At 38.1% G+C, this 208,351-nt stretch overlaps 1 protein-coding gene across 3 annotated transcripts; it reads right to left on the bottom strand.

Annotated features, from left to right (window-relative positions):
* Positions 1 to 30,893: 30,893 nt before the first annotated feature.
* Positions 30,894 to 138,961, bottom strand: TRIQK (triple QxxK/R motif containing). Of its 3 annotated transcripts, none has more exons than XM_040261093.1 (5): positions 138,853 to 138,961; positions 117,206 to 117,360; positions 76,016 to 76,097; positions 43,768 to 43,853; positions 30,894 to 38,464 (listed from the first exon to the last, which is right to left on the bottom strand). In XM_040261093.1, the coding sequence occupies exons 3-5, from the start codon at positions 76,074 to 76,076 to the stop codon at positions 38,351 to 38,353; spliced, it is 261 nt and encodes an 86-aa protein (XP_040117027.1). In that variant the 5' UTR covers positions 76,077 to 76,097; positions 117,206 to 117,360; positions 138,853 to 138,961; the 3' UTR covers positions 30,894 to 38,350. The 3 variants fall into 3 exon arrangements, with proteins under 3 accessions (XP_040117027.1, XP_040117028.1, XP_040117029.1); XM_040261094.1 differs by having other exon boundaries at positions 76,016 to 76,094; positions 138,853 to 138,937; XM_040261095.1 differs by lacking the exon at positions 117,206 to 117,360 and having other exon boundaries at positions 138,853 to 138,937.
* Between the last annotated feature and the right edge of the window lie 69,390 nt (positions 138,962 to 208,351).

The raw sequence follows: 208,351 nt of genomic DNA, 5'->3' as shown, positions 1-208,351 counted from the left end.
GTGGTTCCTTATTAACTTCCCTCATTATTAGTGAAGTTTATCACCTTACAACATTAAACATTTGGGTTTCTAGTTTGAATTGTTTCGTTAATGTACTTTGATGATTTTTATGTTGAACTTTTCTTTTTTCTCTCTTCTTCATTCTCTACCTGTTCGTCCCTTCTTTCCTTTCTTTTTTCTCTTTTCCTCCTTCCTTCCTCCCTTTCTCCCTCTGACTCTCCCTGCCTCCTTCCCTTCCTTCCTTAATCATTTGTAGAAGTAATTTATAAATTGTAAATTTTAATCTTTTGCATATTATATGAATCATGAACATCTTCTCCCAATCTATGTGTTGAATTTTCATTTTGTTTATAGTGTCTTGCTTGATCAGAAGCTTAATTTTTTTTAATGTAGTATAATGTGTGTGCTAGTCGCTCAGTCATGTCCAACTCTGCAGTCCTGTGAACCACAGTCTGCCAGGCTTCTCTGTTCATGGAATTTTCTCAGCAAGAATCCTGGAGTGGGTCGCCATGCTCTCCCCCAGGGGGTCTTCCTGATCTCGGGATCAAACCCACGTCTCCTGCATCTCCTACATTGCAGGTGGATTCTCTACAGCTGAGCTACCAGGGAAGCCCATAAAAGTATGATATCCAGTTCAGTCTCTCAGTCGTGACCGACTCTTTGTGACCCCATGAATTACAGCACGCAAGGCCTCCCTGCCCATCACCAACACCTGGAGTTCACCCAAACTCATGTGCATTGACTCAGTGATGCCATCCAGCCATCTCATCCTCTGCTGTCCCCTTCTCCTCCTGCCCCCAATCCCTCCCAGCATCAGGGTCTTTTCCAATGAGTCAACTCTTCGCATGAGGTGGCCAAAATATTGGAACTTCAGCTTCAGCATCGGTCCTTCCAATGAACACCCAGGAGTGATCTCCTTTAGAATGGACTGGTTGGATCTCCTTGCAGTCCAAGGGACTCTCAAGAGTCTTCTCCAACTCCATAGTTCAAAAGCATCAATTCTGCACTCAGCTTTCTTCCCAGTCCAACTCTCATATCCATACATGACCACTGGAAAAACCATAGCCTTGACTAGACAGACCTTTGTTGGCAAAGTAATGTCTCTGCTTTTCAATATGCTATCTAGGTTGGTCATAACTTTCCTTCCAAGGAGTAAGGATCTTTTAATTTCATGGCTGCAGTCACCATCTAGAGTGATTCTGGAGCCCACCCCAAAAATAAAGTCAGCCACTGTTTCCACTGTTTCCCCATCTATTTCCCATGAAGTGATGGGACTGGATACCATGATCTTCGTTTTCTGAATGTTGACCTTTAAGCCAACTTTTTCACTCTCCTCTTTCACTTTCATCAAGAGGCTTTTTAGTTCCTCTTCACTTTCTGCCATAAGGGTGGTGTCATCTGCATATCTGAGGTTATTGATATTTCTCCTGGCAGTCTTGATTCCAGCTTGTGCTTCTTCTAGCCCAGCCTTTCTCATGATGTACTCTGCGTAGGAGTTAAACAAGCAAGGTGACAATATACAGCCTTGACGTACTCCTTTTCCTGTTGGGAACAAGTCTGTTGTTCCATGTCCAGTTCTAACCATTGCTTCCTGACTTGCATATAGGTTTTCTCAAGAGGCAGGTCAGGTGGTCTGGTATGCCCATCTCTTTCAGAATTTTCCACAGTTTATTGTGATCCACACAGTCTAAGGCTTTGGCATAGTCAATAAAGCAGAAATAGATGTTTTTCTGGAACTCTCTTGCTTTTTCAATCAGCCAGCAGATGTTGGCAATTTGATCTCTGGTTCCTCTGCCTTTAATAATTCCAGCTTGAACATCTGGAAGTTCATGGTTCACGTATTGCTGAAGCCTGGCTTGGAGAATTTTGAGCATTACTTTACTAGCATGTGAGATGCATGCAATTGTGTGGTAGTTTGAGCACTGTTTGGCATTGCCTTTCTTGATGATTGGAATGAAAACTGACTTTTCCACTCCTATGGCAACTAATGAGTTTTCCAAATTTGCTGGCATATTGAGTGCAGCACTTTCACAGCATCATCCTTCAGGATTTGAAATAGCTCAACTAAGCCCCACTTGACCTCACTTTCCAGGATGTCTGGCTCTATGTGAGTGATCACACTATCATGATTTTCTGGGCCGTGAAGATCTTTTTTGTACAGTTCTTCCATGTATTCTTGCCACCTCTTCTTAATATCTTCTGTCTCTGTTAGGTCCATACCATTTCTGTCCTTTATTGAGCCCATCTTTTCATGAAATGTTCCCTTGATATCTCTAATTGTCTGGAAGAGATCTCTAGTCTTTCCCATTCTGTTGTTTTCCTCTATTTCCTTGCCTTGATTGCTGAGAAGACTCTTATCTCTCCTTGCTATTCTTTGGAACTCTGCATTCAGATGCTGATATCTTTCCTTTTCTCCTTTGCTTTTTGCTTCTCTTCTTTTCACACATCCAAGGTAAGAGAAACCCAAGTAAGACTGTAGGTTTTGCGAGAGGGCGTCAAAGGGCAGACACACTGAAACTATCATCACAGAAAACTAGCCCACCTGATCACATGGAACACAGCCTTGTCTAACTCAATGAAACTAAGCCATGCCTTGTGGGGCCACCTAAGATGGAAGGGTCATGGTGGAGCGGTCTGACAGAATGTGGTCCACTGGAGAAGGGAATGGCACACCACTTCAGTATTCTTGCCTTGAGAACCCCATGAACGGTATGAAAAGGCAAAATGGGAGGATACTGAAAGAGGAACTCCCCAGGTTGGTAAGGGCCCAATATGCTACTGGAAATCAGTGGAGAAATGATTCCAGAAAGAAAGGGATGGAGCCAAAGCAAAAACAATACCCAGTTGTAGATGTGGTAGATGTGACTGGTGATAGAAGCAAGGTCAGATGCTATAAAGAGCAATATTGCATAGGAACCTGGAATGTTAGATCCATGAATCAAGGCAAATTGGAAGTGGTCAAACAGGAGATGGCAAGAGTGAACATTGACATTCTAGGAATAAGCAAACTAAAATGGACTGGAATGGATGAATTTAACTCAGATGACCATTATATCTACTACTGTGGGCAGGAATCCCTTAGAAGAAATGGAGTAGCCATCATGGTCAACAAGGGAGTCTGAAATGCAGTGCTTGGATGCAGTCTCAAAAACGACAGAATGATTTCTGTCCATTTCCAAGGCAAACCATTCAGTATCACAGTAATCCAAGCCTATGCCCCAACCAGTAATGCTGAACAAACTTAAGTTGAATGGTTCTATGAAGACCTAGAAGACCTTTTAGAACTAATACCCCAAAAAGATGTCCTTTTCATTATAGGGGACTGGAATGCAAAAGTGGGAAGTCAAGGAAGATCTAGAGTTACAGGCAAATTTGGCCTTGAGGTGCCGAATGAAGCAGGGCAAAGGCTGATAGAGTATTGCCAGGAGAACACACTGGTCATAGCAAACACCCTCTTCCAACAACACAAGAGAAGACTACACATGGTCATCAACAAAATCAGACTGATTATATTCTTTGCAGCCAAAGATGGAGAAGTTCTATACAGTCAGCAAAAACAAGACCGGGAGCTGACTGTGGCTCAGATCATGAACTCCTTATTGCCAAATTGAGACTTAGATGAAGAAAGTAGGGAAAACCACTAGACCATTCAGGTATGACCTAAATCAAATCCCTTATGATTATACAGTGGAAGTGAGAAATAGATTTAAGGGCCTAGATCTGATAGACAGAGTGCCTGGTGAACTGTGGATGGCAGTTCGTGACATTGTACAGGAGACAGGGATCAAAACTGTCCCCATGGAAAAGAAATGCAAAAAATCAAAATGGCTGTCTGAGGAGGCCTTACAAATAGCTGTGAAAAGAAGAGAACTGAAAAGCAAGAGTATGATATGCCTAGCACTTATTTTACTGCTTGTGCAGTTTTGCTTTATTGAAGAAATTTGTCTGTTAAATGAAATTTTTCTCATTATTTAAGTTATTTTTTGTGTGTTTTTAAAGTTTAAAAAGTCATCTTTTATAGCCTCTGTTAGTTTGCCCTATTATTACAAATTTGGAGGAAATACTTATTTTATCTTTTGTACATTTTTATTCCATCTTTTCATGTATACTGTGTTTAAGAGCATTTAATTATCTCTGACATTTTATCTTTGAATATCTCTTAAAATTTCTATTTACAAAGATGTTTATTGATATTACATGGATTTATGCTAAGTTGCTTCAGTGGTGTCCAACACTTTGTGACACCATGGACTAACCCCTGCCAGGCTCCTCTGTCTATGAGATTCTCCAAGCAAGAATAATGGAGTGGGTAGCCAGTCCATTCTCCAGGGGATCTTCCCGACCCAAGGATCAAACCCAGGTCTCCCGCATTACAGGCAGACGATTTACTGTCTGAGCCACCAGGGAAGCCAATGACACTAGCTAGTAGTAAATTGGTAGCTGGACAGAACTGCTAGTTAGTTACATTACTGCATGCATGCTCAGGCATGTCTGACTCTTTGTGACCCCATGGACTATAGCCCACCAGGTTCTTCTGTCCATGGGATTGTCCAGGCAAGGATGCTGGGCTGGGTTGCCACTTTCTCCTCCAAGGGATCTTCTCAACCCAGGGATTGAACCCATGTCTCCTGTTTGGCAGGCAGATTCTTTACCACTGAGCCACCTGTGGAGCCCAATTATTTACTCACCTCCATTTAGTTGAATGGGCTCCACCACTTCCTCTGAGAACCCCACAGCTGACAGGTGTCTGGATCATGACTTCTTACACGTGTTTGGACATAAAGTCTTGAGTTCAACTGTGAACTTCTATTGTTCTATTCATCCCAATCAGGCACCTTCCCTTGGTGTAATCATGCCTCAGGCTCCATGACCCCTTAGTTATATTCACGGAAGTTGCATAATGTCTTTTTTGCCTTTTACTAATATGCTCCTCTGCTTTCATTTTTGGCAAGGTTTTTGAAGCAAGATAATATAATATTTACTTTTATGCTTTGGAAAGATAACTCCATAATTATGTGAAGAATAAGTGATGGACCAGGGCTGTACTTGAGGACAAGGAGTCAAGAAGCTGATGAGAGAGGAAGAGGGTCTGATGACAGGAAGAAGCAACGAGGATGAAAGTTTGTGAAATATGCACTAGAGACACTGAAGAGACAGAATCACTCAACTTACTGACTTATCAGATGTGAAACTCTAGATTTATTCACTTATGTAATTATTCAAAAGAACTGGACATGGAACAACAGGCTGGTTCCAAATAGGAAAAGGAGTATATCAAGGCTGCATGTTGTCATCCTGCTTATTATATGCAGAGTACCTCATGCAAAATGCCAGGCTGGATGAGGCACAAGCTGGAATCAAGATTTCCAGGAGAAATATCAATAACCTCAGATATGCAGATTGACACCACCCTTATGGCAGAAAGTGAAGAACTAAAGAGCCTCTTGATGAAAGTGAAAGACGAGAGTGGAAAAAGTTGGCTTAAAACTCAGCATTCAGAAAATGAAGATCATGGCATCCAGTCTCATCACTTCATGGCAAATAGATGGGGAAACAGTGGAAAAAATGAGAGACTATTTTTTGGGCTCCAAAATCACTGCAGATGGTGATTTCAGCCACTAAATTAAAAGACATTTATTCCTTGGAAGAAAAGCTATGATCAAGTTAGACAGCATATTAAAACACAGAGATATTACTTTGCCAACAAAGGACCATCTAGTCAAGGCTATGGTTATTCCTGTGGTCATGTATGAATGTGAGAGTTGGACTGTGAAGAAAGCTGAGCATCAAAGAATTGATGCTTTTGAACTGTGGTGTTGCAGAAGACTCTTGAGAGTCCCTTGGACTTCAAGGAGATCCAACCAGTCCATTCTGAAGGAGATCAGCCCTGGGTGTTCTTTGGAAGGACTGATACTGAAGCTGAAACTCCAATACTTTGGCCACCTCATGCGAAGAGTTGACTCATTGGAAAATACCCTGATGCTGGGAGGGATTGGGGGCAGGAGGAGAAGGGGACGACAGAGGATGAGATCCTGGATGGCATCACCGACTCAATGCACATGAGTTTGGGTAGACTCCGGGAGTTGGTGGACTCCGGGAGGCCTGGCCTGCTGCAGTTCATGGGGTCTCAATGAGTCAGATACCACTGAGCGACTGAACTGAACTGAAATTTCAGGTGTACACAAAGTGAATCAGACATATTGTTAATCAGCTATACTCCAGAAAAATTAAAGCAACAACAACAAAACAGCGACAAAAATCCACATGGGGAGAATTAAATATAGGGCCAACAGAGGAGACTTCCCTCTGAAAAATCTCTGGTCCTCCCAACCAAGAGCAGCAGTGATGCTGTTGAGGAGCCCAGCCCAGAAAAAACAACTGAGAAACTTGGACAAATGTGAAGTCCTAATCTCCATCTCCATATTCTTTTGTCTTTGGACTTTCCCCTTATACTTATTTATTATTCTTTAAGCATTTATATGTAATCTTCTACCTAGGACCAGTTGTATGCATGTTGCCTTAAGGATCTGGTATTTAGGACCCACACCTCCTCCTTATAGCAGATCATCTGAGAGATTTAGAAAAAGAGAATGAATCTGAAGAAGAAAGTGTTTTAGTTAACTGTCTCAGAGATCTCAAGTGATGGATATGTTGGACAGGAGCAAAGAGGAGTATTCTTTTATAGTAATGCCTTTGACCAGAATGCAGAGTGAAGAAAGAGAAGTAGACATTTCCTGTTGCACAGCTGAAAATAATAGCAGCTTCTTAAGGCAAACTACCTCACATTCTTTTCGTCCTACTTTCATTTCTCCATATTAGACAAATTTTTGAAAATATTGTTAGTTTGTGCTAGTTTTTAACATTTGCTTGTCTTTGAATTTCTATAGCTAGAAACAGAAGAATGAAGAGATGGAGTTTTATTTCTTACTATACAGCCCAGAGTTTACTTTGATGTGAGTTTGTGCAGGCGATAGAAACATACAGGGACATGATGGTAACCCATGTATTGTCCTCTGATCCATCGCCTTTGTCCTTTTCTGGAGTGAAGAACAGGGACAGCTGCTTTTAGCACAAACTTGGCAATTCCCCCAGAAGAGGCTCAATTAGCAAAGGTGATTTTCTCTGCTGGACTACTGTTCCCCAAAGAGCAGTGGCAGCATTTCCGCTGATTTAGGTTATGACGGATGAGGATTGTCAGGTTCTGTCAGTTCCTCGGATCAATAATATTAAGCTCTCCTTTGGGGTGTCCAAAACAGTGGGTGTGGTATAGACCTTCCATCCTGTTCTATGAGGAAGAAATATCACATGCGACGTTCTAGGTCTCCCTTGCTTCATTTCTTCATGGTCCTCAGAAATCCGGGAATTCAAACATCCAGTGCAGTGCAGAAAGCCGACACAATGAATAGAAGCTGATTCCTTTCTTAAAATGATGGTATATCTTTTTAACAAGATAGTGAAAATAAAAATCTTACTAACAGAAAAATACACCTATGTGTAGGCTATAATCTAGATAAAAGTCAAAGCTTATGTTATCTATGCATTTTTAAATAGGAAAAGTGAATGATCAGGAGGGCTGTATACTTCTGAAACACCCTGAATAAGTCAAACTATAATTCTTTCGGGAGACACACTGCTTGTTTGTTTGTTTACTGGAGCTTCATCTGCTTTGCTTCCATAATGTAGCCTACTCAGTCAGTTTCCCTGAGCCCAGTGACCTTCTAGTGGAAACACTTGCAGCTCCTTGCCCAACAGTTTCCCGGACCACAGGAGCATTCTCATACCATGGATAGGGCAGATTGGAAACGCTGAGTAATGATGATGGACAGCAGTGGGAAGATGAAAGGCCTCACTTTCTCAGTCCCCTGGTGGGATAGCCCTGAGTAATACTCTGTGCAGTCTTCCAGCTGTCTCCAGGAGGACTGAGTCCCAGTTGCACATGTGGTTATCTATCCATGCATACCCTGTGTGGGCATCAGTATCTCTCCTGCCTCCTTTCTACACTCCCTGCTAGTGTTTCTTGTGGTCACTTCTTAAATAAACTACTTGTGTTCAAATCCTTGTTTTAAAGTGTACTGGTGGGAAAGCCAACCAGTGAAAAATAAGAATATTTTTATTTTGCTACTGTTTTCTTTTTTTTACTGATTATAAAAATCACACTTGCCTACTGAGAGTAACTTAAAAAATATAAGCTACAAAAAAAAAAAAAGACAAAAACTGTCAGAACATAAATACAGTAGATACTATTACATTTTTTAAAATTTTGATGTATTTCAGTCCATATAAAAAATGTAAAGTATTGGAGTTGTATTAACCATTCAGGTCTGTATACTGACACTACCATCACCAAGATGCACAATTTAGTAATAGACATTTCACCTTTAGCCATCTTAATTTTATTATTGGTAAACAATGTTTGCACACACAACCAGATTGTTATAAAGGTTAAATGCAATAAAATGTCAAAGTGTCTGGTGCAGAGCCAGTAGCTAATATTCACCATTATATTTGTTCTCCTTTTCAGGGATTTTCAGTGAAATAGATGGTCTACCTTTGCTTCTCCCAGCATATTTGGTGATCTCTCTTCATATCCAAACTTTCCAATAATTAAAAATATATAGATCAGTGTTACCCAAAGTGTAGCTGAAAAAGTCACTGAGCATCAGAATTACCCGAAGAGTTTAATAAAAAGGGAAATTCCTATAGTCTACCAAGTCAATCTCTGAAACAAGGCCCAACATTTCAGCAAAGCACCTCATGTTATTCTTGTTCCTGTTAAAGCATAAGAAGAAAATATTTAGGTTAAATTAATGTAAAGGACTTGGGAAACATAAGACAGTGCTGGGGGCTTTCCCTTTTTTAGGAGTCAAACACACTGGTGGACAGACCTGGACTGAGACTTTGCCTACTCTGAAAGATCATTGCTGTTTCAAGTCTGGGCTTTGAAGCCAGGAAGACTTGAACTCAAGTCCTGGCTTTGCCCCTTACTTACTGTTGGATCTGGAGCTGGTTACTTGGTTACTGTGAGCCTCAGTGTCTTCCTATGTAAAGGTAATAATGTTAACTATTTCAGAGGGCTTGTGTGCTGTGCATGTTCAGTCGCTTCAGTCGTGTCCAACTCTGCAACTCTGGACTGTAGTTCCTCTGTCCATGGGGTTCTCCAGGTGAGAATACTGGAATGGGTTGCCATGCCCTCCTCCAGGGAATCTTCCCAACCCAGGGATCAAACCTGAGTCTCTTATGTCTCCTGAACTGGCAGGCGGGTTCTTTACCACTAGCGCCACCCAGGAAGCCCAGAGGCACTTGGGGATGATTAAAGGCAATAATGATGTAGGTAAAGCATAACACCTCGCCTAGCGAAAGTGACCAGTGAGTAGTTTTCCATCTTCACAACTATTGTCTGCTCCTGGGAAAGCACAGGCAGTATACACTGAAAAAGCATTTCCTAAAACACTTCCAGCAGCTAAGCTGTGGAAGCATCAGTTCCTCACTGGGACAATATAACTACAAGATAAATCTTCGACTTCAAATTGGGGTGTCACAGAATTTGCTATCAAGTTGTCAATTTTTTTTTCCAGGACAAATTCTAAAACCAATTGAATGCCTAGATATCAGCTGAAAACTGGGATCTGCCCAGGTAAATCAGGAGACTACATGGTCGCCCTGCTTATAATTTAACATTAATACTGCAAAAAGGCAGTCTTTGGAATGGAAAATCCCAATATTGTACAGTCTGTCATTTTCTGCTAGTATCTAAAAAAAAAAAAAATCTCAATTTCCCCCAATTGTTCAATAAATCAGTGCTAACCCTGTGCTTTCTAATTCTGGATTAAATAAATTATTTCTTTGTTTAGCAGATTGTATTTGCCAAGAGGTGCTACTTTTTAGGTTATACTTCAATGCATGACAAATAATGTAACAGATACAATTGAAAAAGTCATTTGTCAGCAGTTCATAATTTAATTTCTGTGACTGGAGAATGAGGTATGATGCAGTGGAGAACCCTTATAAAAATTTAGGAGAGCTAGATTATTTGGGTTGTCATCCTGACGCCATCACCGGCTGGCTGTGTGATCACAGGGAAATCACTAAACTCTGCTGTGGTGCACAGTTCCATCAGCTGGAAAATGAGAAAAATGCCACTTGCCCTAAGTCCTTCCAAGATTGGTAATAAGATCAAATGAGATGTCAGAGTAAGTGCTTTGAAAAAGTATGACAAAAGAACACTTATTTTTAGTAAAGGATGGAGCCTCACTTCTTCAAGAGAAAACACCCATATCTCCTTTTAAGCCACCAAATAGAATTGAAAGAGGCGATGTATAATTATAATAGAGCTCAAAAGATCTGGTCTCGTGGGCCTCATCCTCTCTGCTCTGCTATTGTTGCGGCAGATGATTAATCATCAGATTCGTGACTTCCCTCTTTGCTGACCGGCCACCCTAGGGTTGTAGCTACGTTTCAAATCCATCTTTGGGCTTTGCAGCGATGCAGGGCAAATAGCCTTCCCTAGTGTTAGGGCATGCCAAAGCTGAGCCTGGAACCCCCATTAGCCTAATTGACAGCATGACTTTCCCCTGGGGAGAAGAGTGATCATCTAGCTATTTATCTTGTCTGTAGGTTTATCACCACTGCGCTCAGGCAGAGATGCTTAAATATAAAAACGAGGTAAGGCACATTTTTGCCAGACTATGTGCCATTAAAGCCAGGTTGGGGGTCAGAAGCATGAAAGGGGAGCATCTGGGATCGTGGTCCTCTCTGTTGCCGCTTAATGTCTCAAGTGGCCTTGGTGTAAGGGGCTGCTCATGAGGGCACTAAGGGACATCTCTTTGTAATTGGGAGCAAGCTGGAGCTGCGTGGCCACTGCGACCCACGGAGCTGCTGCCTGCAAGCGGCTAGACTGCTGGTTTTCTGCGAGGCAGGAGAGGCCCATTAGAAGCATGGAGGGGCGGTTTAATTCTGCAACAAGATGTGTACAAATGTATGCCTCCTATTGAAACCCATGCAACAGCTTCCAAAGTTAATTAAAAGCTAATTTTCTAATGAGGTGGCAACACTGGCAACAACATGCTATCAGTATGAGAGCTGCAGCCAGCAGCCGGTGAGGGAACAGGCAGCCTCCCTCTTACAGGATGGAGCATCCTACCTGTACCCATTAATTAGCCTCCAGCTGTATTGCTTTAATACTAGACACCAGTATAGATGGTCATAAAAATCATAAATTGCTTTGGCATTGCCAAGACATCATTGATACTTATTTTACAGTAGGACTCTTTCCAGCAATAACGTCGCAAGCAGTGAAATCCATTCCTGGAAGTATTAAAGCCAGGGGCAGTGTGACAGCAACTCTGTTATATGATGTGGGCATTTTAGTCCCTTGGGCAATCATTGTATGTGAAACAGACTTGAAATTAGCTTTAATAAATAGAGAGAAAGTACCTTAAATTAACTGCACTTATGTTGATTTTGCCTCTTGTTTTGATTTCCAACACATACCCAGGCAGGATGACTCGTGGTCATTATCCTAATGATATGGGTCTCCTGGACATAGTCAGAATGTGCCAGACACCTGTGGCCATTCCTTGGCATTCTTCACAGGGAATGTATAATGATGTCATGCAAATAGATGCTGAGAACAACCAAAGAAAATGCTACAGAAGCTCTAGGATACTAGCTTGTTGGTTAAATTCTATCAATAAATAATTGAAGATATACCTAGGGACTCCAAGATAGTCTAAGAAATTGAATAAACCTGTATTATATATCCAGTCAATGCTAAGCAGCAGGTATAAAAATTTGCTTCGAATGTACTGCTTCTGCAGGAAGCTTCTTGCTGCCAAAGGAGAGTAATTTTTTAAAATTCATCTGCTTGTAAAATAGTATAGAGATTGGTCTTTTCAGTTAACTAGCCTTTATGTACACACTGGCTTCCCTGTGGCTCAGTCAGTAAAGAGTCTGCCTGCAATGCAGGAGACCTGGGTTTGATCCTTGGGTTGGGAAGATCTCCTGGAGAAGGGAATGGCAACCTACTCCAGTATTCTTGCCTGGACAATTCCTGGACAGAGGAGCCTGGTGGGCTACAGTCCATGGGGTCACAGAGTCGGGCACAACTGAGTGACTAACTTTATATACACATTCCTTTCTCTTATTTCTGGATGCCTTTTTATTCTCTCTCATAGTCTCTTTTGTAGCTTCTGTCTCTCTCATTAATTTCTTATTTTTGTTTCTCTTTTCTTTCACTTTTGTTTTCTCATATTCTTAGCAGATGGTATGTCCTTAGTACTTATTTTTAAATTTCAGAATGACATCATTACAACGTAAGTCCAATATCGCATACTTTATTGAGTCTTTAAGTAAATATTCATTAAGCAGGTATTATGTGCCAGGTAGTGTTCTGAACCAGTGCTGAGGAACCACAATTAACAAAATCAGTGACACTTTTTCTGTTGAGGAGCTGACATTCTCATCTATTTCTCACCCAACAAAAAGCAAACAATCAATGAAGGAGATGCTAATTGCGTTTAGCACATGGAAATACTGTAGCTTAGAGATATGAAATACCTTGATTAATGTTATATATCAAAGCCTTGTATTTTTCTACCACATACATTGCCTTAGTTAAATAAATAAAAAAATAGCTCTGGGAGAAAATTAAGGTGGTAAACAAATCTTATGAGAACAGTCTTCAAAATATTCAGAGTAAAGACATCTATAAACTGGTGGTGTCAGACCCTAAAATAAATATTTTTAAAATTAAATTATTTAAAACAGAAAACTTACAACTGACACCACAGAAAGACAAAGACTAATACAAACAATTATATACTAAAAAAATGAACAACCTAGAAAAACTCACCAGATCATAGAAATATACGATTCCCTATGACTTAATCAGGAAGAGATAGAAAACATGAACAGATCAGTAATGAAACTGAATCAGTATCTCTAAAAACTTCCAACAAGCAAGTCCAGGAAAGGCAGTCTCACAGGTGAATTCTACCAAATATTTAGAGTAGAGATAATACCTATCCTTCTCAAACTATACTAAACCATTGCAGAGGAAGCAAGATTTCCTAATTCATTCTACAAGGCCAGCATCACTCGGATATCCAATCCAGACAAAAATACTTGAAAAAAAATTATAGTCCAATACCACTGATGAACATAGATTCAAGAATTCCTTAGAAAACCAACTTCAACAATACATTAAAAGGATCATCCACCATAATCAAGTGGTATTTATCCCAGGGATGAAAGAATGTTTCAATATCTGCAAATCAATCAATGTGATACATCACATTACAAATTGAAGAATAAAAATTATATGATTGTCTTAATAGATTTGGAAAAAGCTTTTGACAAAATTCATCTATTTGTGAATTTTTTTTAAAGTGTCAGCTAAATGGATATAGAGGGAATATATCTCAACATAATAACAATCATATGTGACAGACCCACAGTTAACATTGTATTCAATGGTGAAAACAGAAACAAGTCAAGGATACCCACTCTTGCCACTTTTATTTAGTATGTTATCTAATAACACATTGATGTTGTCCTAGCAACAACAATCAGACAAAAAATAGAAAAAGAAATAAAAATATCAACTACAAATTGGCACTTGCCATTTACCTCTACAAGGATCAAGTCATAAGCTTCTGTGACTGCTGACCTGAATAAACATAGGCTGAGAGGAGGAGAGGGTAGAGATCACTGTGCCTTGGAAAAAGCTTACAGAAGAGAATTCAGATAGATGTTTTCAGGAGATTTCATGAGCCCAATTCTTTCATCTCCTCATATCTAGAAAAGTACTAAAATCTTTCATGGTGATGTCTATTTCTTGAGATTAGCAGTAACTGTCATAAGACAAGCAGCAGACTTCTGCAAAAATATATGTGCTTAATTTCATGTATTTCCCCTTTACCAAAATCACATGTGCACTGACCTACCCCCTTACCTTTTTGTAGCAGTTTCTAAGAGCTATCTGAAATGCTATCTCTTAGGCTATAGTCCCAATTTTGTCCCAAATAAAACTTGACTCACAACTAACACATTGTGTGTTTTTTTAGTTGACAAAAGAATTCCAAATTGAAAAAGAAGAAAAACTGTCACTGTTTGCAGATGACATGGTACATTATGTAGAAAACCTTAATGAGACAACAAGACTATTAGAACTCATCAATGAATACAGAAAACGTTGTAGAATACAAAATTTATATCTGTAAATCTGTTGCATCAAAAAGAACAAAATACAGAGGAATAAATCTGAGGAGGAAGAAACTTGTACTTGGAAAACTATGAGACACTGATGTAAGGAACTGAAGATGACATAAATAATATGAAGATACGTCCTGCTTGTGATTGGGGAAGAATTAGTATTATTATGATCACACTCTCCAAGGCAATCTGCAGATTCAAGAAATCTCTATCAAAATACAAATGGCATTTTTCACAGAACTTGAACAAGGAACTGTAAAATTTGTATGGAAGCACAAAAGCCCCTCAACTGCCAAAACGATCTTGAGTAAGAAGGGTAAAGCTGGATGTATCATGCATGCTGACTTCAAATTATACTACCAAGCTACAATAATCTAAACAATATGGCAGTAGGACAAAAGCAGACACAATAGTCAATGGAACAGAATAGAGGGCCCAGAGCTGAATCCAAAATTATGTAGCCAATTAACCTACAAGAAAGGAGGCAAATAAACACAATGAGGGAAAGATAGTCTCCCCAACAAATGGTTTGGGGAAAACTGGACAGCTACATGTTGTCAAAATCTAACTGGACTACTTTCTCACACTACATACAAAAATAAACTAAAATGGATTAAAGACTCAAACATAAAACATGAAATCTTAAAACTCCTAGGAAAAAAACACAAGCAGCATGCTGTTTGACATTGGCCTTAGCAATATTTGCTTTTTTGCTCTGTCTCCTCAGGCAAGGGAAACAAAAACAAAAATAAATAGGACTACATCAAACAAAAAATCTTTTGAACAGCAAAGGAAAATAACAGCAAAATCTAAAGGCCATCTGTGCTTAGTTGGTCAGTCATGTCGGACTCTTTGTGATCCCATGGGCTGCAGAGCACCACGCTCCTCTGTACATGGGGATTCTCCAGGCAAGAATACTTGAGTGGGTTGCCAAGCCCTCTTCCAGGGGATCTCCCCAACCCAGGGATCAAACCCAGGTCTCTCACATTGCAGGTGCATTCTTTACCAGCCGAGTCATCAGGGAAGCCCAAAGGTCATCTACTGAATGGGAAAAGATATATGAAAATGATATATCTGATACAGGGTTAAAATCCAATTGTACAAAGAATGTGTACAAGTCAGTATCAAACAGACAAACTGATTAAAAATTGGGTAGAGGAACTGAATAGACATTTTTTTTTCCTCAGAGAAGACATACAGATGGCCAACGGGTACATGAAAAGATCCTCAATATCACAATCATCAGTTCAGTTCAGTCGCTCAGTCGTGTCCGACTCTTTGCAACCCCATGAATTGCAGCACGCCAGGCTTCCCTGTCCATCACCAACTCCCAGAGTTCACTCAAACTCACGTCCATCAAGTCGGTGATGCCATCCAGCCATCTCATCCTCGGTCGTCCCTTTCTCCTCCTGCCCCCAATCCCTCCCAGCATCAGAGTCTTTTCCAATGAGTCAACTCTTCACATGAGGTGGCCAAAGTACTGGAGTTTCAGCTTTAGCATCATTCCTTCCAAAGAAATCCCAGGGTTGATCTCCTTTAGAATGGACTGGTTGGATCTCCTTGCAGTCCAAGGGACTCTCAGGAGTCTTCTCCAACACCACAGTTCAAAAGCATCAATTCTTCGGTGCTCAGCTTTCTTCACAGTCCAACTCTCACATCCATACATGACCACTGGAAAAACCATAGCCTTGACTAGACGGACCTTAGTCCGCAAAGTAATGTCTCTGTTTTTCAATATGCTATCTAAGTTGGTCATAACTTTTCTTCCAAGGAGGAAGCGTCTTTTAATTTCATGGCCGCAGTCACCATCTACAGTGGTTTTGCACCATCACAATCATCAGGGAAATGCAAATCAGAGCCACCATGAGACATCAACTCACACCTATCAAAATGGCCATCATCAAAAAGCAAGTGTTAGTGAGGATGTAAAGCAAAAGTGACCCTAGTGCACTGGTGATGGGTATACAAATTTGGTGCAGCCACTATGGAAAACAATACAGAGGCTCTTTAAAAAAATTAAAAATAGAACTACCATATAATGTGGCAATTCTACTCCTATGCATTTATCTGAAGAAAACAAAGACACTAATTCAAAAAGATATATGCACACATATATTCATGGCAGCACTCTTTACAACAGCCAAGACATGGAGACAACCAAGTGTTAGTCACGTAGTCGTGTCTGACCCTTTGTGGTCCCATGGACTGTAGCCCACCAGGCTCCTCTGTCAATGGAATTCTCTAGGCAAGAAGACTGGAGTGGGTTGCCATATCCTTCTCCAAAGTACCCATCAATAGATAAATGGATAAAGAAGATATGATATATATATAGATACAATGTAGTATTGCTCAGACATAAAAAATAATGAAATTTTGCCATTTATGAAAACATGCATGGATCTAGAGTGTATTATGCTAAATAATGTAAGTCAGATAGAGAAAAATGGATACTGAATGATTTCACTGATATATGGTATCTGAAAAATAAATGAGTAAACATAACAAAACAGAAACACTCATCAATACAGAGAACAAAACAGGTGGTTGCCAGAGGGGAAGGGACTGAAAGAGATGAAATAGGTTAGGAAGATTAAGACAGACAAACTTCTAGTAATGAAATAAATAAGTCAGGAGTATGAAATACATGATATGGGGAACATAACCAAAATAATGTAACATTTTGCATGGTAACTAGACTTAGCATTGTTATCATTTATAATGCATAGAATAGGAATATTGAATGAGTATTTATATAAAAGGAATTAACATAGTGTTGAAGGTCAAAAAGTACAAACATCCAGTTATAAGATAAATACATACTAAGAGGTGTAATATACAATGTGGTTGATATAATTAACACTGCTATATGTTTTAAATATAAAAGTAGTTTAGAGAGACAATCCTGAGTTTTCATCACTAGAAAAAACTTTTTCCTTAATTTCATATCTGTATAAGATGATGGGTATTTAAACTTATTGTGATAATTATTTCATGATGTATGTAAGTTATTATGTTGTACACAAACTTCCACAGTGCTATATGTTAATTAAAAGGAAAAAAGTGAAAAAGTTAAATTATTTATATTAAATTTTCATTGCCTCAATACAGTTATGATAATCCTAAAGATAAAAATGAGAAAGTCTTTACATATTTGAATCTGTAGGTGCATTACTCAAGGAGGGTAGGTGCCTTGAGCTTTCATCATGTCCCCACAGCTTCTTCATTCAACTGGTCTAGAACCATCACTTTGGAGGTTACATATAACTCTAGTGGATGCTTTCTGGTGGACTTCAATGTAAAAAGGTGTATTAAAGAAGAACAAATTGAGAATAATATTTGTTCTTTAATACATCTTGAAAGCCTTCTTTAGAGGCATATGTAACTTCTAAAGTGATGGTTCTAGATCAATTGAATGAAGAAGTTTCAGTGTTACTCTCTCTGTCCTTCCCACCCTCTCCTATACCAAAGCATCCACAAGTCTTTCTCTAGGTCTGCATCTCCATTGCTGTCCTGCAACTAGGACCATCCTTGTATGAAAAGGAAAAATGATAGGATACCAAAAGAGGAACTCCCCAGGCCAGTAGGTGCCCAATATGCTACTGGAGATCAGTGGAGAAGTAACTCCAGAAAGAATGAAGGCATGGAGCCAAAGCAAAAACAATACCCAGTTGTGGATGTGACTGGTGATAGAAGCAAGATCCGATGCTGTAAAGAACAATATTGCATAGGAACCTGGAATGTCAGGTCCATGAATCAAGGCAAATTGGAAGTGGTCAAACAAGAGATGGCAAGAGTGAATGTCTACATTCTAGGAATCAGTGAACTAAAATGGACTGGAAGGGGTGAATTTAACTCAGATGACCATTATATCTACTACTGTGGGCAGGAATCCCTCAGAAGAAATGGAGTAGCCATCATGGTCAACAAAAGAGTCCGAAATGCAGTACTTGGGTGCAGTCTCAAAAGTGACAGAATGATCTCTGTTCGTCTCCAAGGCAAACCATTCAATATCACAGTTATCCAAGTCTATGCCCCAACCAGTAACGCTGAAGAAGCTGAAGATGAATGGTTTTATGAAGACCTACAAGACCTTTTAGAACTAACACCCAAAAAAGATGTCCTTTTCATTATAGGGGACTGGAATGCAAAAGTAGGAAGTCAGGAAACACCTGGAATAACAGGCAAATTTGGCCTTGGAATGAGGAATGAAGCAGGGCAAAGTCTAATACAGTTTGCCAAGAAAATGCACTGGTCATAGCAAACACCCTCTTCCAACAACACAAGAGAAGACTCTACACATGGACATCACCAGATGGTCAACACCGATATCAGATTGATTATATTCTATGCAGCCAAAGATGGAGAAGCTCTATACAGTCAACAAAAACAAGAATAGGAGCTGACTGTGGCTCAGATCATGAACTCCTTATTGCCAAATTCAGACTTAAATTCAAGAAAGTAGGGAAAACTGCTAGACCATTCAGGTATGCCCTAAATCAAATCCCTTATGATTATACAGTGGAAGTGAGAAATAGATTGAAGGGCCTAGATCTGATAGATAGAGTACCTGATGAACTATGGAATGAGGTTCGTAACATTGTACAGGAGACAGGGATCAAGACCATCCCCATGGAAAAGAAATGCAAAAAAGCAAAATGGCTGTCTGGGGAGGCCTTACAAATAGCTGTGAAAAGAAAAGAGGCAAAAAGCAAAGGAGAAAAGGAAAGATATATGCATCTGAATGCAGAGTTCCAAAGAATAGCAAGAAGAGATAAGAAAGCCTTCCTCAGCGATCAATGCAAAGAAATAGAGGAAAACAACAGAATGGGAAAGACTAGAGATCTTTTCAAAATTTAGAGATACCAAGGGAACATTTCATGCAAAGATGGGCTTGATGAAGGACAGGAATGGTATGGACCTAACAGAAGCAGAAGATATTAAGAAGAGGTGGCAAGAATACACAGAAGAACTGTACAAAAAAGATCTTCATGACCCAGATAATCATGATGATGTGATCACTAATCTAGAGCCAGACATCTTGGAAAGTGAAGTCAGGTGGGCCTTAGAAAGCATCACTATGAACAAAGCTAGTGGAGGTGATGGAATTGCAGTTGAGCTGTTGCAAATCCTCAAAGATGATGCTGTGAAAGTGCTGCACTCAATAGGCCAGCAAATTTGGAAAACTCAGCAGTGGCCACACGACTAGAAAAGGTCAGTTTTCATTCCAATCATCAAGAAAGGCAATGCCAAAGAATGCTCAAACTACCGCACAATTGCACTCATCTCACATGCTAGTAAAGTAATGCTCAAAATTCTCCAAGCCAGGCTTCAGCAATACATGAACCGTGAACTCCCTGATGTTCAAGCTGGTTTTAGAAAAGGCAGAGGAACCAGAGTTCAAATTGCCAACATCTGATGGATCATCGAAAAAGCAAGAGAGTTCCAGAAAAACATCTATTTCTGCTTTATTGACTATGCCAACGCCTTTGACTGTGTGGATCCCAAGAAACTGTGGAAAATTCTGAAAGAGATGGGAATACCAGACCATCTAACCTGCCTCTTGAGAAATCTGTATGCAGGTCAGGAAGCAACAGTTAGAACTGGACATGGAACAACAGACTGGTTCCAAATAGGAAAAGGAGTACGTCAAGGCTGTATATTGTCACCCTGCTTATTTAACTTCTATGCAGAGTACATCATGAGAAACACTGGACTGGAAGAAATACAAGCTGGAATCAAGATTGCCAGGAGAAATATCAATAACGTCAGATATGCAGATGACACCACCCTTATGGCACAAAGTGAAGAGGAGCTAAAAAGCCTCTTGATGAAAATGAAAGAGGAGAATGAAAAAGTTGGCTTAAAGCTCAACATTCAGAAAACGAAGATCATGGCATCCAGTCTCATCACTTCATGGGAAATAGATGGGGAAACAGTGGAAACAGTGTCAGACTTTATTTTTTGGGGCTCCAAAATCACTGCAGATGATGACTGCAGCCATGAAATTAAAAGACGCTTACTCCTTGGAAGAAAAGTTATGACCAACCTACATAGCATATTCAAAAGCAGAGACATTAGTTGGCCGACTAAGGTCCGTCTAGTCAAGGCTATGGGTTTTCCTGTGGTCATGTATGGATGTGAGAGTTGGACTGTGAAGAAGGCTGAGCGCCAAAGAATTGATGCTTTTGAACTGTGGTGTTGGAGAAGACTCTTGAGAGTCCCTTGGATTGCAAGGAGATCCAACCAGTCCATTCTGAAGGAGATCAGCCCTGAGATTTCTTTGGAAGGAACGATGCTAAAGCTGAAACTCCAGTACTTTGGCCACCTCATGCGAAGAGTTGACTCATTTGAAAAGACTGATGCTGGGAGGGATTGGGGGCAGGAGGAGAAAGGGACGACCGTGGATGAGATGGCTGGATGGCATCATGGACTCGATGGACATGAGTCTTAGTGAACTCCGGGAGATGGTGATGAACAGGGAGGCCTGGCGTGCTGCGATTCATGGGGTCACAAAGAGTCGGACATGACTGAGCGACTGAACTGAACTACTCCTTGATGCGCCAGAAGGCTGTCTAAAGTGAATATTGTCAGTATGAAATATTATCACCAGAGAAACTAAAGATATTTTATATCATTCACTGGTTGGATTTGTTAAGCCATAGGTTTTTTCTTTTGATATTTACTAAACGGTTTAACCATCTTCACTTGAAAAAATGCTGCCATCATCTTTCTTCTTAAAACATTGTAAATATAAACAGGTTTTGACGATAAAAGCAAAGCAAACAAAAATACAACAAAAAAATTAAAGAAAAAATTTGCTACCACAAATAAAGAACAGATACCAGAAAAGTAGCAGAGACTTTGAAGAATGCCATCAAGAAGTTTAAGTTTCTAAGTTCCTAAATGAATTGAAGTCAGAGCAAATTGATAAATACAAATACAAAAAAAGTTTCACTTATATTCCAAATAAGAGCAAGGAAGTTCCACATTGCCTGCTGCTCAGGTCCTATTGCATCAATACTGACAGATGACAAGCAGAGAACAGACCTGATAAAGGCTGACCATTTCCTTCTGCCCTGGTTGTCGAAGGAAGGTGATCCTCAGATAGGAAAGCTGGGACAAATGCTTGCAAGAGGAAATCAAAGCCTTCGATCCATATGAAGAATTTTTGTCTCTACATGCCTGCTTTCATGTACCACTTATTTAGAACTTTAAGGAAATGTAGTGTGAATTCGTCAGTCTAGTTTGGATATCCTTACAGAATCATGGGGCTTCTCTGGTGGCTCAGATGGTAAATAATCCGCCTGCAGTGTAGGAGACCTGGGTTCAATCCCTGGGTCTGGAAAAATTCCCCAGAGAAGGGAATAGCTACCCACTCTAGTATTCTTGCCTGGAGAATTCCATGGACAGAGGAGCCTGGTGGGCCGTAGTCCATGGGGTCATAAAGAGCTGGACATTACTGAGTGGCTAACACACACACACACACACACAATGGACTCATGAAGACTTCCCAGGTGGCACAGTGGTAAAGAATCCACTTGCCTATGCAGGAGACACAAGAGACTCAGGTTCCATCCCTGGGTAGGGGAGATCCTTTGAAGTAGGAAATGGCAATCTTCTCCAGTATTCTTGCTTGGACAATTCCATTAATAAAGGAGACTGGCAGGCTACAGTTCATGGGGGTCACAAAGAGCTGGACATGACTGAGCAACTGAGCGTGCGCACACACACACACACACACACACACACACACACACATGGAATCATGAAGATGTGAGATTTTGAGAGACTTGAGGTGGACAAACTTAGCTCCGCTCTTTCAAAGCAGGTCAGAGAACTTGACTCCAGTCAAGAGTCTAGGATGTGCTGATTAAAAATGTATTTTGTGAGCACTTAAAGTGAAGGCAACATTGTACGATAACGTATATCTGGTTTATTTTCATTTATAAAATATTATGTAAATGCAGTAATCATATCTCATACCATAATGTGTTTAATAAGTTCCTTATCTGGGAACACTTGTTTTTTTCCGAGAGCAAAGTACAGCATGACCTTACAGATCTTAAATACGAAACTGGCAGACTCAATAGGAGTGGCGTTGTTTATACGAATATGTCTTACTGACAGCAAAGATATTTAGAAGCTGAAAAGCATGGTTTAAAGACTGGCTCTAAAGTCAGACATTTTTATTTTGAAAACTTAGATTCATTGCTTCCAGATCACGACCTTGAAAAATCACTTCACTTTTCTAAGCCTCAGTTTCAATGCAAGATGGGGATAACAATATGGTTTACTTCCTGGGGTTCTGTAAGGATCAAAGAAAATGATACATACAAACTGCCTACCAGTAGACTTCACTGGCACAGTGCTCAGTAAATGGTAGCTTTTATTGTTACTATTATAACTAGCTAATAAAATGTTGTAGTTTTGGTAGTTGTAAGACAAAGCAATGCTTAAGGAAAAGGGGCCGATACAATAACATGACAAATTTTAAAATCGTCAAAGAAATTATCATATGAGGAATATTAGTAATAAGTCCTAATCTTCTCATGTTAATATAATGCCTCATTAAATTATTAGTCATCATTAATGTTAATTTTATTTCAGAGTGAGCTCTTCCAAGGTACTCAGAGAACTGTGAAGTCACACATAATAGATGTGTAAAACATTATAAAAACATGTGAAATAACAGTATTGATGTACATATAAATAGTTCATTGAAAGTAATTGAAGAAAAAATAACTGCTATAATTTGCATATTTGTAAATTTTTTTTATATATTATAGATATATATATATATATGTTCCTATATTTTCACATCTGGTTATTCAGAATATGAAAAAGATACCTGCTTCTCAGTGATGCTGTGCCGTACCCATCACTCACTGAGTGGTTTCATCAAGCACAATGTTTCAAACAGGACAGGAATTAGTGTGCTCACTTCTTAATTTCAGAGTCTGCTAGGTATTCAGGAAGTTGCTAAGTGGCATTTTCCTAGTGATTATTATTGTGCCATTATAATAGCCAATTTACTGAATCTCAGCTATCTAAGGCCAGTGCAGGAAAAGATGAATCAGACATGTGGCCAGCCTACAGGGGGATAATAGAGCATATGATGAATGCTAATGCTTGCTGGGTTATGGTCGGCCCCTTACTGAAGCTGAGATGCTCTGGGGAGGAAGGGACAGGCTATTCCAGTTGAGTCTGAAAGGACCAGTACTACAGATCTGATAGTGGGTTGATGGTGAAAGCAGAAAAAGAATCCAGAAAGTAAGGACAGTGTGGCCAAAGAGAAGAAAAACAGGTGAGCATGGCGGAATGAATGAATTTCATTCAATTTAATTAGATTGGAACCAGGGACTCAGATGAAAGACAGAGGTGTGCTGAGAGGGTCACAAATGGACCTCTGAGGAACACTGGCAAGTTAAGGGCAGACAGAGGAAAGGGAGGCTGCAAAGAATCAGGAGAAGTGAAAAAGTAGGCTAGGGAGTGACCAAATACAGTGACAGCTTAGAAGCGCTGGGGAGAGGATATGGCATCAGATTGCAATTTTAAGTAGACTAGTCAGGGTTTGCCTCATTCAGAAGGTGTCATCTGAGCAAAGATTAGAGATGAAGAAAGAAGTCAAACAGACGTAAGTCAGTGCAAAGGCCCTCTGGTAGAAGTGTGTTTGGCCAAATCAGGAAGAGCCTGAATCATGGTTCTGGTAGAGCAAGCTGAGTGAAGAGACACTCCTTTCCAAGCCCCTGACCTTCTTTTCCTCCACAGCACTTCTTATCACCTGGCATACTATGTTTATGTATTTGTACATATTTTTAAATTTGTTCATTGTCTATTTCTGCTCACTTACTCCTCCAGAATATGAGCTCTGTGTGGATCTAGATTGTATTACTTTTGGCTGCTATATTTCCAGTTGCTAAAAAATGCCTTACTTCTAGTAGAAATGTAGTAAATATTTGTTGAAAGAATGAATAAATAAAAATAAAGCAATGTGATAGGCCTGTATATGTCTACATTTGTGTATTTTTCATTAAAGACAGCAAAAATTTGGATATTACTGTAGTCACAGGCTATTGAGATCTGTGAACAAATATATTGCATATTTTATAATATGAAAGAATAAAGTCTAGAAGGCTAAAAGCAAACTAATTAATGTATAGATATTATTAGGGTATATTTATGGACAATATGATTTTGGTTATTTTTAAATTTATTTTTGTATTTTTCCTATAATTATTATATATATATATATTCTAAGCCTGTGATATTTGCTGAATTAACTTGAACTTTTGAAATAGAGAGAGGAGGTCTGTATATATTAAAGCCTCGCTTTGGGATCTTATTATAATTTTTGGTTCGGTGGATTATAATTGTAGTATACCTCCACAAGCCACAATTTAATGAACCTAGAGCTTCATTTCTAGCACCAAAGAGAACTGGAAAACCTGGAGCTCGATAATGCTGTTTTGTTTCATTAAATGTTCTCACTGCCTGTGTGGAAATAAACGTGTGTCGTTCCTGACAGATGATAAAAGGCAGCAGACATCATTAGTGTCCATCACATGACTCCTGACACCTACTGGAGAGAAGGCTTCTGTTTGCTCATGATCAGAGGTAAAATCTTTCTACAGATTGATTTGAAATTACTTCTTAACTTCAGTGGTTCAGATCTGGCCATGAAGCCAAGAGTGGCTTCCTATTCCAACCTTAAAAACCTTCTTCTGAGGTTTTAAATCATTTCAGCTCTGTATTGCAGGATGTTTCAAGGGGGCAACCATGCTCACAAAGGAAAAGGGCTCCATGGAATGCTTTATTAGAATTTCAAAAAAGTGCCATCTCTTGAACTGCTCATTACTAGGAACAACCTGATGCCAAGCAATTTATGATTATTAAAACATATAATTTGCATTTAAATTAAATGAATTAATAAATAGCAGAGATTACAAAAATGTGTTATATTTTCTTATTGCTTGCTGCTTTAATTTTTACACATGTTAAAATGAACAAAATTTATAGGTTTCCACTTATTTTTTACAGAGAATTTATTGAAAAAAATGAATTGGAGAAACTACTTAGTCTGTATTATTTCCATCTTTTTCATGAGAATATGTTCACATATTTGTGTTTCTTTTAAAACATGGCTTCTTTTAGAAAAATTCTCAAGATATTTTAAGAAATAGCTTTTAGAAGATATTTCTCAGGTTTATCTAAGACATCTTTTTGAAAAGATGTATAGGGAACCCAAATATTTTGCTAAGAATTTCTTATATAAAAAAGTTTTCTTATATTGATAAATGAGAGTTGCAATAACTAAACAGTTAATAGAGAAACTATTGTGTGTATGAAAAGTATACCAGGTACTAGGATGAATATCAAAATTACAAGATTTCCCCCCTCAAATTATAGAGTCCATTTAGGGGCATACAATTAAAAGACACAAAAATATTTTAAAAATCAAAATATAGAAACCAAATCAAAGGTGGCTTTGTACATTTAACCTAGACAATGAGCAATTTCAAGATTTACTTAAAAACCATGGGAACTGAGATAATGATATCCCCCTGAAGTGAAATCTCTCAAGTTTTCCACCCAATGATATCAAAATATGAGTGCAAATACAATCACAAATGGCTCAAGTATTGAGCCTTACTAGGAAGGAGAAAATACCAAAATCAAAGTTACCTGTAAACAGAAACATAACTACCACATTCCAACAGGCATCTTATGACTACTGTAAGAGATTGCCCTAGTGATACAGTGGTTAAGAATCTGCCTTGCAATACAGGGGATGAAGGTTGATCCCTGGTCAGGGAACTAAGATTTCACATATTGTGGAGTAACTAAACCTCAACTACTAAATTACTGAGCCTGCACATTACAACTAGAGTCTGTGCACCACAATGAAAGATCTCACATGCGACAACTAAGACCCAATGCAGTCAAATAAATAAATATTTTTAAAAAGACTAATATAAACCTGTGGGTTCCAAAATTAGGAAGCTTCAGTTCAGTCACTCAGTCATGTCTGACTCTGCAACCCCATGGACTGCAGCACTTCAGGCGTCGCTGTCCATCACCAACTCCTGGAGCTTGCTCAAACTCATGTCCATGGAGTCAGTGATGCCATCCAACTATCTCATCCTCTGTCGTTTCCTTCTCCTGTTTTCAATCTTTCCCAGTATCAAGATCTTTTCCAGTGAGTCAGTCCTTCCCATCCGGTGGCCAAAGTATTGGAGTTTCAGCTTCAGCATCAGTCCTTCCAATGAATATTCAGGACGGATTTCCTTCAGGATTGCTTAAGACACACCATTAAAAAGTGGAGCACATCAACAAGTCATGGACCCCAGAGAAGGGAAATAATACTAAGTGCCAACATTTGAGGTCTGGTATTTGGCACTTCACAGTACCAGCTATAGGAGAAAGGTTTGAAAATGAGTAATACTGAAGAAGTTAGCAGCGTCAAAAGAGCATAGCTTCCTATAAAGAAGCATAAAAGTAGAGAAAAGATTACGCTCCTGAGAAAGTAGCAGAAATGAGAAAGAAGGTAAAAGAAAACCTGAGGATCTTTCAGAAATGAAAAAGAAATAAGGTATGCCAATCCTGCCTGTCTCCCCTACCACTGAGAGCATTCATTAAAGAAACTGTCTTCAGCAGGTTGTTGTAAAGAGATAATCCTGGACTACAGACTCAGTTCCTAAAATGACTAGAAATATAGAAAAAAATCAAGCCAACTACATACAAAGCTAATGGAAGAATAAAACAGAAAATTCAAATCAAAACGCTTCAGCTGAAGAATTGTTCCATACCAAAAAACAACAACAACAAAACACACAAATTTTTAACTGAACTAAAAATCCTCAAATAAACATTTGGAAATTAGATGTAGATATGTAGATAGAGAGGCAGATGTAAATGCAGTTACAGATATAAACTAGAAATAGAAAATTTAAAGCTTAAGATCACAGTGACAAAATATGGAATAATGCATAGGAGCTGATTGATCTCAGCAAAGAAACTGGAAAAAAAAGCCCAACTCACAAACAGAGAATACACTGAAAGGTACCCAATGTATATAATAGATTGTAGCAAAATTTACTGAGACTTAAGAAAAACAGGAAAACCAAGAAGATAAAAGTGAAATAAAGTAGTAAGTAAAAGGGTCAAGGAAAATCTGTTGAAATGGAAGACGTGAAAAGAGAATTCAAAATATATATAGTTGAAGTCTCTGAAGAAGGAAAACAAAACATTCTATAACTGACATGAAAGTATAATTGAAGAAAACTTTTCAGAACAAAGAAAATATATTATTTTTACATATTTAAAGGGCCCACTGTGTGCCTAGGAAACTAAAAAAAAAGAGGGGGACATATCCTAGAAAAACAATTAGAATTCAGGGTGCTGCTAAGTCACTTCAGTCGTGTCCGACTCTGTGTGACCCCATAGATGGCAGCACACCAGGCTCCCCCGTCCCTGGGATTCTCCAGGCAAGAACACTGGAGGGGGTTGCCATTTCCTTCTCCAGTGCATGAAAGTGAAAACTGAAAGGGAAGTCGCTCAATCGTGTCCCACCCTCAGCGACCCCATGGACTGCAGCCTTCCAGGCTCCTCCGCCCATGGGATTTTCCAGGCAAGAGTACTGGAGTGGGGTGCCATTGCCTTCTCCGTATACAGGCAATAAGATAAGTTACTTGCCTATAGAGGGGGAATTGGGAAAGACTGGCATTAAGCTTTTCAAGGGCAGCAACAACAAAAACAAAGCAATGTTGGGGCAACATTTTGAAGAAATTGAAGGAAAAAAATTGCAAGTATTTTATAATAACCATATTGCCTCAAGTGTAAAGACAATAGGAAAAAAAAATACGTAAAATGTTCATGGATCCAGGGAATACTTTATATAGATGAGCCCTTCCTTAGCTGGCTGAGCTTCATTCAACTAGGAAATAGCCTGGAAAATTTTGGCAAAAGAACTGATGATAAGCATTTCATATATTTTTAATTCTAGAGTTAAATTAAAGAGTAAAATACCAAAAAGGGTAGAAGAATACTCTCTAGAAAAGTAGAGAGAAAACAACTAGAGATGGAGGAAGGGAAAGACAAAGGAGAAAGCAGTCTAAGATTATTGACTGCTTTATAGGTAACAGACGAAGGTCAAGGGTATCATGTAAGCTTGACAGTCCACTGAGTAACAGGTTATTTGTGAAAATGTATATTAAGTGTATTAAAAACATATGAATATAAGTGAAATCTCTAAATAAAAATATCAATGTTCAAAAATACCAAAATTTTTAGAAGCAAAGACACATCAAATACAGAAACATATATATGTCAATACATTTGATGACTGTAAAATAAAATTATAAAATTATTTGCAGAACTGATAATAATATTGAAAAATGTGGATGGGTTTCACTTAGCTATTTCCAAAAAAATTTCAAATCAGCTCATAAAACAAATCTGAACTCTGTGATTGTTATTTCTACGTAAAGGGCACACCTAACATACAGTGATTCAGAAGGTTGAAATTATAGCTATAGAAAGAATATATCAAAAAAACTAAGTCTGCAAGAATTGTGACTTTTTATTTAAAAAATGCACAGAACTCAGATATAAAAGCATCAAAGACATTCTACAATGCTAAAAGCCAAAACTCATAATCAAGATTTAATAACTTTGAATATCAATACACCAAATAACAAGACACCAGATAACAGAGCAACCATGCTCAAAAAGCAAAAACAACAGAAAATACAAAGTTGCCCTAGTCTAATTGATGGATCAATGAGTGGTTACACCTTCTTGATGACCTCCTCCAATAAAACAATGGCAGGAGGAGGTCCTACCGGCATAGACTTACATATAGTGTAGAGAATATGGCTAAGCATCCTCCAATGCACAGGACAGGGCCCCACAACAGAATTATCTGGCCCAAAATGTCAACAGTGCCAACACTGAGAAACCCTGTTTTAGAGAATGGGGTGTAGTATTTATTTATTCAAAAATATTTACTGTGGCAAAAACCATGGGTCTAGAGGCATTCTTGGCATTTGAGTTACAGCAATAGAACTCAGAATCCTCACTGAACAACCTCAGAGTCCAGTTGGAGAATTATATAAATGAATAATTGTCATGGAATAAATTCTCTGAAAGACAAAGAATCATCACCTCACCTAGCCTTGAGTTAGAAGGGATGGGGACTGGAAGGAGAAAGGCCAGGAAAATTGGGGAACTGAGAGGTCTTCAAGGATAGATAGGTAGGCATTTTCCAAGATTAAATATAAGGAAATAGTTTTAGGCAGAGGAAAGAAAGAAGGTGACAGTGAGTACAAAGGGACATTAACAAATGAACTTCTCACTCCATCTACCTCATGCCCTCTGTGTTCCAGCCACTCTTGGCTGCAACAGGCCAAGCGCTAGTATGTCTTTATCCTCTTTCATTGGTTTTCTCTCGCTTTAGAATACACTTCACACTTTCTGTTTGATGAAACCATCGCCATCTCCATCTCTCAAGATCACGTCACGAAAGCAAGAGTATTGCTTTTGTTTGTTCCTTTTTGCTCTTTAATGTTTATGGATATGTTGAAAGCACAAAAACAATTCTGGCATGTAGCAAACGTTGATTTTTTTCAAATGAACAAGTGAATAAACCCCAAATCGTTACCAAGTCTAAGTTCATACCACTTGCCACGTGACAGGCCAATAATGGATATTCAAGTTGTTGGGGCAAGGAATAACAACTTTATCTGGAAAGCCAGCGAATCAAGATGGTGGGCTCATGCCTCAAAGAACCACATTGCCTAAGTTAGAATTTAGGCTTCTTTTATACTAAAAGGGGAAGGAGTAAAATGCAGTATTTCCTGATTTTTTCATCAGCCTCCAGAAGAGATGTGTTAATTTCTTCTTCTGTCTAGTCATTCACAGGTTGGCTCTGGTCAGGATGTTTCTTGTTGAGCTAAAATCTTTCCACTCAGTCCTGTCTGACTCTTTGTGACCCCATGGACTGTAGCCCACCAGGCTCTTCTGTCCATGGAGTTCTCCAGGCAAGAATACTGGAATGGATTGCCATTTCCTTCTCCAGGGGATATTCCCAACCCAGGGATTGAACCTGCCTCTCTTGTATCTCCCGCATTGCAGGCAGACTCTTTTCCATCTCAGCCACCAAGGAAGCCATGAGCTAAACAAAGGTTAATTTAGCTTAACACTCATTACCTGGGAGGCAGGATTCCCAGAGATGAGTCATTATGTATAACTTAACCTTATAGGCAATATCTCTAGTTATTAACTGGTAATAGGATACAAAAGGTTCTTCCCTATTACAATACCAGTTCTTTTCTGAAATACTCTTTAATTCTTGCTAAATATTTACAACACAAACACATTTACAACACAGAGACATGTTCCATGCTCAGTTGCTTTGGTCGTGTCAGACTCTTTGCAACCCCAGTCCCCCAGCCTCTTGAACCACAGTCCCCCAGGCTCTGCCAGGGGATTTTCCAACCCAGGGATCCAACCCGCATCTCCTGTGTCTCCCACATTGCAGGCAGATTCTTTACTACTGATCCACCAGGGAAGCCCAAGACATATATACATTAAAAAAAAAGAGAACTGTATCACAATCACTTGTAATCCTTTATAACTTTTTTGACCTCCCTCCATGTCAATTAAATATAAATACATGCTATTTTAGTGAATCCATCACATTTTATTTTATAGAAGTAAAAAGACATTTAAAAAGACTCCTGTATTGGACATTTACATAGCTTTAATTGTTTGTTTGTTTTTTAACATTATGAAGAATGCTTAAAGTATACATCAAATTTAAGAAGTTTTAAAGTACACTGCAAAAGTCCCTTCCAGAAACTGTGTGAGATTACTATTCCCCGAAGCAGTGTATGAAAGAGACTGTTTCTTCACATCTTTAATTAACACTGGGTACCGGCTTGTGTGTTAGATTTTAATTTAATGTGTTATAAACCAGCAGTATTTCCTTTATGGCTTCTGACTCATGAGTCAATGCCCAGAAATAATTTCCCTACTAAGAGCTTCTAAAAATATCTATAATTTCTTCTAATACTTTTTATCATTTCATTTTCATACAGAAATCAAATTAAATCAGAAATTAATTTTAAGTCATGGTTTAAGCATCTTTTAATTTCCAGATGGATATTCAGTTAGTGTATTTAATAAATAACTTATCTATCCTCCTGACTTATAGAAAACATTAAATGAATATTCATATTTTGATCTATTTCTGGACATTGCACTTTTTCTATTGGTTTGTCTACTTTTCCTTGACAATGATATTATTTTATGTATTATAACTTTATAATACACTTTCATATCTGATGGGTTAAGGTTCTCTTTTTTATTTCCAGAGCAGAAGACTATTTTTATTAATTCTTTTTTTAAACTTTCATTATGTCACCCTGTTACATTGTTTTATCCAATGAATTCTCTTCATACTTTTGCTGATTTCCTTCTAGATAATTCTATAGTTTTGATTGCAATTGTAAAAGATATTTTCATGCTATTATATTTAGCTAATTATTGTATAGATAGATAAAGCTATTGATTTCACAAATATTTTTCTAAAAGAACATGCTACATAAATCTTAATATTTTCTTAGTTTTCTAGTCAATCATATAATATGCAAATATAATACTTTTTCCCACATTTACTACTTTTTCCTGCTGTTTTAAAAATCTGACTAACTGGCTGTCACTTTCAGAATAACTTAAAATAGTGTAAAAATATAAAGCTTTCATGATTTTAATAATACGAAGCATGATAACATAATTATCATTTCAGTACTGAAAAGAACAAAGACTGCAATGGATTGAATCATATCACATATGTAAAATCTATGCCTTTATAATGATAATAAAAAACAACAGGAACAACAATGGTACGTCTTCATTGGCCACAGTTAAGAGTACTAAGTCATCACTCTTACATTTGGATTTCTTTAAGCTGTTTAAGCTAACCAAATAATTGGTAGAAATTGTAATTTCACTTAACATATGCTAAAGGAATGATGGAAAATCACCAGTTTGAAATGCCTAATGAGATTAATAACCTAGGAAACAATTATGAATGGATTAAAAAGCTTTAGGTAAAACCTTGATGTGAAACCTTATTTTGGAGGGAATCAGGTTACTAGCACATGAATCCAGTGACAAATTTTGGCACTGCCGTGAGACAAGCAGATATCATGTGTCTCATTAGGAATTATGAAGTACCCTTGCTTTAAAAACAAATGATAACAACAAAATTGTCTGGATCTAATCTAACTTAAAACTTAACTTCTATTTTACAGAAAATAGGAAAAATAAAGGGAAAAAATGAATAATAAAATGAAAAAGGCCAAATCTAGAAAGTTGAACATTCAAAAAGACAAATAACTTGTTTTTTTCAACAACCAATGGCATGAAAGAAAGAGAGGTTTGTTGCTGAATACAGTTGACTCCTGAACAACGTGGGTTTGAACTGCAGGCACCCACTTACATGCGGATATTTTTCAATAGTAAATACTACTACATGATCTATGGTTGGCTGAATCCTCAGATGTGGATGGAGGAACCAGGAATATGGAGGGCTGAGTATAAGTTAGGCAGATTAGTCCCCATATTGTTCAAGGGTCAGCTTTAAAAGAATTTAAGAGACATACAAACAAAGGTAGTACAGATCTTGATTCAAAACCTATCTTAAATAGATATCTTAGAGACAATTAAGGACATTTGACTCTTGCCTTGTTATTAAGTCATATGAGGAACTAATTATTTAATTTGATTAGCTTCTTAGTAACTAAAGGAAAAAAAAAAAACCTAACAGAAAACAAAAACAAAATAGCAAAGTACTTTCAGGAATGCACACTGAGATATTTGCAGGTAAAAATGTCAGCATATTTGAAATTTGCTTTAAAATACCTCAGGTTACAGAAGAAAATGGGTGGAGTACATAAAAAGAGTGGCAAAACACTGGTAGTTGTTGAAACTAGGTGATGGGTGGCTTGAGGTTCACTGTACTCGTCTCTAGCTTTGTGTAATACTTGTATTTAGTGACAGATAAAGAAAGCAGGTAAGAAGAAAGACAATTGAAAAAAAAAGTGAAGGATCAGTGATATTTCTAAGTAAAATGGTAGATATGTAGAGGCAGTTAATATAGTATGCACCAAGTTAAGTATGACAAAGTACATGTGAGGTTCATACAAACAGAGAAGGAATGTTCAAGACTGCTGAGAATTTAGAACTGAGGCAGATAGGGGAGACGGTAAAGAGTAAGTGAACAAGAGAACTCAAGATGCCGAGAAGGGCACTGTCTTGATCACAGATGTGTAGGAGCTAGTGCAATAAGTAAGTTTTTAATGTCTGGGTTATTTCTTTGGTCCACCAACTTCTCTCACCTGTTGTTTTATGTACAGCATACTAATATGGGCTAACACTATGACCTCCATCATAGGTCATTATACCAAGAGTTATATTTGGTCATGTTTTATTTATAAAACTTTCCTTTAAAAAACTGCTACAATTTAAGAGAGTTTTAAAAATGCCTTTACCTTCACTTTGTAAATATGAAAATAGGGGGGAAAAAAAGACCTCTGAATTTTGTGTTATCCTGGGATGTACAGAGAAGACAAGCCAATGAAGACCTGCCTTGTCACATTCACTAGAGCGACTGCAGAAGCAATTTGTTACAAGCAGATGGATAGCTGAACACTGAAAAGGATGATAAACTAGAACAAAATTAGATATTGAAATCAATTTCTTTTAGGCTTACCATGAAACTTCACATTTACACAAACAATTGTATTTGAAGAAGTCAGAAAAAAAATGCCATACTAAGATGGGTGCCCATGAAAACAGAACTTTACACATGCTATAGCCTTTATAGCCACCATTTACTTGGTGGGTCCAAATATTTATAGTTCATTGTTATGACTGCCAAAACTGGCAACCACAAGGATTGTTGTCTCAATTAGGACAGTAAACAGATTGTCTCTTTTTTTAATGAAAAAATCTAAAATGTAATACTTCACAGTTTAACATGTTTATTCATCTAAACGAGCTAAAAAATAATGGTGCGACATCTGTTCGAGAGGCATTGGTACCTCAAATTTTGGCTGCCTCCCCACCAATTTGGTTGTTGTTTTAAAAAATGAAGAATAGGAGGGGGTACTGTCATCAAAAAATCTTTTGGCAAGTGAAGTATCTTATTTTTCTTGAAATACGGATCTCATGTCTGTTGCTAGGGATAAAAAAAATTTTGTTTAACAAGGAGGCACAGTGCTGAATATGACAGCAGTTCAATTGTTTTAAATACATTTACTGACCCACTAGAGATATTTCCACACTGGTATAGTTCTTTAAGCAACTCTCCCAGTTCCCTCTATATTTACCTGTATAGCTAAAACCTATACAAAATAGCAAAGTGTCTCTGTAGGCACTGGATTCATCTGCTACGATATTTTCTGTAGGTTGTACTGATTTTAGATATGGTGTCAGTGGAACAAAATCTAGCAAACATCCTAACCAGACTGCACTGAAGCAATTCTAATAAAAGAAGGCAGTGCTGCTAAGGGAGAAGTGGTGTGAATCTCCCCAGAGAAGCGTCAGGTAAGTGTAAAGAAGCCTAATTGTTGGTAACGAGAAAATAAAAGCTTATCTTAGATTAGCCTCTGGCTCAACAACCTTATTTATGGATGAAATACATTAACATTTAAAATGTTTAATTTCCAGAAGTTTATTTCTGAAGCTTATCTAAAGTATAACTTGTTCTACTCAATTATCATGACTATATAATTTCAGAATCTGGAAAAATAAAGCATCTTCATTTCACATAAATATAAGCATTATAATGAAAATTTAGTTTTATTTTCAGTAAGAGTGAAGATTTAGACTAAGTTAAATTTAAAACAATGAGTATGATTTTGAATGATAATTAAGATCAGAATAATGTATTTGACTTCCTGGAAAAGAGCAATATTTCTGTTTTATAATAGATCTAATGCTAGTTGTCTTGATCGTCAAGAAAACCAGGATTAAATGTATATGTGCCCCAATACAAGCAAAGATCATAAATGCTAAGTGCTGAGTTGAAAAATATTGTGATTTTAAGTTTTATTTATTAAATGCAAATAATTTTTGACCATATATCACATGCAAAAACTGTGCCAGGCTCTGAGAAGACTAAAAGAGATTAATTTTAACATGCATTTATTAAATATATGCAGATCACTATACTACCGAAATTACAGAAAAATAATATATTCTCAGGACTTTGTAATCATCAGTTGAAATGGAAATATTTTGATTTTATGAAAAATTAAAAAAGATTAGAAAATCTTCAAGTATTTTGTCACCTTAAAACAACAAACCTCATCAGTTCAGTTCAGTTCAGTTCAGTTGCTCAGTCGTGTCCGACTCTGTACTAAAATAGGCTTTTAGTACATTTGTTTCAAAAGAAATTCTAGATGAGGTAATATTTTTACATCTCCTCTCAGATGAATTTACATTTTCTTTATTTTGCATGCAAGGTAAGATGCAGTAACCATTTTCACTTCATTCACAACATTTCCTAGGTTGTACATTAAGTCCAGCTGCATTAGTTGAAATTATTTTTTCCCGCAGAAACAGCATGTTAAGAGATTCTAACATTCTGAAAAGTAATTAAATTTTTCTGTTTTTGTCTCCTGAATTACTCTGAGCGATGAGTTATTGCAGGGGAAAAACCCACTCCTAAAATTTGTCTGGTGCCAGTCTCAGACTTACACCAAAACCCCTCACTATTCAAAAGTGTAGTGCCCTGAAACCGCAGGCTGGATAACACCTCTCTGACCTCAAAGATTCAAACTAGACTTCAACTTGGGATTTCTTTATAAAAAAAACTGCTGCTTTATAACTAAAGTGAGTTTGAAAAATGTAGACTTCATAAAAATAGTGTATTGTAAACATACACTGTCTCACTTTACCTGCTATTTATTAAAATCAGAATTTAGCTCTTAGAACTTACCATAAGTCAGTCAGTCATACAAACAGACCAGCCATAGATTCAGAGTATTGGTAAAACTATGTAATGAAACTTGCCTATAATCATACTGTGTTTAGCCTAATATTCATTATTATCAAAAACAACATTTTCTCCAAAGAATACCTCAAAGGCAGAACAGGATAATAAATTATTTTTTCAGAGTAATGAATTTTCAAACATTTCTAAGAGTATAATCATGTATTTTAAATACTATAGATTCTGTTATATCTCACTTGGATAGGTATCTTAATAAACAAGTATTACATATCCTCACATTTAAATTACCACTGAAATTAGAAATAATCTTTATTTAATATGACTGCATTTAGCACCAGATGGGAGGGAAAATAACTAAATGAAAATTGTTCACGTAAATGTGATAGGAGTAAGGGAAAACAGTATTTCTTGACATGTGGCATGTCACTCAGGAAAGTAAAAGACCCATCATATCCAAAATGCCAGCTTGGATATTCCCTTGCCACCCACTTCACAAACAGACATACCACATGGCATTAAATGCTGCAACCTTTCCTAAAAATGCCACTTGGATTGGTCCACTATGGTGAGTGTATGGGAACTCTTGGTCTGTCTTTTAAGTTTGTGATTTCAAGGGGAAGAATCCAGTAAATAGCATTGGCTAAATTCTGCCCTCAGCTGTTTGACAAAAAGTATCTATGAGGATACTGGATCTTTTGGCTGTTTGCATGCTAATGAAGTAAATTAAACTACTTGAAAAAATTCTATAGAACAAAATGCTATACAGCCATATTCAACTATCTGTAAAAGTCTCAAAGATATTTATCAAAACTTTGTTCTCTTGGTGAGTATGTGAGTATGGAAACAATCTTAACATTTTATTCAGTCTTTATAAATACACTATAAAACGCCCTAAGAACATGTTGCAAACTATTCATTTTCTACACATATTTATATAAGGTAGTAACTAACGACTCTGCTGTGGACACATATTTTTCCATTTTCTAAGCTTAATATATTTGTGTGCTGTAAAAATATTTTAAAAATCCACTACCAGTAAAAAATATTGAATACATTAGTCATTATAACCCAACAAATGTAAAATACCTTGAAAAATCATATAAACAAAAAACTCCATATGCAGGTAATATAAGACACATATTTTCTTCTATGACTTGCTTTTCACAAGAGAGTCTTAATTGATTTAATTCCCAAGAGGCAAAGTACAATTTTGTAAAACAAGTCTGTATTGTTCAGATATGAGACAACCCAAGAAACTGCCTCTGAGTAGGTAGGACTTGTGCTATTACTGTTGTATGGAAAAGACTGCACAGTTAGATGACAGATTGCTCTCCCTAACAAGAGGGGCAAACTGATACAGCAAGCAGCCAGAACAACATAATTAAAAAAGGATTCCAATTTTATATTAGTAGGGTAATAAGTTAATTAAAATCAAGATCAACTGAACTTTCTATTTACACCAGTTCAGACAGCCCAAGAGGAAAAGAACTCTATTTTAGAGACATATGTGACTCTTTGAGCTTCTGTCATCCAGGTGCCATTTCTGATGGAACACATGTGCACTGAACAGTTGGCAAAGAAGGAAAAAGATTACTGTAGATGTATGTGCAGATAGTCTAATGATATAAAATATGTCTGGAAAGAAAGCAGGGCTTCTTTGTAAAATGAAAAATTTCCCATGACTTTTCATTCCTTCTTAGCTGCTCAATGTGACTAGAGAATGCTTCTGGAAATGAGGATATATACTTCCACTCATGATGTATACGAACAAAACAGATTTGGTAATCTGCAAGTGATGGAGTTATACACATAAATTGCCTAAGACATCCGAAGAATTTAGGATCTGTTTCCCATTTTATCAAAATGCACCATGAATAGGCTGCCTGTCAAAGTAGAAAGATTTATAAGAGTATCTGGTAGCACACATATTAGACTACATTGCTAGGTAAGGTTCTTTTCTTGATATCCTACGCAACTACTTAAAAAGATATTTCTGCAAACTGAAAACACCAGAAGAAAAAAATTCAAGATCTTGCTGTCTCAGTACTTCAGAAAGTATTGGTCCCTAGAGGTGCTTTTATAAAATTATTTCCTTTTCATGCATTGATTGCTGCTCAACTAATCTTCATCTGGTTCCAGATCAGGGTCAACATCTGTGGATAGTCTGAGATAAAAGAAAGCATAGAAAGCCAGCAGGAGGGCCAGTATAGCTGCAAGCACAAGGCCAACTTCCTGAGGAAGGAAAAAAAAAAAAAGTAGATTTGAAATTCATGAAATGCGATTGGTTAATATTAACAGTTTCATGACATTAAAAAAAAAGTCTAGAATGATCACATTCTTTCTGTTTAACACTTTCTGTCATTAAGCAAAGAAACTTATTTTTTGGTTGAGGACACCTATTATAATGGCAAGTACAACAGTGCGTGGGCTTCCCTGGTGGCCTGGAAAATCCCACGGACAGAGGAGCCTGGTGGGCTACAGGCTACAGGCCATGGGGTCGCAAAACAGTCAGATATGACTTAGTGACTAAACAACAACATCAGTGGGTATAATAACAGAAGTATATTTATACCTGTCATTACTTTTATTTAGCTTGTATCTTTCTAATAGCAGTATTAACATTTATAATTTTAATATATTTTCATAGCTTAGATATCAAACTGTTGGATGCAAGTAGTGTAGTTTCTGCCTACACAGTTTATCTTTCTCTGTATTTCTTGCTTCAACACATTAATTATTAGTTATAGCAATTGGACACAGATTCTAAAATGATCACTCCTTTTCTAAAGGGAAGAAACGACTATAACAAGTTTCTAGATTATGTCTCTGCACTAGTGCCACCTGGGAAGCCCATAAACATCCCTATTAAATATTACTTTGTTAAAACTCTTATTTTTAACTTCTAAATTCTATAGTTTACAATGTGGCAGAACCAAACTCAATACTCTTGGATCGTGAAGCATGATATGATATGATAGAATTGTCACAACTATGAAGGATGGTCCTGGGTACTTCACTTAGTGATCTGATGCAGATTATATTGATTATGTTGAAATAATAGCCAGGAAGTTTACCACATACACAACAGCAAAATCATTATTTTTTAGAAAATCTATAAACTTTTTGTACTGATATAGAGACATCCCATGAAGGAATTTTCTCAATGTTAGCATATCACTTGGCTAAACAGAAAAAAGAACAAATAGTGCCAGTACAGTATCTTAAAGGGCTTAAATATTCCCTTCTACTTTTCACTTTCATGTCACACCCCTTCCTGATACTATTTTATGGAGAAACCATTTATTTGCACTTAATACAAATGTAGCTTTTCATATGCCACTTAATAAACTTTAAAAGACAATAAAATAATTTGGTTTATAATAAACATGTCATTTTTACCTGAATTTTGAAATTACAAGTGGATATTTTATATAGATTTTTTTAGCTTTATAATTACATTTTTTGGATCTGAAAACTATAAAAATAAATATTAATGAAAATCATGGGGTTGAAAGATTTAGTGTCAACTATTTTTGTAAGATTTTATTTCTAAATCTACTTTAATGAAAGCAAAACAAAACAAAAATTACTCTATCAATATAATGTCAAATTAAAGTGAATTTTTCTCTGTTGCAGTTGGAATACTTTGGCATCTCAAAAGGGCACGGCAGCATCAGACAGGTTTCATTTATTTTCTTGTATCCACAGCTGTGCTCCCAGACCCATCTGGTTACACAGCTACTAATTTTAAGAGGATGTAATAAACAAGTGACACACAACTGCAAACTCCATCTGTTCTGTATAGTGGACAACAAAACTGTTCAACAGCAGTCACCATTCACATTAGCTTAACACAAGAATAAAGTTTTTACTCTTGATTGGAGGCCATGATTCTCATTCTCACTAATAATCACCTCTAATTGCTGCTTTTCAACTCCTTCTTATCCTTTCAAGCAACATTGTTTCACCTTCATTGTACATTTTTAGAATATTCAGAGGCATAAAAAAGAGGTTTAAGGGTAGAAAGTAGAGAACATTCATAGAGTACAACTTCAGAGGATCTATTAATTCAATTAAGTCTATTCACTATACTACGTTGTGCAGGTGAGGCTCAAGAAGTATTCGATGAGGAGGTACAGCAAATCATTTTTGTCAAAATGTCCCTTTTCTGTTAAAGAGATTATTACTGTGGGGACTGCATGTTTGGAAGGTTAAAACTGTGGTGAAATTGGAAAACACTGCCTTCAGAATGCTGGTTATGCAAATCATAACTTATATACCTAAGACATTTATGACACTCCTTGCCCTTGGCCATTTTTAGCTTTAGATCAGAAATAACAAAAAAGAACAAAAATAATAATTCCAGGTGGCTCATGTTAGCAAGATCTGGTTGACATTTGAATATGTCATTTATATAACAGATAAATCAAATTTTGATCCTTATTATTTTCTTATTTTCTTAAATAAATTTAATAAACTACTTAAATAAAGATTACTTTTTCCCTTGTAAATACTAGGAAACAGGTATTTACATTCTAAAATTATTTTTTTACTAATTTGCAATTCTTGAAAAAAGCTTTCAAATTGAACAGCAACCAAACAGCAAATATTAGTCATGCAAATATTTTGTAGGTGGTACACTTTACTGGGTCATAAATTATTTTGTTTATATTGGTAAGAGACAGGAACCAAAAATAGCTTCACAATAGAAATTAATTCACATTTTGAAGCAGCCATATTCATGTCTTATTCTTAATCATTACTGTTCCTTGAATTTTTCTGTTGCTAAACATTCATTTATTAAAACGCACTGGAAGCCCCTGAGGGTAAGGTACCCTACTATGCAATTTTTATATCTCATATCCATGATTCCTCAATCAATTGATTTTAGATGCTACTGAAATCTGGAAGTGGTTTCTTATAAAAATTTCTCCAAAATAATTATGTCTTTTCTTTCCTTTCACAGGTTCTACAATATGGTAATACAATTTCTAATGAAGGATTGAGTCAGATTTATATAATTCATAAGTAAGGTATATATATATATATAATTATAGACTGCTTTGAAAACTTTACCGCAATAACATCCACAATACTATCTTCACAACAAAACTAAGAACGTTTTGTAATACGTAGTACAGTCACACAAGGCAGACTTAGTTGAAGTAGGGGATCTTTAGGCCAATGACAAGCATCCAAGGAAAGTCTTATTTATGCAAACCAGTAATAGCTAGTTCAAGCACATATTTATGTTAAGTGTTTTAATTGTATCATTGTATTATTTAACTCTCCCAACTATTCTGTGAGGTAAATGGCATAAAATCCATTTTACAAATGTGCTATCTTAGACTCTGCATCATTACAACAGTAAAGGAAAGAGGCAAGTGATTCTAGGCCTCTTTATTTTGTGTTCAATTTTATCATTGCTGTTATTTTTCTATTCCATGCAGTTGTTCATATTTTCTATACATTTACATTATTTGAAGAGCGTAACTATGATTCCCTCTAAAAATTAAGTAGTCAAGTGATAAAAGATAACATTACAGTCATCCTGTATTAACTAGGTAAGAGTCAGATATGTCTGATGTTCGTTAGTTCTTAGTTGCTTCTCTGACATTATCGGTATGGATAAAATCACTCACCAGGGAAATTAAATAGCATTAAATGGCAATCCTGAAAGAAACTTCGTTATTTAAAACACTATGCTAAAAATGACAAGGCAATCAAAGTTTGACAGGGCAAGCTAATTAGTTCGCTAGATTTGAAATGTAAAACACCTCCATGGTTCTGATTCTAAAAAGTTTCCTATCATTTTAATGGGCATTTCACATAAATTTTCAAGCAAAGTAAATGATGTTTAAGGCTAAGATTTTTGTTTTTCACAGGTTTACAAATCAAAATGGTATGCTAGTTTATTAAAAAGGAGCTACGTTTTTGAGGTCAAAAATTTTTCTGTACGTGCTTTAAATCATAAATGAAATGTAAGAACAATTTTTTTTCTCATAAGAGATAAATTTTACATTGTTTTGAAAAAATACATTAAATGACTGCACTGTAAAGTAGACTTATACTAGAAACATGGTTATCTCCTCCGAGTAAAACCATAGCAAAACTTATACAAGCAAATGAAAAAGGAAGTGTATAGGAAAGTGGTATACATCAATAAATGCACGGCGGCACTGGTTTTCAAATTCTAACTTATAGTTTCTTATTATATTGTGCCGCAAGTAGAGTGTGCTACCCCGATATTTTTCTGACAAAACAAAAGCAAAGTACTGTATTGTGAAAGGTAAAAGTAAATGACACATTGCTTTCCTGGAAAATGACAAGACAATGCTCTCCCTACAAAAGACAATCATCAGGTAACTAACTGCAAAATAAGGAAATAAGCACTGGTTTTAGAAAGTTCGCATCACAGAAATAATTTTAAAGATGAATGAAATTTCATGTGAAATTAGAAGAAAACTTCAAAAGATTAATCGTCTCTCTTTTAAACAAAAAGGTAATTCACTATTTTTTTTTTTCTTCATTAAAAACCGACACACAGAACTAACTGAGGAGGCTATTGTGAAAACATACCACAGCAAACGGCAATGCTTGATCAAAATCAGCAATCAGGAGTAAAAAGAAGGCAGTGTTTTGTGATCATAATAGCAAATTCTGGAAGACAACCAAATATATCATCTGGCAGTTCAACAGCTGTTGCAGCTTGGTAGTAATACCTTGGCATTTGCTATAAGCCATAACTTAGAAAAATTGATTTTTCATCTGCCAGATAAAAACCAAAATCTCCTTTTAACATTTTCATACTTAAATAAAATATATGTACTAGCCACTTTAATTTTACACATTTGACACTGGAGCCACCAAAATAATTTTTCTATTTATAGTTTAATTTTACTCTAAATATTTGGCAGAGTTGACATGAGTAATAAGGTAAATGTAATTTTGTTGAACTTCATTGTGATAGCACATTGGATTATCTGTTAACCTCATTCTCAATAGCTTTTATCCTTCTTAAGCAGTAAAAACACTGGTTTTTTAAAAGAACATCGTCTGGGAACATCATTAGAATTTCATCATCGAGAGTACTGACAACTAAACTAATACATGAAGTGATCTAAGTATATACAATTATAATTAAAATATAAACAACCATAAAGTGAAATTTTTTGCAAATGAGAAAAGTTTTTGATCCAGGCCACATATATCACTGAACTGAAACAGAAGCTACAGAACTTAAAAGTTGCAACTTTAAGGGTAACTGGTTCTCTTAAGTGATATATAAAGTTGCAACTTTAAGTGTAACTGGTTCTCTTAAGTGATATTGGGTCTTAATCTAAGACCTGATAAAATCTTAGAATGGGAAGGATGTTTCTCATTAAGTAAATTCTTTTCAAAAGCCTCTAATTCTGGCATTTGACTTAGATTTTGAAACGTCAAAAAACATTTAGAATTCAACATTTATGCAATCCATTTTAGAAAATGAAGTGGCAGGCAATATATCAAATTTTAAAGTTATCAAATATAGGTACCTTTATGCCAATTGCTGTTTTCTTTGCTTCTGCTTTTAATTTAGTTGCTCGTAAAATAGGTTTGGTTTTTTTATAATCCTGTTTACCTAAAAAGAAATAATTTCAGACAATGAGCTATAATTCAAGTGTAATAGCCATCTGAAATGTCAAAGAACTTTTAAATAGAGTAAATCTGGAACACAAAGTTGCAAAGTAACTCCCAGTTACAGACACCATAAACTGGTCACCCTAAAAGGTTAACTTTTCTTTCTCCTACTTTTTCAGGAAGAAGACTTGACAGACATATTCAGTTTCCTGTGAAGTGAACATTAACAAAGATTTAAAAGAAAAAAATTCCTTTAGAGAATAAGATGTTTAAAGCAAAGAGCATCTGCAACATTTGGAGACAAATTTGGAAATAAATGAATATACATAAGATCCCATTAAACAGGTAAGGTTAACTGTCTTCATCCTGGAGAGGGGCATGGCAACCTACTCCAGAATTGTTGCCTGGAGAATGCCCAAGGACAGAGGAGCCTGGAGGCTGCAGTCCATGGAGTCACAAAGAGTTGGAGACAACTGAAGTGACAGCCTGCAGGGAAACAATTTTGTCTTGGTAACTGAAGAGTAACAGTTTATTAGAAATTTTATTATGGATATATCAAATATTCAATAATCAATTTGAGAAATATTCTCAAGCTTTCTCTAGGTAAGATATTGAAGACTGATCTGTAAATAATTAATTTTCAATTCATTAGAAAAAAATATTTACTTCTGTTTGTTATCAATGGAGGACAGAATAATATGGCTTGATAAATGATGCAGGGTAGCTATACTGAACGGAGAAGGCAATGGCACCCCACTCCAGTGCTCTTGCCTGGAAAATCCCATGGACGGAGGAGCCTGGTAGACTGCAGTCCATGGGGTCGCTAAGAGTCTGGCATGACTGAGCGACTTCACTTTCACTTTTCACTTTCTTGCATTGGAGAAGGAAATGGCAACCCACTCCAGTGTTCTTGCCTGGAGAATCCCAGGGACAGGGGAGCCTGGTGGGCTGCCGTCTATGGGGTCGCACAGAGTCGGACACGACTGAAGCAACTTAGCAGCAGCAGCAGCAGCAGCAGCTATATTGAAATATTAGTTTCAATCTTCTTTTCCAAATTTAACAACCAGAAATGAACGAAATTGAGTTAGAGTCACAAAATTTGCTTTTCTCTGCGTACCATCTGGTGACCCCACTAATGAGTAACAAAAGAGCTATTACACAGCCTGTGAGGAAAATAGATTTAACAACAATAACAACAACAAAAACACTGACTAGAATAATATACATTTTTTTGTTAACCAAACTCTTAGCTAAGAATTGATTCAAATGAGTGTCAAATATAAGCATACGTCATTCTGAGTGGGAATTAACATGTGACCAAATAATCTCTTTGCGTATTTTATATTCTCTTATTTGGCCACACTGAAGTAAACCTGAAAGCAGTTTATCTAAAGTATATCATCAAAGTGTAATGTGCAATATATTTCTTAACGTGTTTGCTAATGATTCAAGAGTATCTTTAAAATTCTATTGGATTTTTAGAATTAGAAATGGCAGGGAGAAGTGAAACAAATAGATTGGAATAATGAAGAAATGCCATATTTGTGTTTGTTAGACACATAAAAATGTTTGTTTGGCTGAAGAATTATGTTTTTATTAAAGAAGAATGTATGCAATTTCCTTAACTGCACTCATTCTGGATCTATGAGCATGCAGAAGTCTAATAAATATTATTTGATGGTAGAGCTTAATAATCCAGAAATGAGCCAATTGTAAGAATGTATATCAAATGATCTAAATTTAAATTACACAATGAATAAAATACAGAAAAATATTACTCTGACCCATTTTAAATTAGCAACATTTAATTTTGCTGAAAAAAAACCTTGACAAGTGTTCACTCTGATTTCACATTCTCAATGGTCAAACTATTCATGTCATTATTCCTGCTGAGATATCAACAGTTCAGAACAATGAAACTGGTAACACATCAAATGTCTCCACTCACGGTTACAAAGCAAATTTCTAATGAGAATCTAAAGAGAAATTTCATTATTATGTATATGAATCCAAGGAGTCATTTCTTATATTATCTTATATATGCCCTATAATAAACTCTGGGTGCAAGAGGGACAAAATAAATAAACAAAAAAGAATTATCTTAACCCATTTGCTTTTCATAGACATACAGTATTTTGGATGATGTGTCTGTCATAAAATAGATACAAAAATGCCTAAAAGAGTCAATGTTAAAGTGGGATTTTATCATTCTATTTCACTTGCCGTTGGCTAAATAATGCATTCTATTTCAATTCAACTCCTATAATCTCTTAAAGAATAATATTTATAGATTTATATTAATGTTGATACAAACATTTCAAGCTATATTAATAAAAAAGTTTTAAAAATTATTGCACACCTCATACTTCAAAAAGTGCACCTGTCATTAATGTAGCATTCTCTTTGCCGACGATGATATCCAAAAGTATATACTGCAAAATGTGGTTTCATTCTACTAAGGGAAAACATTTACAGGGACATCTGCTAAGTTCTTTGTAACTAAAACCAGATCTTTCCTTTATACCCAATGAGAATTTTAACATTTTAATTTTTTATGGTTTCAAAAAATACCTATGCCCACATGATCATAAAAATATAAAAAAGAAGCTCTTGACTTTACTTACTTACACCTAGGAAAAAACACTTATATAATCTAGATTTTATATGTAGGCAATTCTGAAATCCAATTGGATCTGATTCTATCAGTAACACAATAATCACAGTAGCAATTTAGCAACTGCTCATTATATTTTATATGAGAGAAATTCGAGCCTATGAAGCTAATACAGGGACTCAATCATCTCATTTTTTTCCCCTCATTTTCACTATTCATTACATTTCCGTATTTGAATTTCCCATGATATAGTTTAAGTAGCAAATTTTTCTCCCCCAACAAAAGCATCTCCTTAATTTCTGATGGACTGATTTATGCCTTTCTCCAATATAAGCCTATTATTTCATTTTATCTTTAAATTATCATAAAGTCAACATTTTTTTCTTTTGGTGTACAGTTATATCAATTTTAATGCTTATATACAGATTCATGTAATTACTACTACAGTCTGGATATAGAAAGTTTATTTTGGGTTGGCCAAAACCTTCATCTGTATTTTTCTATGACATCTTACAGAATCTCTGGCACTATCCTTCTACACTCAACCTCCCTCCGACCCGTAATTCCTGGCAACCACTGATCTATTGTCTATTTCTCTAGCTTTGTCTTTTCAATAATGTGGCAATAATGTGACAAGGGGTTTTTTTTATTCAGCATAAGTTCAGTTCAGTTTCTCAGTCATGTCCGATTCTCTGCGACCCCATGGACTGCAGCATGCCAGGCTCCCCTGTCCATCACTTACTCCTGGAGCTTACTCAAACTCATGTCCACCTAGTTGGTGATGCCATCCAACCATCTCATCCTCTGTCATCCTCTTCTCCTCCTGCCTTCACCCTTCCCAGCATTAGAGTCTTCCTAATGAGTCATTCTTCTCATCAGGTGGCCCAAGTATTGGAGTTTCAGGTTCGGCATTAGTCCTTCCAATGAATATTCAGGACTGATTTCCTTTAAAATTGACTGGTTTTATTTCCTTGCAGTCCAAGGTACTCTCAAGAGTCTTCTGAAAACCAGAGTTCAAAAGCATCAATTCTTAAGTGCTCAGCATTCTTTATGGTCCAACTTGCACATTCATGCAAGACTAGTGGAAAAGCTATGGCTTTGACTAGACTGATCTTTGTTGGCAAAGTCAAGCCTCTGCTTTTAAATATGCTGTCTAGGTTGGTCATAGCTTTTCTTCCAAGGAGCAAGCATCTTTTAATTTCATGGCTGCAGTGATTCTGGACCCAAAGAAAATAAAGTTTTTCACTGTTTCCATTGTTTCCCCATCTATTTTCCATGAAGTGATGGGACCAGATGCCATGATCTTAGATTTCTGAATGTTGACTTTTAAGCCAGCTTTTTTACTCTCCTCTTTCACTTTCATCAAAAGGCTCTTTAGTTCTTCTTCACTTTCTGCCTTAAGGGTGGTGTCATCTGCATATCTGAGGTTATTGTTATTTCTCCCAGCAACCTTGATTCCAGCTTGTGCTTCATCCAGCCCAGTGTTTCTCATGATATACTCTGCATAGAAGTTAAATAAGCAGGGTGACAATATACAGTCTTAACATACTCCTTTCCTGATTTGGAACCAGTCTGTTCCATGTCCAGTTCTAACTGTTGCTTCCTGACCTGCATACAGATTTCTCAAGAGGCAGGTCAGGTGGTCTGGTATTCCCATCTCTTTCAGAGTTTTCCACAGTTTATTGTGATACACACAGTCAAAGGCTTTGGCATAGTCAATAAAGAAGAAATAGATGTTTTTCTGGAACTCTCTTGCTTTTTCCATGATCCAACGGCTGTTGCCAATCTGATCTCTGGTTCCTCTGCCTTTTCTAAAACCAGATTGAACTCTGGAACTTCACAATTCTTGTACTGCTGAAGCCTGGCTTGGAGAATTTTGAGTATTATTTTGCTAGCATGTGAGATGAGTGCAATTGTGCGGTAGTTTGAGCATTCTTTTGCATTGCCTTTCTTTGGGATTGGAATGAAAACTGACCTTTTCCAGTCCTGAGTTTTCCAAATTTGCTGGCATATTGAGCACAGCACTTTCAAAGCATCATCTTTTAGGATTTGAAATAGCTCAACTGGAATTCCATCACCTCCACTAGTTTTGTTCATAGTGATGCTTCCTAAGGTCCACCTGACTTCATATTCCAGGATGTCTGGCTCTAGGTAAGTGATCATATTTACCTTTTTAAAAAATTGCCAAATCATCTGGTGTTGTTGCATTTGCACCAGCAACAAATTAGAGTTCTGATAGTTTTTCATCACCACTAGCACTTGGTATTATTTTATCTAGGTTATCTAATTTTTCAGTGTATAATTGTCCACGCTGCTGCTGCTGCTAAGTTGCATGAGTTGTGTCTGACTCTATGAGACCCCACAGACGGCAGCCCACCAGGCTCCCCTGTCCCTGGGATTTTCCAGGCAAGAACACTGGAGTGGGTTGCCATTTCCTTCTCCAATGCAAGAAAGTGAAAAGTGAAAGTGAAGTCGCTCAGTTGTGTCCGACTCATAGGGGCCGCATGGACTGCAGCCTACCAGGCTCCTCCATCCATGAGATTTTCCAGGCAAGAGTACCGGAGTGTGTGGCTATTGCCTTCTCCATAACGGTCCATAGTATTCCCTTATTAAAGTGAAAGTCACTCACTTGTGTCTGACTCTTTGTGACCCCACGGACTATATAGACCATGGTATTTCCAGGCTAGAATACTGGAATGGGTAGCCTTTCCCTTCTCTTCAAGCTTGTTGGGGAGCTTCCCAACCCAGGAATTGAACTGGGGTCTCCTGCATTTGCAGGTGGATTCTTTACCAACTGAACTATCAGGGAAGCCCATATTTGCTTATAATCCATGGTATATTTGTAAGATTGATATTATACTGGTTTATTACTGGTATTAGTACTATTTTTCTTTTTTCCTCCCTTATATAGTCTAACTAAAGAGTTTTCAATTTCATCTGTCTTTCTAAATAACAAGATTTAGGTTTTATTGATTTCTTTCTACTGATTTTCTTTTTGGTATTATATTTCCACTCTAATCTTTCTTATTTCCTTCCTTCACATTGCTTTGAGTTCAGTTTGCTCTTCTTTTTCTATTTTTGTAGATAGAGATAAAGGTTATTATTTTAAATCTTTTCTATTAATAAAGTCATTAACAGGTATAAATTTACATCTAAATACTGCTTTATCAGCATCTCATAAGTCAGAAAGGAGAAGAAAATATTATATACAAAAACACTTGTAGATATATTTACCTATGCAGTCACTTTTATTGATGTTAGCTTATTTTTTCTTTGTGGATTCTAATTACTGTCTTATGTATTTTGACTTCAGCCTACAGAACCTCCTTGAGTGTTTCTCGTAGGGCAAGTGTGCTACTGATGGGTTTTCTGGGTTTGTTTATCCAAGAACACATTAATTTCTCCCTTTTTTAAAGGATAGCTTTGCTTGGTACTGAATTCTTGATTCGCACTCCTTTGCTTTCATCACATCAATTCACTCTTTATGTCTGACTCTGAACAACTTTATTATCATGTGGTCAGGTGTGGATCTCTTTCAGTTTATCTTACTCAAAATTTTGTGAGGTTCTTGAATATACAAATTAAAGTTTTTCATATCAGAGAAGGTTTTGGACATTATTTTTTCAAATATTATTTTTGACCCTCTCTCTTCTTCCTCTTATTCTAGAACTATTATTATGCATAGACTTGTAGGCTAGATAGAGTCCTGCAGGTATCTATGGCTCTGTTCCTATTTACATCTTTTTCATTATTTTTATGTAATGTTTTTCAGACTGGATAATCTCAATAACTTCTCTTCATGTTCCCTGTTTCTCCTATAAGGTTAAACTTACTGTGAAGCTCTTTAAATGAAATATTATTATATTTTTTCAACTTTAGAATTTCTATTTCCTTCTATACACAATTTACATTTCTATAATATTACTTTGCCAACAAAGGTCCGTCTAGTCAAGGCTGTGGTTTTTCCAGTGGTCATGTATGGATGTGAGAATTGGACTGTCAAGAAAGCTGAGCGCTGAAGAATTGATGCTTTTGAACTGTGGTGTTGGAGAAGACTCTTGAGAGTCCCTTGGACTTCAAGGAGATCTAACCAGTCCATTCTAAAGGAGATCAGCCCTGGGTGTTCTTTGGAAGGAATGATGCTAAAGCTGAAACTCCAGTACTTTGGCCACCTCATGCAAAGAGTTGACTCTTTGGAAAAGACTCTGATGCTGGGGGGGATTAGGGGCAGGAGGAGAAAGGGACCACAGAGGATGAGATGGCTGGATGGCATCACTGACTCGATGGACGTGAGTTTGAGTGAACTCTGGGAGTTGGTGATGGACAGGGAGGCCTGGCCTGCTGCGATTCAAGGGGTCGCAAAGAGTCAGACATGACTGAGCGACTGAACTGAACTGAACTGAATATTATTCTCTATTTGTTGAGACATCATTCTCATATATCTTTAGACACGGTTTTCTTTAGTTTTTTGAACATATTTAAAATGACTGATTTAAAGTCTTTGTCTAGTAAGTCCAAAGTTTGAGCTTCTTTAGGGACAGTTTCTATCCTTTTTCTGTGCATGGATCATAATTTGCTAATTTTTTTGTTCATACTTTTTGTGGAAAACAGTTTTCTACAAAATAATGTTATGTGGCAACAGTTAAATAATGTAAAATGGCAACTCTGCAAAACAGATCTCCCCTGGAATTCATTGTTACTGGTCTCTGTTCTTCTTTTGTTGGTGTTAGTGTTTGCCTGTTTGTTTGTTTAGTGACTTTAATGGGCTAATTCTATAGAGTCTGTATTCTTTGTCATATGGAGTCACTTACCTTAATGTTCATCTAGAAACTGGATAGATATTATCTTAAATGTCTTGAACCAGTTTGTTGAAGAGATGTTTCATGCTTTAACAGGAGTTTATACTTCTGCCTTAGCCTTAACTTCCTGCTAGCTTCCTCAAGATCAGCAAGAAGTGAGAGTTTATAGCTTTCCCAGGTCTTTACCGGACATGGCATAGCCCTCCACAGGTTCATGACTTTCTAGATCCCAAAGAATCTATATCAGGGATTTTCAAAGACACTATGAACATCTCATTGCCCAGTCTAAAAAAAAAAAAATTATTTTTAGGTCAGCCTCATGCTAGTAATGCTGCCTCAGGCAGTTGTGATATTAAATGCTTCCCATGGATTGTATTTGCCAAATGCCATCAGGAAAGGACCCTTCACACAGAATGAGCTATAAGGCAGGTCAAATAAAGACAAGTTCTGAGAACGGGGATATTCAGTGAGTTGCTGGATGGGTCAAATAGTGACAGTTCTGAGAGGATGGGATTTGGGGTAGCCTGTGGTTACCTCTGAAGGCTAACCACCTTCTCCAGTGACTGCAGGCTGCTGTCATTCATGACTGTTTACAATTCCACCAACTGTGGATGAATTGTTGGAAAAGGAGAAAAGGAGGGTTCCCTTTTCTCCACATCCTCTCCAGGATTTATTGTCTGTAGATTTTTTGATTATGGCCACTCTAACCGGTCTGAGGTGATACCTCATTATAGTTTTGATATGCATTTCACTAATAATTAGTGATATTCAGCATCTTTTCATGTGTTTATTAGCCATCCGTTTGTCTAGAAAAACACACTTTTGAGGTCCTTATTTGCCATCCAAGAAGTGCTTCTCTTCCATCCTTTTACCTTTAATATCATTATGTTTGAAGTGAGTTTCTTATCTCCAGCCTATATTTAGGTCAGTTTATAAAATTTCAATCTGAAAATCCTCTGTCCTTTCATTGGTATGTTTAGACTATACATAGTTAATGAAGAGCTTCCCCAATGGCTCAGCAGTAAAGAATCTGCCTGCAATGCAGGAGACACAGGAGATACATATTCCATCCCTGGGCAGGAAGATCTCCTGGAGGAGGGAATGACAACTCACTCCAGTATTCTTGCCTGAAAAATCCCAAGGAGAGAGTAGCCCAGAGGGCAGGCCATGGGATTGCGAAGAGTCGGGCATGACTGAAGCGACTGAGCACGAGGGTGAGCATTTAATGAAACTATTGATGCATTTTTATTTAGGCCTACCATTTTATTTTTGTTTTCTTTTTTTTCCTTTGATTTCCTTCTGTTGGACTGCTCAAACCTTTTTTTAAATTATTTGAATATTTTTCAATATTACAATCAAATCATATGTTTTGTATTTTGAAATCTCTCTTAGAATAACGTTACAATACCCTCTTAGAGATTATAAATTATACCCTTAACTTTTAAGAGTCTAATTCAAATCAATATTTTATACAATTTCATATTTTAAACATATTCTATATCATTAAAAAATTTTAACATGCAATCCAATACATTCCACATTGTAATAAAATGTCAACAAGCAACATATTGCTTTGTAGTGCTACATTTATCAGTTGTTGCCCCTTTTGACTCTCCTGTGCCTATATTTTATTGTCTTGGACATATGTCATAGGTTAGGAAAGTTGTTTCCATCATATGTAAATGACTTTTAATAATTCAAGCCTTTAAATGTCTGCAAAGAGTCATACAAGTGAATATACTATTGTAGAACAGATGTATTTTCCTTAAAAATGCTAGGCAAGAGACTGGTGTCCCTGTTTGATGCATGCGCTTATTATAGCTTAACTGTTTTGCAGTAAAAAGTGAAAGGCACATGCATAGTTAGAAGGACTATTATACTTGGTTACTGAAATTTTATATTCGTGATAAAAACTACAAGTTGTCCTTAGATAATACTTGTGGTTTCATTCTGGAGTAAAATTTCTAACTACTCTTCTGTCAAGTGTTGTACTCAGTTTAGTTGAAGAATAGCTTTAGGTAGATCTGTACTGTTAAAAAGTTAAATTTTTCTCTGTGACGACCTTGAGGGGTGGGATCGGGTGGGAGGTGGAGGGAGGTTCAAGAGGGAGGCGACATATCTATACCTGTGGCTGATTCATGTTGATTGTTGGCAGAAACTGACACAATATGTAAAGCAATTATCCTCCAATTAAAAATAAATACTTGTTTTTTAAAGTTACATTATTATGTTAACTATTTATTTATATTAAAAGAATTTCCTTGATATAATAAAACAAACAAATGCAGGAATAAATGCAATGTTCAGGTTGATAAATGATGACAAATGCCACTCTTAATCCTCAATCTCAATTACCTTCATCAAAACAGCCATAACACTCTCTCTGATTTTCTCTAAAATAGCTACATATTAAAACTTAAACTTATGAGATTTATGTATACTAATGAAATGTCATCTTTGTATGTTTAAAATCAAGTTGCAAAATCAATATTCTAATAAAAATTCTGTGACGTGGAAAACAGTTTTTATGCCTTAGTAAGAATATAGATTCTATTATCCATTATGTATAATTCTTAAAAATAAATATTAATATATCTTTAGATGACTATATTATTAATATTGCCAATAAAAAAAGAAAACTCTGAAATTCTGACATTGAAAGTTAAAATTCCTTCGGTACTATGTGAAATAGAGTGTTTCTGTCAATATCTCATTAGAAAGTTTCTCCTTTTGTATGTAAAATCTAAGATAATTATTAGGAAAAAATTTAAAAAGCCTTCCCCAAATATGCGAATGATAAGTAATAGACCTGGTGCAATAAAACATTAAATTTCATGTTAATCACTGGACTTAGAGTAACTATATAAGGGAAAAAACACTTAGAATATGTAAATTTTGCTATTTGTGTTACATAATAGAATTTAGCAGCTTTCTTCAAAATTCAAAATAATCTGCATTTAAAAAATTAATTTGGGAATACCAGACCACCTTACCTGCTTCCCTAGAAACCTGTATACCGGTCAAGAAGTAACAGTTAGTAACAAACTGGCTCAATATTGGGAAAGGAGTATGGCAAGGTTGTATATTATCATCCTGCTTATTTAAGTTATATGTAGAGTACATCATGCATAATGCCAGGCTGTATGAAGCATAAGATGGAATCAAGATTGCCAGGAGAAATATCAACAACCTCAGATATACAAATGATATCACCCTAATGGCAGAAAGCAAAGAGGAACTGAAGAGCCTCTTGAAGGTGAAAGAGAGTGAAAAGCTGGCTTAAAACCCAAAAAACAAATATCATATATTAATGTGTGTGTGTATATATATATATATAGGATCTAGAAGGATGGTACTGCTGAACCTGTTCTCAGAGCAGCCAAGGAGATGCAGACATGGAGAACAGACTTATGGACAAGTGTGGAGGAGAAGAGGGAGAGGGTGAGATGAATGCAGAGTAGTATGGAACAGTATACACTGACATATGTAAGTAGAGAGCCAATGGGAATTTGCTCTATGACTCAGGGAACTCAAACTGGGGCTCTGTAATAACCTAGAGGGGTGGGAATATGTGGGAGGTGGGAGGGAGATTTAAGAGGGATGGGACATATATACACCCATTGTTAACTCATATTGATGTATGACAGAAATCAAACCAATATTGTAAAGCAATCATCATCAATTAAAAATAAATAATTATTTTTTTAAAAAACCCTCAACATCCACAAAACTAAGATTATGGCATCTGGTTCCATCACTTCATGGCAAATAGACAGGGAAACAATGGAAATAGTGGCAGGTTTTATTTTCTTGGGCTCCAAAATCACTGTGGACAGTGACTGTACAAATGAAATTAAAAGATTTTATTCCTTGGAAGAAAAGCTATGACTAAACTTGACAGTGTATTAAAAAGCAGAGACATCACTTTGCCAACAAAGGGCCATATAGTAAAAGCTATGGCTTTTCCAACAATCATGTACAGATGTGAGAGCTGGACCATAAAGAAGGCTGAGTGCTGAAGAATTGATGCTTTTGAACTGCGGTGCTGGAGAAGACTCTTGAGAGTTCCTTGGACTGCAAGGAGGTCAAACCAGTCAATCCTAAAGGAGATCAGTCCTGAATAATTCATTGGAAGGACGGATGCTGAAGCTGAAGCTCCAATACTTTGGCCACCTCATTAGAAGAGTGGATACATTAGAAAAGACCCTGATGCTGGGAAAGATTGAAGGCAGGAGGAGAAGAGGAGGACAGAGGATGAGATGGTTAGAGGCATCACTGAAACAATGGACATGAGTTTGAGCAAACTCCAGGAGATAGTGAAGGGCAGGGAAGCCTGGTCTGTTGTAGTCCATGGGGTTGCAAAGAGTCGGACACAATTTAGTGACTAAACAACAATCTGCATTTAATGCTGAAAAATGGACATTTCGAAGGAGTAACATTAAAATTTTCATTTTCACACAGGAAATCTATATTATAAAATTTCTCTTTGAACAAATATTAGCAACTGATTATCAAATCACTGTGACTGTACACATATATATTAAATAGCTTATTTTGGCTAGCAAGTAACAAAATATTACCTGTAAGGAAATATAAAAGTTATATCTGTATGTCTATATATCTATAATATTTTTAAAATTTTTTTCACCTGTATCCAAGCTCTTAATTACATGAAACATTATTTTTATGGTTAGCAGACACAGTTGCTAAATTCTCTGAGAACAGTGTTGTAAACACTGTAACATCAGAATATATCACAATTTTTTTAGTTAATCTTATGCCAAAGAATAACTGACAATATTCACAATTGGTCACAAGAACTCCTATTTTCTTAAATTATGCTTTCATTCATTCATTAAAAATTATTTATTGAGCACTTATACTAGATAGAAACAGTGTTCAAAGAACTGAAAATAAAATTTTGGCAAAACAGACCAAATGCCTGTTATCTTGAACATTATAAAAAGATGGATAATAAGCAAATAAAAAGAATAGTTCAATTTGCCAGGTAATGGAAAGCACTAAAGAGAAAAACACAGTTGGTAAGGGGCAGAAAGTAATAGCAAAAGACGTATTGTTTCAAGTAGAGTGGTCAGGAAAGCCCTTCTTGGTAACAGCACTTGGCATTATCAGTTGATGTCACTTATCAGATACTTGAATGAATTTAGGAAGTCATGTGGATACCTACTGGAAGTGATTCCAAATACTGGCATATAGAGCTGTAAAGACTCAGAAAACACTAACTTTTGGAGGAGGTCAAAATGTCACTGAAGTTTCTCAAGTCAGAAAGAGAGCTTAATTAGGTAATAAAATTTAAAAGTTCAATGTCTGATGTCAGGCTCATTGCTCAAAAACCAAGTGTCAATAGCTGAGTATATGGGCCCAAATAATATCCTTGGAAATAGGCAAAATCTCCAGCTTGGTTTCCTGACATGTGATGTGAGAGCTTTAGAAAGTAAGAGTGAAGTAAAAATACTACTCCCCTTGCTTACTAAAGTGGTAAATCAAAGGGGATGCACATTCCTGGAGAAGGTTCAGAAACTGACTATATTATGAAAAACTAAATATGTGCTTACACTGATTATTTTCACAAAGCTATTTATTTCCTCACTGTCTAGTTGGTCTTAGAGACTGAGTAATATTAAATCTACTATGGTAGAATTTTTTTTAATGCACTTGTTCATTTGCTAAGTTGTGTGATGCCATGGACTATAGCACACCAGGTTCCTCTGTCCCCTATTATCTCCCAGAGTTTACTCAAATTCATGTTCATTGAGTCAATGATGAACATAACTAACAATCTAACCATCTTGTCCTCTGCCACTCCCTTCTGCTTTTGCCTTAAATATTTCCCAGCAACAGGGACTTTTCCAGTGAGTTGGCTCTTTGCATTAGGTGGCCAAAGTATTGGAGCTTCAGCTTTAGCATCAGTCCTTCAAATGAATATTCAAGCTTGATTTCCTTTAGGATTGACTAGTTTGATACCCTTGCAGTCGAAGGAACTCTCAAGAATCTTCACCAGCACCCCAGCTGGAAAGCATCAATTCTTCAGTGGTCAGCTTTCTTATGGTCCAACTCTCACATCCATACAAACTATTGGAAAAACCATAGCTTTAACTATATGGACTTTTGTTGGCAAAGGAATGTCTCTGCTTTTTAACCTAGATACGCTGTCTAGGTTAATTATAGCTTTCCTTCCAAGGAGCAAGCATCTTTTAATTTCATGCCTGCAGTCACCGTCTGCAGTGATTTTGGAGCCCAAGAAAATAAAATCTGTCACTGCTTCCACTTTTTTCTCTTCTATTTGCCATGAAGTGATGGAACCGGATGTCATACTTAGCTTTTTAAATGCTGAATTTTAAGCCAGCTTTTTCACTTTCCTCTTTCATTCTCATTAAGAGGCTCTTTAGTTCCTCTTCGTTTTTTGCCATTAGAGTGGTATCATCTGCATATCTGAGGTTGTTGATATTTCTCCTGACAATCTTGATTCCAGCTTGTGATTCATTTAGCCAGGCATTTTGCATGATGTACTCTGCATATAAGTTAAATACACAGGGTGAAAATATACAGCCTTGTCATAATCCTTTCCCAAATTTGGAACCAGTCAGTTGTTGCATGACCAGTTCTAACTGTTGATTCCTGACTCGCATACAGGTTTCTCAAGAGATAAGTAAGGTGGTTTGGTACTTCCTTCTGTATAAGAATTTTCTACAGTTTTTGTGATTCACACAAAGGCTTTAGCATAGTCAATGAAGCAATAGATGTTTTCCTTGAACTCCCTTGCTTTCTCTATGATCCAATGAATGTTGGCAATTTGATCTCTGTTTCCTCTGACTCTTTAAACCCAGCATGTACATCTGGAAGTTCTCAGTTCCCATTCTGCTGAAGTCTAGCTTAAAGGATTTCAAGCATTACCTTGCTAGCATGTGAAATGAGTACAATTGTATGGTAGTTTGCACATTTTTTAACATTGCCCTTCTTGCGGTCTGGAATAAAAACTGACCTTTTCCAGTCCTGTGGCCAATGCTGTTTTCCATGTTTGCTAACATACTGAGTGCAGCACTTTCACTGCATCATCTTTTAGGATTTGAAATAACTCACTGGAATTCCATCGCCTCCACTAGCTTTGTTTGTAGTAACGTTTTCTAAGGCCCACCTGACTTCACATTGCAGGATGTCTGGCTCTAGGTGAGTGACCACACCATCACGGTTTTTCTGGATCTTTAAGATCTGTTTTGTAGTTATTCTGTATATTCTTGCTACCTCTTCTTACTCTCTTCTGCTTCTGTTAGGTTCTTACTCTTTCTGTCCTTTAATGTGCCCATTCTTGCATGAAATGTCCCCTTGATATCTCAGATTTTCTTGAAGAGATCTCTAGTCTTTCACATTATATTGCTTTCCTCTGTTTCTTTGCATTATTCATTTAAGAAGTCCTTATCTCTCCTTGCTATCCTCTGGGACTCTGTGCTCACCTTTTCCCCTTTCCTTTTGCTTCTCTTCTTTCTTCAGCTATTTGTAAAGCCTCCTCAGACCACCACTTTGCCTTCTTATTCTAGCAGAATATAAATGTCCTTTCCACATGGTTACAACTAGTTAATTAATCTACCCAATGAGTTTTTCTAAATTCTGATCACAGATACCATAAGAGACTATATACCTTTACTGGAAGGAACAGTAGTATACTGTTTGTATACTAAATCAACTCTCCACTTACTGCTATAATCTAATTCTGAGAGTAACTGCCTCACCAACCTGTAGCACATCATGGCACTGGTATGAAATAAGCCTTGGAGAAGATATGAAAACTTCGTGAGATACCTCATTCAGATATATATCATTCATTTATATATATATCATATATATATATATATAATTCATATATGGGCTTCTTTACTAGTGGTAAAGAAGCCACAGGCCAATGCAGGAAACATAAGAGAAATGGGTTGGATCCCTGAGTTGGGAAGATCCCCTGGAGGAGGCATGGCAACCCACTCCAGTATTCTTGCCTGGAGAATCCCACGGACAGAGGAGCCTGGTGGGCTAGAGTCCATAGTGTCACAAAGAGTTGGACATGACTGAAGTACCTTAGCATGCACGCATGCATTGATATATATAATACATATATCATATATATCATATATATGAGAACACAGAGCATTCTGTTAAAAACACAGAGGCTTGTCAACTACATTTGATACATGAAATTGCATTGATTTAGAGCACAGCAGGATTATCTGCAAAAAATAAGTCAACTTGCTGCACTTGTGCCATATCTATCATTAAGAATGAAACATAGGCACAACTTCTTATAAAACTGGCATTACTTGATAATGTCAAATATCTATACCTCTGATCCAATGTTTTTCTACTGTGTATATATTGCAGAGAAATTCACAGGCACCAAAGAACAGACATGTCTGAAATTATTTATAGAAACCTTATAATATCATTCATAGAGGAAAACCTGAGAATCATGCAATTGTCAAAACCAAGAGAATAGGCTGGAAAATATTGGTACAGGCAGATAATGGATCATTATAAGGCATAGAAAATGAATGGACCATATCACCATTTATCAATAAGAATAAAACTCAAAAATATGATGTTCAATAAGAGTAAGTTTTATGACAATATATACAGCATGATTTCATTTATGTAAGTTCATAAACAAAAAATACATTGTTTACAATGTACCTAGATGGAAATTTCATAAATGAAATTAACACAAAATCAAGATAGTGGTTCTCTCTCACAAATACAGTGGCATAGAGGGTGTTGCAACTGGGAAAGTGCATAAAGAAGTATATATCTTGTATTTAACCTAGATAATGGATACGTGGCTGCTTATGTGGTTGTCAAGCTTTTTAATCTGCATGCATATTTTATGCATGGAGAGAACGTGGAAAGGTGCTAAAACATGGGACAATAGAAGTTCTCTGGTAGATTGCTGTGCGAGTCCTTCTACCTCTTAGAGCTTATGACATGGCAGAGTCAGTGCAGCCTTAAGTACATCTAACTAACTGAAACATAGAAATAAGCCCTTAGCAGGTCCGAATAAAAAAAGAAGTAGCAGCCTCTAGGGTTTTGAAACAATTCCATACACCCTTCAACAGGAAACAACTGCTAAGAAACAACACCTGGATTGCTACAAGCTCTGATGAAGACCGACTATCTGATTATAAGACTCAGGGACCATCTGGCCTGAGCTACCAGTCATGAACTGGGAGTCATCTAATTCAACAAATTCATAATGCTGTGTACCATTTTAGTAGTTTACAAAATGTATGTGCATGGTTCTTTAAAATATGTTGCACAATGGAAGTAAACTTCTATTTTGGAGGTGGCCCTAAAATACTCTCTATAAGGGAAATCCTCCCAGTGGCCAAAGTTTAAGTAATACATTTTGTTGTATAGTTTACCTAGAAAGACAAGTAACCTAAGATAATATGTATTATTTTTTCCTGAACTGGAAACTGAGCCTTCTAATCAGTTTGGATTCTTCATGCCTATGAGTAAACAGTAAAATGGAGATTCACTGTGTTGGGTGGGCTAACATTAATTATTATAATAATGTTTGTTATCAAGGAAAAAATTATTTGTTAATACACAGTGAGGGCTAAAAGAAATATGGAAAGCTGTGAAGGAACTCCTGGGTTAATTCCATGTATTGCTATGACCAATGATAGACTGTAATGAAATAACTATACAGTCAACTGTAATCTTGGGCTTTTCAGGTGTCACTAGTTTTAAAGAACCCACTGGCCAATGCAGGAGACTTAACAGACACAGGATCGATCCCTGGGTTGGGAAGATCCCCTGGAGGAGGGCATGGCAACCACCTCAGTATTCTTGCCTGGAGAATCCCATGGAGAGAGGAGCCTGGTGGGCTACAGTCCACAGGGTCGCAAAGGGTCGAACACGACTGAAGCAACTTAGCATGCATTTTTTTTCCTTTTTCTTTTAAATTTAAATTTATTTATTTTAAATGGAGGCTGATTACTTTACAATATTGCATTGGTTCTGCCACACATCAACACCAGGGCTTCCCTGATGGCTCAGGCGGTAAAGCGTCTGCCCGCAATGCAGGAGACCCGGGGGGTTCCATCCCTGGGTCGGGAAGATCCCCTGGAGAAAGAAACGGCGACTCACTCCAGTACTCTTGCCTGGGAAATGCCATGGATGGAGGAGCCTGACAGGCTACAGTCCATGGGGCTGCACTGAGTTGGATATGACTGAGTGACTTCAGTTTCAGTTTTTTGTTCCTGCACAACTGTAAGCTAGAGATGATTTAAAGCATACAGGAGGATGTGCATAGGTTATTCACAAATACAGCCGACCCTTGAACAATGCAGGAGTTAGGGCACTGACCTTCTGCACAGTCAAAAATATAGTACAACTTTATTGTCAGCAGTCAGCCTTCTGTATCTCTGGTCCCACATCCATGCATTCACCCAACTCAGGATCCTGTAGTACTCTACTATATGTTTATTGGGGGAAAAAAATTCCATATAAGTGGACCCGAGCAGTTCAAACACATGATGTCCAAGGGTCAACTGTATTTTGCCATTTTATTTATATAAGGGACTTGAGTATCCATGGGGGTTCTAGAGCCAATCTCCCATGGATAGCAAGGCCAACTATCTGTCTTTATAACAAGAAAAATCACTTAGAACCTTCAGGAATGAAGATTTATGTTTCTCACTAAAGGCAAAGGGCTCATCAAACTAAGAAGCTTGCTAAAATAGGAAGATCTAGAATGAATATTTGAGAATGGAGATCATAAATTAAAACCACAATGACCAGCTACAAGACTGACAATAATAACCTGAACCTATAATTCCTTGCTTATTCCTCTCCTAAAGTGTAATGCCTATCCTCTCTACACAACCAATTTCTAGGGAAAAACAGCATTATAAACATTTAAATATTTCTTTCTCACAAGAAAGATAAAAGTCTAAATATAACTCAAGATCCTAGACTTGGAAAGCAGTAGCCCCTGGTTTGGTTGGAAAATATCTGGGTAGCTTTTGAGAATCTTCTTAGATATTCTTAGGATTATTTCATGATAAGGAACAGAAAGTCAAATTGAAATAACATGAAAATGAGAGAGAGAAAGAAATAGAGGAGAGAGAGAGAGGAAAATTGATTACTGTTGTTTCCAGGAGATAAGAGAAGAAGAGGAGTTTATTTCTTGTTTCAGTCTGGAGTCATGGCTATCTCCGGCTCTGACTCACATTCTTATAAAACTAAGAGCAAAGTGGAAAGGATACTTTTCCTTGGGATCATTTTAATAATTTGTATGCTCCAAAAGGTTCTCTCACAAGTTACTTCCAATGATGGAAAACTAAGATTCATTCAATATGTGTACAGTTTCCAATTCAAGCAACTTTAACAAAGCAAACTACTCTGTCTCTGATTTCTGCTGTTAAATATACTGAAAACTTATACTTGAAAACTCATCATATATAATCACCAGAATATTCTGCTTCAAGTCTCAAATAGGGATCACAAGTATCAATTAAAAGCAAAATAATAACTAAAAAAGAAAACATGTTTATACCAAAGATATTTGAATTATGTATGCCTGAATGTTTTGATAACAAATATGATGCTATACATTCTCATAATTTTTATTTATGTGTACTTTGCAAATAATCTATGTAATATCTGTTTTTTAAACAGAATATTTTAAAAAGTCATTTTCATTTATAATCTCTAATCAGTAGGTGCTATGTATGGTAAAATTTCCTTTCTTATTCTATGTAATTAAAATATATTTAACTTTAGCATGAGCACTGTTTTTGTAAAGAATCATAAGAACATATATTTAATAAAGATCATAAATATTTTGGTACCTCAATAATATCATTTACCATTCCTCATATTACATTAATTTATGAAAGAACAAAGTAATCAATATGTTCTATTTAATTCAACATAAAAAGTTACATTTATGCTGTGAATTATTTTACACTTAAAGCAATAGTCAATGTTAACTATGCCGCAGTTTTACAGTCTCCTCAGTTTAATAAAAGAATAGATTAACCGCTTTTTGCTTTTTGATTCCTTCGTTTTTCCTAGAAACAAGACTGCATCTTTGCCCTTTGTTGATACTGCTGTCTAAGCTCATTATCATGTGAATATCCAGTTATTGTTTTATAACTGTTCATTTTTCAGAAGCTCACTGATTTTTTCCTTTCTTAGAACAGTAGACTTTACACTAGCCCCACTCATTATCATCGTGTGGCAGTACTGCTCTTCCTCTGCCTTTGCTGCTTTAAAAATTAATGCACTGTTATTTTCTGAATACTGCATAAGCTGCTTATGAGTACATTATGCTATCAAGCAAGCACATGCAGAAAAGCTTCCTAAACTGTTATTCTTTCAATGAAAATACAGCTGGTTCTGCTTCAAAGGCACATCTTTTCACCTGCAAATGGACTTGCTCCTACACTTATTCCTCAATTCATTGTCTTTTATTTGTGTCTGGAAATCTTTAATTGCCTTTAATTAGAAAAAAGTAAATTCAGTGCTTTAATCTTGCAAATACATTCAATCATAATTCTGTCTGGGATGAATACCAAGTTCTATTCACTGTCTGATCTCTATAACAAAGATATATAATTTATTGTCCATTTATATAGACCACACCAATTAAGATACAATAGAAAAGTGGAGAGATAACAGTCAAAATATTTGAAAAGAAAAATTTGCAATCTAAATTTAATTACTCAAATGAATTATTAGAAGACAAGTTATTTACAGCATGCCAAAATTACTGACAAATAATAAAATTTGTTAATCAAAATAAAGACTTTTACATTTCTTTCAACATTTTTAAATTTCTCATCAACTGCTTCAAATCCCTTCTCCCTTCCTTAAAAAAGCAAAAAGCTATTTGGAACATTATTTTTTTCATATTATCAAAATTATACATAGAAGAACATTAAAATTTGACATAGAGTCATTTTCCAACTACTATAATGAACACAATTTTTAGTTATTATATTATAAATTACAAATAACTGTAGAAAATTCTTTGCAAAAGCAAGGGTCAGGAGTCTAAGCAAGTTCCAATAGCTAGGCCAGTAAACAAAACATCTGCATTTTGATAGCTGTAAGATTAATAAACTCACAAATTATATGATCACAAGCAAAATAACATTATAGTTTTAATCAGTCAAGTTGATAAAAGAAAATTATTACAAAAACCAGAAACACAATAAAACACAGATCTAATAGAGTCTCATCATCACTGTATACCTTTATACTTAGCTAGTCTTACAAAGTGAGGCCACATACTTACCTAAAGAAAAAAAACGAGGTATTATCTATAAAAATAGTATTTGAAAAAGAGGAAACTAGTGAGTTCATCCTCAGAAACAAAAATCTCAGGAAAACTTTTGAAATTATATTACAGAGGCAACTCAAACAATGATTTTTCAAATTTTAGACAAAATAATTGGACATTAATTCTACGTTGCAAAGGACATACCATTATTTAATGGCATTAGTACCAAAAAACAAGCACTTTACTTTGGACTCCTACAAAGATAATGCAGTAAGTTGCTTATATAAATAAACTTCTCAGAAAATGCATTAAAAATACTAACCAAGCAACAATTTATATATGTATGTGTAGGGGAGCAAAATTTACCACCCCAAATGTCTTTTTGGCATGCAGATCATTTGAGCTGAAAAGAACCAAGGCCCAAAAACACTCAGGAAGAAACTTGTACCTTCTCCCACTTAAAAAATTTAGATAGAAGGTGTGCTTTAAGAATAGAGCTATTACTAGAGATATCTGCAAAATATATGGGGCAGTGTGGTGGGAGAAACTCAGTAGTGCCTAGAGATCAGAGTAAACTCTTGTGTTCCATTCTCTCTGCCTGTCTGCCTACTTAGTCGGTCAGTTGTGTACAACTCTTTGCGACCCCATGAACTGTAGCCCATCAGGTTCCACCGTCCATAGGATTCTCCAGGCAAGAATACTGGAGTGGGTTGCCATTCCCTTCTGCAGTGGATCTTCCTGACCCAGGGATCAAACCCAGGTCTTCTGAATCTCAGGCAGACTGCCTTCTGAGCCAGGGAAGCCCACATTATCTCTGCAGGGCCCAGAAAACATTTGTTTACCAAACATTTGCTTTCCACATTCATGTGAATTGCCTTCCTCTCCTTTGAAATACCAAACCACCATCCCCAAGTCCTTGTTTATTTTTAGTTGAAGATGGTATTCAAGGTGAGGGTTTCAGGCATGTGGGTGAGTTAATTTTTCCCAGCTCTCTCCCATGTAAATGTGTTATTAAACTTTTGTTTGATATTTGTCTTGTTAATCTATCTCATGTACAATATTATGAACTTCAATCCATAGTTATTCATGCACTCTATCAATATAATCCCTTGAATCTATTTGTCACTTCCACTGTATGGGATTTGATTTAGGTCATACCTGAATGGCTTAATGGTTTTTCCTGCTGCTGCTGCTGCTGCTGCTAAGTCACTTCAGTTGTGACCGACTCTGTGCAACCCCATAGACGACAGCCCACCAGGCTCCTCTGTCCCTGGGATTCTCCAGGCAAGAATACTGGAGTGGGTTGCCATTTCCTTCTCCAGTGCATGAAAGTGAAAAGTGAAAGTGAAGTCCTTCAGTCATGTTCGACTCTTTGCAACCCCACGGACTGTAGCCACCAGGCTCCTCTGTCCATGGGATTCTCCAAGCAAGAGTACTGGAGTGGGATGCCATCACCTTCTCTGAGTGGTTTTCCCTACTTTCTTCATTTTAAGTCTGAATTTTGCAATAAGGAGTTCATGATCTGAGCCACAGTCAGCTTCTGGTCTTGTTTTTGCTGACTATATTCGTTGGACCTGAAGGTGAAAATGAAAGTTTCTCAGTTGCGTCCAGCTCTTTGTGACCCCCTGGACTATACAGTCCATGGAATTCTCCAGGCCAGAGTACTGGAGAGGGTAACCTTTCCCTTCTCCAGGGGATCTTCCCAACCTAGGGATTGAACCCAGGTCTCCCACATTGCAGTTGGTTTCTTTACCAGCTGAGTCAAAAGGGAAGCCCTGTACCCGAAGATGGAGAAGCTCTATAATCAATCTGATTTTGGTATTGACCATCTGTAGAGTTGTCTCAGGTTGTTGGAAGAGGGTGTTTGCTATGATCAGTGCATTCTCTTGGCAAAACTTGGTTAGCCTTTGTCCTGATTCATTTTGTACTCCAAGGCCAAACTTGCCTGTTACTCCAGGTATCTCTTCACTTCCTACCTTTCATTCCAGTTCCCTATGTTGAAAAGGACATCTTTTTTGGTGTTAGTTCTAGTAAATCTTGTAGCTTCTTCATCAGCTCAGTTCAGTTCAGTCACTCAGTCATGTCCGACTCTTTGTGACTCCATGAATCGCAGCACGCCAGGCCTTCCTGTCCATCACCAACTCCCGGAGTTCACTCAGACTCACGTCCATCGAGTTAGTGATGCCATCCAGCCATCTCATCCTCGGTCGTCCCCTTCTCCTCTTGCCCCCAGTCCTTCCCAGCATCAGAGTCTTTTCCAATGAGTCAACTCTTCACATGAGGTGGTCAAAGTAATGGAGTTTCAGCTTTAGCATCATTCCTTCCAAGGAAATCCCAGGGCTGATCTCCTTCAGGATGGACTGGTTGGATCTCCTTGCAATCCAAGGAACTCTCAAGAGTCTTCTCCAACACCACAGTTCAAAAGCATCAATTCTTTGGTGCTCTGCCTTCTTCACAGTCCAACTCTCACATCCATATATGACCACTGGAAAAACCATAGCCTTGACTGGAAGGACCTTAGTCGGCAAAGTAATGTCTCTGCTTTTGAATATGTTATCTAGGTTGATCATAACTTTTCTTCCAAGGAGTAAGCGTCTTTTAATTTCATGGCTGAAGTCACCATCTGCAGTGATTTTGGAGCCCCCAAAAATAAAGTCTGACACTGGTTCCACTGTTTTCCCATCTATTTCCCATGAAGTGATGGGACCAGATGCCATGATCTTGCTTTTCTGAATGTTGAGATTTAAGCCAACTTTTTCACTCTCCTCTTTCACTTTCAGCAAGAGGCTTTTTAGTTCTTCACTTTCTGCTATAAGGGTGGTGTCATCTGCATATCTGAGGTTATTGATATTTCTCCCAGAAATCTTGATTCCAGCTTGTGTTTCTTCCAGTCCAGCGTTTCTCATGATGTATTCTGCATAGAAGTTAAATAAGCAGGGTGACAATATACAGCCTTGACGTACTCCTTTTCCTATTTGGAACCAGTCTGTTGTTCCATGTCCAGTTCTAACTGTTGCTTCCTGACCTGCATACAGGTTTCTCAAGTGGTAGGTCAGGTGGTCTGGTATTCCCATCTCTTTCAGAATTTTCTACAGTGTATTGTGATCCACACAGTCAAAGGCTTTGGCATAGTCAATAAAGCAGAAATAGATGTTTTTCTGGAATTCTCTTGCTTTTTCCATGATCCACCGGATGTTGGCAATTTTATTTCTGGTTCCTATGCCTTTTCAAAAACCAGCTTGAACATCAGGAAGTTCACAGTTCACATATTGCTGAAGCCTGGCTTGGAGAATTTTGAGCATTACTTTACTAGTATGTGAGATGAGTGCAATTCTGTAGTAGTTTGAGCATTCTTTGGCATTGCATTTCTTTGGGATTGAAATGAAAAATCCTTTTCCAGTCCTGTGGCCACTGCTGAGTTTTCCAAATTTGCTGGCATATTGAGTGCAGCAGTTTCAGACCATCATCTTTTAGGATTTGAAATAGCTCAACTGGAATTTCATCACCTCCACTAGTTTTGTTCATAGTGATGCTTTCTAAGGCCCACTTGACTTCACATTCCAGAATGTCTGGCTCTAGGTGAGTGATCACACTGTCGTGATTATCTGGGTCGTGAAGATCTGTTTTGTACAGTTCTTCCATGTATTCTTGCCACCTCTTCTTAATATCTTCTGCTTCTGTTAGGTCCATACCATTCCTGTCCTTCATCAAGCCCATCTTTGCATGAAATGTTCCCTTGGTATCTCTAAATTTTGAAGAGATCTCTAGTCTTTCCCATTCTGTTGTTTTCCTCTATTTCCTTGCATTGATCGCTGAGGAAGGCTTTCTTATCTCTTCTTGCTATTCTTTGGAACTTTGCATTCAGATGCTTATATCTTTCCTTTTCTCCTTTGCTTTTCACTTCTCTTCTTTTCACAGCTATTTGTAAGGCCTCCCCAGACAGCCATTTTGCTTTTTTGCATTTCTTTTCCATGGGGATGGTCTTGATCCCTGTCTCCTGTACAATGTCACAAACCTCAGTCCATAGTTCATCAGGCACTCTATCAGATCTAGTGCCTTAAATCTATTTCTCACTTCCACTGTATAATCATAAGGGATTTGATTTAGGTCATACCTGAATGGTCTAGTGGTTTTCCCTCTTTCTTCAATTTAAGTCTGAATTTGGCAATAAGGAGTTCATGATCTGAGCCACAGTCAGCTCCTAGTCTTGTTTTTTGTTGACTGTATAGAGCTTCTCCATCTTTGGCTGCAAAGAATATAATCAGTCTGATTTCGGTGTTGACCATCTGGTGATGTCCATGTGTAGAGTCTTCTCTTGTGTTTTTGGAACAGGGTGTTTGCTATGACCAGTGCATTTTCTTGGCAAAACTCTATTAGTCTTTGCCCTGCTTCATTCCGCATTCCAAGGCCAAATCTGCCTGTTACTCCAGGTGTTTCTTGACTTCCTCCTTTTGCATTCCAGTCCCCTATAATGAAAAGGATATCTTTTGGGGGTGTTAGTTCTAAAAGGTCTTGTAGGTATTCATAGAAACGTTCAACTTCAGCTTCTTCAGCATTACTGGTTGGGGCATAGACTTGGATTACTGTGATATTGAATGATTTCCCTTGGAAACGAACAGAGATCATTCTGTTGTTTTTGAGATTGCATCCAAGTACTGCATTTCAGACTCTTTTGTTGACCATGATGGCTACTCCATTTCTTCTGAGGGATTCCTGCCCGCAGTAGTAGATATAACGGTCATCTGAGTTAAATTCACCCATTTCAGTCCATTTTAGTTCGTTGATTCCTAGAATGTCGATGTTCACCCTTGCCATCTCTTGTTTGACCACTTCCAATTTGCCTTGATTCATGGACCTGACATTCCAGGTTCCTATGCAATATTGCTCTTTACAGCATTGGAGCTTCCTTCTATCACCAGTCACATGCAAAACTGGGTGTTGTTTTTGCTTTGGCTTCATCCCTTCATTCTTTCTGGAGTTATTTTTCCACTGATCTCCGGTAGCATATTGGGCACCTACTGACCTGGGGAGTTCCTCTTTCAGTATCCTATCACTTTGCCTTTTCATACTGCTCATGTGGTTCTCAAGGCAAGAATACTGAAGTGGTTTGCCATTCCCTTCTCCAGTGGACCACATTCTGTCAGAACTCTCCACCATGTCCCGTCCATCCTGGGTGGCCCCACAGGCATGGCTTAGTTTCATTGAGTTAGACAAGGCTGTTTTCCTAGTGTGACCAGATTGACTAGTTTTCTGTGATTATGGTTTCAGTGTTTCTGCCCTCTGATGCTCTCTTGCAAAACCTACCGTCTTACTTGGCTTTCTCTTATTTTGGATGTGGGACATCTCTTCACAGCTGCTCCAACAAAGCGCAGCCGCTGCTCCTTAACTTGGACACGGGGTATCTCCTCACCGCTGCCCCTCCTGACCTCGAATGTGGAATAGCTCCTCTAGGCCCTCCTGTGCCCGTACAGCCACCGCTCCTTGGACGTGGGATTGCTCCTCCCCGCTGCCACCCCTGGCCTCGGGCGTGGGATAGCTCCTCCGGGCCGCCACTCCTGACCTCGGATGCGGGGTAGCTCCTCTCAGCCATTCCTGCACCGCAGCCTGGCATTCTCGGCCGCTGCCCCTTACCTCGGACGTGGGGTAACTCCTCTTGGCCGCCGCCACTCGGGCATGGGGTCCTCCCAGCTTCTGCCCCTGACCTCGGACGTGGGGTAGCTCCTCTCAGCCAGGCTCTGTGCACCATCACAGCAGTCAGCCTCAGTAAGTCTTTAATCCAATCTTCTGCTGATGGGTGGGGCTGAGTTCCCTCCCTGTTGTTTGGCCTGAGTCCAAACTATGGTGGGGTAATGGTGACCTCCTCCAAAAGGACTTATGCCAGGATGCTGCACCTCCCGGGACTGCTGCTACCAGTTTGCCTGACCCTGCGGCAGGCCACTGCTGACCCACACCTCTGCTGGAGACTCCTGGCTCAGTACTTTGTGGGGTCCCTGCTCCTTTCTCCTGGGTCCCGGTGCACACAGGTTTTGTTTTTGCCTCCAAGAGTCTCTGTTTCCCCAGTCCTGTGGAAGTTCCATAATCATATCCTACTCACCTTCAAAGTCAAATTCCCTGGGGCAGGGGGAGGGGGGGTTCTCAGTCTCTTTGCTGGATTCCCAGGTTGGGAAATTTGTTGTGGGCTCTAGAACTTTCACAACAGTGCTAGAACTTTTTTGGTATAATTGTTCTCCAGGTCATGAGTCGCCTGCTCAGTGACTCTATAATGGGGCTAATGAGGACCTCCTTCAAGAGGATGTATGCCCCACACTGCACCTCTCAGGATGGTGCTGCCAGAGCCCCTCTGGCCACGGCAGGCCACTGCTGACCCATGGCTCCACAGGAGACACTCAGACACCCAAAGGCAGGTCTGGCTCAGTCTCTTGTAGAGGTCACTGCTCATTTCCCTGGGTCTTGGTGCACACGAGGTTTTACTTGTGCCCTCCAAGCATCTCTGGCGGGCATGAAGTTTGATTTTACACTCAGTTGCACCCTTCCAACCATCTTATTGTGGCTTCTCCTTTGCCCTTGCATGTAAGGTATCTTTTTTTTTTTTGGTGAGATTCAACATTTTCCTGTGGGCAGTTGTGAGTTAGAAATTGCTAGGCAGTCAGTGTAGAACTCTGAGACCTAAGTCTTGTTTTCAGTAAACATCTCCCTCCATTAACCTAAAACTATATCCCTTGTCCTGAGTTCCTGGAATGTGTCCTTGGTCAGATAAATTATCAGCACTCAGATCCAGGGAAGGGGAGTAATTAATTTATGTTCCATATGCCTGAAGGAAAAACAACTGGTGACCATTAATCTTAAACTCATACATCTGGTCCGTTATAAAACGGCCAGGGGGTGACTTAATCCAAGGATCAAGAGAAGATATAAAGATGTAAAGCTAAGCATCTTGACCTTTAAACTGACTGGATAGAAATAACGTGATTTAAGAAGAGGAGCCAACCAAAAATGTACAGATTAATACTGGTAAAGATACAAAACTTCTGTAATCCCTGCCTTTGGGGGGACTCTGTACCCACTCTCAGTGTCTTTGCTGGGAGCTTTGTACTTTCCTTCTCTCTAAAAAATCCTATTCACTTGCTACCATGAGTGTTTGCATGTTTGTGAAGTCCATTCTTTGGCTCCACAAACAAGAACTCAGAATTCCCATTTCAGTTGTTCAGCAGCTAGTTTCGATCTAGGTGTTCTCCCAGGAGAAAATAAGCACACATCCTTCTTCTCTGCCATCTTGAAAACCAAGTTCCAAAGATTATCAAGGACAGATAAGGAAGCTTTCCTAAGGGATCAATGCAAAGAAATAGAGGAAAATAATAGAATGGGAAAGACTAGAGATCTTTTCAAGAAAATTAAAGACACCAAAGTAAAATTTCATCCAAAAATGGGCACAATGAAGGACAGAAGTGATATAGACCTAACAGAAGCAGAAAATATTAAAAAGAGGTGGCAAGAACACACAGAAGAACTGTACAAAAAAGAGCTTAATGACCTGGATAACCACAATGGTGTTATCACTCATCTAGAGCCAGACATCCTAGAATGCGAAGTCAAGTGGGCCTTAGGAAGAATGTCTAAGAACAAAGCTAGTGGAGGTGACGGAATTCCAGCTGAGCTATTTCAAATCCTAAAAGGTGATGCTGTGAAAGTGCTGCACTCAATATGCCAGCAAATTTGGAAAACTCAGCAAGTGGACACAGGACTGCAAAAAGGTCAGTTTTCATTACAATCCCAAAGAAGAGCAATGCAAAAGAATGTTCAAACTACCACACAATAGCACTCATCTCAAATGCTAGTAAGGTAATGCTTAAAATCCTTCAAGCTAGGCTTCAACAGTATGTGAAATAAGAATTTTAAGATGTTCAAGTTGGATTCAGAAAAGGCAGAGGAACCAGAGATCAAACTGCCAATATCCGTTGAATCAAATATAAAGCAAGGGAATTTCAGAAAAACATCTACTTCTGACTCATTGACTATGCTAAAGCCTCTGACCGTGTGGATCATAACAAACTGGAAAATTCCTAAAGAGATGGGAATACCAGACCACCTTACTACCTCCTGAGAAACTTGTATGAAGGTCAAGAAGTAACAGTTAGAACCAGACATGGAACAATAGACTGTTTCAAAATTGGGAGAGGAGTATGTCAAGGCTGTATATCATCACCCTGCTTATTTAACTTCTATGCTGAGGTAGATGAAGCACAAGCAAGAATCAAGATTGCCAGGAGAAATATCAATAACCTCAGATATGCAGATGACATCACTTTTATGGCAGAAAGCAAAGAGGAACTAAAGAGCCTCTTGATGAAAGTGAAAGAGGAGAGTGAACAAGCTGGCTTAAAACTCAACATTCAAAAAAGTAAGATCATGGCATCTGGTCCCACCACTTCCTGGCAAACAGATGGGGAAACAATAGAAACAGTGACAGACTTTATTTTCTTGGGCTCCAAAATCACTGTAAATGGTGCCTGAAGCCATGAAATTGAAAGATGCTTTGCTCCCTGGAAGAAAAGCTTGACAAACCTAGATAGCATATTCAAAAGCAGAGATATCACTTTGCTGACAAAGGTCCATCTAGTCAAGGCTATCGTTTTTCCAGTGGTCATGTATGGATGTGAGAATTGGACTATAAAGAAAGCTGAGTGCTGAAGAATTGATGTATTGAACTGTCATGTTGGAAAAGTCTCTTGAGAGTCCCTTGGACTGCAAGGAGATCCAACCAGTCAATCCTAAAGGAAATCAGTCCTGAATATTCATTGGAAGAACTGATGCTGAAGCTGAAGCTCCAATACTTGGCTACCTGATGCAAAGAGGTGACTCATTAGAGAAGACCTGATTCTCAGTAAGACTGAAGACAGGAGAAGGGGCTGACAGAGGGTGAGATGGTTGGATGGCATCACCAACTCAATGGACATGAGTGTGAGCCAACTCTGGGAGATGGTGAAGGACAGGGAAATCTGGCATGCTGCAGTCCATGGAATCACAAAGAGTCAGCCAGGATCGAGCGACTGAATAACAATAATGCATAACAGAATCCTTAGAACGATTTAATATAAGAAGAGGAATGAGACTTTACAATTATGTTACTTTCTCTTATTTTTTCTTTGCTCTTATATGTATGAATATAACTAAATCAAAGGAAAATATACAATGATTATAGAACAGAATACTTTAGAGATACTTAGTATGTTTACTTTTAAAAATGGATTATTAGATATAATTCAATTTCAATAAAAATCCTAGCAGATGCTTTATTTTTTCTATTATCAATGATGATAGAAATCAGAACAGTAGTTGCATATGGGAGGGTGGGATAGAGACATTGGAACTATTTGAGAGGATAGAAATGTTCTGCATTTTGATTGGCATATATGATTACACGGATATATACACTTGTCAAAATTCTAAAAATTGCTTACGAGTTGGATGCGAATTGTTCCCGAATATGTTTATTCTTTATTCATGTGGTTTTGCACATCCCATTTGATCAAACTCCAACCTGGTAAGTCAGTCCTTCTCTTTAAATACATAAATAATATAACAATCCATACTATTATTGATACAGCATCCCATAAGTGAAGGGAGGATATAAAAAATCAAATATCATAAAACTTCTCTCAAGAAATAATATAGCCAGAAGTTTTTTATTTTCCAGTTATCCATTAGATGAATGAGATCTTTTCATAAGACTTTTGATTTTATGTTTTATTTTAGTATATGCAATAAAACTCCATGGACAGAGGAACCTGGCAGGCTACAGTCCATGGGGCTGCAGATTTGGACGTGACTTAGTGACTAACCCATGGTCACACACAGCAATAATAACAATGATCACATATTATACAGTAAAAGGCATCTCCAAAACAGTAAGTCACTTCAGTCACGTCCGACTTTTTACAACCCTATGGGTTGTAGCCAACTAGGCTCCTCTGCCCATGGGTTTCTCTAGGCAAGAATACTGGAGTGGGTTGCCATGTCCTCTTCCAGGGGATCTTCCTGACCCAAGGATCAAACCTTCATCTCTTACATCTTCTGAATTGACAAGTGGGGTCTTTACCACTACCGCCACCTGAAGCCCTTTTAACGTATACTTGTTTGTTTTCATTTGTGTATTTAGATTTCCACCTATATGAATTGGCTCCTCATATTTTCTGCCCATTTTACCATTGGGTTTCCAGATTATTTTATTTATTTATAGTAGGACTTTATTTAGTGCTCCCCAGGTGGTGTTAGTGGTAAAGAACCCAAATGCCAATGCAGGAAACATAAGACAGGTGGGTTCACTCCCTGAGTCAGGAAGATCCTCTGGAGAAGGGCATGACAACCCACTCTAGTATTCTTGTCTGGAGAACCTCATGAAGCTTGGCAGGCTATGGTCCACAGGGTTGCAAAGAGTCGGACACGACTGAAGCAACTTAGCGTACATGCATGCAGGGTTTAATCTTTCAACATGTAAATTTTTAACTGGTTATAAATTTTAAATATTTTCCCTTTGTCTGCATCTTCTTTGTTTTTCAGAAATATCTTCTCCTTTAGGAGTATACTTTATGTATCATATTTATAAAACAGGTATATAGTCTTTTGGTACCAATCACTTCTACTTATTTTTTGACTTGCAACTTCTTTATCTGTTAGTTATTTAGAAGAGTTTTTTTAACTAATTATTATTATAATTACTTTCTAATTTCCAAAGGGATGGGAACAGGTGAGAACAGGAAGGAACATGTAAGAAGAGAGGGTGATGGTGGGCATAGAAGTTAACTTTTTTACTTTTAACTGATTTCTAATTTACTACACTGTTCAAAGTTGTAGTTGTAGGATATTGCTTCTATAAAATTGAGGAGACTTGGTTGTGACCTAGTATGTAGGTAATTTTTTGTAAATACTCCAGGCATTATTGAAAAGATTGGGTAGGAAATCATGCACTTAGAGCACAGTCTAAATCAGAGAAGATTCCTTTTATCTTTCTATGCTGATGACTGGACTTCTCTCTAGTTCACCATTTTACTAAGGTTAAATTTTAATGGAGAATTTTGAGGCTATCACATTATTGCCCCTAAGAGTCAACAGAACTGAAAGATTTCATAAGGATAACAAGAAATAAACATGATAATGTTAAAATTATTGACTACATACAAGCACACAGCCTTAAGAATAAAAATAGAAGTCTTTTTGCTTTTACCAAATCGATAAAAATTGTAAGAGCTTTGAAAAATCCTAAGTACAAAAATGCATTTCTTTATAGATAAATAAGGCTGTGCTTATTTTTGTTCCTTAAAACCCCTGTGCATTCCCTTGTGATCCATATTCTGTGCATCATATGTTTGAGGGAAAAGTTGTTCTGTTAATATCACACACACAATTGCTTTTTTTCTTCATCTCAGTTCACAAGAATGTATCAAAGGGGATTCACTGCTTACCAATTTGCTTTCTGTACTGATCAACAGGAAGTTTTATAGTGGAGGCATCTTTTCTGCCCATCTTTGATCTCCAAGATGCCTGCTGCAAAGAAAAAAAATAATTATGATGAAGTCCTAAAAAAATCAAAAGGACTGTTTAAAAACTTTGGGAATAATTCATTTCATAAAATTTGCTTTTAAAGCAATGGGTAAAAATTCATTTGACTCATTCCCATTCAGTTCAGTTCAGTCACTCAGTTGTGTCTGAATCTTTGCGACCCCAAGGACTGCAGCACACCAGGCCTCCCTTGTCCTTCACTATCTCCTGGAACTTGTTCAAACTCATGTCCATTGAGTTGGTGATGTCATCCAACCATCTCATCTTCTGTCGTCCTCTTCTCCTCCTGCCTTCAATCTTTCCCAGAAGCATCAGGGTCTTTTCCAATAAGTCAGCTCTTTTCATCAGATGGCCAAAGTACAGCAGCTTCAGCTTCAGCATCAGTCCTTCCAATGAATATTCAGGATTGATTTCCTTTAGGATTGACTGGTTGTATCTCCCTGCAGTCCAGGGGATTCTCAGGAGTCTTCTCCAATACTACAGTTTGAAAGCATCAATTCTTCAGCACTCAGCCTTCTTTATGATCCAATCTCACTCACATCCATATAGGACTACTGGAAAAACCATAGCTTTGACTAGATGGACCTTTATCAGCAAAGTGATGTCTCTGCTTTTTAATATACTGTCTAGGCTTGTCATAACTTTGCTTCCAAGGAGCAAGCATCTTTTAATTTCATGGCTGCAGTCACCATCTGCAGTGACTTTGGAGCCCAAGAAAATAAAGTCTGTAACTGTTCCCAAAATTATTTCCACTGAGTGAGTGAAAGTCGCTCATTTATGTCCAACTCTTTGCAACCCCATGGACTGTAGCTGGCTAGCCTCCTCTCCCCATGGAATTCGCCAGGCCAGAACACTGGAGTGGGTAACCATTCCCTTCTCCAGGGGATCTTCCCAGCCCAGGGATCAAATACAGGTCTCCCATATTGCAGGCAGATTCTTCCCCATCTGAGCCAACAGGGAAGTATGTTATTCCCATTAGATATCAGGAAAAAACATAAAATTACCTCAAATAAATTATCAAAAATTACAAAATTATTTCAAATACAATTGCTGATAATTAATTTCCCAAATGTTTGTTCTTGGTAACATTCATTTTATCAAATACTATCAGTGCTCAATTAAGCCACACTGTTACAGAGCTGAATGTGGTATTTAAGTTGAGAGTTTCAGCCATTTTGATAAGCTACTCTGTTTTCCTGGGTCTCTCCCATGTATGCATGCTATAAACTTTTGTTTGATTGTCTCCTGTCAGTCTGTCTTATATTAATTCTTAGACCAGCAAGAAGAACCTGTAAGGGTAGAAGACAATTTCTTCCTCTTGTACACTACATTATATGCACTGTTAAATTTAATCCATAACATATCTTTCAAATCCTATTCTTTTATTGAATTTAAATATTGTAGCACAGAATGCAACCTACCAACCAAAATCCATATCCTCCTTTTCTTCCTGGCACTATATTTCCTAGCTTCAAGTCAACATCTCATTGAATTATTGTCAGTAGAATATGAATGGAAGTGACGTGTGCCACTCCAGACCTGCACACTAAAAAATCTCCTGGGGTTTTTCCCCTTCCAGTTGGTTAGAAGGGAAACAATCCCCAGACAAACCCTAAGGATATATTTGTAAGGACACAGAATCCTGATCTGCTTGGGATGGAGGAGGGTATTCTCTCACTTACGTACTACTACTGTCGACTGAAAAAATGCATAGTCTACAAATTGAGAGTAAAGACAGCATATCTAATAACTCTAAGAGACTGCTCCAACAAGGCAAAGTGGGGATCCAGGATAAAGAGGAGTTTTTGTGTGTGTGTGACAAAAGACCATGTTGGAACATAACATGATTATTGTTAATAAAAGAAAACCAGACATGTCAAGTTTAAGAAATTTAGCACTTTTCTATGTAGGGGAAGATGCAGGAGCCCGGGTTCGCTGAAATCACTCCTTTGTTATGCACTTCAGCCATCTGGGGCCAGCACCCTGTGCCTTCTCGTCCCCAGCTTCCTCGGGTACACCATCAGGGGTGGCTGCCGTGACTGCCTGCTAGGTGGGTTTGGCAGTAGGCAGCCCATTTGCCTCCACCCTGAGTTCCCTCAGGCCTCACCATCCGGCAGCTGTAACGTAATGACTTGATGGCTGCAATATCCTTTGTTCACTGACATGGCAGGCAATGTTTTAGTTTTCACCCTCATTGTACTCTACTGAAAAAGAAATGAAATTCTACTGTAACTGAATCATGTACGTTGGTGGGGTCTATTATAGACATTGGTGTTCCCCAGAGTGGGGCCTGGAAGTTGTTCCCCCCTGCTTCCAGGAAGGAGCTATAGGATAAAGATGAAGTCAGGCAAGAACTAGTCAGTTAACAAGCAAAACCATGAGGGATTAGAGGGCCCAGTAATTTGGGAACAAGTGTAGAAAAGGCGACTTCTAAATACCAAATAACAGAAAATAAAAATTAATGAGATCTTCAAGAAAAAAGTGCTCTTAAGACTTCTCAGTTTTAAAATGGAAGAGGGGACCCAGAGCAGATCAAGAATGTTCCTTTCTCACCTGAACCTATTGTTCCAGATCACCTGGAGGCAGCCACTACAGAGAGACACAGGAGGTCTGATGTTGATAAAGAAAGCAGACTTGAGAACCATGTCTAGAAAAGAAATTGCAGTGTGATTACTGGCACATGGAACTAACTGGAAATGGTAAGAATGGTACTAAAACCTGAGGGAATTGTATTTACAGGGAAACCAGAAACTTTGTTTAAAAGCGTCTGTGAATAAAAACCAATCCTTGGCCCTCTAAACTTAAACCAAGAGTGTTGCCACCAAGAAGGCAAACTGTGGATATGTAACGTACTTCATATGTGACCATGAAGAAGAGTCATCCAGAAGGCAGAGAAGGGAATTTCTCCAAAAAGACCATAATTAGAAGCTAAGCAAGAAACTCCTACTGTCACTATAATGGGCCTCCTCAGTGGTATCCTGTACAACATGGATCAATGATCCCACTGTGTGTCTCATCTTGCCTTTCTAAATGGAAACAATTATCGGAGATATGAAGCAGTTATCCTTTGCTTCACTATTATTTACTAGAAGCCAGGTGAGGCTGGGAATAGTAGGTAAGTTTCATTATCTATAAACCTCAAGGAACCACTGACTGTGTACTGGCTTAAGAACCATGACTTTGGAGACGGAGAACTTTAGGATTTCCCTACTGGGCAGGCAGGAAAAAGGATGCACATGGCTACCTCGTGATCAGAAATGTGGAATTTAGGGAAAGCTACTTACTAAATTGCATGTTCTCCTTTTTTTCTTTCCTGGTCACACTCAATTACATATTTCAGCTTCCTGTAGGCCTGTGACTGAATTTCAGTTAATGGAATATAAATAAATTAATTTCCTGGAGAAGGGAATGGCTACTCATGCCAGTATTCTTGCCTACAAAATTCCATGGACAGAAGAGTCTGGCAGGCTACAGTCCATGAGGCTTCAGACTTGGACAGGACTGAGTGACTAACACATGGTCACACAGAGCAATAATAACAATGATCACACGTTATACAGTAAAAGGCATCTCCAAAGTAAATTTCTACCAATATGTAAGAAAATTATAAATTCACCTAAAATTACTTTTATATTCATAATAATCTTCTGATTTAATATTACAGTAATTGCTGCTTCTGCCACTAAGTTGCTTCAGTCATGTCCGACTCTGAGGAATGTACAAAGTTAAACAAAAAGTCAAATAAATTGTCTTCATATCTCATAAACCATGTAGTTATTACATATAAGATAACACATCCTTAAATTTCAGAATTGAAACCAAGACATCACCTAATCCTATATTCTCACTTGTTATAATTCATAACATTAAAAATAATTCTAATAATACAAAACCCATAAATGTCAATAATTTTATTATAATTTATTCATATAGCAATTCCATTTGCAAGTGTTTTGCATTTGTTAACTGTAGATAGGACTCAAGTTATTTTGATCTTGATTGTGTGAGACTAGACAAAATATCAATACATTTTAGGAAGGAAGTTAGTTTAAATGAATAGAGGCACCATATATTATTCCCTCTTTAATATATTCTTTTTGTTATTGTTGTTCACCCTCATGGAATAGCTTAAATGTTTAAAAAGCAAGTTATTAAGGCTACTTACCAACACAGTCACTCACTATGTTTCCCTCAATTCTTTCCTGGTCATTTAAACAAACATCTAAACAAACAGAACACTTTGGGCTTCCCTAGTAGCTCATATGATAAAGCGGCCACATGCAATGCAGGAGACCCAGGTTCCATCCCTGAGTTGGGGAGATGCCCTGGAGAAGGAAATGGTAACCCACTCCAGTATTCTTACCTGGAGAATTTCATGGATAGAGGAGCCTGGTGGGCTACAGTCCATGGGGGTCACAAACAGTCAAATAAAGATAACACTTTAGAGACCAGTATTTTATTCTTTTATTACCTGGAGTAAATTTAAAAAATGTCAGGAACTCACAGAGACTATCTTTTCACCAAAGTAAATTGAACTTTATTTACTTTAAAATATACTTTAAATATAAAAAACTATAGCAAAAATTAAAAAGCTAAATAACCTAAAGTTTTATCATTATAAGGGCCTATACTCTATAAATGATACATTTTAGGTATATAATAACCTGTGAATATAAAAACTTTAAGAGAATTTCAACCTAGGAGAGACATTAAAGAGGAACTAGTTTTCCTATTTAGGTGATTAGTAATTCCTATGTAAAATTTCAAAAATTTAAACTTTATTCTTGTATTTGAAATTGTCTTCTATTTTTTAAGCAAGGTTACATTTTAACAAATGTTGAAACAAATAAAAAATGCCTATAGGACACACATATGTGCAAATGGCTCAGATTTTTATCAATATTAGTTGCAAAAATGCAAGAAGATGGGAAATATTTCACTTTCCTAATAAACATATTGAGCTATTTTAAAAAACCTATAGAGAAACCCATCCATGTCTATGGTACAAACTGTCAATGCCTCACACATCTAGAACCTCTAAAATGCTCTGACTTTCTTTGTTCTTCAAAGCCTTGCAGTAATCATCATTCATTTCTATTGCTTTGATGGTTAGATAGCAAACTCCCAAGAAATCCAGGGAGACATTAGCACATACAGCCACAATTTCTAATAAGACAGCTATTTGCATATCAGATCAGCCACAGTTTAAAATGTGTTGTGATAGATGCGGAAAGGGAATAACAGATTTATATTAGCATGTACAATACCAAGATTGTTTTCACAATTTAATTCCTTAGAGATTACATCTCATCACCTTCTTTCATAAAGAATACTACATTCCCTGAGGAATTAACTTGCTCTGAGATCCAGCTAAACTAAAATATGGATTAATAAGATAATATTTATTATTTATGAATTTTGCTGTAGGAATGATTTCAGATTAAATCATCAGAGAAGTTTTTAACATTCTTGAAACTTGATAACACATTTTTAAGGAAGAAAAAAATGCTAATTTTATTTAATGCCCAAATTGCATATTAAAACAATTCATAATTAACTTTACTTGATTAAAACTGTATGTCCTTTAAGACTTTTAAAATTAAAGAGAATACTTAGTTTTTAATATCTTTTCTTAACCTGAATTTTGCACTGCAATTTGCTACCTATATTTTTAAGCATAACATGTGACCTTTAAAACAAAGATAGCATTATATTCAATCACATTCCAATGAACTTATTTTATTGCTCATTTATACTTCTCTTATGAAATCTAGAAAGTACATGTAAATAAATAAGAAACATGAAGCCTTCACATATGTCTCTGCTTCCAGAAAAAGAATTTAATCCAGACCGTGACATTTAAACACAGATTAAAACATAGGTTATTAAAAATATTCAATGACCACAAAAAAATAACCAGCTCAGTTATTAAGGCTGTAAGATAGAACTTAAAAAAAAAAAAAAACCTCTTACTTAAGTATGAAGTTATAAAGAAACCAAAAATGTTTGGCTATGACTTGATCAGAATTGAGAACCACTTATGAAAATACAATATTATACTGGATGCTGAAATGAAGAAAGATAAACATCTCTGATCTAACGTTCCAGAGTAATATTCTAAAAACTCAAAATTGATCATGTAATTAACATGCTTAAGTCATCCAAGTGATGGCCCTTTTCCCTATATTAAGCAAAACTCCTTACTATAAAGAGCTATTAATGATTCAGGTTTATCATTTGCTCCCCACTCATGTTACTGGGCACTATCAAATTCAGCTTCTAGGCCCATGATTTTGACAAGGTCATTCACTCTACAATTTACTTTAAATGTCAGTTCCATATCTCCAAATTCATGCAAACTATATTTTAATATTTCAAACAAGGCTACATGATTCAGAACTCCAGAGATAATGCTCCACACTTAAGGAAATGAAGTTCAGTTCAGTTCAGTCACTTAGTTGTGTCTGACTCTGTGAACCCATGGACTGCAGCACGCTAGGCCTCCCTGTCCATCACAAACTCCCGGAGTTTACTCAAACTCATGTCCATTGAGTTGGTGATGCCATCCAATCATCACATCCTCTGCTTTCAGTTTTTCTCAGGATCAGGGTCTTTTCCAATGAGTGACTTCTTCATATCAGGTGGCCAAAGTATTTGAGTTTCAGCTTCAGCATCAGTCCTTCCAATGAATACTCAGGATTGATATCCTTTAGGATGGACTGGTTGGATCTCCTTGCAGTCCAAGGGACTCTAGAGAGTCTTCTCCAACACCACAGTTCAAAAGCATCAATTCTTTGGCGCTCAGCTTTCTTTATAGTCCAACTCTCACATCCATACATGACTACTGGAAAAGCCATAGCCTTCACTAGACAGATCTTCGCTGGCAAAGTAATGTCTCTGCTTTTTACTATGCCATCTAAGTCGGTCATAACTTTTCTTCCAAGGAGCAAGCATCTTTTAATTTCATGGCTGCAGTCACCATCTGCAGTGATTTTGGAGCCCAAGAAAATAAAGTCTGTCACTGTTTCCACTGTTTCCCATCTATTTGCCATGAAGTGCTGGGACCAGATGCCATAATCCTAGTTTTCTGAATGTTGAGCTTTAAGCCAACTTTTTCATTCCCCTCTTTCACTTTCATCAAGAGTCTCTTTAGTTCTTTGGTTTCTGCCGTAAGGGTGGTGTCATCTGCGTATCTGAGGTTATTGACATTTCTCCAAGCAATCTTAATTCCAGCTTGTGCTTCATCCAGCCCAGCGTTTCTTATGATGTACTCTGCATAAAAGTTAAATAAGCAGGGTGACAATATTCAGCTTTGACATACTCCTTCTCCTATTTGGAACCAGTCAGTTGTTCCATGTCCAGTTCTAACTGTTGCTTCCTGACCTGCATACAGATTTCTCAACAGGCAGATCAGGTGGTCTGGTATTCCCATCTCTTTAAGTATTTTCCACAGTTTATTGTGATTGACACAGTCAAAGGCTTTGACATAGTCAATAAAGCAGAAATAGATGTTTTTCTGGAACTCTCTTGCTTTTCTGATGATCCAGCGGATGTTGGCAATTTGATCTCTGGTTCCTCTGCCTTTTATAATTCCAGCTTGAACATCTGGAAGTTCACGGTTCATGTACTGTTGAAGCCTGGCTTAGAGAATTTTGAACATTACTATACTAGTGTGTGAGATGAGTGCAATTGTGCAGTAGGTTGATCATTCTCTGGCATTGCCTTTCTTTGGGACTGGAATAAAAACTGACATTTCCATCCTGTGGCCACTGATGAGTTTCCAAATTTGCTGACATATTGAGTGCAGCACTTTCACAGCATCATCTTTTAGGATTTAAAATAGCTCCACTGGAATTCTATCACCTCCACTAGCTTTGTTTGTAGTGATGCTTTCTAAGGCCCACTTGATTTCACATTCCAGGATGTCTGGCTCTAGGTGAGTGATCCCACCATTGTTATTATCTGGGTCATGAAGATATTTTTTAATAGTTCTTCTGTGTCTTCTTGCCACTTCTTCTTAACTAAATCTTCTGCTTCTGTCAGATCCATACCATTTCTGTCCTTTATCGAGCCCATCTTTGCATGAAATGTTCCCTTGGTATCTCTAATTTTCCTGAAGAGAGCTCTAGTCTTTCCCATTCTGTTGTTTTCCTCTATTTCTTTGCACTGACCACTGAGGAAGGCTTTCTTATCTCTCCTTGCTATTCTTTGGAACTCTGCATTCAAATGGGTATATCTTTCCTTTTCTCCTTTGCTTTTCACTTCTCTTCTTTTCATAGCTATTTGTAAGGCCTCCCCAGACAGCCATTTTGCTTTTTTGCATTTTTTTCTTGGGGATGGTCTTGATCCCTCTCTCCTGTACAATGTTATGAACTTCCATCCATAGTTCATCAGGCACTCTATCAGATCTAGTCCCTTAAATCTATTTCTCATTTCTACTGTATAATCATAAGGGATTTGATTTAGGTCATACCAGAATGGTCTAGTGGTTTTCTCTACTTTCTTGAATTTAAGTCTGAATTTGGCAATAAGGAGTTCATGATCTGAGCCACAGTCAGCTCTCAGTGTTGTTTTTGCTGACTGTATAGAGCTTCTCCCTCTTTGGGTGCAAAGAATATAATCAATCTGATTTCAGTGTTGGCCATCTGGTGATGTCCATGTGCAGAGGCTTCTCTTTGTTGTTGGAACTGGGTGTTTGCTATGACCAATGCCTTCTCTTGGCAAAACCCTATTAGCCTTTGCCCTACTTCATTCTCCAAGGCCAAATTTGCCTGTTACTCCAGGTGTTTCCTGACTTCCTACTTTTGCATTCCAGTCCCCTATCATGAAAAGGACATCTTTTTTTGCGTGTTAGTTCTAGATCTTGTAGGTCTTCATAGAACCATTCACCTTCAGCTTCTTCACCATTAATGGTCAGGGTATAGACTTGGATTACCGTGATATCAAATGGTGTTCCATGGTAATGAACAGAGATCATTCTGTCTTTTTTGTGATTGCATCCTAGTACTACATTTCAGACTCTTTTGTTGACTATGATGGCTACTCCATTTCTTCTAAGGTATTCTTGTATACAGTAGTAGATATAATGGTCATGTGAGTTAAATTCACCCATTCCAGTCCATTTTAGTTTGCTGATTCCTAAAATGTCGATATTCACTCCTGCCATCTCATGTTTGACCACTTCCAATTTGCCTTGATTCATGGACCTAACATTCCAGTTATGCAATAATGCTCTTTACAACATCGGACTTTACTTCCATCACCAGTCCCACCCACAACTGGGTGTTGTTTTTGCTTTGGCTTCATCTCTTCATTCTTTCTGGAGTTATTTCTTCACTGATCTCCAGTAGCATATTGGGCACCTACCGACCTAGGGAGTTCATCTTTCAGTGTCCTATCTTTTTGCCTTTCCATACTGTTCATTGGGTTCTCAAAGCAAGAATACTGAAGTGGTTTGCCATTCCCTTCTCCAGTGGACCAAGTTTTGTCAGAACTCTCCACCATGACCCATCTGTCTTGGATGGCCCTACACAGTATGGCTCATAGTTTCACTGAGTTAGACAAGACTGTGGTCCATATAATCAGATTGGTTAGTTTTCCATGACTGTGGTTTTCAGTCTGTCTGCCCTCTGATGGAGAAGGATAAGAAGCTTATGAAAGCTTGTTGATAAGAGACTGACTGAAGGGGAAACTGGGTCTTGTTCTGATGGGCAAGGCCATGCTAAGGAAATGAAAATTAGCTAATTAAAAGACTTTCAAAACTATGGTTTTTCCAATGATCATGTACAGATCTGAGAGTTGGACCATAAAGTAGGCTGCATGGTGAAGAATTGATGCTTTCAAATTTTGATGCTGGAGAAGACTCTTGAGAGTCCCCTGGACAACAAGGAGATCAAACCAGTCAATCTTAAAGAAAATAAACACTGCATATTCACTGAAGGACTGATGCTAAAGCTGAAGCTCCAATACTTTGGCCACCTGATTGAAAAAGCTGACTCCCTAGGAAAAAATCCTGATACTGGGGAAGACTGAAGGCAAAGGGAAAAGGTGGCAACAGAGGATAAGATGGTTAGATATTATCACTGACTCAATGGACTTGAAATTCAGCAAAATCTGGGAAATAGTAGAGGACTAAGGAGCCTAGCATCTTGTAATTCATGGGGGTCACAAACAGTAAGACATGACTTAGAGACTGAAAAACAACAACAAAGACTATCAAAGTGTGACATAGCATTCAAGTAGACAGTTTACACTTTGACATAAGTGTAATCATGAGACAGCTCTGTTATGGAACACATTCCTACTGTATAAAGTTGGAGAGCTTAACAGTGTTCTTCCTAATGTTTTCAGGGATCAAAGTGACCATTGTTGTCGTCATTTGCCAAATTACCTTCCTTTGTAGGTGCAGAAAGAGCATGTAAAAACTTGAATGTGTGATTTTTTAAATGGTGATCACTTGCCAACATTGACATAAAAATTAACCAGAAAAGTGACTATAGGACAGTACTCCATATGACTCCAAAAAGTTACATTCTAAGAAAGAAATCTTAGTGGTTGGGACTATCCTTCCACTACACTTAGAACTAAAGTGATTACAGTATCAGCAAATAGTGCTGGGACAACTGTATATCCTTAAAGGAAAAAAAAAAAAAAAACCCAGGACCCTATCTTATCACACACAAAACTCACAAAAGATATAAATAATAAAACAACAAAGCTGCTAGGGAAAAAATGAAGATTATTTTCATGACCTTGGGGTAGGCAAATAACACTTTAGAGAGAACACAGATAGTATGTAGCATCAAAGGAAAAAAAAAAAAGGACATACTGGACTTAATCAAATAAGAAAATAAATAGCTGAGTTATATATAGGAAGTAAATATTCATAATACCTACATATGACAAACAGAACTTGTATCTAGATTGTATAAGGAACTCTCAATAATGTAAGACATACAAACCAACAAAAAATGGGTAAAAGAAACTTCACCAAAGAAGATAAGCATATGACAAATAAGCACACAAAAAATTTTCAACACCAGTAGTAATCAGCAAAATGTAAACTAAAATTAGAATTGAGATATCGTTATACACCCACTAGAATAATTCACAAAAAGATCTGTTCTACAGAACGATGGGAGAATGTGGAGCAACTGAAACTCTCATATGTGTAAGTTGTAAAATCATACAGCCACTTTGGAAAATTGTTAAGCCATTCCTCATAAAATTAACTGCTAATAATTCTTCTCTTATGCATTTATCTAAGAGAAATAAATACATACGCTCACAAGAAAAGCTTCATGAAAGGATATTCATAGCATTATTATTCATAATAGCCAAAAAATGGAAACAACCCCAATGTTGATAAATATAAAAACTGGTAAACTGTGGTTTATTCACATAAAGAAATACTATCCAGAAAAAAACTACTGATAATAATATGCAACAATGGAAATTAATGCAAAAATAGTATGCTGAGCAAAAGAAGCTATGGCTCTTTTGGACCTAAATTGAATAGGCATTTACCATTTCATTATAAGTGGCCTTATAACATGATTTAACAATTGTAATCCCCGCTCCTTCCCTGACACATACACTTAAGTCTAATTTCTGTGGGCTAAGAAATATGCACAAGGTGAGAAAGCACAGATCAAAAGTCTAGACAAATCTACTACAAAATAAGTAAAAGGAAGGAGAGAGAGGATAGGGAGTAGAGAGACACTAAGGTTGAGGGAGATTTTCTGTTATGCCTTGTTTTGTTACATTTGAGGGCATGTTTGTTTTTTCTTTAGGTTTGCTTTTTATTTTGATTTTTTATACTTGTTTACAAACTTATTTTTGGCTATCCTGGGTCGTATTTGCTGCACACAGGCTTTCTTTAGTTGTTGTGAGTGGACGCTACTCTCTAGTTGTGATGCATGGGCCTCTCATTGCAGTGGCTTCACTTATTGCAAAGCACAGCCTCTAGGGTACATGGGTTTCAGTAGTTGCAGCATGTCACCTCAGTAATCATGGTGCATAGGCTTAGTCTCCCTACAGCATCTGGAATCTTCCCAGACCAAGGATCAGACCCATGCTCCTTGCATTGGTAGGTAGATTCTTTACCACTAAACCACCATGAAAGTCTGAGATGTTTGTTTTTGAGAACACATGGAAATTTGAGTTGGTCTAAACAGTAATTGGAAGGAGCCAGTACAAAGTAAGGAGGTGAAGATACAGGAGAAAAAAACTAGAGAATCATGGAGGTTGCCAAGCAGATAGGAAGGGACAGAATTCAATGTACACTGAAGTACTAATCATAGCAGATACTTACTTCACTTCAGCAGGAAAGAGGAAAAACAATGAGTAAAATCATATGTAAGTTTTGAGGTTTGGTAGATAAAAGTAGAGGGAGCTCTAAGTGGTAGTTCTCCTTTCATATGAATTAGGAGTCAAGGTTATCTCCTAAAATGGGAGGTGAGAAGTTTGGAGATTTAAGAATGCAAAGGCTGAAATTTCTGTTGTGGAGAAATGGAAAGAGATGTCTAGGGAAAATAGGATAAATCAGTAACATTATGAGACTGCATTAATTTGGTAACCATGAATCCATGGTAGCAGCAAACTACATGAATGGAAATAAGGTATTTCTGAGTGCTCAGTTGTGCATTGCTGGTTTAGGGGAGGGGTAGACAGCTGGATCAAGCAAAGTTTCAATTTTCTCTGACAGGCATAAGAGAAGGACAGTAGAGCAAAAAAGACTAGGATACTATATAAAGTAGGGGAAATAATGTATCAAGGAGTTTAAAGATAGAAAAAGAGGTGAAGATTGGTTCAGAGTAGCAGAGTAGAAGGATGTACACTCTCCTCCTGCAAGAACGTCAAAATCACAATTAACTACTGAACAACTATTGACAGGCAGATATTGGAACCCACCAAACGATACCCTATTTCCAAAGACAAAGGAGAAACTGCAATGAGGTGGGAGGAGGGGCACAATCATGATAAAATTAAATCCCATACTCACCAGGTGCATCCTAGAACTAGAGAACAGATCACAGAAGTTCTCCTGTTGTGAAGATTCTGAGCTCCATGTCAGGCTTCCCAGCAAGGGGTCCTACAAAGGGACTAGGAAACCCCAGGAACTCTGACTTTGAAGGCCGGTGGGATTTGACTGCAGGTCTTCCACAGGACTGGAGGAAATAGAAACTCTACTCTTGCAGAGCACATACAAAATCTTGTGCAAACCAAGACCCGAGGCAAAGGAGTGGTAATCCCACAGAAAACTGAAGACCTATTGGCTAGTGTTGGAGGGTCTCCTTCAGAGGCATGGGGCAGCAGTGGCTCACCACAGGGACAAGGGCACCAGCAACAGAAGTCCTAGGAAGTACCTGTTGGCAGGAGCCCTCCTGGAAGTCACCCTACCACAGACCCTGCAGACTCCAGAGCTGGGTAGCCTCTGGTCAAACAACTAATAGGGATGGAGAATGGCCACACCTATCAGCAGACAAGCAGATTAAAGTTTCGCTGAGCATGGCCCTGCCCACCAGAACAAAACCCAGTTCTATCCACTGCCAGTCCCTCCCATCAGGAAGCTTGCACAAGCCTCTTAGCCTCATCTACCAGCAGGCAAACAGCAGAAGCAAGAACTAAAATCCTGCAGCCTTCAAGCTAAAACCACAATCACAGAAAGTTTAAAAAAAAAAAAAAAGAAAAGAAAATTCAAAGGATTATGTCCAAAATGAAGGAACAAGATAAAATCCCAGAAAAACAACTAAATGAAGCAAAGGTAGTCAATGTTCCAGGAAAAAAGTTCAGAATAATGAAAGTGAAGATGATCCACCATCTCAGAAAATGAATGGGAGCAAAGAGAGAGAAGATACAAGAAACGTTTAACAAAGGTCTAGAAAAACTAAAGAACAAACAGAGATGATCAATACAATAACTGAAATGAAAAATACACTAGAAGGAATCAATAGCAGAATAACTGAGGCAGAAGAATGTATCAGTGACCTGGAAGAGAGAATGGTGGAAATTGCTGCCTCAGAACAAAGGAAAAAGAATGAAAAGACAGGAAGACAGTCTAAGAGATTGCTGGGACAATATTAAATGCACCAACATTCACATTACGGAGGTCCCAGAAGGAGAAAACAAAGATAAAATATTAAAAACAATAGTGGAAAAATGACAACATAGGGAATTTCCACCAGGTTAACAACTGGTTCCTCAGCAGAAATTCTGCAAGCCAGAAGGAAATGGCATGATATATTCAAAGTGATGAAAGCAAAGAACTTACAACCAAGAACATGCTAACCAGTGAGGCTCTCATTCAGAATTGACAGAGAAATCAAAAGGTTTACAGACAATCAAAAGTTAGGAGATTTCAGCACCACTCAACTGACATTACAACAAACTCTGAAGGAACTTTTCTGAGAAGGAAATATGAAATAAGAAAAACACCTACAAAACAAACCCAAAACAAGAAAATGGGCAGAAACATACATACTGAAAATTACTTTAAATGTAAATAGATTAAATGCATCATTTAATGAAACCAAAAGACATACACTAGATAAGTGGATACAAAACCAAGATGTGCCTACAAGTATGCTGTCTATATATGCTATCTACAAGAGATGGACCTCAAACCTAGGGACACATACAGACTGAAAGTTAGGAGATGGAAGAAGGTATTCTACACAGATAGATACCAAAAGAAAGCTGGAGTAGAAATACTCATATCAAACAAAATAGACTTTAAAACAAAGACTGTTAAAACAAAAAAGGACATTATATAATGATCAAGAAATCAGTTCAAGAAGATATAATACTGTAAATATATTTGCACCCAATATAGAAGCATCTCAATAGGTAAGGCAAATACTGACAACCACAAATGGAGCAACTGACAGTAACACAGTAACAGTGGGTGTCTTTAGCATCCTACTTTCATCAGTGGACAGATCATCCAGACAGAAAATTAAAAAGGAAACAAAGGCCTTAAGTGACACATTGGACCAGATGAAATTAATTGATATTTACAGAGCATTCCATCCAAAAGCAGCAGACTACTTCTCACATGCACACAGAATATTCTCCAGGGTGGATCACATACTAGGTCACAAGGTGAGCCTTGGTAAAGTTAAGAAAACTAAAATCACATCCAGTGTCTTTTCTGGTCACAACACTATGAGATTAGAAGTAAACTACAAGAAAAAGACTATAGAAATATCTACTCGTCAATGAATCGCTAAAGATATCAAAGAGGAAATAAAAATACACTATGAGAAAAACTAAAATGAAAGCACAAGGATTCAAAACCTACGGGTATGGAGCAAAAGCAGATCTAAGAGGAAAGTTTATAGCAATACAGTATCCAAGAAACAAGAAACGTCTCAAATAAACAACCTAACCTTATACCTAAAAAAAAACTAGAGAAAGAACAAACAAAATCAAAGTTAGTAGAAGGAAAGAAAGCATAAAGATTAGAGCAAAAATAAATGAAAGAGAGACAAAGAAAACAACAAAGATGAATGAAAGCAAAAGTTCGTTTTTTGAAAAGATAAAATTCATAAACTTTTAGCCAGATTCATCGAGAGAAAAGGGGAGAAAATTCAGATCAATAACATAAGAAATGAAAAAGGAGAAGTTAAAACTGACCCCAGAGAAATACACAGGATTATAAGAGATCGCTACAAACAACTTAATGCCAATAAAGTGGACAACCTTGGAGAAGTGAAAAAATTCTTAGAGAGATACTGTCCCCCAATACTGAATCAGGAATACAAAATATAAAAGGATTAATCACAAGCACTGAAATTGAAACTATGATTTTAAAAATCCCAACAAACAAAAGTCCAGGACCTGAGGCTTCACAAGAGACTTCCATCAAACATTTAGGGAACAACTAACACCTATTCCTAAACCATTCCAAAACACTACAGAGAAAATAAAACTCCAAAACTCATTCTCTAAGACCACCATACCCCTGATACCAAAACCAGACAAAGATACCACACAAAAAGGAAATTATATACCAATACTACTGATGAACATAGATGCAAAAATCCCCAACAAAATATGAGCAACCTGAATTCAACAATACATTAAAGAGATCATACATCATAATCAAGTGTGATTTATCCCAGGAGTGCAATAATTTTTCAATATTTACAAAATGATTATGATAAACTGCATCAACAAACTGAAGAATAAAAACCATATAATCATCTCAATAGGTATATAAAAAGCTTTTAACAAAATTCAGCACCGATTTATGATAAAAACTCTCCAGAAAGTGGGCACAGAAGGAACACACCTCAACATTATAAAGGCCATACAAAAAAACCTACAGCTACCATCATACTCAGTGGTGAAAAGCTGAAATCATTTCCTCTAAGAACAGAAACAAGACAAGGATGTTCACTCTTGCCACTTCTATTCAACAGTTTTGGAAATCCTAGCTACAGCAATCAGAGAATAAAAAGAATACAAACTGGAAAAGAAGTTAAATTGTCAGTGTTTGCAAGTGACATGATACTGTACACAGAAGATACTAAATGTGCTACCACAAACCTATAGAGCTCATCTATGAATTTGGTAAAAGTGTAGTTTACAAAATTAATACACAGAAATCTGTTGCATTTATATACACTAACAACAAAAGATCAGAAAGAAAATTTCAAGAAACAACTCCATTTATTATTATATCAAAAATAATGAAATACCTAGGAATAAACTTAGCTAGGAGAAACAAAAGACTTGTACTCTGAAAAACTGTAAGATACTAATGAAAGACATCAAAGAAGAAACAAACAAATGGAAAGACATACCATGTTCATGGACTGAAAGAATCAGTATTGTCAAAACAGCTATACTGCCCAAGGCAATCTACAGATTCAATGTAATCCCTATCAAATTACCAATGGGATTATTCACAGAACTAGAACAAAGAAAAAAAAAGTCTTAAAATTTACATGGAGACACAAAAGATCCCTAATAGACAAAGCAATCCTGAGAAAGAAAAGCAGGCTGGAGGAATAAGCTCCCTGACTTCAGACTATATGACAAAACCATAGTCATCAAAATAGCATGGTATCAGCACAAAAATATAAATATAGATCAATGGAACATGAAAGAAAGCCTAAAAATAACCCCACACAATTAACATACAGCAAAGAAGGCATGATTACACAATGTTGAAATGATAGTCTGTTCAATAGCTGGTGCTGGGAAAACAGCCATATGAAAAAAGAAAAATGTAATTAGATCATTCTTTTACACCATACATAAAAATAAGCTTGAAATGGATTAAAGACCTAAATATGAGACCAGACACTGTAAAACTCCTAGAGGAGAACAGGTAGAACACTCTCTGACATAAATTGCAGCAATATTTTTTTCAATCCATCCCCCAGAATAATGGAAATAAAAACAAAAATAAACAAATTGGACCAACTTAAAGTTTTTCACAGAAAAGAAACAATAAACTATGTGAAAAGAGAACCCACAGACTGGGATAAAATATTTGTAAATGATGTGACTGAGAAGGGATTAGTCTCCAAAATCTACAAACAGCTCATGAGGCTTAACTATCATCATAACAATCAACCCAATCAAAAAATGGGCAAAAGACATAAATAGGCATTTCTCCAAAAAATATACAAAGATGGCCAAGAGGCACATGAAAAGGTGTTGAGCACTGGTAATTATTCAGTTAAGTTCAGTTCAGTTCAGTCACTCAGTCATGTCCGACTCTTTGTGACCCCATGAATTGCAGCACGCCTGGCCTCCCTGTCCATGACCAACTCCCAGAGTTCACTCAAACTCACGTCCATCGAGTCAGTGATGCCATCCAGCCATCTCATCCTCTGTCGTCCCCTTCTCCTCCTGCCCCCAATCCCTCCCAGCATCAGAGTCTTTTCCAATGAGTCAACTCTTCGCATGAGTTGGCCAAAGTACTGGAGTTTCAGCTTTAGCATCATTCCTTCCAAAGAACACCCAGGACTGGTCTCCTTTAGGATGGACTGGTTGGATCTCCTTGCAGTCCAACAGACTCTCAAGAGTCTTCTCCAACACCACCGTTCAAAAGCATCAATTCTTCGGCGCTCAGCTTTCTTTACAGTCCAACTCTCACATCCATATATGACCACTGGAAAAACCATAGCCTTGACTAGATGGACCTTTGTTGGCAAAGTAATGTCTCTGCTTTTGAATATGCTATCTAGGTTGGTCATAACTTTCCTCCCAAGGAGGAAGCATCTTTTAATTTCATGGCTACAATCACTAGAGAACTGCAAATCAAAATTACAATGAGCTATCACCTCATACCAGTTAAAATAGCTATCTCAAAAAAATCTATTAAATAATAAATGCTGGAGAGGGTGTGGAGAGAAGGGAACCCTCCTACACTGTTAGTGGGAATGTAAATTGGTACATCCAATGCAGAATTTGGTGGTACTTTAAAAACTAAAAACAGAGGTACCATATGACCCTGCATTCCCACTGCTGGGCATATATCCAGAGAAAAAACATAGGATACATGCACCCCAATATTTGTCACAGCGCTGTTTACAATGGCCAAGACATAGAACAACCTAAATGCCCATTGACAGAGGAATGGATATAGAAGACATGGTACACATATACAGTTGGATATTACTCAGTCATAAAATAAACAAAATAATGTTATTTTCAGCAGCATGGGTGGACCTAGGGATTGTCATACTCAAGTAAGTTAGAGAAGGAGAAATATCATATGGCATCTCTCACATGCAGAATACAAAAAGGAATGAAAACAGACTCAACAGACTTACAGAATGAACTTATGGTTGCTGTGGGAGAAGTAAAGGGGGAAGAGATATTTAGGGAGTTTGTGACTGACATGTAAACACTGCTATATTTAAAAATGAATAACCAATAACTCCTACTGCATAGCACAGGAAACTCTGCTCAATGTTATGTGGCAGCCTAGATGGGAGGGGAGTTTTCAGAGAACAGATGCATATGTTTATCTATGGCTGAGTCCCTTTGCTGTCCACTTGAAATTATCACAATATTGTTAATTGGCTATACTTAATACAAAATTTTAAAAAAATTAATTAAAATAAAATAAACAGTATCTTTTAAAAAAAAAGAAGTGGAGATAGCAGCAATTTAAGAGTTAAGAAGAAAGCAGATTGATTTTTGGACTTAAAAGATTTGGATGAAGCCAAATTACCAAAGTCTTATTTCACTCAAGAAGAACTAAAGGTTATTAATAGAACATGTGAGGTGATTTATGTTATCATTGAGATGGAGTAGGTTATGATAGAGGGTGACTAAAATGATAGAAAAACATTATGGCTGATAAGGAAAGGTGAGACCAGAATAATACATACTTTGATACATATGAATAATGAAGGCACCAGCAGGGTGGTACAGCTGGAGCTCGGATGGAAGGAAAAGCTAAGACAGGGAGACTCTCTCCCGCACTAGAGGCAGACGCTTTAACCTCTGAGCCACCAGGGAAGCTGAATGTCCACAGATAACAGCAAAGAAGAGCGGTAAACAGCACCACATCTAACGGGATGAACCACAAAGGAGCCAGGTCTTTTGTTTCACTCGTCACTCCATATGCACGGAAAAGGAAACGGTCTAGAATCAGTAATAAAGAAATAAAAAGGTAACAACGGACTCTTAATCCACGGGTATGTGGAGGGTTAAAGAAAGAATAGCCGCTGCTTTAAAAAGCTTCAGGGAAATGGTGTCTATGACAAGAATAAGGTTTCAATTAACATCAAGAGGTAAAAGTAATAACTGCTTGAGAAAGTATGGGGTTCAAGAGGGACATAAAGAAAATTGTAGAGAGACAAGGAAGTAGCAAAAGACTGGTCTGAAAAAAAAAGAAAAACAAAAACAAATAAGCCACAAAATAATGGGATGCATATGTGTTAAAGGGAGGACAAATGGTCAAATAGGTCATCTTAAACAGTGAATGAGGGCTTCCCTCATAGATCAGTTGGTAAAGAATCTGCCTGCAATGCAAGAGACCCGGGTTCAATACCTGGGTCAGGAAAATCCCCTGGAGAAGGAAATAGCAACCCACTCCAGTATTCTTGCCTGGAGAATCCCATGGATTGAGGAGCCTGGCAGGCTACAGTCCATGGGCTTGCCAGAGTTGGACACAACTTAGCAACTGAAAACACCAAATGGTGAACGAAGATACCAAGAATCTAGAGTATATTGAACCAACTCATCTCAAATTTGCATGGAGTACTCAGGCCTCCCAGCAGTCAGCTGAGACCTGGGTAAACATGGGAGATCCCAGTACCAGTGGGAAGAATCTGCTGCCCAGACCTGAGGATCTCAGTTCCAGAGAAAAGGCTCGGGACTCAACAGTCTAACTAGGCACACAAATTCACCAGGAGCGACTAGAGGCCCTAGCCCAGTATTTCCCAAAATGTGTTCCATCACCAGCAAAAATGTAGATTCCTGGGCCCCAGGAATCCCAAGGGCTAAGGTCCAGGAATCTCCAGGGGTTTTTCTGTTTGTTTGTTTAGGCCATTACATTTGAAAGACACTAGTTTTCTTTTTAACCAGCTGTTGGGTAATTCTCCTCTGTGGGAGCATTTGCGGAACACTGCTAGAAGTAGATGCGAAGGCTGCACCGGGACCATGAGACCTTCTGGCCTCTTCAGGAGAGGCTGAGTGGACAGTTTGCCTTGTGGAAGCTTTTCAGGACCAGCTGGAACCTCAGGCTTTTTCTGAATTCAACAGAAAGTTATAAAAGGGTATTGTGCAATGTGGTGAGTAAATCAGATACTTTTTAATGATATTAGAAAGACTAGAAGGTTTGAACATAGTTAATAAGCTTTTAAAAAGCCAAATTACATTCAAAGGCAACCCACTAGGGGAGGAATGCAGCAAGTGGGTAGGAAGTGACAGTTTGGTATTCGACATTTAGACTATGAGAACACCCTGGATGGGGGCACGATGCAGAGGAAATGGGGAAGCCAACTGTGCTTTAAAAGTAGAGTCATAATTAAAAACCAAAGTCCCAGGTCGCACTCTTCAGAGATACCTGGTCAGTAATGTTGGGCAGGGGTCAAGGAAGCTGCATTTTAAACAAGCACCAACTCCATGTCAGAGTTTTCAAACTCATTTGTTATGTGGACCATACTTGGCAAAATACTGGGTTAGAGATATGATACCATCATCAACAGAAATAGGTAATATAGTGGGAGAAGTAGGTATGGGGTAGGTGGTGAGGGCAGAATATTATTATAAATTCATATTATAAAATGTTTCAAATGGCTATAAGAAAACAAGGTCCTTTTTTTCCTGAAACCTAATAGAATTAGTTAATCCAAACATAATGCACCACAAATTCACTGGTCTTCATAAAAAAATATCAACAAATATTTTACTTTTATTTTAATGCCTTTCTGATGCACAGATTGTTGTGGCATCTGGACACACGACATACTTGAAAACAACGCATTAAATTTATACTGCCCAGAATAGACAGAAAAGCTGCCTCGCACACACCATCAACAACGCTCATCACTTAGGGGTAGGGAGGTTAGTTACATTATTCTTTTAAATTCTGAATTGCATAAATATCAAAGAAACAGGCACTTCAAATCTGGGAAGGATTTCTATCTGGACCATGTTCCTAAGCAGAGAAATGATCATTATGATTTACAAGGTTTAAAATCAGCAAAATCGGAAATGTATTTTAATTTCCTGTACTATATTTACAAAAAAAGATGTGTTAATTAAGCTAGACTGGCATATCATATAACTTTTAATAGTTAATAAAACAATCATTAATGACATACATTAATTATACTGTCTTTCAAATAAAGGGGGCTTCCCAGGTGGCTCAGATGATAAAGAATCTGCCTGCAATTCATGAGTCCAGGGTTCAATCCCTTGGTTGGGAAGGTTCCCTGGAGAAGGAAATGGCAACTCACTCCAGTATTCTTACCTGGAAATCCCATGGACAGAGGAGCCTGCCCTGGGCTACAGTCCAGGAGTTGCAAAGAGTCAGACATGACTGAGCAACTAACACTTCAAATAAAGGTTATTTTGAGTAGAAACTGTACTTGTAAAAAGTTTATAGGTTACCATAATATGGTAACAAGTTATACTGCAGACCCTGCTTTTACTAATACAAAGTAATATATAAGCTGATATAAGAAGAGAAACGTACTCAACCATGTAAAATAAGAGCAAAGACATCCACAATTCTAATATAAATCAGTAAGCTAGGCAGTGTGTACACTGCATGCTACAAGCTACTAACAGTAGCTCAGAATGAGAGACACCAAGGCTGACTTTGGCTTCAGTGACTCGAAGCAGAGAAAAGGCAGTTTCATATCTTTGACCAAAACACTTTCAGATTGTTTTTCCTGATGAGAAAACGAGTAATTAAAAATAGGATTCTAGTTATAAAGGTCACAAACTGATTTTTCAATACTTATAATCCCTTTAAAATTTGGTTATTTTAAGAGAATTTTATGAAACCTAAGATTGTCTCAATTATACCAACAACAAAACACTTTATTCTATCCAGATGGTACCAAAAACTGGTAGCGAAATGATGAGAGAAAACAATAAGCTTTAGATGCAAACATCTCAGATGGCATCTATTCTTATCTCTGAAATTCCTAAGTAAACAGATATATGTTTGTTTTATGATAATTCTTCAATATGAATTCCCTTTTCTTGGCTGTGAAGTAATATTAGCAAATTCTTCTCAGAGCTTTTAATAAGTTACCTGAGACACAGGTTTTATGAGCAAAATGCACAACTTGTTATGTTTAGCCCAATGTTACACATTTGACTGGGAATTTCTAAATAATATATCTGTATAGATGAAATGTTCTGATTCACTCTAAATCTATCAAAATCACTATTCATAACCAAGTTTGGCTTATTTCAAAGTTAAAAATCTTTTTCTTAATTTATACTTATTTTACATTTAAGTAAACATGAATCAAGTTCCCAAAATGTTTTAGGACAATATACTATTATTAGTTTGGCTTTAGAAAAGCTTTACCAAGCCTCCACTTGTGCCTTGTCAGTCTCTAAGAGAAAATTTGAAAGTGCCACGTTTCCAATGTTACTTGTCCAACTTTTCAAATTTTGCACATTATCACCCTATAAAACTTCTGTTTCATGTAAAGTTTGGTGAAATAAAGGGATTATCAGAAAGCTGATTTAGGATTATAACAGAAGGGAATAAGCATCTGGTTAATGAATAAAAGTTATCAAGAACTGGTTAAGAGACATGCTTATCAACCAGCTCCCCAGCTTCAGATGTGAAAGAAATATTCTGTCAACAGGAACCTAAAATAGGGTGCCTATACAATTTACCATCCCAAATCAGGGCACTTTTGAGGTCTCATGTCAATGAGGCCCTGTGACACCAGGTGAACAACTATAAACCAGGGCCCATCGGTATTACTCTAACCCTATGAAGCACACAAGGGCAATTCACAACACACTGTAGCTCAACTGGTTTGTCCTTTACAAGGTGTTGGAGGGTGAAGGTTAGAATGGCAAATCTTCTTCTGGAGTATTTACATTTCAAGAAACAGATGACTATTTTAGACAACATATGCTGCAGATATGAGAAAACCACAAGATCAGGCTGTGGCACAGGACCAAGAGTTCTTACTTACGAAACCTCTCTCTTGGCGATATACGGCAGTACTGAGTACAGCTGTCCCTCAGCACCCATGAAGAGATTAATTCTAGAATCCCCAAGGATGCCAGGATCTCTCACGTTCAAGCCCCTTATATAAGATAATACAACATTTGCATATAACCTATATAGCAGTAGTGTTACTCACTCAGTCGTATCCGACTCTTTGTGACCCCGTGGACTGCAGCCCACCAGGCTCCTCTGTCCATGGAATTCTCCAGGCAAGAATACTGGAGTGCACTGCCATTTCCTTCTCCAATATAACCTATATACATCCAGCCACACACTTTAAATCACAGCTAGACTATTTATAATACTTAATACAATGCAAGTGCTATGAAACTAGTTGCCAGTATGTGGCAAGTTCAAGTTTTGCTTTTTGAAAATTTCTAGAATTTTTTTCTCGTTTTGAACCATTTTGATCCATTGTTGGTTGAATCAGTGTATGCAGAACCCAGGGATATGGCAGGCCAACTGTACTTAGTATTGAAACTCTTAGGCATTAGTTTTCAAGTAAGTACTCACCTGATTTTCCACCTCCATCACCTTGATTTCTTGCTTACAACCATCATAAGTATTTTTTCCTCAGTCTGCTTATTAAATTTTGGTGCCACCCACAGTACAACTGGGCTTCACTGGTGGTTCAGATGGTAAAGAATCTGCCTGTAATGCGGGAGACCTAGGTTTGATCCCTGGGCTGGGAAGATCCCCTGGAGGAGGAGATGGCAACCCACTCCAGTATTCTTGCCTTGAGAATCCCCATGGACACAGGAGCCTGGTGGGCTACAGTCCATGAGGTTGCAGAATCGGACATGACTGAGTGACTAAGCACAGCATAGTACGACCAGTCCTTGGTGCTCTCCTTGGGTGCCCCACTCCTTCATAGATGTACTTATATATTCCAAGGACCTATATCCCTGGCCCTGACCTAAGGGATCAATGCAAAGACATAGAGGAAAACAGTATAATGGGAAAGACTAGAGATCTCCTCAAGAAAACGTGATATCAAGGGAACATTTCATGCAAGAATGGGCACATTAAGGACAGAAACAGTAAGGACCTAACAGAAGCAGAAAAAAATAACAGGTGATAAGAATACACAGAAGAACTATAAAAAAAATGGTTTTAATGACTCAGATAACCATGATGGTGGTCACTCACCTAGAGCACTTCACACTTCATAGAGTTGTTCAACTTCAGCTTCTTTGGTATTAGTGGTTGGGGCATAGACTTGTATTACTGTGATGTTGAATGGTTTTCCTTCGTACTGAACCGAGATCATTATGTTGATTTTTGAGACTGCACCCAAGAACTGCATTTTGGACTCTTTTTTTGACCATGAGAGGGCTACTCCATTTCTTCTAAGGAATTCTTGCCCACAGTAATAGATATAATGGTCATCTGAATTAAATTTGCTCCATTCCCCTCCATTTTAGTTCACTGCTTCCTAAAATGTCAATGCTCACTCTTGCCATCTCTTGTTTGACCACGTCCAGTTTACCTTGATTCATGGACCTAATATTCCAGGTTCCTATGCAATATTGTTCTTTACAGCATCAGACTTTACTTTCATCACCAGACATGCACAACTGGGTGTCATTTCTTCTTTGGCTTAGCCTCCTCATTCTTTCTGGAGCTATTTCTCTGCTCTTCTCCAGTAGCATACTGGAAACCTACCAATCTGGAACGCTCATCTTTTGGTGTCATATTTCATACTTTTCATAGGGTTCTAAAGGCAAGACAGTGATTTTCCATTCCCTTCTCCAGTGGACAATGTTTTCTCAGGCCCAGACAAGCAGGGACACGGCCTTCAGCTATTCCACATAGCCGTAGGATATGCCCAGCTACTGGCAGCCCCACTGTTGATCCTCTTGAGTGTTTAAACTTTCACTGGTCTAGGAAAGGAAAGATATACCCATCTGAATGCAGAATACCAAGGAGAGGTAAGAAAGCCTTCCTAAGTGAACACTGCAAAGAAAGAGAGGAAAACAATAATCTGGGAAAGACCAGAGATCTCTTCAAGGAAATTACAGATACCAAGGGAACATTTCATGCAAAGATGGGCATGATAAAGGACAGAAATGGTATGGACCTAACAGAAGCAGAAGATATTAAGAAGAAGTGGCAGGAATACACAAACAAACTATACAGAAAACATCTTAATGATTCAGTTAACCACAATCATGTGATCAGTCACCTAGAGCCAGACATCCTGGAGTACGAAGTTAAGTGGGTCTTAGGAATCATCACTACAAACAAAGCCAGTGGAGGTGATGGAATTCAAGCTGAGCTATTCAAAATCCTAAAAGATGATACTGTTAAAGTGCTACACTCAATATGACAGCAAATTTGGAAAAATCAGTGGATACAGGACTGGAAAATATGTGTTTTCATTCCAATCCAAGAGAAGGACAATGCCAAAGAATGTTCAAACTACCAGACTATTGCAGGTATTTCACATGCTAACAAGGTAATACTCAAAATCCTTCAAGTTAGACTTCAATAGTATGTGAACCAAGAACTTCCAGATGTGCCAGCTAGATTTAGAAACAGCAGAGGAAACAGAGATTAAATTGCCAACATCTGTTGGATCATAGAAGAAGCAAGAAAATTCCAGAAAAACATCTACTTCTGCCTCATTGACTATGCTAAATTCTTTGACTGTGTGGATCACAACAAACTATGGAACATTCTCAAAGAGACGGTAACACCAGACCATCTTACCTGCCTCCTGAGAAACCTGTATGCAGGTCAAGAAGGAACAGTCAGAATTGGACATGGAACAATGGACTTGTTCAAAATAGGGAAAGGAGTACGTCAAGTCTATATATTGTCAACCTGCTTATTTAACTTGCATGTAGAGTGCATCATGAGAAATTGCAGGCTGGATGAAGCACAAGCTGGAATCAAGATTGCTGGGAGAAATATCAATAACCTCAGATATGCAGATGACACCATCCTTATGGCAGAAGGCAAAGAAGAACTAAAGAGCCTCTTGATGAAGGTGAATGAGGAAAGAGAACAAGCTGACTTAAAATGCAACATGCCAAAAACGAAGATCACGGCATCCGGTCCCATCATTTCATGACAAACAGACGGGGAAACAACGGAAACAGTGACAGACCTTATTTTCTTGGGCTCTAAAATGTGGGTGGTGCCTGCAGCCATGAAATTAAAAGATGCTTACCACTTGGAAGAAAAGCTATGACAAACCTAGGTGGTGTATTAAAAAGCAGAGGCCTTTGCCAACAAAAGTCCATATAATCAAAGCTACAGTTTTTCCAGTAGTCATGTATGGATGTAAGAGTTGGACCAGAAAGAAGGCTGAGAGCCGAAGAATTGATGCTTTAGAACTGTGGTGTTGGAGAAGACTCTTGAGAGTCCCTTGCATTGCAAGGATATCAAACCAGTCAATCTAAAGGAAATCAACCCTGAATATTCATTGGAAGGACTGATGCTGAAGCTGAAGCTCCAACACTTTGGCCACCTGATGTGAAGAGCTGACTCATTTGAAAAGACCGTGATGCTTGGAAAGATCGAAGGCAGGAGAAGAAGGGGTCGACAGAGGATGAGATGGTTGGATGGCATCACTGACTCAAAGGACATGACTTTGAGCAGAGTCAGGGAGCTGGTGAAAGACTGGGGAAGCCTGGCACGCTGCAGTCTATAGGGTTGCAGAACATCAGACATGAATGAGCAACTGAACAACAACCACCAAACCTTTACTGGCTACTGGGTATTGGTCAATGTGCCGCCCCAGGGCCTGAGCAAAGGAGCTGCTGGATTTTTTGACTGGAGCTGACGAATGTTGAGGATGCTCAGGAGTGGAGGGCTCCCGGCCTCTCTGCTGCCGCTGGCTGCCCTGGGGCTGATCCACCGCCCAGGAACCTCCAAAGGCTCAGGGATCCCCAGCCTCGCCATTGAAGACATATGAATATATCTAAACTTGCGAATAAGAATGTCAGTGTTGAAGTCATGGAACCTACCTTAAATATTTTAAAGGCAGGAGCTGAGAATAACTAGCCAGCATATCAGTTGATTTAGTACAACAGAATCACAGAATCAGAAGAAACATCAGAGATTAAATACATCTGTTTGTTCTTAACCCTTTTAGCTTAGAAAGTCCAACAAGCCTTATTGGAGAACCTGAGTTCAACCCTACACTGATCCTACTAACAATAGCAAAAAAAATAATAACAAAATCTTTGTCTAAGAAGGATTATGTAAATACTAATCTCAGATTCTGCTATTACAGTAATCATGTGAAAATAGACAACTGGCTTTTGTCTCCACGGTAAAGAATATTGACCTAGGAATGCTCATATTTGAAAAGCAACACATCCACAAGACTGATGCCTTTCAGTAAAACTCTAGGACTCAGCTAACAAAGGATGTCCAAAGGAATGATATATCACATTAATTATGCTTGGTTAATTTCCCCATCTTAAAAAAAAAAAAAGCTATCTAAATTTTGAAAGGACTATCTGAGAACCTCAGCTGGTAAAGAATCCACCTGCAATGCAGGAGACCTGGGTTCGATCCCTGGGTTGGGAAGATTCCCCTGGAGAAGGGAACTGCTACCTACTCCAGTATTCTGACCTGGAAAATTCTGTGGACTGTATAGTTCATGGGTCGCAAAGAGTTGGACATGACTGAAGACTTTCACTGCACTTCACTTCACATCTGAGAACAAAGGAGGATATTCTATATAAAAATTAAACTTCATAAACATTTCAGGAGTTCTAACTGTGACCTGCGTCCTATCAAAGGCATACTTACATATTACAAATAATCCTGAAAGATTATTTAAAGACTCTTAAATATTTAAAGATGCATCTTGGCATAAGTCCTCTTGGAGGGTGCCATTGAAGAAGATCACTCAGTCGTGTATGACTCTTTGCGACCCCATGGACTGTAGCCTACCAGGCTCCTCTGTCCATGGGATTTTCCAGGCAATAGTACTGGAATGGATTGCCATTTCCTTCTCCAGGGACCTTCCCAATCCAGGGATTGAACCCTGGTCTCCCACATTGTAGACAAACGCTTAACCGTCTGAGCCACCAGGGAAGTCCTGATCTTCATGACCCAGATAATCATGATGGTGTGATCACTCATTTAGAGCCAGACATCCTGGAATGTGAAGTCAAGTGGACCTTAGAAAGCATCACTATGAACAAAGCTAGTGGAGGTGATGGAATTCCAGCTGAGCTATTTCAAATCCTGAAAGATGACACTGTGAAAGAGCTGCACTCAATATGCCAGCAAATTTGGAAAACTCAGCAGTGGCCACAGGACTAGAAAAGGTCAGTTTTCATTCCAGTTCCAAAGAAAGGCAATGCCAAAGAATGCTCAAACTATCGCACAATTGCACTCATCTCACATGCTAGTAAAGTAATGCTCAAAATTCTCCAAGCCAGGCTTCAGCAATACGTGAATCATGAAATTCCTGATGTTCAAGCTGGTTTTAGAAAAGGCAGAGGAACCAGAGATCAAATTGCCAACATCTGCTGGATCGTGGAAAAAGCAAAAGAGTTCCAGAAAAACATCTATTTCTGCTTTATTGACTATGCCAAAGCCTTTGACTATATGGATCACAATAAACTGTGGAAAATTCTGAGAGATGGGAATACCAGACCACCTGACCTGCCTCTTGAGAAATCTGTATGCAGGTCAGGAAGCAACAGTTAGAACTGGACATGGAACAACAGACTGGCTCCAAATAGGAAAAGGAGTGCGTCAAGGCTGTATATTGTCACCCTGCTTATTTAACTTCTATGCAGAGTACATCATGAGAAACACTGGACTGGAAGAAACAAGCTGGAATCAAGATTGCTGGGAGAAATATCAATAACCTCAGATATGCAGATGACACCACCCTTATGGCAGAAAGTGAAGAGGAACTAAAAAGCCTCTTGATGAAAGTAAAAGTGGAGAGTGAAAAAGTTGGCTTAAAGCTTAACATTCAGAAAAGTAAGATCATGGCATCTGGTCCCATCACTTCATGGGAAATAGATGGGGAAACAGTGGAAACAGTGTCAGACTTTATTTTTGGGGCTCCAAAATCACTGCAGATGGTGACTGCAGCCATGAAATTAAAAGACGCTTACTCTTTGGAAGAAAAGTTATGACCAACCTAGATAGCATATTCAAAAGCAGAGACATTACTTTGCCAACAAAGGTCCATCTAGTCAAGGCTATGGTTTTTCCTGTGGTCATGTATGGATGTGAGAGTTGGACTGTGAAGAAGGCTGAGTGTCGAAGAATTGATGCTTTTGAACTGTGGTGTTGGAGAAGACTCTTGAGAGTTCCTTGGACTGCAAGGAGATCCAAGCAGTCCATTCTGAAGATCAGCCCTGGGATTTCTTTGGAAGGAATGATGCTAAAGCTGAAGCTCCAGTACTTTGGCCACTTCATGCAAAGAGTTGACTCATTGGAAAAGACTCTGATGCTGGGAGGGATTGGGGGCAGGAGAAGGGGACGACAAAGGATGAGATGGCTGGATGGCATCACTGACTTGATGGACATGAGTCTAAGTGAACTCCCGGAGTTGCTGATGGACAGGGAGGCCTGGCGTGCTGCGATTCATGGGGTCGCAAAGAGTCGGACACGATTGAGTGACTGAACTGAACTAAACTGATGTATTTTCCCATAGTCACTGTCTCCTGGATGCTCATCCACTTGCCCAATGAATAGCACCAGCAATTACCCACAACTAATCTACTAGTGCTAGCTGACATGGCTTCCTCTGGCGGGTGGGTGAAGTTACAACTTCCAACACCACCTCCACTGCTACAGCAATACCTACACCTAGATCGATACGAAGCTTGGCTTCCCCTACCACTTCCAAATCCCAAGCCCCATAGCCCCAAAACAATCTGAAAAGTACAAGGATGGAGCTTTGACTAATAAAAAATAAGTGACAGGAAGATGTTAGCAGATAAATTTCTTTCTCTTCTTCAATCCAACTAATTGGCTCTATACAGCCAGCCTGGAGATATCCCACATGACTAAATAAAAGTCTATATTTTCTCTTACACTGTGGCCAGTTCAGTAACCACCTTATATTTGTTTTTCCTCCTTATCTAGTTTTTTTTCTTCTATTTTTCACTCACTCTTGTCTCCCTTGTATTGCATCCAAGTTTAAGCTGTGCCTCAGAATCTGTTGTTGGGGAGCCTGTGGTAAAATATATAATTCATTACTTGATTTCTGCCCTATCAATTCCTAAATACAATACAGCTTTTTACAATTAACTGTGTTTTCTCAAAACAGTTTTGAATGACCAAGAGAGGCCAAGAATAACCCTCCATAGGAATTCATTAGCTGCTTTCTAAAAGTAGGAATCTCAGTGTGTTGGTTCCTAAGTCTCATCTGTTCTAAACACAGATAAGAAGAAAGTTATAATAATAGCAACAGACTTGTAGAAAGTAGGATGTTAGATATAAACACAAAAATGGTAAGTAAGTAGAGAAAGAAAGAGCTGGTATTAACAACAAAAACAATGAGGCAATCCTGGATGCTGCTGCTGCTGCTAAGTCGCTTCAGTCGTGTCCGACTCTGTGTGACCCCATAGACGGCAGCCCACCAGGCTCCACCATCCCTGGGATTCTCCAGGCAAGAACACTGGAGTGGGTTGCCATTCCCTTCTCCAATGCATGCAAGTGAAAAGTGAAAGTGAAGTCGCTCAGTTGTGTCTGACCCTCAGCGACCCCATGGACTGCAGCCTTCCAGGCTCCTCCATCCATGGGATTTGCCAGGCAAGAGTACTGGAGTGGGGTGCCACTGCCTTCTCCGGAGGCAACCCTGGAGCACCCAGTAAATTAAAAATTACCCATACATTATACTGATAAGCAATGACTATATCAAATATGATTGGTAGAATTCTAAGATTGCCTCCAATATGCTTTTCTTTGCAAATCTCTTCCTCATCTAGAGTGTGGGTAGAATCTGTAAATATGACAAAATATAACTCCTAAGATTATATTACATTAACAGCAAAAGAGTTTCAAACATTTAGTTACTTCTACATCAGCTGACTTTAAAATAAGGACATCATCCAAGTGGTACTGATCTAATCATATAAGCATTTTAAATCACAGTCTAGAGGTCAAAGTAAGACAAGTCAGAGAAATTCAAAGGAATTTTATGAATGAGAAATTCCCCATTGATGGAAGGGTCCATGTAGCAAGAAATAAGGTTGACATGGAGAAGATCAGTCAACCAAGAAGGAAAGGAGGTCTTTAGTCCTACAACCACAGGAAATTAAATTATGCCCACAACCTATAAGAACTTAGAAGTAGATTTTCTCACAAAGCTTTGAACAGTCTGGCTGGCGTTTGATTTCAGGTTTGCAAGATCCCAAGCAGAAAACCTATTCAGACCATGTTGGACTCCTGACCCACACAACTGTGGGTCATTCTTATTAGGAAATTAAATTGCCATTATACTCTACTAACATATCCTTTAAAGGTTTCTATTTTACAATCAATTTTTATTCTTTATAAATTGGCATTACTACTTTGCAAGTTTTCTCTCTTTCCCACTGGTCAATTTTCAACAGTGTTAATTAAATTCTCCTTTATATAAGCTAACATTTTATCTCAGAATCAGGTCCTCTAGAAGAATATTTCAAAAAAAAAAAGAGGGTAATTATTGTGAGCAGTGTGCTACTTTTCCCATGAACTAATAGAATAATGATTGCTGATGTTCAAAATGAAATGCTGCAAGCCTGGGAAATACATAAATGCTTCTGAATTACAAATTCAATTATTTCAATATAGTTTATAAATATATATTTATATCACTTTCCTTTATGCATTGTTACTTCTAATATGACTAAGCACAAATCTCCTTCAGCCATAACATATAATAAAATAATGTATTTTATTTCTGCCTTAGCCATTGATATTTGAACTAAATGTTATTCAGATATATACAGTACTAATTGAAAAAACATCCTTTCATCTTTCTTATTTTTATTATTTTCAAAGAATTTGAGAAACATACACTTTGGATCTTCTGGTTAAAGAAGTAGAGATGAATATAGACAACTTTGGTCAATGATCTTTAAGTGCTCACTCACATGGTATCCATTGGGAACATGAGCAATAACAACAAAATCAGGAGTAGTGAGGTGCAAGACTTTTGTTTGTACAATTTCACATCTCTTATAGAATCACTTGCTTTATTACATGGTGAGAGTACAGAGTAATAGAATACTAGCAAGTTTTACTGAATGTGTCAAGTCAATTTGTTTATTGTGAGAATTCCATTTAAATTTTTACTAAACTCACATTAGGCAAACACTCATGCAAGGAAAAATGGCATTTGTAAAGTGAACTAACATACTAGAGTGAATGGAACGATGGATGGATTCAAAATTGGAAAAGGAACACATCAAATCTGTATATTGTCATTCTGCTTATTTAACTTCTATGCAGAGTACATCATATAAAAAGCTAGGCTGGATGAATCACAAGTTGGAATCAAGATTGCCAGGAGAAATATCAACAACCTCAGATAGGCGGATGATACAATTTTAATGGCAGAAAGCAAAGAGGAACCAAAGCCCCTTGATGAATGTGAAAAAGGAGAGTGAAAAACCTTGCTTAAAACTCAACACTCAAAAAACTAAGATCCTGCCATCCAGTCCCATCACTTCATGGCAAACAGATGGAAAAAGGTGGAAATAGTGACAGACTTTTATTTTTATGGGCTCTAAAATCACTGTGGATGATGACTGCATCCATGGAATTGAAAGACACTCACTATGAGGAAGAAAAGCTATGACAAACCTGGGCAGCATATTAAACTTACAATACCATATGTAAAATAGATAGCCAATGGAATTCTCTGTATGACTCAGGGAACTCAAACAGGGGCTCTGTGACAATCTAGAAGGGTGGGATGGGGAGGGAGATGGAAGGGAGGTTCAAGAGGGAGCAAACATGGGTGTGTACCTATGGCTAATTCTTGTTGATGTTCGACAGAAAACCATAAAATTCTGTAAAGCAATTATCCTTGAATTAAAAAATAAAGTGGCAAAAAAAGGGAGGAAAAAAAAAAAAAAGCAGAGACATCACTTTCCAAGACAAAGGTCCATGTAGTCAAAGCTATAGTTTTTCCAGTAGTCATGTATGGATATGAGAGTTGGACCATAAAGAAGGTTGAGCACCAAAAAATTGATGCTTTTGAACTGTGGTGCTAGAGAAGACTCTTGAGAGTCCCTTGGACAGCAAGGAGATCAAACTAGTCAATTCTAAAGGAAATCAACACTTGAATATTCATTGGAAGGACTGATGCTGAAGCTCTAATACTTTGGCCACCTGATGCAAAGAGCCAACTCACTGGAAAAGACCTTGATGCTGGGAAAGACGAAGGGAAGAATGAGATGGGGGCAACAGAAGCTGACATGGTTGGATGGCATCACTGACTCAATGGACATGAGTCTGAGCACACACAGGGAAATAGTAAAGGACAGGGAAGCCTGGCATGCTGCAACCCATCAGGGTCACAAAGAGCCGGACACGACTGAGTGGCTGAACAACTAGAGTGAATCCTTACAAAAAGATAGGTAGAGATGATACACAAATAGTTCATATTTCTTCACTTAGCACATTTAACTATGGTTATCATAGCACAAGAATCTCAGCTGAGTGACTATGACAACCTAGATGGGTGAAATGCGGGCTGGGGTGGGAAGGGAGGTCTACATGGGAGGGGATATATGTACACTACAGCTGATTCACTTCCTTGTACAGCAGAAACTAAGACATTATAAAGCAACTATACTCCAATAAAAGAAAAGAAAAGAAAATCAACCCAAAGTAAAAAAGAAAGAATAAAAGGAGGTGTGGAATAACCTAAACTGATAAAGGTTCTACGTGATTAAAGACAGAGAGTGATTACTTTATGAATCAAAGATTGATATTTAAAGGGTTTATTCAGAAAACAGCCAGAGACTCTCTGGAAATAAATAGTTTGGTACTAGTAATGGTTGATGGAGAAGGCAGTGGCAACCCACTCCATCACTCTTGCCTGGAAAATCCCATGGATGGAGAAGCCTGGTAGGCTGCAGTCCAAGGGGTTGCAAAGAGTTGGACTCGACTGAGCGACTTCACTTTCACTTTTCACTTTCATGCATTGGAGAAGGAAATGGCAACCCACTCCAGTGTTCTTGCCTGGGGAATCCCAGGGACAGTGGAGCCTGGTGGTCTCTCATCTATGGGGTCGCACAGAGTTGGACACAACTGAAGCAACTTAGCAGCAGCAGCAGCAGCAGTAGTAATGGTTGAAAGTGAAAGTCACTCAGTTGTGTCCAAATCTTTGTGACCCCATGGACGAAACAGTCCATGGAATTCTCTAGGCCAGAATATGGAGTGGGTGGCCTTTCCCTTCTCCAGGGGATCTTCCCAACCCAGGGATTGAACCCAGGTCTCCCGCATTGCAGACGGATTCCTTACCAGCTGAGCCACAAGAGAAGCCCAAGAATACTGGAATGGGTGGCCTATTCCTCCTGCAAAGGATCATCCTGACTCGAGAACCAAACCGGAGTCTCCTACATTACAGGCGGATTCTTTACCAACTAAGCTTTCAGAGAAGCCCACTAGTAATGGTTGGGCTTTTATAAATTTAAGCAATATGCTGGTCTTCATAATACTAAATCAAATAGATTAACTGTAAGTGTTGACAGATGAAAACTTTTAAATGAATATTTTAGTTTTAATTATTGAAAAGGAAAAATATATACCTGACATAATCATAATTTACATAATATTTTATACTCAGGAAGTTATCTGTATGTAAACAGTAGGGCTTGCTCCAATTTGACAAGCAAACTATGTAATTGATCTCCACTTATATCAATAATCACATTTATTCACAATAAATTAATATATCTAATGATAAAATATCCTTCATTATGGAAAACTGTATATGTAGGTACATAATCATAACACATATGAACAAAGATTATGTTTGTGTATAGCTTAGATATTCACCTAGACAGCATATTAAAAAGCAGAGACATTACTTTGCCAACAAAGGTCCATCTAGTCAAACCTATGGTTTTTCAGCAGTCACGTATGGATGTGAGAGATGGACTATAAAGAAAGCTGAGCACCAAAGAATTGATGCTTTTGAACTGTGGTGTTGGAGAAGACTCCTGAGAGTCCCTTGGACTGCAAGGAGATCCAACCAGTCCATCCTAAAGGAAATCAGTCCTGAATATTCATTGGAAGGACTGATGCTGAAGCTGAAACTCCCAATACTTTGGCCACCTGATGCAAAGAGCTGACTCACGTGAAAAGACCCTGATGCTGGGAAAGATTGAAGGCAGGAGGAGAAGGGGATGACAGAGGAAGAGATGGTTGCATGGCGTCACCGACTCGATGGACATGAGTTTGTGTAAGCTCTGGGGATTGGTGATGGACAGGGAGGCCTGGCGTGCTGCAGTCCATGGGGTCGCAAAGAGTCAGACACGACTGAGTGACTGAACTGAACTGAACTTAGATATTCATTCCAGTGTTGTCGTGTTCCCAAAGAGACAGTTCCATGTATTAAGTTTAGAGTATAAAATACAATTAATGTTCAATGAAATTATAAAAGGAAGTTGCTAAGATATATATGTTCAGAGAAATAGCAGCTTTTACAACTGAAAATAGAAGCAAAGAATAGAATAAGAAAGACTATCACACCTTATAAAAAATAATATAACTATAAAAAAGGACAGAAAACGTTTATTTCCCAGAGAAAATTATACTCACTCTGGGAAGAAAGAAAATGACTAATATATCAAAATGAAAAGTCAGAAAATAGTTTAATAATAAAGGCTAACTCAGTGAAAATCTACTACACTTCCTAGAATACTTTGATGATAGGAAAATGATGAGTAAATTATTTCCCAAGTGTGATGCATCTAGGAAATAGATCAGCGAAACAAAAAAGAGTAATATCATCACAGCATACAAACAGAAAATTCACATATAGAAGCAAAAAAATCACAGTTTACATTGCATTCATGTTTAAAATCAAACATCACTTTTTCACATTCTGAAGATTCTCCCCCCCCGCCAACCCCAAATGTGGAAAGAAAAACAAGCCAGGACTTTAAGATATTTTTTTCCAACCTGGAACAGCTGCAAAAAACAAATCTTGCTGGAGATAAGCTTGGTTATAAATATCAACATTCCCTTTAAATAAGGGAGTCCAGTTTTCATACCATCTGCCTCTTTCTAAAAGTAAAAAAAAAAAAAATGAAAATCATAAACCAGGACATTCTCTTTCAAACAAGGCATTTAGAAATGAATGTCATAAAAAGGCTGTGAACTCTTCTGGGCCCCTGTCTTTAAATTTGCCCTTTTCGGTTCATTTTAGAAAATGGGATTTTATGAAAGTAAACAATTGAGTGCACTCATAAACTGTATGAAGCAACTAATGAAGAAAAAAGTATAATTTTTCAACTGTTCAACCCAGGAATTGACCAGGGTCTCCTGTATTGCAGGCAGATTCTTTACCAGGGAAGCCCAAATTAAAATATAATTGTTCAACTTTTTTACATTATTGACCATAATCACAATCTCTGGTCCAAATTTCTCCTTGATGAATCATATTCCCTTACTGTTTAATTTTAACTATAATACATTTGTCACTTTTGCTACCTTTTCCCAAAAATTTTTTACAGCCTATTCCTAAGACTTACATGTTATCTCTTTCAGTACAAAAGTCTAGTTACTACAGAACCTGACTTTCAATACAGGTTCTATCCTCTGCAAAAATCTCTCCTATGCCTCTCTCAACACAGTGGTGTTTTCATGCTTGAATTTCAAATTTACCTTAAAACCTCCTTTCATCTTTTGCCCTTAATTATTTTTCATTCTTTGTTAATGACCTTGTGATTGAACACTTCAATTTTTCACTGTGCCACATTATTACATCTTCAATAACGAAGTTCATAAACCATATCCGTTTTTTAACTCCTTAAAGCATTTACAAGAAAGAATAGATGTAAGATGATCTACCAAGCAGAGACATTCAGAGTGGTATAGTAAAGATATCTACATAAAAGAATATCCACTACAGTAATATGAGACCACCTGAGAAAAAATAGAGGAAACAGAGAACAGAAAAAAATGGTATCTTGTATTTTAATGATAAATGTAAATGTTTAGTCAATTCCCTGAATTACAGTGGTAGGATTCTGAAAAGCTACTAAAACAAAACACCTAGGGAGCCTTGGCATAATTCATTCTCATTTTCATGTTTATTCTTTCCCTTCCTCTTTTTTTCTATACACACATAAGCACACCCCTATACACTGCAAACAAAAAGAAGATTGAATCTTTAATAATGAGCATTTATAGCTATTTTGATGCTAAAATGCACTTAAATGTGTCCTTCATAGGAAAAATATGTCCTAAGACTTCTCACTGTCAATCCATTTAAGCCACAGACCACCTAGGTCTGTAATTATAGAAAATAAAAGTTCCTTTATAAATGACATTTAATTGCTTTCTTGGAATGCTGCATCTTCAGTGTATAAGAAGGGAGGGGAGAAGTGATTTCTTCAAAGTCATGGTCAATAATATTTTAAAAAAATAACCATATTATAGCAATCAATATTTCATTTCTTCATGATTTGATACAAGCATGACAAAATATGAACAATTAGATGATAAGTGTTGCAACAGGAAAGTTATTTTACCTTAGACCTATCAATTGTTACTTTTAAAAGGTTAAAAAGCTCTTTTCATATTAAATTTAGTCTATTTTTTATTTTCTGGCTTCCCTTCAGTAGAAGGTTTGTACAATTGTTTGTTACTAAAAAATCTCAAACAAATTAGAACACTGGATACTCAGTACTTTTCTGAACAGATATTTTCCAGAACTATTATGTTAACTTAAAACATCCACATTTTATGCTTACTTATTATAAATTTGATTTTTAAAGCTTTGAATTTTAAAATATTACTATAAGTTCTCTTTTATAAGGAGATGAGTCTGATAAACTATGAGTTAACTCTTCCTTGCTTTAACTTATTTCCTTTCTGGTTCTGTCCCTTTTTAGTTGTTTACTAAGCTAAGCTCATTTACCATTTTTCAAATCAGTACAGTAAGAATTCCTATCTCATGTGGCTGCTGTAAGTGTTAAATTAAATTGCTAGCTCATTTAAAGTACTTAACATGGTGCTCCTCACATAGTAAGTGCTGGATAAATGTTGTTAGCATCATTACCTCATACTGACTTAATCACTTACTCACTGTGGAGTCACCATACAGTCCAAATAAGCTTTTTAAGAGAAAAAAACTAATCTGAACTTGAAGACCTTATATTCACATAAAAAGTCACTGAGATATATAAAGAAAAAAAGAAAAGGATGGTCTCATATCTATGTGTAACTTAATTACATATAAATAGTACCCTTTCTGCTATCATTTGGTCTCCTAACCATCTTCTATCATCAGCTAAGTGGCTTCAGCAAAAGTATCTTTGGATAACTTAAAACAGCAAATTACATATACAGTCTTCTTAATGTGTCGAAAACTTTGGATGAATAGATTATCGCTTATATGCTTACAGTTTATGTACATAAGGAGCATTCTAAAATACTTTCTAAAATGGAAGGCTTCTGAACAACAACAAAAATCTTGAACACTGGCCCCATTTTTTTTTTAATAACAATTTAATCTTTGTCAGAAATCTCAAATTATTCTCCAGTCTAAGAAAAGAATCTTCTCTGTTCAACACTTGCACTACTTCTCTGTTATTCCTTCCTCAGGAGTTCAGGAGTTGTAAATCCTTGATGTTATTTCTAAGTCTATATGTCACAATTTCTCTTATATATTCACACTTGCATTAGGTAGGTCAGTATGGTTCTTTTTACTAGAGCAGTGGTAATCAGACATTAGATAAAACTGGTTCCATTAATGATCAAAACTTGAATTTGCAGTACCAAATTTAGCATTCCAAATGTTAAAAATGACCCTAACTCTAAAATATAATGCTGAGTAAGAAATATAATTTTAGGATATCCTTTATATTACAGTCCATTCCAATGTTTCCCAGAAAAAAACCCTTAAGAAAAATATAATATTCAAATCACTTCTCTATTTTATTTTTGAAAATTAACTTCACTATAACATACTATTTATTTCAAGGTCCATCATAAAAATGACTTTATAAAAGCACTTGATAGCTACCTCACTAATTTTAGAAATATTTCCCCTACTATTGGGTCTTTATTATTTTAACCAAAATTTGGGAGTAGGGAATAGATTACATATCATGGGCCCTTTTAATGAAAATGGCATACACAAAATTCACTTAAAATGTTTATTTTCAAATTATTACTGAACTCTGAACAATTTAAAGAAAAAAAAACAATTGAACTTCCCAAAGCAATTTTTGCAGTAAAATGTTTAACCTGATTTTGTACAAGTACAGAACTCTGCCCAGCAACCTCTCAGTCCCAAGTTGACCTCATCTCCTGTTTGATTCAGTAGCAGCTCCAGGTTGTGTTTCTCCTGAAACACATCTTCATCTCAGTCTGGGCACATGAGTTTGTTTCCCAAATCACAAAAATATAGATCTTTAGGTAAGGTCAACTGACTATGCAAGTTCACTCTCACTCTCTCACATACACCAAAACACACATTTACACATACACCAAACAGACAAAAATCCACATACGAGTGCTCAGACACAAACATTGATCATGTCAGTACTTTGATCTCAGTGTAAGAAGTGTCCCGTCTCCTTCAAGTATTAAAAGTGTCCTACTTCCTTTGTGCCCTGGAGTCTAAACCATAAATATATGGGGAACCACTAAAGAGTTCTGATTAGAATGAGGGGTGGAAGAAGAGAATAGAGGATAAGGTCACATATATAATAGGGGCCCATTTTCTTCCATTTTATGACAAATTTCTTCTCTCCATGAAACTTATGAGACATCAATGTATAATTAATCAAGAAAGATTTAAAATAATATTGAATAATCAATATTTTATGATCTTAATTTGTTCTATGACCTTAATTGCTTATATGCAGGTACATTGATTTTAACCAATGTATAATTATCAAAATACAGTAATGTACCAAAATATCATAGTGTACCAAATATCAAGAGAGATCAAATATTTTACTTTGGCAACAAATTCTCATAGACAATAATACTAAATGCTTTAACAAATTAATCAGATAAAAGTTTACGGTTATATAGATCTCACTCTGTTTTCTTGGATTTGTCCAAAATCACAAAATAAATTCAAGTAAAAACATTTCCCCATCGTAATTCTGCCTCCCATAAGAAAGAACAAATTCCAAACTCAAGTTCATTGCCAAAAACAAACAAAAACAAGAAAAACAAAGTGAAAGAAAACAAACCACAAGTCAAAACACCTTTTGCCAAATGTTAAATCAAATAAACACACCTTGTGCTTTGTCCTTGAGGCTGCCAAGTCTGAACTCTGGAGAGCTGCCAAGAGGTAAGATGTTTCCAAAGGCAAGATCTTTACTGAGGAAGCTGTGCTCGCATTCCTGGCAAATTCAATTCCACCAATAATAATACTCTGATTGCTTTTTCTTACTGGAATTCAAATAGAGTATATGGAAATATTAAATGGATGATCTCCAGTTCCTCAGTGTATGCAAAATAAAATCACTGTAGTAGCATTTTCCAAGTTGTGGTTTATGGTTTGCTAACTCTATTATATGCTCATTCAAATTAAGTTTCTATGCCAACATATACTTGAAAAAACATTGCATACTATTCCCCCTTTACACAAGATACAATTTCATTAAAAGGTTCTGAGATGTCCTGTAATAGAAAAGCCTACTGAAATTTGTTTGAACCGAGGTGTCCCAAACTTATTTAAGTAAAGACCTTCTTTCACTATAATTAACAGCAACATTATTTCTGCAGATCACATTTTAAGAATGATTCATTGTATAGTGATTATCTGTAAAGCAGTAAGAGATGTTTCTTCTACATTTTAGACTTAAATATTAATATAGAGACTGATTTGAATTTATTTTCCATTAGTGCAATTTGTAGAGTTGATTTATAAACATAATTATATTTATTCAACCATAATTTGTTAAGTACATGTTACTTTCTAAGCCAAATTTTCATTAAAAAGCAATAAGAAAATAAAATAATGTACAGTTTATTCATTTTGTTTAAAAAAATATTTATTAAATATTTATTATCCAGGAACTGAACTTATCTCTAGCTTTATGTTCCAATTGTTCTCACATAAATAGGAATATCAAATTTAAGTGGTTCCAAACTGCTATCTGATAATAATAAGCAACTCAAAATGTAACTCTAGGTATTTGAGAATACAATTTTTACTAATTATAATCACATCATTAAAAACATCTTGCAGAAGTGGCCAAGATGATGGAGTAGGAAGACCATGAGCACACCTTATCCCAAACAGATACACTAAAATTACACCTACTTACAGAGCAATTCTCCATGAAAACAACATTAAGACTAGCATAAAGAATCTTCTACAACTAAACACATAAAGAAGGGAAAACACAGAGATGAATACGAGAGGGAGAGATGCTATATAGTCAGAACCCATTTCCTCAAGTTGTCCAACCACAAATGAAAGTAATATCAAAACCTTAGAGTTCCTCCCCAAGGACTAAGGGGTCTGAGCCCCACACTAAGCTCCCTAGCCTGGGGGTCCTGCACCAGGAAGACAAACCCTCAGAACACTTGGCTTTGAAAACCAGAAAGTCTTGTGTTTGGGAAAACCAGAAAGCTACAGGAATAGACTCTCTTCTCTCAAAGGGCATGCCCCAAACCTCACAAGCTTTGCCTCCCAGCACAGAGGCAACAGTCTTGAGAGGAGCCTGGTCAGATCCACTTGCTGACTCAGAGAGCCTCCCAGAGAGGCAGGAAGCAACTGGGGCTCCCCATGGGGATAGAGAATCTGGCAACAACCATTTCTGGGAGCTCATTCTATGGCAGTAAAATCAGCATTGTCAACTCTCATTTTGGAATCCTGCCTCAAGCCATTAGTGGGACAGCAAAAGGCTCATATCTCCCTGGAATGTGTAGACAGCCACTCAGACTTGGCTCCTCTCTCTAGCAATAAGTACCAGCCCAGTATCCCCCTGGACCATGCAAATAGTCATGTTAGGACCCAGCCCCACCCAACAACAGGTGAGAAGCAAGTCCTGTTTCCCCTAAGCTGTACAACCAACTGCATGGGAAGCTCATTCTACCCCTAGCAGGCCTACAGCTACCATACAACACGTGATTTCACAGTCAACCAGGCTGGGGCCAGCCTCACCTACCATCAGAAACATGGTAGTTGGCCCCGCCACAACAGACAGCACATGCAGTCCACATAGGAAACACTCTCAGAACATATAGTTCTGGTGACTAGAGCAAAGGATGCCATTGGGCCACCCAGGATGTCTATTACATAAGGCCACTTCAAGAATAAGAAATGTAATGGATCGATCTAACAAAGACAAACACAGAGAACTGGGCAAAATGAGGTGACAGAGAAATATGTCTTAAATGAAGGAACATATCTCAGAAAAAGACCCAAACAAAGGTGAGATAAGCAATCTATCCAATAAAGAGTTCAAGGTAACAATCATAAAGACGCTCACCAAATTCAGGAGAATGGATGAACACAGTGTGAATTTCAACAAAGTACTAGAAAATATAAAGAAGACCCAAATGGAGCAAAAATTATAATAACTGCAATTAAAAATTTACTAGCAGAAATCAATAGTAGATTAGATACAGAGGAACAGATAAGCCATCTGGAAGATAGACTAGTGGAAATTAACCAAGCTGACTGGAAAAAAAAAAAAAGAATTAAAAAAAATTAGGATAACTTAACAGTTCTCTTGGACAATATCAAGGGAACTAACATCTACATTATAGGAGTCTCAGAAGAAAGAGAGGAAGGAGCAGAAATAATAGCTGAAAATGTCCCTAACCAGGGGAAGGAAGCAGACATCCAAGTCCAGGAAGCACAGATTCCAAAACAAGATGAACACAAAAAGGCTCATTCCAAAACACTTTATAAATAAAATGGCAAAAATTAAAGATAACAAGAGGATATTAAAAACAGTAAGTTAAAAGCAACAAGTTATACAAAGGAACTCTGCTAAGGCTATTAAAAGCAGCAAGTTAAGTTTGAGGAAACTCCCATATCAGCTGATTTTTACCAGAAACTCTGCAGATGAGAAAGTAGTGGCATAATATATATAACAATGAAAGGGAAAACCCCACAACCAAAAATACTTTACCTGACATGGCTTCCATTCAGATTTCTTAGCAAAACTGAAAGTTTTACAGACAAGCAGAAGCTGAATTCAATACCATCAAACTCAGTCTAAAAGATATATTAAAGGGACTCCTCTAAGAAGAAAAGGCCACATTAGAAATATGAAAATTATGAAATGAAAAAAATCTCACTGATAAAGGTAAACATACAGCAAAAGTAATAAATCACCTACTTATAAAACTAGCAGGACCATTAAAAGACAAAAGTAGTAAAATCATCTATATCCACAATAAATAGTTAAGAGACACAAAAATATAAACATCAAATGTAGCAGTACTTAAGTGGATTGCCATTTCCTTCTCCAGCGGATCTTCCCAACCCAGGGATCAAACCCTGGTCTCCCGCATTGTAGACAGACACTTTATGGTCTGAGCCACCAGGGAAGTCCAAATAGTTAAGAGACACAAAAATATAAATATCAAATGTAGCAGTGGGGGAATAAAAATATAAGATGGTCAGAATGCCTTCAAACTAAATAGATCATAAAATAATCACACACACACATATACATATGTGTATACATACATACACAGGTTGTTATATATGAACCACACAGTAACCACAAATCAAAAACCTAAAATAGATACACACACAAAACTGCAAAAAAAGAAAATCTAAACAACATTAAAATAGTCATCAAATCAAAATGGAAGAAAAAGAACAAAGAAAGAAAAAAGAACTACAGAAAAAACCCAAAAACAATTAATCAAGTGACAATAAGTACATACCTATCAAATAATTACTTTAAGCTTAAATGGACTTAATGTTCCAATGAAAAGGCATTCACTGAAGGATTAAGAAATTAAGACCCATATATATCCTTTTTACAAAAGATTCATTATATATCTAAAGACACATACAGACTGAAAGTGAGGAAATGAAAAAACTACTCATGTAAATTGAAACAAAAAAGCCTGGCATAAAATGGAGAGGAAGCCAACAACAGTGAGAAATGGAAGAGGCTGCTTGGAGAAGGCAATGGCACCCCACTCCAGTACTCTTGCCTGGCAAATCCCATGGATGGAGGAGCCTGGTAGGCTGCAGTCCATGGGGTCACTGGGAGTCGGACACGACTGACCGACTTCACTTTCACTTCTCACTTGCATGCATTGGAGAAGGAAATGGCAACCCCCTCCAGTGTTCTTGCCTGGAGAATCCCAGGGACCGGGGAGCCTGGTGGGCTGCTGTCTATGGGGTCGCACAGAGACAGACAAGACTGAAGCGACTTAGTAGCAGCAGCAGCACTGACAGATGAAGTTTTTTAGAACAAAAACTGTAACAAGAGATAAAGAATGTCATGATATGATGATAATGGGATCAGTCCAACAAGAAGATATAATAATTGTAAATATAAATGCATACAGTATGGGAGTACCTAAATAAAGCAAATATTAACCAATAAAAAAGGAGAAACTTATAGTAATACAATAGTAGTAAAGGATTTTACCACCACACTTACATCAATGGACAAATCATCTAGACAGAAAATTAATGAGAAAAACACTGGCCTTAAATGGCATATTAGAGCAGACGGAATTAGTAGATACACACGAAATATTCCATCTCAAAATATCACAGTACACAATTGTTTCAGATGCACATGGGACATTGAATGATAGATCATATGCTAGGCCACAAAATACACCTTAATAAATGTAAGAAGACTGAAAATATATCAAGCAGTTTTTTCTTACCAAAATGCTATGAGACTAGAAATCAAATACAAGAAGGAAAAAAAAAAAAAAAAAGAACTACAGAAAATGCAAACATGTGGAAGCTAAACAATATGCTAGTTAAACAAGCAATGAGAAACAGACAAACATTAAATGAAGGAAAAAAATACCTGGAGACAAGTGAAAATTAAAGCACAACCACCCAAAATCTTTGAAATGCAGAAAAATTAGTTCTAAGATGGAAATTTACAGTGATAAAAGCCTGTTTTTTTCAGGAAACAAAAAATATGAAATAAACAATCTGATCTTACACCAAAAAGAATAGCGAATAAAGACCTAACAAAATCCAAAGTTAATAGAAGGAAAGAAATAAAACATACCAGAACAGAAATAAACAGAGACTAAAAAGGAGAGAGAGGGAGACAGGGAAAAGTTCAATAAAACTAAGAGTTGGTTTTTTGGAAAAGACAAACAAAACAGATGACTCTTTAGCCAGACTCATCAAGAAAGACAGAGAGGGCTCAAAACATTAAATCAAAATGAAAAAGGAGACATGACACCTGATACCACAGTCGGCCCAAACGTTACACCTGATACCACAGTTCGCCAGTGCCAATAAAAGGCTCATAAGAGATCACCACAAGCCATTATGTGCCAACAAAATGGAAAACCTAGATGAAATGGATCAATTTCTAAAGATGTAGAATTTCCCAAGACTGAATCAGGAAGAATTAGAAAATATGAAGAAGAAAAATTACCAGTAATAAAATTTAATCAGTAATATATTTTAAAAAAATACTCTCAACAAAGTCTAGACATAGATGGCTTCATAGTATTAGAAGTCCTAGACAAAGCAATCAAACAAGAAAAAGAAATGAGAAATCCAAATTGGAAAGGAAGAGACAAAATTCACTATTTAGAGATGACGTGAATATATGTGTGTGTGTATACTATATATATACATATATATGTAAGATATGTATGTCCTATATAATTTATGCTGTGCTGCGCTTAGTTGCTCAGTCATGTCCAACTCTTTGCAACCCCATGGACTGTAGCCCTCCAGGCTCCTCTGACGATGGGGATTCTCCAGGCAAGAATACTGGAGTGGATTGTCATGTCCTCCTCCAGGGGATCTTCCCAACCAAGGGATCAAACCCAGGTCTCCCACATTGCACATGGATTCTTTACATCCGAGCCACCAAGAAAGCCACAGAATACCGGATTGGGTATCCCTTCTCCAAAGGATCTTCCCAAAACAGGAACTGAACTGGAGTCTCTTGCATTGCAGGTGGATTCTTTACCAGCTGAGCTACCAGGGAAACCCATATAATTTATATACATATACAAATATATAGAAAATTCTAAAGATATAACCACAAAACTGTTAGGACTCCATGGTTAGGACTCCTCAATAAGTTCAAAATGTTGATATAGAGAAACTGTTGTATTTCTATACACTAGCAATGAACTATCAGAGAAATTAGGAAAACAATCCCATCTATAATTACATTAAAAAGAATAAAATACTAGAAATAAATCTAATGAAGGTTGCAAAAGACCTGTATTCAGAAAACTATGACACTGATGAAGGAAACTGAAGCCACACAATAATTGAAAAATATACTTTGCTCATGGACTGAAATATTATGGTTAAAATGATCCTATTATTTAAGGAAATCAACAGACTTCTGCAATTCCTATCAAATCCCAAAAGATTATTTACCAAACCAGAATAACTATAAAATTTGTATAAAAACACAAAAAGACCCTGAAGAGTCAAAGCAATATTGAGAAAGAAGAGCAAAGATAGAGACATCACCCTCCCTCACTTCAAACTACACTACAAAGCTATGGTAGTCAAAACAGTATGATAGTGGCACAAAAAAAAGACACAGAAATCAATGGAATAGAACTGAGTCCAGAAAGAAACGTACACTTTCCTGATCAATTAATCTACAAAAAAGGAAGTAAGACTATGAAATAGGGAAAAGACAACCTCTTCAATAAATGGTGTTGGGTAAACTGGACAGTTACATGTGACCGACTCACATTGCACTACTTTTTCACATAATATACAAAAAAAAAATTAATGGATTAAAGAATTAAATGTAAGCCATGAAACCATAAAACTCCTAGAAGAAAACATAATATGCTCTTTAATGTTAGGCTCAGCAATATTTTTTTGGATATGCCTCACCAGGCATGGGAAATAGAAGCAAAAATAAACAAATAGGACTACATTAAATAAGAAATGTATTTCTTCAGCTCCTGCACAACTGAAGAAACTATGCAAAATGAAAGTGCTGCCCACTGAATGAGAGAAGATATTTGCAAATGACAGATCTGATACAGGGTCAATATTCAAAATATAACAAGGATGCATAAAACTCAGCTTTTCAAAAAAAAAACAAAATACAAAATGCACAGAAGACTTGAATAGACATTTTTCCAATGACATACAGATGGCCAACAGCCACATTAAAAGATGCTCAAAATCATTAATCATCAGGGAAATGAGATATTACTTCACACTTGTCAGACCGGTTATGATCAAAAAGACAAAAATTAACAAGGGTTGGCAAGAATGTAGAGAAAAAGGAACATAGGGAACTGTTGGTGAGAATGTAAGTTGGTATAGCCATTACGAAAACAGAATGGAGGTTCCTAAAAAAATTACAAATAGAATTACTATATAATCTATTAATTCTATTTACTGGTATTTTTCTGAAGAGAATAAACACTAATTCAAAAAGACACTGCACCACAGAAAAAGCAAAGGAATTCCAGAAAAACATCTCCTTCTACTTCACTGACTATGCTAAAGGCTTTGACTATGTGGATCACAACAAACTATGGAAAATTTTTCAAGATATGGGAATTCTAGATCACCTTCAGTTCAGTTCAGTTCAGTCGCTCAGTCGTGTCCGACTCTTTGCAACCCCATGAATCACAGCACGCCAGGCCTCACTGTCCATCACCAACTCCCGGAGTTCACTCAGACTCACGTCCATCAAGTCAGTGATGCCATCCAGCCATCTCATCATCTGTCATCCTCTTCTCCTCCTGCCCCCAATCCCTCCCAGCATCAAAGTCTTTTCCAATGAGTCAGCTCTTCACATGAGGTGGCCAAAGTACTGGAGTTTCAGCATCATTCCTTCCAAAGAAATCCCAGGGTTGATCTCCTTCAGAATGGACTGGTTGGATCTCCTTGCAGTCCAAGGGATTCTCAAGAGTCTTCTCCAACACCACAGTTCAAAAGCATCCATTCTTCGGTGCTCAGCCTTCTTCACAGTCCAACTCTCACATCCATACATGACTACTGGAAAAACCATAGCCTTGACTAGACGGACCTTTGTTGGCAAAGTAATGTCTCTGCTTTTGAATATGCTATCTAGGTTGGTCATAACTTTTCTTCCAAGGAGTAAGCGCCTTTTAATTTCATGGCTGCAATCACCATCTGCAGTGATTTTGGAGCCCCCAAAAATAAAGTCTGACACTGTTTCCCCATCTATTTGCCATGAAGTGATGGGACCAGATGCCATGATCTTCGTTTTCTGAATGTTGAGCTTTAAGCCAACTTACTTGTCTGCTAGGAAACCTATATGCAGGTCAGGAAGCAACAGTTAGAACCAGACATGGAACAATAAACTGGTTTAAAATTGGGAAAGAGTAGGTAAAGGCTATATATTGTTATCCTGCTTATTTACTTATATGCAGTGTACATCATGCAAAATGTCATGCTGGATGACTCATAAGTTGCAACTAAGATTGCTGGGAGAAATATCAACAACCTCACATATGCAGATGATACCACTCTAAGTGCAGAAAGTGAAGGAAAAAAAGCCTCTTGATGAGGGTGAAAGAGGAGAGTGAAAAGGCTGGCTTAGAACTCAACATTCAAAAAATGAAGATCATGGCATGTGGTCCCATGACTTCATGGCAAATAGGTGGGAAAAAAGTAGAAATAGTGACAGATTTTATTTTCTTGGGCTCCAAAATCACTGTGGACAGTAACTGCAGCCATGTAATTAAAAGGCACTTGCTCCTTGGAAGAAAAGCAACGACAAACCTAGACAGCATATTAAAAAGTAGAGACATTACTTTGCTGACAAAGTAATGTGTAGTCAAGGCTATAGTTTTTCCAGTATTGTGCTGGAGAAGACTCTTGAGAGTCCCTTGGACAGCAAGTAGATCAAACCAGTCACTCCTAAAGGAAATCAGTCCAGACTATTCACTGGAAGGACTGCTACTGAAGCTCAAGCTCCAATACTTTGGCCACCTGATGCAAAGAACTAACTCATGGGAAAAGATTCTGATGCCGTGAAAGACTGAGGGTAGGAGAAGAAGGGGGCGGCAGAGGATGAGATGGTTGGATTGGCATCACTGACTCAACAGATGTATTTGAGCAAACTCTGGGAGAGAGTGAATGACAGGGAAGCCTGGCATGCTGCAGTTCATAGAACTGCAAAGAGTCAAACACGACTTATAGACTGAACAACAAGAAGGATAGCTATACCAAAAGACAGACAATAAGGAGTATTGATGTGGATGTGGACAAACTAGAACCTTCACCTATTGCTGGTAGGAAGGCAGAATGGTGCAGCCATTTTGGAAAGCAGGTTGGCAGCTCCTCATAGTCTGAACATAAAGGCCACATGACCTAGAAATTCCATTTCCAGGTAAACATGGGACAGAAGTGAAAATATGGGCATATAAAAATGTGTACACAAATGTAAATAGAGGCATTATCCCTATAGCCAGAAAGTGAAAACAATCCATGATGAATAGGTAAACAAAATGTGGTATAACCATACAATTCAATATTAATTCAACATAAAAAGAAGTGATGAAATATTGATCCATGGTACATGGATGAACTTTTGCCAAGTGAAAGAAGTCATTTACAAAAAGTCCAATTATGCATCATTCCTGTTTGTTCTCTTTATATATAATATTCAGAATGAGAAAATCTACCAGAGAAGGGAATGGCACCCCACTCCAGGACTCTTGCCTGGAAAATCCCATGGACGGAGGAGCCTGGTGGGCTGCAGTCCATGGGATCACAGAGAGTTGACACAACTGAACGACTTCCTTTTCACTGTTCACTTTCATGCACTGGAGAAGGAAATGGCTACCCACTCCAGTGTTCTTGCCTGGAGAATCCCAGGGATGGGGAGCCTGGTGGGCTGCCCTCAATGGGGTCACACAGAGTCGGACACGACTGAAGTGACTTAGCAGTGGCAGCAGCAGCATAGGGACAGAAAATAGACTGATAATTGATTACTTAGGCTGGTAGCTCAGCTGGTAAAGAATCCGCCTGCAATGCAGGAGACCCCAGTTCAATTCCTGGATAGGGAAGATCCTCTGGAGAAGGGATAGGCTACCCACTCATGGATTTTGGGGCTTCCCTGGTGACTCAGCTGGTAAAGAATCTGCCTGCAATGCGTTAGACCTGGATTCAACCCCTGGGTTGGGAAGATACCTTGGAGAAGGGAACAGCTACCCACTCCCGTAGTCTGGCCTGGAGAATTCCATAGACTATACAGTCCATGGGGTCACAAAGAGTCAAACATGACTGAGCGACTTTCACTTTCACTTTTCATAGCTGAGGGTGACAGCAGAAGAAATAGGGAATGACTAATAAAGGGTATTCAAAAGCAGAGACATTACTTTGCTGACTAAGGTCCGTCTAGTCAAGGCTATGGTTTTTCCAGTAGTCATGTATGGATGTGAGAGTTGGATTGTGAAGAAGGCTGAGCGCCAGAGAATTGATGCTTTTGAACTGTGCTGCTGGAGAAGACTCTTGAGAGTCTCTTGGACTGCAAGGAGATCCAACCAGTCCATTCTGAAGGAGATCAGCCCTGGGATTTCTTTGGAAGGAATGATGCTAAAGCTGAAACTCCAGTACTTTGGCCACCTCATGCGAAGAGTTGACTCACTGGAAAAGACTCCGATGCTGGGAGGGATTGAGGGCAGGAGGAGAAGGGGACAACAGAGGATGAGATGGCTGGATGGCATCACAGACTCGATGGACGTGAATCTGAATGAACTCCGGGAGTTGGTGATGGACAGGGAGGCCTGGCGTGCTGCGATTCATGGGGTCGCAAAGAGTCGGACATGACTGAGCAGCTGAACTGAATAAAGGATACTTTTTGAGGTGACAAATATATTCTAAAATTAGATAGTGATGATCACACACCTCACTCTGAATATGCTAAAACCACTGAATGGTACACTTTAAAATCATAAATTTTATGACTGTGAATTATATCTCAATGAAGCTGTTATTAAAGGAATCATAATAATATAGATATGTAGTCTTTACCTAAAATGCTTGGCCAGATGTGTCTTGGAGACTACAGAAAGTAACTATGTCTCATAGCTACTATAATTATATAACATGTATGGGGGCAGCATAGCAATACTTCACAGCAAAATCTTATCAATATTGACACTGACTAAAAAAATAAGTACTATATAAGTCGTCCCTGTCACTTCAAGGCTGGTTTCCATCAAATGAATTTGTGAAAATCTTGGGAAAAATAATTTTTCAAAACTTTGGATTTTGAAAATGTGAATAATGGGTGTTGAACCTTTATAATGATGATGATTAATATTAGTAATAATAAAAATATCAGCAGTTTCCATTTATTGTGTTAAGCATGTCACATACATTATCAGAAATTCTCATATTCCTGTGGGATAAATACAATAAAACCCAACTGGAAAACTAGGTTTTCTAATTATTAAGTGAGTTTTTCAAGCATGCACAGTTAACAGGGAAAAGGTAGAAAATTGAATTCAAATCTATCTCATCAAAGAACTCACTCACTTTCCTTTACAAGCAAGAGCTGTGTTCAGATCATTTATCTGAGATATAGATTTTACATCTGTAAAATGGAGAAAAGACATTGGGGGATTGTTTGTATATCTCCCTCAAGGAAGAACTGTTATAAATAGAATATAAATGGTTATATCTCAAGGCAACTTATGCCACATGAAATTACAAGTCACAACATTGGAGAATTTTAGGGAGGGCTATATTTGAAAAATTTAAGAACCAAAATCTAAATATTATTAATACTAATCTGATCATGTGTCTCTACAGTTCAAACATCTGAAATGGATCCTCGTTGCCCACAAGATGAAGACAGTTTTGCATGACATATACTAGGCTTCTTAGCCTGTGCTGCTGCTGCTGCTAAGTCGCTTCAGTCTGTCCGACCCTGTGCGACCCCATAGACGGCAGCCCACCAGGCTCGCTAGCAGGTCTTTATTGTTTCAACTTCAGCAACTGTTTTTCCAAATTCTGTTCCAGCTACAGAATTTCTGTCAGTCACACGACCCTACTGACAGCCTAGTGGCTTTATACATCTTATTCTCCATGTTACCTTAGCGCCAGCCTCATTCACCTTGAATTTGCAGGCACCCTTCAAAACTGCGTTTCAATGCCACTTCCTCTGAAATAATTCACCTACGCTTGCCACAAATATAGGCTGATTAAATGATTGATACATAACCAACTTATTAAATGTAGTATGTGCTTACCTCTAAAAGCACGTACAATTTTGGCATACCATAGCAAAGCATTCATTTTTTCTTCTTACAGCAGTATTAACTGACTTTTGTCTTTGGAAGTGATATTCGAAATCTTTACATGAATTTTGTTTCATTTAAAGCATGAAATGAAAAAGAGAAAATCTAGATTATTAAATATACAGAATAATATATACTTGGTTTTAACCTCAGTCCATATAAGACCAAAGAGATGCTACAGTAAGTAGCATATTGAAGGGCAATAGCTGAGTAAATTTGGGTACTGTAGACTGAAATCAAAGTCTCAGTCTTATACACCAAAGTTCATATACATAGTTTAGATTAGGAGTTGCAAAGTTTCTCTGTAAAAGGTCAGATCAAAAATACTTTAGGCTCTTCAGGTGAAGAGGCAAAATCAAATTATAACAATTTTGTCAGTGTGATTTGTAGTGCTCTGAGGAGCAATGCAAAGCAAGGAGAGCACCATATTTACATCATTGTTGCAAATACTCAAAACTGCTGTTTTAATGCAAAAGCAGCTATAGACAATATGTAAACAAATGAGTGTAACTGTGTTTCAATAAAACTTTATTTATAATCAATAAGATTAGAAATTCATATTCTTTTCACCTTGTAAAAATTATTGTTTCAATTTTTTCTCAACCATTTAAAACACAAAAAATATTTTTGGTTCCTGAGTTCTATAAAAACAAGCCAGATGTGGGTGGGCCTGGGTCACAATTTGCTGGATGTATTTTTTAATTTATTCATACTCTTGAATTACCAGGTTTCATCTCTGGCATAAATAAATCAGAAGATCACATGCTTTATCTAAATCTAGATTATTGTTGCTGAATAAATTTTTACATTATATATCTTCTCATACAGTTTTTTTCATTTAAATTTTTAATTAGACTTAATTATTTAAAGCCACTCTATATCCTAAAAATCTATGTTTTGATTTTTAATATACCATTGCTTTTGCATTTTAATTGTATCATCTTATTATTATCTTTTTTCCTCCAGAAGTAAAAAGTATATAGTTTAGAGGTTTTATATACTTAAGAATGGTTTTCTGTTGCTGAGTGTGAACAAAACAAATTGCATGGAATTTTGTTTTTAACTCTAAAAATATTTCTCTGTTGTCATCTAGTATTTAAAACTACTGAAAAAAAATCTGCAACCATATTAAGTTTGGCTTCCTGATAATAACACCTTACCTTCTCCTCTCTCCTTCTATATATAGGAAGGATTTTTTTTCCTTTATCATTATGAGTTGAAAAACTGTTGCAATTGTGTCTCTGAGTTGTCATATCTTATATAAGAAATATCCATTCTGTGTCTATTGATCTTTTTTAGCTCAGAAAATTTTATTTCCTGCTATCTCTGTTTATTGAAAATTCAGGCTCCAAATGAAGAAAGTAGATCATTCAGGTATGACCTAAATCAAAACTCTTATGAATATACCAAAACTCTTATGAATAGATTCAAGGGACTAGATCTGGTAGACAGAATGCCTGAAGAAATATGAACAGAGATTCGTAACACTGTACAGGAAGGGGATACTAAAACCATCCCCAAGAAAAAGAAATGCAAGAAGGCAAAGTGGTTCTCTGAGGAGGACTTACAAGTAGCTAAGAGGAGAAGTAAAAGGCAAAGGAGAAAGGGAAAGATATAACCAACTGAATAGAGTCCCAAAGAACAGCAAAGAGAGATAAGAAAGTCTTAAGTGAACAATGCAGAGAAACAGAGGGAAACAATAGAATGGGAAAGACTAAAGATCTCTTTAAGGAAATTGGGGATACCAAGAGAACATTTCATGCAAAGATGGGCACAATAAGGGACAAAAATGGCAAGGACCTAACAGAAACAGAAGGGATTAACAAAAGGTGGCAAGAATACAAAGAACTGTACAAAAAAGCTCCTAATGACCAGATAACCATGATGGTGTGGTCACTCACCTAGAGCTAGACATCCTGGAGTGTGAAATCAAGTGAGCCTTAAGAAGTATTACTATGAACAAAGCTAATGGAGGTGATGAAATTCCAGCTGAGCTATTTCAAATCCTAAAAGATGATGCTGTTAACATGCTGCACTCATTATGCCAGTAAATTTGGAAAACTCAACAGTGGCGTCAGGACTGGAAAAGGTCAGTTTTCATTCCAATCTCAAGAAAGGCAATGCCAAAAATGTTCATATTACTATACAACTGCACACATTTCACATACCATTGAGATTATGCTCAAAATCCTTCAAGCTAGGCTTCAGCAGTACATGAACCAACTTACAGATGTACAAGCTGGATTTAGAAAAGGAAGAGGAACCAGAGATCAAATTGCCAACATATGCTGGATCATAGAAAAAACAAGGCAATTTCAGAAAAACATCTACTTCTGTTTCATTGACAATGTTAAAACCTTTAACTGTGTGAATCACAACAAACTGTGGAATATTCTTAATGAGATGGCAATACCAGACCACCTTACCTGCCTCTAGAGAAACCTGTATGCAAGACAAGAAGCAAAAGTCAGAACTGAACATGGAATGACGAACTGGTTCCAAACTGGGAAAGAGTACATCAAAGCTGCATACTGTCACCCTGCTTATTTAACTTATATGCAGAGCACAGCATGTGAATGCTGGACTAGAAGAAGCACAAGCTGGAATCAAGATTGCTGAGAGAAATATCAACAACCTCAGATATGTAGATGATACTACTTTAATGGCAGAAAGTAAAGAGAAACTAAAGAGCTTCTTGATGAAAGTCAAAGAGTGGAAAAGGTGGCTTAAAACTCAATTCAAAAAACAAAGATCATGGCATCCAGTCCTACAACTTCATGACAAATAGTTGGAGGAAAAGTAGAAATAGTAAAAAGTTTTATTTACTTAGACTCAAAAATCAATGTGGATGGTGACTGCAGCCACAAAACTAAAAGACACTTGCTCCTTGGAAGACTAGTTATGACAAACCTAGAGAACGTATTAAAAAGCAGAGACATCATTTTGTTAACAAAGGTCCATATAGTCAAAGCTACAGTTTTTCTAGTACTCATGTATGGATGTGACAGTTGGACCATAAAGGAAGCTGAGCACTGAAGAATTGATGTTTTCAAACTCTGGTGCTGGAGAAGCCTCTTGTGAATCCCTTGGACAGCAAGGAGATCAAACTAGTCAATCCAAAAGAAAATCAACGCTGAATTTTCACTGGAAGGACTGAAGCTGAAGTTCCAATACTTTGGCCACCTGATGCGAAGAGCTCACTTATTGGAAAAGACCCTGATGCTGGGAAAGATTGAAGGCAAGAGGAGAAGAGGGCAACAGATGATAAGATGATTGGATGGCATTACTTACTAAGTGGACATGAGTTTAAGCAAACTCCAGGAGATAGAGAAGGACAGGGAAACCTGGCGTGCTGCAGTTCAAGGGGTCACAAAGAGTCAGACGTGATTTAGCAACTGAAAAACAGCAACAACAACAATCTCTTCATTACATTTTTCTGAATTGTTCTGTTCTCTTCTTTAGGAACAATTATCAGAAATTCCAAGTGTTCATATAATGGACTTCATTCTTTTTTTCTCCAAACAGTTTTTTTTTTTTCATGCATTCAGTATTTTAGCTAAGATAACTTTTCCCACACATTCAATTTTCTATAGTAACATCAGTTCTACTCTTTACTGCCTCAAATATGGACTTATTTAGTATGTTATTGTGGTAGGCAGGATAATGTTCCCCCTCAAAGATGTCCAAGTTCTAATTTTTAGAACTTTCGAATGTGTTACCTTATACTGCAAAAGGAACTTTGCAGATGTGATTCAATGAATAACCTCCTGGACTATCCAACTGAGTCTCTAAATGTTTTCAGTTATCCTAGTTGTGGTCATAAGTGTATTTGACTACAGAAGAATAGTCAGAGAGATGTAATGTTGCTGGCTCTGAAGATGGAGGAACCATCTTCATAAATCAATGAATGTGTGCAGCCTCCAGAAGATGGAAAAGGCAAGGAAACATCTCTCCCACAGGCCCCTGAAAAGAAAAAATTCTTGCCCATACACTGATTGTAGTTCAGTAAAACCTGTATCAGACTTCTGAAGTATAGAATTATAACATCCTGAATTTGTGGTAGTTTGTTACATCAGGAATATAAAACTAATACAATTCTCACATTTTTTTTCAGTTTTTTCATCCTCTTTTTGTTCTACCTTTTCTTCTTTCCACCGTCACTTAATCATGGCTCTTTTTACATAGAGTTCTCTTCTCTATGTGTTAGATATCAAAGAATTCTATAAAATGTTCTTCCTTACCTTAAAAATTCTTCTCAGATTTTCACAGGTACGACTATGAGTATTCTGCCAATTTCCTTTTTCTTGGCTTTGTGGGATTTTTTTTTCTATCATTGTTTTTTAACACTGCAAAACTAAAAAGTAAGCTATGGTGATTTAGTCACTAAGTCATGTCCCACTCTTGTGACCTGCCAGGCTCCTCTGTCCATGGGATTCTCCAGGCAAGAATACTGGAGTGGGTTGCCATTTCCTTCTCCATGGGATCTCCCCAACCCAGGAATCAAACCCAGGTCTCCTGCATTGCAAGCAGATTCTTTATCAACTGAGCTACAAGGGAATTAGTAAAAAGTTAGCTAAGAAGCCGTCTTTTCTTTTTCATGAAAATATATACCTACTCACTCTATTGTTGCAAAGATACTTAACACTTGAACCATATAAGAAAGGATTAAATGTACATAAGTGTGACCAAAACTTAGCACTTAAGAGTCTATGATTCTTTTATGTTCAGTAAGGATATATTTAGTCTTAAGAATATCAAATATAATTAAATATATATCACTATTTTCCACTAATATAATTTTAGTCATTCTGAGAGAATACCAAAAAATAACCATATTCTAAGCAGTATCTTTAAGACCTTCACACTTAGAGTCAAATCTATTGATATCAAAAACATGGTACATACTCAACAGATGAATGGATAAAGAAGATGTGGTATGTAAATATAAAAGCCTCCCAGGTGGCACGTGGTACAGAATCTGCCTGCCAGTGGAGGAGATGCAAGAGGTATTGGTTTGACTCCTGGATCGAAAGATCCCCTGAAGTAGGAAATGGCAACCTGCTCCAGTATCCGTGCCTGGAAAATTCCATGGACAGAGCAGCCTGGGGGACTACAGCCCGTGGGGCTGCAGAGATGTGGTGTGCAAGTATATATATAAAACAGAATACTATTTAGCCATAAAAAGAATAAAATCTTTCCATTTGCAATAATACAAATGGGCCTAGAAGGTATTATTCTCAGTGAAATAAGACAAAGACAAATACTGTATATTATCACTTATATGTGGAATCTAAAAAATAAAACGAATGAAAATAACAAATCAGAAACAGACTCACATAGAACAAATTACTGGTTATCAGTGGGGAGATTGGAAGAGAGCAGGGGTACAACAGGGGTAGGGTACTAAGTGGCATAAACTACTATGTATAAAATAAACATCCCATAGGATATACCATAGAGCATAGGAAATATACCTAATATTCTATAATAAATTTAAATGGGGTATAATCTACAAAAATTCTGAATCACTATGTTGTATGTGTGCTTAGCCACTTAGTTGTGTCCAACTCTTTGTGACCCCATGGACTGTAGCCCACCAGGCTCCTCTGTCCATGGAGTTCTCCAGGCAAGAATACTGGAGTGGGTTGCCATGCTCTCCTCCAGGGAATTGTCCCAACCTAGGGATCAAACCCAGGTCTCCCGCATTGCAGGCAGATTCTTTATTGCCTGAGCTGTCAGGGAAGCCCAAGAATACTAGAGTGGGTAGTCTAGCCCTTCTCCAGGGGATCTTCCTGAACCAGGAATAGAACTGGGATCTCCTGCATTGCAGGCAGATTCTTTACCAGCTGAACTACCACGGAAGCCCAGTAGCTTTTAAAACTGATACAATACTATAAAACTACTACACTTAAATTTTAAAGAAAACAAATAAAAAGAAAGAAAAAATATGGTACACAGGAACAAAGGCTAGCGGTAAATTTGCTCTAGTTTCATGTTTCTTTATGGAGGAACGCCACTGGAATAGTTTGGAGATGATTTTGGCATTGGAGTAGAGGAAGGAAATTTTTTACTGAGCTGGTGGACCTCTACATTATACAATATTCAACATCCTTAAACTTCAAGGTCCTAAAAGTCAGTACCTTTTAAGGATATCCTGATAATAGTTTGAGCAAACTCCAGGAGATAATGAAGGACAGGGGAGCCTGGCTTGATGCAATCCATAGAGTTGCAAAGCTTTAGACACAACTTAGTGACTGAACAAAAACAATTTAACAACATCCCTACATACTTCAAATGGCCCAGAGGTACTATCCAGGATGAAAAACCAGAGGACTAGATTAATAGCCCTGGCCTCAGATCCCACTCTGTATTCACAGGTTCTCACTCAACAAGGAAGTTATTTGATTCAACGCTGAAATGCATTGGTCCATATTATTTCAATGGGTAGAGATAACCTGGAGAAGGCAATGGCAACCCACTCCAGTCCTCTTGCCTGGAAAATCCCATGGACAGAGGAGCCTGGTGGGCTGCATCCATGAGGTCGCTAAGAGTCGGACACAACTGAGCGACTTCACTTTCACTTTTCACTTTCATGCATTGGAGAAGGAAATGGCAACCCACTCCAGTGTTCTTGCCTGGAGAATCCCAGGGACAGGGGAGCCTGGTGGGCTGCCATCTACGGGGTCACACAGAGTCGGACACGACTGTAGCGACTTAGCAGAGAACCTATTACCAACCTGTAAACACTAGAGGTTTATCTTCTTTTTCTCCCCTCTCTGTGCTAGATCATATAGACCAGCAATTCTAAGTGTATCTATCTGTTCTTTAAACTGAAATTTTATCTCACTGGACTAAAGTCTAGGTTTTGAGACAGGGAGTAGAGCTAGAAAGGGGAAGGAAGTACTAGTACTCAGTTTTGGTCTCCCACTGAAAGCAATGCATCCAGTCAGCTCTGTTCTAATGAACTGGGTATTACCAACTCCATCTGTCTGTTTACAAATGCAATAGCTATTATTTACTAAGCCCCTAAAACATTATCTAATTCCATTAGAACTGTCTCTGTAATCAATTTATCTTTATACTAGTTTTTCTACTATAAATGACGTGAGTTAACAAAATAATAGTCAAATACTAAACAGTTTGAATAAAATTGTAAGTGCTAAAGAACAATACTCGTGTTTATTACAAAACATACATATTTTCCTTTTTCATCGTTTTCCCTATCTAATGATAGTATCTACTACTGATGCCCACTTTTACTAACAAAGTTAGATTAAAGGTATATTAGCAAACAAAATATTTCTATTTACTGCCTTCCATTTTAATACAGAAATCAGGAAAAGAGCCAAACCAGAGTCAAATACAGTATTTTTTAGCCATGGGAAATTATGTTATAAAGGTCATTCATTTGAATTAAAGAACTCTAGTAGCATATACTAAAAGTAATGTTTTTATTTGTCAAAAATGGACTTTGATAGAAGAGAAAGTTTGTGTATTTAATGTTTGTCTAAAAAATACAATTTAACATTTCCCCAAACAAGTTGACAATAATTTCTCTTTTCATTTGCTTAAATGTAAGAATATTCTTTGAAAGAATGATCAAATGGCATTAATAAAAAAATTCAATTTACATGGTTTTAAGAGTCAGCTATAATTTATTGATCATTGGCAGTTCATGTTTGTTAAATACTAAAAAAAAAAAAACATTTTTTTTTTAAAGAAGAAGAAAAAGGATTCATTGAAGACCATAAACTAAGGTAAGCTACAGTAAGATGCATTGTGGAAGACATGGAAGAGACCCAACTCTCCTCCCAGTACTTTTGGATATAAATTACTCAAGTCACTCTTTGGAGTGAGGCAAGATGGGAGAGTAATTTTCTTAACACTCAAGAAGTTGATCGAAAACAGATGTTCCTTATCCAACATCCACTTATGTTTCGAATTGTGTCTTTCTCTAAGGGGAGAGTCAGTAGTTTCCCTTGGCTTCTCAAAATGGTATATACCACCAAAAAGGTCATTCATCATTGAATTAGAAAGTAATCTGTCCCAATTTTTTCAGACTATGCATATACTTGAAAAAATCTAGTGATATCAATGGGGGGGAAATGTATGCAGGACATTTCAGGTACTACATAAGAAGAGCTAATACTGAATCAACAACGGAGATTTCATATAGACCAAAAAAAAAAAAAAGGTTAAAAGTGTAATCAATAACAGTTTACAATTAGCTCTCCTTACGTTTTATAACCAAAGGGCACATAAGTATCTCCACTTCCCAAATGAGAGAAGTTATAAAGGTTACTGCCCAATAGCAAATATTTCCTAACAGCTAGATTCCTGATTTTTAGGTCAGTCTTCTTCCTAGTGGTAACAGGCACTACAAGCTTCCTTCTACAGTAAACCTAGCACAAGGAAGTAAAAGCAGACTTTTAGTTTCTTTGTGTTTTCTCTGTGGATTGTTTGCTCTGCTGAATCATTTGGGGCCAGACGATAGGGGCAAAGAAGAGATCTGAATGGTTATCTATGGTTTCTATCTCACAGTTAATCATTAAATGGGGCATTGAAGCCAAAGAGGGCTTCAGTTACTTAGTACCAACCACCCTTCTCCATAAGAGGGTCTGAAAGGGAGATCATACATTATTAGGACCTGTCCAAAAATGACTTGCCTCAACTTCCTGAGAAGCTCAAACAGCAGCAGCAATCAAAAAGACTTCCAGGTGGAAGAAATCACATCTCCTATCTCCCTTGTCCTACTCATCCACAGGGACACCATTACCTTGTGGCTTCAAGCATTCACCAAATCCCAGGAAAAGGCTCATTCCCGCCCCCACCATCCTGGCAAATAAAGCCACCTCAGGCTGCCTGAAACCCTTCTCTGAACGTGTTCTGGTCTGCAGATCCTTGTTCATTTTGGAAGGCGAGGAGCTTAAGTGTGCAGAGTAGTAACATGGGAGAGGGAGGCCTGAGTGGGAGCTCTGTACCCACTACACCGGAGAGCAGGACATTGAAATCAGGGGACGCTAGTTCACTGAGGGCACAACCGGGGCCAGCCCCAAGCCAAGGGTAAGGCCGCGGGGAGGCGGGCCCGAGCCCCGCTTCGCAGGGCTGGGCGGCCAGGACCAGACACGCTGGCAGGGCGGGGCCCGCCGTTCCTTAGCAACCGCGGCAGCCACGCCCACCCGCGAGCCCCGCGCCCGCCGCCCCACCCCCACCGCGAGCGCCCCACGCGCCCGGAAGGCTCCTCACGCCACGACCGTTCCTACGGGGTTTCCTGGGCTCTGGGGTCCTCCACTGCCAAAGACCCCTGCCCGCCCACCTCCGCCCGGTACGCCCAAGTGCGGCTCCCAGGGGTGGACCGAGCGTCCCCTAAATGCACTGAGGGCCCAGTGAGGAACCGCTTTCACCCCCAGACCCCGAGCTTCACGGGCAGGGCCTCCCCAATCCCCTCGCCGCCCCTGCCTGACACACACACACCACACACACCTCAGTTCAGCCAGCGCAAGGGCCGACCAACTACGTGTCCGGCTGGAAATGTTGCTGTCCACGGTCCTGTCACTCAGGGGAGGGGGCGGGACGAGCCTGCCGGACTCCCAGAGGGCGGCACGGGGAAGAGGCGGGCTCGACGGAAGGGGGCGGGAGCAGCTCTAACCTGCGCTCCGATTGGCCAGGCTCTCTGTCTATCCTCTGCTTGAGCCCCCCGACGGAAATGCGCGGGCGATGTGGCCTTTCCTCAACGTTTAACGGGATTCTCAAGCCCTCACTCCCGCCTAGCAAACTGACTCTAGAAATTGAAAATAAGGACTGCCACTTGTTTTTAAATATAAAAAACGGAAATACGTTCTTTTGATTATTGAACTTTTCTCACGTCTCTCACCCACACACATCCCCATCCAAACTCTTTGGCGGACATCCCCGGAGGGAAGGATGAACTGTCTAGGAAAGCAATGTTGTTTGCAGATGCAAGCTTTTAACAGACTAAGAAAGGTGATTCTTGAAACCTAACATTTAAGGTTTGGCGATATGTCCAGATTCGCAGTTTTCACACCTTTCACACATACAAAATGGGAATGAAATATTGTTACTAGCTGTCTTTTCCACAGCGTCTGACGATTGAATGATTTATACCCGACTTAGCAGCAGCAGCAGCAGCAGCAATCCTCACAACACCCAATGAAAGTTTTATCCACAATCTATGGACAAGGAAACCGAGTCGGAAAGTGACATTCATTCAATTGTCATAGTGCCTGCAGTCATTATTTTTATGCTGTGGTAAAATGAGCTTAAATTTCTTTTTTAAAAACATTACGTGACTTCCATTTTAATTTTTGTCTCATTAAAGTATAAGTCACTTTCCTCTAGGCCAGTTCATCAAATCTTTCAAAACAAACAAGTGCATGAAAACCTTGAGAAAGGAATAGCTTACAAAAGAGACAAGTATACACAGACTAACTAGAAAATTCTGTGAGATGTCCCAAGATATCAGGGTCAGGAATTGAGTCTAAAATGCAATTTTATTTTCTGCCCTTCTAAATCCTTTGTTGGTCTCCAGTTCCCCTTCCAGAAATAGCCGTAGAGTTAAATGGAATTATCTTAATAGTCTTAACCAGATTTGCATGTGTGCAGGTTTAAAATAGGAGAAGGCAATGGCACCCCACTCCAGTACTCTTGCCTGGAAAATCCCATAGCTGGAGAAGCCTGGAAGGCTGAAGTCCATGGAGTCGCTGAGGGTAAGACACGACTGAGTGAGTTCACTTTCACTTTTCACTTTCATGCATTGGAGAAGGAAATGGCAACCCACTCCAGTGTTCTTGCCTGGAAAATCCCAGGGACGGGGGAACCTGGTGGGCTGCCGTCTATGGAGTTGCACAGAGTCGGACACGACTGAAGCGACTTAGCAGCAGCAGCTTTAAAACAGTAAAATCCTTTTTCTATATTATATCATAGAATCATATATACTTATATTATACCAATACCCAGAAGTGTTTATCTTGTCAGATATGGTAGTAAGAAATAAAATAAAAACAAACAAAAACAATGCCTTTGGATAAGTGTGTTGAGAGTCAATTAAAATGGCCATCATACTATGATAAAACTGTTGGAGTAAAGGAAACACATTCCAGTTACAAAGGATTTTATCCTCTTAACGTACTAAATTTCCAAATTCTTCTGAAAGTTTGCTAGTTATGAACCATTCTGTATGAAAGTGTTTTCATTTATATAACTCATGATCTGCATTATGTTACTTTAATAGTATAAAAATATGTGGTTTTACACTAACATGTGTTCTGGTTCTAAATTAATAAGTATATTGTGTAAATAAATACTGTAAGATTTAAATAAAAATGGTGAATTATTTATTTGAATCTTTTTTCAATTGCATATTCAAATCTCAGCAAATAAATATCTGAATATTCTTACCCATTTAAGAGATTCAGTCAGTTAAGTCCCTCAGTCATGTCCCACTCTGTGACTCTGGGGCCTGCAGCATGCCGGGCCTTCCTGTCTAGCACCGATTCCTGGAATTTGCTCAAGCTCATGTCCATCGAGTCAGTGATGCCATCCAACCATCTCATCCTCTGTCATCTCCTTCTCCTTCTGCCTTCAATCTTTCCCAACATCAGGATCTTTTTTAATGAGTCATTTATTCTCATCAGGTGGCTTAAGTATTGGAGCTTCAGCTTCAGCATCAGTCCTTCCAATAAACATTCAGGACTGATCTCCTTTAGGATGGACTGGTTTGATCTCCTTGCAGTCCAAGGGATTCTCAAGAGTCTTCTCCAGAACCACAGTTCAAAAGCATCAATTCTTTGGTGCTCAGCTTTCTTTATAGTCCAACTCTCACCTCTATACGTCACTACTGGAAAAACCATGGCTTTGACTAGATGGACCTTTGTCAGCAAAACAGTGTCACTGCTTTTTAATATCCTGTCTAGATTTGTTATAGCTTTTCTTCCTAGAAGCAAGTGTAGTTTTAGATACCTTTGCAATATTAAGTGTTATCCTTGAACGTACATAGTGCATCTTTTTTATATCTCATTAACCTAAGTTGCGGTGAAGGCAATGGCACCCCACTCCAGTACTCTTGCCTGGAAGATCCCATGGACGGAGAAGCCTGGTGGGCTACAGTCCATGGGGTCCTTAAGAGTCAGACACGATTGAGCGACTTCACTTTCACTTTTCACTTTTATGCTTTGGAGAAGGAAATGGCAACCCACTCCAGTGTTCTTGCCTGGAGAATCCCAGGGACGGGGGACCCTGGGGGACTGCCTGCCCTCTATGGGGTCGCACAGAGTCGGACACGACTGAAGCGACTCAGCAGCAGCAGCAGCCTAAGTTGCACTATAGGTCATGCATATTTTTTATGCATATTTGTTTTTAGGTTTGTTTCTTGGAATACTGTAGTTTTTCTGTTTTATGGATTGCATTTACTATATGCATTATATTTTCTAATTGCTTACTATTAGCTTGTGGGAAAGCTACTGATTTTTGCAAACTGATTATGTATACAGCCATTCAACTTGGTTTAATTTCTTAGCTACTATAAATGTTTGTCTGTTGATTGATTTGAAATTCAGAATCATGTAAAAATAATAATGAACTGTCTTGGAATTTAGAATTATATATAACTGATAAGAGTGGTTTCTCCCTTTCCAGTGTATATACTACTTTATTTTTACTATTCTCTTAGCTAGTGCCTTTGATATGATGTTGAAGAATAACAACAATAAAGAGAATCTTCACCTTGGCATCAATTCTAATTTGAAATATTTCTAAAGTTTCAGCATTATGATATGATGATCACCTTAACTTTACTAAGTTAAGGAGGTTCTAGTCTAGATTTGTTTTGTTAAATATTTTTATCATGAGTGAATATTTGCTTCTATTTAATGTTTATTATTGCCCATTGAAATGAGCAACAGCATTTTACAGTTGTTACAATAGTAGCTATTCTAATGCGGGAATGTGTTTTATCCTAAAGAAACGTTATTGGTCATGATTTTTTTTAAATATACTGCCTAATTTTATTGGTTAATACTTTTTATATTTTCTGTATCTACTTTGGAAGTATAATTGGCATACTGTGGGACATTGCTATCATTGCCCAGTTGGGGAACTGTTTGGTATATTAGGTTAATAAAGCGACTTAGGAAGCTCTTTGTCTTGGGAAACTTTGCAGAAAGTTGGGATGTTGTTTACGTTATAAAGTCTTACCAGAACTCACTAGGGAAAAGCCTGGGACTGATACAACTTCAATTTATTTGAAGGTTAAAGGTTTAATTCAGTTGTTCTACTTTCTCTTGAACACACTTGAAAATTCACAATTTCTCAAAAGCATATACTTTTTTTGTAGGCTTAAAAATTTATTGTCTAATATTGTACATTCTCTTACAATATTTTCAACTTTACTCAACAAATGAATTAACTTGAGTTCCTAATGTGTTCTCCTCCTTTTTCATGACCATAGTTTTCAGATTTGTTTATATTAATCTCTCCAAAAATCTTGTTTTTGGTTCCTGTTGTCTGAGGAGCCCTTACAAATAGCTGAGAAAAGAAAAGATGCAAAAGGCGAAGGAGAAAACGAAAGATACACACAGTTGAATGCAGCGTTCAAAAGAATAGCGAGGAGAGATAAGAAAGCCATCCTCAGTGATCAGTGCAAAGAAAGAGGAAAACAGTAGAATGGGAAAGACTAGAGATCTCTTCACGAAAATTAGAGATACCAAGGGAACATTGCATGCAAAGATGGGCTCGATAAAGAACAGAAATGTAGGGACCTAACAGAAGCAGAAGATATTAAGAAGAGGTAGCAAGAATACACAGAAGAACTGTACAAAAGAAGATCTTCATGACCCAGATAACCACAATGGTGTGATCACTCACCTAGTGCCAGACATACTGGAACGTGAAGCCAAGTGGGCCTTAGGAAGCATCACTACAAACAAAACTAGTGGAGGTGATAGAATTCCAGTTGAGCTATTTCAGATCCTAAAAGATGATGTGGAAAACTCAGGACTGGAAAAGTTCAGTTTTCATTCCAATCCCAAAGAAAGGCAATGCCAAAGAATGCTCAAACTACTACACAGTTGCACTCATCTCACACGCTAGTAAAGTAATGCTCAAAATTCTCCAAGCCAGGCTTCAACAGTATGTGGCCCGTGAACTTCCAGATGTTCAAGCTGGTTTTAGAAAAGGCAGAGGAACCAAAGATCAGATTGCCAATATCCACTGAATCATCAAGAAAGCAAGAGAGTTCCCAAAAAACATCTAATTCTGCTTTATTGACTACCCCAAAGCCTTTGACTGTGTGGATCACAACAAACTGTGGGAAATCCTTCAAGAGATGGGAATACCAGACCACCTGATCAGTCTCCTGAGAAATCTGTATTCAGGTCAAGAAGTAATAGTTAGAACTGGACATTAAACAAGAGACTGGTTCCAAATCAGGAAAAGAGTACATCAGGGCAACATATTGTCACCCTGCTTATTTAACTTACATGCAGGGTACATCATGAGAAACACTAGGTTGGATGAAGCACAAGCTGGTATCAAGATTGCCTGGAGAAATATAAATAACCTCAGATATACAGATAACACCACCCTCATGGCAGAAAGTGAAGAACTAAAGAGCCTCTTAATGAATGTGAAAGAGGAGAGTGAAAAAGTTGGCTTAAAACTCAACATTCAGAAAACTAAGATCATGGCATCTGGTCCCATCACTTCATGGCAGATAGGTGGGGAAACAGTGCAAACAGTGACAGACTTTTTTTCTTGGGCTTCAAAATCACTGCAGATGGTGACTGCACCCATGAAATTAAAAGATGCTTGCTCCTTGGGAGAAAAGTTATGATCAACCTAGACAGCTTTCTAAAAAGCAGAGACATCACTTTGCTGTTAAAGGGCCATCTGGTCAAAGCTATAGTTTCCCCAGTAGTCATGTATGGATGTAAGAGTTGGATCATAAAGAAAGCTGAGGGCCAAAGAATTGATGCTTTTGAACTGTGGTGCTGGAGAAAACTCTTGGAGTCCCTTGGACTGCAAGGAGATCCAACCAGTCCATCCTAAAGGAAATCAGTCCTGAATATTCATTGGAAGGACAGATGGTCAACCTGAAGCTCTAATTCTTTGACCACCTGATGCAAAAAACTGACTCATTTGAAAAGACCCTGATGTTGGGGAAGATTGAAGGCAGAAGAAGAAGGAGATGACAGAGGATGAGATGGTTGGATGGCATCACCAACTCAAAGGACATGAGTCTGAGTAAACTCCGGGAGTTGGTGCTGGACAGGGAGGCCTGGCATGCTGCAGTATATGGGGCTGAAAAGAGTCAGACGTGACTGAGTGACTGAACTTAACAGAACTTACATTACAAGAACTTTTGATCACTCAGTAATGGTTGGAAAGAAAGTCTTCCAAGATTCAATTGACAGAAAATCCTTATTTTAAACACTTCTGTCCTTATTAAATAAGGCTTTATTTAGTAACACTTTGACTATTTGGCTTGACTATATACAACTTAAAAAATAATTATTATTGTCCATTTATTTATCTCTTTTCCTTATTAGATGGTGAGCTTCTTATGGTTAGGGTCCATGTCTTATTGATTTTCACAGTATTTGTCATACGGTAAGCTATAATAATAATAAATAATACATGCTATTGAAAGGAATGAGGGAAGTGGGAAGGGGGATTGCAAGGGCAGGAAAGAAGAGACAACTTGAACAAGATAAAGGAGTTAAAATAGGGTTTTCAGACATGCAAGTTCAATAAAGATTTTACTTCTGTGCATGAATTTGATTTTTAAATTGTGTGTGGTCCATAATATAGAAGTATCTCCCAAAGTACTCAACATATAATAAAACTACAGAATATAAATATGTTGTTAAGCAGATGCTGTCAGTGTTTGTCGGTGCTAATTTTTACATGTCCTTTTGTAACATTATTCATGCAGTTTTCCTATGTGCTTCCCGCCACAAAACAATCCATTTTTCTTAAATAATAATAATCACTAGCAGCCCAACTATAATAAACAACCCTACAATAATGTCAGTATGTGCCCATACAGAGGAAAGAGAAAGGATTACTTCAGAAAACAGATGTCAGCTTCAAGCTTCCAAGGATTTATTATAAACAGAAATGAGTAAAGAACATGAAAAATACTTTGGCAGTGTTATTTGAATACAGAGCTAATGAAAGGCTATATTCACCATCAAATATACGCTAACAGCCAAATTGCCAGAAAATCTACTGTTTCATGAGTGGTCTATGCCAAAACACAGACTACAATTATACATAAAAAATGGTTAAACAAAATGTGGAACAGCAGGATTAACTTTCTACTGGGAAATCTGTTTCAGTATAATTGCACTCTGTTGTGACAAATAGGAAATATATGCAAATAATGAATTAGAAATCAATTATGGATAAATAAATAATGTTACAGAAAAAAAGATATTGTAAGATTAAAATTTGTGAATTAGCCATTATTGTGAAGAACTTTTTTCTTTTTGCTTTTCATTTCAATCAAGTAACAATATATATGTAAGCCCATTATAGCTTACTCTCAAAATTCTTTTAACTTTTTTCATTAAAATTATTTTGCTATATAAACAAAATACTAAGAATAAGTTTTAACATTTTCATTGGAAAAATATAATATTTTTAAAGACACAAGCCATCTAAGAAATGTTTTAAATAAAATAAATGTTTTATGTTTTGCAATTTTGTGAATCTTACTACTTGACTTGTTTGTTTGTTTGAAATTGTTATTGATGTTTTGAGTAACAATCAAGTGATATCATAAAAAATAACTTTATAATTTTTAATCACATATATTTCAAGTATCGAGACTATGTGAGAATACATTGTTTAGAGGACCCTGTTATAATACATAATAGTGTGAGGCGAGATGCTACATTTATTTTAAGAGAGGGGAAAAAAAAAACCTGTATTTCATTTGTTACACTGCTAACTTCACTTTAGGTAATTGCATTCAGCTTTATTATTGCCCAGAGCAATAACTGATTGTTAGTTATTGAAGTCTGAAATGATTTTCTCATTTCCCAGGGGACTCTGTAGAGATTTACATCGTGCACAGCAGTAACTAATAGATATAATCTGGTCATAATGTAGCTATACAATGTGTTATTTACTTGTGGAGAACATAGATGTTCAACATTTTAACATTTCCTCAAGAAGAATGGGATAGTTCATTTGAGATATAAATATTAACTATATACTGCTCTACCAAAAATTGACTAGAAATATTTTGTTAGAATTTATAAAAAGTATGTATATATATGGACATGAAGTAATTCATAAAGAGGTTTTTATCTTTTGTGATTTTTATTTTTATTGAAAGACTTTTGAAAAAGTATATTATTTAAAAAAAGCCTCTCCAAAATTCCAGCATATTTCTAAGAACCCAGCCAAATTATAACATTTAACATATAGTCAAAAAAAAACAATACTGCAAAATAAATATAGTGTGTGGTTATTCTGCAAAAAGATTTTTTATTTTTTAAATGGACTATTTTTCCCATTATATCTTTTTAGTTTTATCATTTTACTAAACCCTCACTCAGAAAGTTAGATAAGCAAAGCTTTCTCAGCTTGCTTTTCATATTAATTTGAGGCCGAATGTTTGAATAAAGGTCTTGGAACCCTAACTAGCAATAACACACACATAAACCCAGAACAGCAGAGAAACATGCAATTTTTTACCAAAATCTTCACTTTCACTGTGCAGAAGACTGCCTTTGTTTGACATGAGGACATTGGTATCTTCTCATTCTTTGCAAGATGTACATGTGATGCAAATTTATTGCATGTGATTCTTGAATAAATAAAATTCTAATGGTAGCATAGTGTAATAGGGGCAAATGTTTTATTAAAGGAGATTTTTGTTTTCTTTTTTTTTCTATCCACTGATATAAATGTTTTATGAAGGTTTCAGAGTATTCCTCCTGGAAACATTATGGAGCCTGTACTTCTCACAAAGCAGGAGAGATTTTTGCATCTTACTCCCATTAACCCTAATGAATGTTACCCACAAAACACCTTATATATCAGAAACAAAACCATCTTTCTTTCCAAATAAAACTTAATAAAATAAAGCAAAACTTCCCTTAGCTATACAAACATATATATATATTCCTCAGAACTTAATTTATTATGTATACTCTACCCTAAAAACATATTAATTCTTTTACTAATTCTGGAAATCCTCACTGAAAACTAGTGATCTTCAAGGCTTCTCAGCAAAGATTTAATAGCATAGAGCTTTAGTGAGGACTCATATTACACAGATTATAAAATATGGTATAAAGTATCATCATAAATAATTTAAACTAGAGTACAGCCATCACAATAAATGAACAAAGTATATTTTTCAAAGCAGTGCCCCTTATTTAAAACAAAATGCTGCCCACTTGCTAATCCAAAAAAGATCAATTTTTTTTTTCACTTTTCTGTGTGCCTTCTGGCATTGATCTCACTGAGAGATTTTAAATCAGGGGATATTTTAATATTCTAAATAGAAATTATTCAGTGTGACATGATAAAAAAGAGAGTATGAGATGCATATTTGGCTTCATTACCAATTTAGCTTTTCTAAACTAGTCTTGGAGAGACAAACCTACCAACAATGGAGAAAAGCATTCTTGTAATTTTAATCTCGCTGAGATGTAACTCAGAGAATTTACAAAATGAACCTTGCAAATATTTCACTTACATAGAGACTCAATCCAGCTTAGAAATACTTTCAAATTCAGGCCTTGTTTCTGAAATGTGAATCCAATCCCTATGATCTGGGCAAGGCAATGGTCTGATGCAGGTTGGGAAAGACTTTCTGAAAGAAGACGTGCCTGAGCTGAGTCCTAAAAGCTAGCGTCAGACCAAAGGCTTAGGGCATGGGAATCGGGGTGAGCTGAGTACAGGCAGGTATGTATGGCAGAATATTCAACAGACACAAAGGCAGAGAGCAGAGAATACTGTGCGTCAAAAACCGAGCAACAGCTCGAGCAATGTCAGAAGGCCACAAAGGAAGGCCGGCCACAGAGGGAAAGGGGGAAAAATTTGTTGCGTTTATATGATACAAAATTATACAGTTATTATAGACAAACTGGCTAAACATAGATTAGCATGAATAAAATTTAATAACAAAATTCAGTGGAAAAGAAACACCCAATTGAATATATATCATATAGTTTTTGCTCTTCTTGTTCAGTCACTCAGTCATGTCTGACTCTTTATGACCCCATGGACTGCTGCACACCACGCTTCCCTGTCCTTCACCATCTCCTGGAACTTGCTCAAACTCATCTCCATTGAGTTGGTGATGCCATCCAGTCATCTCATCCTATATCATCCCCTTCTCCTCTTGCCCTCATCCTTTCCCAGCATCAGGGATTTTCCAATGAGTCAGCTCTTCGCATCAGGTGGCCAAAGTATTGGAGCTTCAGCTTCAGTGTCCATCCTTCCAGTGAATATTCAGGACTGATTTCCTTTAGGATGGACTGGTTGGATCTCCTTGCAGTCCAAGGGACTCTCAAGAGTCTTCTCCAACACCACAGTTCAAAAGCATCAATTCTTCAGTGCTCAGCCTTATTTATGGCCCTACTCTCACATCCATACATGACTACTAGGAAAAGCACAGCTTTGACTAGGTGGACCTTTGTCAGCAAAGAAATGTCTCTGCCTTTTAATATACTGTCTAGGTTTGTCATAGCTTTTCTTCCAAGGACCAAGCATCTTTTAATTTCATGGCTTCCATCACCATCTGCAGTGATTTTGGAGCCCAAGAGAATAAAGTCTGTCACTGTTTCCATTGTTTCCCCATCTATTTGCCATGAAATGATGGGAGCAGATGCCATGATCATAGTTTTCTGAGTGCTGAGTTTTAAGCTAGCTTTTTTACTCTACTCTTTCACCTTCATCAAGAAGCTCTTTTAGTTCCTCTTCACTTTCTGCCATCAGGGTGGTATCATCTAAGGTTATTTATATTTCTCCCGGCAATCTTGATTCCAGCTTGTGTTTCATCCAGCCCAGCATTTCACATGATGTACTCTGCATATAAGTTAAATAAGCACAGTGACAATATACAACCTTGACGCACTCCTCTTTCTATTTGGAACCAGTCTGTTGTTCCACGTCCAGTTCTAACTGTAGCATCTTCACCTACATACAGGTTCCATATAACATGTGGAACATGTGTAAAGTTTAAAACTACATAAATAAATACTCAATTTTTAATGGTTATACACAAATGTAGTTAAAAAACAAAAGACCACAGACCAGAAGAATATGCACTAATATTAGAAAGCTATTACTCTTGGAAGATTGGAAGAGAAATATTATTCAGAGTATTTGAGAGGTCCCAATATTTGACTCTCTCCTTTACTAACCTCAGGATCAATTAACAAAAAAACGATGACAACTGAAGACAAAAATATTGCCTCTATTTTAATGAAGTCTAGGTTGAGGACTGCAGTGTAGAGATACAGAAAAATAGATTTTATAATACTGAAAATAAACTTAGACAAAGCTGTCCACACTGTCACTAGCAGCTTTGGACATAAGTTTATGTATATAAATAGATCATACGTATGTAAATAGATCATTCTTTGAGGGTCAAATCTTGTAGGGTCTTTCTCCATGTAAAATTGTTGTGCTGTGGGAGAGCAATATTGTGATTTTACTGTCTGAAGAGGAGGAGCTGAATGCCCAAACCCTGTTTTTTCTCTCAACATTCACCAAAATAAACAGCCCCTCCTCAGAAAACAGATAAGTGTTTGGAGAGGCCAATATTGCTACGCTAATGACAGTGACCTCTATGTCTAAGGAGACAGCACCAGTAGGCAGTAAGATTTTCTCTCTAGAAGATTTTAAAATAGCTTACAAAGAACACAAGCTTCCCATTTGCAGCAACTGCGATCTGTTTTGCTCCCTGATAAATCCTAAACACCAAGAAGAACTGCTGCCCCACAGCAGGTGCTCAAAAATACTTGCTGAATGAATTAAGACCTTATTTTCTTTAAAAAAAAATGCTCTGAAGAAAGCACCACTGGATGCTAACACTTATTTTTTTTTGATGAAGGGTACATGTATATTGTGATACTTGTTTGATTCTTCTATAAGTTTGGAATTTTTCCATACACAAAGTATGAGGCTAGAGATAATCTTAGCAGTAAAGGTAGACAAAGAACAGATCTTGAAGACACTCAAATGCCTTGTAGATGGGTTAGGTTCTAAGAACAACTGACAACAGTTTATTGAAGCCACACCGCTTCTGAGCTTAATGAGTCTAGGTCCATTTCCTGGATTAAGGATCACCTGGAACAGAAATGAGAAAGAAAAGAAATCTGGTAAAGGAAAATAAAAAATTGACAAAAACTGCAGTACTATTCTTGCATCCTTCCTGTTTTGACATGTTTTGGTGGAAAATCCCTCATGATGGATACCATGAATGGAGAGCGATATTGCCCCAAAGCATCTGATTTCAGACAAAAATACTGTCAGTGTAGCCAAAGCCCAGTTTGTATGTGGGCTTTGTTTGTACTTCTGCTTCAGAGTTTCTTCTAATATCCAAGATTCTAGTGGTGGTAGGAGAAATAATCTGATCATTAAAGAGAGTTTTGTGTTCTTTTTAACCCCAAAGACAAGAAAGGCAGGTTTTTATAGTAAAATAAGTTGAATAAAATGTGTGCCTTTGACAATTTCTTTTATCCTTGCCTTTCAAGTAAACTTAAAAGTGCTTGAGTAAAGGCTCATTGGCATTGTATTTAACAGTTTTCAGAGTCCTGATACTACATAGAAATCCTGCCCTCTACAACACACACACACACAATTACATGGATAGCCTTGCTCTCCTGCTTTCCTCAATTGTGAGAGCTCAAAATGGACCTGGCATCAACTTAACCAGAGTCAGCTTCCCTTCCACAAGTTGAGGAACACAAAATGTCATAGTATTAATACAAGATGGGCAGAGACAGTATATATATATACATATATATATATATATATGTAATGTGTGTTTAGTCATATCTGAGTCTCTGCAGCCCCAAAGACTGTGGCCCTCCAGGCTTCTCTGTCCATGGACTTTTCCAGGAAAAAATATTGGAGCTGGTTGCCATTTCCTACTCCAGGGGATCTTCCTGACTCAGGAATCAAACCCACATCTCTTGTGTCTCCTGGTCAGATTCTTTACCACTAACAACACCTGGGAAACATATATATGTATATATACACATATACACAAAAGATTTTTTTTAGCAATTAGTGAACTCTTGGTTAATAACAAAATTTATGGGAAAGTACTTTGGGTGGTGTGATGTGTATATGTGTTTAGAGTCTGAAAATAAGGGAGAAAAACCCAACCTTTCTGAAAATTAATCCTCAGTGTCAATTCCGTTAGATGTTTCTTAATGTTTTTTCTTCTTCTTCCTGATCTGTTGACCACCAACATGCTTAAAGGTTGAAAGAAAACTCTATTTCCTCAGCAGGATTACGTAAGGAAGCAAAATTTCCACTAAAGTCAGGATGATCTATTCATTTAAACATTTCTCTTTAGAACCTCCTACAATGGTGGTATAGAGAATGGGCTTCTGGACCCAGGGTGCCTTTATAAAATCCTGGCCCCAGCACTCCCTAGCTGCAAACTGACCTTGAGCGAATAATCAAACCTCTCTACAACATAATTTTCTCAACTATAAGTAGGGTGTTTTAATATTTGCTAACTCACTGGGCTGGGATGTTAAATAAGCTAATATATCAAAATAACTTAGCAGAGTATATAACATATTAATCAGTCAATAAATGTTGGCAAATGGGTTACTGACATTTTAAATTATTAATAACAATTTACATGACCTTGCCCATTTGCAGCATGTCTATTGATAGGTGTGTACTACCAAAATACATAGGCAACAAGAAAACATTGAATAGCTAACACATTGATTTGAGTTCATGGTTCTTGACCTCACCTTTTAGTTAATTCAGTGAGGCAATTAATTGTTTCATTTTGTGTTGATAAAGCTTCATCTGGTAAATCCCTCAAGATTTTAAACCCTATTTTTAGTTCATCCACTTTATTTAATGACAGATACTGACTATTAGCAGTAGCAACAGTGTTAGTCACTCAGTTGTGTCCGACTCTTTGCAATCCCTTGGACTGTAGTCCCCCAGGCTCCTCTGTCCAAGGAATTCTCCAGGCAAGAGTACTGGAGTGGGTTGCCATTCCCTTCTCCAGGGGAATCTTCCCAACCCAGAGATCAAACCCAGGTCTCCTGCATTGCAGGCAGATTCTTTACCATCCGAGCTACCAGGGAAGCCCCTTACGTTTTTTCAAAGTTTTTTGATGCAAAAGATAATGTACTTGCTTCTGGTTTCAATTTTGTCTGCATGCTGTTCATGTTTCCTGAGAAAACTGAAACTCCTAGAGAATAATCCCCTCTTTCATTGCATAGAGTGCTCATATCAGCATATGAGAAGCTACATTATACCCTGAAAGTGTTAGAAGTAAGAATTAGTAATTTAATAAATGGCCCGAAGCGAGGACTTCAGGCAGCAGCTTGGTCCTGGGTGGTCATGTTCTCTTACCAACTGACTCTGCGGTCTTGGCCGCCATGATGTATCAGTTGGAAGTCCAACTTCAGGGTGTCTGGGGGCTTCTGAGGAGGGGTGAAGTCAGAGTCTTCCTTCACAGTAACACTGATTCCCAGTCTTCCTCTTGGTGGGGGTTAGACTGGGAGACACATTGAGAGGTAGCTTGTTGGTGGTGGAAGTGGAGGGGAAAACATACCTGAGTGAGCCCATTTGAGGCAGAAACTGGAAGCTGAATGGGAGGGACAGAGAGCAGGGGGTGGAGCCCAGGCAGCTGAGAAAACAAGGAGACAACTTGCATTTGCATCAAGTCTACATTCCAGTTGCCACAAGGTTTAGCTGTTCAGTCTTTCTTATTCTTGCTTAAAACACCTTTTTTTTTTCTGGCTTTCCTTGAGGATTGGCTAAGATTCCTGTTTCCTTTATTTTTATAAGATTCCCTGTAGGAGGTAACCTGAATGAATCCTTGTTCCTTGCAAACAAAAGAACCTATATAAGAACCAAAATAGCAGAAAAAAAATCGTTAACTTTGGGACTTAAAATATGTACCGTATTAATGTAGTTTATTAGTGCACCAACATTCAATAATGAAAAACTGCATTTATAGGATTTTAATACTGGACAATCTTCTACATTCTATAGCAAGATTTTTTGTTTCTTTTCCATGCCTAATCTATAGGGGGAAATGTATGAGTTTATTTCCATAAACAGTTCATATTTTAAGCACTTGTGTAGATATAATGCATTAGGGACTTATGTTAATTTCATATAGCAATATTAAAATAATTAGCATAGCTTTATTTTAAAATAATATTCTTATTATTGTTCATATTATAGAAGTTTAAGGCCATAGAATTCTTTAAAAAAATCCTTTGGGCTTTAACTTTTACATAACGAAAATGATTAGTCTTTTCAGCTATCACACAGTATGCATTTCCTGTGACTATTAAGTAATTTAACTGTTGATGATAATTTTGATATTCGCGACCTTTGATACTGAAGTATTGAAAGCACAATAAAATCTGTCTTTGCATGCCCTTTCTTTTGTGCATTTAAATATGAAGCAGTAGGCTTGTGCCACTTTATTCTGATGGAGGTAGAAGGGGAGATGGAAGTGGAAGTCTGCCACTGAATTTGAATTATGTAGGGAACATAGCCGTGTTGTACTCTCTTGTCAATATCTCCTTCCAGCTGGTGCTGACATAATTAGGCACATCAAGCACAGAAGAAGACATTTTAAATTCAAAGCACTGTTCCAAGTCTGTGAGCAGCTATGAAAGGTGCCTGAAGTAATCAATAACACATGGTAAGGTATGCAGTTGTAGTAGGTTATCCACCCACCTTGGGTCTATTATAAGACAGAAAGAAGTAGAAAAGCCAAGATTGTTAACTTCTTAAGCGTAGCCTTGTTTAAAGAGTTTGACTTATTAGAACTGTATTTTCTTGAAAAAAACCCATCGGGCTTTAACTTTTACATAACAAAAATGCTTAGTCTTTTCAGCTATTACACAGTATGCAATTCCTGTGACTATTAAGTAATTTAACTTAGAATTGAATCTGTCATCACAGGCATAATGCAGATAAATGTAAACTAACTGAGACCAGAAACTTTTAACTTCCATTGTTTTCTACCATACCCCCAGCATCTAACAGGGTATGTGTCAGCTAGTAAGTGATCAATAAGTTACTGTCAAACAGAATGTATATGTAAATGGAGAATCCTGGTCTTACTTATCCTTATTAGTCAAGTGGGAATATAGTGTACATTATGGGATTGTTATGTGGATTAGAAATAAATTAGATAAAGCCTCAAAGCATCTGTAACAGAAACTGATATTCCATAAAGGAGGAGACTCATACAAATGTATAATTGAAATTTTAATGGAGTATGGTATACATTTTGGCTTTTAAAAATATGTCCCTTGGGATGGACATGTACACACTGCTATATTTAAAATGGATAACCAACAAGGATCTACTGTATAGCATACAGAACTCTGCTCAATGTTATGTAGCAGCCTGGATGGGAGGAGAGTTTGGGGGAGAAAAGATACATATATATGCATAGCTGAGTCCCTTCACTGTTCACCTGAAACTATCACAACGTTGTTAATCCACTACACTCCAATATAAAATAAAAAACATAAACGATATATGTCTCCCACTGTCTTGTTTGATGTCCACTGCCTCTTCTCTCACCAGCTCCTTTCTCTTCATCCCTTTCCAGCCCTCTACATCCTAAATATTTGTTTGGCAGAGCAGTTTAATTATCATTTTAAAGCTGATCTTCAAAGCTCATGACTTGAGGGTATCAGATGCCACTCTAAAAGGTTTCTCAAAGTATATTTCTAAACAAAGGCACGTATCTTTCAAGAAAAATTTTGGTGTCAGCTGAGATTAATTTTCCATTCATTTCATATATGTAATTTCCACTGTCATTCATAGAAAGTTCTGTCACAGTTGAAAAAATACACCATATGGAACAAGGTCTGTAAATACCTTCTGAAAACATGGAGGGGTATAAATTTCATTTGTGACCCTAAAGAATGAAATAATCGAAATGGTGGTTTTCAGCCACAAGGTAGAATTCTAAGGAGTCTCTGAGAGAAGAGAGGTTGACTATAGAGTCTCTTCAGTTCAGTTCAGTTCAGTTCAGTCGCTCAGTCGTGTCTGACTCTTTGGAACCCCATGAATTGCAGCACCCCAGGCCTCCCTCTCCATCACCATCTCCCGGAGTTCACTCAGACTCACGTCCATCGAGTCCGGGATGTCATCCAGCCATCTCATCCTCAGTCGTCCCCTTCTCCTCCTGCCCACAATCGCTCCCAGCATCAGAGTCTTTTCCAATGAGTCAGCTCTTCGCATGACGTGGCCAAAGTACTGCAGCTTCAGCTTTAGCATCATTCCTTCCAAGGAAATCCCAGGACTGATCTCCTTCAGGATGGACTGGTTGGATCTCCTTGCAGTCCAAGGGACTCTCAAGAGTCTTCTCCAACACCACAGTTCAAAAGCATCAATTCTTCAGCGCTCAGCCTTCTTCACAGTCCAACTCTCACATCCATACATGACCACAGGAAAAACCATAGCCTTGACTAGGCGGACCTTAGTCGGCAAAGTAATGTCTCTGCTTTTGAATATACTATCTAGGTTGGTCATAACTTTTCTTCCAAGGAGTAAGCGTCTTTAAATTTCATGGCTGCAGTCACCATCTGCAGTGATTTTGGAGCCCCCCAAAATAAAGTCTGACACTGTTTCCACTGTTTCCCCATCTATTTCCCATGAAGTGATGGGACCGGATGCCAAGATCTTCGTTTTCTGAATGTTGAGCTTTGAGCCAACTTTTTCACTCTCCTCTTTCACTTTCATCAAGAGGCTTTTTAGCTCCTCTTCACTTTGTGCCATAAGGGTGGTGTCATCTGCATATCTGAGGTTATTGATATTTCTCCCAGAAATCTTGATTCCAGCTTGTGTTTCTTCCAGCCTAGCGTTTCACCTGATGTACTCTGCATAGAAGTTAAATAAGCAGGGTGACAATATACAGCCTTGATGCACTCCTTTTCCTATGTGGAACCAGTCTGTTGTTCCATGTCCAGTTCTAACTGTTGCTTCCTGACCTGCATACAGATTTCTCAAGAGGCAGGTCAGGTGGTCTGGTATTCCCATTTCTTTCATAATTTTCCACAGTTTCTTGGGATCCACACAGTCAAAGGCTTTGGCATAGTCAATAAAGCAGAAATAGATGTTTTTCTGGAACTCTCTTGCTTTTTCCATGATCCAGAGGATGTTGGCAATTTGATCTCTGGTTCCTCTGCCTTTTCTAAAACCAGCTTGAACATCAGGGAGTTCACGGTTCACGTATTGCTGAAGCCTGGCTTGGAGAATTTTGAGCATTACTTTACTAGCATGTGAGATGAGTGCAATTGTGCAGTAGTTTGAGCATTCTTTGGCATTGCCTTTCTTTGGGATTGGAATGAAAACTGACCTTTTCCAGTCCTGTGGCCACTGCTGAGTTTTCCAAATTTGCTGGCATATTGAGTGTAGCACTTTCACAGCATCATCTTTCAGGATTTGCAACAGCTCAACTGCAATTCCATCACCTCCACTAGCTTTGTTCGTAGTGATGCTTTCTAAGGCCTACTTGACTTCACATTCCAAGATGTCTGGCTCTAGATGAGTGATCACATCATCATGATTATCTGGGTCATGAAGATCTTTTTTGTACAGTTCTTCCGTGTATTCTTGCCACCTCTTCTTAATATCTTCTGCTTCTGTTAGGTCCATACCATTTCTGTCCTTCATCGAGCCCATCTTTGCATGAAATGTTCCCTTGGTATCTCTAACTTTCTTGAAGATATCTCTAGTCTTTCCCATTCTGTTGTTTTCCTCTATTTCTTTGCACTGGTCGCTGAGGAAGGCTTTCTTATCTCTTCTTGCTATTCTTTGGAACTCTGCATTCAGATGCTTATATCTTTCCTTTTCTCCTTTGCTTTTTGCTTCTCTTCTTTTCACAGCTATTTGTAAGGCCTCCCCAGACAGCCATTTTGCTTTTTTGGATTTCTTTTCCATGGGGATGGTCTTGATCCCTGTCTCCTGTACAATATCACAAACCTCATTCCATAGTTCATCAGGCACTCTATCTATCAGATCTAGACCGTTAAATCTATTTCTCACTTTCACTGTATAATCATAAGGGATTTGATTTAGGTCATACCTGAATGGTCTAGTGGTTTTCCTTACTTTCTTCAATTTAAGTCTGAATTTGGCAATTAGGAGTTCATGATCTGAGCTACAGTCAGCTCCTGGTCTTGTTTTTTTTGACTGTATAGAGCTTCTCCATCTTTGGCTGCAAAGAATACAATCAATCTGATTTCGGTGTTGACCATCTGGTGATGTCCATATGTAGAGTCTTCTCTTGTGTTGTTGGAAGCACATAGAGTCTCTTAGCTCTCAAAAATAAAAATTTTATTAGCTTAATAGATAAATACTTCTTTGGGGAAAAAAAAAAATCCATGCTTAAAGGGAAAAAAAATTGAAAGCTGGAGGAATAATCAGAAAAATGCAGCCCAATAAAAATTCTATGGCATATTGGTGGGGACTTGACCCTGCCTACTGCAAGCTGGCACAAGCCCTCAGCCCCCACAGGCTAAAGAGGCAATTGCATAGGAATGTGAACCCACCCTCCCGCTGTCTGATAGCCACTGCATGAGGCAGAGCATTGCAGCCAACGAGACTGAAAAGCAGCCCACCTTACCTGGGCAGCCACAGTAACTGGCCCCACAAAATCAGAACTGCAGATGGAGCCCACATAGAATGGCCCTGGTGATCAGAGGCGAGTGTGCTGCTGTGCCTAATAGAGCACCTTCTCCCATTGCAGAAAATGAAACCAACGTACCTAACACAGAAGTTAACACAGAGAGCAGGTTCAAGTTAGGACAGAGAGGAATAAATTTCGAATGGAGGAATAGGACGTAATCTCGGGAAAGGAACTCAACAAAGTGGCCGTAACCAATACCTGATAAAGAATCCAAGGTAATGATCATAAAGATGTTTGCCAAGCTCAAGAGAAGAGTGGAAGAACACAGTGAGAATTCCACAAAGGACTAGAAAATACAACAGCTGAAGAATATAATAACCAAAATAATTTTTACAAAAACTAGAAGGAATCAATAGTAGATTCAATGAAATAGAAAAAAAGGAATCAGTGATCTGGAAGACAGAGTAGTGGAAATCACCCAAGCTGAATAGAAAAAAAATTTTTTTCTAAATATTTGAAAATGAGGACAGTTTAGGAAATTTCTAAGACATTAAGCAAGCTAATAATTGAATTATAAGGATCTCAGAAGGACAAGAAAGAAGGGGCAGAGAACTTATTTGAAGAAATAATACCTGACAACTTTCCTAAATTAGAGAAGAAAATAGATGGCTCCAGGGCATAGAAAGCACCAAACAAGAGGAACCTGAGGAGGTCCACATTAAGACGTGATGAGAAGACACTTCAGTCGTGTCCGATGCTTTGTGACCCTGTAGACTGTAGCCCACCGCACTCCTTTGTCTGTAAGCTTCTCTAGGCAGCAATACTGGAGTGGGTTGCCATGCCCTCCTTCAGGGAATCTTCCTTGCCCCAGGGATCTAACCTGCATCTCCTGTGGCTCCTGCATTGTAGACAGATTCTTTACCCCTGAGCCACTGGGCAAGTTCCTACTCTAAGACATATTATGACTAAAATATCAAAAATTTAAAGATACCTTAAATGCAGCAAGAGAAAAGCAGCTAGTTATATTATGTGCAAAGGAACTATGAATAATTTATAACATGATGAGTTTATTTTTTAGCAGAAATTTTGCAGGCCAGAAAGGAATGGCATAATATATTTAAAATCCTTGGCAGAAAAGCTATGACAAACATAGACAGCATATTAAAAAGCAGAGACATTACTTTACCAACAAAGGTCCACATACTCAGAGCTATGGTTTTTCCAGTAGACATGAATGGATGTGAGAGTTGGACCATAAAGAAAGCTGAGTGCCAAAGAATTGATGCTTTTGAAGTGTGATGTTGGAGAAGACTCTTGAGAGTCCCTTGGACTGCAAGGAGATCAAACCTGTCAATCCTAAAGGAAATCAGTCCTGAATATTCGTTGCAAAGACTGATGCTGAAGCGGAAGCTCCAAATACTTTGTCCACCTGATGCGAAGAACTGACACATTAGAAAAGACCCTGATGCTGGGAAAGATTGAGGGCGGGAGGAGAAGGGGACGACAGAGGATGAGATGGTTGGATGGCATCACCAACTCAACATACGTGAGTCTGAGCAAACTCTGGGAGATGGTGAAGGACAGAGAGGCCTGTCATGCTGCAGTCCATGAGGTCTCAAAGGGTCCGACATGACTGAGTGACTAAACAACAACAACAACAAAACTGTGTGGCATATCTGAAAATGAAACCACCTTTATCTTTGCTTGCACAGCATAATTTTTCCCTGCAAGTGGTCTGCTTGGAAACAGGGAGTCCTCCAATGAAGGGCTTTTGTTTATATCGAGAATTACATAGTTCACAGTTTCTAAAATGTTATTTGTTACTGTTAACAAGCAGGATTGTTATTTGTTATTCTAGTAATGTATCCATTTAACATGCATGAAATAATTGAGTGCCTGGTGAATGCTAAGCAAAGTATAATAGACATCATTTCTTTACAACATCAAAGTATTATTATGGACAAAACATGCACTTAACCTAACATATAAAATTTCAGAATTCAGAGTCTAAGAGACATAGCACCTATAAGATATATGATACTTAACAAGAATTTGATAACTCAAGGTGCAATGAAATTATACTATGAAATTCATAATTACCTTGAGAAGGCATATCGTACTAGACATTTTCAGAGGGCTTATTCCCCTGTACAGTAGAATAAAGTTAAACTTATCTACTCAAGAATCTTTACTCAAAATGATGTATTTTTAAGTAAAGAAAAAGTTAAGAACTAAAAAAAATATGAACAGTGATTAAGCCACATTACATTTCAAAAAATTTTCTGCTTTGAGTAGATACATTTGGTTTCATTTTTATGAATTTTTATATTTGATTTTTTAAGACTGTTTTCTGTAGTTTAATCTTTGTGGGTAATATAAAACCCAGAGTACAAACCACACACTTAATGATGAGATTTCCTTGAAACCAAAAATGAAATTCTTGTAAAGCACAGGGCATTTTAACCTGACTTAAAAACATCTGATATTTCTGTTTTCAGCTAACTATATAGCTTTATAAACTGTTTCCAATAAGATCATATTCTATTAAGTTTAACAAGAAAAATTAATAAAACAAAACCATAATTTTAGAAACAGATGGTACTAAGTCCTTTTTTCCAGTCATGACATATAATACCAAGGTGTTTTATAATAGTAACTGAAGCAGAAAACTATAGTGATATAGTGGTTTTAAAATAATTCTTGTTTCAGTTCTATAGACATTTGAGAGACTGAGAGAGTGTCTATTATCACAATAAAAAAACTCAAGAGTACTAAAATTGACCCCTATATTTACACACAATTTCCTGAAATCTTATAAATCACCTGTAGTAACTTTTTCATTTCCCTCCTGAAAGACCACTGAGGAATTAACTACACGGTTTTGAAAACTGAAGGAATGTTTCACCACTACAGTATTTGTACAAGCCATCAGATGCTACCCAGGTTTGGGAGACAGGCATTTATTAAGTATTTGTTGTCTGGCCTATTTTAGGTCTTGGTGTATAGTTTGATACTTTTAAAATAATAGAAAATCATTACAGGTAATAATTATATGAGATCTTGATTTAATTGATCAATTCGGGAATTAAACCGAAAGGGTTTTTAATTGTTGTTTTGTAGGCTTTTAGAGATTCCAGTCACCCCCGTCAGTCCCTCAGAAACAACAAAATGCATTTTGTAGCTAAAGTGAGACTATTTCCCTGTCAAAAATTGCCTGTTTTTATTATCGTAAGAATTGGTCCACTGAACTTAGTTCAGCCTCCAAGGTCTCAGCGAGAATGCGATGATTAATGAGGTGGCCATTAATGTCTGTAGATTGAACAACCAAAATCTGATTATATTAAAGTGCTTCCCAAACATTAGGGTCACATTAACAGTTTATTGAAACAAGCTGATAAAATTTAAAATGGTCATCTAATTCCCTTGGGTTCCTAATTATTGCATGATAAATCACTCTGTAGAGAAATCTATTACAATGTTCCAAATGAGAAAATGTAATTTACTGTACCATTACTAGGGTGTTTGAAGCACTTCACTTCTTTCACTTCTCTAACAGGAGGATTTTGCTAGAATGAGAAAGAAACTGTTCATATTTTTTTGAAGGGTCTGGCCTTCAATAAAACCTCCTAATGATAAATCTTCCAACTATGAATTGAGTAAGAAAAGCGATGCATTTTATGAGCCTGCATTATGTAAAAACAAATTACATTAAAGTTCCTTATGAGTCGATTACTGAAAGTTCAGCGTGAGTGAGCCTTTATTGACGCTCATCTGCTCTTCAAAAGGAAATCACTGCAGAAAGCAACCGTACCTTATAAACTAGCTGAAATATTTCTCCACCGTAGAAGTATGGTCAAGTTCTCTCCAGAGACTAATGCCTCTGCTTTGAAAGATAATTTTCAGAGGTACAAGCGGAACAAGTGGAATCTTTGCCTGTTCAGGCTTCAGATCACATGTCAGCCCCTAAATGCAGGATTTCCAGGAATGGCCCCATAGTTTCATGTATGGTTAAACAGTTGAGATCATGTCATCATCTATTTCTGCAAAAACCACTGACCAAGAGAGGGGAGGAAGAGGTAAGCATTTCTGGGAATGGCTGGAAAAGTGACCACCATCATTTTGGTGTAACTGATGACAAAGTTAAAGAAAAGGCATGTATGCATGTGCAAATAATAGGAAATTGTTAATCTATGCACCATTTATGGTGAAGAAATATTCTAGGTTTTGATACACTTCCCTGGTGGCTCAGACAGTAAAGCATCTGTCTACAATGCAGGAGACCCGGGTTCAATCCCTGGGTTGGGAAGATCTCCGGGAGAAGGAAGTGGCAATCCACTCCAGGACTATTGCCTGGAAAATCCCACGGACAGAGGAGGCTGGTAGGCTACAGCCCATGGGGTCGCAATGAGTCAGACATGACTCAGCGACTTCACTCTCACTTTCACTTTGATACACTAAATTACTAGAATGATTATTCAAATTCAAGGAAAAAAAGGTTTCTGGGCAGCTTTCTTCGACATTCTCTTCTCCCCAACACAGAGTGGGCTTTGGGCCTCACTCTCCACAGTCTGAGTTGACTGCATAAACCTATAACAAAGCACTCACCAAACTGTGTTGTAATAATTCATATGTCTATGTGACCTACTGGCTCTTCAAGGACAAGTGATTATATTACGAAACGACCATTTAATTCTTGGCACTCTTATAAAACCAACGGACAGTAAGTGTTCATGAAGTGTTTGTCGAATGCATAATAAGTGAATGAATGAATTTTTAAAATGAATGGATCTCCAAATGGTAAAATTTGCCATTTTACTTCCCCAGTATTCTGTGGCTATTTTCCACATTTAATATGTAATTGGGATGCCTTTAAAAATTCCTCCTGTGCTTTGTTTTTAAGCATATTTTTCATACCAGATATGACTGTACTGGTATCAGTTCTCTTTCAGTTGCCTCCATGTCCCACCAGGAGAGTTCACGGGATGAGTTATGCTTGGTGTTAGTACACCCAGTATATTTTAGAAACTCAGAAGACAGGGGGGTTTCAGAGTGGACTCTGTGTTTGGGTGGAGAAGGCAATGGCACCCCACTCCAGTACTCTTGCCTGGAAAATCCCATGGACAGAGGAGCGTGGTAGGCTGCAGTCCATGGGGTCGCTAAGAGTCGGACACGACTGAGCAACTTCACTTTCACTTTTCACTTTCCACTTTCATGCATTGGAGAAGGAAATGGCAACCCACTCCAGTGTTCTTGCCTGGAGAATCCCAGGGACGGTGGAGCTTGATGGGCTGCAGTCTATGGGGTCACACGGAGTCGGACACGACTGGAGCGACTTAGCAGCAGCAGCTGTGTTTAGGTGGTTGGGTAGGAGGCTGAGAGAGAGCTCCCGGTGCCTAGAGTGGGGGTCACACTTGTGGTTAGCCCAGCCTGTGATCAGCCCCTGAGAAAGTGGGGTTATTGGAAAGGCTGGTTGGGCCACCTGGAAAATTGTGACAACAAACCCTCAAATTACCGCCAGCTTTTTAAATGTCCCCAGGAAAGTTCAGGTACATTTATCACATTTTTTTCACTCAATTCATAGTTGGAAAACTCTTTTTAAAGAGTTTTTCAAGTGTTCACAGTCACCTTGGTAATCCTGCTTTCAGTATCTTGATTTCCGGAAAGGACTATGAGAAATGACAATACATGGAGCAGAGAGAAATCTAAGAGCTACCTTAGGTAAAAATGGGTGAATCATATGGATGCCTTCAATCAAGTATCAGACACTTTCATTTTCTATAACAAAAATTTTTATAAGAATAAAATGTACCATATTGAATTTCAGAAGTTAAATGTTTCTGTGGTTCAAGGTTTGCAGAACTGATAATGCAACTAGCAAGAGAGTGTGCAGAATTTTAAAAAAAAAATTGCATCATTTTCTTTACCTCAAAGAAACATATTCTTTGATATAATCTATTTGAAACATTATTCTCATTTAGTGGCTAGAATCTCCCCCCTCCCCATACATTAGACCTTAAACTATCATAATCTTCTGTTTTAATTCTGTTGTTGACAAATATAGAGTACACATTTTTTTGATAACCATGATTTACTTGTTATTTCCCTCGAGTCTTTACTCAAATTTCTTATCTGAAACTTTTTAACCAAAATACCTAAAATATCATTTTTCCATCACTATGTACCCTGATCCTTTAAAAAAAAAAAAAAGCCTTCAGAACACTGGATATATTAACATGTTATATTTTTTCAGCTTATTGTCTATTTCTTTCACTTAAATTTAAGCTCCATAAAAATAGAAACTTTATTTTTTATTCATACATAAAACCTCAGTGCCTGGAACCTAGGTGCTCATATAACATTGCACGTGCTCAATAAATACTTATTGAATAAAGCATGTAGAGGGAGCAGACTGTATTCATTACAAGGGTATCTTCCGTTTGCAGAAGAGCATGTCAGTTATTAAAACTGGAATTCAGAATGTAGATGGGGGTGTAGTGATCCGATCTGCATTTTTGAAAGCTCGCTTTGACATCACATACAGAAAGTGAAAGTGAAAGTCATTCGGTCATGTCCGACTCTTTGTGACCCCACGGACTGTATAGTCCATGGAATTTTCCAGGCCAGAATACTGGAGTGGGTAGCCTTTCTTTTCTCCAGGGGATCTTCCCAACCCAGGAATTGAACCCAGGTCTCCCGGATTGCAGGCAGATTCTTTACCAGCTGAGCCACAGGGGAAGCCCAAGAACACTGGAGTGTGTAGACTATCCCTTCTCAGCGGATCTTCATGACCCAGGAATCTGGGTCAGGGGGTCTCCTATATTGCAGGCAGAGTCTTTATCAGTTGAGCTATCAGGGAAGCCAAAGGGTCAGAAACAGTTGCCAAAATCTGGGATTGAACCAGGGACGTTTAGATTTTCAGTCTAACAACTGAGCTATTTCAGCCACCATCACATATCCGTTACCTACAGGATGGTTCATTTTTACATCAGTTTTAAGGAGCAACCATTTTTAACAAATTTGAATTACATCACTTCTGATGGGTTAACAGTAAGTACTGAGTTGAAATGAGTATTAATTAAGCATCAAGAAGGAAAATAGGAAACAAGGGTCCTGGGTTATCCAAAAATTGGATTTCTTTTTCTTAAGTAATTAGACAACAACTTGGCTGGGTGGCATTTCAAGTTTCCTCAGTTCACATCCTCCCACTGTATTATTTTTTTCTTTGTTTAATCTTCAAAGATCTCAAAACTTGGAGGCAAAGGCTTATGTTTACTGAGGAGTCCAAAGAGGTCTTCAGCAACTTAGTGACCCTCAGTGAGAAGCTGGCGCTAAGTCTCCAAGAGGGCAACTTCTTGCACTCCTTGCCATGCAACACAAGGAGCTTCCTTACAAAGACCCGATGGAATTGAAAGTCCAGAGAAAGGACAAAGAGAGACAAGAGGAAGAAAATAAAACTGAAGAACCAAAGAGAGTCACGATGCGGGAAATGGCAAGGGAATGTTCTTTATTTGAAAAGGCACTGTGAGGTTCTGAGGTACATGAAGGTTGCATCAGCCATTCAGAATGCAATCCAGGGCTATTATGTCATCTATAAAAAGAAAAAAAAAAAAGAGCTACTACCCAAACATCACTGGATCATGTTTTCAACCTGATGCGAAGCGCTGACTCATTTGAAAAGACCCTGATGCTGGGAAAGATTGAAGGCGGGAGGAGAAGGGGATGACAGAGGATGAGATGGTTGGATGGCATCACCGACTCCATAGACATGCGTTTGGTAAACTCCGGGAGTTGGTGATGGACAGGGAAGGCTGGCGTGCTGCAGTCCATGGGGTCGAGAAGAGTCGGACACGACTGAGCGACTAAACCGAACTGAACTGAAGACAGAATTGAATCCAGCAAGGAACCAGAACCTGTGCAGTTAACGTGAGGCAAGAGTGAAACTGCAGCTCACCCTCCATCTCCCATTGCTGACGACCCTTCAGCTCTAGCGTCTCCCACCTCCCCTCCCTCCTGCAGTCAGAAGCTCTTCTTGGCTGTTCACTTGATACCAGCCCCTGCGTGCCAGCTCTACTACTGTACTACTGTGCTTTTCAAGGTGCTGTACTGTAAGATCAGAAATGCTTTATTTTTGAGGTTTTTTTAGTGTAGTATTTGTCTGAAAAGTATTATAATCCTATTGCAGTATAGAACAATGCACCTGTTTGTGTTAGTTGTTTCCTAGGCTAACTTTGTTGGACTTACTGAGCAAACTGAACTTACAAATGTGCTTTAGGAATGGAATGTGTTTGGACTTACTGTACTAAATTAAAAATCATTGTAAATTGAATTCACATTTTCCTTGATATTCAGCACTTTTTCCCCCAAAGGTTTAGTCATAATTTGGGTTTCTTCTCCTGTGAATTGCATATTTATATCTTTTGTCGATATTTTTCCTGGTAGTTGGTCAGATTTTTCATATTAATTTGTAGAATTTCTTTTGATTCTATTCTGGATATTAGTCCTTGGGGTGAGTATATGGATTGCAAATATCTTCTCATTTTCTTTTTAATTTTATTGTGCTTTTAATGCATAAACATTGCTCCTCTACTGTAGTCAGATTAATCAAACATTTCTTTTCTGATTTAGGTTTTTTAAGTCTTACTTCATAAATCCTTCCTATTCTAAGCTTATAAAGAATTTTCTGCTATATTCCTTGCTATCCTATCGAGAATTACAATCCTATCCCTTTCTCTGCAGGCACTCTTTATCCACCCCCTACTCCCACTGGCTTTGCTTTTCTCCAGAGCACTTATAATTTTCTAATATATAATTTATTTGTTTATGTTTTTATTGTCTGTCTCACCACATTAAATGCATGCTTCATAAGAGCTAGGATTTTTGTATGTTATTTTTATTAATGTATCCCTAATACCTAGAAAAGTGCTTGGTATAAGTAAATGTTTAATAAATACTCATAATTAATAAATTAATATTTATTCTTATAAAAGATTTGGCTTTAAATATCTTTGAATTATTTTTGTGTGTATGACATAAAACAGAGTTCTATTTTTGTTTTCCAAATGGAAACAAATTATCTCAGCCCCATGAATTCAATATCCCAACCACTGCATATATGCAGCTCTTATATATAAATATATATATATAGGGGCTTCCCTGGTAATTCAGTGGTAACGAATATGCCTGCAAAGCAGGAAACCCAGGTTTGATCCCTGGGTTGGGAAGATCCCCTGGAGGAGGGCATGGCAACCCATTCTAGTACTCTTGCCTAAAGAATCCCATGGACAGAGGTGTCTGGCAGGCTGCAGTCTATAGGGTTGCACAGAGTCAGAAACAACCGAATCGACTAAACAGCATATATATAAAAACATACATATATATGTCTTCATAGATTTTGTTAACCAGAATGTAAGCTCCAGTAAAGCAGAGACACAATTTTTTGTAATCTGCTCTATGCTCAGCATTGGAACAGTGCTTAGGAAAATGGTAGATTATACAGACTATAAGAACAAATTATTTATAACTGGATACAATGACATGACTGGATTTCATAAATATAATATTGAACAAAAGAAGCCAAATACTATGGAGTACTTACCATATGATTCCATTTATTTGAAGTATAATACAAGCAGCTCTTAGACATCAGAATAGTGCTTGCCTTTCAGAAAGAGTAGTAATCAAAAGGAACCAAGATAGAGGTTGAATTGCTGATAATGCTCTGATTCTTCATCTGGTTGCCAGTTAATTCAATAAAGAATTTCAAAAGTTTGATAAATATTTATTGTGGACCTAAGTTATTCTGTTGTTTTGCCCCTGTATGCCTGTGCCAATACCAGACTGTATTTATTATTATACTTAAAAATAAATCTTCACACCCAAGAGAATGAGTTTTTCACTTTGTTACTGTTTATCAAATGTATATTAGCTAAAATAATCAGCTGTTTTCCTGCCTTTTCAAACTGTACTCTGGATAATTAAATAGTAAGTGAAGAAATATTTCTTTTTATAGAAGGATTCTACCTAATAATGTAGAAGAATTATTATCATAGCATTAGAGTATCACCATTTTTAAATCTCATCTTTATTAATGATCTAGTCATTGATGAACAATGACCGATAATATTTCAAAGAGAGAGGCATTACGTAGAAGAATGCTATGTAAGCGTCTGGTCAAAAAGCAAATAAAATACAATGGTACTTGAGTTTTATCAAGTCTCTACATATAACTAACAGTTTCCAGGAAAAACAGAAGGCAGAGGAAGATGTAAACTATGAGATACAGTGCACACTGTAAGAGGTTTATAAGACAAATATCCTGACTTCTCCTACAATTAAATTGCAAAAAGAAAAACAGTAGACTGAGGGCTGGGAGGAAATATATAGACTTTACACCAATTGCAATGCATGGGCCTTCTTTGAACCCTGAATCAATAAAAGAAACTGTAAAATAATTACTACATTTATGAAATAACTGGAAATTTGAACATTAAGTGGGTATTTGGCAATATTAAGATAGGTAGAATGATATAGTGGTGGCCAGTTACATTTTTTAAAAAGAGTAAGCTCTTATATTTTAGATAGGCAAAATTATAGAATGAAGTGAAAGATACTTCATTTACTAATCCCAGTTATATAATTTTGTGCTGTGCTATGCCTAGTCGCTCAGCTTTGTCCAATTCTTTGCAACACCCATGGACTGTGGCCCACCGGGCTCCTCTGTCCATGGGGATTCTCCAGGCAAGGATACTGGAGTGGGCCACTATGCCTTTCTTCAGGGGATCTTCCCAACCCAGCAATCAAACCCAGGTCTCCCGCATTGCAGGTGGATTCTTTACCTGCACTAACTGAACTGAGATGTTACCTGACTGAGCCACCACGAATCCCAGTCACATAATTTTAACATTGGCTTAAACATTTCTTTACATGCACACAAACCTGTTTGCAGTTCACTGGAAATGTATTAAAGATTAATTTGGGAAAAATTGGTATCTTTATAAAATTTACTCTTCCTATTGTATCTATTTTGTAGATCAAACTCTCTCTACTTATTCCCCTTTACTCAACAACTTTTTTCTTTCCTTTTTTTGGCAACTCTGTGCCACTAATGGGCCTGTGGGATCTCAATACTCTGACCAGGGATTGAACTCTGGGCCTTGACAGTGAAGGCCCAGAATTAAGTCCTAACCATTAGGCCACCAGGCAACTCTCTCAAATATTTTTTCTAATGCACCCTTACAAATTAATCTTAGAATATTTTGCCAACTTCTTCAAAAACATGATTTGAAATCTGAGTGAATTCTGGTCATATATTTATTTGGGAAGAGCAGAGACATTACTTTGCCAACAAAGGTCCGTCTAGTCAAGGCTATGGTTTTTCCTGTGGTCATGTATGGATGTGAGAGTTGGACTGTGAAGAAGGCTGAGTGCCGAAGAATTAATGCTTTTGAACTGTGGTGTTGGAGAAGACTCTTGAGAATCCCTTGGACTGCAAGGAGATCCAGCCAGTCCATTCTGAAGGAGATCAACCCTGGGATTTCTTTGGAAGGAATGATGCTGAAGCTGAAGCTCCAGTACTTTGGCCACCTCATGAGAAGAGTTGACTTATTGGAAAAGACTCTGATGCTGGGAGGGACTGGAGGCAGGAGGAGAAGGGGATGACCGAGGATGAGATGGCTGGATGGCATCACTGACTCGACGGACGTGAGTCTTGAGTGAACTCCCGGAGTTGGTGATGGACAGGGAGGCCTGGCGTGCTGCAATTCATGGGGTCGCAAAGTGTCGGACACGACTGAGTGACTGAACTGAACTGAACTGAACTGAGGTGTTACAAGCGTTGCCTTTTAATAAAACACAAGACATATATCTAGTCATTCAGCTGCTTTTAATAGTGGGAGTTCTGAATATCTTCTATTTGCCTATTCCTAAACAATGTACATTTATTACTGCTGCTATGAACAATGGCAGTATAGTGTATAGAGTATGGGCTCTGAGGTTGGACTGCCTAGCTCCATAAATTATGGCTGTGTGCTTTGAAACAAATTGCTTAAATTCTCTATTTGAGTCTTCCCATGAAAAATGATTATGGGAATAATAATTATTTTTTTCCTGCCTTATAAGGTTTTGTTTCTCATTGTTGTGAGGATTAAATAAGAATATTTAAAACCTTAATTGTGATGTAAGGATTTAAATAAGTTAAAATTAAATATTTTCTATGTGTCTCCCTTACTGCCATGACACATAGAAAGAGGCCAAGAATGTTAGTTACTACATATTCGATTATTTACTATGTTGAATACTGACCTTTCCTTGGTATTATTTCCGTGTCTTTATGAAGAACGAGTGTTTTAAATTTCACAAAATGACATTTCAGGTATTTACTGAGATTATCATGTTAAGTATTGATATTATGTCATATGAATAGATGACACTACAATTCACTGTTTTGGGATGATTGAAAGACTGCACAGAAGTTTTTCCATCTTTAATGACTCTTGTTAACTTAGATATTTCACTTCTTCAATAAATTTTGCTATCCCATTTTTCTGACACTGCAATGAGGGAAGTCAGAGTGAAAAAGGAGGGAAGTCTGTTAGCAACAGAGTTGCCAAATAAAAATACAGGACAATCTATTAATTTTGAATTTTGGAAAAAAACACAAATAATTTTAGAATGCATGTATGCTAAGTTGCTTCAGTCGTGTCCAACTCTGTGCGATACTATGGACTGTAGCCTACCAGGTGCCTGTGTCCGTGGGATTCTCTAGGCAATAATACTGGAGTGGACTGACACGCTCTCCTCCAGGGGATCTTCCTGACTCAGGGATCAAATCCCTGGTCTCTTACATCTCCTGCATTAGCATGCAGGTTCTTTGCCGCTTGGGAAGTCCATTTTTTTTGTTTTTCAAGTGTAAGTGTATCCCAAATACTAGATGGGACATTATCATACTAAAATTATTTTTTTGTCTGAAAACTAAAGTCCGTGTCCTATATTTGTATTTGCTAATTTAGTTAAGAAACTATTGTCATTGATGACAGCAGATGGTGAGGAATGAAAGTCTTTGAGAAATATGATTCTTGTGTTGAGTTTTTAGACTTTCACTCACTAATTCCTAAATACAGACCGCACTCATGCCCGATTCTTCCAGAGAAAGAAAAGAGTAGAGTTTTCTGTTTGTTTTAATCTCAGTACTAAAATGTTATGTCCCCAAGGCAGAAGTAGTGACTTCATCATTGTCTATCCTGGATATTGGGTTACTGCAGAGGCTTGCGCTGAGAGTAACCATTACAGAAACCAAAGTGCCCGTCAGTAGTTGAAGAAACACTGCCAACAGTAGCATCAAAAACCACAGGAACCTCTTGCAGGTTGTGTTTCATACATCTATGTACAGTTCTCACATTTAAAATTTTACATAATGCATTTGTCTTATTAAAAATGGAAACAAAGAGAATGTACTTCCGTCCATTAATCTCCTCCAGGTGCTTTGTCCTTTTTTTCTTTGTTTCCCAGATGGTTTTCTATTTCTTTCTTTCTTTTTTTTTTCTTTCCAGTCCTTGCATCTTTATTTGTTCTTTGAAACACAATCAACATTAAAAAGAAAAAGGCATTAAACCAATGAAAGCATGGCTATGGTTTCTGACTTAAGTAGCACTTCATTTGAATTGGAACTGCCTTCTTAAATTAATAAGATTGTTCATTTATCAGAGGGTCTTATATATCTCTTCAACTGACGGCAGGTCACGAGTTTGAATTCCAGTCAACCATATAAAGCTATACCTTGACCTTGTCTGGCCAATGAGCCATCACTTGAACTAAAATAATTTTCCATTCTCTCCATTTATCCAAGTCAAGCAGGAGCTAGCAACTCAGTGGATGAGAACCACACTTATTTAAAGCAAGAGCTTGTCCTTAGTTTATTAAAAACAAAAACTTCCCCCATGCATTCTGAAAAAAAAAAAAAAAAAACATTCTGGCACTGTCAGGCACAGGTTTGAATTCCTAGTCTCCCTTTCAGTTACTCTGATCACAGGTGGTTTGTTTAACCTTCCTGAACTTTGCTTTCTATTGTATAATGGGGAAAGGAATGCTGAACTTTCCTTTCAGCATTGTTGTTAAGCTTGTGTAAGGCAATGCCAACCTCTGTAATTTTTGTTAAACTATTGGTGGGAACGTAAAATGACACAATCATTCGGGGAATATTCTGCAAGTTTGCTTCAAGTTAAGTATACACCGGATTTGATCCCTGGGAGGGGAAGATCCCCTGGAGAAGAGAATGGCAACCCACTCCAGTATTCTTGCCCGGGAAATCCCATGGACAGAGGAGCCTGATCAGCTGCAATCCATGGGGTCACAGAGAGTTGGACACAGCTGAGGGACTAACATTCCATTCGTGTGTTCACCCAAGAGCAATGAAAACATAGGTCTATTCTGACTGTACACCAAGTTCACAGAGGCTTTATTGGTAAGAGATAAAGCTTGGAATCAACCCAAATGCCCAATAATAGGCAAACTGATGGAAATCTGTAGTCTTGCTATTGGGAGACCTCCAGTTAGCCAATGGTGGCCTGTTATTTCTAGAATCCCTTGTGCTTGATGAGGGGTGTGGCTACTTCAAGTGGCTCCCCAAAGGTAAGCTTATTAGCTTCTTCCAACAATAAAGCTGTGGTAGCTACTGCTCAGAGGCAGCTGGGCCAACCTTGGCCCACGGATTCTATTTGCTTGGAAACGTATCCTATAGGCTGAGGAACTCCCCCTAGCTTCTGTATGAGGACTCCCAAGGCTGTCCCCTGCTTTTCAACCATGTGCAAGAGGAGCAGACTTTTCAAGTTGGGGAGACTGAGAGCAGGGGCTCAGGTGAGGGCCTGCTTGATATCATTAAAAGCCTTTCTATGTTCCCTGTTCCAAAGTAATGCTTCTCTAACTGGGCCTTTCAGTTCAGTTCAGTCGCTCAGTCGTGTCCGACTCTTTGCGACCCATGAATCGCAGCACACCAGGCCTCCCTGTCCATCACCATCTCCCGGAGTTCACTCAGACTCACATCCATCGAGTCTGTGATGCCATCCAGCCATCTCATCCTTGGTTGTCCCCTTCTCCTCCTGCCCCCAATCCCTCCCAGCATCAGAGTCTTTTCCAATGAGTCAACTCTTCACATGAGGTGGCCAAAGTACTGGAGCTTCAGCTTCAGCATCATTCCTTCCAAAGAAATCCCAGGGTTGATCTCCTTCAGAATGGACTGGTTAGATGTCCTTGCAATCCAAGGGACCCTCAAGAGTCTTCTCCAGCACCACAGTTCAAAAGCATCAGTTCTTCGGCACTCAGCCTTCTTTACAGTCCAACTCTCTATTGGCTTGATAAAGAGGCTTAGCCATATGTCTGAATCCTGGAATCCAAATTCTACAAAATCCTGCCAGGCCCTAAAAGGTATGGAAAACTTTCTTCGTCTTTGGAGTGCTTAGGCCTGATATAGCTAGTTTTCTATCTCAAAATAACTGTCTACGTCCAGGGTTTATAATATATCCCAGATACTTAACTTGTTGCTTTGAGATTTGTGCCTTTTTCTGATAGACTCTGTAACTACAAGCCCCAAGAAAATTAAGGACTTCAGTTGCATTTTGATCTGAGGCCATGGAGGGTCTACATGTTAAAATAACGTCTATGTACTGTGGAATAGCACTTTCTTTTAGGTGTATTTTCCTTAGTCCCTTTCCTAGGGCTGGGCGAATGGGTGTGGGCTGTCCCAAAACCCCCGAGACAACCCTCTCTAGGCATACTGCTACACTTGGCCTGAGTGAGGATGGGTCCACTTGAAGGCAAACAGGACTTATGAAGAGGAGTGAACTGGGAGGCAGATGAAGGCATCCTTGAGATGGATACAGGAAACTCCTGTAGTGTCCACGGGGATTTGGGTTGATGTGTTATAGGGACTGGCCACGAGGGGATGTATGGGGGCCTCCACATCGTTTACAGCTCTAAGGTCTTATACCAACCTGTATTTCCCATTTGGCTCAACAACTGGCAGAACAGGAGTGTTGCCCCGGCACAGGCACCAAGAGGCCGCGCCTTGGGAACTTATCCACAGTGAGTTGTAAACCCTTCTTCTCTTCCAGTCTCTTGTTAGGATAGGCGATTTCTGGCCTGAGGCTAACTCTTACAGGTTGGGTGTTTATGGCCTGTCCGGGAATTCCTTTGTCCCGAACTAAAGGATCTACTGCTTGTAGAATGTGACCAGGAATAGAACCTTGCTCTCTGGCTGGTCTGTCTTAGTCAGAGTTGAAATAAGGGGCTCCTGGAGGCCTCCCAACTGGAGGATGGCCCCGAGGGAGCTCAAAATGTCCCTCCCAAGGAGACAGATTTCCCAGGGAGCTAGAGATTCGCTCCCTCATCACCAAGTTATTGTAGAAATGCCCCCTATTTAAAAAATGGCCAACTACCCACTATTTGCAATGCGGGAGACGGGGTTCCATCCCCAAGTAGGGAAGATCCCCTGGAGAAGGAAATGGCAACCCACTCCAGAAATCTTTCCTGGAGAATCCCATGGACAGAGGAGCCTAGAGGGCTACAGTTTGCAGGGTCGCAAAGAGTCAGACACAACTGAGGGACTAACACACACGCAAGGAGAGGGATGAGACACTGAGGTACAACTAGAAAGCCATGTGAAGTCAACTGCTGCTCAAAGTGGCAAGTGAGAGCCCCGGTGAAATAATGGGTGTGAGGCTTTCCATCAGCACCATTCACAGAACAGATTTTGGAGAGAGGTCCAGCATGAGAAGTTCAGACAGAGTAAGCGGCTCCCATATCAGTTAAGAAATTGATTTTCTTACCTGCCATGTCAAGGACTACCCAGATAGATGTCTCATTGGATGGGAGCCACAAGACTCCTTTGTTTGCCTCAGTCATCCAGCATGGAGATCTTGGGAACAGGAGCCTCCCCCTTCCCTTTGAAACTGGGTCAGTCCCTCTTTGAATGACCTGTTTCTTTGCAGGCTGGGTATGGCCCAGGGGCGCTCTTTATGGCAACCTCGGGCCCAGTGGCCAGTTAACTTGCATTTGTAGCACTCCCCCTTGTTGGTCCTACCTCCAGACAGACAGATTTTCTTGGACCCCTTAGGCTGTCCTGAAGTCACAAAGCATGGCTGATAGCAACAGCTATCAGTTGTGCGCTAGCCCTGGCCTGACTTTTCTCATGCTGGGTTCTCTCTTCCTCCTGAGTTTGTTCTCAGTTATTTAATACCCTACTCTGTAGCTCAGCTGGTAAAGAATCTACCTGCAATGCAGGAGACCCCAGTTCAATTCCTGGGTCAGGAAGTTTTCCTGGAGGAGGGCATGGCACTCCACTCCAGTATTCTTGCCTGGAGAATCCCCATGGGCAGAGGAGCCTGGCGGGCTACAGTCCATGGGGTCACAAAGGGTCGGACGTGCCTGAAAATTAAGCACAGCACAGCACAGCACATTTAACACCCCAATGGCCACATCTAGGAGCTGGGGCATGGGCATTTGTGAGCCAAATTGTAACTTTTGGAGTTTCCACCTAATATCAGTGGCAGACTGTCTAATAAAGTGCTGTGCCAGCAGGGATGGACCTTCAGAAGTGAAGGGATCTATACTGGTATATTTCCTAAATGCCTCCACAAGCCACCAGTGAAGGCTGGATTTTCCTTTTCTACCTGGGTCCCTCCTTTAACCAGACTTTTTTCTCATCCCTTATAGTATACGTTGAATCATATGTTTCCTGGTTTCTGTTCCCTCCCAGGAATTATAATTCCAAAAGGGTTCCTGATTTGGGACGGCATCTCCGCCCACAGCATAATGTTAAGGTTCATCTCCGGCAAGCTGGTCAACACACCCGTAGGCTACTGTCCAGATTCTCTGTTTTTCTCCGGAATACAGCAGGTAGACAGATCTACTTAACCATCCTTCCAAGTTGAATAATAGATCAAAGGCTGAGGGGTGGGGGCACAAAACCCTTCAAGAAACTTAGTAGGGTCTTCAGGAAATGGACCCAATTTCTGTTTGCCTTGGGGTAAGGGCTTCTGATGCGGCTCAGCTGGGAAAGAATCCGCCTGCAATGTGGGAAACCTGGGTTCGATCACTGGGTTGGGAAGGTCCCCTGGAGAATGGAAAGGTTACCCACTCCAGTATTCTGGCCTGGAGAATTCCATGGACTCAGTCCATGGGGTCACAAAGAGTCGGACACGACTGGGTGACTTTCACTTTCACTTCACTAAGACGGTTGAAGAGAAGTGCATATGTATTCTGATTGTCCCTTCAGTGTTTGCCGCTTCCCTAAAATGGCATAATTTCTCGGGTCATGAGTGATAGGAGACTCCACCGAGAGTTACCCCCAAAGGACTCGTCTCTGTTTCTCTGGGTAACAAAGAGAATGGATGGGAACAGGGAGGTGGAATTTGGGATTGATCAAAGGGACCGGGAGAAACAGGTGACTCAGGAGAAGATGGCTCAGAAGAAGTAGATGGCTTGGGAGAAGTAGGAATACTGTCAGGAGCAGAGGGAGCTCGGTATCCCCCCGAGAGACAGGAGACCCTAGGAGTGATCATCCAGAATGTCAGAAGAGATTTCTCGTTCTCCAGGTTTTAAATTATGAGAATCATATAGAGCGGGATTTGGTAAAGTACCATGAAAGCCTGAACATAGGGAATCTCACTCCACTCTTCCATTCTGCAGCACTAAAGATCCAATTGCAGAATGGTGTTATAATTTACAGACCTGTTTTCAAGCCATTTTTCTCCATTCTTCAACTTTGTATACAAAGGCCAGGCATTGCTGCAGTAGGTGTCTGTTCCAGTCCGGCTCCGTTTTTAAACCCTTCGATTTTAATGAGTTTCCACTTCTTAAAGATATACTCCAGAGATGTTTCTTGTAGCTTGAAAGAGGATCCTCCCATGCTGAGTAACCTGCACCCAAGAATCAGAGAGCATTCCTAGAATGAAACCTGGTGTCCTGGAAACATTTACCAGGAGGCTTTAACCCAAAGGGGTTCAGGGCATCTGCCAAATTCCCTTTGAACCTGATGGGGTTTCAAGTATCTTCTACTCTACCACTGATTTCTGGCCAGACGTCTCTGGTCCTCCTCGTGACCTTACACAAGGTACCCAGCCTGGTACGGCTGGAGAAGGGCTTCTGAACCAATGCAGACAGGGTGCCAGGACTTTCCTGAGGTGGGATTCCTTGTCTATAGGGCTTAGATCCTATGATATGTCTTCCTATGCTGGAGTGATCCTTGAGACTGAACATCTACAAAGTTTATAATTTGGGCTTCTGGGTAGTGGCCAGCCCAACGGACTGTCCATAGCAGTGTGAAAGCTGCAAGACTAGGATGAAGGGAGTCCCATAGATGCAAAGAGGAACTCTTGGAGAAACTGGAGTCAGCCCGGTGGAAGAGGGTACTGTGTTCAAGGCCTGAGGGCATAGTAGATTTCTGGGCGTAGATGGAGGTGAGAGCCTAGACAGCAGTTGAGCCCCAGATCCTTTGCCTGTCTTCCTGGTAGCTAAGGTAGAATTGGGAATCGTCTCTTTTGTCTGACAGCAGCCCTGAGCTCGACAGTGGTGGGGACGCGGTTTAGGAGTGATGTCTAGGAAGCCATTCCTCAGAACGGCGGCGAAATTAGAAGAAAGAGGCCTTGTTGTGCCAGTGAGGTAGGAAAGGAAGCATGGTGGAGGGTTCCGTACAGAACAGAGAGAGGGAGAGAGCGAGAGCGAGACGGGGGCAGAGACGCCGTGGGCCCCGCACGACTGGAAGTCACGTTCCCACCATGCTCCAGAGGGCGGCGTCCGCTCTCACGCAAGCACTATTTGAATCTGCATGGCCTGGGAAATTCCCCCGGCACCCCCAGTGTAGTGGGGAGCCATACTGCTGCGAGCGGACAGAGATTATGCCCTGCGGGTCTTGAAAGTAAAGAGGAGATGGAGAGAAAGAAGGCAGGAGCGAAAGTCCCTAGGGGCCTCAAGCCACGGCTGGGCGAGGCCAGGGGCTTACCTTGACTTTCTGAATTTCTGGGTTTCGGCACCAGATATGTTCTCAGGTGGCCTCAGCCTGCAACGGCTTGGAGCAAGGCTTGGGTTTCCAGCCAAAAACCAAGATGGGATCACGGCAGTGAAAGCTCCAGAAAGCACCCGGGTTTCAGTCTCTGCCTGGGAACCCAAAACCCGCTCCAAACCATCGCAGGCTGAGGCCCCCCAAGAGCAGTCTATTCATCCAATGTATTACCACTACTGCTAAGCAATAAAATAGAATCAGCTGATGATACACGATGAATCTCGATATAATTATGTTGGATGGAAGAACCGAAATTGTACTACATGACTCCGTTCATATTAAATTCTAGGAAATGTAAATGAATGTATAGTGACAGAAAATACTGCTTGCTTGGAGATGGGAGGGAGAAAAGGATTATAAAAGGGGCACAAGTAAACTTCAAGGGCTGGCGAAGCTCTGTGTTACAGATTATGGTAACGGTACCGATGTATTTACATCAAAATCATCAGAGCACACATTTCAGATCGGTGTTTCAAGGAAGCTGAAACAAAATGCAAAGTGCTATCATCATTATTAATAAACTCAGATATGCGATCCACAAGGAAACTTTTTTTTAAATTTTTCCATGAAGAATCAGGATGGTTATTCCTTTACACATTTTGCCTGGGAATTTCCTTGACTTGTGTTATTTGTCTCAGCACAGTTTTGTTTTGTCTTTTTCCTTTGTTGTTGTTGTTTGTTTGGGAGTTTTCAAAATATTTCTAATTCACCATCATTACAATTCTCCGTGAGAATTAGAACTCAAAAAAAGAATTAAAATTCGTATTGTATATACATATGTTCCAAGTTTAACATATCAAAATTATCATCATACTTGTTACCTGAATTTCTTAGCATTTTCCTTTTTTCTGTCATGAAAGTATTGTATTAGGCTTCTTTAGAAATGAACATGTTAGTTCCTTGTCTGCTACTCTGATATCCAGAAATCTCTTCAGTAAATCACTGTTACTCCCATCTCCAATTCACCTCTTCTAGTTTACCCAACACCCTTGACCTCTCTTCACACATAATTTCATCTGCCAAATGACTCCTAACCTCTGCTCCTTCACTTCTAACAACACCACGAAGACCATGAGTCCTTCTCCTTGTCCCATAAATTCTGAGCAGAATGGCTCAGTATCCCCTTTTGCCTTTTCAGCAGCACAAATCACCCAGGGGTGTGACAGAGAATGTGCGATGGGCCGTTGGATATGAATAACATAACTTTGTTCTCTTAATGAAGTTCTTCTAAGAGATGCTAAAAAAGTTATTAGCATATAGAGAAAAATTAAGGGAAGAAAAGAAAGAAGAATGGAAAATGGGAGAAAAGAAGAAAAGAGGAATGTAATCAAATTCAAATTCATGTTTTTCTAAATAAACTCAGCATGTGGGTTGCTTTACGACATCAGTATCTTTCGATAGAACAGTGGTACTAAGTGTCACACCTGCTGCCTTCCAGCACTCACTAAATATATATATAACAGTTAGAGCAATCTTCCATGAGGATTTCACATCACATAACTCTTCAGCATAAAACCTTTCGAAGGCCTCTGATTGCATCGTACTCGTGATGGCTTCCAGTGTCTTGTCCCTGGTTACCGCTCTAGTCTTATTTTGCACGAACTCTCCTCCCCTTTCACTCCGTTGTGAGCAACCTCACCTTATTATTAAGCTTATATCATGCTTTCCCCTCTGCCTCACAGCCTTGGCTTAGAGTGTTCTCCTCCCACGCCACCCCAGCACTTCATGTCACCAACTCCCCAGCATTCTTCAGGCAGGTGATAACAGCCAGTGTCACGGCCAGTCCATGGAGCCACTGAGTAAACACCAGTCTAAATGACGTACTCTCATTATACACCCCTGTGGAAATTGCATGTTTCCTTTCTGGCATGGATAACATTTTTTATATTGTATTGGCTTGTATGGTTTTTTGTTCAGTATCTCTCCTTCATTAGACCCATTATGACAAGGACTGGGAAATAATTTTTGTTAGTGTGAATTTTTGTTTTCTTTTTACTTTGTTTTGCTCTTACTCCTCATGGTCTCCAAAGCCCGAAAGACAGTGGTGACTGGCACACAGTGGTTGTTCAGTAGAAATTTGTTTAATTAATAAATGAATGAATGGATAGGTGGAAAATGATTCTGTGAAACAGATTCTTATTCCCTCATTACCTGTGAGAAAACCGAGGCTTAGAGTGTTTAAACTGTCAAGATCATCGTTTGTTGTTGCTGTTGCTAAATCATGTCCAGCTCTCTCTGACCTCATGAACTGCAGCACACTAGGCTTTCCTGTCTCTCACCATCTCCTGGAGATTACTCAAACTCATGTCCATTGAGTCAGTGATGCCATCCAACCATCTCACCCTCTGTTGTCCCCTTCTCCTCCTGCCCTCAATGTTTCCCAGCATCAGGGTCTTTTCCAGTGAGTCAACTCTTCACATCAGGTAGCCAAAGTATTGGAGCTTCAGCATCAATCCTTCCAATGAATGTTTCCTTTTGGATTGACTGGTTTGATCTCCTTGCTGTCCAAGGGACTCTTGAGAATCTTCTCCAGCCCCACAGTTTGAAAGCATCATTTCCTTGGTGCTCAGCCTTCTCTCTTTATGGTCCAGTTCTCTCCTACATACATGGCTACTGGAAAACCCACAGCTTTGACTATATAGACCTTTGTCATCAAAGTGATTTCTCTGCTTTTTAATACACTGTTTAGGTTTGTCATAGCTTTCCTCCCAAGGAGCAGGTGTCTCTTAATTTCATGGCCACATCGCCATCTACAGTGGGTTTGGAGCTCAAGAAAAGAAAATCTGTCACTGTTTCCACATTTTCCTCATCTATTTGCCATGAAGTGATGGAACTAGATGCCATGATCTTTGCTTTTTGAATCTTCAGTTTTAAGCCAGCTTTTTCACTCTCCTCTTTCACCCTCATCAAGAGGCTCTTTAGTTTCTCTTCACTTTCTGCCTTTAGAGTGGTATCATCTGCATATCTGAAGTTGTTGATATTTCTTTCAACAACCTTGATTCCAGCTTGTGAGTCATCCAGCTGGCATTTTGGGCATTTTGCATTATGTACCCTGCATATATGCTAAATAAACAGGGTGCCAAAGTCATACACACTCCATTATTCACAGAACAGATAATGAAGATAACAAAAAGAGACAGGTAAAACTAAGGAAAATGCCACTGAAGGGAATAACATCCATGTCTTAAATTTAAGTTTTGGTTTACTTTTAGTTGCACTGAAAATATATTTGGTTATATTTACCATTTTAAATCAAGAACCAGTGCTGACCCCTCAAACTACTAATTCAGAACGCAAGTTCAATGTTCCCCTGCAGGTACATTCTGGAAGTGTGGGAAAGTTAATATTGGGGAACTTGCAACCGACTCACTAGAGAGTGAGTGGATAAATGCCCCCAGTCTTTCATAGAGACTGTTTGGAGGTTGTTTGCCACATTAGCCTAACAAAGCTTCCAGAATGTCTGACCCACTACTCACAGTGGTGACCAATGCCACATCCTGTCAAACTGCTACTGAATTTCCCTCCTTCCTTGTTACATCCTGCCCTCTGCTCACTTTTGCTTCTTAGGCTCACTTCATCTACACCCAAGTTCTTTCTTTAGGGTCTACTTTGCAGAGACTCAAAGGTAAGACATCTTCATTTATTTGTTTAAGTACTTAATATGGGCACAGTTGAGCACCAGAGTACACATTCAATGGCAAGCCCTTGAAAAATTCAATGTTTAGGGGGGTACCAAAAATGTACACATGACCAATTCCAGTAAACATACTTTTTGTGATAGATGAATTTCAAATAGAGCTGAAAAATACGGAGCTTTTGTTTTGATGGGAGAATCAGGGAACAACTGAATAGGAAATGAAGATTTGAGGAGTCTTTTTCAGGATCAACAGAAGTTTATTAAACTAAGGAGGTAGAGAAAAGAATGACAGATCACCAGGTTATAAAGCACACATTAAATTACAGAAAGACATGCTATATGTTGGAAACAGTAAAACTCAAAAAATCTGTAAGTGCGTGCTAGTGTCGAAGGTTAGTCACCAGAGGAGGAATGGTACAGGTAGTGAAGTGACAGAAAGGCAGGGATGAGAGTTTTAAAGAATAAAACCCTTAATTTTGCCCTGTAAGAATGTGTAAGCATCAGAAAATTTAAACTGCAAAGTTACGTCAGATCTGAGTTTTTGAAAGAAAATTCTGTAGGCTATGAAGAAATGAATGAATTGAACTTGGGGAAAACTGGAGGCTAGGAGAGATTGTAAAGGTGGTGTCAGTGAGGCTGGGGAGAGAATTCAAGAGATATATTTTTACAGCCAAGCATAAAACAAACAAGCAATGAGCTCTGAATGTCTCAGGTATTCCAAATGTATCATAGGTTGTTTGTTTTTAAAGAGGTTCCCCCATAGCTCCAATAATTTTCTATTTTCTGCTCCTATTCAGACTAACCAAATGTTGCACATTAAACATGTGGCCCTATTGTCTCAAGCTGATTCTTCTGGACTGCATTTGCATAGAGGAAGTTGGTTGGGGAGCATCCCTGCTGTCAACACCCATGATGCTGGGAGGGAGGTAAGGCTGGGTGGAGAGATTTGGATGCTTACAACAAGGGCTTCTGAGAATCCTACCCAGGGAGGTCTGAGCTTAAGTGGCCCAGAATTGCCTGGGGTTGCAACAGAAGGACAAGACCTTCACATCCCCTCCTCTGGGGACCAGTCTTTGAATGGGGAGCTGTCCCCGGGCAGGAGAAGTAATCTCGGACTTAGCAGCTGTCTTCTGCTCAGGGCAATCCCCAGAAAGGGATTCAGCTAACGTCAAGAAGAACAAGTATCTCAGGCCTGAAGCAGGGGATCTGACCCCACACTACACTGTCCACTGCAACTGCTATTACCTTGGTTGAGCGCTGAGGTCCTGGTGGGTTTTAACAAGGTCAGTTTTAACATGGGGCATGGTAATTTTACTAACAAGAGAGCTGATCAGCAATTTAAAGCAGAAAGGTTGAATATGAGATTGTTTTGTTCTTGTTGTTTTTTAGAAGATTGTTTTGTTCTTGTTTTTTAGAAGATGAGTTCAACATACTGTTATAATCCTTACAGAATGCATAATTTAAAAACAATTTTTTAAGGTTTTGCCAGAAACAACTTATGAAAGACATCTAAAATTTTCTAAGTAGTAACATTAAGGAAGTTCCTTTACAGAAATTTTCCCTTTATTAAGTTATTGCTGGTGTCAAGCAGTAATGAATTCCAGCACTGAGAAAATAAGTTTTGAAGCAAGTCACTATATCAAACTGAAACCTCAGGTAGGTATGCATAGTCAGAGGCTGCTCTAATATAAATAAGTAACCAGAATCGGGTGTTTCCTTCCACTCTGGTAACTGAGAAACAGTGTTGTAAGTCAATATTCTACAGTGTAGAAGTGACATTAAACTTCCTCTCCAAACAAAAATCCCCAAACAGGTGCCCTGAAGAAGTATTTGATCTACTATGCTTTCAAACATTCCGTTCTTATTCACTGATTTACAAAGAAACTCCACTTAAATTTTGAAGGCATGTCATTCTTCTGAGACATCCCCCTCCAGAGATTTTCTTCCCCATCCTCTCTTCAAAGGCCTTCCTTTGTAGCATTTTCAAATTCCGATTCAAGGTACCAATACGTTTCTACTCCCAATTTGGTAGGAGAAAGAAAAGTCTCACATTTTGGAGACTTTGTTTTTCCTAAATATTTATTTCAAATGCTACATTTTCACAGTGGTTTTAATCCTAATGTCATCCTTAAAATCAATCATTGTGGGTCCTTCATGTGATCTTTTCAGAATGCAATAAAACAGATTGTTTTTAATGGCTGTTCCAGCAATGAAAAATATCTGTGTTAGGTGGAAACAACAAATTGATGCTTTTTCAATTCCTTTTAATGGCACGAGGATCTTTGCAACCTGCTGTGAAAAATATTCTCTTAATGATAGGCCTGTGGCACAACTTAAGGAGTCATCAAGAAATAAATGCGCCGCTGTCTGGTTGGCAGCTTGGTGTCCCTTAATTGAAGTGTTATAAGATTCTGTGCGGAGGAAAGCCTCCAGGGTTTCGTAGCTAAATGGCACGGACACCTCTGATGAGACATGCAGACGAAGACGTGTCAATATAATCTTCACCAATTTGCCGTAATAGCAGGGACTGATTAATTTTATAACCACGGGTGCTTCTATTAGCTAACCTAAGGAATGATTTAGACTTTATTAAGCGACTTATTTCTATCCTTTTTCAAGAGAGATGTCTGCAACATAGTTTATGTCTGAGTGCTGCACGGTGGCACATTTTCTAACAAGGAGTCTCAATTTATTATTGAAGAAAGGATTGTGAACTTGTCTTGGCTTAGATGAGGCTTGGCGGCAGCAAATTTGGGGGCCTCCGAAGATTTCAAATGCACTTCAGCAAATCTTGGAGTTTCTCAAAACTAAAGTAACCTCACATCTGAAGCAACTGAATTGGCAACTCTTAAATACATTTTTAATGTGCAAAAAGCTGAAGTAACGGAATCAGGAGTATGTGGCTGTATATTTTTATCTTTTTCTTGATATAAAGTTGCTTTAATATTTTATTATAATTGCCATTGGACATCTAACATCATTGGGCTACACATAATCAACTAATGCTCTATAATTTAGGGCTTTGTTCAATAAAAAATTAATTATCATGCTTGGGTGGGCAATGTATTTGGAAATTGAGCTACATAATTTTATGCATAAACCAGGCTCCAGTTTATATACCGAAACCAAAATTGCTATAACGTTCACAGTGCAATAAAAATCAGATACAAAGACTCATTTAAACCTACAGAAATGTGAGCTCAGGGACACACCTTTGTATTTTTTTCTTTTAACTATAAAAAGAAATGAGCTTGGTTTACTATAAGTTGAATTTCCAGTAAATTTACTAAAAGAAAAAAAAAAAAAGCGGGAGCCCACTAAAAGCCCATTCTATTCCAGAGGCAGGCTACCCAATGAGACCATTATTAGTACTTAATACTATTATACAGCCTGGCATTGTAGAATGCCTCTCCTAGGAGATGTAATATTTGATAAATATCAATCCATATCCTTTTCTCAGGACAGAGGCTGTTACTAAATAGCCTTTGGAGAGGAGGACAGACACCACTCTGTTCCCCTCCAATGTTCTTTTCTTCCAGGCTTATGTTAGGCTATAGAGAAACTAATGACAGTGAATCTGAAAAGATCTATAGTCTCAAATTTTATCCAATTTCTTTATCAAAAACAGAAGGATTTACTTCTAGCCAAAATATAGCAAACATCCTGGATATATTTTAGAATGGAGAAGTTTCACAATCATGATAAAAAATTTCAAAAATGTTATGTGGTGCTAATTCAGTTATGGAGTTTTTTTTTTTTAAGATCTTATTTAGAATTTTATTGATACTTTATTGTTCTCTATATTTAAATTTTTAATTGTTTACATTTATTTATTTTATTTGGAGGATAATTACATTACAATATTGTGATAGTTTTTGCCATACATCAACATGAATCAGCCTTGGGTATACATTATGGAGTTTTATATGGCCCTGTTACAAGGTAAAATAAAGAGAAGCCTGCAAACCTCTAACAACATGCTGCTGCTGCTGCTGTTTCGTCTCTTCAGTCATGTCTGACATTGTGCAACCTACAGACTGCAGCCTGTCAGGCTCCCCGTCCATGGGATTCTCTAGGCAAGAGTGCTAAAGTGGGTGGCCATGAACTCCTCCAGGGGATCTTCCCGACCCAGGGATCGAACCCAGGTCTCCTGCATTGCTGGCAGATTCTTTACCACTGGGCCACCAAGGAAGCCCTCTAACAATAGAGGAAAGAAAAAAAAAAAAATCATGTAACTGAGCAATTCAGACAATAAGTTAATAAACTATAAGTTATATATATATTTCCAAGTAATTTTTACATGCTATTTTCAAATTTTTCTGTTCTCTAGCTCGGTTTACTGAAAGAATATTGCATTAGGAATTGAGGGAGTCGGTCGGTTCAAATACTAGCCTTACTGCCAGGTAGCTATGAAAACTTTAGCAAGTTCATTAAGCAGTTAGAGGCACATTTTCTCTATTAGCAAAACACCAAAGTTGGCATTAGGTCATCTTTGAGGTTGCATTTCACTGTACCATTTTACTTGCAATAAATCAGGACTGGGTTTTGATATGCACTTTTGTATTTGATAAGTATGTTTAGCAAAAAAACATACTTGTAATTCTAGTGATACTGGAGATTTATACCCCTTTCAGAAGGACACAAATTCTAGGGCATTTCTGGTCCATGGTAAAAAGATTATCAGAGCTAAGAAAAAATGGTACTACATATGTGATTAATTACCTAATATTTATGTTTCAAGTGGGGAGTGCTGGTAAGTGATTTCTATGCAATTGCCAAAGAATGGGTAGTCATAGGAGTAAATTACCAATGGTGACAAGTAGTTTTAAGCGTTATAAGAATTTCAGCATTTCTGAGCAGTACCTAACTTTACTGTTTTGAAATTAGATTTCCAATCAATTCTAATGTCAAATATATATGATCTATTTTGAACATAAGAAATAAATAAAAGTATTAGGATTGAATAAAATGCAACTAGAGATGTTAAGTGTTTGGGGTGTCCAGCGTGTTTGTCTACTTAATTAAAGTTTTCAAATTTGTAGGAAGAAGGAAAATGAACCTTGTGTGAGGATTCCAAGAAAACATAAGATGTGGATTTAAGGAAAATTGGTAAATATAATCAGTGATGTTAAAATATTTTCGATGATATACAGCATTGAAAATAAGTGCTAGCTTGCTTCTACATGGATGAATATTCATTTATTACACACGTGTACTTCTAAAGCATGAAAAACTACCAGGTCTAAATAACCAGTAAATTGTAATCAACATAGAAAAGACTAACACAGGAAATAATGTGAGCATCACCAGGCAAGATGTTGGGTATAACACTTAAACATATGGAGTACGCTCTCCTCACAGAAAGGTTTTTATTGACCCCTACACAGGCTGAGGCAGCTTCCCTACTGGGAAACATGATTTTAGAGTGTACAAGTGAAGCCAAGAAAATCGGAGAATGCATCCTTCACAGCCAGTCATAGTCTTCTCATCCATAGGAGTCAAGAGCATGTCTCCATGGATAATCATTTATGGATGACCACGCACTGTCCTCTCAGGGGTCTGCTTGTTAAACTCTGTACCAGAGAACAAGGTTATTAATTGTGCTTACAAAGAAATATATAGGTAAATACATAAAACACATTAAAATTTTAATAATAACTTCTGGATCTGTTAAAACATGCTTGTTTCAGTAAAGATCAACTTAAGTTTTTGTGGCAAGGAGGAAATGTCTCTCCAACCTTGGGTGAATAATTCATAGTGTAGTCCCTGGCCTTAATACAGTGCTTGGATTCATGAATGTTGGACCAAATTAAATGCTAAGATAAGGAGGGATTGATTTGAATGAGATATTCTCTGTGACTTGGGGGGTAATAATTAGACACATTTGTGTTTATATCATAGAGATAGCTGACTGTTCTGATTGCTCAATCAAGCGCTATCTATAGCAGTATGAGATGAGGTGGTACGAAACTTAAAACTTAGTATGATATCATATATGAAACAAATCGCTAGTCCAGGTTCAATGCATGATACTGGATGCTTGGGGCTGGTGCACTGAGACGACGCAGAGGGATGGTATGGGGAGGGAAGAAGGAGGGGGCTTCAGGATGGGGAACACGTGTATACCTGTGGCGGATTCATGTTGATGTATGTCAAAACCAATACAATATTGTAAAGTAATTAACCTCCAATTAAAATAAATACATTTATATTAAAAAAACTTGGTATGTTCCCTGAATAAATAGGCATCCACAGGAGTGATAAAGTCATGGATATAATAATAACCACATTCTGATGCAGTTTTAGTAGATGTAGTAGATGGAGAAGGGCTGTGGGAGTGAAAATGAGACCATACTTCACAATTCACAGCATTTGTGCGTGAGTTCTGTACATTTCAATTTTTAAAAGTTAACCGAGTGTTCTCTTTTCATGCATTCATTTTATATTCCTTTGGAGTATAAAAGTATGATCCACAGCAGCAATCCTCAGAATCTTCTCATCTCAATCATTCTTTGTACTCTTGGAAAATTATTGTGGACACCAGTGAGATTTTTCTTTTTAAAGTATTTTACTTATTATTTATTTCAGAAGAATGATAGAAGTCCAGAATATGTTAAAATGGCTATACTTTCTTAATCAAGAAACAATACAAAGATTTGTGAAGAATGGCATGTTTAAACATTATTTTTTATTTCTTTCAATATCTGACTCAATAGAAGACAACTGGATTATTGTATTTTTGCATTCCAAGTTGTGGAGCTATGCTATTTAGTTGAAGCATATGAAGAAAACCCTGCCTCATACAAATTTTAGAGAAGGGAGAAGCATTTGAATAGTCCCTTCAGAAAATAGTATTTTCAGAAAATTATGGACATTTCTTTTGGACAGTACTGAAACTCAGCAAATGGTGATTTCTTAGTTATTTTTAATACGGAATATGAAACCCCATCACTGGGTGTGATGCATTTTTTTGTACCTAATAAATCAAAACTCTCTGTATCACTAGTGCTTTGAAAGATGTTTTAAACCCATAGATGATTTTATAACACCTTGCATTGATAATTTGAAAAATATTAGTTCACCAACTTCCAAATATTAACATGTTTTGTTTTCAAATGTCATAGTACATCATGTACCCTTTGCAAAAACTTCACGATAGCCTCATGAAAATGAATGAAAAAGGCAAATATCAATAATATCTTTGTATTACTGTGAACATTGTTCTGATCTTGCAGACTTCCCAAGTGTACCTGGACCACACTTTGAGAACCACTGATTTACAGTTACTTTCTGAGGTCTTAGTGAAATAGCTGTTAACCATCGATACACATCCTACTTCATGGGAGAAAAAAGCAGTTTGTTTTCCAAGAAGCAGGTTGGGAATCTCCTTGAACATCAACAGGACCATGTGTCTGCCCTGGGCTCTTGGGCAGAGGAGGTACTTCCTGCAGAATGTGTGTAGTCCTGAAATAAATGTTTTGAATATTTCCATATCAAAAACGTGTTGTAAATATGTTTAAAAACTGTTATTTTCCTTGATTAAAAAAAAATAAAGATCCAGGAGATTAAGTTTCAATTGCTCTAAATGTGATTATGGGAAATTTAAAAGTATATAAAGGATGAAATTACTTACACACAGAGAACATAGTGCTTAACCTGGTTTTCATAAGTATATACAATGAGTTTTAATACTAGTCATTTGCCAATATTTTGATATAATTTAGCATTGATGCCTAACTCATTGCATATGAGTGACATTTTAGAGAGGTCTGGGGAGTCCTTCAGCAGTGGGGGAAAAAATGTTCTCTTTGCTGCTGGGCCAGATCATGATTATAATTCTGTTCTGTAATTAAGGTTTGTTGTTGTTTTGGGCTTCCCAGGTGGTTCTAGTCATTAAGAACCCACTTTCCAGTTCAGAAGACATAAGAGACACAAGCTCAATCCCTGGGTTGGGAAGATCTGCTGGAGTAGGAAATGGCAACCTGCTCCAGTATTCTTGCCTGGAAAATTCCGTGGACAAAGGAGCCTGGTGGACTAGAGTCCATATCACAGGGAGTCAAACACAACTAAAGCAACTTAGCCCACAAGCCCATTGTTGTTGTTTAATTGCTCAGTTGTGTCCGACTCTTTTCGACTCCATGGACTGTAGCCCGCCAAGTGCCTATCCATGGCATTTCCCAGACAGGAATACTGGAGTGGGTTGCCATTTCCTTCCCCAGGGGATCTTCCTGATCCAGGGATTGAACTTGCACCTCCTGCTTTGGAAGGCTGATTCTTTACCACTGAGCCACCAGAGAAGCCCCATAATTAAAGTTATCTGCATCTATAATAGTAAACATTTTTTTTTTAAAGAGAAAGGCCTGCATCAACAACTCATGTATAAGATTACTGTATTTCTTGACTATGGGGAAAATGAAAGAAGATACAAGGGAATCTAGAATGAATGAATGGCTGAAGAAAACACCTCTTTCTGATGTACTTTGCATGACTGGACCATTGTTCCCGTATTAATTTCAAATTTTGTAATAAGTCAAAATGAAGCCTAAATAGGAAATAAAGTCAACCTCATATTAAGGTTTTGGGAAAAATATAATAACTGCCTATATTAAAATAAATGAACCTTCTTATATGATTTTTTGAGATTGACAACTGACCAAAACCTATTACATACATTACATAGTACAATAAAAATAGCTGCTCTGGTTAGTCAGAAAGTCTTTGCAGCTGCAGGGGTACTTCTTGGAAATAAAGTTTGTGTTTACACAGGTGCAGCCATATTTAACACACAAAAAAAAATTTTATGCACTATGCAAACAGCTGCCTGTCTGTTTTGTTTGGCAGAGCCTTTTCCAACTGAAACAATTTGTATCAAGCCCATTGCTCTGTGATACCTATGTAAACAATGCAGAAAAATTCCTGTACAAGGATGAGGTTTCTCATAGTGTGTCTTTTAGACAAACTATTAAAGCAGGAACCACTTGATTGGAGCCTGCTAAGAAAACTATGCCCTTAGTGAAATACTTACCATCTAATATATGTGTGTAAGCTGCTGGAGAAGCATTAAGTTTGCAGGGAGCAACTATCAGGGGCTTCCTCTAACTCTAGTAATTTGAAGGCAATAATGACTAGCAGAGGGATTAAAAAACTTGAACATTTTTTCCTTAGCAAATCAGTATTCTATTCCAGTTTTAGTTGCATTATATAGATTATTTCCCAGACTATCTAATTATAAAATATATATTATTTGATTATGTTACTACTAAGAATTAATTAAAGGCATTATATTTGAAAAGTCACATATATTTATAAAATTATATTTAGACTTAGGCATTTGATTTATTTTCTTAAAAAACCAACATAACTTATACATTATGCAATTTATTCATATTGATGTAAGAAATTCATTTTTGTTGTTTTTTTAATTTAATTTTTAAATTTTATATTAGGGTGCAGTTGACTTAAATCTTTTAAAGAGATGGGAATACCAGACCATCTTATCTGTCTTCTGAGAAAGTTGTATGCAGGTCAAGAAGCAACAGTTAGAACCCTGTATGGAACAACTGATTGGTTCAAGACTGAGAAAGAAGTATGACAGGGCTGTCTGCTGTGACCCTATTTGTTTAAACTATACCCTGAGTACATCATGAGAAATGCTGGGCTGGATGAGTTACAAGCTGGAGTCAAGCTAGGTGGAAGGAACATCAATAACCACAGATATGTAGATGATCCCACTCTAATGGCAGAAAGCAAAGAGGAGCTAAGGGGCCTCTGGATGAGGGTGAAGGAGAGGACTGAAAGAGCCACCTTAAAATTAAATATTAAAAAAAACTAAGGTCATGGCATCTGGCCTCAGTACTTCATGGCAAACAGAAGGGGGAAAGGTGGAAGTAGTGACAGATTTCCTCTTCTTGGGCTCTAAAGCCACTGTGGATGGTGACTGCAGCCATGAAATCAGATGTTTGCTTCTTGGCAGGAAAGCTATGGCAAACCTAGACAGTGTGTTGAAAAGCAGAGACATTACTCTGACATGGTCAAGGCCATGGTGTTCCCAGTGGTCACATAATGGTTGTGAGAGCTGGACTACGAAGAAGGGGCAGAATGCCAAAGAATTGATACTTGCAAACTGGTGTTGGAGAAGACTCCTGAAACTCCCTAGAACAGCAAGGAGATCAAACCAGTCAATCTTAAGGGAAATCAACCCTGAATACTGTTGGAAGGACTGATGCTGGAGCTGAAGCTCCAGTATTTCGGGCACCTGTTACAAACAGCAGACTCGTTGAAGAAGACCCTGATGCCGGGGAAGATTGGGGGCAGAAGGATAAGGGGACGACAGAGGATGAGATAGCTGGATGGCATCACCGATGCAATGGACACGAAATTGGGCAAACTTTGGGAGATGGCGAGGGGCAGGGAGGAGTCACAAAGAGTCGGACATGACTGGGTACTGAACAACAACAACAGTTGACTTACAATGTTGTGTTAGTTTCAGGTATACAGAGAAGTGATTCAGTTACACATGGACATGTATCCATTCTTTTTCAGATTCTTTTCCCATATAAGTTATTACAGATGTCCCATGTGCTATACAGTAGGTTCTTGTTGGTTATAAAATCAGAAATTCTTTATAGTGTGGTGGAAAGAGTTGCTTTATTTTCAATTCCAATGTTTATGTTAAATTTAACCATCTTTTTCAATATTTCAATAGTGGTAAAGATGTTCCAAGCACTAACTGTCTAGGCATTGAGAATATAGTAGTGAATAAAAAAAGACAAAAACTGTCACCTTGAAGACCAAATATGCTTCAGAAGAATGTTAGAAGTTAACTGCTGTGAGCTTTGTGAAAAATTAGCATAGTCTAATCAGAAATGTGAATGATCGAGAGGAAATGACAAGGGGTGAAACGGCAGTGATGAAAGGAATAGACCCAAACTAAGTTTACCAGAGATCAAATTGCCAGCATCCTTTGGATCATACAAAAGCAAGAAAATTCCAAAAGATCCTCTACTTCTGCTTCATTGACTATGCTAAAGCTTCTGATCGGGGGATCATGACAAATTGGAAAATTCTTAAAGAGATGGGGATACCAGACCACCTTATATGCCTCCTGAGAAATCTGTATGCAGGTGAAGAAACAACAGTTAGAACCGGACATGGAACAACAGACTGGTTCCAAATAGGGAAAGGAGTTCATCAAGGCTGTGTATTGTCACCCTGCATATTTAACTTATATGCAGAGTACATCATGCAAAATGCTGGGCTAGATGAAGCACAAGCTGGAATCAAGATTGCTGGGAGAAATATCAATAACTTCAGATATGCAGATGATACAACCCTTATGGCAGAAAGCAAAGAGGAACAAAAGAGCCTCTTGATGAAGATGAAAAAGGAGAGTGAAAAAGTTGGCTTAAGACTTAACATTCAGAAAACTAAGATCATGGTACCCAGTTGCATCCCTTCATGCCAAATACATGGAGAAACAATGGAAAGTGACAGACTTTATTTACCTGGGCTCCAAAATCACTGAAGATGGTGACTGCAGCCATGAAATTAAAAGATGTTCACTCCTTGGAAGAAAAGCTATGACAAACCTAGACAGCATATTAAAAAGCAGAGATATCACTTTGCTGACAAAGGTCCATCAAGTCAAGGCTATGGTTTTTCCAGTGGTCATGTACGGATGTGAGAGTTGGACCATAAAGAAGCCTGAAAACCAAAGAATTGATCCTTTTGAACTGTGGTGTTGGATAAGACTCTTGAAAGTCCCTTGGACTGCAAGGAGATCCAACCAGTCCCTCCTAAAGGAGATCAGTCCTAGGTGTTCATTGGAAGGACTGATGTTGAAGCTGAAACTCCAATACTTTGGGCCACCTGATGTGAAGAACTGACTCATTAGAAAAGACCCTGATGCTGGGAAAGATTGAAGACAGGAGAAGGGGATGACAGAGGATGAGGTGGTTAGATGGCATCAATGACTCAATGGACATGAGTTTGAGTAAACTCTGGGAGTTGGTGATGGACAGGGAGGCCTGGTGTGCTGCAGTCCATGGGGTTGCAAAGAGTCAGACACGACTGAGCAACTGAACTGAACTGATGACTGAGGATCCTTTCTAGTGTAGGATCCCAAGTATGGCCTCAAAATTCTCAAACATACAAGGCAACTGTGATCCTGAATTCTCTGCTATACATACAGAAACTGTAGCATGTTGAAGTGCTCCACAGTGTAGAACAATTTCTATATCTTTATAAACATTCTCTATAAATGTATAACTGCTTAATAGTAGAATATTAAATGCATTATAATAATAAATGTTAAGACAATACTTAAACTTTTAGAAAACTATTTTAGCTGTTTGGAACATAGGTCTTAAGTTACTTTAATTCATTAAATTGAAGTTTCTATTTGTTCAGTTTTGTATTATAGTTTAAAGTTCTGTGCTGTGCTGTGCTTAGTTAGTCACATCCAACTCTTTACAATCCCATGAACTGTAGCCTGCCAGGCTCCTCTGGAATTCTCCAGACAAGAACACTGAAGGGGGTTGCCATGCCCTTCTCCAAGGGATCTTCCTAACTCAGGGATAGAACCCAGGTCTCCCACATTTCAGGTGGATTCTTCACAGTCTGAGCCACAATTCTTTAGCTGAAAGTCATGTGTATTCTTGGATATGTCAGACTGTTACTGTATTTTCAGAGGGGTCCTGGCTAATCCTAAACTAGCAACACGTTTCTTGAATGTGATGAAGTCGAACGAATAAATAGGCATAAAGTTCATTTTGTGCTGTACTCTAAGATCCTGCAGACACCAGTTCTAAATGCTATGCTGCTAGCTAAATAGTTTAAATGAAATGTCCATCAGGAAATCCAAAACACTCACTGGCCTACAAAATATCCAAGACATGCTAGCTGTGTCCTGAGGCTAATGTGGGAATTCCGGTAAGATTTTTTAAAATCACAATAATAAATCATATCACTGTCAGCAATACACATGCTAACAAATGCTTGATTTTTCTGGGCTCCTAGAACCTGAAGGCAAGGGAAGTTACTGGAATATCTTTCCAGAGACTTTCAAGTTGAAACAATGAGGAAAACAGAGCTAACATCCTACAAAGAGTTTTCCCTCATTACCCTTCTTCAGAATGACTCTTCTATGATATATAGCTACTCTCTCAGGAGTAATCCACAAGAACAGCTCAAGGGAATATGCTATGGTCTTTGTATTGTTAATTACTTTTCAAAGTGTGATTTCTTAGCCAGGCCTTACTTTTTCTTGGAAATTTATTATTTTCCCATAATGAGTATATCTCTGATTTGTGAAGAAAATGGATGAAGTTTCCACGCAGAGGTAGAAGCCAGTCCAGAAAACCCTCCTGCCTTTTACTCTTCCCTCTACCTTTTTCCTTTTTCTTCTTAGTATTCACTGCTTGCCCTGGTAATACATGTTTTTTATGAAAAGTCTTTAAAAGTAAAAAATGTATGAAGAGGATAATTAAAATCCCTAAGAATCCTACAATCCAGAGATGAATACTTCTAAATTTTAGTATATTTCTCCCTATATTTTCATGGAGGTTTTTTTATTTTTTTAATATTAGCAGTATAAATAAGTAGGCTTTCTGGGCCAAAGAGAAAAAGTTTGTTTGTGGTTCTTAATGGATTCAGCTTTTATTCTTAGGCAGACACTGACTCACATTTCTATCATGAATAAAGGAGCTCATCTCATTGTAACCTTGCCAGTATTGTGTACTTTTTAAATATACATATTTTTTTTTCCTGTATTTAGAGTTAATTTAACTTATACATCTTAATTACTAAAATGTTAGATTTGTCACATAAAAGTTAGTTATATTCAGTAATTATTTATATGTTATATTGTTTTTCTCACTGATTTGTATCTTTATATTTTAATACTAACTCTTCATTTTCATAAAGTTGGCAAATGTTTCTCATTTTTCCATTTACCTTTTAGTTGTAATAATTTGTTTAGGGGATAGAGGTTGTTAATGATTATATAGTCTAATGGGTTGATCTTTTTATTTGTGGGTTTTTTATTTGCTTTTATGTTTGTAAGAACATTATACATTCAAAGATCAAAAGAAATTCACTTGCAATTTGTAAGTTTTCTCTTATAGTTTTCTATTAGTAAAATTTAATTGCTTAATTAATCTGGAACTAATTGGGGCCCTGTGAGTTGAGGCTTTGCCATTTTTTATCTCTTTATCCTGATTTATTTTCTTCAGAGTGCCTATCACTGCCTGCTATTATATTATTCACTTTCTCTTATTGTCACTAAAGCGTTTGATGCTGGAGGCAAAGCTTTTGTCTATTTGGCCCACTGCTATATCCACAGTGACTGAAACAGTGCTTAGTCACATATGTGATCCCCAAAAAGTATTTGTTGAATGGATGACTATTATATGAAATAATTATTTTGTAAAAATAGCTTATTCTTCTTGAAATTTCCCACAGAAAACAAAATTTCATCATTATGGTTATTGTAGTTGAACTGGACCAATCTTTTGAAAGTAAGTTTTCATTAGCATGACTCAAATCAGCAGAATTGACAATAATCTCACTTCATAGATGAGCTGACCAAGTTGGGAAATGAAGACCAACTTGTTACACTTGAACTCAGAATTCTTGGTCCCTATTTTTATTTAGCAATTTCAATCATTTATAGAAGAGACAAAGGACTATCAGAAAGCAAATGATCTTGTGAAAAAAAGTAGAACAACTTTTTTACTTTTCACTTCAAATTTCTGAGAGTAATAAATTTTATATGCCAACTGTTTATCCCTATTAGAGTCTTTGAAACCAACATTCAAAATATATTTTTGGTGCCTCATAAAAATTTTTTTTTCAAATTTTAGTGTAAAAATAACTTAATTATACCAATTAAAACTTAATTATATGATTAAAGCTTAATTATGCCAATTTTGTTCATAACTGTACATAAATTCAATGAATTTGTGAGCTTTTCCCCTCCTCTAGAGGATGAAAAATTATACACGTTTCATTCAAAACACCAAAGCAGTTTCTCTAAACTGTTCTTTTTCAATATTATAATACAAAATATCACCAACCCTTAAAAAATGGGATAGAATAAATATTTCAGATTGCTAAAGGAGTCTATGCTTCTATGAGAAAATAATCCACTTTTGCACGTGATATAGATACTTTGTATTACAATAAACAGAGTTATATGTTCCAGAAGATAATCAAGCATAAACTTTGGATTTCTACATCTTTCAAAATTACTCTCCAAATCCAAATTTGCCCAGGAACTTTTATTCATTTTTACCAAATGTTAAGTGAAGTTGTAATTCTGTGGAAGAATACATGGTGATGAACTCATTGTTAGGAATTACTTAAACAGCAAGTGAAAGACAAATAAATCTCTCTGCATTTTGTTATTTTTTAGCAAGTTTTATTTCATTTAGTGTTTTAAACATTATGCTTCTGGAGACCACAAAATATAAGTTCTTGTTAAGAGACAAATATTGTTTTACTCTGTGGTGTGACTTAGCCATTCTTTCTGAAAAATACCTTTATATCTGTCATCCAAGTCATTGCACATTACTTTAAGACATTTGTTTCTTAGAATACTAAATTATGTATTTTTATCACCACTTCCATGCTCCTTTTCTTTCCTTATCTGAAAGTGCATTGTATCCTGCGAAGAAAATGAAAAGCCTTAACTTTTCCTGAAATAAACTTCTTAACTTTATCTTTCCTTTGGATGAGCCAAAATGCAGAACATTTTTGTTTACTCACTTATGTGCTTGTTCCTCTGTGGCAGCATATAGGGAAAAACACGGATGCAGAGTAAAAAGCTCTGCTTTGGAACTAAGGTTCTACTGCTGTCAGTACTTCCGACATCTGTCAATATAGTTCTTGAATATTGGCTATATGCCAGGTGCTGTGGTAAATTATTTCCTTATATTCTTCCATCAAATCCCTTCAGAAACCATTTTACAGACAAGGAGCCTGAAGTTCCAGGAAAATTAAGTAATTTTTCCAGGATCACTAGCCTTGCAAGCAGCAGTGCTATGATTAGAAACGGGGTCTTTCTGCTGTAGACTCAACATGATGTTCAGCTGCATTGCCTTCTCTGTGCCTCAGTGGCTCATCTGTAAATGAGAGGGTCTCTGTAGGTTTTAGGTTCGAGTTTTGTTGAGCCTCCAAATTCCTTTTGCCAAGAAACGAAAACATGAGAGAAAAGCTCAGTACTCTGTTAGAAGCAGGGGAGGGCAGTCCCAAAGTCTTCCCTCTCGCCCTTCCCCGGGGCTCAGGAGCCAACTCTCCAGAACCCTAGGACTCCTTAGAATATTATTTGAAGACCCTGGCTACTCTAGCTACCTTCAGAGTATTTTCTGGCCTTACAAGTTCCTGGTTAACTGAAGAAACATGTATTTTTTTAAAAATTAGAAGTAGTAACAGATTCACTTAAAGAAGAAGCAGTCTGGTTTGCTATTCCATTTCCCTTAGATTTCCTCTTCCGAGAGGACTAAGTTTTTTAATACATTTACACACATATGAAGAGACTAAGTTAACATTTTAAATAGTAGCTTCTCATTTCTCTTTCTTAGAACAGAAGAAACATAAACATCATTCACGGATCATTAAAAAATAAGGATATAATTAAGTATAAATATGAACTTTTGATCATTAGTAAGTAAGTTGTACCTCTTATTTCTCATTGTTTTACTGAAGTTCATGTTTGCTGGTGGCAACACTTTGCAAGAATTTAAGAAATAAAAACTAAATGAGTGGATGAAATCCTTTCATTTATTTACAATTTATTCTACTCCTGTAACAGCGTGTCCATCACAGTCTTGAGTTTTAGTTCTCTGCTTGCCAACTTGATTGGAAAATCATGACAAAGAACAAGATGCTTCCAAAAGCAGCTGCAGAAACACGTGCTGTGAGTAGACATGAAAAATTCAACTCCGCAAGTATGAGCTGAGCACCTATTATGTGCAGTCACTATGATAGGAGCTTGCTAGGGCCAGGAGATCCAAAATCAGGGTCTCTGTTCCCAGGGGAAATGCCACATGCAGCAGCAGCCACATTAACCCTGAGTAAGTACCCAAAGTGCTTGCCAAAAATGATAGCCCAGAGGTGGAGAGGGTGATCAGCTCTGAATAGCAGATTCCTGGATTGCATTTGAACTTGACCTAAGTGAATGTGGGAAGGGTCCCTAAGGTTGAAGGCCTTTATTTATAAATTTGTGCTTCCCAGGTGGCACCAATGGTAAAGAACTCATCTGTCAACGCAGGAAACAAGAGACAGGGGTCAATCGCTGGGTCAGAAGGATTCCCTGGAGGGGGGCATGGCAACCCCCTCCAGTATTCTTGTCTGGAGAATCCAGTGTCAGAGGAGCCTGGCGGGCCACACTCCATGGCGTTGCTTGGCCACGATCTCAGTTTTCATTGCGGCACAGTGCCATCATGTACTGCTCTAATCCCTAAAAATGTTGTCCTTGAGATGGCTTAAATCTGCTTCCTCTCCTCCATGCGTCCCACTTCTGTGTGTTCACATTCCTTCCCATTTCAATGACCAAAATAGGGCCCTAGATGTTCCTACCACTTCTAGGCCTTCCTGCTTATTTTCCAATATATTCTCTCCATCAAAAAGCCACTCAAAGAACTTTCAAAAAGTGAACATCTGATTACATCATCCTTCAAATTTCACTAGCTTTTCATTGCCGTCATACACACAAAAATCCAAACCCTGTATGGCATAGCTTGTCTGATGTTTTATCCCATCCCTAAATGACTTTTAAACTTATTTCTTGAAGTTCCTCAACTTACACTATGTTAAACTTGCACAAAACTGCCCTCGAGGATTTCAATGATTCATGCTGCTCTAGATCTTTGCTCTTTCACTCCACTCCTTTACTCACTAACTCATTTGTCTCTTGGGTCCTTGTTTGGGTGTTGCTTGATCTTAAAGGCCTTCTCTGACCCCACACCTAGATTGAATTCTCTTTCTATGAATTCCCACAGCCCCGTATAATTATCACTGTTGCAGTCAAATTGCTCTGTATTATATTTGCTTGTTTACTTGTCTGTGTCAGACTAGGACTGTGCTCTGTGAAAGATGAAAGGACAGAAGGAAGGGAGGAAGGAAAGCAAGAATTTAGGCAGCAGAAATGAGAGTCATTCCTCCCCATTCAGGAGGCAATGCGGGAATAATATAGCAGCAGTAGACGCTACATGAATGCACACCTGATTAAAAAAAAACACTCTCCTGTAGAGAAATATATTTCACTGGAAATTAGTTGTCAGGTCAGACTTTACATTCAAGGGTTGAGAGTGAAATCAGGGTAGATATGTCTATATGTGTTGGTTTCCCTGGTAGCTCAGTTGGTAAAGAATCTCCTGCAATGCAGGAGATCTAAGTTCGGTCCTTGGGTGGGGAAAATCGCCTGGAGAAGAAAATGGCAACCCACTCCAGTATTCTTTCCTGGAAAATCCCTTGGACAGAGGAGCCTGGCGGGCTATCGTCCGTGGGGTCACAGAGTCAGACACGACTGAAGCAACTAAATCACCACCATGTCTATATGTATAGCAGGAAAAATTTGCCTTTAATGTCTTATCTAGACCTATGCTGTAACATAGTATATCTCCCCAAGAATAAATTTCCTAGTCCCAATAGAGAGAACACTATGTGGAATGACCCCTTGGTATAAGGGCTTCCCAGGTGGTGCTAGTGGAAAAGAATCTGCCTGCCAATGCAGAAAACATGAGACAAAGGTTCTGATCCCTGATTGGGAAGTTCCCCTGGAGGACGGCATGGCAACCCACTCCAGTATTCTTGCCTGGAGAAACCCATGGGCAGAAGAGCCTGGGCTCTGAACACTGAACAAATTGAGGAAAAGGTATTTGTTTTTGGAGTCTGTGCTGACATTAGATACAGTTGGTAGAAAAAACAGGACATTTATACTCAAGAGAAAGAAACTTAAAACTTAGATTAAGATCTATCTGCTGCCGCTGCTGCTGCTGCTAAGTCACTTCAGTCATGTCCGACTCTATGCAACCCCATAGACAGCAACCCACCAGGCTCCACCGTCCTTGGGATTCTCCAGGCAAGAACACTGGAGTGGGTTGCCATTTCCTCCAATGCATGAAAGTGAAAAGTGAAAGTGAAGTCGCTCAGTGGTGTCCGACCCTCAGCGACCCCACGGACTGGAGCCTTCCAGGCTCCTCTGTCCATGCGATTTTCCAGGCAAGAGTACTGGAGTAGGGTGCCATTGCCTTCTCTGATGACCTGTCCAACTTGAAGCTCAAATCCCTAACTGGACAGTGGGGTATTTTCAAAAGTGTTAATATTTTAAGAAAATACTGAGAAACATCCACTCTCTGAGCTTTATTCACTGAATAGGACTGAATTTAGTAGAGTTTATCATCACCCATCAAGCATATATTATTTTTTAAAAGAATCTTTCCTTTAAAATATTTGAACACCACCTTCCCTCTTTTCTTCATAGCATTTGCCTAAATTCTATGATCTTTTATTGGTATCTTTTAGCATCTAGGATTCTAGGCCTACATTAACAAGAGGTTTGTGCTAGCTCTTGGCAGATTTTATTATGTAATGTTTTTTTAACTACTCAGTGCCTTCAGCTTGACTAGAATCTTAGCAACCTCTCACTGTCTCAATCGGCAATGCCTTTCATCAAGAATAAGGACATTAAAGGAGTAAAAAAAAAAAAGAAAAAAAATAAATGAAACATGTGTTTTAAGAGATTTGAATAAGATATTTTAGTAAGTCAATTTCATGTCACCATCTTGAAAATTTACAACAGTCAGCAATGTAAACATGCACTTCACAAACACCAGCAGCTTGCAGACTGCAAAGTTCATCTACTCATTCAGTGAGGCAGATGTTTCATTTAATACTCTTCATACTATAGATTAGGATTATTTTTTTCTTTTCCTCTTTTTTTTTTTTTTTGAAAGGAGTGGGGGAAAAAATTCCCTGACATGCTACTAATATCATCTCACACTGCAGGCCAGATGGCAAAAATGCAAAGGCTGCAGCTTGGTTTATGTACTATATTGTGGGGGGAAAGGAATTTTGTTTCAGAATGAGTTTCAGCTTGATCATTTGTTACTCTAACCTAAACATGAGTCAATGAATAAAGCAGTACCAGCCAAACTTCAAAAAGTTCTTGAGAGTAAGTGCTTTAAAATGCAATACATCTGGAAAAAGCGCCTTCCAGCATCTCGGCCTACCACATCTGGAAGAAACAGAGCATAAGACTTGGGTGGCTGCTTTAGTGAGAACCTTTTACAGAGACACTTGGTCAAAAAAATATTATGTTGTACTTTGGTCACTTTTTTTTTTTTTTTCTGACCCCATCCTGGAGCTTGGGGAACCTTAAGTTCCCAAGCAGGGATAGAACTTACACCCCCTACAGTGGTAGCATGGAGTCTTAGCCACTGGGCCACCAGGGAATTTCTCCTGTCACTTTTCTTCATGGAAACTTTGGAAACGCTTCCTCCTTCTGTTTATATCATGGTTTGCATCACTGGCACTTAGTGTTATGACTAGCTTTAGAGTTACATGCATTTATCCGCATCTGTGGGTTTTACTGGTCAGTCACTCAGTGGTGTCCAATTCTTTGCAACCTCTTGGACTGCAGCACAACATGCTTCCACGTCCCTCACCATCTTTCAGGGTTTGCCCAAACTCATGTCCATTAAGCCAGTGATGCCATCCAACTCGGAGAAGGCAATGGCACCCCACTCCAGTACTCTTGCCTGGAAAATCCCATGGATGGAGGAGCCTGGTAGGCTGCAGTCCATGGGGTCGCTAAAAGTTGGACACGACTGAGCAACTTCACTATCACTTTTCACTTTTCACTTTCCTGCATTGGAGAAGGAAATGGCAACCCACTCCAGTGTTCTTGCCTGGAGAATTCCAGGGACAGGGGAGCCTGGTGGGCTGCCGTCTATGGGGTCGCACAGAGTCGAACACGACTGAAGCGACAGCAGCAGCAGCATTCCAACCAGCTCATCCTCTGTCAGCCCCTTCTCTTCTTGACTTAAATCTTTCCCAGCATCAGGGTCTTTTCTAATGAGTCATCTCTTCACATCAGATGATGAAAGTACTGGAGCTTTAGCTTCAGCATCAGTCCTTCCAATGAATATTCAAGGTCGATTTCTTTTAGGATTTACTGGTGTGATCTCCTCTTTGTCCAATGGACTCTCAAAAGTCTTTTCCAGCACCACAGTTCAAAAGCATCAATTTTTTAGTACTCAGCTTTCTTTAAGGTCCAGCTCTCACAACCGTATATGACTAATGGAAAAACCAGAGCTTTGACTATACAGACCTTTGTCGGTAAAGTAATGTCTCTGCTCCTTGATTCGCTGTCTAGGTTGGTCATAGCTTTTCTTCCAAAGAGCAAGCGCCTTTTAATTTCATGGCTGCAGTCACCATTCACAGTGATTTGAAGTGAAGAAAATAAAGTCTGTCACTGTTTCCCCATCTGTTTACCATGAAGTGATGGGAACAGATATCATGACGTTAGTTTTTTGAATGCTGAGTTGTAAGCCAGGTTTTTCACTCTATTCTTTCACAGTCATCAAGAGGTTTTTTCGTTCCTCTTGGCTTTCTGCCATAAGGGTGGTGTCATCTGCATATCTGAGGTTGTTGATAGTCTCCCTGCAATCTTGATTCCAGCTTGTGCTTCATCCAGTGTGGCATTTCTCATGATTTACTCTGCATATAAGTTAAATAAACAGGGTTATAATATACAGCCTTGATGAACTCCTTTCCCAGTTTGGAACCAGTCTGTTCCATATCTGGTTCTAACGGTTGTTTCTTGACCTGCATACAGGTTTCTCAGGAGGCAGGTAAGATGGTCTGGTATTCCCATCTCTAAGAATTTCCCACTGTTTGTTGTGATCAGCACAGTCAAAGGCTTTAACCTAGTCAATGAAACAGGAATAGATGTTTTTCTGGAATTCTCTTGCTTTTTCTATGATCCAACAGATGTTGGCATTTACCTCTCATTCCTCTGCCTTTTCTAAATCCAGCTTGTACATCTGGAATTTCTTGGTTCACATACTGTTGAAGCCTGGCTTGGAGAATTTTGAGCATGATCTTGCTCATGTGAAATGAATGCAATTGTGCGGTAGTTGGAACATTCACTGGCATTGCCCTGCTTTGGGACTGGAATGAAAACTGACCTTTTCCAGTCCTGTGGCCACTGCTGAGTTATACAGATTTGCTGGCATGTTGAGTGCATCACTTTAACAGCATCTTTTAGGATCTGAGATAGCTTAGCTGGAGTTCCATCACCTCCGCTAGCTTCATTTGTAGTGATGCTTTCTAAGCCCCACTTAACTTCACACTCCAGGATGTCTGGCTCTCGGTGAGTGGCCACACCATTGTGATTATCTGGGATATGAAATAGTTCTTCTGTGTATTCTTGCCACCTCTTCTTAATCTGTTCTGCTTCTTTTAGGTCCATATTGTTTCTCCTCTCTATTGTGTCCATCTTTGCATGAAAATTTCCCTTGGTATCTCTAATTTTCTTGACGAGAACTCTAGTCTTTCCCATTCTATTGTTTTCCTCTGTTTCTTTGCATTTTTCACTTAGGAAGGCTTTCTTATCTCTCCTTACTGTTCTTTGGAACTCTGTACTCAGATAGGTATGTCTTTCCCTTTCTCTTGTGCCTTTAATTTTTCTTCTTTTCTCAGCTATTTGTAAGGCCTCCTCAGACAATCATTTCGCCTTTCTGCATTTCTTTTTCTGGGGGATAGTTTTGATCACTGCTTTCTGTATAGTGTTACAAACCTCTGTACAATGTTCTTCTGGCACTCTGTCTATTAGATCTAATCCCTTGAATCATTTTGTCTCTTCCACTGTATAATATTTAGGGATTTGATTTAGGTCATACATGAATGGCTTAGTGGTTTTCCCTACTTTCTTCAATTTAACTTTGAATTTTGCAATAAGGAGCTCATGATCTGAGCCACAGTCAGCTCCAGGTCTTGTTTTTTGCTGACTGTGTAGAATTTCTCCTTCTTTGGCTACAAAGAATACAATCAACCTGATTTCAGTATTGACCATCTTGTGATGTCCATGTGTAGAGTCATCTCTTGTGTTTCTAGAAGAAGGTATTTGCTATGACCAGTGCACTCTCTTGGCAAAACTCTGTTAGCCTTTGTCCTGCTTCATTTTGTACTCCAAGGCCAAACTTGACTGTTACTCTAGGTATCTCTTAACTTCATACTTTTGCATTCCAGTCCCCTATGATGAAAAGGACTTTTTTTCTTTTTTTGATGTTAGTTCTAGGTCTTCTTGTGGTTAAAAATGATAATTAATTTTACAGACTAAAAAGCTAGTAGTTAAACTCCTAGTTCATTAAACATTGATACTTGAAGGGACCAGCTCCACTTATCTTCAGGGTTAAATTCAGAGCAAAATTCAGAGTTAAATTGAAGAAAGTAAGGAAAACCACTAGGCCTCTATGACTTAAATCCAATCCCTTACTATTCTACAGTGGAAATAACAAAAAGATTCAAGGGATTAGGCCTGATAGAATGCCTGAAGAACTATGGACAAAGGTTTGTAACATTGTATAGGAGATGGTGATCAAAACTATCCCTAAGAAAAGGAAATGCAAAAAGGCAAAATGGTTGTCTGAGGAGGCCTTACAAATAGGGAGATACCTATTACAAGTGTAGTCTACAGAAGCCTAGGAGGGATAAAAGTCCGGCAGTATGTGCCATCTCTGGCAGGTTGGAAAGTAAAAGAGACAGAAAGCAATCTTTTCTTTTACCTGTAGTCTAGTATGGCCCTGAAACTCCACAGCTTTTCATCAGATTTTTAAATGGACCCCTGACTCTAATAAGCTTGAGACTAAACAAAAGCCTACTTGGAGAAAGCAAGGGAGTTCCAGAAAAACAGCTACCTCTGCTTCTTTGACTGTGCTAAAGCTTTTAACTATGTGGCTCACAACAAACTGTGGACAGTTCTTAGAGATGAGAATAACAGACCACCTTATCTGTCTCCTGAGAAACCTGTATATGGTCAAGAACAACAGTTAGAACCAGATATGGCACAAATGACTGGATTAAAATTGGGAAAGGAGTACGACAAGGCTATGTATTGTCAGGCTGCTTTTTTAACTTAAATACAGAGTACATTGTCAGGGAATGTTTAACAGTGGGATTCCTGTGTGCTGTTTCCTATCTCTCTTGAGCCCTCTGTGCCTTATCAGTTCCTAGTAGCAGCAAGCTTTGGTGCAAGCCACTCCCAGGACTGAGATCAAAGAGATGGGATTCCTGCATAGGACTTCCTGCATTAGCTTTTTCTATGGTGAAAGGGATTACCTACAACCCTCTTTTGATATGGATTCTCTTTTGTTTCTATGGCCTCGATTACTCCTCTATTACCCCCACATCCAAGGTGAGAGAAGCCCAAGTAAGATGGTAGGTGTTGTGAGGGACATCAGAGGCCAGACACAGAAAGCATAATTCACAGAAAACTAGTCAGTCTAATCACATGGACCACAGCCTTGTCTAACTCAATGAAACTAAGCCATGCCATGTGGGGCCACCCAGGACGGGCGGGTCATGGTGGAGAGGTCTGACAGAATGTGGTCCACTGGAGAAGGGAATGGCAAACCACTTCAGTATTCTTGCCTGGAGAATCCCATGAACAGTATGAAAAGGCAAAATGATAGGATACCGAAAGAGGAACTCCCCAGGTCGGTAGGTGTCCAATATGCTACTGGAGATCAGTGGAGAAATAACTCCAGAAAGAATGAAGGGATGGAGCCAAAGCAAAAACAATACCCACTTGTGGATGTGACTGGTGATAGAAGCAAGCTCCGATGCTGTAAAGAGCAATATTGCATAGGAACCGGGAATGTCAGGTCCATGAATCAAGGCAAATTGGAAGTGGTCAAATAGGAGATGGCAAGAGTGAACGTCGACATTCTAGGAATCAGTGAACTAAAATGGACTGGAATGGGTGAATATAACTCAGATGACCATTATATCTACTACTGCGGGCAGGAATCCCTTAGAAGAAATGGAGTAGCCATCATGGTCAACAAAAGAGTCTGAAATGCAGTACTTGGATGCAATCTCAAAAACGACAAAATGATCTCTGTTTGTTTCCAAGACAAACCATTCAATATCACAGTAATCCAAGTCTATGTCCCAACCAATAATGCTGAAGAAGCTGAAGTTGAATGGTTCTATGAAGACCTACAAGACCTTTTAGAACTAACACCCCCAAAAGATGTCGTTTTCATTATAGGGGACTGAAATGCAAAAGTAGGAAGTCAAGAAACACCGAGAAAGTGAAAAGTGAAAGAAAATGAAATCACTCAGTCATGTCTGACTTTTTGCGACCCCATGGACTCCTCCATCCATGGAATTTTTCAGGCAAGAGTACCGGAGTGGGGTGCCATTTCCTTCTCCAGGGGAACTTCCTGACCCAGGGATCGAACCCATGTTTCCTGCATTGCAACCAGACACTTTTATCACCTTAGCCACCAGGGAAGCTAGAAACACTTAGGATAACAGGCAAATTTGGCCTTGGAATATGGAATGAAGCAGGGCAAAGACTAATAGAGTTTTGCCAAGAGAACACACTGGTCATAGCAAACACCCTCTTCCAACAACACAAGGGAAGACTCTACACATGAACATCACCAGATGGCCAACACTGAAATCAGATTGATTATATTCTTTCCAACCAAAGATAGAGAAGCTCTATACAGTTAGCAAAAATAAGACCGGGAGCTGACTGTGGCTCAGATCATGAACTCCTTATTGACAAATTCAGACTTAAATTGAAGAAAGTAGGGAAAATCACTAGACCATTCAGGTATGACCTAAATCAAATTCCTTATGATTATACAGTGGAAGTGAGAAATAGATTTAGGGGACTAGATCTGATAGATAGAGTGCCTGATGAACTATGGACTGAGGTTCAAGACAATGTACAGGAGACAGGGATCAAGACCACCCCCATGGAAAAGAAATGAAAAAAAGCAAAATGGCTGTCTGGGGAGGCCTTACAAATAGCTGTGAAAAGAAGAGAAGTAAAAAGCAAATGAGAAAAGGAAAGATATAAGCATCTGAATGCAGAGTTCCAAAGAATAGCAAGGAGAGATAAGAAAGCCTTCCTCAGTGATCAATGCAAAGAAATAGAGGAAAAGAACAGAATGGAAAAGACTAGAGATCTCTTCAAGAAAATTAGAGATACCAAGGGAATATTACATGCAAAGATGGGCTCTATAAAGGACAGAAATGGTCTGGACCTAACAGAATCAGAAGATATTAAGAAGAGGTGGCAAGAATACACAGAAGAACTGTACAAAAAAGATCTTCATGACCCAGATAATTACGATGGTGTGATCACTCACCTAGAGCCAGACATCCTGGAATGTGAAGTCAAGTGGCCCTTAGAAAGCATCAC

This window comes from Oryx dammah, unplaced genomic scaffold (genome assembly GCF_014754425.2).
Source record: "Oryx dammah isolate SB20612 unplaced genomic scaffold, SCBI_Odam_1.1 HiC_scaffold_19, whole genome shotgun sequence".
NCBI lineage: Eukaryota > Metazoa > Chordata > Mammalia > Artiodactyla > Bovidae > Oryx > Oryx dammah.
The sequence above is the reverse complement of the archived record's forward strand: the minus strand, read 5'-3'. Positions and strand labels throughout refer to the sequence as shown.

Excerpts from the sequence above, each read along its gene's own strand:
- TRIQK (XM_040261093.1), bottom strand. The coding sequence starts at position 76,076 with ATGGGCAGAAAAGATGCCTCCACTATAAAACTTCCTGTTGATCAGTAC. Across the intron at positions 43,854-76,015 it reads TCAGTACAGAAAGCAAATTG|GTAAACAGGATTATAAAAAA; the intron begins GTAAGCAGTGAA and ends ATTTCTTTTTAG. Across the intron at positions 38,465-43,767 it reads AAACAGCAATTGGCATAAAG|GAAGTTGGCCTTGTGCTTGC; the intron begins GTACCTATATTT and ends TTCCTTCCTCAG.